The 288,358-nt window shown below is 41.6% G+C and overlaps 7 protein-coding genes across 15 annotated transcripts; 3 read left to right on the top strand and 4 right to left on the bottom strand.

Moving 5' to 3' along the window:
* Nucleotides 1-80,412: 80,412 nt before the first annotated feature.
* On the top strand, nt 80,413-94,651 carry SLC31A2 (solute carrier family 31 member 2). Its single transcript, XM_003407516.4, has 4 exons — nt 80,413-80,533; nt 88,052-88,118; nt 92,048-92,237; nt 93,242-94,651. Exons 1-4 carry the CDS (start codon nt 80,528-80,530, stop codon nt 93,408-93,410), a joined length of 432 nt encoding a protein of 143 aa, XP_003407564.2. The 5' UTR covers nt 80,413-80,527; the 3' UTR covers nt 93,411-94,651.
* Nucleotides 94,652-99,438: 4,787 nt separating this feature from the next.
* Nucleotides 99,439-156,325, bottom strand: FKBP15 (FKBP prolyl isomerase family member 15). Of its 3 annotated transcripts, none has more exons than XM_003407799.4 (28): nt 156,116-156,325; nt 149,902-150,017; nt 145,781-145,865; nt 145,250-145,319; nt 140,833-140,907; nt 140,404-140,502; nt 135,827-135,976; nt 134,761-134,829; nt 133,239-133,385; nt 131,007-131,149; nt 130,500-130,557; nt 130,278-130,385; nt 128,609-128,711; nt 127,460-127,566; nt 124,074-124,188; nt 122,567-122,676; nt 122,150-122,257; nt 121,564-121,658; nt 119,202-119,304; nt 110,217-110,388; nt 108,375-108,511; nt 107,379-107,534; nt 106,424-106,576; nt 105,258-105,383; nt 104,514-104,621; nt 103,507-104,240; nt 101,855-101,951; nt 99,439-99,557 (listed from the first exon to the last, which is right to left on the bottom strand). In XM_003407799.4, the coding sequence occupies exons 1-28, from the start codon at nt 156,166-156,168 to the stop codon at nt 99,480-99,482; spliced, it is 3,675 nt and encodes a 1,224-aa protein (XP_003407847.1). In that variant the 5' UTR covers nt 156,169-156,325; the 3' UTR covers nt 99,439-99,479. The 3 variants fall into 3 exon arrangements, with proteins under 3 accessions (XP_003407847.1, XP_023400806.1, XP_064147651.1); XM_023545038.1 differs by lacking the exon at nt 156,116-156,325 and adding an exon at nt 155,903-156,109; XM_064291581.1 differs by lacking the exons at nt 106,424-106,576; nt 156,116-156,325 and adding an exon at nt 155,903-156,109.
* Nucleotides 156,326-156,443: 118 nt separating this feature from the next.
* Nucleotides 156,444-203,776, top strand: SLC31A1 (solute carrier family 31 member 1). 2 transcript variants are annotated; one of them, XM_023545043.2, is made up of 5 exons: nt 156,444-157,125; nt 197,060-197,210; nt 197,711-197,783; nt 199,064-199,232; nt 200,526-203,776. In XM_023545043.2, exons 1-5 carry the CDS (start codon nt 157,103-157,105, stop codon nt 200,725-200,727), a joined length of 618 nt encoding a protein of 205 aa, XP_023400811.1. In that variant the 5' UTR covers nt 156,444-157,102; the 3' UTR covers nt 200,728-203,776. The 2 variants fall into 2 exon arrangements, with proteins under 2 accessions (XP_023400811.1, XP_003407563.2); XM_003407515.4 differs by having other exon boundaries at nt 156,446-156,593.
* Nucleotides 203,777-205,468: 1,692 nt separating this feature from the next.
* On the bottom strand, nt 205,469-230,045 carry CDC26 (cell division cycle 26). 2 transcript variants are annotated; one of them, XM_003407797.4, is made up of 4 exons: nt 229,902-230,045; nt 227,902-227,994; nt 209,400-209,506; nt 205,469-206,002 (listed from the first exon to the last, which is right to left on the bottom strand). In XM_003407797.4, exons 3-4 carry the CDS (start codon nt 209,478-209,480, stop codon nt 205,826-205,828), a joined length of 258 nt encoding a protein of 85 aa, XP_003407845.1. In that variant the 5' UTR covers nt 209,481-209,506; nt 227,902-227,994; nt 229,902-230,045; the 3' UTR covers nt 205,469-205,825. The 2 variants fall into 2 exon arrangements, with proteins under 2 accessions (XP_003407845.1, XP_010586026.1); XM_010587724.3 differs by having other exon boundaries at nt 209,400-209,514; nt 229,902-230,043.
* A 90-nt stretch (nt 230,046-230,135) lies between these two features.
* On the top strand, nt 230,136-248,807 carry PRPF4 (pre-mRNA splicing tri-snRNP complex factor PRPF4). Of its 5 annotated transcripts, none has more exons than XM_023545040.2 (14): nt 230,136-230,271; nt 231,033-231,216; nt 233,040-233,226; nt 236,557-236,644; nt 237,291-237,370; nt 237,546-237,639; nt 238,208-238,302; nt 239,455-239,513; nt 242,379-242,502; nt 243,866-243,955; nt 245,162-245,284; nt 245,394-245,501; nt 245,593-245,711; nt 245,891-246,252. In XM_023545040.2, the coding sequence occupies exons 1-14, from the start codon at nt 230,245-230,247 to the stop codon at nt 246,112-246,114; spliced, it is 1,602 nt and encodes a 533-aa protein (XP_023400808.1). In that variant the 5' UTR covers nt 230,136-230,244; the 3' UTR covers nt 246,115-246,252. The 5 variants fall into 5 exon arrangements, with proteins under 5 accessions (XP_023400808.1, XP_010586025.1, XP_023400807.1 ...); XM_010587723.3 differs by lacking the exon at nt 245,891-246,252 and adding an exon at nt 246,259-248,807 and having other exon boundaries at nt 230,141-230,271; nt 231,036-231,216; XM_023545039.2 differs by having other exon boundaries at nt 230,141-230,271; nt 231,036-231,216.
* A 486-nt stretch (nt 248,808-249,293) lies between these two features.
* RNF183 (ring finger protein 183) lies at nt 249,294-251,801 on the bottom strand. Its single transcript, XM_023545044.2, has one exon. The coding sequence runs from the start codon at nt 251,086-251,088 to the stop codon at nt 250,510-250,512; it is 579 nt and encodes a 192-aa protein (XP_023400812.1). The 5' UTR covers nt 251,089-251,801; the 3' UTR covers nt 249,294-250,509.
* Nucleotides 251,802-263,445: 11,644 nt separating this feature from the next.
* On the bottom strand, nt 263,446-284,888 carry WDR31 (WD repeat domain 31). Its single transcript, XM_064291580.1, is given in 9 exon segments — nt 263,446-264,810; nt 266,373-266,535; nt 268,295-268,436; nt 271,546-271,613; nt 272,782-273,117; nt 281,557-281,631; nt 284,215-284,347; nt 284,777-284,864; nt 284,867-284,888. Coding segments are annotated over 9 exon segments (1,188 nt in total). The 3' UTR covers nt 263,446-264,649.
* Between the last annotated feature and the right edge of the window lie 3,470 nt (nt 284,889-288,358).

Here is a 288,358-nt window from a genome sequence, read left to right as displayed (position 1 = left end):
GTGTGCAGAGCTCAAGATCCCTGACATCAGAGCTGCCCTGGTAGGCAATGGGCCAAGGAGGCCCAGTGCCTCTGTCCACCCCCCAACTTTGCTAGGCTTTGTTTTGGGGAATTTTTAATCTAGTTAGTCAAAAATCACCCTCCACCCCATTCATCTAGAGGTGGAAATTCTCTGGAAGCAGTGTTTGCCTCCACGTAGACAGTCTAATAGTCTGTATGCTACCAAATCTCTGAGGAGGATGGTCTCTGTTTATCATTACCAAGGACTGCCCCTGATGTTTTTTTCTTCTAATAGCAAACGCTGTCTGTGCTTTGCTCAGGGTGTATGTTTAGGGTATCCCAGGATTTGCGGAAATGGAAGAGTCAACTTCAGATCTTGCTGAGGTCCAGCTTCAGCTTTTCAAAGGTGACCTAGGTGATGGGGAGGACGACAGTATTGATGCACAGCCACCCATTTCTACCTTTCTTTATTGCACCTGCTCAGAGGTTTAGTATTTTTCATACTGTGTAAATTTTGAGAGAAAATGTAACAATATTACCATAAGAATTCAGGAGCCATAAGAATTCAGGAGCTTTTCATAGTGAACAATAATAATAAAGACCCCCCCACCCCAGGACTGGTTAAACCAGACTTTCCCCAGCTCCCTCACAACCTCTAACCTGACACAGCTGTGTGGGGGGGGGGGGCAGTGGGATCACAAAGGCCTGATACAGCTGGAAATGCCCTGACCATCTTCCAGATGGTTAAGATGCAAGGCGTGTCAGACCTCACAACATTCGGAGTGGAAGTTTGGGATGGGTGGACTCAGAAATCTCAGGGAGGGTGATAGAGACCACTGGTGAGGAACCACCACCAGCTGCTCCCAAGAGCCCATCCCCATCCTGCTGGAGGCTCCAGAGACCTCACTGCTTCCCCCCTGTCTGCCAGCTTCTCCTTCCTCTGCCCTCACAGGCTGTAGCACACCAGGGGACAGGAAACATCAGCTCTGCCAGTGAATACGGGAGCAGACAGGGAGGCTGCTGTGGCTCTGCACACACCAGGCTCCACAGACACGTGTCTCTTGCTCCACGGCCCATTTAGGGTGCCCAGACTTCCCTTCTGCTCAACCTCTTCCCTTCCTCTTCCTTTCCCTGACAGGAGGAGGCCAAAGAGAAGGGGGAGCAGGAGAGAGGCCTTATTCATAAAACTGAGGGTGGGGGGAGAAGCCTGTGCTGTTTTAGCTTTAAACAAGGAAACTCAACATATTCACAAGAAGTATTCGGATGGCTTTGCAGACACCACGGTGGGAACTTACTTCCAACCTAGGTAACACAGTATTAGACCTCCGGACAGGGCCACGTCCCCCTCCATGCCGGGCCCCAAGAAGGGTGTCAGGAACAGGGCTAGTTCCAGTGCCATGTGGACACAGTGCTGGCTGAGCATTGCACAGGGGTAAGTTTGAGGGTATTGGTGTTGTTGGCACTGTGCTGGTTGGCATGGGTTTAGTAACAGGGTAGGTGAGTGCAAGTATCCATCATGTCTGTGGTTTAACTCTGAACTCAACAATGAGGTCTCCCTGTTGAGTGTGTACCTTGAGGTTGGGAAGCACCTTTCCATGGAGAGTCTTCGCACTGGCTGACTTGATGGCATTACTGCAGATCCAGAGATCAGCCAGCCAGTATGCTGAACATGTTCCCCTCGCAGCCAAACAAAAAAAAAAACACCCTGGAAAAATGAGGCGGAGAGTGAGGGGACGGTGTTGGGTAGTAATGTCACCTGATGGTGACCGACGAGGACACTGTAGAGTGCAGTGGTTCCATATCAGCAGACGTGTCCTTCTCCTTCTGCATAAACACAATGTCTGCAGGGATGTTTTCAGGTCTGGCAAATCCCTTTTTGGGTGCCCTCCTTACAGCCATTCTTTACAACACTGTGCAGCCTCTTGTCCTTGGTGCAAACAGTTGGCCTGCCAGGGTTGAGGCACCCTCTGTGATCTTCCTGTGCCGGACAGAGTCCGGGGAGCGCTCCTTCAGGGGCACACACAGCTCATGCAGCACAGGTAGGTCCTGCACTTTGTAACAAGGTGCGGTGTTCCTGGCTCACCCTGGACCAGTCCTCAGCTCACTGATGCCACCTCGGCCAAACATCCAATGAGTCTCCTCTCCCTCTACATTCATGTCATCTAAACGCCAGTAAAGGGTGTGTGGAATGACTGCTGAAAAAGAAGAGCCACAGTGGAGTCAGCAAAAAGGAGGCACAGGTGTCCTGGGAGTCCCCATGAAATAAGTAGGGAAAAGAACCACTGGGGCCTTCCGATGTATCTTTTATACCTAGAGGGAAGGGAAGGCTGGGGGACATGTAGCTAGTTCTGGCTTCATGCCAGTCTCTTCACCCTGCCTTACTCCCAGACCCAGAACCTAAGGAAGAAATTTTTATATCCTATACAGAGGTTCAGACTAACAGAGCAAGTAAATCTGAGAAGATACGTGTCAGATCTATTAAATATTTAACAAGATTGCACATTAATTTTTGACTGTCACAGCTTAAAGTTCAGAGAGGCTGAGTCACCAATAAGTAGCAAATCCAAAATTGGAGAACTCAGAGAAGGTGACTCCCAGGCCAGAGACCTTTATTATGCTCCATGGTCAAAGACCACTCATCAAGGGAGAGGTGGTGGCTCAGAAGTGCTGACTGCCTGGTCACATAATAAGCCTTATCTTGCTCCCAGATCTATGCTTTTCTCCAGACACTGACATGGGGTGAGACAATCAGACAGGATATAAACCCTTAAAAAAAAAAAAAAAAAACCCTTAAGGGGGCTACTAAATGACATGGCCAAATTCAGGTGGGGAAGCACAGGAAGGATCCCTGATTCTAACTCCCCACCTAGCCCTCTTTCCCCTCCCCTGGCTCTTGCACACTTAGGAAAACAAGAGGGCCCTCCAAAGAAAAAAACCCCATTAACTGGATGGTAGTTGGGAAATGATGCCCTATTTCATAAGAAAAGGTTTCCATTGCCTGTTCATTTTCCTCTTGTAGGCTACTCCTGTTTTAAGTGAACTGTAAACTCCTTGTCTTTCCCCCAACTTGCTACATGATTTTTGGCAATTGTCTTCATCTTTCTGCACTAGTTTCCTCAGCTCTAAAATAGGAATAATGAGAGTACCCCTCTTAAAAGTTGTTGTGTGAACTAATTGAATAAAATATATGAAGCACTGGGGACACAGAAAACAACTATATGGTAGTTATTAATATAAAACCATCCGATGGTCTTTGAAGAGACCATAAGGAGCCTAGAAAAGGATGAACTGATTGCACCTGAGTTATTCGATATTCTGTGTAGTTGGTGAGAAAACCTCATACAGTAAAAAAAAAAAAAAAAAAAGACTCATGTCACCTGAAAAGGATAGCCAAGTCAAACTGGGCTTTCTAGGATTCTTTACTAAAGTTATAACTTATTTATAATCCAAGTTCAATTTTACAAGTACAAACTACTTCTGTTCTTTAAAACTATTTTTTCCTAAGAGAAGTTTAACTCATGATGACGTCCAATATGCTGCAGACTTTTTAAAAATGATGGACATTTTAAACATGGGTAGTCTATATGATGGATTTATAGATGCAAAGGAACTGACAAACAGCTGGTCTACCAGAACAAAACTGCAGATAGAAAGTGGGTGGGCATTTTTGGAGAGCTGGGATCTCATTCCTCTAATCTGAAGAAGCTGCTCTTGTTAATAAGTAAAATACTAAGTATTCCATCTCAGATACTTTGCACAAGTAACACTTTTTTGCAAAAGGTAATAAAAATAGTAAAAATAACTTTCTATATAATGAGACAAAAAGATGTCATTGTGATATTTTTATTAATCATAGATATCTGTATAATTAGTCCTATTTTAATTCTGTTGTTAAACTTACGTATTTTAAGAATACACAATAATACAGCTTGTAAGCTTTATACAATAAAGAATTACAAAATGAGTTAAAATAAATTGCAATATCTGGGGAGATAAAGAAACATCAATATATCATTATATTTGTCTCACATGTATTTGTTTAATTAGTCCTTTCAATTACTATTGCCCCTTCCTCATAATTTGTGTTGGGATTTCTCCCTAGAAATAATCCTGATCTGTAAAAATTCTAGAGCATGGTATGATTTCAACCCTCCAAACACCTAAATAAATGCATACATCGTGAAGTAAGTCTGGCGAAAATATTACACGAGAAGGTAAAGAATAAACACCTGGGAAAAGTCCAGAAAACGAAAGGTTCTGTGCTGAATATTTAAGAAAAGTTTCTCGCCAAAGCCTCTTCAGCTGTCAGGACCTGGAAAAGGAAGCTTTTTCTCACTGTTTTCCAGACCCCAAGTTGAACCCAAAGCCTCGACAGGGCCTCCCACGGGCAGTCGCTCCTCCTGAAAAGCCCTTGTTCTCGTCCTACAGGCAGCGCCCACATCTGCTCAGCTGACTAAGGCGTTTCACGCACCTTTGGAGGTGCCAGTTGGTCACAGGCGAGTTCAGCGGCGCCCTCTTCTGGCCGTTGGAAGCCTGGCGCTCACCGTTTAACGGCAGCCACGCGCCCCCTTGCGGCCGGCTCGTGGAATCACTGAAGTTCTCAACGCCCTGGCCTCTGCTCATGGCCCTGGGGATGTTTTTCTTCAGGCCCTCCTGGTTTCATTCCTGGGCCTTGCCTTGGCGCCAAGGCCTGGAAAAAAAGGAAATCTTCATGCATTTGAAACATCTGAGAAGGATCCTCTCCCCTCTCAGTCATGCGTGAATGACAAGACCTCAGGCTGCTTCAGGTTTCCTTAGAAAAGAAGGGATATCATTAATACCCAGAAGACTCAAGATACCTGTTTCTACCATCAGATTCCCCAGGAGATCTTCAACCTGTTGGACAGACAAGACTATGGTGCTGCTTGGGATAGTATTCTCCTGAGTAAATCACCCTCTAGCCTTGATCACAATCAGGAACAGCTGGAGCAGGAGATAAGAAGAGAAAATCTCCTGGCTTGTTCCTGTTTGGGAGTTGTCCCGAGTGAGCATTCCCATCTGAGAGCAAAGGAACACAGCCACTGTGACTGAGAGGTTTTCAGAAGTGAAGCCGAAGTGTGATTTTCTCTGATTTAACAATCCTTTTTATAGGGAATCAGGCAATAAAGTTACACAAATTAGAGAAAGTTATAAAAATAAAGTTATAGAAAGTTGACTCTAGTCAATTAAATTATTGTTTGCCCAGTCCAACAAAGCAGTCTTGACTATTTCTGCCCAGCTGAAAAATATCAGAAATCAAAATTATGGGATTATTTTAACAATGTATTGTACATTATGAGTTACAAAAAGTGTTTAGAGAGAACAAGATCTATTTTCCTTAAATAACTTTATGATTTACAATATTCATTTATCTATTTCAGTGATATTTAAACGGTATTTGCAGTTAGAGTGCAAGAAATTGGATTTTTCTTATAAAATCTTCGGAATAGCATTTTGTTACTTTGTGAAGACTTTCTAATAAACAGGAAGCTATCGGCTTGATCCTGATACAAATTTATCTTTCCTTCATAGGTCAGTGCAGGTGTTTCTCATTAGGTGGACTTCCTGTTTGTCTCTCCTCTAAACAGTGATTTAGGACATTGGTTACTTTCTTTTTGAGGCTTTGAGGCTGCTGGATACTCCAAAAACTCAAAAAACCCACTGCCATCAAGTTGATTCCGACTCATAATGGCTCTATAGGACAGAGTAGAGCTGCCCCATGGGTTTTCCAAAGCTGTAAATCTTTACAGAAGCAGACTGCCACGTCTTTCTCCCGTGGAGCGGCTGGTGGGTTCAAAGCGCCAACCTTTTGGTTCACAGCCGAGTGCTTTAACCACTGCACCACCAGGGCTCCTAACATAGTAAAAGGGGTAGACAAATTTATGCTGACAAAATAGTAAGTGTGCTATATCATAACTGCCCCCTCACTATCTCCCTTGCTGTTATTGGACATCATAGCTACTAATAGGCGTAAAGTAAGGTACATGTTTTAGGGGGAGACGATTGCCCTCAGAAGAAACTTAGAGGTCTGTTAAGCTACTTTGTGAGGATGGGAGCCTAGCTTTGGGGACCCCAGGCTAATGATGATATGTGCTGTCCTATTCAATAAATATACAATGAAATACAGAAATTATCAAACAATATCATTAATATCACGCACAAATAAAATTTTGCTGAAGATCATTCAAAAGTGGTTGCAGCAGTACATCCACAGGGAACTGCCAAAATTCCAGCCAGATTCAGAAGATGACATGGAACCAAGGATAGCACTGCTGATGTTAGTTGGGTCTTGACTGAAAGCAGAGAATACCAGAAAGTTGTTTACCTGTTTTATTGACTATGCAAAGGCATTTGGCTGTGTGAATCATAACAACTTATGGACAACATTGTGAAGAATGAGAATTCCAGAGCACTTAGTTGTGCTCACGAGGAACCTGTACACAGGCCAAGAGGCAGTCATTCAACAGAACAAGGGGATACTGCATGGTTTAAAATCAGGAAATGTGTGTATCATGGCTATATCCTTTCATAATACTTATTCAATCTGTATGCTGAGCAAATAAACCAAGAAGCAGGACTAATATGAAGAAGAAAGCAGCATCAGGATTGGAGGAAGACTCATTAACAGCCTGCAATATGCAGATGACACAACCTTCCTTGCTGAAAGTGAAGAGGACTTGAAGCATTTATTGATGAAGACCAAAGACTACAGCCTTCAGTATGGATTACACCTTAACATAAAACAAAAATCCTCACAACTGGACCAATAAGCAACATAATGATAAACGGAGAAAAGGTTGAAGTTGTTAAGGATTTCATTTTACTTGGATCCACAATCAACACCCATGGAAGCAGCAGTCAAGAAATCTAAACACATATTGCATTGGGCAAATCTGCTGCAAAAGATCTCTTTAAAGTGTTAAAAAAAAAAAAAACAAAGATGTCACGTTAAGTACTAAGGTGCACCTGACCCAAGCCATTGTGTTTTCAGTTGTCTCATATGCATGTGAAATTTGAACAATGAATAAAGACTGAAGAAGAATTGATGCCTTTGAATTATGGTGTTGGTGAAGAATATTAAATATACCATGGACTGCCAGAAACACACACAAATCTGCCTTGGAAGAAGTACTGCCAGAATGCTCCTTAGAAGCAGATTGCCAAGACTTCATCTCACATAATTTGGACACGTTGTTAGTAGGGAGCAGTCCCTGGAGAAGGACACCATTCTTGGTAAAGCAGAGGATCAGTGAAAAAGAGGAAGACCCTCAATGAGATGAACTGACACAGTGGCTGCAACAGTGGGCTCAAACATAACAACAATTGAGAGGATGGTGCAGGACAGCGTTTTATTCTGTTGTACATAGGGTCGCTATGAGTCGCGACCGACTGGACAGCACCTAACAACAAAGGTAGATGCTGTAAAAGATAAACAGAAAGCTACCCATAGCTTAATCATAACACAGATTTATCTTTCTTTCATAAAAGAGGTCAGTGCAGGCATTCCTGATCAGGTGGCCTTCCTGTTTGTCTCTCTTTCAAACAGTGATTCAGGAGATTGGCTACCTTCTTTTTGGAGGCTTTCATGTCTCTAACATCTGACTCATATTCTGACTGTGGTGCTTGGGTCTATTTCAGTCATTGTAAAGGAAAGAAAGTATGGGGATGTCCTCATGGGCCAGGCCTATAAAGGGTAACTAGCACTTCCACACACAGTTCATAGACCAGATTCATGCATCTGCCCACACCTAATGCCAAAGGTACTAGGGAAAAGAATCTCATTTTGTGAGTAGTGGGAAGAGGATGTACAAATGTCTAATAAGCACATGAAAATATGCTCAACATTATTAATAATTTTCACTGTGTGCTATCCAGTCAATTCCAACTCATAGCAACTGTTATGGATTGAATTGTGTCCTCAAAAATGTGTGTCAAGAGGCGAGGTCAAGATGGCTGACTAGGTAGAAGCTACCTCAGATCGCTCTTGCAACAAAGACTCAGAAAAACAAGTAAATCGATCACATACATAACAATCTATGAATCCTGACCATCAAACACAGATCTGAAGAGTTGACCTGAGTGACAGAGACTCAGCCAGTGCAAGCAGGCTGCACACTGACATGGCCAACAAGAGAACGAGCAACCATGGGGAAGCAGCGACAGTTTTCAGAGCCTCGACCCAGCGTCCCAGTCAGAAAACCTTGGCGCCGGGTTTTGGACTGGGCTCAGGGGAGCTGAGCACAGCATCCTGAGAGAGCATAAACACGGGACGCAGCCCTAGCCCCCAGAAGTGACCTCGGGGGAAGCCCAGCCAGTGCACTCAGGCAGCTCAGCGACGTGGCTGACAGGAGGAGAAGTGACTGGGAGGCAGCGACTGGTTTTGGAGCCTGGAGTGTGGCGCCCCAGCCAGGGAACCTTGCCGCTGGGCTATGAGCTGGGAGTGGAGGAACTGACCACAGCTTCTGAGACAGCACAAGCAGAGGACGGCGGCCTGACCCTCAGGGACAATCTCGACCCAGCCAACGCACACAGGCTACACACCCCTTGGGAATCTCAGATAAAACAGTCATCACCAAGCATGATAAGTAACTTTGTCTATATTCCTGGGTGCTACTCTTTCCTATCTATCTGATCCCTCCCCTCACCTTCCCAGGTGGCTTCATTAACATTGGAATTTCCTGGGCCAGAGAGTAAAGTGCTCTGCATTTTTTTGTTTGTTTGTTTTTTGTCTTTTCCTAACCCATTCTCCTGGCCTGAGAGAATCAGCTACAAGAAACCCAGGGACCGAACATCCTTCCCTGACTTACCGAAATTGGACTAAAAATACAGAACCAGTTGCAACCAAGCGTATGAGATCCACGGTCTTGGGCTTTCATCCCTACAGGGAACAAGGTGGCTATTATAATGCAAAGGCAATTCTGATAGTGATGTGACTGTAATTGTTTTAGCAGATTACTGGAAAGACAAATTCCCAGCTCTGATATCTCTACCTATTAAACAGAGCCCGCACTGACCCACAAGGGAGGAACTGAGGGCTGAAGCTCCACCCAAACCACCTAGCCTCCTGCCATAGGGGTCTGAGGATAGTGACACCTACGAATCTGTAGAGGTACATGCATTGGGTGCCTAAGGTACAGCTGCAGAGTCCACCCACCAAAGCACGTTAGGAATAGAGACACACCTACCTCACTGGCACTTGGGGGAAGCCTGTCAGCATCCTGCCTCCACTGGAGTGTGACCCCCTGCTGCTACTAGAATCTGGTGCACACAACTATCACCACTACTCCTCTAAGTGAATAGGTGACAGTCTACACCACACACTTGGTAACCCAAAATCAGATTCTACTCAAGAATAGTGAATGGGCTCTTAGGCTTATATATCTGGTAACAGCCCAAACCACCTGGTAATAGGACATAAGTGATTCAAAGGCTACAACAATCAAGACAGCACAATCTAGTAGCCCATCTACATATATTGAAAGAAAACAAAACAAGATAAGACTCAGTGAGCAAATATAAATCATTACATATCTTATAGATGGCTTGGAGATAGCAGTTGATATCAAACCACATAAAGAAGCAAACCGTGATTGCTTGTACAACTCCCCAAATTAAAGAATCAAAATCTTTCCCAAATGAAGATACAATCCTGGAATTGCCAGATGCAGAATATAAAAAACTAATTTACAGAATGCTTCAAGACATCAGGGATGACCTCAGAAATGAAATAAGGCAATCTACAGAAAAAGCCAAGGAACACACTGATAAAGCAGTTAGAGAAATCAAAAAGATTATTCAAGAACATAGTGGAAAAATTAATAAGCTGCAAGAATCCATAGAGAGACAGCATTCAGAAATACAAAAGATTAACAGTAAAATTACAGAATTGGACAAGTCAATAGGAAGTCAGAGGAGCAGAATCGAGCAACTGGAATGCAGAGTGGGGGAGTTGGAGGATAAGGCAATTGACACCAATATAGTTGAAGAAAAATCAGATAAAAGAATTTAAAAAAATGAAGAAACCCTAAGAATCATGTGGGACTCTATCAAGAAGAATAACTTGCGTGTGATTGGAGTTCCAGAACAGGGAGGGATAACAGAAAACACAGAGAGAATAGTTGAAGATCTGTTGGCAGAAAACTTCCCTAACATCATGAAAGACGAAAAGATATCTATCCAAGATGCTCATTGAACCCCGTTTAAGATTGATCCAAAAAGAAAATCACCAAGACATATTATCGTCAAACTTGCCAAAACCAAAGATAAAGAGAAAACTTTAAAAGCAGCCAGGGATAAAAGAAAAAAAAAAAAGAAAGGTCTCCTACAAAAGAGAATCAATAAAAATAAGTTCAGACTACTCAGCAGAAACCATGCAGTCAAGAAGGCAATGGGATGACATATATAGAGCACTGAAGGAGGAAAACTGCCAGCCAAGGGTCATATATCCAGCAAAACTCTCTCTCAGATACGAAGATGAAATTAAAACATTTACAGATAAACACAAGCTTAGAGAATATGCACAAACCAAACAAAAAAAACCACAGCTACAAGAAATACTAAAGGAAATTGTTTGGTCAGAAAATCAATAATATCAGATACCAACACAACACAAGGTCACAGAACAGAACATCCTGATATCAACTCAAATACGGAAATCACAACAACAAATTAATATTAGTTCTAAAAAGAAAAAAATACTCAAAACAGGGAACCAATGAAGTCATTATGTAAAAGATCACAATAATCAAAAAGAGGGACTGAATACAGGAGGCATAGAACTGCCATATGGAGAGGAAAACAAGGCGATATAGGTCAATACAAGTTAGGTTTTTACTCAGAAAAATAGGGGTAAATATTAAGGTAACCACAAAGAGGTCTAACAATTCCATAACTCAAAATAAAAACCAAGAAAAACATAACGACTCAGCGAACATAAATTCGACTACTATGAAAATGAGGAACACACAATTTACAAAGAAAAACATCTCAGCACAAAAAAGTAAGTGGAAAAATGAAATTGTCAACAACACACACATAAAGGCATCAAAATGACAGCACTAAACACATACTTATCTATAATTATGCTGAATGTAAATGGACTAAATGCACCAATAAAGAGACAGAGAGTCTCAGACTGGATAAAGAAACACCATCCGTCTATATGCTGCCTACAAGAGACACACCTTAGACTTAGAGACACAAACTAAAACTCAAAGGATGGGAAAAATATATCAAGCAAACAACAATCAAAAAAGAGCAGGAGTAGCAATATTAATTTCTTTTATCCCTGGCTGCTTTTAAAATTTTCTCTTTATCTTTGGTTTTGGCAAGTTTGATGATAATATGTCCTGCTGTTTTTCTTTTTGGATCAATCTTAAATGGGGTTCAATGAGCATCTTGGATAGATATCCTTTCGCCTTTCATGATGTCAGGGAAGTTTTCTGTCAGCAGATCTTCAACTATTCTCTCTGTATTTTCTGTCCTCCCTCCCTGTTCTGGGACTCCAATCACATGCAAGTTATCCTTCTTGATAGAGTCCCACATGATTCTTAGGGTTTCTTCATTTTTTTTAATTCTTTTATCTGATTTTTTTTCAGCTACGTTGATGTTAATTCCCTGGTCCTCCAGATTTCCCAGTCTGCATTCTAATTGCTCGAGTCTGCTCCTCTGACTTCCTTTGTGTTGTCTAATTCTGTAATGCTGTTGTTAATCTTTTGGATTTCTGCATGCTGTCTCTCTATGGATTCTTGCAACTTCTTAATTTTTCCACTATGTTCTTGAATAATCTTTTTGAGTTCTTCAACTGTTTTATCAGTGTGTTCCTTGGCTTTTTCTGCAGTTTGCCTTATTTCATTTCTGAGGTCATCCCTGATGTCTTGAAGCATTCTGTAAATTAGTTTTTTATATTCTGCATCTGGCAATTCCAGGATTGTATCTCCATTTGGGAAAGATTTTGATTCTTTTGTTTGGGGGGTTGGAGAAGCTGTCATGGTCTGCTTCTTTATGTGGTTTGATATTGACTGCTGTCTCCGAGCCATCACTAAGATATTGTAGTGATTTATCCTATATTTGCTCACTGAGTTTTATCTTGTTTTGTTTTCTTTCAATATACGTGGATGGGCTACTAGATTGTGCTCTCTTGATTGTTGTTGCCCTTGACTTATTTATGACCTATTACCAGGTGGTTTGGGCTGTTGCCAGATATATATGCCTGAGTCTATTCACTATTCTTGAGTAGAATCTGATTTTGGGTCATCAAGTGTGTGCTGCCCCCTAACACCTATCCACCTCGAGAAGTAGTGGTGATAGTTGTGTGCACCAGATTCTATTAGCAGCTGGGGTTCACACTCCAGGGGGGGCAGGATGCTGACAGGCTTCCCCCAAGTGTCAGTGAGGTAGGTGTGTCTCTATTCCTAAAGCACCTTGGTGGGAGGGCTCTGCAGCTGTACCTTAGGCCCCCAATGCAAGTACCTCTACTGATTGGTAGGTGTCACCCTCCTTAGACCCCTAAGGCAAGAGGCTAAGTGGTCTGGGGGGAGCTTCAGCCCTCAGTTCCCTGTTGTGGGTCAGTTAGGGCTCTGTTGAATAAGCAGACATGTCAGACCTGGGAAACTTGTTTTTCCAGTAAATCCGCTAAAAAAAAAAATGCAGTCAGATCCCTATCAGAAATGCCTTTGCAATGTAATAGCCACCTTGTTCCCTGTAGGGATGAAAGCCTGAGATATGGATCATATATGCTTGGCTGTAGCTGGTTTTGTGTTTTTAGTCCAATTAGGGAAGGATTTTTGGTCCCTGGGTTTTTTGTGGTTGCTTCTCTCAGGCCGGAAGAATGGGTAAGGAAAAGACCAAAAAAAAAAAAGAGAGAGAAAGAGAAAAAAAAAGCCGCGGAGCCGGAGCCGTTCTCCCTCTGGCTCAGGAAATTCCAATGTTAATGAAGCTGCCTGGGAAGGGGAGGGGAGGGTTCAGAAAAACAGGAGAGAGTAGCACCCCGGAATATAACCAAAGTTGCTTATCTTGCTTGGGATGACTATTTTATCTGAGATTCCCGAGGGGCGTGTCACCTATGTGTGCTGGCTGTGTAGAGATTGTCCCCGAGGGTCTGGCCCACAGAAGCTGCGGTCAGTTCCTCCGCTCCCAGTCCAAAGCCCAGCGTCAAGGTTCCCCGGCTGTGCACTCCCGGCTCCTAAATCAGTCGCTGCCACCCAGGGACTTCTCCTCCCGCCAGCCGCGTCACCGCGCCGCCCGCGCAGACTGGCTGGGCCCCCTCCCGGGGTCAGTTCAGGGGGGTAGGGCTGCGTCCCGTGTTTGTGCCATGACAGGATGCCGTGCTCAGCTCCCCTGTGCCCAGTCCTAAGCCCGGCGCCAAGGTTACCTGACTGGGACGCTGGCTCCAGGCTCCGAAAACAGTCGCTGCTTCCCCGTAGTTGTTTGTTCTCTGTCTCTGTCACTCAGGTCAACTCTTTAAATCTGTGTTTGTTGTTCAGGGTTCGTAGATTGTCATGTATGTGATCGATTCACTTGTTTTTCCGAGTCTTTGTTGCAAGAGGGATCCAAGGTAGCGTCTATCTAGTCAGCCGTCTTGGCCCCCCTCCTTAATTTCCAACAAAATAGACTTTAAAGTTAAATCCACCACAAAGGATAAAGAAAGACACTACATTATGATTAAAGGGACAATTGACCAGGAAGATATAACCTTATTAAATATTTATGCACCCAATGACAGGGCTGCAAGATACATAAAACAAACTTTAACAGACCTGAAAAGTGAGATAGACACCTCCACAATTATAGTAGGGGATTCAACACACCACTTTTGGAGAAGGATAGGACTTCCAGTAAGAAGCTCAATAGAGACACGGAAGACCTAATTGTTACAATCAACCAACTTGACCTCATAGACTTATACAGAACACTCCACCCAACAGCTGCAAAGTATACTTTTTTTTTCTAGTCCACACGGAACATTCTCTAGAATAGATCACATATTGGGTCATAAAACAAACCTTTGCAGAATCCAAAACATAGAAATATTACAAAGCATCTTCTCAGACCACAAGGCCATAAAAGTGGAAATCAATTACAGAAAAATCAGGGAAAAGAAATCAAATACTTGGAAACTGAACAATACCCTCCTGAAAAAAGACTGGGTTATAGAAGACATCAAGGAGGGAATAAGGAAATTCATAGAAAGCAACGAGAATGAAAATACTTCCTATCAAAACCTCTGGGACACAGCAAAAGCAGTGCTCAGAGGTCAATTTGTATCGATAAATGCACACATACAAAAAGAAGAGCCAAAATCAGAGAACTGTCCCTACAACTTGAACAAACAGAAAGCGAGCAGCAAAAGAATCCATCGGGCACCAGAAGAAAACAAATAATAAAAATTAGAGCTGAACTAAATGAATTAGAGGACAGAAAAACAACTGAAAGAATTAACAAAGCCAAAAGCTGGTTCTTTGAAAAAATCAACAAAATGGATAAACCATTGGCCAGACTGACTAAAGAAATACAGGAAACAAATAACCCGAATAAGAAACGAGATGGGCCATATCACAACAGACCCAACTGAAATTAAAAGAATCATATCAGATTATTATGAAAAATTGTACTCTAACAAATTTGCAAACCTAGAAGATATGGATGAATTCCTAGAAAAATACCACCTACCTAAACTAACACAATCAGAAGTAGAACAACTAAATAGACCCATAAAAAAAAAGAGATTCAAAAGGTGATCAAAAAACTCCCAACAAAAAAAAAGCCCTGGCCCGGATGGCTTCACTGCAGAGTTCTACCAAACTTACAGAGAAGAGTTAACACCACTACTACTAAAGGTATTTCAAAGCATAGAAAATCATGGAATACTACCTGACTCATTCTATAAAGCCACCATATCCCTGATACCAAAACCAGGTAAAGACATCACAAAAAAAGAAAATTACAGACCTATATCCCTCATGAACATAGATGCAAAAATCCTCAACAAAATTCTAGCCAATAGAATACAACAACATATCAAAAAAATAATCCACCACGACCAAGTGGGATTTATACCAGGTATATGAGGTTGGTTCAATATTAGAAAAGCCATTAATGTAATCCACCATATAAATAAAACAAAAGACAAAAACCACATGATCTTATCAATTGATGCAGAAAAGGCATTTGACAAACTCCAACACCCATTCATGATAAAAACTCTCAGCAAAATAGGAATTGAAGGAAAATTCCTCAACATAATAAAGGGCATCTATACAAAGCCAACAGCCAACATTATTCTAAATGGAGAGAGCCTGAAAACACTTCCCTTGAGAACCAGACAAGGATGCTCTTTATCACCGCTCTTATTCAACATTGTGCTAGAGGTCCTAGCCAGAGCAGTTAGGCTAGACAAAGAAATAAAGGGCATTCGGATTGGCAAGGAGGAAGTAAAATTATCTCTATTTGCAGATGACATGATCTTATACACAGAAAACCCTAAGGAATCCTCCAGAAAACTACTGAAACTAATAGAAGAGTTTGGCAGAGTCTCAGGTTATAAGATAAACATACAAAAATCACTTGGATTCCTCTACATCAACAAAAAGAATATCGAAGAGGAAATCACCAAATCAATACCATTCACAGTAGCCCCCCAAAATATAAAATACTTAGGAATAAATCTTGCCAAAGATGTAAAAGACCTATACAAAGAAAACTACAAAGTACTAGTGCAAGAAACTAAAAGGGACCTACATAAGTGGAAAAAACATACCTTGCTCATGGATAGGAAGACTTAACATAGTAAAAATGTCTATTCTACCAAAAGCCATCTATATAAACAATGTATTTCCAATCCAAATTCCAATGACATTTTTTAATGTGATGGAGAAACAAATCACTGACTTCATACGGAAGGGAAAGAAGCCCCGGATAAGTAAAGCATTACTGAAAAAGAAGAAGAAAGTGGGAGGCCTCATTCTACCTGATTTTAGAACATACTATACAGCCACAGTAGTCAAAACAGCCTGGTACTGGTACAACAACAGGCACATAGACCAATGGAACAGAATTGAGAACCCAGATATAAATCCATCCACATACGAGCAGCTGATATTGGACAAAGGCCCAGTGTCAGTTAATTGGGGAAAAGATAGTCTTTTTAACAAATGGTGCTGGCATAACTGGATATCCATTTGCAAAAAAGTGAAACAGGATCCATACCTCACACCATGCACAAAAACTTACTCCAAGTGGATCAAAGACCTAAACATAAAGACTAAAATGATAAAGATCATGGAAGAAAAAATAGGGACAACGTTAGGAGCCTTAATACAAGGCATAAACAGAATACAAAACATTACTGAAAATGACAAGAAACCAGATAACTGGGAGCTCCTAAAAATCAAACACCTATGCTCATCTAAAGACTTCACCAAAAGAGTAAAAAGACCACCTACAGATTGGGAAAAAATTTTCAGCTATGACATCTCTGACCAGCGCCTGATCTCTGAAATATGTATGATTCTGTTAAAACTCAACCACAAAAAGACAAACAACCCAATCAAAAAGGGGGCAAAGGATATGAATACACACTTCACTAAAGAAGATATTCGGGCAGCTACTAGATACATGAGAAAATGCTCTCGATCATTGGCCATTAGAGAAATGCAAATTAAAACTACAATGAGATTCCATCTCACTCCAACAAGGCTGGCATTAATCCAAAAAACACAAAATAATAAATGTCGGAGAGGCTGCGGAGAGATTGGAACTCTTATACACTGCTGGTGGGAATGTAAAATGGTACAACCACTTTGGAAATCTATCTGGCATTTTCTTAAAAAGTTAGAAATAGAACTACCATACAACCCAGAAATCCCACTCCTTGGAATATACCCTAGAGAAATAAGAGCCTTGACACAAACAGATATATGCACACCCATGTTTACTGCAGCACTGTTTACAATAGCAAAAAGCTGGAAGCAACCAAGGTGTCCATCAACAGATGAATGGGTAAATAAATTGTGGTATATTCACACAATGGAATACTACACATTTATAAATAACAGTGATGAATCTGTGAAACATTTCATAACATGGAGGAACCTGGAAGGCATTATGCTGAGCGAAATGAGTCAGAGGCAAAAGGACAAATATTGTATAAGACCACTATTATAAGATCTTGAGAAATAGTATAAACTGAGAAGAACACATTCTTTTGCGATTAGGAGAGGGGAGAGGGAGGGAGGGTGGGAGAGGGTTATTTACTGATTAGTTAGTAGATAAGAACTACTTTCGGTGAAGGGAAGGACAATACTCAATACAGGGAAGGTCAGCTCAACTGGACAGAACCAAAAGCAAAGAAGTTTCTGGGATAAACTGAATGCTTCGAAGGTCAGCGGAGCAAGGGCGGGGGTTTGGGGACTATGGCTTAAGGGGACTTCTAAGTCAATTGGCAAAATAAATTCTATTATGAAAACCTTCTGTATCCCACTTTGAAGTGTGGCGTCTGGGGTCTTAAATGCTAACAAGTGGCCATCTAAGATGCACGAATTGGTCTCAACCCGCCTGGATCAAAGGAGAATGAAGAACACCAAGGTCACACGATAACTATGAGCCCAAGAGACAGAAGGGGCCACATGAACGAGAGACTTACATCATCCTGAGACCAGAAGAACTAGATGGTGCCTGTCCACAACCGATGACTGCCCTGACAGGGAGCACAACAGAGAACCCCTGAGGGAGCAGGAGAACAGTGGGATGCAGACCCCAAATTCTCATAAAAAAACCAGACTTAATGGTCTGACTGAGACTAGAAGAATCCCGGCGGTCATGGTCCCCAAACCTTCTGTTGCCCCAGGACAGGAACCACTCCTGAAGACAATTCATCAGACATGGAAGGGACTGGACAATAGGTTGGAGAGAGATGCTGATGAAGAGTGAGCTACTTGTATCAGGTGGACACTGGAGACTGTGTTGGCATCTCCTGTCTGGAGGGGAGATGGGAGGGTAGAGAGGATTAGAAACTGGCAAAATGGTCATGAAAGGAGAGACTGGAAGGAGGGAGCAGCCTGACTCATTACGGGGAGAGTAAATGGGAGTATGGAGTGAGGTGTATATAAGCTTATATGTGACAGACTGACATGATTTGTAAACTTTCACTTAACGCACAATAAAAATTATTTAAAAACAATGTGTGTCAACTTGACTAGGCCATGATTCCCAGTATTGTGTGGTTGTGTACTATTTTGTGATCTGCTGTGATCTTCCTACATGTTGTAAATCCTACCTCTATGATGTTAATGAGGCAGGATTGGAGGCAGTTATGCGAATGAGGCAGGACTCAATCTACAGGTTTAGGTTGTATCTTGAGTTAATCTTTTTTAAGATGTAAAGGAGAATTGAGCAGAGGAGAGAAACCTCCTACCATCAAGAAAGCAGAGCTGGGAGCAGAGCGTGTCCTTTGGACCCAAGGTCCCTGCACTGAGACACTCCTGGACCAGGGGAAGATTGATGACAAGGACCTTTCCCCCAGAGCCGACAGAGAAAGAAAGCCTTTCCTTGGAGCTGGCACCCTGAATTCGGACTTCTAGCCTCCTAAATTGTGGGAGAATAAATTTCTCTTTGTTAGAGCCATCCACTTTTGGTATTTCTCTTACAGCAGCACTAGATAACTAAGACAGTTACCCTGTAGGGCAATGTAGAACTGTCACGTACAGTTTCCAAGGTTGTAATCTTTACAAAAGCAGATTGCTACATCTTTCTCCTGAGGAGTAGCTGGTAGGTTAGAACCACTGATCTTTCAGTTAGCAGCTGAGTGCTTAACCACTGCACCATCAGGGCTTCTTCATTAGTCATTAAAACCCATTGTTGTAGAGTTCACCCCGACTCATAGAGACCCTGTACTAGTCATTAGGGTGATGCAAATGAAAACCCCAATGTCTCCCTCAGGCAATAGAGAAACAGATTGAACTTCACCATATCTTGCATGTCCCTGTCCTCATACTCATGGCCATTTTTCTACTCTAGCCTATGCCGTTGGAAATCAATGTGAATCCCTCTTTCAAAGGGCCAGCGATGCTCTTCCCTCTGGTCCTTTCCCTGAGCTTAACATCAGATTTTGGGTCAGATTATTTTGTATGAAATGTATGCAAGAAAGAGAATTGGCTTTTTTTTTTTTTTTTTTATATAAAACAGACTTAGTGGCAAGGTCATGGAAGCTCCATAGACACATCCAAACTCCCTTAGAGACCGAATTGCTGGGCCGTGGGCTGTGGAGACCATGGTCTCAGGGAACATCTAGCTCAATTGGCATAACAGAGTTTATAAAGAAGATGTTCTACGTTCTACTTTGGTGAGTAGCATCTGGGGTCTTAAAAGACTGTGAGTGGCCATCTAGGATACTCCACTGGTCTCACGAGCAGGGAAGAATGAAGAAAACTAAAGGACTAATGACCACATCTACCACAGCCTCCGCCAGACTAAGGCCAGTACAATCAGATGGTGCTCAGCTACCACTACCGACTGATCTGACAGGGATCACAAAAGGGGGTCCTGAACAGAGCTGGAGAAAAATGTAGAACAAAATTCTAACTCAGAAAGAAAAGACCAGACTTGCTGGCCTGACAGACACTGGAGAAACCCTAAGAGTATGGACCCCAGACACCCTTTCGTCTCACTAATGAAGTCACTCCTGAGGTTTACCCTTCAACCAAAGATAAGACAGGCCCATAAAACAAAATGAGACTAAACGGGCACACCAGGCCTGGGGCAAGGCCTAGATGGCAGGAGGGGACAGGAAAGCTGGTAATAGGGAACCTGAGGTTGAGAAGGGAGCGTGTTAACATGTCGTGGGGTTGTTAACCAATGTCTTAATATGTATACTGTTTTTGAGAAACTAGTATGTTCTGTAAATCTTCATCTAAAGTAACCAAAAAAAAAGATGTCCAATGCACAAAGGAAAACTAATTTTAGAGTTTTAATTTCTAAATAATTAAACAAAATCTGCTTTAACTTAAAAAAAAAAAGCCTTAGTACACATAGTGCAGAAACAAACAGGGGACTTATTCACCAAACTCATATCCTCAGAAGCCTCTGCAATGTCACTATATTCACAAGTTCTTAGTGAAGGACCGTTTGGAGCAGAGCACAGACCAGACACTTCTAATGGCATGATCAACAAGCATTTATTATGCACGGGACAAACAGTACGGGGATGAATAGGACAGCACATATCATCATTAGCCTGGGATCCCCAAAGCTAGGCTCCCATCCTCACAAAGTAGCTTAACAGACCTCTAAGTTTCTTCTGAGGGCAATCGTCTCCCCCTAAAACACGTACCTTACTTTATGCCTATTAGTAGCTATGATGTCCAATAACAGCAAGGGAGATAGTGAGGGGGCAGTTATGATATAGCACACTTACGATTTTGTCAGCATAAATTTGTCTACCCCTTTTACTATGTTAGGAGCCCTGGTGGTGCAGTGGTTAAAGCACTCGGCTGTGAACCAAAAGGTTGGCGCTTTGAACCCACCAGCCGCTCCACGGGAGAAAGACGTGGCAGTCTGCTTCTGTAAAGATTTACAGCTTTGGAAAACCTATGGGGCAGCTCTACTCTGTCCTATAGAGCCATTATGAGTCGGAATCAACTTGATGGCAGTGGGTTTTTTGAGTTTTTGGAGTATCCAGCAGCCTCAAAGCCTCAAAAAGAAAGTAACCAATGTCCTAAATCACTGTTTAGAGGAGAGACAAACAGGAAGTCCACCTAATGAGAAACACCTGCACTGACCTATGAAGGAAAGATAAATTTGTATCAGGATCAAGCCGATAGCTTCCTGTTTATTAGAAAGTCTTCACAAAGTAACAAAATGCTATTCCGAAGATTTTATAAGAAAAATCCAATTTCTTGCACTCTAACTGCAAATACCGTTTAAATATCACTGAAATAGATAAATGAATATTGTAAATCATAAAGTTATTTAAGGAAAATAGATCTTGTTCTCTCTAAACACTTTTTGTAACTCATAATGTACAATACATTGTTAAAATAATCCCATAATTTTGATTTCTGATATTTTTCAGCTGGGCAGAAATAGTCAAGACTGCTTTGTTGGACTGGGCAAACAATAATTTAATTGACTAGAGTCAACTTTCTATAACTTTATTTTTATAACTTTCTCTAATTTGTGTAACTTTATTGCCTGATTCCCTGTGGGGATTGTTAAATCAGAGAAAATCACACTTCGGCTTCACTTCTGAAAACCTCTCAGTCACAGTGGCTGTGTTCCTTTGCTCTCAGATGGGAATGCTCACTCGGGACAACTCCCAAACAGGAACAAGCCAGGAGATTTTCTCTTCTTATCTCCTGCTCCAGCTGTTCCTGATTGTGATCAAGGCTAGAGGGTGATTTACTCAGGAGAATACTATCCCAAGCAGCACCATAGTCTTGTCTGTCCAACAGGTTGAAGATCTCCTGGGGAATCTGATGGTAGAAACAGGTATCTTGAGTCTTCTGGGTATTAATGATATCCCTTCTTTTCTAAGGAAACCTGAAGCAGCCTGAGGTCTTGTCATTCACGCATGACTGAGAGGGGAGAGGATTCTTCTCAGATGTTTCAAATGCATGAAGATTTCCTTTTTTTCCAGGCCTTGGCGCCAAGGCAAGGCCCAGGAATGAAACCAGGAGGGGCTGAAGAAAAACATCCCCAGGGCCATGAGCAGAGGCCAGGGCGTTGAGAACTTCAGTGATTCCACGAGCCGGCCGCAAGGGGGCGCGTGGCTGCCGTTAAACGGTGAGCGCCAGGCTTCCAACGGCCAGAAGAGGGCGCCGCTGAACTCGCCTGTGACCAACTGGCACCTCCAAAGGTGCGTGAAACGCCTTAGTCAGCTGAGCAGATGTGGGCGCTGCCTGTAGGACGAGAACAAGGGCTTTTCAGGAGGAGCGACTGCCCGTGGGAGGCCCTGTCGAGGCTTTGGGTTCAACTTGGGGTCTGGAAAACAGTGAGAAAAAGCTTCCTTTTCCAGGTCCTGACAGCTGAAGAGGCTTTGGCGAGAAACTTTTCTTAAATACTCAGCACAGAACCTTTCGTTTTCTGGACTTTACCCAGATTTTAATTCTTTACCTTCTCGTGTAATATTTTAGCAAGATTTGTTTTAGAAAGTATCCATTTATTGAGGCATTTTTTAGCTCAAAAACGTAACATGCTGTAGTTTTTTGCTTTTCAAATTCAGGATTGTTTCCAACACAAATTCAAAAAAAGGGAAACGCATGTACAGTCAATACGTTAATATACAAAACAGTGGGACCTCCCTGTCGAATAAACTGGGGACACACACCAGTGCCCATACCAGCCTTATTGGTACCTAAGGTCAAAGGGGAAATGGGAGTCCCTATGTATTTTATTAAATTTTTAACTTCACACAGTGTTGAAGTAGTTGAAAAAACATTTAAAAATTGAAAATTAAAGGCATTAATACAACATTGTATTACATTTAAACATTTCATTTATACCACAGCTATAATTTATTGTGATTTTACTTTCCTTGCTTTAATGGAAGGAAATCCATCAATATTTTTAAAATGTTACTTATATCAATGGAAAGGATTGCCATGTTGGCAATTTCTTATGACTCAGTGACCGTCTTAAACTCTTTTTAATTTCAGCTCACTAAAACTTTTTTCTCCCTACAGGACCCCACTGTGTTTGGCATAGTTTAAAGAATTCTCAAGGCCACTTCCAAATTGGTAAGCTTGCACTAAACAAAATTTGTTAATCAGTTTTAAAAGATCCAGAGACAGTGGTGATTTTATATCACAAATTATTGGTACACATTCTGCTAAAAACCATTTAAGATGAAATTTTTACAGAACTTGTCACGGAAACTCTGGTGTCGTAGTGGTTGAGAGCTACAGCTGCTAACCAAAAGGTCAGCAGTTTGGATCCACCAGGAGCAACTTGGAAACTCTTATGGGGCAGTTCTACCCTATCCTATAGGGTTGCTATGAGTTGGGATCAATGTGACAGCAGTGGGTTTGGTTTTTGGTTTGGTTTAATTTGTCACAATAATCAAGAAATGTCTAAGTGACTGCTTCTTGTAAATCAGATGTTTTTGTTATAAAATAACCACTTCTCCAGATAAAATTTCAAGATTTGAAGATGCTTTAATTTCTCATGTTTTCATTTCTAATGTGGAATTAAGATGTCTTTTAATCCCCTGAACTCAATTTGATATGCACTTTTTCCAAAATAGTTAATGCTCTCATCTGGTGGTTTATATATTTCTAGTTTCCTTTCTTTTTCATTGATTTTCAAACTCAGGAATTATATTAATATCTCTTGCTAAAGTGTTAACAGTCTTCAAACATATTTTCAGAATTACTGTTTTTTTATTGTGAGCAAGTACTTTCTATTAAGCATGCGGCTTTATATGTAGTCATGATTTTTCGTTGGAAAGCTTTATTAACTTGTTCCACTTGGTTAAAAATATCTTCCCGCATAGGTAAATTGCATAGAAATTTGTAAATTATTTGCATCGAAATGCTTTTCATTTCAGGGTATGTGGTGGGTATCAAGATCAAGTGTAATCAATGCTCTTAGCACATGAAGACATTTCTCAATTAGAAAAAATATATCAAATTTAAAAATATGTTTACCACTAAATAAAAGAAACATGTCCCAAGGGCTGCAGGCGGTTAAGAGAAGTATTGTTGCAAAAAAGGAAACTACTATACAGTAAAAATATCCTACTAAGTGAGTCAGAAAGGAGTCCCTGGGTGCCACAAATGGTTAAGTGCTCCACTACTAGCCTTTAGGTTGGCTAGTTCGAACCCACCCTTTGGCGCCTCAGAAGACAGGCCTGGCGATCTGCTTCAGAAAGGTCACAGCCTTGAAAACCTGATGGGGCAATTCTCTTTGCACACATGGGGTCACCGTGAGTCAGAATCAACTGGATGTCAACTAACAACAGCAACATAAAAGAAACGTGTCATAGTGATGTTTCTATCAATCATGGATAATATCTGTTTAATCTTATTTTAATTATAGTATGTTCTTAATTCTTATGTAGTTTGAGAGTACACAATAGTATAGCCCATAAAATTTAAACATCCAATAATGAATTAAAAAATAACTTTCAATAAATGGCTATGTCTTGGGACAGAAAGAAACATTTCAATATATTGTTATATTTTTCTCCCGTGAGTTATTTCTTTAATAGGCCTAATTACAATCAACTGCCTACTGTTATTTTGTATAAATAATAACATTTATGGAAGAAAAAGGTAAATAATACAGAATAAGATATTATTTTTCATATTTCAGGTTAAAATAGTAACATGTGTATAATGGTTTATAGTAAATACTATGATGTGAGTTTTTTGTCTGGTATGGCTGTGTCCTGTCTGGCTCTCTGAAAAACTGGTCATCCGAAGACAAGACGCAGATTTCACAGAATCTGTTTCACACGTGGCTGGACATCTCCAAGGGAACAGTTCTGTAAAAAACGCTCTGCCGAAGAGTTGACGCATTGTGACTTGCTCCCATGTTCCGAAGAATCATTGTCTTTATTTTCTTTCCATGCATGTCTTTCAGTAATGATACAGCAGAATCAAATAATTGCAACTGCAAAGATTGGAAGAGTTTAAATTTCTGTGACTACTAGAACTTCATATTTCATCAAAATGCTTTTCTAAAACATAAGGGTTTTAAAAATATTCTGATATTTTAATAGGTAATGTTTTGCAGAAAGTGATAAAATCAAAGAAACAAAAAATAGCAGAAAATTTGCAAATTATTTTAGATGCCGTTTTGTGCAGAAAATGATTTACTTCCTAGAGGAGCACAAAAAATTATTTAAGATCCAAATACTGGAATGTTTCTAAATTTAGTGACACAAATGAAACATTGTATCGATATCACTAATCATATAGCTAATGATACAAAGGTATCCATGTCTTATTTGTATAATAAAATTCTGAATGAATTTGTGGTGTTACTAGGGAATCCTATCTGAAATACTAACAAGAATAAAGCAGCAAAACACTTTACTTTTTGATTGTATGACAGGTGGAGCCCATATTGAACGGGTGTGTCTATTATGTGTGTGTTCAGAATGGTGTCTTAACAATAGTAGGAAATTTTATTAACATTATTGAAACAAAACAAAAGTTTAGATATAATCTAAAACCCAAATCGAACTCCTTGTGAGCGAGTGGATTGACTCACAGCAACCCCATGTGTGTGAGAGTAGGACTGCTCCATAGGGTTTTCAGTGGCTGTAATCTTAAGAAAGTAGATCGCCAGGCCTGTCTTCTGTGGTACTGCTAGGTGAATTGAACCACCAATCTTTTGGTTAGTACTCAAGCACAAACTCTGCACCACGCAGAGGACCTGTTTACAGGTACAGAAATTAGGATTTCAACATATCTTTTGGGGGGCACACAATTCAATCTGTAATAGACATAATATTGTTAAATATACTGATCACACATTCATCTTCCCAGATTTACTCGCTCTGTCACTCTGAACCTCTCTGAAAGATATAAAAGTTGCTTCTGGAGACCCAGCTAGGTTCTGGGAGTTAATGCACAGTGAAGAGACTGGAGTGGAGCTCTCCCTAAGCTTCCCTCCCCTCTAGCTGGAAAGGGTGCATCAGGCGGCCCCAGTGGTTTTCTTCCCTACTTATTTCATGGGGACTCCCAGGACACCTGTGCCTCCTTTTTGCTAACTCCACTTCACTGTGGCTTTTCTTTTTTAGCAGTCACTCCACACAGCCTTTACCGGTGTTGGCCAAGACGACATGGATGTTTGGCCGAGGTGGCATCAGTGAGCTGAGGACTGGTCCAGGGCGAGCCAGGAACACCGCACCTTGTTACAAAGTGCAGGACCTACCTGTGCTGCATGAGCTGTGTGTGCCCCTGAAGGAGCGCTCCCCGGACTCTGTCCGGCACAGGAAGATCACAGAGGGTGCCTCAACCCTGGCAGGCCAACTGTTTGCACCGAGGACAAGAGGCTGCACAGTGTCGTAAAGAATGGCTATAAGGAGGGCACCCAAAAAGGGATTTGCCAGACCTGAAAACATCCCTGCAGACATTGTCTTTATGCAGAAGGAGAAGGACATGTCTGCTGATATGGAACCACTGCACTCTACAGTATCCTCGACGGTCACCAGCAGGTGACGTTACTACCCAACACCGTCCCCTCACTCTCGGCCTCATTTTTCCAGGGTGCTTTGTTTGGCTGCTAGGGGAACATGTTCACCATGCTGGCTGGCTGATCTCTGGATCTGCAGTAATGCCATCAAGCCAGCAAGTGTGAAGACTCTCCATGGAAAGGTGCTTCCCATCCTCAAGGTACACACACAACGGGGAGACCTCATTGTTGAGTTCAGAGTTAAACCACAGACATGATGGATACTTGCACTCACCTACCCTGTTACTAGACCCATGCCAACCAGCACAGTGCCAACAACACCAATACCCTCAAACTTACCCCTGTGCAATGCTCAGCCAGCACTGTGTCCACGTGGCACTGGAACTAGCCCTGTTCCTGACACTCTTCTTGGGGTCGGGCGGGGAAGGGGACGTGGCCCTGTCCAGAGGTCTAATACTGTGTTACCTAGGTTGGAAGTAAGTTCCCACTGTGGTGTCTGCAAAGCCATCCGAATACTTCTTGTGAATATGTTGAGTTTCCTTGTTTAAAGCTAAAACGGCACATGCTTCTCCCCCCACCCTCAGTTTTATGAATAAGGCCTCTCTCCTGCTCCCCCTTCTCTTTGGCCTCCTCCTGTCAGGGAAAGGAAGAGGAAGGGAAGAGGTTGAGCAGAAGGGAAGTCTGGGCACCCTAAATGGGCCGTGGAGCAAGAGACACGTGTCTGTGGAGCCTGGTGTGTGCAGAGCCACAGCAGCCTCCCTGTCTGCTCCCGTATTCACTGGCAGAGCTGATGTTCCCTGTCCCCTGGTGTGCTACAGCCTGTGAGGGCAGAGGAAGGAGAAGCTGCCAGGCAGGGGGGAAGCAGTGAGGCCGCTAGAGCCTCCAGCAGGATGGGGATGGGCTCCTGGGGGCAGCTGGTGGTGGTTCCTTGCCAGTGGTCTCTATCACCCTCCCTGAGATTTCTGAGTCCACCCATCCCAGACTTTCACTCCGAATGTTGTGAGGTCTGACACACCTTGCATCTTAACCATCTGGAAGATGGTCAGGGCATTTCCAGCTGTATCAGGCCTTTGTGATCCCACTGCCCTCCCCCCCACACAGCTGTGTTAGGTTAGAGGTTGTGAGGGAGCTGGGGAAAGTCTGGTTTAACCAGTCCTGGGGCGGGGGGGAGGGGGCAGGGGGCGGTTATTATTGTTTACTATGAAAAGCTCCTGAGTTTTTACAGTAATATTGTTACATTTTCTCTCAAAATTTATGCATTATGAAAAATACTGAACTTCTGAGCAGGTGCAATGAAGACAGGTAGAAATGGGTGGGTGTGCGTCAACACCGTCATCCTCCGCATTGCCCAGGTAGGTCACTTTTGAAGAGCCAAAGCTGGCCCTTAGCAAGAGCTGAAGTTGACTCTTCCATTTCCGCAAATCCTGGGATACCCTAAACATACACCCTGAGCAAAGCACAGACAGCGTTTGCTATTAGAAGAAAAAAACATCAGGGGCAGTCCTTGGTAATGATAAACAGAGACCATCCTCCTCAGAGATTTGGTAGCATACAGACTATTAGACTGTCTACGTGGAGGCAAACACTGCTTCCAGAGAATTTCCACCTCTAGATGAATGGGGTGGAGGGTGATTTTTGACTAACTAGATTAAAAATTCCCCAAAACAAAGCCTAGCAAAGTTGGGGGGTGGACAGAGGCACTGGGCCTCCTTGGCCCATTGCCTACCAGGGCAGCTCTGATGTCAGGGATCTTGAGCTCTGCACATAGGCTGACACTCTCTAGGTTTGGGCCATGGACCCTTTTGTCCATTCCCTGTTTTCAGTGGATAAAGGCACTGAAATAAACATCTCATTCTGTTTTTGTGTTTTATCCTTTGATGAACTTGTGGCAAAAACTGGCGCATCTTGTTCCCAAGGGTCTATGCTAATCCCTGCTTCTTCTCTCTGAGGTGGGAGGCCCTCATCCTGCTTCCCCTCTTTGTTCCTCTCCTGGTAAAGGTTTCTTAGGGTCCTCTTTCTCTTGAATGGGTGGTAGATGGCTGACCCGCTGGCTCCCCTCTGGTCTGAGGGACCTCTGTGAGCCTGTGAACAATGTTGAGGGATCCTCTCATGGCCGTGGAATCTGTAGGATGGGGAAATTGCTGTGAGAAGCTGTTATCCTGAGAGAGTGCTGGTCAGAGGAGAGGGTAGAATCCAATGACAAAGGGGTGGATGGATGAGGGAGGGGCTCCAGAATCTGTGCTGTGGAAGCAGACAGAAGCAGGCAAGTGGTAGCGGTATCAGCTGGATCTCCGGACAGTGTGGAACCAGTGCCAAGAGTGGATCTGGAGGCGGAGAGGCACCTATTTAGTGGTGATGATAAAATGGAAAGTGAGGGGGTGGCATGGTCCAGTGGGAGGGTGGAGGCCAGAGAGAGTGACGACTGTGTGGATGCCGAGGTGACAGAGATGGAGCAGAACCTTCCCCCAGCTCCCACACAACAGAATGTCTGCTTCCATGGTTTCTCTGTCACACCCCTCAGAGCACAGATCTTGCTGTAACTGCTCCGGAAATTTATCCTCAAAAGGAAGCTTGTGCAGGTGCCTGTGGGAGGCAGGCAGTTCAAAGTGCATCCAGGAGCAGAATGAGGACAGGTGGCCCTTCAGGGGTCCCATTCCCCCACATCCCTGACTTGACACTCCTTTTATCCCTTGCCACCAGGCTGGCTTCTACATGCCCTTACCTTTGGGTTCTCCATATCAGGCCTGTGACGTGGCTACTCCGTGGGACAAGCTAGGAGGAAGGACACCTGAAATAGTAGAGAATAATAACCACTTTTCCTGTAGAGAAAGTTGGTCCTGTGCCATCTTAGTGCCTTTCAGGTGAGCTTTCCAAGCTGGGAGGTTAATCGCCCAGGTGACAGAGGGCTCTGTGGTTTCTTGAGATTTGGATATAAGCCCTAGTACCCACTCTGACTTCTGCCCTACTCAGCCTGTTCTCCTAGGGTGGTGGTCTCATCTTTGCTGAGGGTTCCCAACCTGACTCCTCCCTGTTGCAATAACAATTTAGAAGAGTGGGGAGGGAAGAAACAAGTGCCAGTAGCTCTTCAGGGCTGGGCCTAGGTTCCCTTACCTAATTCATGTCTTTGTTTTGTCAAATGTTGGTAAATATGAATGCCACTGAATTCAGTAACGTGAGGGAATATCCCAACCCCTCACCAAAAATACAAGATGGAACCAAAGCCCAGCTCATTAAAATGCCAGAAAACCACGCCCATCCCCCATCATCTGAAGCCTGCTCCTTCCTCAGTAAGGGCGCAATGAGAATGTGGGGTCCAGGCTAGAGTTGCAGGCTCACACCACAGAGCCATTTTGCACCTCCAACCTTTCACTTTTTATATCTGTGTGTGTATATCTCTATATACATATGTATATATATGTATTTTTTAAACAGTTGCCATTGAGTCTATTTGGACTCATAGCCACCCCATGTGTTTCAGATTAGAATATATATGTATAACAGAGCTGTGCTTCACGAGGTTTCCAGTGGCTGATACAGGTGTATACACGTACACGCATGTACACATATACTCATATAGATAGATATATATGCATATATATACATATATTTAAAATACAGTTTTCTTTATCCCTGTATACCAGATGTTAGATGGGTTCCTCTTTCTTCTTTTGAGATAGGACCCCACCTCAGCCTTCGTAGATCTGAAGATCTCACAGGAAAATTTTCTAATTATCTGCCACTACTTAAAAAAAAAAAAAAAAGATTTGGAAAGTATAATCCATAAAGTGCAAATATCTCCAGTATATAGCATGATTGATTTTTCACACCCTGAGTATTCTGAGAAGATACTGTCCCTCTCGACACTGATTTCCTAAGGCCTGGAGGCTTCTGGATGTTCCTGTCACTAATGATGAGCATCTCTTCTGTCCCACCCCACCCCCTTCAAGGGTGACTCCTGCCTGGCCTCTCACAGCACTGATTATTTCTTTCCTGTTGTTGTTTTACTCGTTTAATCTTCACAATAACCCTAAGGGTTAAATGTGATTGTTATGCCCATATCACTGATGAGGAAACTAGAGCACATAGGGGCTGTTACTTGCCAACATCACACTGCTGGCAAAAGACAGATCTGGGATCCAACCCAGGAACTCTACCACTTAAGTCACATACTTTATCTTCTAAACTGTGCTGTGAAAAATATCATAGCAGGCTGGAAAAACAGTCCAATTCAGTGCAATTAGATGTGTTGAAGAATAACCACTAACCTCCACATAGCACTTTGTAGATGGTTTGAGTTATATCTTCTCTCTTGGATTTCAGCACCCTGGGGGAGGCCTGAGGCTCAAAGTAGGGAAGGGCCACAGCTGCAAAGTAGAAGAGTCAGGTTTGGGTCCAGGACAAATTTTTTGTTGTTGTTAGTTGCAGATGATCCACTTCTGACTCATGGCAACCTTGTGTATAACAGAAGGAAACATTGCCTGGTTCTTGTGCCATTTTTATGATTGCTATGTTTCAGTCCATTATTTTGGCTATCGTGCCAATTCATTTTATTGATGGTTCCATCGTTTTCACTGACCCTCCAATGTACCTAACATATCTTTTTCTAGCTATTGGTCTTTCCTAACGACGTGTCCAAACAAGCAAGCAAAGTCTTGCCATCCTTGCTTCTAAGGAGCATTCTGATTGTATTTCTTCTAAAATTGATTTGTTCGTTCTTTTGGCAGTCCATGGGATATTCAATATCCTTCGCCAACACCACAATTCAAATGCAACATTTCTTCTTCTGCCCTCCTTTTTCATTGTCCAACTTTCGCATGCATATGAGGCAATTGAAAAGACTGTGGCTTGGTACAGGTGCACCTTAGTCATCAAAGTGATATCTCTGCTTCTTAAAACTTTCAAAGAGGTTTTTCGCAGATTTGCCCTAAGCAATATATCGTTTGATTTCTTGACTGCTGTTTCCATATATGTTGATTGTTGATCCAAGTAGAACAACTTCAGTTTTTTTCTCCTTTTATCACGATGTTGTCTATCAGTCCAGTTGTGAGCATTTTCCTTTTCTTCATGTTCAGGTGCAATCCATACTGAAGGCTGTTGTCTTTTACCTTTATCAGTAAGTGCATCAAGTCATCTTCAAGACATTAGGCAGGAGATACTAACTGAATAAATCATTTGTAGTTTAACCAAATATTGATACTTAGTCCTACAGATGCCTAAGGGAATACTTGTAGTTAAGTGTGGGTATGAATAAAGAAGACCTGTGTATGTATATGATGTCATATAAATACATGTATATAACAGTACTAGCAGTTTATTTTTATAGGTTATTTGTGATGATATAATATCATTTACATTATAAATTAGCAAATGTCTTGGATTATCCTTAAGAATGTCTTCATTCTCATAATGTATAGCTTATGTTTGTCTTATTGGGGACAGATGTGCCTTATAAATACCAATAAACTCCCTTTAAATTGGAGAGAGGCTGTTTTGGTTTGTTAGCCTGATTTTTTTATTTCCTTTTCCCTGTAGGAAGACACCCTACAACCATCACTTTATTACATTTTTATCCCCTTTATAATCCTTAGTTTCAATAAATATGAATTCCTATTTTATTTTCCATTGTACTAGTATAAACCATGTGTTTTTAAAGAATTTTTTTTATTTAAATAGAGTTCATCCTTCATCAGTGGATAACATACTTTTTTTTTCTTTTTTAGTAAACTCATTTTTCCGATCTATGTTATTGAAATTCCAAGTAGCCCAAGTGAACTTTTCCTACAATTTATTTTCATTTACTTTTTATTGATTTTATCTGACAGACTTCTGTGAGAAAGAAATTGTTGTAGGCTGGGTTCTGTAGAGAAGCAAAACCAGTGAAGCATGTATATATATATATATATACATATATATGTGTATATATATATATACACATATATATGTATATATATATATATACACACACACACACAGATCAAGGAAATAGCTCACATGGTTGTAGAGGCTGGAAAGTCCCAACCAATGGGTTGGGCTGGAGGCTTCTCCTGACATGTAGCTGTAGGGCTGATGAACCCAAGATTGACAGGTAAGACAGCAGGCGATTGGCTCACAGACTGCAGAGGCTGATGAGTCCGAAGATCAGCAGGCAAGCTGCTAGGTCAAGTCCCACGAACTTTGCAAAGGGCAGATAATGAGCCAGATGGAGGATACAGAGTGAGCAAAAACCAGTGAGTTTTGCCAAAAAGTCCACATACATTGACTGCAGGCCACACCCCCAAGGAAATTCCCTTTCAACTGATTGGTTGCTCATAGCAGATCTCATCATGGAGGTGATTACAACATTACATAGCTGCCAAACTTCATCATAACTGCCAAACCACTAAAAATCAGCACCCAGCCAATTTGACACACAACTTTAACCATCACAGTCCACCCCTTGCCAACTTTGCACCCATAAACATCTCCCTAAACCACAATCTCTAAATAAAATTATAAAATCATACTTGTACCTAACGTGATACAACTAACATGTGTACACCCAAAAATACACTAGCCCTGTTTACATCTTAAATTTTATAAGCAAAAATATTTGATGCATATCGTTATGGATTGAATTGCATCCTCCAAAAATATGTGTCAATTTGGCCATGATTCCCAGTATTGTGTGGTTGTCCACCATTTTGTGATCTGATGTGATTATCCCATGTGCTGTAAATTATTACCTTTATTGTATTAATGAGGAAGGATTAGAGGCAGTTATATTAATGAGGCAGGACTCAACTACAGAATTAGGTTGTATTTTGCATCAGTCTCTTTTGAGATAAAAGAGAATCGAAACCAGAGACTCACATCATCCTGAGACCAGAAGAACTAGATGGTGCCCAGTCACAACCGATGACTGCCCTGACAGGGAGCACAACAGAGAACCCCTGAGGGAGCAAGAGATCCGTGGGATGCAGACCCCAAATTCTCACAAAAAGACCATACTCAATGGTCTGACTGAGACTAGAGGAATCCCGGCGGTCATGGTCCCCAAACCTTCTGTTGACCCAGGACAGGAACCATACCCCAAGACAACTCATCAGACATGGAAGGGACTGGACGGTGGGTAGGAGAGAGATGCTGATGAAGAGTGAGCTATTTGTATCAGGTGGACACTTGAGACTGTGTTGGCATCTCCTGTCTGGAGGGGGGATGGGAGGGTAGAGAGGGTTGGAAGCTGGCAAAATTGTCATGAAAGGAGAGACTGGAAGGGCTGACTCATTAGGGGGAGAGAAAGTGGGAGTATGGAGTAAGGTGTATATAAACTTATATGTGACAGACTGACTTGATTTGTAAACGTTCACTTGAAGCTCAATAAAAATTAAAAAAAAAAAAGAGAATCGAGCACAGAGGATGGATACCTCATACCACCAAGAAAGAAACACCGGAGCACAGTGTGTCCTTTGGACCTGGGATCCCTGCACTGAGAAGCTTCTAGACCAGGGGAAGGTTGTTGACAAGGACCTTCCCCCAGAGCCTATATAAAGAGAAAGCCTTCCCCTGGATCTGGCACCCTGAATTCAGACTTCTAGCAACCTAGACTGGGAGAGAATAAATTTCTCTTTGTTAAAGCCATCCACTTGTGGCATTTCTGTTACAGCAGCACTCGATAACTAAGACACACACATACAGGAAAAATATAACAATTACAGTTCTTATGTCTGTGACTGATCATATTGTAATAGCTGGTATTTAGAACTACCCTTTCCCACCACCCATTCCGTATTCCCTTTACCCTCAGCAAGCAACTCAGCTGGTTGTGGTTCTTGCTCAATGGAGTGACCCAAACTTTCATCTCTGAAGGACCTGGGCCATTAGCAGTAATGTCAGAATTGGGTTGCTGTAGTTTTCCATTGGGCATGATAGTACTAAGAGATGTCCTAAGAGATCTCCTGTATTCCAGATATACTCTACTTCCATTATATAATATCAATATGATTTCCTTATGGTAATCAGGATCAATCACACCAGCCAATACAGTAACTCTCTTCTTTGCCTGTTAATTCAGAGGCCTGCGGACCCCAAAGAGGTCGGGTGGCATTCTTAACTTTTAGTTCAATGGAATCAGTGTTGTGTCTCTTGGTGGGAGTATGTCTCCCATTGGAACTAAGATCTCTATGCCTACAGAGCATAAGGTTATGGGGACAGGACACAAAAATTTTGTGAGTGGGTCACTTGATTCCTGAATTCCCACGCATGAATCCTGGTTATGGGAGAAACAGCACTGTATATTAGATGCAGGTTTACAGTATATACAACATCCTGGAGAACACTGCCCCAAACCTGCAAGGTATTGCCACCTAGCTGGCACTGTAATGGTGTCTTTAGAAGGCCATTCCATTGTTTTACCCCCAACAAAATGGATTGACACAGTGGCTGCAACAATGGGCTCAAACATAGCAACAATTGTGAGGATGGTGCAGGACTGGGCAGTGTTTCATTCTGTTGTGCATTTGATGGCACCTAACAACAACATCAAGCCAGTTGCTTCAGGATGATGGGGAACATGGTAATACCAGTTAATTCCATGAGTATGGACCCATTGTCATGAAGCCCATTGCCATGGGCCCATTTGCTGTTAAGCAAGTCCCTTGATTCAAGGAGACACTGTGTGGGGTACCATTAACAGTGGATAAGGCATTCTGTAAGTCAACAAATAGTAGTTTTGGTAGAAGTATTGCATGCAGGGAAGGCAAATCTGTATCCAGAGTAAGTGTCTATTCCAGTAAGAACAAAATGCTGCCCTTTCCATGTGGAAGCGGTCTGATATAAGCAACTGGCCACCAGGTTGCTGGCTGTTCACCTCGAGGAACAGTGCCATATCAGGGACTTGGTGCTGGTCTCTGCTGCCGGCAGGTTGGCACTCGGCAGTGGCTGTAGCCAAGTCGGCCTTGGTGAGTGAAAGTCCATGTTGCTGAGCCCATGCATGATCTTCATCACTGCCACCATGGCCACTTTGTTCATGAGCCCATTGGGGAATAAAGGGAGTGGCTGGGGGAAAAGGATGACTGGTTTCCACAGAATGAGTCATCCTATCCACTTGATTGTTAAAATTCTCCTCTGCTGAGGTCACCCTTTGGTAAACACTCATATGAAACACAAATATCTTTACTTCTTTGGCCCACATACTTTTTCTCCATACCTCCTCGTCTCCAATTTTCCAATCACGTACCTTCCAAGTCCCTGACTATCCAGCTAAACAACTGCCATGGCCCATGAATGAGCATACAATTGCCATCTGGCATTTCACCTTCCAGGCAGTGAAAAACCAGGTGCACTGCTCAAAGTTCTGCCCATTGAGAGGATCTCTCTTCACCACTGTCCTTTAGAGAGGTCCCAGAAAGGTTCTGTAGTGCTGCTGCTGTCCACCTTCGAGTGGAGCCTGCATATCGCACAGAACCGGGCACAACTTTTCTCTTCCTCAGTCGACTGATCATAAGGAACTCCCCATGAGGCTATGGGTGCAGACTGGGAGAGGGCAGATAATGTGACTGAAAGATTGACAGTATAAATTTTTGGCAGTGACTGAAAGATTAACAGTATAAATTTTTAGCAGTGTAGTGGGGTCCTTCCTCAAGAAGACCTGGCCTCCCCTTCATTCAAGGGGTTGTGGGTCTGTAAACCAGCTCAAGTCTGGGTTTTGATTGAGGGGCTATGACTCTCTATTCTGGTGATTTGAGTTAGGCTGCCATTCACTTGACCTAGAACTCTACCGCCTGTACGGATCAAGTAACTATTTAGTAGATGTCCAATCTATTTCACTGTAGGGACACCATGACTAAGTAGCCAATGCCATAAATCCATATGGGTCAGAATATTCTGATTACTGCTTTGACTTCGCTTTGTCCATTATCATATCCATGCCCACCTTGCCTCTGTCGATCGAGTGCAGCCACTTGGCCCATACCACCACGGGGTCTAATCAGACCCATTGTAGTTAACAACAACAAAAAAAAACCCAAACCTATTTCCATCAAGTCAATTCCAACTCATAGTGACCCTATAGGTGTCTTAATTCAGTTAGGGCAGTTCCCAGGGTCAAATTTGACTTACATAAAATAGCAATCACAGCAGTCTTCAAGGACCCTGAGGCTCCCTTCATAAATTTGTTCCTCACTGCTGTGGTAAAAGGTATGTCCTTTGGGCACTCCATGTGTGGGTCTATGGGTCTAACCTGATAAATCCACTCTAACAATTTCCCTGAGCCTTTGGATTCCTTCTTCTAAAGTATACCAAGTATACTTCAACTTGATTTAGTGTGGGCCACCACATAATCCATGCTCTAGGAAACCAACCAAATAAATTATTAGATCCTTTCCTAAACTCTCGCGCTGAAACACTGAATGAAGAACCTGTGCTTAATGGGCCCACATTAATAAACTCAGACTGATCCAATGTTATGTTTCTTACACCATTATCCCACACGTGTTCCCCAAGTTTCTGTTAGTACATATTAGAAAACTCAAGTAGTTCTTTTGGAGTGTATCGTACTCCCTCCTGGGTCACGCTTTGTACTTCACTTTTTGGGGCTCGCTGAGACTTAAGTCTAGTTATAGGTCTACAAGCCAAAGTAGGTGGTGGGGTTATATAAAACCAAAACCATTGCCATCAAGTCAATTCCAATTCATAGCAATCCTATAGAACAGAGTAGTACTGCCCCCACAGAATTTCCAAGGAGAAGCTGGTGAATTTGAACTGCTGACCATTTTGATTCTTAACCACTCTGCCACCAGGACTATATGTATGTATTTCCTCACATTTCCTGCTTTCTCCCTAAGATCCAAAAATAGTCAAGAATGTGCACTTGAGGATTCACTTTTCCAGCGTTATATCACTAAATTTTGTGTACATTTTTGTATGAAGATTGATATTTAAATAATCTTTGTCTTTTAATTGGTAGATTTAGTCCACTGACATTTTATTGTAATTTTTCTCTCTTTGGACCTATTTCTACCATCTTAATTTTTTAATGAGTCTCACCATTTGTTTTAAACTTTTTTAATGTACTATCTCTCTCCCTCAATAAGATGAAAAAGTTTAGCATGTGCTTGTATCACCTGTTCTCTGTCCCACCCCAATCCTCATCCTGTTGATATTATCTAGCCTTTCAATCCTAGGTTATTTAGAAAATATTTTTCCTAGTTATTTTTAAATTCAAAAAATGTTTACCCAAATATTCTATCACCTTTACTTCATTTTTTTTTTTTTTGGCAGAAATTTCTGAATTTATCTCTTATTTCTCTGTTTTCACAGGGAGTCTTTGTGTGAACAAGTTGTGATTATTTTTCAAATGCAAGCTGTCAAGTCAGTTACGACTCATAGTGACCATATAGGACAGAGTAGAACTGCCCCCATAGGATTTACAAGGATTCAAACTACCAAACTTTTGGTTAGCAGCTGAGCTCTTAACCACTATGCCACTAGGGGTCCAAGATGTGCTTAACATTCAAAAATTAATATAATCCAACAAGTCAGCATAATGAATCTGCAAATCGTATCACCTCCTCATAGATTATTAAAAACATTTGATAAGATTCAACATTCATTCATAATAACCCTTTTAAACTAGAAATAGAAAGTAACTTCCTTAACTTTATAAAACCTACTGCAAAAATCACACTAAGTGGTGACAACTGGAAATACTTCCTCTTAAATTCAGGAAGGAACAAGTCAAAATATTTCCCTTTCTTTTATTCATTGTTGTATTGAAGGATGTAGCCAGTTTAGTGGGAAAAAGATCTAACAGTCTGATTCCGTAACGATAACAGACTTGGAAGCTCTATGGGGCAGTTCTACGCTGTCCTATAGGGTCGCTATAAGTTGGAATCAACTTGATAATTTTTTTGGTTTTTGCAGCATATGTACCCAATGCAATAGTCATTTGATTTCTTGACTGCTGCTTCCATGGGCATTGATTGTGGATACAAGCAAAATTAAATTCTTGACAACTTCAATCTTTTGTTTTTCATGATGCTGCTTATTGGTCCAATTGTGAGGATTTTTTTGTCGAGGTGTAATCCATACTGAAGGCTGTAATCTTTGATCTTCATCAGTAAGTGCATCAAGTCCTCTTCAGTTTCAGGAAGCAAGGTTGTGTCATCTGCGTATTGCCGACTGTTAATGAGTCTTCCTCCAATCCTGATGCCACGTTCTTCTGCGTATAGTCCAGGGCTCAGCATACAGATTCAGTAAGTATGGTGTGAAAGGATACAACCCTGATTTCAAACCACAGAGTATACTCTTGTTCTGTTGGAACAACTGTCTCTTGGTCTCAGGTTCCTCAGGAGCACAATTAAGTGTTCTGGAAATCCCATTCTTTGCAATGTTATCTATAATTTGTTATGATCTACATAGTTGATTGCCTTTGCATAGTCAATAAAACACAGGTAAACATCTTTCTTGGATTTCTCTGCTTTCAGCCAAGATCCATCTGACATCAGCCATGATATCCCTTGTTCCACATCTCTTTAGAATCCGGTTGGAATTTCTGGCAGTTCCAGTGGAAGAGTGCTCACTGTTAAAGGATTGTGGGGCTGGGGAAGTAAGAAGGGGTTGCTTGGTCCACTTTCATCTTTAGGAGCCAAGCTTTTCAGTCCTCCGAGAGGGAGAAGATATGGAAGAGGAAATGCAGGGAAGAGTTGTTTGAGTTCCACTCAAAAACCAAAAGAAAAACGAGAACGTGCCCAAGGGAAGGCTCTGCGTGTTCCCTATAGACACAGGTGGAGAGAGTAGGTCTTTTCACAAACCGCCTGGAGTCCGGAGGGGAGACAATACTGGGACGGAACAGGGAGAGTGGTCGCGTCCAGCACGAAAGCGTCGCAGCTCAGAGAGATAGCCTAGGCCTTTGGAGAGCTGCCGACAAACTGCTTAGGTATCTCCCGACTATCGGCATCCTCTTAAGTGTCTCTAGTAGACAAAACGCACACTTGGAAGGGGATGACTCCACCCCCCCTAAAGGACCGCTAGAAGCAGGGCGCCAAGGGAGCTCTGGGACTCGTAGTTCAGGAACGCCGTGCAGGTGTACTTCCGCTTCCGGTCTGCGGGTTACGACCTTTTATCCGCTATCTCGTGGAAAAAGCGTCAATCCCTCCGCCCCGGCGTTGGTCTGGCCCCGTTACGTAGTGGAGACTGGGCGACCGGAGTGAAACTGGCGCCTGTGGCAGGAGACACTGCAAGCAGCAAGCTAGGGAGGAGCCCGTTCTGGGAAGTGCCGGATATGGAGCGGGTGGTGGGAGCGGTCCCAAACCACCTGTTCTTGTAGCTGTCAGGATCCCGGAGGGTAGAACAGCTGGAGTGCGTGTGGTGTTGGGACCGTGTGGAATCCTAGCGTTCGTTAATTGGTTTAAGTGAGGGAAGTTAACTGAGCACTCATTCTGGGCTGCGACCAGTGCAGTTAGGCGAGAATTGACAAGGCTAACCCGGAAGAGGGACTGAATAAACGTAAAAACAAAGTGTGACCAATGCCCAAAAGAGGGAGAGACTAATTCGGTTCCAAAAGTATGGCGCGGGGGAGGAGGGGAAGAGTGGGGTTTGGAATGTGCCGGGATCCTATGATATTTCACCAAAGAAAAGCCACTTTCTGCACTTCAACCTGAAGATGGTCAAGATGGTTAACTCGTTAAGTTCCACAGTACCCAACAGCAGCTTTCACACAGACATTCCCATCGTTGACCATGAGGCTAGTACGTGTGCAGGAGCTCTCGCCCACCTGCCAACCTTTATATCTGCCCTGTTTGGGGCAGTGAGAGCCTTCAGGGCAGGAGCATATCTGGTGCATATAAAAATCAAACCAAACCCACTGCCATCCAGTAGATTCTGAATCAGGGACCCCATAGGACTGAGTAGAACTGCCCCATAGGGTTTCCAAGGCTATAAATCTTTACAGAAGCAGACTGCCATATCTTTCTCCCAAGAATTGGCAGGTGGTTTCAAGTCACCGAGCTTTTGGTTTGCAGCCAAGTGTTTCAACCACAGCACAACCTGGGCTCCTTCTGTTGCATATAGTAGGTGCTTAAAAATGTTTCGGCGGTGTCTTGGAGGGGATCACAATTAGTTGTATGTGTTTAGTCTCATCTTTACCTACTTCACTGGGTATTTGCACACACACACACACACACAAACCTGTTGTCATCAAGTCAATTCCGATTCATAGCGACCTTATAGGACAGAGTAGAACTGCCCCATGGGGTTTCCAAGGAGTTTTTGCACAATTATGAAAAATTAGTAGACTGGAAACTGCAGTCAAGAAAGGAAAGAAGTAGACACTCTCTGAACTGCTCCCTGCCTGTCTTTATTGAGTGTGCACATTCCTCCTCTATTGGACGTTTACGTGGATTGGACGTTTATGTGGATAGTTGGTGTTAATAAGGCATGTGCTTGATATTGCAGGAAACAGTAATTTTCACCGATGTGGCTGTGGACTTCACCAAGAAGGAGTGGTACCAACTGAGCCCTGTTCCGAGGAAACTACAGAGATGTGATGCTGGAGAATTATAAGAGCTTAGTCTTAGTGGGTATGGGCAACTTCCTCATACATCTGAAAATTCACCCACTAGTGTGTCTTTACTTCTTTAAATTACTAAAAGTCGTGAGATTCATGAAATACTTAACTGAGGTTAAACTTGGGCTTCAAGGAGTATACTTTTCTTATTCTCTTTCAAGCATAGGGGTAAGATGTTTCTGGTCTTTGTACCAGTGTAAAAGTACTTACGTTGTAGAATTAGAAATGGGCACTTCTTACCGTGCTGTCCGGAAGCCGCACCGTCTCCATCTTTAGAAACCTTAAAGATCCTGGAGCCTGAGACTGAATTTTCAGATTGTGTTTGTCCACAGCTCAGTCACATAAGTCCTATGTCTTTCTTAATGATCAGACAACCAATCCTTCAATCCAGATGTGATCTCCCAGCTGGAGCAAGAAGATCTGTGGTTGATGGAGAGAGAAATACCAAAAGTTGGCTCTCCAGGTGAGAACCCTGCAGCAAGGAGTTCTTGCAGCTGACAGCCCGCAAGTAAGTTCAAGGACAGTCCCTTGTGAAGTGTTGGTAAAGGAGCTTCCTCAGTCCTGCCTGGTCAGTGTAGAAGACGGAGGGCGTTGGTGAGAATGCCTCAGAACCTGCCATACCTCTTTTTTGTGTCATTTTTCTGACGTTTCCTCTCATTCTTCTCTCATTTTTCCAAAGGAAAAGCTATGTTCTGGTCCTTATTTATCTTTTCCTTCTGTACTCTGTAATACCTCCATCCCTTCTGTCTTCCCTTGATACCTATTTTTGTGATTGTTTTCATTATGTCTTCACTTTTTCTTAACATGCCCAGGTCTTCCTCTTTTTACTTTCAGACATTCATAAGTCTTCCTGTTGTATCATTTAGGAACCGGTGTGAATGCTCATAACAGAAACCCTAATTTACAGTGGCTTAACCAAATAAAGGTTTTATTTTTCTCTGGCCACAAGAAGAAGAGCAGCAGGCAGTCTAGGGCTGGAATGGTGGCCCACAGTTCCACAGTGGCCCCCAGTAACCCTGATTACTTCTCTTTCTGCCTTGCCATCCTTAGCTGTGGCTTTTGTCCTTGTGCCTGTTGCCTTTCGGTTATAATATGGCGTGACCTCTTAGCCTAGTATCCCACTTCCAAGCTGGAAAGGACTAAAGGGCAGTGGGCAAAAAGCTTGTTCTAGTGAGTCTGCCTCCTTGTAAAGAAGGTTTCTGGAAGCCCACGCAGTGACTTTTGTTTACATCTCTTTGGCCAGGACTGTGTCACATGACCTCCCCTGAGTGCAGAGGGGCTGAGTAGACTTTAGCTGAACACATTGCTGCATTGAACAAAGTCAAGGTGCTAGTAGTAAGGAAAAGGAAAGATTGGATATAGAGTAGGCAATCAACAGCATCTGCCACAACTGTCTATAAAAGAAAATACTGGTAGACATTGATACAATCTTTGATGTAAGATTGGTACAGTCTTTCTGGAAAGTATTTTGGCACTATGCATTAAAGGCCATAAAAATAATCCCACTTTCTGGGATGCAGACCCCAAATTCTTGTAAAAAGACCAGACTTAATGGTCTGACTGAGACTAGAAGGACCCCAGAGGTCATGGTCCCCATACCTGTTATTAGCCCAAGACAGGAACCATTCCTAAAGACAACTCTTCAGATAGGGATTGGACTGGACTATGGGATAGAAAATGATAACTAGTGATGAGTGAGCATCTTGGATCAAGTAGACACATGAGACTATGTGGGTAGCTCCTGTCTGGAGGGGAGATTAGAGGGCAGAGGGGGTCAGAAGCTGGCCAAATGGACATGAAAATAGAGTGGAGGGAAGGAGTGTGCTGTCTCATTAGAGGGAGAGCAACTAGGAGTATACAGCAAGGTGTATGTAAATTTTTGTATGAGAGACTGACTTGGTTTGTAAACTTTCACTTAAAGCACAATAAGAAAAAAAAAGATAAGCGCTCCCCCCCGCCCCGCCACACACACACATAAAAGATTGTGCTTAATGAATAAGGAAAGGAACAGAAGGAGCTCCCAGTGAGGTAGGACAAAAACCAGGAGAGTATGGCCTCCTGGGAACCAAGTGAAGAAAGCGCTTTGAGAAGGAGGAAGCAATCAGCTGTGCTCAGTGCTACAAATAAGCAAAGTGAGATGAGGAATGACCACGTGGTTCGTCAATATAGAGGACCTTAGTGACCTTAACAAGAGTTTGATGGAGTGATGGAGGTGAAAGCCCATCTAGAGTGGGCCTGGGGGAGGCACTGAGCAGCCAACTCCTTTGAGGAGTTTTGCTATGAACAGGAGAGAGGTGGGACAGTTGCTGAGGGGGAGGTGGAGCCAAGAAAGTCTTCTTGTTATGAAAACAGTTAGCTGCAGTCTAGAATTGACTCCTTAGCAACAAGGCATCCCACAACTCGTGTTGCCGTCATTCAGCCCCTTTTGTTTTGGTGTGTGTGATACAACTGGCTTACTCTTCTTGCTGTCTACTTAAGTGCTAAACTGTTTAAACCTTTAAAAATAAAATCCCACTCTCACGTAGCAATTGTACTTTTAGAAATCGTCCTAAGAAAACAAAGACCAAGAATTATGTGCATAATTTTTATTTTTAAATTTTCATTTAAATACATTTTAAGTAAGTTTTATTTCACTTTTTTGAGCAGATAATACCTTTACATGGCACAAAATTCAAAAGATACAAAAGGCTTTTCAAAGAATAATCACCAACCCACTCTTCTCCCCCAGCCAGTTAATTCCTCTCCCCTGGAAGTAACCAGTGTTATCAGTTTCTCAAATATATTTCCAGAGGTATTCTTTGCATGTGCAGAAAATGTATATATGAGATACACATATACACATCCCCCTTTTTTCCCCACAAATGGTAGTATGCTATTCATGTGATTCTGCACTCTGATTTTTTTCACTTTATGATATACTTTGCAGACTGTGTCAGCCAGAACTTCCTTGAATTTTTGAAAATATGGATCTTTATTTAATTACTCTCGTATGAACATTTAGATTGTTTGTAATAGCAAATTGTACAAAAAAGTACTGTAATGGTAAAACAATGCTGTACTGAATAATCTTGTACCTAGTGTCATTTCGTAAGTGTGCTGGTTTTATCTGGAGGATCAGCTCCTACAAGTGGAATTGTTGGGTCATAGCATTACAGTATTTGTAATGGTAGGCAGTAGAAAATTAATTGTCCTACGTAAGGGGACAAATTATATAAAATATGCTGTAGTCATATGATAGAGTATTGGACAGCCTGGGAAAATATTTATGAAATGATGTTGGAAGAACTGTGATGCACACACACATACATACGCATGTACGTAAGTATAAAAAAAAGTACTTGTATTAATTATGGCATATTTGGTAGCAACGTTAGAATTACAGAGGACTGACATTCCCAGATCTTATTTCATATTGGAATATTTCTAAAATGGTAAAAGAGAAGATGGATTTGCTCAGTCCAGCACCTTCTCTGGTGTCAATTCACTGCGATCCCCAGTACTTCCAAGTCTGGAAGGTACATGAAGTCTTCAGAGAATGGGAGGATGGTTCTTCACCTGAACTTGAAGGATTCGCCCTTCTGTGTGTACCTTGCATTCATTATTACAAATAGGAACAGGCAAACCACAAAAAATAATTGAAGAAGTTCCACCTCAGCAATAAAGAAATGCAAATTAAAGTAATGAGATTTCTTTGTCACCTATCAGATTGGCAATAATTTAAAAAATAAGTTATGCTATTAGTATATCCATATGTATGGACATGCAAAACTAGGCAGCCATTTTTTTAAAAACAATTTGAACTCTGTTTACTGACATGGAAAGGTGACCACAGTGTGTTAAGTGAAGAAAGCAAAACAGTACAATGTATGTGGTGTGTTCCCATTTTCTATTAATATATTTATGTCTTTGTATGTGTATAGAAAACTCTTGAAGGCCGTATACCAAACAGCCATTTCTTCTAGGGAATGGAATGAAGGCATTATACTCTAGACTTTTTACTCTTATTCTTTTCTGTATTATTTGTTTTCTTAATAAGTAGTTATTACTTTTTAATTAAAAAAAAATTAAAACCTATTTTCTGACTATGTTGCTTTCCAGTCTCTCCCTGGAAAACTTTCCCTTCTTAAAATGCTTCTTGTGCTTTATTATAACAGTTTGTTTATCTTCCCTGCTTGACTGTAATCATCTTGAGGGCAGATGCTGTCTGAGTTGATCTCTGCTGAATCCCTGGCACAGAACTTGGCACCTAGTGGGTGCTAAGTAAATGTTTGTTGAATAAATGGATTGTCTCTCCTTACTAGTCCTGGAGTCTCTCCTGTTTTATCTGTACTCACTATTGTAGGGTATAACAGGGTCTCAAATCAGTAGCATCCCCTTTCCCATCCCAGTTATAAAAAAACTGGGAAGTAAAATAGCATTCTTATTACTGATAAGGAAATCCTGGTGGCATAAGGGTTAAGTGCTATGGCAGCTAACGAAAAGGCTGGCAGTTTGAATCCATCAGCTTGTCCTTGGAAACCCTATGGGGCAGTTCTGCTCTGTCCTATAGGGTCACTATAAGTTGGAATAGACTCGATGGCAATGGGTGTTATTACTGCTAAAGGCTAAGTTAAGATGGAGGATGTAGCATAGTGTAGAGCTGATTGAGCCAATTCTCTGAAGCCTGGAATTAGGCAGACTTCCCACCCATCAGAGACAGTGCTGGACCAGTACAAGACTCCCTTGTCCAGGGCCTGCACAGGTAAACCTATGCGCAGGTGAGCTGGGGGCAGATTGATTCCAAGAGGGGAAAGGGAGGAGCTGAGCTGAGTTTATTATTCCCCAAATCACTAATCACATCAAGTTACTCCTTTCTGGGGATGAACAAGGGGGATGGAGAAAAGCTAGGAGAATCATAGTTTTCCCTGGAAGGAAAGTCAGAAATGGGAAGAGTTGTCCCACTAACAACTGCCCTTTACTCGTAGTGTATGCCTTCTTCATTTCTTACCTGGGACCAGTTTCCAAACTGGTCTCTCTTCATTCAGTCTTGCCTCTCCAATCCATTTGTCCATTCCGGTTCCTATATGTCTTTATATCCCCAGAACTTAGAGTTTGTCATTCTGTAGGAGCTGAATACAGGTAAATTTAACTAAGATGAAATAAAGACAGAAACTGAATTGTGAAAAGAAACAGGTAAAGATAAAGAGCTAGAACTCATGCAGATTTTTTATAAAAAGGGGAAAAGGATTTCTAGTAACTTTTCCTGCAGGCAGAGAATTCTTAGTAGTTTTAGTAGGGTTATTAATACTTACCTGTTAATGTCAATACTTATTTCCCATTGCTCCTAACTAAGAACCAGTGTCTACTCCTTCCCTTCCTTAAAACTTAGACAAAGCTGTGTATTTCTCTACTTTAGATATGCTTCAGGCCTTACCTATTCCTGGTCAAAAAGTATTTGGTGTGTAGTTTGAAATCTGAACTAAACACTTAGTATTTCTGCTTACTGAAATTTATTTATTCTTACAAATGATTGGAATGAAAACTATATGGAAAATCCTTCAAGGAGAAGGATTAGAGGGCCTTTTTCATGGAACACTTTCTGCATGGAAAATCTGGGGAAGGGTGGCTAGTCCAGTAACTGAGAGTCAGAACCGCGCATTGAATCTTCAAGGGAAGGGTCCCAGGCACTCAACTGGATATTTCTCCATGTCAAAAAAGGGGAAGAGTAGATACACGGATTTCCAAAAATGAGGGTGGTGTGAACCTTCAAGAGGGTATGTCCATGGACTTAGAAAGCAAGAGTTAGTACCTTGGATAGCTGTTACGCTACTATTCACCTGTGGCTCTGCAAAGGACTGTGAGTCAAAAACTTTTCAGTGACGTGAAGATCACTTTGTTAATCCAGAAATCTTTGAGAGGAGGGTAATGTGGGAGGGGAGCCCTCCCACAGAAAGTAGTTTAGAGAAACTTCAAAATCAGCATCTTCTGACTTAGGTGAGCAAACCTCTCCATTGTTCAAAAGTGAGATAGTCCACCAACGTAGCCTGTTCGAGAGCCCTTGGCTCGGCCCTGTGACTGTGGTGATGGCAATAACATTTACAGTTGGAAGCCTCAGATTATCATTTATAGTCATCAGAGCACCCACACAGAAAAGAAACCAAATAAATGTAAGGACTGCAGAACAATCCTGAATACCAGCCCAGGCCTTCACAGATACGAGAGAATTTTAGCAGAAGAGGAATGGGATAGATGTGATCAGGGCAGTGAGGGCTTCAGTTGGAGTCCTCGTGAACAGCAACGTACAGAATAAAAGGAGAAGCCCTATAAATGCAATGACTCTGGGAAAGATTTTAAAGAAATGAATCAGGCCTTCATAAACATAAGGTAATACATCTAGAGAAGTAGCCATACAAACGTGGAGACTGTGGTAAGAACTTCAGTCAGAGCAGTGATCTCTGCATTCATAAGAGAGTCCACACAGGAGACAAACTCTAAGTGTGAGCAGTGTGGCAAGGCCTTCAGTACCATCTCCAGCTTTGACATCCATCAGAGAGTCCACACAGGACAGAAGCCCTACAAGTGTGAGGCATGTGGGAAATGCGTCATTCAGAGAAGTGACCTTCACGTTCATCAGAGAGTTTGCACAGGAGAAAAGCCCTAAAGGTGTGAGGCATGTGGTAAGGCCTTCATTCAGAGCTCAAGACTCCACATTTGCGAGTGAGTCCACACAGGCAAGAAACACTACCGATGTAACGAGTGTTGATAAGGTGTTCAGCCAGAGTTCAAATCACCAAATTCACCTGAGAATCCACACGGGTGAGAAAGCCTATAAGTGCAGCGAGTGTGGAAAGGTTTTCAGTCACATCTCAACACTTCACAGTCATCAGCATGTCCACACAGGAGACAAGCCTTATAAATGTGAGGTGTGTGGCAAGGGCTTCATCTCAAGCTTGAATCTTCATCTTCACCAGAGTCCACACAGGAGAGAAGCACTTTAGATGTGATCAGTGTGGGAAAGGCTTCACTTTAAAATCTCACCTGCACCATCATCAGATAATTCATACCAGGGAGAAGCCCTGTAAGTGTGAAGATTGTGATAAATACTCTACCCTTCGCATCCATCAGAGAGTCCACACAGGAGGGGAGCCCTGCTAGTGCCGTGCATTTGTTAAGAGCTTGATCTTTAAAGCACAAAAACTCAGAGACATAGAATACCCATTGGCTTATAAGCGTAGTGGGGAACCTGGGCACCCACCTTGAAGTAGGAGTACTTAATCCAAGGCTTATTAGCCAGCAGACCAAAAAAAAATAAAAACCAAACCTGTTGCCATTGAGTCGATTCTGACTTATAGTGACCCTACAGGACAAAGTAGAACTGCTGGTGGATTCGAACTGCTGACCTTTTGGTTAGCAGCCAAGCTCCTAACCACTGCGCCACATCACGTGTATTTTTTCCTAAGGTTTTCTACATTTGCAACTAAGAAAAGATTAAGAACCACTACTTTAAAGTTCTCATTGAAATGTACCTAGAAGAGAGCTCCTGAAAAGAGCTTGAATGAATTAATTAAATGAAGCTACCTTTTATTAATTTGGTAGTAAGTACTTCATATTAGATGCTAGACACTGAACTGAGTGTGTTAAAATACAGGTGATGTGGGGCAATTCCTCTAAATGATCTCCTGTTCTTATTAAGAGGAGATCATCAGGAAGTGGGCTTGGGTTGGTTTAATTTAAATTCATGACATTCATGGTTACTTTCTCAGCTTAGTGCAGAATGCCTTATTTCACAAACCTTCAAGGGTTAGCCACTTTGTTTTATCCACCCGTGTCCTCAGTGCCTGGTTCTGAAATGCCAGGCTCAAGTGACCAGAAGGTCTGTGGATCTGGAAGTCAGAAAGCTTGCCAAGGCGTGGCTCTCTCCAGCATTGGGAGTGATGGATAACGACAGGGAGTGTCTTTCCAGTAATACTGGATAATGATGGCTCTGTTAACTTAGCCCTCCCTAATCGTGTCTGACTCCCTTCTTGGCCTTATCCCCTCATGTAGGCACTGCAGCAAACTCCAGGAGGTTTCACAAAGTGGCCAGGCACAAGCTAAAATGCCCAAATCAATAGCTCTTCTGTATTTTAACAATAGACAATTTAAAAGCATAAATTGAAGAGAAAAAAAATCCCTTTCTAATAGCAACCAAAGATTTTAAAAATCCAGGGAATTAATATAACAAGAAATGTCTGGGACCTCTATGAAGAAAATCATAAAACTTTTAAAGAAATAAAAGAATACTTGAATCAATGAAGAAACAATACTTCAAGAAAAAGTAATTGAATACTTATATAACGCTCGGGTGAAGAGGACTTTCTGTAGAGTGATGAATAGTTAACTAAGTGAAAAATGTTATAAATTATTGTACTATTTGGGAAATCACAAAACACCATTCAAAAATTTGAAAACAACAACATAACCATATATGATTGCAGAGATTATGTGTGTGTGTACACACACACAAAGAGCTTTCGTAAATCAACAAGAAAAATCCGTTTCTCATAGAAAATCGTCAGTACAAGAATAGGCCATTCACATAATCTCTCATCATTGGGATTACTTTTCAAAAATTTCTTAGTCTGTCTGCTTTAGACCAGATGAACTTTTGGATCATTTTGGCAAATTTCTTAAAAATTCCATAGAAATTTTAAAATGAACATGTGAATTAACTCAGGACGAATCACTTCACTAAAATCAATTCCTATTTTCCATCCATTACTTTCTAGGAATGTTTCTGCTTCTCCCTTTCAAGAATGTGATGAAATATCCGTAGATTTAATTTGTTTTGTTGCAGGTGTATACATACAAGAGGCGGTTTTTTTTTCTGACCAGTCCTCCATCCAAATGTTTGATGTTTCTGTGATTTTAGAACATGGTGCTGGCGACCTTCAATTGTTTTAAATCTCTCAAGGCTTTATGCCAGTCCTGCTCCGTCATTCATTTCACCAGCCTTTTCTCTTCCTAACTTCCACTTCTCTCTCCATCTCGTTCACTCCACCAGGCGTCATCGTGCAATGTCAAACCCCAGATTTTTGAGATTGCAGTATAAACATTTTGTTTAAGAAGCTTGAACTCGCTTTTGGAAAAGGATTCCCATCAGGACCTTCTGAGAGCTAGTGGAGGGTTGTGCAGAGCCCACAGCCCACTCTTAGAGTACCTTCATGTAGCTCAGCAACAGGTGCCCCTTGGGACAGACCCATTTGGTGCAGCTTGCACAGCTGAGCACAACCTTACCCAGAGGCCAAGAACCTGATAAAGGATGAAAGTAGCTCCCTGTGAACCAAGAGGACCCTGTTCTCCTTAGACTGGAGTTACATTTGGCATGCCTTGGAGAACAGTATCCAGCCCCAAAGATTGCTCAGACCCTCTCCAAAATTTGATCTTCCTGCCTTACAAAGATACTCAGGGAGCAACTCTGACCTAGGGGACTTCATTTTTTCCTTCTTAAGGATTTTTGTCTTCAGTCTTGAAAACACTGAAAATTCAATGATGTGAATACTGAAAACCCAGCGTCTTTCTTCTTTTTTTTTTTTTCCATCTTCATTTGTCATTCCAACAGCAGTGTGAACAACTCAGAAAATAATACTAGGAGTCAGAAATCTGTGTTTTCCACATCTGCCAAACTCATCACTTTAGTTTTGATCTTCAAGACTGTAAAAAGAGAGTTCAGAATCAGGAATTGGATAAGCCTTTCCTCAGTGATTTGCCTATAATGGATTTGATCATGGAGCTTTGTCCCCGTTATTAATTCATGAGGTCCTTTGAATCCATTTATTAACTCAGCAACACTTATTAAGTGCCTAATGTGTGTCAGACACAATGTTATTAACTGAGAATTTGTGACCTGACCTTAAGGAAGTCTGTGGTATAGTGGGAGATACTTAAACAAGTGCAATAAAGTATTATAGATGCTGCGATGGTGTGAAGTGTGTATATGTGTTTGGGGAGGGAGGAGGCAGAGGAGAGAGTGGTCAATTCTATAGAGAAGAACATCTCTCTGGAGGTTCTTTATTAAGGGAATTGATGCTTAAGCTTTGTCTGGGGGAGGCACTGGGGAAAGAGTACAGACTCTGAAGTCAGTGCCCACAGTCCAACCCTGAAGGCTGCAGTTTTCTAACTGTAATGCTGAGAAAACAAAACAAGACAAAAAAACTGTAATGCTAGGCAAGGGAAACTCTGAGCTTGTTTCCCGATCTGTAACCTTAGAATCATAATAGCAATCTCATAATGTAATGGTGGGGGTTAACTTAGTAATGTTTATATAGAACATTGTGCCTAAAGAGCAGACAATTCCTGGTGGAGAGGGTGAGCAGGAGAAAGGATATTCAGACCCAAACTACCTCTGCTTGAAGGGGTTCCTTTGGTTCAAGCTAGTGTCTGAGAACCAGCCTTTCTTGGAGCTGTCCTTGGTGCTCACCACTCACCAGGATATCCTCTTGGACTGGCCTGCTCTGCTGTCTCTGTCATTCTTCTGAGGTCTGAACTGTTGCCTCCATATTAGTCAAAAGCTTCTGCTGCAGCAACTGTGCCAGGCTCCTGAGCCCTGTCAACAGCTGCGACAACAGTTGTGTGACCCTCCCACCTCTGCCCCACTGCCTCCGTGCCTGCCAGTTCAGCCCCTCTGAACTGTGTGGAAGAAGGGCTGACTGAGAACCATCATGGTGGGATGGCATTTCTCAGCATACATACTCCTGGCTCTACAGAGAGCTCTTCCCACATGGGTGTGGAGGAGGTGATGGCTGCCTGGGGCAGCATGAACAGAGCAGAGGCCATCATTGTCTCTGTCATCCAGGACCAGCACAGTTGCCCACCAGCTCCCCACAGCTCCCCACAGCTCCCCAAGCACGTAGGTTGTGGCAGCACTGTTATGAGCCACAGCGATGGTCTCTCCCTTTTGTAAAACCTCCCTGTCTTTTCTCCAGGAGTTTTCCTTCCTGGAAGGCCCTTCTACACTCATTGTTTAGATCCCACCTCCAGGACCACTGCTGCATTCATGAAGCCTTCCCTTGTCCCTACCTCCCCTTCTCCCAAGCGGAATTTGTCACTTCTTTCCTGGTGCTTCTCTACTCTTGTCTATTTTGGTACATTGTAATATAGTCGCGTGAATACCTGCCTCTCCACACTACAGGAAATATGTTATATCCATCTTTGCGTTTGCATCATCTGGCATAGTACCAAGCATGTAATAAGCCTTAGTGCACCACTGACCTGAAATGTCCCTATGATTACAGTATTGGGAGTGTACATCCTTCCTCCGATTGAGGCAGGTAACATTTCATTACTACTGAGCACTGTGTCAAGCCCTGGGTTATAAAGGTATGTAGAGTACTTTTCTTCCTTGGGGATCTCACAGTCTAGGGGGAAATACAGAGATTCAAGTACATAGTTTTAGCGAAGTTGCATACAGGGTGCCAGTGCAGAGTTGCACATATCTGGGGCTCAGAGTGAAAATGCAGGTGCTGTTGCTTACTGTGCTGCCCCTTACCTGGTGCCTGGGACACTGCATGACCTGGGTAATGCCAGCAGGTCCAGGGCACAGAAGCCATGGTAGCCAGCGAGGCCATGTGGTTTCCCGGTGAGCTGCCAAAACCCGCTGGGGCTTGGCACTTCAGTCCTTTATTAGGGTGAATGCCTAGATGGGGACACAGTTGCTCTCACAGGGGCAGGCATGTCTTGTCCCTGCTTAACCTCAGCCCCGAACATAGGGTCTTGAGGGGGAACACCATCTCTAGCCACATCTGGTCTCACCCTTCACCCCTTGACACTGTATTCCATGGAATTGTTTTCCCTGGCCTGAGAAATACAATGGAGACAGATAATCTAGAGGCTTTGACCCCCTATCTGCCTCAACGTGACCAGTATGGAAGAGGAACAAATATGGGCATGAATCCATTGGGAGGCTATCCCTGTCTTTACCAGCAAGTCCTCACAAACACCCTAAGACATGGGCATTATTATTATCCTCTGTTTACAGATGAGGAAACTGAGGCACAGTTTAGTGAAAAGAACACAGGACGAGGAATTTTGGGAACTGAGGGTTCCACTGCTGCCTTCCACTACCAAAGCTGCTGCCTGACCACATGACCTTGGACCTTAGTTTCCTCATCAGTAAAATGATAGTGGGGGTTATCTTTCTTTAATCTCTGACTTCTTTTCCAGCACTGACACTTTGTGAGTCTGTGCATAACTCTGGATGGATCCTACAGACCTTCTGCAGCTGTTTCCTCATCCCTAGAATGGGAATAACTGTTTCCAGTGTGAGTTCCAGCTGGTCTCCCCAGAGGGCCATCATGACAGGGCCGTGTGAAGAGGGCATCATTGGGCTGAGAAGCTGAGTGTGCATCTCTATTGTCTCCCTAAGATCCCTGAGCCACTAGGGAACAGTGGGCACTGTGATGAGCAGGACATCAGGCCCTCCCTTACAGGTTCCCCTTGCTCGTCAGGGGTGAAAAGAAGAACACAGGGGCTGTGGAACATTTTGACCTGACAAGGCCTTGGGGATTATTTTGTTAAATACTTGCCATTTGATAGAGGAGGAAACTGATGCCAGGAAGGGTAGTGCTTTCTCCAAGGACACCTAGAGAGTGAGAGTAGAGCTGCCATTGCAGTCCTGGCTCCCAGAAAGCAGGGAAGCTCTTCAGTACACACTCAGGGGCTCCGTGTGCAGAAGAGAATGTTACATTGCACCTTGGGCCCCATTCTCTGCCTGAGTTAGAATCCTGCCTCTGCTTACTAGCTGTGTGTACTTGGGTAAGCCACTAAACTCTCTGTGCCTCAGGTTCCTTACCTATAAAATGGGGAAAGTAATAGAATACCCATTTCCGAAGTCTCTTGTGATATTTAATTTATTTGCCATAAGCCAAGCTTCTAGAACACTGGCTAGCATATATAACTCTGCGTAGGTGTTAGTCCACTTATTATAGGTAAATGTGAGGAGACAAAAAGCATGAAGGTTAGGCTTCTAGTTGGTGTTCTGAAGGCCCACACTTGCAGAACAGGTTTCAGTGTGTAAGAGGATGTCAGTAACCACTGCAGACACAGTAAATGATGTTCAAGCACAGGCTGGAGGAATCAAAGATCACTTCCTGCAAGAGGCAAGGCACTGCTGAGTTTTGAAATCTGCATAGGGATATACCTCAGTGAAGAGGGGGCAGTGAGAAGGAAATCTTGCAGCAAGATGTGCGGGTGGGTCTTCCTGTAAGGATGCAAAGGGTTTTGACATGACTGGTGAGGGGGTGTCAGTTTGGTGATCGGCCAGAGAGCAAGCAGGTGGCAGAGCCTTAGTAGAGTGACTTTTAACACTTACATAGCACTTACTATGTGCCAGGCTTTATTCTAAATATGTACTTATTTATATTAATTCATTTGATCATCACAACAACCCTGTGAGTAAAGTACTATTATTATCCTCAGTATAAAAAAACCTGTTGCTGTTGAGTCAATTCTGACTCATAGCAACCCTATAGGACAGAGTAGAACTGTCCCATAGAATTTCCAAGGAGCGCCTGGTGGATTTGAACTGTCCATCTTTTGGTTAGCAGCCATAGCACTTAACTATTATGTTACCAGGGTTCCCATCCCCAGTATAGTGACTTTTAATTAATACTTTTTATGTGTGTGTGTAAAGGAGCTAGAATGGAGTCTTTGTAACTAAAAACTATGACTGATACAGTCAGAATGTTCTGTGAAAGGTGTGGGAGTGTCATGCATTCCAATCGCCCCCCTTACTAAAACACTTTAATGGTCCCTCAGGAAGGGCCAACCCCTCCTCTGGCTGTAAAGGCTCTCCGTGACCTGGCCTAGACTCATCTTTCCATCCTGCTTGCCTATTATATCCAAACCTTCCAACTAGCCCATTTTACCCAGTTGCCCCCAACTCAACCTCTTTGCTCATGCTCATGTCATTCCCTCTCATCTCCATATGGCGAAATCCTTGAAAGCCCAGCAAAAAAAAAAAAAAAACAAACCTGTCTTTTCCGTGAAGGCTTCCCTTTGATCCTGGGTAGAATTAACCTCAGAATTCTTTGAGCTTCTATAGCGGTCCTATGACAGCTAGTAGTCCTGACTAGAGGTACACATAAACATATTACCTGGGAGGTTTTCAAAACACACAGGCAGGGTGATGAATATGTCCATTATCTTGATTAGTATCCAGGAATTAAAATATACACACACACATACAGCCTGTGGATGGGGACTTTGAGTAAGCCCCTAATGATTCTGGCGTGCACTCCTGGCTAAGAACCACCATATTTCAGTGAGAGGTGTCTGCATCTGCCTTCCTCACAAGAACAGAAGCTCTTTAAGGGCCCATATCTGCTTCTACCACATTCAGCAGAGAGGGCCTGTTTTGCATTGAGGAGATCTGTCCAGTTATTCCATTAGGATTAGACGAGGGCTGCTGTGTTGCACAGCTCCAGAGGGCACTACTCATAAGTGAGTTGTGCAAAGCTACAGCACTAAAAACTAGAGAGTGGTTTGCGAGGACTTCTTGCACCCTGTGAGGAGGTAACATAAACAAAAGGCATAACTATACATGCATATGTGTGTGTATATATATATATATATACATACACACATATACACATATATTGTGCTTTGGGTGAATGTTTACAGAGCAAATTAGTTCCTAATTAAGCAACAAATACACAAATTGTTTTGTGGCATTGGATGCCAAACCTGCAATGTGTCAACACTCTCTCCTCCATCCTGGGTTCCCATTCGTCCTATTTTCCTGTCCTTTCCTGCCTTCTTGTCTTTGCTTTTGGGCTGGTGTGCCCATTTAGTCTAATATACCTGGTTGAACTACGTGTGTTATTGTTTGTTTTATAGGCCTGTCTAATCTTTGGCTGATGGGTGAACCTCAGGATTGACTTCAGTACTGAGTTAAAAGGGTGTCCAGGGGCCATACTCTTGAGGTTCTTCCAGTCTCTGTCATCCCAGTAAGCCTTTTCTTGTGACTTTGAATTTGTTCTACATTTTTCTCCAGCTCTGTACGAGACCCTTTATTGTGATCCCTGTCAGAGCAGTAGGTGGTGGGCACCATCTATTTGTGCTGGATTCAGTCTGATGGAGGCTGTGGTAGTTGTGGTTCATTAGTCCTTTGGACTAATCTTTCCCTTAAGTCTTTGGTTTTCCTTTTTTCCAGAAGCGTCTTAGATGGCTGCTCACAAGCTTTTAAGACTCCAGATGCTACTCACCAAAGTAGGATATAGAATATTTTCTTTATAAACTATATTATGCTAATTAAGCTAGAGGTCCCCTGAGACCATGGTCCCCAACTCTCAGCCCAGTTACTTAGTCCTGCAGGGAGTTCGGATGGGTCTATGAAGCTATGACTTTGCCTTAGTCGGGTTATGCTGATTTCCCCAGTATTGTGCACTGTCTTGCCCTTCACCAAAGTTACCACTTATCTTTTGTCTAGTTAGTGCTTTTCACTCCCCAGCCCTCCCCTCCCTCGTAACCATCAAAGATTGTTTCTTTCTGTGTGTAAACCTTTTCATGACTTTTTATTATAGTGCTTTCATACAGTATTTGTCTTCTGGTGATGAGCTTAGTTCACTCAGCATAATGCCCTCCAGATGCTCGACATGCTTATCCATGTTGTGAGATGTTTCTCAGATTCATCCTTGTTCTTTATCTTTGCGCAGTGTTCCCCTGTATGTACCATAGTTTGTTTATCCATTCCTCTGTCGTTGGACACTTAGGTTCTTTCCACTTTTTGCTATTGTGAGTAATGCTGCAGTGAACATGGGTGTGCACATGTCTATTCCTCTGATGGCTCTTATTTCTCTAGAATATATTCGTAGGAGTGGAATTGCTGGATTATATGGTATTTGTATTTCTAGCTTTTTAAGGAAGCACCATATTGTTTTCCAAAATCATTGTACCATTTTTCATTCGTATCAGTAGTGTGTAAGCTTTCCAATCTCTCTGCAGCCTCTCCAACTTTCTTTTTTTTTGATTAGTGCCAGTAATGTTGGGGTGAGATGGTATCTCATTGCAGTTTTGATTTGCATTTCTCTAATGGCTAGTGATCCTGAGCATTTCCTCAAGTATCTGTTAGCTGAAAAGGCATAACTCTTGACCTTAACTCTGATGGGGAAAAGATGGCAAATTCATATATCAGATATTCAGAAATATCTGAAATCATATTCATTCTACCTGAGCTGTGCTGCCCAATAGAAATATAATGTGAGTCACCTATGTAATTTAAATTTTTCTGGTAGCCATATTTAAAAAGTAAGAAGAAAAATATCATTTCAATATGTAATCAATATAAAAAGTATTGAGATATTGTAAATTCTTCTTTTCATGCTAAGCCTTCGAAATCCTGTGTATTTTACATCTGAATTCCAATTAGCCACATTTCAAGTAATTAATAGTCATTTGTGAACAGAGAACCCCTGAGGGAGCAGGAGAGCAGTGAGATGCAGACCCCAAATTCTTGTAAAAAGACCAGACTTAATGGTCTGACTGAGACTAGAAGGACCCCGATGGCCATGGCCCCCAGACCTTCTGTTGGCTCAGGACAGGAACCATTCCCAAAGCCAACTCTTCAGACAGGGATTGGACTGGACAATGGGATGGAGAGGGATGCTGGTGAGGAGCGAGCTTCTTGGATCAGGTGGACACTTGAGACTGTGTTGGCATCTCCTGCCTGGAGGGGAGATGAGAGGGTAGAGGGGTTAAAAGCTGGCGGAAGGGATACCAAAAGAGAGAGTAAAGGGAGGGAGTGGGCTGTCTCATTAGGGGGAGAGCAATTGGGAGTACGTAGCAAGGTGTACGTAAGTTTTTGTGTGAGAGACTGACTTGATTTTTAAACTTTCACTTAAAGCACAATTAATATTAAAAAAAAAAAAGTCATGTGTGGCTGGTGGCTACCTTGCTAGATAATGGCAGCTCCAGAGAAGGGTGAGGCTGTTTTAACGGGGATTGGCCAATGGGTAGAGCTGGTACCCATTTTGATCTGTACGTGAGAAAAGTCTGACACTGGGCTAAGGCCAAGCAAGGTAATTTAATACTCCTGGCCATTGCCTAACCCTACCTTTCAACCCTTTCCCTGCCCTCAGAACCATTACAAGGAACTGCTGCTTGGTCCAGTCACCAATTCCTGGAAGCACAGTAGGCGATGCTCTTACCCTCATATCCACATGGGCTGCTGGGGCGGGGGCAATTCAGCTGAGCCTGATGGTGGGCAGTGGTGCCAGCTGGAGCCAGCTTCCTTCAAGTCCTGTCAGGCTTCCAGGTTACACAATGAGAGGTGCTATCTCAGAGTGCCTGGGGAAGCTACCATGCAGAATTTTATCAAGGAGTTTGGATAGCGATACTCAATTAAAGAAGCACAGAATATTTGTGCTCCAGGAAATCCCCAGGCCCTATAATGATGACTTGCCATTTTAAGTGGTCAAATTTCTGAATAACAATTTTTGTAACCATTACAAAGGAATTCAGTATCAAAGAAAATATCTTGACATGGCAACTCCATTCCTAGATATCTACCCTCCAAAAAATGAAAGCAAATGTCCACAAAAATATTTGTACATGAAAATTCATTGTAGCTAGAAGCAACCCAAAAGCCCATCAACAGGAAGTAATACATCCTCACAATCGAATGCTGCTCAGCAATACAAAGGAATGAATGTCACACAAAAATATCAGTGAATCTCAGAGACATTAGGTTTACTAAAGGAGTCAGACACAAAAGAGTGCATACTGTATGAATCTGTTTGTATGAAATCTAGAATAGACAAAACTAGACTATAATGATAAAAATCAGAAAAGTTGCTGGGAGGGAAGAGGGGTAGTGGGAAGGATTTACCGGAAAGAGACATATGGTAACTTTCTAGGGGTGATGGTTTTACAGATTTTATATATATGTATGGAAACCCTGGTAGCATGGTAGTTAAGAGCTACGGCTGCTAACCAAAAGGTCGGCAGTTCAAATCCACCAGGCGCTCCTTGGAAACCGTATAGGGCAGTTCTAGTCTGTCCTATAGGGTCGCTATGAGTCAGAATCAACTCAATGGCAATGGGTTTTATATATATATATATATGTATATATATATATGTATATATATATATATACCAAAGAACACATTGCATTGGGCGAATCTGCTGCAGAAGACCTCTTTAAAGTGTTAAAAAGCAAATATGTCACTTTGAGGACTAAGGTGTGCCTGACCCAAGCCATGGTATTTTCAACTGCCTCATATGGGTGCGAAAGCTGGACAATGACTAAGGAAGACCAAAGAAGAATTGATGCCTTTGAATTGTGGTGTGGGCGAAGAATGTTGAATATACCATGGACTGCCAAAGAACAAACAAATCCGTTTTGGAAAAAGTACAGCCAGAATGCTCCTTAGAAGCAAGGATGGCAAGACTACATCTTACATACTTTGGACATGCTATCAGGAGGGATCAGTCCCTGGAGGACATCATGCTTGGTAAAGTAGAGGGTCAGTGAAAAAGAGAAAGACCCTCAACAAGATGGATTGGTACAGTGGGTGCAACAATGGGCTCAAGCATAACAACAATTGTGAGGATGGCACGGGACCGAGCAGTGTTCAGCTCTATTGTATGTACGGTCAAAACATATTCAATGTCACCTAACAACAGCAAAGTATTTGTCATAACTCACCAAAGTATACATTATACCTCATTAAACGATTTACTCGTTTAATTATAAATTATTAAATCACATCCCATTTTTAAAAGTCCAAATTGGGGAAAGGGTAAGAGCCACTTTAGGAAAATGTGTTTTCCCCATAATCCTACATAAATATGACTTCATACATATTATGTGGTCACTTTGGGGAAGATTTTCAGAAGCAGCTTTTTGCTGCTCAATCAACATTGATTGGGCACCTACCATATGCATGGAAACACGTAGAGATAGTGGATTGGGAATACAGAAATAAATAAGACATAGGCCCTACCTTGGAGGAGCTCACAATGGCACATAGGAAGTAAGCCAAGGATTGCTAAGGTAATAATAAGAGAAAAGCACCAAAAATCACTCAAAAAAAGCCTGCCGCTGGAACAGAATTTCAAATTCTCATGGACTGCAGACTTTCTGAGCCATAGAGGCTGAATTACCCCTGAAAATACTGCCCTGAGAAAATCTTTAAAACTTAAACCAAAAATATCCCCTAAAGTCATCTAAAAACCAAACAATAATTTAGCTAAATCATTTTTTAAAATGTCTGTCTTAAGCGTTATGCTTTTTTAAGAATTATGCAACTTGAAAGACAGGAACTTTAGGGGCAATGAGTTCATGTTAATTGGGGAGGAGCAACTCAGAAACATGAGAGTGAGAATGGCTGCACAATTTGAAGAATGTAATCAGTCGCTGAACTGTACATGTAGAATTTGTTGAATTGGTGTATGTTTTGCTGTGTATATTCTCAATAACAGCAACAACAAATAAAAATTTTTAAAATGTCTGCTTCTGGCCACAGCATTCAACTGCAGAGAACAGCTTCCTTCACTCAACCAACATTTGTTGTTGTTGTTAGCTGCCATCAAGTCAGTTCCAACTCATGGTGACTTTAGGTATAACAAAACAGGATGTTGCCTGCTCCTGCCCCATCCTCATGATCACTGATATGTTTGAGTCAATTACTGCGACTATTGTGTAGCACCTTCCAATCTAGGAAGCTCATCTTCCAACACTGTGTCCGACAATGTTCCGTTGTGATCCACATGGTTTTCACTGGCCAGTTTTTGTAATTAGGTCACCAGACCTTTCATCCTAGTCTGTCTTAGCCTGAAGGCTCCCCTAAAGCCTATCCACCATGGGTGACCCTGCTGGTGTTTGAAATACTGGTGGCATAGCTTCCAGCATCATAGCAGTACACAAGCCACCGCAGTACAATAACTGACAGGTAAGTGGTGGAACCAACATTTATTCTTTCCTTTTTGAGCAGCCTTATATGCCTCCTAAGGAAGACATTTTCTCTTCCTCTAAGAGGGGGCCTCTGGAATCAGACTGCTTGGGATCTGCCCCTTACCAGCTGTGTGTCCTGGAGCAAGTTGCTTGGCCTCTCTGGAAAAAAAAAAACAAAACTGGGGATAATCAAAAAGTCATTGTGACCATTAGAAAAGACTCTTCATGTGAAGTGGTTAGCACAGAATCAGGTCCATAGTAAATGTGTGATAACTGTTAGATGCCGTTATTGTTATTGCTGTCATTAATATAAGCCAGAAACTTGGGCGGGCCCTGGAAAGTCAGAAGAAAACACCGTATTCTAGTTGGGAGACAGACAGGTTGACAGATCATCACAATACCATGTGCTAAAGACTTGGACGAAGAAGGAAATTTAGAGATTCTGTGCTATGGATGCTCTCTATTCCTAGAGAGGCCCAGAGGAGGGAAATGGCTTTCTGAGTTTCCAAAGCAATAGACATCTGGCAGCAGACCTCCTGAGTCTCAGTCTGGTGCTTTTCCCTCTGAGAGAAAGGGCCATGTGTCCTTGCTCCTTCAAATTCCCTAAAGCTCTGATTATAGTTCTTTGGGAACAGTTGTCTCTCAGTGACTGGGGAGACTGGTTAGGTGACCTCCTTAACTGGTCCTTGTGCTCAATCTACTTATACAGAAGCAACACTGGGCTGCTTTCTGGAAGCTGATGACCCCATCTCCCCCTCTGCAAATCAGGCAGGGAACCACAGAGAGAGAGGTCTGGAGAGGGGCATGCCTCGGGGTACTGAGAAACAGAACAGACTTTTTGGGAGCTGATGCAAGGGAAGGAACTCAGACAGACTGGCCCAGGTCTAGACAGGCTGATTGTAATTAATCCTAGCTCTGGCTGAAAGTAGTGCCAGTATGTTGTTTGTCAGGTGTCTTAGTTATCTGGTGTTGCTATAACAGAAATACCACAAGTAGATGGTTTTTACAAACAGAAATTTATTCTCTCACAGTATAAAAAAATTTTTTTTTTTTTTTTTTTTTTATATAGGAGGCTAGAAATCCCAATTCAGGGTGCCAGCTCCAGGGGAAGGCTTTGTCTCTCTGTTGGCTCTGGAGGAAGTTCCTTGTCATCAATCTTCCCCGATCGAGGATCTTCTCAGCACAGGGACCCCGAATCTGAAGGAAGCACTATTCTCCTGGCTCTTATTTCTTGGTGGTACAAGGCTCGCTGTCTCTCTGCTTGCTTCTCTTTTATATCTTGAAAGAGACTGACTTAAGATACAACCTAATCTTGTAGATTGAGTCCTGCCTCATTAACATAACTGCCGCTAATCCTGCCTCAGTAACATCATAGAGGTAGGATTTACAACACATAGAAAAATAACATCAGGTAACAAAATGGTGGACAATCACACAATACTGGGAATCATGGCCCAGCCAAATTGATACACATTTTTGGGGGACACAGTTCAATCCCTAACACCAGGTGAGCGACTAGGGATGTGGGCTTGCCCATGAATTCTGCAGCATTCTTACCCCAGATTTGCCTCCCAGTGCTTTCTCACATCCAGCAGCGAGTGTCCACCTATTTCTTCTTTGTCTCTTGGTTTGAAGTGCTACACTCACATAGAGCCATACGCTCTCAAGCACACATACGCATCATTTCTGCACCCTCATTCTCAACCCATACAAGCTCACACAAACTCAGACTTACCCACTCACACTGACTCACAAGTACAGAATCATAAATCCAGCAAAACACACACACACATATAGTCTCACGCATAGTCACCTACACACATGCATACTCACACATGCATATACAAGCTCACCATCACAGTCACACACATTCATATCCTCATATACATGCAGGTGGCTCCTTACCCACAATGCTTTGTTGATGTTTCCCTGCCCATTGCTTGTGATTTCTCAGAAGGGAAAATTTGGGCATGTTTGAGAAAGATGCCTGGACCTGTGGGAACTCTGGGCAAAACTCTTCCTGAGTTGTCAACCTCCACATAGTTCTCTGTCCTGCAGTATCTGGGACCCAAACAGTGCACGGTGTCTGCTGAGTGAACAAATAAAGCAACAGCTGTTTACCATTTGAGTCTTTGGATTTACTTCTAAGCACTGTTTCCGTGTAATGTCAATGATTTACTGCCAGATTCACACACTTCAATCATAGAACTAAATTAAGTATTCCTTAACATTAATTACTTTAAAAAAAGAAGAGCTTATACATGGGGTACATCAATCAAAAAGAAAAAATAACAAACTATGGTATATACACACAATGGAATACTCCACAACAATACAGAACTGTGATGAATCTGAGAAACATCCCACAGCGTGGATGAATCTGGAGGGCATTATGCTGAATGAAATAAGTCAATCAAAAAAGGTGAAATACTGTATGAGACCACTATTATAAAAACTCAAGAAAAGGTTTACACACAGAAAGAAACAATCTTTGATGGTTACGAGGGAGGGAAGGGTGGGGCGGGAAAAACACTAACTAGACGATATGTAAGTGGTAACTTTGGTGAAGGGTAAGACAGTACACAGTACTGGGGAAGCCAGCACAACTTAACCAAAGCAAAGTCATACAAGTTTCATAGACACATCCAAACTCCCTGAGGGACCGAGTTACTGAACTGAGGGCTGGGGACCATGGTCTCGGGGGACATCTAGCTCAACTGGCATAACATGGTTTATAAAGAAGATGTTCTACATCCTACTTTGGTGAGTACCATCTGGGGTCTTAAGAGCTTGTGAACAGCCATGTAAGATATATCTTCTGGCCCCACCTTGTCTGGAGCAAAGGAAAATGAAGTAAACCAAAGACACAAGGGAAACATTAGTCCAAAGGACTAATGGACCACAACTAGCACAGCCTCCACCAGAGTGAGTCAAGCACAACTAGATAGTGTCCAGCTACCACCACCGACTGCTCTGACAGGGATCACAATAGAGGGTCCCAGACACAGTGGGAAAAAAGGTAGAACAAAATATAAATTCATAAAAAAGACCAGGCTTGTTGATCTGACAGAGACTGGAAGAACCCCAGGAGTACGGCCCCTGGACATACTTTTAACTCAGTACTGAAGTCACTCCTGAGGTTCACCTTTCAGACAAAGATTAGACAGGTCTATAGGGCAAAGAGTAACACCTGTGAGGAAGGTGCTTCGTAGTTCAATCATATGTACAAGACTAAATGTGCACACCAACCTAAAAGCAAAAATGAGAAGGCAGGAAGGGACAGGAAAACTAGACAAATGAAAACAGGGAACCCAGGATGAAGAAGAGAGAAGTGTTGACACAACGTGGGGTTGGCAACAAATGTCACAAAACAATTTGTGCATTAACTGTTTAATGAGAAACTAATTTGCTCTGTAAACTTTCACCTGAAACACAACAAAGAAAAAAGATAAATGTGGAATTGATTGTCTGGCCCTCCAAGCCCTTATCAACAGCTGCAGCGTAGATGTTGAGGTCTAGGCAAGCTTCCCCTTAGGATGGAGATGGCTCAAAACAGACATTCTGCAAATGTGTTCCTCCTGGGCCATTGGTTAGATACTGGAGTCCCATCTTCCCTATACAGAGAGAATCGAAGGGATAAGGCCACATCTCAAAAGCATCATCCTGGTAGGTAGATGTAGATTAATACTAACCACTGCAGCCTTCCTTAGACTGTAACCAGGGCCCAGACTCTTTAAAGTGTCCACACAAAACCAACAACTTTAATCATTAGAGCAGAATCAGCTTCTCCGTGACCTGTCTCACCCAAGGCAACTGTGTCCAAGCCAGGTGGTTTATCTCTCATTGGCTTCTTTTCTCCTAAGACCCAGGCAGAGAAAATAAGTCTACCTACAGTTGGCTTGGCTCTTGGTTGAACTATGTGAAATTGCCACTTTTGCAAGTTACAAGTGGTCAAATATCAGCAATTTCATCTGGTTCGAACAAATACCTCCTTATACTTGAAGAGATAAGTTAAACAAGTCAGGGCATTTTTCCTGTTGGATCTTGCCTCTAGTATCAGGTGACTGGTTTATGCTACATTTGGGACTAAAATATGCACAGTAGATAAACAAGTAGATATTAACAAGATGCCACTGTTTGTTCTAAGGTTACTAGGTGTGAAAATAGGAGTCCCTGGGTGGCACAAACGGTTAAGAACTTGTCTATAAGCTGAAAGTGTTAGTGGTTCAAATCCACCCAGAGGTGCCTTGAAAGACAGACCTGGTGATCTGCTTCCACAGGGTCACAGACTTGAAAACCCCATGGAGCAGTTCTACTTTGCACATATAGGGTTGTCATGAGTCGGAATCTACTCAACGACAACTAATAAGAATAACAACAGAAGTGAAAATTAGCTTCTTTCTTTCTTATCCATGGAAGAAAACCAGCTGTAGAGGAAAATTCTCATACACAAGCTGAAACCTGCTTTGCCTTTTTGAATGCCAACTGCTCTAAATTTAGGGACTCATGTACAGTCAGGAGCAGGTTGAGGTTTCCAGGGACACATTCAAGACTCAGCACGCAGCAGCACCCTATATAGGCTCTTGGTGTCTCAATTACCTAGTGCTGCCATTAAAGAAATACCAGAAGTGGGAGACTTTAAAGAACAGAAATTTATTTTCTGACATTTCTAGAGGCTAAAAGTCCAAATTAGGATCTTGATCATGTTGATTCTTTCTGTGGGCCTCTCTCCCAGTTTCTGGTGTCTGTTGGCAATCCTTGGTGTTTATTTACTTGTAGACATGTCCTTATATAGCATCTGTCTTCCCCCTGTATGTGTTCTGTGTCTATTCTGCTTTTTATAACTCATAAGTGAATAGGTTTAGGACCAACCTTACTCCAGTATGACTTCATTAACATAACAAAAGAAATCCCTTTTTCCAAACAGGTCACATCTACAGGTACGGGGGCCAGGACTTCAATATGTTTTTTTGTTTTTTATTCACATATTTTAGATGAAGGTTTACAGAGCAAATTAGTTTCTCGTTAAACAATACATATTAAACACTCTCCCCTTCTTGACCTTGGGTTCCCCATTACCAGCTTCCCTGTCCTCTCCTGTCTTCTAGTCCTTGCCCCTGGGCTGGTGTGCCCATTTAGTCTCATTTTGTTTTATGGGCCTATCTAATCTTTGGTTGAAGCGTGTGTCTCGGGAGTGACTTCAGTATTGAGTTAAAAGGGTGGCCAGGGGCCATACTCTCGTTTTGGGGTTTCCACAGTCCCTGTCAGACCAGCAAGCCTGGCTTTTTTGTTGTTGTTGTTGTTTGTTTTGTTTTCTTGTGTGAATTTGTATTTTGTTCTACATTTTTCTCATGCTCTGTCTGGCACCCTCTAATGTGATGCCAGTCAGAGCAGTTGGTGGTATTCAATATGTATTTTGGGGGAACATAATTCAGTCCATAACAGAGAGATGATCAGTTCACATCTTCTTTCTGAAACAACTGGCAGTGCAGGGTCAAGATTCTTGACAAGCACATACTTGAAAAAGCATTTGTGACAATTTCTGAGTGAATCGAATGGCAAACCATTTGTTACATATATATTTACCACACACAAATAGCATTTGTGAATCTGCTGTCATCAGCTGGATGGGATATACACAACTGTTTTTCAGACCATTTTACACTGCAAATACATGTGGGGCTTTAGTGTGAATCCCCTCAAGGCCCCTCAGTCTTCCTGCAGGAGGCAGGTATGTAGGGCCTGGGAGTCCCTGGGGGCTGGAGTGGGGACAGCCCAGCAGCAGCTGTGGAAGGAACATGTCAAGAAAACTTGAGTCAGAGTCCCCATGAAGTCAGGCAGGGAGGCTATGCTTACAAATTCTTAGGGGTGTTTTTCCCCTCAGCTCCAGCTTCAACGGTGAACAGATCCCCACAGGAGTTACCTTCCCAGTGAGGCCAAAACAAGACATTCTTTTCTTTCTCAGCTGTCTATGATGTTCATTCTGGTTTGGCCAAAGGCCCTTATGGACAAGCAGAAGATTTATAAATGTAGATACCCTCTGTGGTAGACTAAATAATGGCCCCCAGAAAGAGAAGAAGGTCATGTTACCACAGACTTATGCAGCAATGGCTAAGTCAAGGAATGTCTGTGGCTACCAGAAACTGGGAGAGATAAGAAAAGATTGTCCTGTAGAGCCTTTGGAGAGAGCGTGACTGCCAACACCCTGAATTTAGACTTCTAGCCTCCAGAACTATGAGGCAATACATTTCTGTTTTGACATGCCAATAATACTAATAACCCCCAAAGATATCCAAGTCCTAATCCCTGGAATTTATGAATATCATATCATACCGTAACAGAGATTTTGCAGATGTAATGAAGTTAAGGATCTTGAGATGGAAAGATTATCCTGCATTATCCAGAGTCCCTAAATATAATCACAAGGATCCTTATAAGAGAGAAGAAGGAAATTTTTCACAGCAGAGAGAGAAATTTGAAGATAGTACGCAGCATGCTTTGAAGTGGAAGGGGACATGAGCCAAGAAATGCAAGGAATGTAGCTCTAAAAGCTAACAAAGTCAAGAAAACAGATTCTCCCCTAGGGCCTCTGGAGAGAGTGCAGTACTGCAGACACCTTGATTTCAGCCTAGCAAAACTAATTTCAAACTTCTGACCTCCAGAGCTGTGAGAGAACAAATGTGTGCTGTTTCAAGCTACCATGTGTGTGGCAATTTATTACAGTAGCCATAGAAAACTAATACACCTGCCCCCAAGGCATGCTGGCTGGCTGATGCCTTCCTTCGTCCTAGTGGGCTTCAGAGCCACCAGAGGAGGACAGATGGGGAGCTCAGACTCCCAGAAGCAGAGGCACTTCATAGTGCACCCTGCATTCCTTGGTGCTCTCTACCAGAACCTGGGGCAGCAGAGGCCTGGGGTATGCATCATGGGGATTTCTCAGCAGGGAGAGCACCAACATAGTCCTGGATCCCTGAGAACTAGGTGACATGCATCAGGAACCCTGAGCAACTGGTCTCTGGGTGCTCAAAGACTCAGGATGAGAAGGGTCATTTTCTGGAGCAAAAGAAAACATCAAGATCCTGGTGGTGGCAGAACCAGTGCAGAGAGATGTCTCATGCAGTGAGGAACTTGGGCTCTTAACCATTATTCTTAGAACAGGGTGCAGAACCAAAGAGGCAAAGTCTCCGAAACGGGCAAAGCTCCCCCAGGATTGAAGAGAATGAACAATGGACCACATGCAACTCCTCCATGCCCATTCCCTGATGCTGCCCCTAGAGTCCTAGCTGGGACAGGCTTCAAAAGGCCTGGGAGTCCTATATCACAACCCCACCCCAGCTCTCAGTTGGTGAATACTCACTGGGCTTCATGGGTAACTTGGTTGCTTGTCTTCTATAATATTCTGAATCATTTCCTCACTTATTTAATTTACTATTATGCTTTATTGGCTATCTCTCTGTGAGCAGCCTCAAAACTTTTGTGTGGATGCTGATACATTAATAAATAATCAAATGATCGATTAAAAAAAAAGAAAACATTAAGAAGAAGAAAGTGTTGGGGCACTCTCTACCCCTAGCCTTGCCTTACCTTCACTGAATGAATCCAAGGGGTGAAAAAGAAATTAGAGTTGTATTTCCATTCTTTCTTACTGCTTAACAAATTATCTTCTGATTTAGCAGCTTAAAACAACCATTTTGTTTTACTCAAGATACTGTGGGACAGAAATTTGGGAAGGACTAGGGAAAGCAGTTCTTGGTTGGAGTGTCTCATGCAGTTTCATTAAGATGTTGACTGAGGCTGCCATCAATCGAAGGCTTGACTGAGCTGGACTTCCAAGACAGCATCACTCACCTAAGAGGCAGTTGATGCTGACTGATGGCTGGGAGTTCAACTGGGCTGTTAACTGAATATGTATCCATAGCCCCTCTGTGTGACTTGGGCTTCCTCTCAGCATGATGGCCTCAGAGAAGTCAATTTTTTTTACTTAACAGCTTAGCACTCTGAAAGCGAGTGGCCTGAGCCAACATGGTGTTATAGACAGAAGCACCATGCCCTCCCTCTACAGCACAGACCCAAGAAACTAAGTAAAACAAATATAAACATCAATCCTGGAACCCTAAGTGTCAAATGAAGAAATAAAGAACTCATCCAAGCACCAAATGAAATAAGAAACTGACAGAGAACAGTGAACAAGGAGAGCTACAGTGTGGAGGTCCCCTACCAACTAATGTGGCGTGGACTCACCATTGTGGACCCTGCAGTCACCAAGAATAGGGGACAGGGAGTGCAGGAAGACAACTTCATGGAGCATCCAGCAGGAGACAGACCACCTGGTAACCAGGAATACATGCTTTCCCACCTCCTGCACTTCTTCCCTCTGTACAGCCTCTGCAGCTTTCTGCTTGGATTCACGCCACCCCCACCAGCTGGCTCCTTTCATGCCATTTTTTGTTGTTTTGGCTTCTTTTTGTTTCTTCTCTCTCACCGCCTTCCTTTCCTTTCTCCTGCCCAGCTGGCACCCTGTGCCATCTCCACTCCTTCTTGATAGGCTGTGCCATACCGCTTGGCTGGGAGTCTCTTCGCCTGTCCACACCACCATGCCAGTGGGCTCCCTCAAGACATTTTATTTTCTTGTTTGTTTGTTTTGTCTCTACCTTCCTTCCTTTTCTTTCTCCTGATCACCTGGCTGCATGTACCGTCTCCACTGCTTTTTGACAGGCTGTGCCACACTGTTCAGCTGGGGAACTGCCGGCACATGGCTTCCCCAGTCTGTGCTGCCATGCTGGTGAGCTCCCTTGGGGCATTGTAATTTTTTTTTCTCAGTTTCTGGTCTCTTTCCACATCCTTTCCCTCCTTTTCTCCCAACCACCTGGTCACATGTGCCGTCTCCACTGCTTTTTACAGGGCTGTGCCACATCACTTGACTGGGGATCCGCCAGCACACAGCTTCCCCGGTCCATGCCGCCACGCCAGTGGGCTCCCCTGGGGCATTGTTTTTCTTGGTTTCCTGTCTGTCTCTACTTTCTTTTCCTTTCTCCCCACCACCTGGCCATGTGTACCTTTTTGTTTTGTTTTGTTTTCAGTTCTTTCCTTTCCTTTCTCCCACCCTCCTAACCATGCATGCTGTCTCTGTGCCTTCTTGATGGGCTGTGCCACACTGCCCAGCTAGGAAGCCACCATCACACAGCTTCCCTGGGTCCACGCCACTCCACCGGTAGGCTCCCTTAGCACCATTTTTTGGGGGAGGGCTTCTGTTTCTCTCTCTTCTTTCCCACACGCACTTAGCTGCACACATCGCATCCTCCCTGTTCCCTCCTGCCTATCTGCACCGCATGCTGAGCATCACACCCCTGAGCAGCACAGGTGCAAAACACTGGACCTTGCCCTACAGTGCCTCTCAGCCCCACCCTGTTGGCCTTAGTACATGCCACAAGCAACCCATCCCTGCCCCTCCCCCTCCCCTTGACCTGCCTTACTGCACCATATCTGAGAGACCGGCCCTGCCCACCTGGACAAGGTGGTGAGAAGTATCATGCCCACAAATGAGCAAACAACAAAGAATGCCCAGCCAACTTCTTCAGACATAAACAATTGAAACAAAACAGCAGGATGAAACAAACAAATCTACAATCAATAAACTAAGAAAATAATTCCTGAATGTCCCAAAGACAGCAGACAATATCAAAACATATGGCTCAAGGAAGCATCCAAAATATAACACCAGATGACCTTCTGGTAGAAGAAAAGCACTGGAACTACCTGATAGGGAATTCAAAACTCTAATATTCAGGGCTTTCCAAGAGACAAAGGAAAATGCAACAAAAATAAGGGAAAAAATAGACAAATACATGGAAAAGACAGACAAAAGAATGGAAGAATTCAGGAAAATAATACAGGACAAAATGTCAAAACAAACAAACAACTAGAAATCATACAAAAACAGTAAGTAGAAACCTAAAAGATAAACAACAAGATTACAGAAATGGACAGTGCCATAGAGGGTTTTAGGAGAACATTTGAAACAATGGAAGACAGGAACAGCAAAATTGAGGACAAATCCTTTGTTTGAGGAAAAATCAGAGAAAAGAACAAAGAAAAATGAAGAAACCCTGAGAATGATGTGGGATAGAATCAAAAGCAAACATTTGTGTGTTATCAAAGTTCCAGAACAGGGGAAGAAAACAGAAAACACAAAGAGGATCACTGAAGATTTGCTGACAGAAAACTTCCCTAATATCGTGAAAGATGAGAAGCCAACCACCTAAGAAGCTCAATGAACTGCATATAGGATAGACCTCACAAGAAAATTACCAAGACATAGGAAGGTGTTGGTAAATTTCAAGGTAATCACAAAGAAAGTTAACAGTCCTACTCATCAAAATAAAGAAGAAAAACATAAAGTTGCAATAAGCACAAAATCTATAAAAATGAAAGAAATGAAAAAAAATCTACAAACAAAAGGAATTCAGCACAAGATAGTAAGAGGAACAACAAAAACTTCAGCATCACACACACACAAAAACCATTATGAAATGACAGCAGTAAACTCACATCTGTCAATAATCACATTGACTGAAAATGGTTTAAATGCATCCATAAAGAGACAGAGACTGATGGAATGGATAAAAAAGAGGACCGATCAATATGCTGTCTACAAGAGACACACCTTTGAAAAGAAGACATAAATTTACTAAAAATCAAAAGATGAAAAAATATATCAAGAAAACAGAAACAAAAAAGGAGCAGGAGTGGCAATACTAATCTCAGATAAAATAGACATTAAAAAAAATCCACCATAAAAGGCAAAAAAAGGACATTATACAATGATTAATGGGACAATCCGCCATAAAGACATACCATAATAAATATCTACACACCCAATGATAGGGCTCCAAAATACATAAAATGAACTCTAACAGTACTGAAAAGAGAACTGGATAGTTCCACAATAATAGTAGGATACTTCAACACACCACTCTTGGTAAAGGACAGAATATCTAGAAAGAAACTCAACAAAGATACAGAAGATCCAAAGGCCACGGTCGATCAGCTTGACCTCATAAACATATATAGAACACTCCACCCAACAGCAGCAAAGTATACATTCTTTTCCAATGCACATGGAACATTTTCCAGAATAGACCACATCTTAGGCTACAAAGCAACCCTCCACAAAATCCAAAACACTGATATAATACAAAGTAGATTCTCTGATCACAGTGCCATAAAAGTAGAAATCAATAGCAGGAAAACCAAGGAAAAAAATCAAATACATGGAAACTGAGTAACACTGTGCTTAAAAACCACTAGGTAAGAGAAGAAATCAAAGACAGAATAAAAAAATTCCTAGACTCAAACGAGAATGAAAACACATCATACCAAAACCTTAGGGACACAGCATAGGCAGTGCTCAGAGGTCAATTTAGAGCAATAAAATGCACATATTAAAAAAGAAGAAAGGGAAAAATCAAAACATTAGCTACACAACTCGAACAAATAGAAAGAGAGCAGCAAAAGAAGCACACAGCCACCAGAAGAAAGGAAATAATAAAAATCAGAGCAGAAATACACAGAAAAAATCAACAAAACCAAAAGTTGGTTCTTTGAAAGGATCAACAAACCACTGGCCAAATTGACAAAAGCAAAACAGGATAGAACGCAAATAACCCAAATAAGAAATGCAATGGTGGACATTACAACACACGCAACTGAGATAAAAAGGATCATAACAGAGTACTATGAAAAACTGTACTTCAACAAATTTGAAAACTTAGAGGAAATGGACAAATTTCTAGAAACACACTACCTACCCAAACTAACACAAAATGATGTTGAAAATTTGAATAGACCCATAACAAGAGAAGAGATTGAAAAGGAAAAAAAAAAAAAAAAAGCTCCCAACACAAAAAAAGCCCTGGCTCAGAAACAGCTTCACTGGAGAATTCTACCAAACATTCAGAGAAGAGCTGACACCAGTACTACTCACCTGATCTTCCACAAAGGCCCAAAGTCCATCAGCTAGGGAAAAGACAGTTTTTTTTTAACAAATGGTGCTGTCAAAACTGGGTGTCCATATGCAAAGAAAAAAAAAAGGGGGGGGCTCATACATCACACCATACACAAAAACTTCTTCAAAATGGATTAAAGACCTAAATAGAAAACCAAAATTGATAAAGATCATAGAAGAAAAGATAGAGTCAACGCTATAGGCCCTAATACATGGCATTAACAGGATACACACCATAACTAACATACATAAACACGAGAAGATAAACTAGATAACTGAGATCTTCTAAAAACTGAACACTTATGCTCATCAAAAGACTCCACCATAAGAGTCAAAACAGAACCTAAAGACTGGGAAAAAAATTTTGGCTATGACAAATCTGACAAAGCTCTAGTCTCTAAAATCTACAGGAAAATTGGACACCTCTACAACAAAAAGACAAATACTGCAATTAGAAAATGGGCAAAGGATATGAACAGACACTTCACCAAAGAAGACATTTGAGCAGCCAACAGACATATGAGGAAATGCTTGTGACCACTAGCCATTAGGAAATACAAATCAAAACTACAATGAGATACCATCTTGCCCTGATATTACTGGCACAAATCAAGAAAAAGAAAATAATAAATGTTGGAGAGGCTGCAGGGAGATTAGAACTCTTATGCACTGCTGGTGGGAATGCAAAATAGTACGACCATTTTGGAAAATGATATGGTGCTTCCTTACAAAGTTAAAAATACAAATACCATATGATCCAGCAATCTCACTCCTAGTAATAAATCCTACAGACATAAGAGCCACCACATGAATAGACATATGCACACCCGTGTTCATTGCAAAAAGATGGAAACAATCTAAGTGCCCATCAACAGATGAATGGATAAACAAACTATGGTACATACAGACAATGGAGTACTATGCAACAATAAAGAACCATGATGAATCTGCAAATCATCTCACAACATGGATGAATCTGGAAGGCATTGTGCTGAATGAAATAAGTCGATCACGGAAGGACAAATATTGTATGAGAACACTACTATAAAAATCATGAAAAGGTTTACACACAGAAAGAAACAATCTTTGGTGGTTATGAGGGAGGGGAGGGATGGGGATGGAAAAACGCTAAATAGACAATAGATAAGTGGTAACTTTGGTGAAGGGTAAGACAGTACACAATACTGGCTGGGGAAACCAGCACAACCTGTCTAAGGCAAGGCCCTGGAAGCTCCGTAGATACATCCAAACTCCCTGAGGGACCAAATTACTGGGCTAAGGGCTGTGGGGACCATGGTCTCGGGGGCCATCAAGCTCAACTGGCATAACATAGTTCATAAAGAAAATGTTCTACATCCTACTTTGGTGAGTAGCGTCTGGGTCTTAAAAGCTTGTGAGCAGCCACCTGAACAACTCCACTGGTCTCACTCTGTCTGGAGCAAAGGAGAATGAGGAAAACCAAAGACACAAGGGAAAGATTAATCCAAAGGACTAATGGACCACAACTACCACAACCTCCACCAGACTGAGTCCAGCACAACTAGGTGGTGCCCAGCTACCACCACCAACTGCTCTGACAGGAATCACAATAGAGGCTCCTGGACAGAGCAGGAGAAAAAAGTAGAACAAAATTCTAACTCACAAAAAAAGAAAATCAAATTTAATGGTCTGAGAGAGACAAGAGAAACCCCAAGAATATGGCCCCCAGACACCCTTATATCTCAGTAATGAAGTTACTCCTGAGGTTCACCCTTCAGCTAAAGATTAGACAGGCCCATAAAACAAAATGAGACTAAATGGGCACACCAGTTCAGGAGCAAGGACTAGAAGGCAAGACGGGACAGGAAAGCTGGTAATAGGGAACCCAGGTCGAGAAGGGGAGAGTGTTGACATGTTGTGGGGTTGGCAACCAGTGTCACAAAAAAAAAAATGTGTAATAATTGTGTAATGAGAAGCTAGTTTCCTCTGTAAACCTTCACCTAAAGTACAATTTAAAAAAAAAGACCAGACTTACTGGTCTGACAGAGACTGGAGAAACCCTGAGAGTATGCCCCCTGGCTACCCTTCTAACTAGAAGGCAGGAGGGGACAGGAAAGCTGATAATGGGGAACCCAAGGTAGAGGAGAATGTTAACATGTCAGGCGGTGGCAACCAAAGTCACAAAACAATATGTGTATGAATTGTTTAATGAGAAACTAATTCGTTCCTCATCTAAATTAGAGTAAAAAAAAAAAAAAGTGAGCGGCCTAATACACAAGCTGGAAATTGCGTTGCTTTTGTGACCTAGCCTCAGAAGTTATGCAGCTTCACTTCTTCTGCGTTCTGTTGATTGTGATGAGTCCTTAAGGTTGGCCCAGAGGGAACAAGGGCCCCACTTCTCAATGGGAGGAGTGTCACAGAATTTGTGGATATGGTTTAAAATCGCCATGCAAGTGGGGCGTAAGATCTCAAGGTCCTTATTGGAGTTTTTCCAGCAAGTTCTTCAGGTATATTTGGGTTAAATATTTCAACTTCTCTGGGGAACAGGGGATGCCCCTTTCCCCACCATAGTTGGGGTCTCATCTTGCATCCTGTACATGCTAGTTTGAGAATGCAGCAACTGCTCACAGCCTCCTGGAGTTGGGAAGGGGTAAGTTGGGAGGCCTGGGTCTGTCACTGACTCAACTGTGGACCTTGATAAGTCCTACTTGCTCTCTGTGGTGGTCACCTCTGCCTTTCTCGCCCCTGGATTGTTGCAAGAATTCAGGAAGACAGCGAGAGCCTTTGCAAATAGAGGGAGAGTGGTTACAGGGAATTGTCAATGTGGACCCAGCTCCATGTTTACACAAGAGGAATCAGGTCAATCTAAATGCTCTCAGTGAGCAGTGAAAGATACTCACAGACCATACAGGGAAAATGGAGAGGGCTGAAGTCTTATCACTCATCTGCCTCTTTTCTGGTTGAGTTGTCCTAAGACCTCACAACTCAAGTCTGGGGCTTCCTGAAGGAGCTCTCACTTTTTAAATCCACTGTAAATGGGTCTTATCTTTATGCGATCGATTGTCTCTGATCTGTGCCCCAGGTCTGTGAAGTCATGAGGCAGGGGTCATGCTTGGGTTTGTTCATCTTTGTCCTGGCCTGCTAGGCCTCTTGGTGTCTCTGTTGCCCCTTGCCCACACTGGGACCACGCTGCTGCCATTCCTTCTGAGATTTTCCCCTAGGGACCCCCTGGACAGCTGGCCCTAGCCCTTCTGCTCTAAAATCAAGAGTTCTTGCTCCTTCCTTCAGACTGAAGTAGCCTGGGGGGTAGATGGGGGAGGGCGGGCAGACAGACCAGCTCTTCTTCTTCAGACATTCTCTTCTCATTTCTGCAAATGGTCCCAAACCTGCCACAACTCTCATGGAAAACACCACCACCACATCTCAGAGGCTGCTTCTGTTTCATCTGCCACTTCCTTCCTCTGAAGCAATGAAGCACAGAGCAACTGCCTATTTGGATGCATTCATTCACTAAACAAATAGTGACTGTCTACTACGTGACAGGCACTCTTTTAGGGACTAGGGATACCTTCCTGAACAAAAAAAGCAGAAATTCCTGTTCTCATTGAGCTTCCTTTTGAGTGGAGAGAAAGAGATAATAAATTAATTAAATAGTAGGCTTCAAGGTGGTAAGTACTATAGAAAAAAATAAAGCAAAGTGAGAAGGACTAGAGGTACCAGGAGGATTGCAGATTTAAATAGGGTCATCAGGGTAGGCCTCACTAAGAACATGACATTTGGGAAAGAAAAAAAAATGCAAGGAGTAAAACATAAATTGTTTTTGTTGTGTGCTGTTAGGAACCTTAAAAACACACACACAAAAAACAAAACAAAAGAAAATAGATTGAGGGGGGAAATCAATCTTTTTGTGGCTCTTGTTCCAGAATAAAGTCCTGACTTGAAACATGGCCTCTGGGTTTTGGATTGTGGACAGCCTGGCACCTGCTTTCTTCGGCCCCACCAGCACAAAGGCCACTACATACACACATACTCTTCATGCTCTGCCCAGTCTTAACTTAGCACACTCTCCCTGTGCCACACAGAGTAGATACATAATGCCAGTCATGGCATAAAGATAATAGCAGCATCATGTGGGAGAACATAAGAGGCTGAGCTCCATGGAAAACATGCAAAAGTCTTAAAAGTGAGTGTTCAACTCCACCCTTAAGTTCACTTATAAGCACAGATTGTCAGCAGATGAAGTGGCAGTTAGAGGTCATCCATTCCATGTCTCACTATACAAATGGGGAAACTAGGGCTCAGAGAGGGACGGTGGTGTTCTCGGGGTCACACAGCTTTATCTGCACGCCACGACCAGTTATTCTGCAGGAATAACATTTTGTGCATGTGGTCTTTTTATCAGACCTCAAGGTCCTCTATAGTGCTTCAGAAGGAGAAGTGACCGGTCAGATTTCCCCTTGACCAACTGATCACAGGACGAGCTGGGCATCCAAGTTACAGGCCTCCTCCCCTGTCTAGGCAGTACAGCACCATTTGTCCTGAGTGGGGATTCTGTCTCAGGGGTTCTCAGTGCATGCTGAAAAGACAAGGATAGAATCTCCGTTGTTCCTCAGGAGGAAGGGAGTCCATAGGCTATCAAAATATAGAATCCGGAAAGAAGTCCTGCCATGGCCGGTTGTGATATGATCTTATGAGCTGGGATTCTGTGTTCTGTGCCCAGTTCTCTGCTGGGGGGCCAGAGAAGGGGAGTCTGGGTGGCTCAGAAAGAAAAGAGGCACTTTAGGACTTTGAGGTCAAGTGTTGCAACCATAACACACATGAGGAAGTCAGAAACAAGTGTGAAGGTCATCAGATTGTGACAAAGCCAAGAGAAACAGTCAAATGACTAAGACTGTATTGTAGATCCTTCAACAAGGGGGCCACAGAAGCCAGCTTGTGCAAAGGTCAAGTCTTCTTATTCTTGCTTCCCAGGTAAGGCCCAAAGAAGTGAAAAAGTAGCCCCAAATCACCAAATCCCTCCTATCTTTCAGGGCCCAGAGGCTTCAAATATGCCCGTAGCCCTTCTCCCCGTTGCTGCCCCACGGCCTAGCTCATCACCCCACAGCAGCAGCTCTGCCTCCCTGAGCCCCTCACAGTGCCTATCTCCTATTCTTTCCCAAGACTGCCCAGCCCTGACTGCCCCCTCAGCCTCCCAACAGCTTTCAGACTGAGGCTCTTAGAAGCTGTGTGACCTTAAGCAAGTTGCTTGACCTTTGCAGCCTGCTTCCTCCAACAGGATGGAAATTTTTGCTGCTAATGATAATAAGGAGCCCTGGTGGCGCAGTGGTTAAGAGCTCAGCTGCTAACCAAAAGGTCAGCAGTTCGAATCTACCAGCCACTCTTGGAAACCCTATGGGACAGTTCTATTCTGTCCTATAGGGTCACTGTGAGTCAGAATCGACTTGATGGCAACGGGTTTGGTTTTTGAGGTTTAATGATAATAATGGCTACCATTTATTTAGCCAGCGCCACTCCCAGGGTCTATGCTGAGAATTTAACATTTTCCCAATTAAGCCTTACAACCCTCCTTTGACATATATTCTATCCTGTTATTATTTCCATTTTACCAACCAGGAACCTGAGGCTCAGAAAAATAAAGCTATAAATAAAGCCTAAAGTCCTATAGCCAATACTTGACCGTTTAAGATCAGACTCCAGGCTCAATGTCTGCTAATACTGTATCTGGTAAGGTTTCTTTAAGGAGCCTCTCTTAGGAAGACTGACAAAGTGACAAGATGTCACTTTGAGGACTAAGGTGCACCTGACCCAAGCCATGATATTTTCAATCACCACATAAGTGTGCAAAAGCTGGACAATGAATAAGGGAGACTGAAGAAGAATTGATGCCTTTGAATTACGGTGTTGGCAAAGAATATTGAATATATCACGGACTTCCAGAAGAATGAACAAGTCTATCTTAGAAGAAGTACAGCCAGGGTGCTCCTTGGAAGTGAGGATGGCAAGACTTCTCTCATGTACTTTGGACATATTATCAGGAGGGACCAGTCCCTGGAGAAGGACATCACGCTTGGGAGGGCACAGGGTCAGTGGAAAAGAGGAAGACTTTCGGCAAGATGGACTGGCACAGTGGCTGCAACAATGGACTCAAACATAGCAATGATTGTGAGGATGGCGCAGGACCAGGCAGTGTTTTGTTCTGTTGTACATAGGCTTGCTGTGAGTCAGAACCGACTCAACAGCGCCTAACATCAACAAAGTCCCTCATCTTGAAAAACTCCCCAAGAAAAAACTGGGTCAAGGAAACGGACAGGCAATACTCAAAAATAGAAGTAAAAGAAGCCTACCACCCTAGTAATCCAAGGAACAATACAAATGAAAATTACATTCTTCGAGTTGTATAACCACTCTCATCTTCCTTCTGAGTTGTTCCTCCTTCATTAACATAAACTCACTGTCCCTTAAAGTTCCTATCTAACCTTTTCAGTTTCTGTTGTGAATCTGATCCCATATAAAAAAAAAATTTTTTTTAGATGGATATTAAAAGAGCATATTACTCAAGGCAGACATTCTTTGCTAGTTAAGTAAGCTAAACCACTGTTTGGTTTTAAGAAGACTTCGGGGGATATTTTTGGTTTAAGGTTTAAAGACTATTTTAGGGCAATAGTTTCAGGGGTTCATTCATGGCTCCAGAAAGTCTAGAGTTCATGTAATTGGAATTCTGTTTATACATTTTCCCCCTTTTGATCAGAATTGGTCTATAGAATCTTTGATCAAAATGTTCAGTAATGGTAACCAGGCACCATTTAGTTCTTTTGGTCTCATGGCAAAGGAGGCAGTTATTCATGGAGGCAATTAGCCACACATTCCATTTTCTCCTCCCATTCCTGACTCTAAGGAGCGCTGGTGGCACAGTGGTTAAGCTCTCAGCTGCGAACTAAAAGATGCATGATCTGAACCCACCAGCTGCTCCACAGGAGAAAGATGTAGCAGTCTGGTTCTGTAAAGATTTACAGCCTTGGAAACCCTATGGGACCATTCTACTCTGTCCTATAGGGTCGATATGAGTGAGAATCTACTGAATGGCAAAGGGTTTCGAGTTTATTCCTGATTCTCCTTCTTTCTCTGTTGCTCCAGGAGAACAGAGACCAATTATTATGACTTGGATGTCTGCTTGCAAGCTTTTAAGACTCCAGGCACTACGAACTAGGAAGTAGAACACAAGTACTTAACATGTTATTAGGCCAATTAACTGGGATGTCCCATGAAACCATGACCCTAAACCTCCAAATCAAGGAACCAAATTCCATGAGATGTTTGATTGTGTAAAAACAAGCCTCAGCAGCTACTCTTTTGTTGTTTTTGGTGTAAATGTATCTACACAAAACTTTTGCCAATACAACTTTTTACAGGTGTACAACTTATTCACAATTAATATGTACTGTATTTTTTAACGGGTACATCTTTTAATGGCTACATTAAAAAATCTGTGGTATGATTTTATTTACTCCTAATTTGTTGCTGTTATACCCATAGAATGGACTTTTTAATTTTCAACTCAATATGTATTACGTTTCGCATGGTTTATTATAATAAGCACGTTTTACTGAGCGATGAACATTTTTATGGTAATTAAGAAGACCAAGTCAAGTGCAAAACAGTAAGGGGCCAAACAACGCACATGGTAGCCCCGCAGTGCTTGGTTGGATCTCTGGGAACGCGGCGCCCTCCGCAGGTCAGCCGGTGAGTGCGGATCTAGTAGGTGCGCTCCCGGGGCGGGGCGCGCCCTAAGAACCACAACTCCCAGGCGCCCGCGCGTCCGCCTCGCCCCCCACGTGGTCAGTTCGGCCCAGCTGCGATCACTAGGGCGGCGGCGGGACTGACAGCAAGCTACGAGGCGCGAGCCAGCGGACTCGGCACCCGCACCGCCCAGCGCGCTCACTATGGCGGTGAGTCCCGCGCGCGTCCGAGAGAGGTTAACACGGGAGGGGTCGCCGGGGCGGGTTCCCCCCCAGCAGCGGCCGGGACACCGCGAAAACCTCGAAACCCCTTGCCCAGGACTGGCGAGGGCTGTGTTGGCAGCGGGAACAAGGTTGGGGGGATGCCGCAGGTGGCTTTGGATATTTCTTTTTTATTGGTCCCTCCTGCTGGGGCACATGCCAGTCCAGCTCGAGCAGTTATTGAGCACCAGCTGTGGCGCGGCACGAGGGCGTGGCGCGGGCAGGTGAAGAGGGACGAATTCGGGGGCTCTGACCAGCGCCCGGGCAGGGTGGCTGGAGGGCAGTGACTTGGGGAACAGGGAGATTCGGGAACGGCTTCCTCCGAGAGAAAAGCCTCAACGCATTTCAGCTTGCGGCCCGACGCTCACGCACGGAGTACACAGCCCAGGACCCATTCCTCGCCCTTGGCAAGTTTGTAGTCTGTTTCTTTTAGGAAAAAACATCCATCTGCTTGCCGCCTTCCCTACAGGTTGGGGCAGAAAAATAGCATCTCAGATAAGCTATTTTTCTCGGTAGGGTTCACCTGGGCTGGAGAGAGTGCAAACTTGGCAAGACTCTTTGGTGTTTGAAGAAATCATGTCATTTTCTTCGCCCTATGAATAACGTCATAGAATTTAAGATACAGGAAGACGATAAGGAAGACAGTACAGGTCGTTTAGTTAAAGGCCCACCCCAGCCCTTGCCAGTCGTCTAAAAGAGGAAATAGATGGAAAGAGCTTGTAAGAAGTTCCCCAGCCAGTCAGCGGCAAGATGGGACTTTCCTCTTTCCTTAAACTGTTTCGTTTATAAATGAATCTTCTCAAAGTGTAAGTAACCCCAAATGAGAAAATAAAGAAGAAAACAAGTCCCATGGATTGCTCCCTCCTTCACAACTGCACCTCCCCCACCCCCCAGGGTGGGGCCCTGAATAAAGGGCAGATATGTTAAACTCAGCTGCTAGCAGCTGAGATTCATCCCAAGTGCGAAAACATGATTAGGGCCATGTATATCTGACCACAAAGCTGCTTCATTGAAAACTGCAGCCCCAAGTCGCTTCCCTTAAGCTAGTATGTGTCGGTTTGAATCTTTTTCTGTAGTGAAAAGGCAAGAGTAGAACAGGCTGGGAGTGAGTCCCTGGGTGGTGCAAATGGTTAACCCATTCGGGCCGAACTGAAAGGTTGTAGGTTTGAGGCTACCCAGATGCACCTCAAAAGAAAAGCCTGGTCTGCTTCTGAAAAATCAGCTGTTGGAAATCCTATGGAGCACAGTTCCACTCTGACACACATGGGGCTGCCGCGAGTCGGAATTGGTTAGGGTAGGCTAAGGGACCTTAGGTGAGTCTTTGACCCTACCCGGGCTTTCGACTCCCCAGTGAATGGCCAGAAACACTCTTCCAGCACTTGAGCTTTGAACATTCTCTGTGTCCTCCCTCTTCCCCTTGGCTGACTCCTGTCTCTCCTGGTTTAGAAGCTGTCCTAGCCACCTGTCTCTCTGGCTGAGTTAGGTATATATCCCAGGTAGCTTCATCCTCCGCACCTCCAGCCTCCACTGTGCCTCTCTCTCTGACTTTATATGTTTTATTGTAACTGCCCGCTTCTCTGTCTCCCCTATTAGATTGTTAGCTCCATAAGGACCAAGGACTTGTCTCATTCATCTCTGTATCTCCAGGGCCTGCACATCTATGGCACAACAAAAGTAAATGTTTGTTGGTTGAAGCAACTCTGTTGTTCTGTGTCTGGGTCTACTGCAAAAGTGTCTTGACTCTTTTGGGCTCCAGAGAGAGCTGGCCCAGGCCCAAGGCTGATACGAAGAAGCCAGTTATGGAACCTCCTTATCTGATTAATTAGCCACTGGACACATTCCAAGAAGCCCTGATGGTGCAGTGGTTAAGTGCTTGGCTGCTAACCGAAAGGTCAGCAGTTAGAACCCACCAGCCGCTCCGAGGGAGAAAGATGTGGCAGTCTGCTTCCATAAAGATTTACAGCCTTGGCAGCTCCTGTCTGGAGGTGAGGTGAGAAGGCAAAAAGGGACAGGAGCTGGTTGAATGGACACGGGAAATCTGGGGTAGAAAGGAGGAGTGTGCTGTCACATTATAGGGAGAGCAACTAGGGTCACATAACAATGTGTGTATAAATTTTTGAATGGGAAACTAACTTGAACTGTAAACTTTCCCTTAAAGCACAATTAAAAAAAATTTTTTACAGCCTCAGAAACCCTATGGGATGGTTCTACTCTGTACTGTAGGGTTGCTATGAATCAAAATCAACTTGATGGCAGTGGTTTGGTTTTGGTTTGAGGGACATTCCATTCATACCAGCTGCTTTACCAAGTGGACTCAGAGTTATGGCCTACTCCCCCACCCCCACCCTCATTCAGCTGCTGGAATGGTGCTGGAGGCTTCTGCTAAAGCTGAATGAGCCTGCCTCTAGTGTGAGTGGAGTTTCACAGAATTATTTGTACCTGTTTGTTTGTTTTTTTAATTGTGATAAAAATATATGTAACAAAGCATTTGCCAATTCAACATTTTTTTTTTACACGTACAATTTAGTATCACAGATTGCATTCATCACGTTGTATAACCATTACCACTACCCATTTCTGAATTTTCTACCACCATTAACAGAAACTCAGTGCCCCCTAAGCAAAGATCTCCCTTTCTCCCACCCTCTCACCCCTGGTAACCACAAAGAAACTTTGGTCTCTATACATTTGCCTTTTTCAGAAGTGAGATCATACAGTATTTGTCCTTTTGTGACCAACTGACTTCACCCTGCATGTTTTCAAGGTTCGTTCATGTCGTAGCATGTATCAGGACTTCATTTCTCTCTATGGCTGAGGAATATTCCATTGTATGTATATGCCATATTTTGTGTATCCATTCATCTACTGATAGACATTCAGGTTGTTTCCTGTACCTATTCGTTTTTGCATATCAACGTTTGTGAACATTTTTCCATGTCAGCAAATCTTTTTGAAATCCTAATGGAACTATCTATGGGTAGTAAGGACTCAAAATGATTTTTACTTTCTTTTTGGCACTGTGTCAACTTTTTGCAATGTGCACTTTCGCTTTAATAATACTGGAGGAGGGGCTGTTTTTTATTTTTAAATTCTTCAGCATAGGTTTCCTTTTCGAGACCATGACATAATTTACTTGACCAGTCCTTACTGGGAGGCATCATGGTTCAGACGATTTCTCAAATTGTGGCCCCACAGACAGCTGCCTCAGAAACACGCAGGGTGTTTGTCATGCCTCCTGAGGTTTGAGAACTAGCACAAGCTTGCCAGAAAAATCTTTGGCTGCGGTTACCTGATTGCTAGTGACCTTGGGCAGATCAGTGGGCCTCTCTGTGCATTCCTTGTTTGTTTAAGAAGGTTAATAATAGTACCCACCTGGCAGAGATGCCTTGGGGATGACTGAGGTAAAGACTAGAAAGTAAGCATAGTGCAGGCACATGCAGGCCCTCAGCAGACGCAGCTGCATAGCTGTTCTGTTGGGTCAGGTGGTTTTACATTTCTGTCCTGCAGACCCAGAACCTCCAATGTGGTGGGCCCCTGTGTAGGCCCAGGCAAGGGTTGATGACATGAAGCAGACCCTGAAAGGCCTGTTTGCTGAGTGCAGGGAGTAGAACAGGCAAGTCTGTTTCCTGTTCTCTACCAAGCTCGGGTGCTTGGAATGGCAGTTCGAACCCACCCAGCGGCTCTGCAGGAGAAAGACATGGCAGTCTGCTTTCGGAAAGATTACAGTCAAGAAAACCCTATAGGGCGATTCCGCTCTGTCACATGGGATCACTATGAGTTGGAATTGATTTGGCAGCCCTCAACACCACCACCACCACCACCACCACCAAACCTAAAAGAAGCCCTGGTGGTACGGTGATTAAGCACTGGGCTGCTAACTAAAATGTTGGCAGTTCGAACCCACTCAGCAGTTCCACGGAGAAAGACCTGGTGATCTGCTCCCATAAAGATTACAGCCTAGAAAACCCTAGAAAAACCTATTCTACTCAGTCACATGGGGTTGCTATGAGTTGAAAACGACATGAAAGCACCCAACAACAACAACCACGCCCAAAGTTACAGAATCCAAGTCTGAACTCAGGGATTGAGCAGAAGCACGAATGAGGTCTCCATCCAACCTGGAAACCGAGAGGCACACTCATTTTTGACTGGTGGCCATTTTTTTTTTTTTTTTTAATTGGAGTTTTAGGATAGGAGTGAAGCTCAAGCTGGGAGCCTGTCTGCACCAATTTAACAAGGCCTGTGAGAGTGAGGCTAAACCAACAGAAAGGGTTCATCAAGTCCCATCCCCATTTTGCCGATAAGGAGACAGAACCAGAGGGGCCCTGCTGTATGTCAGTAGCTCAAGGTCATGGAGCTGGGAGGCAAATCCAGGCCGTGTGGCTTCAGAGTCCGTGCCCTTGCCTTGACCACTCGGCTTTGCTGCCTCTGTTCAAGCTATGACACACTGTAGTGAGTATCAGAATTCCCTAAAGGGGACTTGCTAAAGTCTTGTGTTTGTCCCGCCTTTTGTGGCTCCATTTATGAGTTCCGGTTTAGGGGTCTGAAGAGGCCCAGGAATCTGCATTTTTAATAAGGGCCCTGGAGATTCTCAGGAGACGCCGTCCCTCCTCACTCTGTCATTTGCCATCTCAGGGCTTGTAACTGTACCACAGAGACAGGCTAAAGCCAGGATAAGGCCTCTGGTCTCGCAGGCCAGGGCACATTCCGCTCACCCAGCAATTCACCTGGAACTTACTGTGCCTTTGTAGATCCAGGTATAGCAGTAGCTGCTCATCCACACCTGTCTTCTACCCCAGTGACCTTCTTTCCCACCCCTTTCTCTCTGCCTTTTTGTCTTATTTTCCAGCTATATTCCTCTGAGCTGTGGCCTTACCTTCCAATCCCCAGGTTGGTCCTTGTTTGTTTCCTTTGTTCATTTAATTTGAGCTCTTTGTCTTTCTCCAGAAAATACCAACCAGTTATGACTCGTGGCTATTGACCATCCTTGGGAGGGGCTGAGCATAGCTGTGGGAACAAGGCTGAGGCCCACTATCCTTATATATTTCATCCCACCCCCAGTTGCTTTCCTTCTCTTCTCCAAAGTGGCTATATCTGCCTCTTCGGCTGTTTTTTACATCTTCTTTCCAAAATGTTAAAACTAATGACCGAAAGACAATCTCTAGTATTGAATCTAGGCTATCTTCTCTAGTATTGCAAAATACAGTGGGCTCATATCTTCACATCTTAGTGCCTCTGTGTCAAATGAGTGGCTGTTAGGAAGACCTGGGTTCTAGTCCTGACGCTGCCACTGACTCACTGTGTGACCTTGGCCATGCCGTGGCTGCCCCTGGGGCTCCATGTGCCGTCCTGAGTGGCTGTGTGGTGGGACGGTTGAGAGCACAGAATCTGAAGCCAGGCTGCTGAGGTGAAATCCTAGCTATGCAACCTTGGCACGTTACTTAAACCCTCCGTGCCTCTGTTTCTCATCTATAAAGTAGGGCGAAGAAGAGTAATTTCCTCTTATAAGCAAATGAATTAAGATGTAAGTAACATTTTTGGAATAGGGCCTGGCACAAAGTGCTTAGTAAGTACTAGCTTGTATCATTTTTCTCCCAAATATGAAAAGAGAGGGTTGTTCTAGACGAGCACTTCCCAAAAGATCTTTCATGAGACACTCTCCCGCAGGATGTTCAGCAAGACAGGAAAAAAAAAAAAAGTTTCTAAAGTAGCAAAGACAACTGTTAATCTTTATTTTACCTAATTCCAGTTTTTCCCAAACTCACTTGACCACAGAATCCATTTTTCAGAGTACCCCTTAATATCCTGTGGTTTTGCCTTGGAACACTCTCTACAGCCCCTCCTGCTTTGACCTGCATGGGCATACTTGGGTTTATGGAGCACTTACTGTGAGTCACCTTGTGTGGATGGCTTCACAAATGTTTTTTCCCAGCAACCCTAGGAAGAAACTGAGACTCTGAGAGAGGCCTTGATTGATAGATCTGTCTCACCCCAAATCCTAGACTCAATTTACTATTTACTGTGATCCTGAATTTTGAGAGCAAGGGAGTGAAGAAAGTTAGAAAACGTATGGCCCATGGTTTGGGGCTGTCAGCTCTAAAGAAAGTTTGGAGTTCTGTGATTCTGGTTTCCAGGGGACCATAGAACATCCCAGGCGCCAGGCAGAGAAACATTGTTCTAAGTGGCGCAGCTTCCTGGTGGAGTGGCAGCCAATCTGCCATCCCTGCACCCCACCCACTGAAGGCTGCTCAGCTTGAACTTCCTTTAAGAACTGGTGGCCCCCACAGACATCATGAGAACCCACAGCTTCTCTCTTGATCGTCTGTCCTTGAACACAAATTGCTTAAGCTGAGAGTGACTAGGCTTCTTATGAGGTCTTGGGCAAGCCCCTTCCTCATTTAGGACTCATTTTCCTATAAGGAAATAAGATAGGGGGTGGAGAGGGGGCCGTAGTTGGACCAAGTCAGTTTTTTCAAACTTCAGTTTCAACAGAGCTCAGATCCCTCTTTCCTCTTCACCCAGAGCCCTTTGTTTTGTGTTTTATGTAATGGAATTAGTTATAAGTAAAATTTTATCGGAACGAAGTATTCCCTGAAAAAAAAAAAAAAATTGAAAGCCAGGGAACTAAAAATTCTCCAGGGCACTTCTGGTTCTGACATTGGAGGATTCTAATATTTGGCCATTTTCTTAGAAGGCAAAGGCTTCTACCCGCTGACCGAACTCCTCCAGGATCTCCTTTGCTGAGTGAGCCCTGGGGGGTGTTTGCGAGCTGCTTCTGCTGGCTGGGGAGGTCTTACCTGATGACTTGGGGGGGAGTCTTCCCTGAGAGGGTGATTTAACTGATCGATCCATCTGGTCTCAGTCTTGCCAAATGCATTCATTAAGCCTGGGGGGGGCATTTAAAATCACCATGCAGTTCCTATCTCATCCTCCTTTCTTGGAGATGGGAAGCAGCATTGTGTACTGGAATGCACAGGGCTTTTGCATCCATCTAGACACATGTTTGAATCTCAGCTCTACCAACTTACTAGCTTTGTGACCTTTAGTAACTTACTTAACTTCTCTGAGCCTAGTTTCCCCAGTTTTCCTTCCTGTAAAATGGCTCTAATGGTCTGTGTCACACAAGATTGTTGTGAGACTGAAATGAGGTAATGTATACAAAGCCCTTGAGCCTGAGGCCACTGCACAATCCTGAGCTTGGCTGGCCCCGGGTTGGGGGCGGGGGTGGGGGGTGGACACTACCCAACCTTCACTTCCACCTAGAGCAGGGTCAGCTCACTTAGAGCTGTGTTGCTGACCCACTGTGGGACCTTGGGTAGGTCCCCACCCTGTCTGACCTCAGTTGGCCCTGATGATCTTTATTGGCCCCATGTTTCTGTGCTCCCTGAGGAAGCTGCTGGAGGGCATTAGGGACCACGCCTTCCACTGCTCTAAGCCCCCTGTGATACAAAGTCCCATCTCTTTCAGATGCATTTCATCTTCTCAAATGAGGTGGTGCTTCTGTTTGATTTCTGGAATGTCCACAGTCCTACAGGTAAGAATGGGGGAGCCCAAACCTGACCTGGTGGCTCCAAGCTTGTAGAGAGCCCAGGGTCTCCTTGTTGCTATGCTCTGTGGGAATGTAAGGAAGCTGACTCTCTTGCATAAGCACTGAGCAGAAGCTTTGCATTAAAAATTCCTTTTGCAACCACCACCTTCAGAAATCAGAAGGTTCTCAGCTCCACATTTCACTCATCCTCACAAAGGCCCAGAGAGGGAGGCCGGGAAGGCAGCTTTTTCCGGTATTACAAGGGTGGGAGCTGAAGCCCAGAAGGGTGAGTGACCCATCCAGGATCACACAGTGAGTAAGTATTAGAGCCAGAACTAGGTCAAGACCTGTTGCCTCCTGATCCCTCCCACACCCAGGGTTCATTGTCTAGCACCAGCTCAGAAGTCCTGAGCAGCTACTGAAGGCTTGGAGCTCAGATGAGACACCAGTTTGAAAGGAAAGAGAATTCCTTTGACTTGAAAGGGTGGGGTTGGACACTAACTCATGATGAAGGTATTTTTCATCTTAAAAGTATCCTGGAAGCAGCCCAAATGCCCATCATTGCAGAAAATGATCAAATAAATTATGGCTAAACCATTCTGGTTATCTTATTGTTGAGTAACAAATCACTTCATAAGCTAGTGGACGAGAACAACAGTCATTATTCTCGCTCAATGTTCTGTGAGTTGACTGGGCTCAGCCAAGTGGTCCTTGCCTTGAGGTCTCTCATGCACGTGTAGCCAGACAGTGGCTGGAGCTGGAGTCATCATTGTCATATGTAGTGGTTGATGCTGGTTGTTAGCTAGGACCTCAGCTGGGGTTGTTGGCTGGAACATCTGCATGGGGCATCTGTATGGACTAGGCTTCCTCACGGCCATGACTGAGTTCAAGAGTAAGTGTCGTGAGAGAATAAGATAGAAGTGCATGGCATTTTTAAAACCAGCCTTGGATGTCACATATCATTACTTCCACCTTTATTAGTTGAAACATTCACAAATGTCTGCCCAGGTTAAAGGGGTGGGGACATGGACCCTATCAACTGGTGGCAGAAGTGTTGACATAACACTGTAAGTGCATGTCGGTAGCATATATTGTGATGGCTGTCTTTGGAAAACATAATCTATCACAGATATTATGAAGCCATTGGAAAAAATAAGGTAGATCTGTGTGTGTTAAGGGGAACCCATATGCAAGGTACAGTTGGGTGATGAAGTCAGGATGAGGAAGATTATGCATAGATAGGATGCTGTCATTTAGACAAATGTTTATATGTGTATTGAGTACCCCTAGAAGGCTACACAACATATTGCTAACAGAACTTTGTCTGGGGAGGGGGCTGGGGTTCTGCAAGACTGGAGTGGGAGGGGGACTTTTCACTGTATACTCTTTTGCACTATTTGAATTTTTTTTTTATCATGTGTGTAGAATTACCTGTAATTTTATATTTTAAAAACCTGCAGATGATTTCTTTTTGGGAGCTCAATAAGATACTATAGCCAGACCATTTATTATTTCCTCTACTTATAAAAGTAGCAAGTAATAGTTCATTTTACACAACAGCTCTAGTAATCACTTAACATTTTGTTTATTATTTTTTTTTAAATTATGTATTAGATGAAGGTTTACAGAGCAAATTAGTTTCTCATTAAACAGTTAATACACATATTGTTTTGTGACACTGGTTGCCAATACCACAATATGTCAGCACTCTCCCCTTCTTGACCTTGGGTTCCCCATTGCCAGCTTTCCTGTCCCCTCCTGCCTTCTCGTCCTTGCCCCTGGGTTGGTGTGTCCATTTAGTCTCTTTTTGTTTTATGGCCCTGTCTAATCTTTGGATGAAGGGTGAACCTCAGAAATGACTTCAATACTCAGTTAAAAGAGTGCCCAGGGGCCATACTTTCAGGGTTTCTCCAGTCTCTGTCAGACCAGTAAGTCTGGTCTTTTTTTGTGAGTTAGAATTTTCTTCTACATTTTTCTCCATCTCTGTCTGGGACCCTCTGTTGTGATCCCTATCAGAGCAGTCGGTTGTGGTAGCTGAGCACCATCTAGTTGTGCTGGATTCAGTCTGGTGGAGGCTGTGGTAGTTGTGGTCCATTAGTCCTTTGGACTAATCTTTTCCTTGTGTCTTTGGTTTTCTTCATTATGCCTTCCTGCAGCTGGGGTGGGACCAGTGGACTATCTTAGATAGCCGCTTACAAACTTTGAAGACCCCAGATGCTCCTCACCAAAGTAGAACATTTTCTTTATAAACTATGTTATGCTAATTGAACTAGATGTCCCCCAAGACCATGGTCCCCAACCCCCAGCCCAGTTCAGTCCCTTAGGGAGTTTGGATGTGTCTCTGAAGCTTCCATGACCTTGCCTTGGTCAAGTTGTGCTGGCTTCCCCAGTATTGTGTACTGTCTTACCCTTCACCAAAGTTACCACTTATCTATTGCCTAGTTACTGTTTTTCGCCCTTCCCCTCATCAGAGATTCTTTTTGTGTGTAAACCTTTTCATGAGTTTTATAATAGTAGTCTCATACAGTATTTGTCCTTTTGTGATTGACTTATTTCACTCAGCATAATGCCCTCCAGGTTTATCCCTGTTGTGAGACCACTCCCAGATTCACCATTGTTCTTTATCGTTGCATAGTGTTCCATTGTGTGTATGTACCATAGTTTTGTTTATCCATTCATCTGTTGATGGGCACTTAACTTGTTTCCATCTTTTGCTACTGTGAATAATGGTGCAGTGAACATGCGTGTGCATATGTCTATTCCTGTGACAGCTCGTTTCTCTAGAATATATTCTTAGGAGTGGGACTGCTGGATCATATGGTATTTCTATTTCTAGCTTTTTAAGAAAGTGCTGTATCATTTTCCAAAACGGTTATACCATTTCATATTACCACCAGCAATGCGTAAGAGTTCCAGTCTCCCCGCAGCCTCTCCAACATTTGTTATTTTCTGTTTTTTTGATTCATGGGAGTAATTTCAGGGTGAGATGGTATCTCATAGTTTTGATTTGCATTTCTCTAATGGCTAGTGATCACAAGCATGTCCTCATGTGTCTGTTAGCCGCCTGAATGTCTTCTTTGGTGAAGTGTCTGTTCATATCCTTTGCCCATTTTTTAACTGGAGTATTTATCTTTTTGTTGTAGAGGTGTTGGATTTTCCTATAGATTTTAGAGATTAGACCTTTGTTGTATTTGTCATAGCCAAAAACTTTTTCCCAGTCTGTAGGTTCTCTTTTGGTGAAATCTTTTGATGAGCATGTTTCATTTTTAGAAAATCCCAGTTATCTAGCTTACTTCTGGTGTTTGTGTATTGTTATGGTTTATATTCTGTTTATGCTATGAATTAGGGCTTCTAATGTTGAAGCACTTAATGTTTTCTATAAAATATCTTATTGGGTTTTTTCCTATCATGAAAATAATAAATACTCACTGTAGGAACTTTAGAAAATTAAGTGAGAAGAAAGTAGGTATCCTACCATGCTGAGGTAACTATTACTCCTCTGCTGTATATTCTTTTTTCAGTCTTTCAGTTTTTGTGTACATACATGTAAATAGGACCTTGCTATGCATACCTTTCCCTTAATAAGAAGACACAACAGAGATTTGTGCAGACCATTGAGGGGATGGGTGGGATGGTGGTGTATGGCTTCTGCTTTATCTTCAGCCCCTGGCTTTTCCAGGCAGCTTCTCTTCCTGGATCTCAAAGCCACACTTAGCAGGCCAAACCCACCAAGAAAGGTCTGGAGGGGAAAAGAGACAATGAAGTTCAGAGCTCAACAAGCGTGGAGAAGAAGATGCCAGAGAGAGGCAGATGGAGTGGATTCAGAGGAAATGGGTGGAAGTCCCTTCTGCCACCTGCACCAGTCCCCAGGGGAGGCTGCTGGATGGAAGCAGTGCTGCCCCGCAAGATCTCTACAACTCGACCTTCTTTGGCAGGCATGGCCCTTTCAGTGGTGGTAGTCCTGCTCCTGGCTGTGTTGTATGAAGGCATCAAGGTTGGTAAAGTCAAGCTGCTCCACCATGATCTGGAGAGCCTGCCAGCCCTCATTGACCAGGAGCTCATGGAGGAGACAGACCAGGAATCGGCAGGCTCAGATTTGCCCACAGTCAACAGAACTCGCCGCAGGTAACAGGCACTGGGGGTGGGGAGTGGGCACTGGGTCCTCACATTCACCCCGAGGAGTAGCTGGGGTCAGAGAGCATTAGCCCTACTTCACAGAAAGGTAAGGACCAGGGTTTGCCCAAGTGCTTACAGTTAGTAAGTAGTAAGGTGAACTAGAATTCAGGTCTCCTGATGCCCAGTCCAAAGCTCTCAGCTCTATTAACAGCCACTTGGCAGGCTCGGGATTTCTTTGGGGGAAGTGTGATCTTTACAATTCTTCCGGTGCAGGCCTTCCTTTAGCTAGAGGGGTGGCCACCTAGCCCTCCCCCAAATCTCGCTAGGCTTTCTTAGGTCATCCAGGAGGGGATCTGCAGCTGCCCTAAGCAAATGACAAAAGATGCCGTCAGCAATACATCCAATTTGGGGGGGGGGGCACCCTTTCTACCCCTTTCGTCTTCCCTTCCCACTTTGATAGGCCAACCATTTAGGGTCCCCATTTTACCCTCTCTCTAGCTCTAGCCTCATCTGTAGCCTCTAGCCTGCCTACTCTATTACCAGCCATCTTACTGATGAGGAAACTTAAGTTCAGAGAGGATAAGACACTTACCTTAGGCCACAATTAGCAAGTGTCAGAACTAGGAATTGAAATGGCACCAACGTCCATGCTCTTTCCATTGTCATTGCCTCCCACATAGATTCAGAGAAATCTGCCTTACTAATAATTTTATGTCGGCCCTTATCAGACAAGTTAGATTACATATCCTATCATTTTCCTTTCTGCCTCGGATGCCAGGAAGTTCATTGCTAAATGTGGTAATAAAAATGATTATCCTAGGCTCCTCATACAAGTCCCTTTCCTTTCTCCATCAATGGCTTCTGATATGTCTGTATAAAAAGAAAACTCTCCTTGGTTATGTATACAACTATAAATAAGCTGGTCCTGTAACTCAGCTGCTTTTTAGTCCCTGACATTGACTCCCAGCCTCCAGTTCATCACCAACATTAACTTTATTCTTCTACACGTCTAGGTGGTTTTTGTGTCACTTTGGCCAGTCTCTAATCCACGTCGCTCAGGTGGTCATCGGCTACTTTATGATGCTGGCTGTAATGTCCTACAACACCTGGATTTTCCTCGGCGTGGTCCTGGGCTCAGCTGTGGGCTACTACCTAGCCTACCCACTTCTCAACATGGTATAGCCAGCAGGAGATGTGCAGGCACCAGGGCTAGAGGGAGCTGGGGCTCCTTTTCCCCTAGACATTGTACTTGCAGCCCTTTGTCTGCTCGCTCTTCTAATAGCTGTTCCTCACCTTGCTCCCCAACTCTGAAAGCTTTCAGCTCAAGTCAGCTCTTGCTCCCTGGAGTTCAGAAGCCATTGCAGCTACCTCCCTCTTCAGCCAGCCTGCACAGGGCCCAGGGCTAGTCTTTTTTTTTTGCCTTAAAAAGGCTATATTATGGCCAAAGGGAGAAAGGAGAGAACAGAACCTGGGGCAGGGTTGCTGAACGCCTAATGATTTCTCTGAGACTCAAAATTTTTAAGCATCTCCAAAGATCCTCAAGACAGTGATGCGGGGCCTGTGTGATGAAGGGTGGGGAACCTGGATACCATCTGCTCTCCTGATTTGTGCCTTATCTTAAAGGAGCATCTTCCATGGGACTTCTTGACCTCTTCTGTCTTTGGGGGGACAGAAACTAAGCTGGCTCCTTTTTCTCACCTTTCTGTCTTTGGAATACAGGAAGATTGTCTCTTCGTTCTATGAATCATGTTGACACAGTAAGATTTCTTTTTCCCCATCGAGCTCCCGGTTGACAATTTAGCACGTTAATACAAGACAAAATTTCTAATGAAATTATTTCATTTTATTTATGATGGATGGCAGCATCTGCCGAGACCTGTTTCCCTTTTTTGGAGGGAGAATGAGTGACAGCAGATTAAAGGCAGAGACACAGGACTGTTGTCAAGCCTCCTGACTCACTCTGGATGCACTGAGCTCCTCCCAGCAGGCTGCACTGTTTGCAGGAGGAAGACAATCTAATGGGCCTAGATGTCTGGGAAGCTCTTCGTGGTCTTAATGCGGAACAGAGAACCACATTTAACAATATTCAATATTTAATAGTGCTCTCTATTAATTACTGCTCACCCACAGTAATCTGGTGGGGAAACATGATTCATTCACTGAAAATACTGATTAAGCCACAGGGAGTACTGACTGAAGATGCGATATGCAAACCAAAGCTGTTACATTTTTAGAATTAAAGGGAACTTTCCTGATATCTGAACCTCTTCACTTACAGAGAAGGAAACAGAGACCCAAAGAGAGAAAAGCACTTGTCTAGGGTCACACTGCTATATACTGCTGTAGCTCGTGGGCTAGATGAAAAGATGATCTTAAGCTTTGGGAATTAAAATGCATTTTAATAAATCTGTATTTTTAGACAATCTGTGACTGTTCTGTTTCTTCTCACACTAACAGCAAACACATGTAAGTGACCCTTACAACTACAGGGGACGAGTGGGGTGGAGATGGCAGGACTGTCTGCAGGGTTGTCAGAGGGTGATCTGCTACGAAGGCTAGAGATGACAAAGGCTAGAGATGACAGCTTTGCTCAGGGAAACCCAGCCCTGAAACACTGTGCCCACAGATAGACATCCCAGAACACCAGCTTAGTCAACAGTCGTTCTTTCATTCATGTAACAAATATTAGTTAGGTGTCCACTATGAGAAAAGTTAACTGTCAACATGGGTTGTAAACAGCATGTTGGCACGATTATTAGCATCTTCTCTCCCTGAGGTTAGAAGCAAAGATATAAAAATCACTTCTAAATTTACAACAAGAAATACCTGTCACAGAAAGTAGAGTATGTGACACTTTCAGGATTGTCCGGTGCATTCTACCCATGTATGCAGACTTACAAGGGAACTGGAAACCTGCCCAGCTGCAGTGCAATGGATCACTTTTATATGGCCTTTCTCACCATGGTCTTGTAACTCCCATCAAATAATTGGGTGGGGCTATGCAAATGAGGGCCTTATGGCCCACCAAGGGGATTGATAGCTTGCTAATAATGCAAAATAAGGTGCATGGCACCCTTGTGGGGGTCCATTCCCATTGCCATTGAGCCAATTCTGACTCATAGCGAGCTTACAGGACAGAGTAGAACTGCCCTGTAGGGTTTCCAAGGAGCGCCTGGTGGATTTGAATTCTGACCTTTTGGTTAGCAGCCATAGCACTTAACCACTATACTACATGACCAGGGTTTCCCTTGTGGGGTAGGACCATGCAAATAAGGGGTATAGAATCCTAACGAGGGGATTGGTCAGTTTTGCCATCCTGCTAGGCTTAAAATGAGCCATCCCAGAGGCGGATGGGGGGACTTATGACCACCAAGAAAGAAGAGCCACAAGTGGAAAGCGTCCTTTGGACCCAGGATCCCTTCGCTGAAACCTCCTAGACACAGGAGACAGAGACCAGTAACGCTGGAGACGATGAGAGACGACAAGAAGCAGTGGCAGAGAAACTCTCAGCAGAGGCAGCAGAACCAGGAGACTGGCAGGAGATGGTGCAGTAGGCTCCTTGGCCCATGGAGCAAGGTAGTTATAGTGGGTGTGCCAGTCCATGGAGCAAGAGAGCTGAGCACCTTTGGCCAGGAGGCTTCCTGGCAGAGTGGGGTGCCTCTGGGGACTTATCAGGGGAGCTAAAAGAGCTTTGTAACATTTGCCCAAGCAGAGCAGAGGCCAGGCCAGCCCAAGAGGCCCAAGGGGCCAAGGGCCTGAAAGAGGCCTGCCTGCCGCATGGCTAAGAAGAAGCTGTCCTGATCAAAGAACTGTATCCTGAGCTTTCCTGGACCAGAACTGTAACCTGTTACTTCCCTAGTAAGCTGCGTAACTGTGAGTATAATCTGTGAGTTCTGTATGGCCACTGCAACGATCTATCAAACCCAGCAGAGAAATAAGAGAGTGCTGTAGTAGGGACGGTTGGTGTCAGAGTTGGTAAAAATGTTGGAGAGAGGAGGTATGTCTGGCCTGTTTCACAGGAATCAGCCTTGGGCTGTTGATCTTGATACTCCTTCCCCCTTGCTGGAGTTAAGAGCAGGTCAGAACCCTCCGCCATGCCACTTCTTACACAAGCATCACAACAGATGTCAGATTTTAAACGTCAGTGTAGTCTTGTGATGGAGCCTCATGCATCCATCTGTAAGTCCAGACCAGCTAAGCCTCCCTCCCTGGGGCATGGCTGAGATGGGCATCTCCATGGTTGATTGGCAACCTCTTGAGCTTGATACAGTCTCTTAAATGTGGTAATACGTTTTAGGCTATTAGAGTACTGAGGGCTTTTTTCCCTAGAGAGCATGATAAAGACTCAGTAGGCAATCGATTGCTCTCATTTCAACAATCTTCAGAGCTCGCCAAGTCACAAAAGCTGGTATTTTCCCTTTTTTAATTTAACAAATATATTATGGTTATCAGATGCCAGGCAGTATTCTAAGGATTTTACAAACATTAACTCATTTAACCTCACCATGAGGTAGAAACTAAGAGGAGGAAGCTGAGGCACTGAGAATTTAGTCACCCAGCTAGTAAGTGGCAGAGCCAGGATTTAGAAGTAGGCAGTCTGTTTTCATCACTCCAGGTGAAGGGGTCGAGGCTGAGAGGTAATTTGGCCTAAGGCCCAGTGGAACAGGGAGGTGAACACAGCAGGGAGACTTGAAAGCCTATGACTTTTGTATTTACCACACCAGTGGAAATTCTGATTCAGGAAATTCTGATTCAGCTGGGGTGGAGACCAGAAACCTACATTTCTAAGAAGCATTTCCCCCTTTCTCCCTCCCAAGTCGTTCTTAATGATCAGGCAAGGAAAACACTGCTGCAGTGGCCAAGAGCCGAGGCTCTGGAATCCAACGGCCAGGATTTGAATTCTTGCTTTGCTGCTCACTTTAGCTATGTAACCTTGGGCAAGTTAATTTACCTCTGTAAGCCTCAGCTTTCTCCTCTAAAAAACAGGGATAGGACTATCTTCTGCAAGGATCGTTGGAAATGAGACAGTCTGTGCAAAGTGCTAGACAGTAAAGCCTAAGGTAGAAGCTTGATAAATGGTAGTTCTTACTGCTTTCCAACCCATATATGCGAGCCAGGCCACATGGAGTAAAATTCAAGTTCTTATCTTGCAAACATTTTAAAGCAGGGAACATTTTTATTAAAATTATTCTACTTTTTGTCTGGGGTCTTAAAAGCCTGTGCATGGCCATTTAAGATGCTCCACTGGTGTCACACCTTCAGGTGCAAGGAAGAATGAAGAAAACTAAAGACACAAGAGAAGGATTAGTCCAAGGGACTAATGGACCACATCTACCATGGCCTCCACCAGACTGAGTCCAGTACAACTAGATGGTGCCCAGCTACCACCACTGACTGTCTGACAGCAATCACAATAGAGGGTCCTGGACAGAGCTGGAGAAAAACAGAACAAAATTCTAACTCACAAAAAAAGATCAGACTTACTGGCCTGACAGAGACTAGAGAAACCCTGAGAATATGGCCCCCAGATACCCTTTTAGCTCAGTAATGGAGTCACTCCCAAGGTTCACCCTTCATCCAAAGATTAGACAGGCCCATAAAATAAAACGAGACTGAAGAGGCACAACAGCCCAGGGGCATGGACGAGAAGGCAGGAGGGGACAGGAAAGCTGGTAATAGGGAACCTAAGGTCGAGAAGGGAGAGGGTTGACATGTGGGGTTGTTAACCAGTGTCATAAAACAATATGTGTACTGTTTAATGAGAAACTAGTTTGTTCTGTAAACCCTCATCCAAAGTACAATTAAAATAATTGCAAGGAAAAAAAATTATTCTATTTTTGCAGTGTCTTTGGAAGATCCGGAGCCCTGGTGGCATAGTGGTTAAGCATTCAGCTGCTAACCAAAAGGTCAGCAGTTTGAATCTACCAGCAGCTCCTTGGAAACCCCGTGGGGCAGCTGTACTCTGTCCTATAGAGTTGCTACAAGTAGGAATAGACTTGATGGCAATGGGTTTGGTTTTCTGGAAGATTCAAGAAACCATGGTGGCACAGTGGTTAAAGCACTCAGCTGCTAACCAAAAGGTCGATGGTTGAACCCACCAACAGAGAGATGTGGCAGTTATCTTCTGCAAAGATTACAGCCTTGGAAACCCTATGGGCCAGTTCTACTCTGTCCTATAGGGTTGCTATTCATCAGAACTGACTTGACAGCAGTGGGTTTGATTTTGGTTCTTTGGAAGATCCTGCAATAAATAAAATAACCACAGATATTTTCATACTCTCGTTCTCTGCACTAGTCCTGAATTCAGAGGCAATGGAAGTTACTCTTAAAGTGGTGAAGAATCCCTCAAGTGTCATAATGGACAATGGAATATAGGGACCTCCTACCCCTTCTGCATGGCTTCCCAGGGTGCAGGGCCAAGCCTGCAGAAGCAAGGGGACTGTAGCACTGGTCTTCAGCTAACCACAATGCCCTGAACCTTATGAACTGGGACAGCAGAGTGGTGACTTTGGAAGCCTAAGAGTTCTAGGGTTAGGTGCCAAAGAGATTATGTCACAATGCTTTTGTGCTCATTAACTGATCCAGACCTGTTACAATTCGTACCTTTCAATTCCCAAAGTGTAGCACAGCCCTTAGAACCAAACTTGATTTCTTCCCAAGGGCCCAAGTCAAGTTTCATTGCAGATGTTTATTTTAATTTTGTTAATTTCAAATATTCACTGACATGTTTTATCAGATTTAAGGCAGAGAAAAAGATACATGTCCCAGGACTGCAGAGAAGGCTGTTAGCCGAACAGGATTTAGATGGTGTAATTTACCCTAAGTTTTACCCAAGGGGCTCACCCCAGGTGACAGATCTTATTGCTGAGGTGTAGCTGAATATCAAGAAGCAGAGAGAGGAAGGCTCCCTGGATCAGTCTGGGAGTGTGTGGAATAAAAAGCTTAGAAGAGGGCAGGACTCCTGTAGATGAGTGGCTGAAATGGAACCTAGCAGCTCTTCCTCCAACTGAGACCAAGGCAGGACTGTACAGACTGCTGCAAACACCAGTGTTCTGAAGACAGGGTCACACGCCTTTTCACATGGCTAGGCAGGGGGCTCAGAAGCTGACTAACTCAGGTATCTGAACCACTGTCCTCAGAACGCTCACCTTTACCTCACTCTGTGGCTTGCCTAGACCTAGCGCTGCTGTGCAAAACCATGCTTAGAGAAGGGCCGGGAGAGAAACCTTGGCATCAGTTTTTCCTGGGTCTTCATCCCAGCCACTCAGTGTCATCGTCATCATCATCATCTCCAAAAAGGGGTGCTGGGGGCGGGCGTCCCTTCATGCTCTGACAAAACAGGAAAGAGTCGTCAGTCCTCACTTGTTCCTGCACCAGCTGGACTTCCCACCTCATAAAGATCCAACATCTGTTCCTGGCTCTAGGTTGGAAAGGAGGTTGTTGGTTAGGGTTTTACTGAAAGGAACAACCCTGAGGCCAGCAAATCTAGGCTTCCAGATCAAGCTGAGACAAGCATGCAGAGAAGGAGGAAACCTTTCAACATGGAGAAAAAAAGACCAACTTTATTTGGCTAATTTTGGCATTTATTTGTGAAGCACATGTATTGATTTCACAGGTTTTCCTCTTATGCAGTAACTTACACACTTCATGTGGGGAAAGAAGGGTGGCAGAGGAGAGACGGAGGAGGAGACAGAAACCAAAGCAGAGCAGCCCTAGGACAGGAGAGAGGAGGCAGGATGTAAAGGGAGTTGGGAAGAATACACATCTGAGAAAATACTGCTGCTGCAGCCTGAGGTGGCCTGTCTGGCTCTGGATATAACCACATCATTTGAGAAAGAGTCGAATTTAGAGACTTGGGTACATTCCCAAGTGAAGTCTCCCAAGAGATGAAGATATCTCAGAACATGGGGCCACAGCCTCCCACACCCCTGCTCTCACTGGCCCTACCCTTACTTCTTCCTATCAGGGAAGGGGGATAAAGGAGATTATGAGCCAAAGGAGAATCTCTACCCTTTGCATGGTTTCAGATTCTGGCCTCTTTTCTAGGGACTACAAGGAACAGGTCCCACGGGGTAGCAGGGATTGAAGCTGGAGGCAGGCATGGACTAAATATTCTACACTAATCTGCTTTGGTGAGCTACTGCAGGTCCAGAATCAGTCACTGCAGGGCTAAGCCATAGGGAAGGGAGCGTGGTATGGTACCAAGAGCCCTGGGCTAATCTAGCTCCTCTGCCTACTAACTGAGACCTTGTACCTTTCTCTGGACATCACTTAAGTGATCTCTAAACTTTGACAGTAAAGGATTTTAAAGTGTGGCTCACAGCTTCTGTTCTGGCTAAAGTTCTGGCTCTGCATTTACTAGTTATATAACCTTGGGCATGTTATTTAATCTTCCTGAGCCTCAGCCCTCTTATCTATAAAATGGGCTAAAAGTCCCTACCTACCTCATTGGGTTATTAGAGGATTAAATGAGTATGTTTGTGAAGCAGTCTTCAGAGTACTTAAGAAACAGAAATTATTAACAACTTTGTTATTAGTATTCATACCAATAACATACTGTTAAGAAAAATTTCCCACTCTAGTTAGGGAATTCACTTGGGATGATCAATTGTTTTTTGTTTTTTCAGTGCAGAATTCATCTTCAGGATTCTCAAAGGAAAATTTTTTCCTGGAAAAAAAGGCTAACAGGAAGAACTGGTACACTTCCCCCAAAAGAACCTGGCCAAGAGGGTTCCGGGCTCTGGCACAACCATTTTCCTAACGTTTCAGCAGAAGGTAAAACCCACTCTAGCTGATATATGAGGGGACAGAATTTGCCCCCATTCAACCTCATATTCTGTCCCTGAGTTGGACTGAGCCTGAAGCTCATCTATGTTCTTCACACACATTTCATGTCAGTGGAATGCCCATCACAGCAGTCAAAGTGCTCTTGTGACAGAAAGGTTTAACTTAGCACAATGGGGAACAGCAAATGCAGGAATCTGGGTTCTAAGCCATACTCTGTGAGCAACTTACCTTCCTGGCCTTCACTCTTGTGCTTTGTAAAGTAAGGCTATATCAGTAATTTTCTGCCCAGGGGTGTTGGGATGACAGTTGGAAAGCAGGCTGAGTAAGCAAAAAATGCTCAGAAACAGATGGCCTTAGCCCAGGATTTTAGTCCTAGCTCTATCATTAACTCTCTCTGTGGCTTTAGGCAAATCCTTTCTGGGCCTCAGTTTTTTTGTCTGTGAATAAGCATGCATGCTAGCTAAGAAGATCTTCAAAGTCCTTTTCGATTTTAGAATATAAATAATATCCTAGAATACTGGGGAAACGTGAGGCTTTAGCATTCCAACGTAGGACTAAGCAGCCCACCTTTCGTCACTTAAAGTAGGAACAGTCCCTGTATGGACTAAGATTATGATCCTTTCTCAAGAATAAAGTGGTAACTGACCATCCCCACTCTGGTTGCAGAGCCGCGCCCTCCCAGCCCCAAGCCTGCTCCCATAGGGCCCTGCACACAGAGTCCAGGGGTTAGGCCACCAACAGCCTCCATTTCTCTGCCATGAGAGGTTCTTCTCAGCGCCAGTGGGGAAGGGCCCCCAAGTGGCGGTGTGAGGACTAGGCAGTGCATGAAATTCCCTTACCACCTCATCTTCATCCTCTTCCTCAGGATCTTCTTTGGACCTCGGGACTTTCAGAGTTGCCCCTTTAAACAGATCATCCTCTTCATCCCCAGAAAGACTGAAAGAAAATCAGGTCACAGGAAACACAGTTGTTCGTACTCCAGGCCCTAGTGTATACCAGCTACAAGGGTCACTGCTACCATCCCTTCCCACACTCAGTGTTGGCCTTCCTGGCCCTCTTGACACCCTCCATAACCTACAGCCAGAGCAATCTGTTAAAAATAATAAATCCAGACCATGTCACTCTTCTATTTAAATCCCTTTAATAGCTTCCCATTATACCTGAAGTCCAAACTTCTAACCAAAACCCAAAAAAACCAAACCCACTGCTGTCGAGTCAATTCCGACTCATAGCGACCCTAAAGAACACAGTAGAACTGCCCCATAGAGCTTCCAAAGAGCACCTGGCGGATTCGAACTGCTGACCTCTTGGTTAGCAGCCGTAGCACTTAACCACTATGCCACCAGCGTTTCCGAACTTCTAACAGTGATTTAAAAAATCTCAAGTGACCTGGCCCTTGCATAGATTCCCAACCTCACCTTAACATCACTCTCCTTTGGCTCACTGTGCCTTCTTTTACTTCCCTGATTGTGTAATGTTCCCTCCCACTTCAGGGCCTTTGCATATGCTGTTATCTCAGCCTTCTGTCTCTTCCCCTCACTCTTGGTATACCAAAACCAAAGCCACTGCTGTCAACTCAATTCTGACTCACAGCAACCCCGCAGGACAGAGCAGAACTGCCCCACAGGGTTTCCAAGGCTGTAAATCTTTACAGAAGCAGACTGCACTCCTGGTATACATGGCTCCTTTTCATCCTTCACATCTCAGTTTAAATATTACCTTCTCAGAGTCCTTCTCCAACCATTCTGCCTGTTATGTATTGAACTGTGTTCCCAAAAACTAATGTCTTGTAAATCCTAACCTCAATGCCTGTGGTTGTAAACCCATTTGGGAATGTGTTGTCTTTTTTATGTTAATGAGGCAGGATTAGTATAGGGTGTATCTTGAGTTAATGTCTTTTGAGATATAAAAGATTAAACAAGTGAGCAGAGGAGAGATGGGGTAAGACAGATGCCAAGACACATGGAGATCCCCAAAGAACCAGGAAGCAGAAGCTGAAGACACGAGGACGTTCTTCCAGAGCCCACAGAGAAAGAAAGCCTTCCCCAAGAGGCCAGCCTCCTAAACTGTGAGAAAATAAATATCTGTTTTTTTAATGCCATTCACTGGTGGTATTTCTGTCATAGCAGCACTAGATAACTAAGACATTGCCTAAAGCAGAATAACCTCCTCTGTTTTTTTTTTCTATTATAGCACCTTGTTTCTTTTATTTTTTAGCAATTCTAATACCTTTATAATTGTATTTGTCTTCTCTGCTAGACTGTAAATGCCTCAAAATCAAGAACTAAATCTGCCTTGTTTATCACTTCGTCACAGTGCCTACCACCGAGCCTTGCACATAGTAGGTATTGTGCTGATACAGGTATTGTGAATAAACACATGAATGAGGTGAGTGAATGAGTCTCTGAAGAATGAGTTGCCAGTCCTGGGAAAACCAGACGACCTCTGGCAATCGCCCTATTTCTGAAACTCTGTGTTTAGGGTAACATACCTGCAATGCTGAGAACCATGGCTGGATCTGAGGACTGCAGCTGGATCTGCAGAACCTGCCTCTGTGCTCAACAGCTCCTTAGAGGGACCAGTGTAGCTAGTGAGACCCTCTTTTTTATTGAGCTCTGGAGGCTGAGGCTCTCTTGGGCTTTCAGGCCCTAAGGCCAGTGGGTGCCCCTTCTTGGGGTCTGAAGTCAGAGATGGTCTTGTGGAGCTCTCTTGCAGTGGGCCATCTGGAACCACTTCCCTGACAAAGGCCTTTCTCAATGGGTCATCTGACTTAGCTGCCATCAGGCTGACAGCAAGTGTCTCCTCACACTCAGGGTCCACGGTTACAGAGCCTGGAGGTTCAGGTGAAATTGGAGTTGGAGGCCCCTGAATTCTCTGGGAAGGAATGCAAGCCAGTTCAGGTGGGAGGGCATCATCACTTAACTCTGAAAGCACCTGTGATTCTGAGGTCTCCCTTTTCCTTCTCTGTACATCCTCCTGGGGATTGGGGAGGGCCTGAGGAGGTGAAGAGATGGCTTCCTCGGCTGCCTGTTCCAATGGCACAGTGGGGGACTCCTGCCTCTCCCTATTCAGGGATTCTTGAGACAGACCAGAATTGGCTGAGACTGACTGCTCCTGGGAAGTTCTCTGAAGTCTCTCCCCTCCTCCTCCTCCTCCTTCTTCTTCACTGCTGCTCTCCCCCCGCTTCTCTTGGTCCTGATGATTTAACAGCTGAAGAGTCACTGTCTGTTCAAAAGCCAAGGAGGAGATGATCACTGAAAGGAAAACAGCAGGTACTCCTAGTTCTTTAGTCCTTATTACCACAAACTAATCATCTAGTTCAAAGGATTTTGTTTCCTCCTGTCATATAAGGCAAACCATATCTGTCAAGATAAGTCAGTCCAGGTACTGTAATTACTGATAAACAGTCTTAAATAGTTTTTTATTCATGATTTCTTAGAAGGTACTTAAGCTCAACAAGATACCCATTTCCACAAAATAATCAACAGCTGGCCATACCTTGATCGTATTCATGATGGTTCCCAGAATAGTCCTGCCGTTATAAGATTCCTCCAGCTCAAACTCTCCCCGCAAGGATTGGAACACATGGTTCATGATCTTCTTGACCTGTGTGAAGATGTGAGGAGAGAAAAACAAGATCAAGATGTATGCTGCCAAAATCAAGTCATTAAGGAATACATTTAAATTCCAGAAAAGCTTAGAAGGCTAAAATGAAGCCCTCTTAGATCTCTATGGTGGGACATAGCTGGCCATTAACTGAAGTACTGAAGGCTGTCACTATGGAGAGGACAGTGTCAAATAATGAGGAGCACTTTGAGACAGTAGGGCTGGCTGTGAGAGTTCCTATCAAGGGCAAGCAAGCTGTGGTATGAGTGCCCAAGACTGCTTACAGACAATTTATTGATGCCTCATTCCCACCGCAATTACCGAACACTCACAGGCTAAAAGGGTTAGTGGCTAATGGATGCTGGACATACTCCCTGGCCCCCACTCCCCTCCTGTGATCTAGACACATTTCCCATATCTGTTGAAACCCCAGGAGAATAAGGTCCTTTTGGGTTTGGCATCACGGTGGCTAGGTTCCAAAGGGTTGATTTTAAGTCAGACAAGTGGAGCATCTAAAGTGAGAAAAATAAAAACTATCAACACAATAAGTTGGTCATATTCTTTCTGAATGCTTGATATGCACATTCAATCCCTTGATATGCTATGGTTTGCTTCTTCTTCAAAGTACCAGCTCACCTTCTCTGAGGGATCTGTAGCAGTGGCTTCATTCTCGGACATTTGGGACTTGTTATTCTCTAGTTCCTTGATGTACTGTTCATTTTGCTCTGTCAGAGCTGTGACTTGGGACTGGAGAGCTAAGCACTGCAAAACAAACAGACTATGGTTGTGGCCTCAGGAACCTGGACTACCAGGTGAAGGTCAGGAAACACAAGGGGAGAAGAACCATTCCTAAGCATCACCTCTTATCTCATGTAAGTCTACCTCATGTGACCACCCCTTCTGCCCCACCCCAGGCCAGCTGACTCAGTTAGAGCATTCTATTTGCTCATTACTCAATCTCAGCTCACAACTTCACTTCTTTCCCAACAAGGTCACTAGCCTTGTTCCTAACAGGTCAAGAACATAATGGAAAAAAGGGGGGAAGGGGAAATAGTTCTAGTCACATAGACAAATGCATAGTGAGTGTTAGTGGAAACCTATTCATCTACAAGATTGCCTCCACCATCTCTGAGTCAAAAGCATTCAACTGGATATTTTAATGACAGAAACTGACTTCCAGATATGGGGACTTTCACGCCACAACCCTGAGCCATTTCCTACCTCTTTTGTGCCTGAAGATCCCACCATACCCCACTCTCTATCCTTCTGCCCTGCCGTTGCCCAGGATGCTCTGCTCCCTTCTCTACCTTATCAAAGCTACTCGTCCTTCATGGCTCTGCTCAAATGTCACCTCTTTTGGGAAGCCTTCCCCAGTTAGCTCCCCCAAACACTTCCTCTTCTGGGCCCCACTGAACGTAATGTATACCTTTGTTTCTCCTTTGTTCTTTCTTGAATGTGAGATTCTTGAGAACAAAGTTCTTTGTATGCCCTTTCCCACACACAATGTGTGGAACACAACTGTCACTCAATAAATATTTGTTTAATAAACAAATGATCAAATCATAATGGAAAACATGTTCCAGAACACTGGTGCTATTTTTTCTTTTCCCAGGTCACTGATCTGTCATTCAAAATAAGTATGTGAAAAATGATTGACAAACTGAAGAGTTAAACAATTGCGATTTTGTTTTTTGGCTATTAACACCTTTTAGGCTTTTATAAGGATGTATAAGACTCGAACAACTTGCTTGCCTCAAGTTAACTGGGCTGTCTAAGCTGTCTGGCTCAAGGAAAACATCTACCTTTTCCTGAAGTTGTGTCAGCTTCTGTTGGTTGGCATCTCTCTGTGCACACACCTCCTGGTACTGCTGCAAGTGTTCATCCTTGGCACAGGCCAACAAATGTTCACATTTTGCTGCCCACTGGCTCTGTAGCTCAGTCTGCACTAGAGACAGCTGCCGAGAGAGTAATGACCATATCCTAGGGAGTCATGTCACATCTAGGAAACCCCATCTTTCATAAGGTAAAAATAACAGGCTAACAGTATAGACTGAATAGGGACACACTGTTTAAAAAATCTTAATTACTTTTAAAATAAATGTACTTGTTAAAGGTAGGTAGGAAGACTTCATTTTTGCCAGGACTCCAAAAAGACAAAGGTCATAATGTGATGATTACTTTTCAAAGTTCACACCCTGAACTATATAAGTACAGAAACTTATTTTTGTCAAAATTCCCAGAGTTGATCAAATCGAGGGCAACAATTCACACTAACTAATTCACAAGAAACTGACATACAAATATGAACTTACAATGAGAAAGGTAGCTGTCAAATGGACTAGAGATCCAGCCATATCCTGCCACTATCCCTGGTTTCCTTTCCCCATTACCTAAACAAATCATTTCTTTTCAAAGGTCTATAATGTACCTGAAGGATTGTGTCTGGTGGGTGAGGACACTGGCCTTATCATGTTGGGAATTTTTCACAAGCTTGTCTTCATGTTTTGCTTCAAATTAAACATGAGTACTTAACATTAGATATGGGCTATTTAAACATTAAATGAACTTTTAAAAAAAGAAAGGAGATTCTCTATTTGATTCCTGGCGCCTCTGCACATATTTGTATTGCTTTCTTCCACCTTTCTGCAAAGCAAGAGCATCAACTAGAGAAATGTCACCCTAAATGATAAAGAAGAAGCTTCTCTCTCAGTCCTTCACACTTTCCTTTCATTTCCATAATTCCTCAGTTTTTATTACCTTCTCTGCAGTGGCTTGGTCTGTGGACACTCGGGCCTTTTTCAAGAGCTGTCGAAGTTTGTCCAATTCCTCTTGGTATGACTTGCGAATTTCATCTATCTCTTCCTCAGCCTGACAACGCTCTTGAGCTGACTTCTTTTTCCTTTCCGAGAGGTTCTTAGGAACAAGAGAGCCATCATCAACTCTACCAATTTTACAGATGATAAATTCGGGTGGGAATGGTGGTGGTAAGGACCACAATTGGTCCTTACTCTATTTCTGGAAATTTTCTGGTTTAATTTTTCCCAATATATTAACATTCTTGGCTTCTGGGTGAGAAAAATTGTGATGAGGAGAAGGAAATAAGAACTTTAACTACCACTCTATTAAATAAGGAACATCCTAACATTGGTGGGGGTACATGGAGACAGACACTCATATACTGCTGGTAAACCAAAAAAACTAAAACCCATTGCCATCGAGTTGATTCTGACTCATAGCAACCCTATAGGACAGAGTAGAACTGCCCCATAGAGTTTCCAAGGAGCGCCTGGTGGATTCTAACTGCCGACCTTTTGGTTAGCAGCTGTAGCACTTAACCACTACACCACCAGGTTTCCGCAGCCTCATAGTAGACTACCAAGCGGTAATTAAAAAGAATGAGTAAGATCTATACGTATTTCTGGAATACAATGTCCATAATACGTAAGTTAAAGACAGAGCATTAAACCTCATCCCATTACTATTTAGAAATGACATCTGTGTATATGTGTGTGTTTTATACACACAGAAGACAAATCTAGCAGGATACATCATCTACTATTTATTGTTGTTACCTCTAACCTGTGAGATTAGAGAGGGGTAAAGATAAATTTCAGTTTTTATTTTATACTTTTCTGTATTACTTGTATTTGTTACAATGAGCATTTATCATATTTAAAAGGGAAAAACAAGCTAATTAAACAGCTAATCCTGGCCACTTGGGTCCAGAAGAAAAACTTAGGTTGGAGAACTTACCTTTTCCAGAGACTCCTTCTCAGCTCGAAGGTCAGTCAGCTCCTCCTCCAGGGATGTCACCTTGAGTTCTAGTTGTTTACGGTTCTGCTTTTCACTTTTGAATCTGGACTGTGCTTCTTCGGAAGTTTCTTGGAGCTCTGGAATATAACAGCAGACAGACTTCACTGGAGAACCAGAGCACAGTGGGCTATATGGCACCCCAGCAGCTCTTTCAAAGCTGCATGTTGAGATTTCCCAATCCCACCAAACAGCATTCTCCACTCACTTCTTTAAGAATTGCCTCACTAACCAGCAATAAGGTTTACTAAGCCAGAAGCTGACTCTCCCACCAACTCATATTTATCCGTAGGAAGTCACAGCTCTACATATGTGTCACCTTCTACACATACAAAATGGAAAAAGAACATTCCATGTGGTCAGAGACCACATTTGAAACAGACAACTCCCCACAATTCCATTTCAGTCACAATCCTAACACATGGGACAGATCTTTGGTATTGGTATTGGTCTAGGCCCTTCCTTACTGCCTAGGTAAGGTATTCTCAGCTTTGTTGACAACTGGGACATTCTACTAAGAGTTTGTTTTCAAAACATGCCTTCTAAAAGAAAGCTATTTGGAATATTTTTTAGTTTATTTAATGCACCAAAATTAATTTTGTTTTGGAAACTTCCAAGTCTCTTATGGACACTCTTGAGGTAATTGTTATAGAGCAACATAAAAGGAGAGATAGGAATATCTGTGCTACATTCAAATCTCAGACTGTCCAACACACGTTTGCCTCATGCGGCCCCATGTGGTCCTCTAAAAGGGAAGGGACAAACCTTCAAGGTATCACTTTACGAACCAACATCTATTAGGCAAGGGAGCTTTGCTTCTTCCTAACTCTCCTGTTGCTCCAGCTTCATTCTGCCCACTGGTCCCCTCCACATTTGTTTCCACACACCAAAGTGGAAGAATTAACATCCTGATCTTCACAAATCTTCTATTCCAATCACCACGTCTTGAGCGCTACCTCGGTGCCAAGCACTGAGCGAACATTAATTTGGAGGAAAGAACTTTACAAAGATGAGCAAGACACCATTTGTGCCCTCCAGGAACTTGCATTCTAAAGGGGGAAACATACACATAAATAATGCTGATCAAAAGCTGACTGCAATAATGGTCATCATAATGCACTAAGATAAAGGATTTTGAAGGAGAAATCAAATGTCTGAAAGCGTCCTCTAAAAGAGGTAGAATTTCAGAGAGAACTGAAAGCAAATACTGGTGGTGTTGGGTACATCAAGTCCAGAGAAAAGCATGAATAAAAAGCAAGACAAGAACTGCAGAATGTACTGAAGAATAGCCAGCAGGCTGGCTAGTATATATAACGCCAAAATGAATGGGGAATATAATGTGACGTAAGGCAGCGATGTATATAGTATACAGAGGCCAAGCAGGGGGGCCCTTGAGTGGCAGCCTGTGGAACTGCAATCCATTCTCTAGGAAAGAGGCAACCACTACAGGATGCACCTCTTTCTTAAACTTCCACTGGGTCATGAGTTAGAGAAGCACATTAACTCTTCCAGGCATGATGCCAATCATAAGTACAAAGACACTGACAACACCATTTTGCCAAACAAAGGGGAACTATGGCAACTGATAAATTATAAATGAATAGTCAGTTCTTTTGTTGTCATTTACGTAAAACATTCATGGAAATTTTATACTGATCCCCCTTAATTTTTAGTTCAGTCCATCATAAACTTCACAGCCATTATACTAAATGGACCAAGAGGAAGAAAACTATAATTCTGTAAGTTTAAATGGCAAAATCCCAGCCGCCTCCACCAAGCACATACCTGAGAGCTTTGCCTGCAGTTTGGTGAGTTGGTCCCTGAGGAGGTCTATCTCCTTTAGGTTTTCTGTCAGCTGCACTTGCAGCTCTGTTTCTTTTTTTTGTTGAACAGTCATTTTCAGCTGCAGATGAGAGACCTGTGCTGTGGCTGCTGCTAGTTCTTCTGTCACCTTGGCCTGAATAGTAACAAAGTACAACATCAGTTAAAACATGGGTGTTCTTTGTCTCTAGGTGACAACCCAACTTCACATAACTATACTGACTGAAACGGTAGATGGGAATGGAGCTGAAGCCACCTTACACCTCATTAAACTGAAATCAAGCTTTAAAAACATACAGTCTATGACTCAGGAATTCTCTTGGGGAAATCTGTCCTTAGGAAATCATTAAGTAAGATTACAAAAATTTTGCTATAAGAATGTTTGTTGCAGTATTGTTTATAGTTGTAAAAGACTGGAAAAACAAAATCCTGAAAAATGAGGGTTGATTAAGCAAATAATAACTCATCTATGATATACGCAGCTGGAAGCTATGCCACCAGTATTCAGACACCAGCAGGGTCACCCATGGAGGACAGGTTTCAGCTGAGCTTCCGACTAAGACAGACTAGGAAGAAGGACCCAGCAGTCTACTTCTGAAAAGCATTAGCCAGTGAAAACCTTATGAATAGCAGCTGAACATTATCTGATACAGTGCTCGAAGATGAGCCCCCCAGGTTGGAAGGCACACAAAAGATGACTGGGGAAAAGCTGTCTCCTCAAAGTAGAGTCGACCTTAATGACGTGGATGGAGTAAAGCTTTCAGGACCTTCATTTGCTGATGTGGTACGACTCAAAATGAGAAGAAACACCTGCAAACATCCATTAATAATCGGAACCTGGAATGTATGAAGTATGAATCTAGGAAAATTGGAAACTGTCAAAAATGGAATGCATAAACATCGATATCCTAGGCATTAGTGAGCTGAAATGGATTGGTATTGGCCGTTTTGAATCAGACAATCATATAGTCTACTATGCCAGGAATGATAACTTGAAGAGGAATGGTGTTGCATTCATCCTCAAAAAGAACAATTTCAAGATCTATCCTGCAGTACAATGCTGTTAGTGATAGGATAATATCCATATGCCTACAAAGAAGACCAGTTAATATGACTATTATTCAAATTTATGCACCAACCACTAAGGCCAAAGATGAAGAACTTAAAGATTTCTATCAGCTTCTGCAGTCTGAAACTGATCGAACATGCAATCAGGATGCATTGATAATTACTGGTGATTGGAATGCCAAAGTTGGAAACAAATAAGAAAGATTGGCAGTTGGAAAATATGGCCTTGGTAATAGAAACAATGCCAGAGATCAAATGATAGACTTTTGCAAGAACAACAAATTCTTCATTGCAAATACCTTTTTTCACCAACATAAACGGCAACTATACACATGGACCTCACCAGATGGAATACACAGGAATCAAATTGACTACATCTGTGGAAAGAGATGATGGAAAAGTTCAATATCATCAGTCAGAGCAAGGCCAGGGGCCGACTGTGGAATAGACCATCAATTGCTCATATACAAGTTCAAGTTGAAACTGAAGAAAGTCAGAGAAAGTCCACGAGAGCCAAAATACAAACTTGAGTACAACTCACCTGAATTTAGAGACCATCTCAAGAATAGATTTGGTGCATTGAACACTAATGACCGAAGACCAGACAAGTTGTGGAATGACATCAAGGACATCATACATGAAGAAAGCAAGAGGTCATTGAAAAGACAGGGAAGAAAAGACCAAGACAGATGTCAGAAGAGACTCTGAAACTTGCTCTTGAACGTCGAGCAGCTAAAGCAAAAGGAAGAAATGGTGAAGTAAAAGAACTGAACAGAGGATTTCAAAGGGCGGCTCGAGAAGACAAAGCATTATGACACATGCCAACTGACTGGAAGAGATCCGTATTTATGCCTATTCCCAAGAAAGGTGATCCAGCCGAATGCAGAAATTATCGAACACCTAATAGTGCTCATGAGGAACCTGTACATAGATGAAGAGGCAGTTGTTTGGACAGAACAAGGGGATACTGAGTGGTTTAAAGTCAGGAAAGGTGTGTGTCAGGGTTGTATCCGTTCACCGTACCTATTCAATATGTACGCTGAGCAAATAATACGAGAAGCTGGACTATAAGAAGAACAGGGCATCAGGACTGGAGAAAGACTCACTGACAACCTGCATTACGCAGATGACACAACCTTCCTTGCTGAAAGTGAAGAGGGCTTGAAGCACTTACTAATGAAGATCAAAGACCACAGCCTTCAGTATGGATTACACCTCAACATAAAGAAAACAAAAATCCTCATAACTGGACCAATAAGCCACATCATGATAAACGGAGAAAAGATGGAATTTGTTAAGGATTTCATTTTACTTGAATCCACAATAAACACCCATGAAGCAGCAGTCATGAAATCAAAAGATGCATTGCATTGGGCAAATCTGCTGCAAAGGACCTCTTTAAAGTGTTGAAGAGCAAAGATGTCATCTTGAAGGCTAAGGTGCACCTGACCTAGGCCATGGTATTTTCAATCGCATCATATGCATGTGAAAGCTGGACACTGAATGAGGAAGACCGAAGAAGAATCGATGCCTTTGAATTGTGGTGTTTGCGGAGAATATCAAATACACCACGGACTGCCAAAAGAATGAACAAATCTGTCATGGAAGAAATACAACCAGAATACTCCTTAGAAGCAAGGATGGCGAGACTGCGTCTTACATACTTTGGACATGTTATCAGGAGGGATCAGTCCCTGGAGAAGGATGTCATGCTTGGTAAAGTACAGGGTCAGCAGAAAAGAGGACGACCCTCAATGAGATGGACTGACACAGTGGCTGCAACAATGAGCTCAAGCATAACCACGATTGTAGGGATGGCATAGGATTGGGCAGTGTTTTGTTCTGTGGTACACAGGGTCGCTATAAGTCAGATCTGACTCGATGGCACCTAACAACAACAATTAAGGAATAATTATCTATATATATATATTTTTTATAGTTTTATGAATAATTATTCTTTTAGAAAAGGTAATATGTTTACATGGCTTAACAATTAAAAAGATATAAAAAGGTAAACACTGAGAAGTCTTGTGCCCATCCCTATTCCCACCCACTTCTTCCTCCTTGTTCTACATGGGTAACTATATAATAATCTCTTTTTCATCTCTCCAGTGATTTATGTAAAAGTAATGATTCTTATTTATAACCGCTTTCATATACAAAGGTGGCAAACTATATACACTCTCAATTAGTACTTACAGGTCTTTTTTTCAATAGCTGCATGGGTATTCCACCATGTAAATGTACCATAGTTTATTCAACCAATTCTCTACTACTGGACACTTGGAGGAAACCCTGGTAGCGTAGTGGTTAAGTGCTACAGCTGCTAACCAAAGGGTCGGCAGTTTGAATCCGCCAGGCATTCTATGGAAACTCTATGGGGCAGTTCCAATAGGGTCACTATGAGTCGGAATTGACTCGACAGCGCTGGGTGGGTTTGGGACACTTGGATTGTTTTCAGTCCACGACAAGCCACCAATGAATAACCCTGGACACATGTTATTTCATTTGTGTGCAGGTGTGACTTTAGGAGGTTTCCAAAAGTGGAATTGCTGGATCAAAGAGTAAATGCTTCTGTGATTTTGTAAAATATCATCAGATTCCCCTCCATGATCTATTTTACATTCCTACCAGACTCAGTAATCGTTGTCAAATGTAAAGTGAATCCATTAATAAATGAAGTGATGCCTTCAAAGGCTACTACTGTACGACTAATAGTACTGTAATGTGGTAAAGATCAGTTGTAGGAGAGTAACTGCTTTGGGGTTCTTTGGAAGAACAGAGCTAATAAAGGAAAGGAACACTTCAACTTCCTTGACTGCTCAACGTGTTTTAAATGGTACTCTGTACTAGCCAAACAGGAACTCAACTTTATTCCAAAAGACCCAACTATTCTTATATCTGATGAAACTAAAATGACTACCCTGGAAAAATCTCTAATGACATTCTGTGTATTAAGGATGATGATTACAAGGATGGTCTACATTTATTTCACCTAAACTGATATGCTCCCATAAATATAAAAGAATTCAGATGACAGGAAAGGCAGTGATTGCTCTGCTGGTGACCAGTCTTAATTTTTGGACAGCAGTGTGTTTATGGGATTGGACTGTCTCTCCAACCCAAACAGCCTATTGTACTCTCCAAACATTTTTATAGTTGTTTACTTTCTTACTATTGCTTGTCCCTTTTTGTGGCTTCCAATGTGCTCATCTCAGTTTTAAACTTATTTACTCCTTGCCTTTTTTTTAAGCCTTTATCAGTTTTCTAGCTCCCGTTTAAAATCTGGTATTTTGAATCTCCTTTTAAAGGTGGCAAAATTAAATGAATTAAAATTGTATATAAAATAAAAATAGGCTGAGAATGAATGTCTGAGAATGTATGCGACCTTTAGAGTGAGCTCTGAAGTACTTGGGTTTTCGCCTGTGTTATATATAAAAAAAAAAAATTTTTTTTTTTTTTATATATACAAAGAGGACAACGGCAGCTAGAACTTTCAGATATAAGAAGGGTTTTCATCTGTCCCAAGTAGAATAAATGTTCTGCCTCAAATGGCCTAATGAAAACTGTACTACCAGAATGCTCAAAGACCTTTGCACCTATCCATTGCTCAGAGAGTTTACTAGTATCAGAGCAAGCACCATTCTTACAAGGCCATCGCAGCAGCTGAGACCACTATAGGAAATAAACTCCAGGGAAGATGCAATGCAATGGATGGGCCACTCTCTTACCAAAGGACAAGGGGAGTGGTTGTCTACAGGAATTTGACATACTCTGGAGTCATACCACTGGAAGATCAATCAAAAGCTCCTTCTTCTATCTCAGGTCCTTAACTAGAAAGGCCCATTGTTGTTGTTGTTAATTGTCACTGAGTCTATTCCAATTCATGGTGATTTCATGTGTGCAGAGTACAACTGCTCCCTGAGGTTTTCAAGGCTGTGACCTTTTGCAAGTAGATCACCAGGCCTGTCTTCCAAGGCACCTCTGTGTGCATTTGAACTGCCAACCTTTCAGCTAGTAGTCAAGCGTTTAACTGTTTGCACCACCCAGGGACTCCATAAAAGGCCTATATAATCTTATCCAACCAGACACATGCCAGAGAAAACAGTGAAAGGACAATGGATAATTTATATTTTGTTTTTGATTATCTGTATTTTCTAAATTTCCTAGGATGAACAGATGCGACTTTTACAATCAGAAAAAAGATATGACATGTAATTACACATATATAATTAGAAATTTTTTTTGAAAAAAGCTAAGGGTGTGTAATATCAAGTGAGAAGGGAAAACACCAAAATCTGCAAAGTGGATGGGATGGTTCTCTGGTTCCCTCCCTGGATCAAATTCTGATGTTGATATGGAGAGCAGAGAAAAGAAAGTAATGACAGAGAGAACCAAGAGTTCAGAAAAATGAGTGAAAAGGCATTCAAATTAGAAGCAGGAAAGAGGCACCAAAGAGGGATGACAATTTGACACAGGAAAAAGAACACAGCTTTGCCACTGGCTGGCAGTGAGATCCTGGGCAAGTCTTCTACCCCCTCTGGGTCTCAGTTTTCTCCTTTGTAAAATAAGAAGGTCAAACTAGATGGCCCCTATCATAGATTGAATTATGTTCCCCCAAAATATATGCTGTAAATCCTAACCCCTTGTAGGGTAATGCTATTCAGCTATATGCGTTCCCTCCCTAATGGAGTCAGCTTTGCTCTTCCCTGAAGCATGCTGGGGATGAATTCAGGATGGACTCGGGCTAAGGTACAAGGCCAGGAGTGGCATGACTGGGCCAGTGGCCAAGGCCAAAGAATGCCTTAGCAAAAAGAAGGAAAACATCTGGGCCTGGATGTGAAGTCCCTGGGAACACTGACTGCCCAAGGACGTGGGAGAAAATGATGAACCTTGGTCCTGGCTGGAATGGTATATAAGCTCGGGTCCCTCGCTAGGTGGTTGCGGAAAATACTCCAGCCGGCCACCACTGGAGAGCAGCTGCTTGCCCGTGTCAGTAAGTTTCCCTGAATGTATGAATCTGGAAGAGGCTGTCAGTTCTTAGGATTATCTGCCAGGATGCATAGCGAGGGTCCTTTCCTTGCTGGGGCTGTCCCCCGACACCCCTGTACCTCTGGTTATAATCCCATTTGGGAATGGCTTTTCTTTGTTATGTTAATGAGACAATATTAGTATAGGATGTGTCTTAAATCAATCTCTTTTGAGATATAAAAAGAGCAGATTGAGCAAGCAACCAAGCAAGCAAGCAGAGCTGGAGGAACAGAGATGCCATATCACATGAAATCTCCAAGGAACTAAGAAACAGAAGCTGAAAAGAGACATGCACCTTCCCCTAGATCAGGCACCCTGAATTCAGACTTCTAGCCTCCTAAACTATGAGCAAATAAATTTGTTTGCTACAGCTACCCATTTGTGACATATCTGTTATAGCAGCATTAGCTAACTAAGACAACCTCTAATAGCTCTTCCAGTTTTAACCATTTTTCATGGTTTTATGTGGAAATATTTTTTTATGTGGAAATATTAATCCTGTCATAGAGAAAAATTAATTTCATTTACCAAATATTTATAGAGCACTTAAAGAAACAACTTTTTGAAGTGTGTTTGAAGGTAGTGAAGCATGTGGTACTCAGTAATCTACTCATCAAGAACAGTGATACTCAGCCTAGATGTGTGCAAAGATTTATGTAAAGAATAGTACCTTGAGCCTTATGGGTGCTTGACAGATGTTAGCTCTTCTTATTGTTGTTGTTGCTATTATTACTGTTTTTGCTATTATAGACAGAGCTTCTACTGGGTTTAATGTACTATTCCACACATCTTTGGGGTTTATCCACATGAAACATTTGTGTGGATTAATGAGCTAATTCAGGAGTTGGGAAAACTACAGCATATGAGCCAAACTGGCCTGATGCCGTTTCTGTAAATAATGTTTTACTGGAACACACAAACACCTACAACAGTAATACTTATCACTAGAGTCACATGGTGAATTCATTAAAAACACAGGTGTTCAGCTGCCACCTGCAGAGATTCTGACAAATAAATCACTGACAAGAGCAGAGATTCCTACACCTGGCTATGTATCAGAATCATCAAGGTGAGCTTTGTAAAAGCTCAGATTCAGACATCGACTAATACACAGAATTAGAATCTCTGGAGGTGGAGCATAAGAATATGTATATTTAATCAAGCACCCTAAGGGATTCTGGAGCAGCCAGACAAGGGTTTGGGAACCACTGATCTAGACCAAGTTATGGTAAGCATTTTAGCCCTAATTAGTTAACAGCCAGGTCAAATAATATATTTGTGTGCCCCTGATAAGCCTGATTAAAAAAAAAAAAAAAAAAGGAAAGGGAGAGGGGTGATAAAGGTCCAGGAAGAGGAAATGGTAAAAAGTACATTTAGTGGGGAAAGATAAGAGTGACTGGAGTACCACTCAATGGTAGCTATGTCACATGGCTGCCTATCTTGATCTAGGCTTTAGGAGTCAGCCACAACAAGGGATGATGTAAGAGGTCTAAGACAGTTACCTGCCTTGATATTATAGCTAAGAGAACAAAAGAAGATTAGCATAAGAGATAAGTAAGGCATCCTCACCATTACCAGAATAGGAAGAAAGTGAGTAAAATCCTCAAGTTATAAAGTACATTCCATTCAACTTTTCGCATTTTCAAGGGAAATTTAAATTAAAAACATAAACTACTTCTTAAACATCTGAGAAGTTGCAGATGAAAGAAAGGGTCAAGATCTCCCAGCTGAGGAGTGGTAGTCCAGGAAAGAAAGAATCCAGTCCAGACAAACTGTCACTGGAGTAAGCAGAGGAGTGGGTTTCAGCATGAGTCCGTCATAACCTGCTAGAGTCTTCCTTATAACTGATCCAGGAACAGGGAGCATTTCCTGGTTCTGGAATGACTGAAGTCAAATGGCAGTACTTTAACATGCTTTGACAGATACAGATGAAGGAGCAAACTAAACAATCTTAAATTTCACTAAAAACACCTTACATATGTGTTACCTATGATTTAGGAATTAATACTGGAATCATTACTCCCTGTCCTTGAGCATACAGAATGTGTCCCAGCTGGAGCTGGGCCCACAAGGACTCATAAGGACACATCAACTGAGCCTTGAGATAAAGACAATAGATGGGACAACCTTGGAAATTATCTTTTAAGGAAGAAAAGTATCCTCTAGGGAACCCTTCACTGTAAGCCAGAACACAAAAGACTTTCCAATCTTATCATTTTCTATTAGCTTTTAGTGAATAGAAAATTTGCTGGACCAATGAAGACCCTCCTGACTGTCCTTACTGAAATCTGTACCAATCATTGTTAAGAAAGACAACTCAAAATGTAGGATCACAGTTCCTAGCCAGTCTGTGAAAGGTGAAGCTTTCAATGGTTTTGCCCATTTTGTAGTGTTAGTATATACTGATGACTCTGTATATTTTCTGGACTTGGCAGACATGCCTGTGGCAACATGCTTGTCCAGTTCTCAACTTTTGCCTTTTGGAATGTATGCCGGATAAAACTTTCTTTTTGCTTTACTAAACTTTGTGATTTTTTTTTTTTAACTCTACAACACGTAACACAATAGAATTTTTCTGTTGAGTTTGTCCACAGAATAAATTTAGCTTCAAAAAAGCTATGTAATTCTTACCTTAATCAAATTACTATGATTAGTGATTGTTTTTTAGCCAATTTATTACAAAGTATATTATAAAACAGAAATCTGGAGGATGGATATATATTAAAATATGTTAGAGTATTCTTAATCCTCTTCCCAATCATGGCAAAAGCAGATCGGTAAGTACACACACAGGGCTACTCCCGAGCTCTAGCCGTCCTGACCTGTGCTGCTCTCCCGTGGTTAGTTTACCTTCTCTTGCTCAGCATGCAGAACTCTTGCCTGTGTGTTTTCTGTAGCTGTTTGAAGTGAGTTGTTCCTCTTCTCCATCATCAGGTTACTCTGCTCGACGTATCTGTAAAATGAAGAGGGAAAAACAAAATGTTCCTTATGCACCTGAGATCATTAGCCCACAAACAACCCAAAGCACATTCGGTCCTCAAAACAGTGCTCTGCATCCACAACAAAACCATGTGAAAGCACTTTGCTCTCCTTAGCTCTGCGGTAATCCCCTTTAGCAACCTGCCAGAGGTGAACTGCTCTGTACTATACAGAGAGGAATTTGACGGTGTGTGGTACGGAAGAATCTAAGAGAGAAGAGAAAGGAGTAAACAGGCTGCAAGAAAGAGGTGGGAAAAAAAGAGCCCCCACCACTCCTGCCTCTACCATGTGGGAGGCAAGAGACATTGGAGAAGAGAAATATGGGAGAATGATTTTTTAAGTGAAATGCTGTATGCTGCAACATCTCCCCATGACCCTCTAAATCTTCAGAAGGATCCACAAAAATTCCAAAGTGCTTGGGTTTTAGATGGAAATTAGTGAAGTTCTAATTGATTCTGGTTGATAAAATAGAGTCTGCCCACACAGGAGAAGTGTGGACATCTCGATTTTTTAAGTATTAACACCATTTTTGCAGATGAAGAAACACGAATAAGCAGGAATAAATAAAATACCCAAAGTCACACAGCAAATGAAGGGCAGATCTGGGATTCAAACACAGGTCTGCCTTGCATCACAGCCTACTGGGTTCTTTATACTAATTTAGGAAATAATATTGGAGCCACTACTCCCTATCCTTGAATGTACAATGTGCTCACAAGGGCTCACAAGGATACATCAACTGGGCCCTGAGGTACAAAGACAATAGCTAAAATAATCTTGGAAAATATCTTTTAGGGAACCTTTCACTGTAAACCAGAACACAAAAGACTTTCCACTCTTATCATTTTCTATTAACATTTAGTGAATAGAAATTTGTTGGACCCATGAAGGCCCTCCTGACTGTCCTTACTGAAACCTGTACCAATGACTGTTGACAGGGACAATTCAAAATGTAGGACAAGGCTTTCTAGCCAATCTGTGAAAAGGTGAAGCTTCCAATGGTTCTGCCCATTTACAATGTTAATATATACTGATTGAAAACCCCAATCAACACCCCTTCCCCTCCTATCTTTGTCTTGCTAACCATGAGCTTGTTTTGAGCAACATTTTTCAGGAAGTCACACCAGGTAGTGGTTCCATCCACTAAACTGGCCCAAGCCTTACCCTGAAGCATGAGTAGATTGAGAAGATCATGTCCTTCACCCGACCCACCCAGACCCGAATATTACGGGAAAGAAGGATATTTCCTGCCCATGATTGTGCCGATTCCATTCGAGAAGAAAGGGGTCCCACCACATGGACATCTGACGGAAGATGATTTAACGTCCGGACCTTCAAATTCGACATGGGAGGGCTAAGGGCAGAGAGTTCCAGGTACCAAACCCAACCCCCAGACACCATTGGAAACAAAAAGCTTCCCATCCCCCTCAGACTGGGAGCACGGGGCCTTACAGTTGCTGGACCCCGCATTGCGCCTTGTCTGCGCTGACAATAAACTTGCCACTTTCTGTTTCGCTTGCAATTAGTGTCCAGCTTATTTCCATCGGCTAATAGGACAGGTCAAGAGCCAGAGTGGCATTACATGATGACTCTGCAACTTTCCTTGGCCTCAGGCAGACATGGCTGTGGCAGCATGCTTGTCCGTCTTCCCACTTGTGCCTATTCTGTAATGTCCTTGGACTCAGAGAGACATGGCTGTGGCAGCATGCTTGTCCGTCTTCCCACTTTTGCCTATTCTGTAATGTCCTTGGACTCAGAGAGGCATGGCTGTGGCAGCATGCTTGTCCATCTTCCCACTTGTGCCTATTCTGTAATGTCCTTGGACTCAGAGAGACATGGCTGTGGCAGCATGCTTGTCCATCTTCCCACTTGTGCCTATTCTGTAATGTCCTTGGACTCAGAGAGACATGGCTGTGGCAGCATGCTTGTCCATCTTCCCATTCTTGCCTATAGTGTAACAGTCTCTGGATTTGGGCAGACATGGCTGTGGCAGCATGCTTGTTCACTTCTCAACTTTTGTCTTTTTGAATGTATGCCAAATAAAACTTTCTTTTTGCTTTACTAAACTTTGTGATTTTTTTACCCTACAATACTACCAAAGCACCAAATTCACATGTCAGGAAACAGCAGAAACATGTATATATTTCCGTAAACAAACATGTCTATCCAACTTGGACATTTACAAATTAAACACTTTTGTCCATCCGAACCAGTGCCCCGTACCTGTCATTACCTCTGATTTCGTTCAATTAATTCACTAATCTTGTCATTCTGTTCTTCTATTCGACTGCTCTTTTCAAGGATCTCTTGCTTCAATCTTTCATTTTCCTAAATTCGAAAAAGTGCCAGATACAAGGGAATCAACTTCAACTGACAGGTGACATCATTGCATATTTTGAGATAAAACCTAGAACTCACGTGGATACAGATATAATGCTTAAAACAACACATCAAATCATACCTAATGGAAATAAATCACTATGCCCAAAGGACTGGCTGTATAAAAAAAACAAAAAAAATTTTTTTTTGATTGACTGTATAGATGGCTATAAAATTAAGTAAAATTCTGAAATATGGTCAGAAGGAAACGTTTCCTTCTGACTAGACAGCGATAAGTCATTTAGACCAATTTAAACCATTTTGGATTTTCCAGAATTTTCTCAACACATATACTCATACAGGATTGACGGCTGTGGGTTTTTGGTTTTTTATGTATCACATGCTCTCACTTTTGCGGGCAGAGGTTTGAAAGGGTAGTACATTTGGGGAAAGAGCATGGGCAAGACCTCAGGCTGTGTTTGGTCCCTGATCATCCTCACCTGAATAATCCGTTGGATGTTGCTCATAATCATGCTTGTCTCCATTGTAACTGACATGCTGGGAATGAACAGGGAATTGCCGGCACTGTGCTTCTGTAACTCTTCAACCTGCAAAAAGGATGCCAGAAAGTATGACGCGAGAAAAGTTTAGAACAGAGGAAGGCAATTTACCCAAGATCTGACCACTTTTTTGAGGGTGCTCATGAGTTTCCAAGACAATCTCTAAGTGTATGCTAGAGTTTTCTTTTGTTAACTGGATCCCAAAATAATGATAACTATCCTTCTGGGGAAATAACTGCTAACTACCATGAACACAGAAAACCAAGGAAGAGTTTACCTTTAACTCTTCTTGCTCCCTGTTTGTACGCTCTTTTTATACCCTCAATTTCAGCACAGCCCCAACCCTGACTCAGTCACCTTGGTCATGAGATGATCCATTTTATCAGCCACTTTGCTGACTGCCATTCGTATTTCAGTGTTATGCTGCCGGGCTTCAGTCATGAGAAATGAAGCCATGTCACCTGATCCTAAACAGACATAAGCCAAAAAGAAACTTATGAAACTGGAGCAGAGGATACTGTATAGGGAAAAGCCAATAGCTCTTTCAGCAGAGGAAAGAGAAATTAACACTTCCACATACCAGAAAATGCTCTATGTGATTTCACAACATCAGGAGAAGGTATAGAAGAGAGAGTAAAGGCAAAAGTGTTCCAAAGCTAACCACAACTAAACTACGCTCCTGCAAAAGGCATCAATCAAGGGCTACGTCTGGGCCCAGGGCACAAGTATGCCCTCTTTGGATTGCCATTTAACACCGGCGGCTCAGATAACTTCCCCATTCATCCAACTGCATGCCAGGCATGCTAGCAGGTACCAGAGATACAGCAATGAATAAAATGTGGTTCTTGGCCTTGGCAAGCTCACAGTCTGGTGGGGAGATCAACAAATAAACAGACCATTACAACACTGTTTTAAGGTTAAAAAATGGACCATGTACAAGGTACAAAAGTAGCACAGATAACAGCAAGATTAACCCTTTGATGAGACACACACATGGTTATAACTTTGGGGGGGGGCGCGATAAAAGTCAGGCATGGCTTCACAGAGGAGATGACAGTTTTGATGGATGAAGAGTTACCCTGATGGTGAAGGGGGGAGGGCATTCAGAAAAGGCTCCATCAAGGAAACCCTTACCACTCTAGAACCACAAATTATGTTGTAGGATATACTTGCTTCTTCCTCCCACTGTCCAAAGGTGATTACTGTGAAAAAGGCAAGCTGCAGAACTACTCTTTGTATTTTATTTTGTTTTTTACACAAGACGCCGGCACTTGTCCATGCATAGAAGATAGTGGAAAAATTACTCAAGAAACCATTAACAATAGTTTCTTATGGTCAGAGAGTTTCAATGCTGGGGAAGGACAGTATTTGTATTCTCTGAATTTTTTAACAGGAGTATATTATTTTCATAATTTAAAAAATTTAACGAAGTAGATTTCATTGGAGATACTGAACACCCAAAGTCATCACTCTTTCTCTCCATTTCCTCCAACGTTTTAATCTTTTTCGATTTACTATAAACTCTGGCCGCTCTGACAGAGGCATTAAAAAGGGCCAGCAGGAGATAATGTAACAAACAAAGGGCAGAAAGCGGGCATGAGGGATTTTTGGGGGGATGATGGAAATGTTTTAAAATTATATAATGGTGATAGTTGCACAGCTGTTAACTTACTAAAAAAAAATCACTGAATTGTACTTTTAAAATGAATGAATTTTATGGTATGTAAATTTTACCTCAACAAAACTGTTAAAGAAAGAAAGAAACAAAGGATAGAGAGCTACTGCAGTAAAAATTTTAAAAAGATGCGTGGAAGGAGAACACAACAAGAGTAGAAGATCAGAGGTTGAGGGGACTGCTCCTTACCTTGAAAATGGGGTGACTGAGAGAGTGGTGCTGGATACAAGGGCCGAACAGGCTGCAGCTGGGAAGTGACAGTTGATGCCTGGGGATAAGTGTAGCTTTGCATACCTGCATAGGGCTAAGAAAACCACAGCTGGTTTATAAAACACTCATGTCTCTCTCTTTTGCTTACATTTTTCCTTGATGGTGGAATAAGGTGGTTAAAGCTGGGTGGGGACTCAAACTTAACTGCAACTGGAGCAGAATGAGATCAGGGTTTGAAATTAGATAAGAATTGTAGCAGGTGGCTTTTCTACATGTCCCAATGGTACCATGTCACTGAACTTCTACCCAAAAATCAAGAGAAAGGCATCTCGGGTCACTACCCAGTCCTAGGGTTATATGATTTGGGTAGGAATTCATTTCCCAGCTATCAGACCTGCTGAATTTCTAAAAAAAAAATTGCAATTAAGCAAACTCTGCTTACTTATTGAGGTAAGAGCAGAGGGGTTCACTGAGATTCCAAAGGAAATCTACCAGTTTCCAAAGCTGTGATTTCCAAAGCTGTGATGGGTCTCTGACACTTATCTCTGTGACCAAGTGCTCATTTTCCTCTGACCCTTGGCCTCCTCAACTATAAAATGAAGATAATTATACCACCTCAAAGTGTTGCTGTGTGGACTAAACAAAATGATAAAGGTAAAGTTCCTAAAGCTGGTAAGTTAAGGACCTGGCAGATAGAAAATACTCACTAAATACCTGATATCATTTAATGATATAACCATGGTTATTCTCCCTTGAAATAAAGAAATCTTGACTGTCCATCTATTATAAGAAAATCTTAGTCTACAGGATAGTAGTTCTCCATTGGGGGATAGAAAAGGACAAGGGTGAGACTTTTTTCAGTTTTGAGACACCCCATCCTAATAGGGCATAGCCCACCCACCACCACCCTGCCCCACTAAGAATCACTAAGGAAGCGAGCTACTGTTATCCATGGGAGTTTGTCTCAACTGTGCTGAGGCAAAAGAAGGATTCTACCACCCTGGCAGTCAGCAGAGGCAGACAGAAAACAGGCTACTTGACTCTCCCTTGCTCCCGAAGGGTGAGACCAGTAGAGCATCTTAGATGGTCACTCATAAGCTTTTAAGACCATGGCTAGAAAGAATGAAGAAAACTAAAGATACAAGGGAAAGATGAGTCCAAAGGTCTAATGGACCACAACTACCACAGCCTTTACCAGTCTGAGTCCAGTACAACTCAATGGTGCCCAGCTACCACCACCGCTGCTCTGACAGGGATCAAAACAAAGGGTCCTGGACAGAGCTGGAGAAAAATGTAGAACAAAATTTTAACTCACAAATAAAGAAAATCAAACTTACTGGTCTGACAGAGACTGGAGAAACCTCAAGAATATGACCTCCCGACACCCTTTTAGCTCAGTGATGAAGCCATTCCTGAGTTTCACCCCTCAGCCAAAGATCAGACAGGACCATAAAACAAAACAAGACTAAAGGGGCACACCACCCCAGGGGCAAGGACGAGAAGGCAGGAGGGGACAGGAAAGCTGGTAACAGGAAACCCAAGGTCGAGAAGGGAGAGTATTGACGCGTCAAGGGGTTGGTAACCAATGTCACAAAACAATTTGTGTACTAATTGTTCAGTGAGAAGCTAGTTTGATCTGTAAACCCTCATCTAGAAAAAAACAGAGGCTACTTTAAGAGATCACTTTGGAGGATAACTTGAGAGCTAATCTCCTTACAGTCTCCACCCCTAACCCAGAACCACTCGGCTAAGTACAGTGCAGAATCTTTGCCTATCAGCTGTTTGATCAAAAGAAAAGAACACAGTAGACTTCAATATATGCCCCCTCAAAGTAGATATGAGTGGAAAGGAAAGGGTACATACACCGACTGGGCCTTTACTATGTGCCAGGCCTTGTACTAGGTCTTTGCTTGCTAGTGCGTTTAATCTTTTTAACAACCTGTAAGGTATAACGGCCTTTGGCTGGTTTACAGTTGAGAAAACAGTGGTTTGGTAAAAAGAAAAAACTACAAACTCTGACTTTTGGGAACTGCTACTGTGTGAATTGGGCAGTAAGAAAAAAAAAGAACTAGAACCATAATAAATTACAGCTTATAATTAATATGGTTTTAAAATGTTTTTACCTGACAGATACATGCACACCCATGTTCATTGCAGCACTGTTTACAATAGCAAAAAGATGGAAGCAACCAAGGTGCCCATCGACAGATGAATGGATAAATAAACTATGGTATGTTCACACAATGGAATACTACACATCAATAAAGAACAATGATGAATCGGTGAAACATTTCATAAGATGGAGGAATCTGGAAGGCATTATGCTGAGTGAAATTGGTCAGTTGCAAAAAGACCACTATTATAAGAACTTGAAGAACAGTTTAAACAGAGAAGAAAATGTTCTTTGATGGTTACGAGAGTGGGGAGGGAGGAAGAGAGGGAAAGAGGTTTCCATTAATTAGATAGTAGATAAGAACTATTTTAGGTGAAGGGAAAGACAACACACAACACAGGAGAGGTCAGCAAAACTGGACTAAACCCAAAGCAAAAAGTTTCCTGAATAAACTGAACGATTCAAAGGGCAGGGGTTTGGGGAGCATGGTTTCAGGGGACATCTAAGTCAACTGGCATAATAAAAGCTATTAGGAAAACATTCTGCATCCCACTTGGGAGAGCAGCGTCTGGGGTCTTAAAGGCCAGCAAGCGGCCATCTAAGATGCATCAATTGGTCTCAACCCACCTGGTGCAAAGGAGAATGAAGAACACCAAAGACACAAGGTAATTATGAGCCCAAGAGACAGAAAGGACCACATAAACCAGAGACTACATCAGCCTGAGACCAGAAGAACTAGATGGTGCCTGGCTACAATGGATGACTGTCCTAACAGGGAACACAACAGAGAACCCCTGAGGGAGCAGGAGAGCAGTGGGATGCAGACCTCAAATTCTCGTAAAAAGACCAGACTTAATGGTCTGACTGAGACTAGAAGGACCCCAGAGGTCATGGTCCCCATACCTTTTATTAGCCCAAGACAGGAGCCATTCCCAAAGCCAACTCTTCAGACAGGGATTGGACTGGGCTATGGGATAGAAAATGATACTGGCAAAGAGTGAGCTTCTTGGATCAAGCAGACACATGAGACTATGTGGGCAGCTCCTGTCTGGATGGGAGATGAGAGGGCAGAGGGGGTCAGAAGCTATCCAAATGGACACAAAAAAAGAGAGTGGAGGGAAGGAGTATGCTGTCTCATTAGGGGGAGAGCAACTAGGAGTATATAGGAAGGTGTATATAAATTTTTGTACGAGAGACTTGATTTGTAAACTTTCTCTTAAAGCACAATAATAAAAAAAAAAAATGTTGTTACCTGAAAGGACTGGGCATTTCCAGATACAGCTGAATGGGAATCGAGAGATGCAACTTGCATTAAGGCAGCAGAAGGCGCTTGGAGCCCAGAAACGGATGGCTGAGGCGCTAAGATAAAGCAAGAAGTTTTTGCTGTTATCCACTCCTTGCTTCTCCTTGGTATTTAGCACCTCACATGCCATCATGCTTCAGATTTGACCACTTTCCTCACCTAGTCTCCCAAAGCCAACTCTACTAGACTCTCAGCAATGGAAGAGTGGGAGGAAACTGCTTGTTCTCATGTGCATCTGACTCAGATCTATGACCCACTAGTGGTGCGGCTGACAGGAAGTACACAATAACACATAAGGAGATGGCTCATTAGCTGAGCGCAGATTTCCAAAATAGACATTGCAACATAGCTGAAGATACAGAAAGCAGAACAAATATATCTCCAGGTCTGAAAATGCTATAGGGTCACTATGAGCCGGGAAAAACCTTTAAATCACATAAAATAACTAAATAGAGTTCATTTCCTCAAACATTATCAGTTGTTGATGCTTTACAATGTGAAGCAGCTAAATTGACAGCTCTCCAGAATGTATCATTTTCCAAACCAGCAGCTACCTTAAGATTGATTGAGTCTGTTCCCACAGATGTGGGGAATCTTGCAAGGAAACCCAGGGAATGATCCTGCCTCCTCTCTTCTACCAGTTAATCTCCATAAGCCTCAAGGTAGTCAATGAAAACCTCATTACCATGCAGTTTTTGAATAATATAGTTTGAGTTTCCACCCGCCTCCCATTCTTTCCTTTCATAAAATCAGAGCAATATTCATCTTTACTATAATTCTAATCGAAGTTATCCTACAAACTTCCTATTTTAAACAAGGAGCAGAAAACCTTGAGGTACAATATGCAGAGACTGTGATGTGCTATAGTGCAAGGAAGGAGCCCTGATGGCACAGTGGTTAACTACTTGGCTGCTACCCAAAAGGTAGGTGGTTCTAACCCACCAGCCACTCCGTAGGAGAAAGATCTTCCATAAAGATTTACTAGCTGTATGCTAGTCTGATTTTTGGTACTAAAACAATGCAACCTAACAATTTAAGGAACACTTGAATTGGTGCTGACCCAATTCAAGGTCACAGAGCCTCAGAAATGCTCCTTACCTTGTGAGGTCATCTGTGGTAACACTGGATGGGCTGCCTGAAGAGAGGGCTGGATGGACGGAGTCACCGTGGGCTGCCCGGCCCCTCGCAGAGTGTTCACATTCTAAAACAGGACATGGGTTTTGGTTACTCTGTATTAGTCCTTAATTGAAGTTTGAGACTTGCTGTCCAACCTAAGCCTAATTACAACACAGGTTTTCTAGGCAAAGAAGAGGAAAGAAAGGTAAGCAGAAAACCAAGAGGTTAGGGTTTGGACTGTGGGGGAAAGGCACTTATTCTAGTCCTGTAAATCCTTTCTTCCTTTAAATCACATAAAATAACTAAATAGAGTTCATTTCCTCAAACATTATCAGTTGTTGATGCTTTACAATGTGAAGCAGCTAAATTGACAGCTCTCCAGAATGTATCATTTTCCAAACCAGCAGCTACCTTAAGATTGATTGAGTCTGTTCCCACAGATGTGGGGAATCTTGCAAGGAAACCCAGGGAATGATCCTGCCTCCTCTCTTCTACCAGTTAATCTCCATAAGCCTCAAGGTAGTCAATGAAAACCTCATTACCATGCAGTTTTTGAATAATATAGTTTGAGTTTCCACCCGCCTCCCGTTCTTTCCTTTCATAAAATCAGAGCAATATTCATCTTTACTATAATTCTAATCGAAGTTATCCTACAAACTTCCTATTTTAAACAAGGAGCAGAAAACCTTGAGGTACAATATGCAGAGACTGTGATGTGCTATAGTGCAAGGAAGGAGCCCTGATGGCACAGTGGTTAACTACTTGGCTGCTACCCAAAAGGTAGGTGGTTCTAACCCACCAGCCACTCCGTAGGAGAAAGATCTTCCATAAAGATTTACAGCCTTGCAAACTCTACAGGGCAGTTCTACTCTGCCCTACAGGGTCACTATGAGTTGGAATTGACTGGATGGCAAGGGGGGTTTTATAGTTCAAGGGCTGAAAACTCTTTGGCAGTTTTGCTTTAGAACACCCCCTCATCCCCTGACAGTCTCTTCTGGAAAACTATCCCAGTTTTAGATCACCACAGATCCAAATCAACCTAAATGTCTAACAGTAGAGTGAAAAAATTATGATAAATCAATAACAGAATACTGGACTTCCTTTAAACGTAATAATGCAGATGTATTAACAGTAATATAAATGTTCATGATGTAATACTAAGTTAAAAAAATCAGGCTACAAAACAATATATAAAGAAGAATGTTCTTTTTGTGAAATAATGTTTCTTTTTTATCTATAATTTATGTTTTCTACAATGAATACGTGTCACTTCAACATTTTAATGTTTTTTCTTATTTCTAAGAATATTATACAAACTTTATTAATTGAGCACCCATTATGGGTTGGGCATTATGCTGCTCCTTAAAGAGTGATCTTTACTGACACTATAAAAAATAGAGTCTAGTAAATTATTATATTAACTACTTAAAACTTCCTAATGTTTGTGATAGATACATGGAATTGCTTCCATTTCCCAGGAGACGTGCTAATCACAGGAAGAAACGCATGCTCCAGTAACAACTGGCATCATTTTGCATACAAGTTCTCTAATGATTCTAGATTAGAGGTATAAAGAGCAATAATCTCAACAAAAGGAACAGAAGATGGCACCATCTACATCATTCATTCTAATATTGCCACAGGAACATACTTCAATTTCTGAATCATTGGAATCCAGCTGAGGTGGAAGGATGGGCAGCATGGGCTGGCCCATTTTAGCCATTCGAGAGATCAGCTTGGCCTTGACTGTATCAGGATTCTAAAAAGAGAGGAAAGTCACAGAAATCACTGTAAGCAGTTTACCTTCGGGAGGCTTTATCCCTTTGGCTCTGATATCAACTCCTTCAACAAGCTCCCTTACTTGCATACTTACCGGACTTCCTGTAAGTTGTTCACTGAGGGAGTTAGATTTGGTACGAAGAGTTGGCTCCCTGAAAGCAAATAAAACATATCCTGAGATAAAAACAAAACCCATAAGTATAACTCCAGTTTAAACTGGATCAACAGATTGCTTTTGAAAATACTTGTCAATTTTAACTCTTCCCAGTCTGCATAGTCTTTGCTAGTGAAGATGAACAATTTTCTATACAAATGCTTATTATTTATGTATTTTTTTCTTGGGTATATATTTTGTATTTATGCCCTTTGTCCAATTTTCTTCCCATTTTGTGGGTATTCTTATTTATCTATTAGTACTTTTAGAGACCATGAGTATTAATCCTTTGTCAGGGAAATCTGACGCAAATACTTTCTCTATTTCCTTCATTTTTTTTTCAGTTATTTAAAATTATTTTAGTTTTCAACTATATTCCTATTTTTGAACACCTCTAAAAATCACTTCTATGGTCAATAAAAGCCAGATAGAACCCCAGTATCTTACCCTGATTTGAAAGGCACAGATGTGGGCGGTGACACAGCAGGATCAACAGAGAGGCTATCAGCACTAGGTGTGGGAGAGGGGGCCGCGGAATCCCGGGAACTAACACTGTGCCCATCAGAGCCAGAATCTCTGGCAAACTTCACCTAGGAAAAGATCCACCACAGCTGGAATAGACTATAAAAAAGACTCTCTTTCCACCTTTCATTTTATTTATTCTTTATTATACAAGTCATCGCCTGCTCATTGTAGGCAAATTAGAAAATGTAGAGATAAGCAGAAAGAAAAAGAAAATAATCACCTGCAATTCAAGTACCAAGCAATAACATTCTTAGAATTTCATATGCATTATTTCACATTTTTCTGAGATATACTGACATACATACATACATTCATATACACACACCCATACATATGTATATATGCATATATGTTTATACATGTGTGTATATATGGGGTGTGTGTACGTGTACTTACATATATATGCATGTACTTTTTAGAAAAATGGAGCCACACTGTTTTATAACTTGTTTGGCTCACTTCCTGGCTAATATATTAACATATTTCCATGTCACTAAATATTAATCTACAACATTATTTTTAACTACAGAAGAGAATTAGTCAAATATATTTTGTAATAGCATAGATGTTTATGATTTCTTTTTCCAGAAATCTTTGGAGATTTTTTTCCCATTAGATCATGGCAATTAAGGGCATGACTCTTGAAGCCAGACATACTCTTCTGTAGCTAAAAATAATGTTATAGATTGATGGACATTTGGCTTTTTTCTAATTTCTCCCATCGTAAACAATACTTTTTATGAACAGCTTTATATCTGTATCTTTGCACATAGCTTTAAATATTTCCAAAGCATAGTTTTCCAGAAGTCAGATTGTTGAGTAAAAGGTATGCTCATGTTTAAGACTGTTACCAGATTCGGGTCTGTGCCCTAGAGCAGTCGAGCCACATGTACTCCAAGTCAGAAAGAGCGAGAAAGTTTATTAAGGGGATGTATATATCATTGGGGAACAGCACCAACAGAAGCTGTCTCTATGGAGTCCAAAGAGCACTTTTACATTAGAACTTAAATAGAATTTTACAAAGGTTAGAAGTGTCTTTGTAGTCAGCAGATGGCATGGCCAGCAGGAGTTTTTCATTACAAAATAGTGACAAAAGACTCTTTATCAGACTAGAAAGATACATGTGCAGACAACTCTTTATCAGGCTAAAGATATATATAATATCAGATACCTAGGCTCTAATCTCCATGTGCGGGGTTCAAAGTCACAGGTGATCAGCCGGAACAAAACAAAGTTATTTGGATCAGATTAAAACAAAGAACAGAGTCATCAACATTAGGTTAAAACAAAGTCATTAACAAAGGTACGTGAAGGAGGAGGCAGGCAGAGAAAAGAGAAGAACTTATAGGTTCATCATGGCTTTAGTTAAGTCAAGCTCTCAGTCGCCCATTTTGAAAAAATAGAAAACATGCTGGGGAGTGTTAGGGTCACATATACACATAAAAATACATAGATATGTAAGACTGTATATATATGTATATAGATATATAAGAATATATATGTATGTAGATATGTTAGTATACACATAGATATATAAATACATACTATATACAGAGAGAACTACACAGACATATATGACTGTATACACACGGACATACTCACACACATGCGAATACACGAAACCATACTATCCATACTGTTTTGCAACTTCCTTCTTTCATTTAAGAATAGATTTTGGATAATCTTTAAAAAAGATACATAAAAGCCCTCTATATGAAAAAAAAACATAATTTAACCCATCTCTTAATGATAGACATTTAGGTTGTTTTCAGTTGTTTATTATTACAAACAATGTAACGGAAGAAGGAAAAAATATCTTTGCATACTTATGTGAATGTATCAATAGGATAAACTTGTAGCTATGGAAGTAGTAAGTGCATTGGGCAGGAATCACTATTTTATAGACAAAATAAAAAGTGTGGAGAAGTAATGTGCTCAAAGTCACAACCTCTTCTAGACTCAGTATAGAGAGCCAAGGACACATATCTCGGTCTTTAGATTCCAAAGCTGTTGCTCTTTCCACTGTAACATTTCTACTTGAAAAAGAAACAAATAAAAAACCTGAACTTCAAACGTAATTATTTATTCATTTTACTTAATTAGCAAGGAGGTACTCGGAAGACTCCTCGAACAACACAGCACAGTTTTACTCACCCGCCTAGCCTCCACCTCAAACACCAGGATTGAGTCCTTTGCTTGAGTCCATCCTATTACCCCTTCAGCGCCAGCAGCACAGGACGGAGGGATAATAAGCAACCGCTTTCCTCCTTTTTTCATGCCCAGCATTCCATCCTCCCAGCCCTTTAGGAATCAGAAAAGGTGAAAAATTCATCAGACACAAACTTCCTTATAAGGCAAAGTGAAGTACAGGATCATCAGGTTTCACTCACCCATTCTTTCAGGTTTAGACAGTATCTCTCTAGGTCAAGTTCAACTATTACCCCGACATCAGATATAAGATTTCTAAAGTAGTGCTTCTAAACACATTTTGCAAAAGCTGCCCATGTCTGGGGTTAGATGAAATATACTTATCTTAGATAATGATAGACAATGGGAGGAATAAAAGAATGGCAACAAAGGCTATCATTTATTAAGCACACTTTCCAGGTGTTGTCGTGTTTTACATACATTATTGTTTACCATATTTTGATGCAAACAAAGTGCACATTTTACTTTTTTTTTTGCAACAGCCCAGCCCCCACCCCCCCCCACCCCCACCCCCACCCCCCGGTAATTCTCATAAGCACTCTATGGTGATTTTTTTTTTTACCTGTTCCTATAAAAAAATTAGCATAGTGCCCTTAGGAAAATACCGTGTGGGAGGTAGGGCGCAGTTGGCAAAAAAAGGTAGCATGGCAACTTTATTTGCTTAAGGTAAAGCCCAAAATAACCCCATAAGGTTGACAGCATTATCCTCATTTTACAGATGAGAAAATTGAGACTTGGGGAGGTTAAATAACTAGCCCAAGAAAACATGGCTAGTAAGTTGTTAGCCCAAATTCACATTAGATCCAGCTAGCTTCAATGGCCATGCCCTTACCATCTATGATCTTCAGGAAAAAGCCTCCAAAAAACTGTGGGAAAAGAAATCATAAACAAAGCTATGGAGAAAACTTCTTTGCCTCAAGATGAATGAGTACTTCACAATGCACTGATGTGTCCTGATACAATGATAGCCTGCCTGTGTAAAATGCTCTTTATTTTATGAAACACCTGCACTGTTGGTAAAGAACAACTCCCAGCTTGAGCCCAGGTCCTTGGACTCCAATTCCAGTGCTCCTCCTGCTGTGTCACAGTTGTGTCTCACAATGATTGGGGAGTGCTGATTGGAAGCACGCCAGACAGATGAGCGTCAACCGATTATGACACATGTCAGGAAGAAGCAGTTCCACCTCTTTCTCCCATCAGGCTATAGGAAGGATTCAATAATTTCCTCAGAGTAACAGGATGAAAAATAGAGGGTAGGACTAAAGAAATGTGCCCATCTTCAATATAATAACTCCTAGGTAAAAACCTCCCAAATGCACATAACATGCCACATTTTTCCCTTCCTACTTTTCAACCACTCCTTTCCAGACTCAGAATATATACCTAGGTTGGAAAATTCACAAAATTTAATCTAAATTATGTCTAGTGTAACTGCTGGAGCCATAAAAGAAAACTGTTAAGCCTTTACCTTGATGACTTTTCCTGATCCTAATTTCAGACGAAGCAGCTTGTCTTTGTTAGCAGTGGAGTCGAAAACCTGCAAATTTCATCAGTAAGTCACCCAAAACTTGGAAGAAAATAATAATCATGGTATTCAACTAACTACATGCCAGCACAGTGCTTCTGGAATGGGGAACGTCAAATATACTGGGAAAAAACTCTGAAAGGACCTGAAAAGATGGGGCCACGTCATGGCTAAAGGGTGACATTACATTATCTCTGAGACAACGGTTTTACAGGTTGAGAAAAAAAAAATGCATTTCCACCATCATGTATTTAAAAGCATTTCTTGTCTATAATGAATTTCCATATAAATTATCTCATTTGATGCTAACACCAACCCAGTCAAGTAAGCAGGGTAAAAACCATTAATCTTCCTTCACGGATGGGGGAAAAAAAATTAAGAGCTTAAATGACTTAATCAAGGTCAAATCAGGATAAAACTGGGACTTGAATCCACATTTTTTAAAAACTCAATAGTCTAAAGCTCTTTCTATTATACTGTACTACTTCTGAGAACTTAACAATATTAAGACACAAAAAGCCCAACAAGTTTACAGTATCTCCTATAAGACAGACATTAAAGAAACAACCGTGAGAAAGGTCTAAAAAGAAGTTTTAAGACCTAATCCCATAATATTCATGTTTACAACTGCTATAGGGAGACAAGACATACATAGGAACAATTAACAAAAATAATACTTGGGGGCCCAAAGTCCATCAAATGGGGAAAAGACAGTCTTTTTAACAAATGGTACTGGGCAAAACTGGATGTCCATCTGCAAAAAAATTAAACAGGACTCATATCTCACACTATACACAAAAACTAATTCAATACTAGGGGCCCTAATACACAACATTAACAGGATACAAACCATAACTAATAACACAGAAACACCAGAAGATAAGCTAGATAACTGGATGTTCTAAAAATTAAACACTTATGCTCATCAATTCACAGTAATAATACCTTATGTTTGAATAGCCTTCATTCTGCTTAAATTACTGGGGAACTTACAGGGTACATTTCTTACCTGGCCTAGCGAATGATTCTGGAAGAGCCAGCCAGTATATGCCACTTCCAAAGAATCTCCAACTTCTACAGAAGGGCCTTCTACTACAGTGAGGTCCTGTGAGAGCACTGCATCCAGGGAAGAGGTGCTGTTACACTTGGCAATGCACACCTGCAAGACGAAACCAAGGCAGCATAAACCTAAGTTTAGGCTCAATAAGTACTCACCACATAATTGCTAATGCCCTTTCCAAATAGCGGCATCTGCTAACAAAACAGATTACATTTCATGAAGTAAGCCATTCGTAGTTAGTAATCTTGCCAAGAATCAAAGCATCTAAGAGTACAGCTTTGGAGTCAGACTGTCTAGGTACACAACTAGGTACTGCCACTGACTAACTCTGGGACCTTGGTCAGATACTTAACCTCTATGTACCCAAGATTATTCATTTGTAAATGGAGATAAAAAGCATGCATATCTCATAGGGTGGTTCTGAAGATTAAATGAGCTAATATAAGTATAGTATTTGGCATAGTATCTAGCAAATAATAGTATCACTCAATAAATGTTAGCTATCATTACTATCATGATTTATAACTTCGGTGTTTGGAAACCTATCAAAGAAAGGGGAGCTTTGAAAAAACTTTCAAAATCCATGGAAGGAAGGCCCTCTCCAAAACCATGTTGCATTCCCAGAACGCACACCACTGCCACCTACTGATATAGCCGTATTATTTTAGCATAGATCACAGACAAAGGAGTCAGACACATTTTTGTGAATACTCTATAGTCAATGTTTTACTATAGTATATGTTAGAAACTTACAATTCATTTTTCTTAAAAAAAAAAATTCATTATTGCAATCAAATAAATGCTAACTAAAACAATGAGGCAACTTTATATCAAGCAACTAGGACTAAAAGAAGAAAAAAACAGATAATTCTCAATGCTGGGAAAGCCACCGTGAGATAGCTGGTAAGAGTGTGATATACTACAATCTTTCTGAAAAGCCATATGCCAAAGGGTATTCAGAGCCTAAAAATATCTGGACCCATTGACACATCACTCACTTCTAGAAATCCAGCAAAGAGAAACAATCAGAGGGAAAAAGGAATACACACTTATATACAAAGGTGCTTACTACAGTGTCATTTCTCTGTGGAAGACTGATAATAATATTCTTTTAAAACAATACTTTCAAAAGATAGAAACCCTGGTGATGTAGTGGTGCTAACCAAAAGGTCGGCACTGTGAATCCACCACGTGCTCCTTGGAAACCATATGGGGGCAGTTCTGCTCTGTCCTATAGGGTCGCTATGAGTCAGAATTGACTTGATGGCAGTGGGTTTGATATTTTGGTGTTTTTTTTAAAAGACAGTTTTACTTATTCCTTAAAATAGTTTATGTGGTAGAAAAATGTTTTAATCAAATAAGTTTACATTTAGTCTTTTTTCTTTCAAAAGTCTCATTTTCAATAAGTATGCCTATTATTTCCCTAAAATACAAATAGGCTCAAGTGACAAATTTAGTGAGTTTTTTATGTTTCTCACCAACAAAATAGGAAACCTCGTGGTGTAGTGGCTAAGTGCTGCAGCTGCTAACCAAAGGGTCAGCAGTTCAAATCCACCAGATGCTCCTTGGAAACTCTATGGGGCAGTTCTAGTCTGTCCTATAAGGTCGCTATGAGTTGGAATTGACTCGACGGTAACAGGTTTTTTTACTAACAAAATATGGCAGGTTATCTCTAGGAAGAAGTGAGTTTGTCTATGGCGATGAGAAAATTGGCATTGAGTAAGAGTAATGGTTATACAACCTGATAAGGTAACTGATACCAGTAAGCTGTACACCAGAAAAAGGGCAAAAGAGCAAATGTGTTACATACGATTTTATAACAGCAGCAGCAAGCAAAAATAAAAAAGAGGATGCAGTTGCTGAAACTACTTATGTATAAACAAACCTCTTGGGATTAGTTCTCTTGATTCAAAGGCTTAGGGTCATGGCTTCACGGGACTCTCCAAGCAATTAGCCTAACACTGTTTTAAGAGTTTCTGTTCTACCTTCCAGTTCAGTGAGTAGTGCCTGGAGTCTTAAAGGCTTGCAAGCCATCCAAGATACAACGATTGGTTTCTGTTCGCCTGGAGCAGCAGAGGAAGAAGGAGACCTAGGAAATGAAGAAGGAACTGGACTGCATGTCTACTTGCCACCATGAACTACTGCCTCCTTTGCCATGAGACCAGAAGAACTGGATGGTGCCCAGCCACCATAACTGAACATTTGATCAAGGACTCAGTAGCTGAGTCCCGGTCAAAAAGGAAAAATGTGAAACAGAATTTCAAATTTCTTATAGCTGGCTTACTGGACTATCTTAGTCATCTAGTACAGCCATAACAGAAACACTACAAGTGGATGGCTTTAACAAACAGAAGTTTATTCTCTCATTGTCTAGTAAGCTAGAAGTCTGAATTCAGGGTGCCAGCTCCAGGGGAAGGCTTTCTCTCTGTCGGCTCTGGGGGAAGGTCCTTGTCATCAATCTTCCCCTATTCTAGGAGGTTTTCAGTGCAGGGACCCCCCAGGTCCAGAGGTAGCACTATTCTCCTGGCTCTTATTTCTTGGTGGTATGAGGTCCCCATGTCTTTCTGATCACGTCTCTCTTTTATACCTCAGAAGAGACTGACTTAAGACACAACCTAATCTTGTAGATTGAGTCTTGCCTCATTAACATAACTGCCTCTAAACTGGCCTTATTAACATCAGAGGGAGGATTTACAACAATTAGGAAAATCACATCAGTGACAAAATGGTAGACAATTTCACAACACTGGGAATCATGGCCTAGCCAAGTTGACACACATTTTTGGGGGATACGATTCAATCCGTAACAGAACCCACTGAAGCTGGAAGAACCCCTGAATCTGTAGCCCTGAGAAAATTTTTGGACCTTGAACCAAAATGATCCTCTGAAGTCATTTTCAAACAAAAAACACTTTAGCTGAATTTGAAAAGAATGTTTGTCTTTAGCATTGTGCTCTGTTAAAGAACTATCTATATCAGATCAAATTGACCACCATTTATATGAGTAGTTTATGGGGCAGTGAGTCCGAGTTAGTGGTGGTGAAACAATATGGGGAGAGATAGTAAGAATGGTGACTGTCATGGTTAAGGTTATGTTTCAACTTGGCTAGGCCATGGCTCTTGGTGGTTTGGCAGATATTAAGGAGCCCTAGTAGCACAGTGGTTAAGCACTTGGCTGCTAACCAAAAGGTTGCTGGTTTGAACCCACCAGCCACTCCTTGGGAAAAAGATGTGGCAGTTAACTTCCATAAAGATTTACAGCCTGGAAGACCAGACTTACTGGTCTGACAGAGACTGGAGAAATTCCAAGTACAGCCCCTGGACACCCTTATAGCTCACTCAGTAATGAAGTCATTCCTGAAGTTCACCCTTCAGCCAAAGATTAGATAGGCCCATAAAACAAAAGGAGGCTAAATTAGCACATCAGTCCAGGGGCAAGGACGAGAAGGCAGGAGGGGACAGGAAAGCTGGTGATGGAGAACCCAAGGTCGAGAATGGGAAAGTGTTGATGTGGGGTTGGCAACCAATGTCACAAAACAGTATGTGTATTAATTGTTTAATGAGAAACTGGTTTGCTTGTAAGCCTTCATCTAAAGTACGATAAAAAAAGATTTACAGCCTTGGAAACCCTGTGGGGCAGTTCTACTCTGTCCTATAGGGCTACTATGAGTCAGAATTAAAGCAACAGTAATGGTTTTGGGTTTGGGGTTGGGTAGATATTATGTAATCATCCTCTGTTTTGTGATCTGATGTGAGCAGCCAAGCACCTGAAAGGGGAGTTTCCTTTGGAATATGGCCTGCAGCCAATATACATATAGATGCTCTGGTAAAGCTCAAGCTCTCTGATCCTGTATCCGATTCATCATCCTCTGACCTCCAGTTCTTGGGATGTGAGCTAGCAGCCTGCCATCTGACCTGCTTATTTGGGGTTCGTCAGTCCCTGCAACTATGAGTTAGAAGAAGCCTCCAGCCTGATATCTGACCCACAGATTTGGGACTTGCCAGCCTCCACAACTATGTGAGCCATTTCCCTGTCATAAATCTCTATCCATATATATTTACACATACCATATTTTTCGCAAATAATGTCCACCTTCTACATCTGTTTGCCAACTGCTCCCTCCCCCCACAAAGCATTTTCATAAGCGCCACCATGCCAATTTTTTACATGTTGTTGTAAAAAAAATTCAAATAGCATGCTTATGAAAATACTTCACTGGGGGAGGGTACTATATACAAACAAACGTAGAAGGTGTGCACGATACGCATAAAAATATGGTGTATATATATATAAGCTTTACTGGTTTTGCTCCTTTAGAGAACCCAGCCTAAGACAGTTTCACAACATGAAGAATGTAACCAGTGTCACTGAATCACACATGTAAAAATTGTTGAATGGGTGTATGATCTGCTGTGTATGTTTTCACCAAAAAATATAGCAGATTATGTTTTTCACATATTTTCCTAAAATTAAGGTAACTCTCAGATAAGTGTTCCGGCTTTTCACAGGAAAAATAAGATATTACCTGTTTATTGAACTCCACAGCAGCCTTTTCTGATTCAAACATAATGGACCAGTTTTGTCTCTGGTCATCATAAAAGGTGCTATAGTTATTAGGCCGAACCTGGAGAAAGGAGAAATGTTGGAATAACTGAACCACAAGAAGTGAAGTGGATAAATCTGACTGCTTAACCTCGTAGAGAAGGATCTACACTGAAATGGACCCAAAGAAAGATATCAGGGAACTCTCTTCTTCCCTCCCACCTTTCACCAACCACCCCTCAGACCATATTCCCAGAAGGTACCAAGAGACCTTTCTGAGTGGCTTTTTTAGGTACCCACACTAATGCCCAGGTCTAAAGCAGTGGACCTAATTCTTACCAAGGACTCAGACTAATCTCCCCTGGGATGCTATTCCAAAGAAGGTAATGATTCCAAAATGGGGAAGTCTTACCATTAGCTCAAAGTTCAGGTGAATCCTTGCAACAGTAACTGGTTGTTGCTGGCTGATATAAAGAAGAATCCTATACTGTACTCAAGCAAAGATGGGGTAGGAGAAAAAAAAAGGAGGACAGAAGTTAAAAAGGTAATACAAAACTAGCACCAAGATGTCAGATACTATGTTTCATACAGCTATAAAATTTGAAACTCAGGTTCACCCCTTAAAGCTTAGATTTTAAATTACGGCTTCTCACTATCCATTTTAATATTGCTTCTCATTTTGGCTTTATTCCTTAACTGTAACTGGGGATATCTTTATTTTGCTGATAGTTTCATATTTATGAAAGGTGACTAAAAGACAGTGATGCTGATTGCTTAAGAAATAAAAAAAATTTAATTGAGGAAAAACATATAGTAAAGTGCAAAAGTCTTAAACTCAATTTTCTCTCTCTCTCACATGCATATATCCATGTGACCACCACTTGGATTAAAAAAAAAAAAAAAAACATTTTTAGCACCCTAGAAAGCTCCCTTGTGCTCCTTCCTGGTCAATAATCCTCACCCTGGAACCACTATTCTGACTTCTATCACTGATTAGTTTTGCTATTTTTAACCTATATATAATGGGATCATATACTATATACTCTTGGGTCTTGCTTCTTTTATTCAACATGTCTGTGAGATTCATCCTTGAAGCTTCATGTACCAGTGATTTGTTCTTTTTTATTGCTATGTAGTATTCTATTATATGAATACACTACAATCTATTATCCCATTCTCTTGCTTATGAACATCTAAGCTGTTTTCAGTTATACCTATTATAAATGCTGCTTCTACGAATATTCTTCTACACATCATTTGAGGAACATAGGCACTTATTTCCTTTAACCTAAAGAACTTCTTTAATATTTCTTGTGCAGTGGATCTGCTCGCAATGAATTTTCTCAGCTCTTATTTGTCCAAAAATTTATTTTGCTTTCATTTTTCAAGGATTTTTTGTTGGGTATAGAATTGTACATTGGCATTTTTTTTTCTTTCAGCAACTTCAAAGATGTCATTCTGCTATCTCTGGATTACAATTATATGTATATTAGACCTTTTTTGACTGTGTCCCACGTAAATGTTATGTTCTGTTCTTTTTCTCTTTGCTCTTCTCTCTGTGCTTCAGTTTGGATATTTTCTATTGAGCTGCCTTCTGTCACTAATCCTGTCTTCTGCTGTGCCCAGACTACTGTTAAACACATTCAATGTGTTCTTAATACCAGATACTCTCTTTTCCAAATCTAGAATGCCATTGGTAAATATTTCTATGGATTATAGTTTTTTAAATTCTCTATCTTTTCATCCCTTTTGTCTTTTCATCTATTTTAAGATATTATTCATAGTTATTTTAAATACTGTGTAATGTTAATTTCAACATTAGATTTTTTGTGTGTCTGCCCCTATTGGGTTTTTTGTCCTTGTTCATCAGTAGCATTTTCCCATCTCTTCACATATCAGTAATTTTTTATTGTAGGCCAGCTGTTGTGTATAAAAATAACCGTGAGAGCTCACATTCGATCTTCCACCAGGAGTAATTTCACTTTTCCTATGTAAGGCAAATAGAGTGAGGAGCTGATCATCTTAATCCAATTACAGATTGAGCTGGTCAGGGAAGGATTATAGATTTATTAAAAGTCAGTCCACCTCTGGGTTGTGCCTGTTCTCAAACATGATTTCCCAGGCTTTTGATGAAAACCTGGAAAGTCTCTGACTCCACACTCCTAAAAGTTCTGCCCTTCAGAGATTTTTTTTTTTTTGGTCCTTTAAGTGAAAGTTTACAAATCAAGTCAGTCACTCATAGAAAACCTTGTATACACGTTGCTATATACTCCTAGTTGCTCTCCCTCTAATGAGACAGCACATTCCTTCTCTCCACCCTGTGTTTCCATGCCCATTCAGCCACCTTCTGTCCCTCTTGGACTTCACATCTTCCCTCCAGACAGGAGCTGCCCACAAAGTCTCGTGTGTTTACGTGATCCAAGAAGCCTACTCCTCACCAGCATCATTTTCTGTCTTATAGTCCAGTCCAATCCCTGTCTGAAGAGTTTGCTTTGGGAACGGTTCCTATCTTGGGCTAACAGAAGGTCTGGGGATCATGACCTCCAGGGTCCCTCTAGTCTCAGTCAGATGGTTAAGTCTGGTCTTTTTTACCAGAATTTGGAGTCTGCATCCCACTGCTCTCCTGCTACCTCAGGGATTCTCTGTTGTGTTCTCTGTCATGGCAATCATCAGTTGTAGTTGGGCACCATCTAGTTCTTCTGGTCTCAGGCTGATGTAGTCTTTGATTTATGTGGCCCATTCTGACTCTTGAGCTCATACTTACCTTGTGTCTTTGGAGTTCTTCATTCTCCTTTGCTCCATGTGGGTTGAGACCAACTGTTGCATCTTAGGCGGCCACTTGCTAGCGTTTAAGACCCCAAACCCCACTCTCCGAAATGGGATGCAGAATGTTTTCTTAATAGATTTTATTATGCCAGTTGACCTAGATGTCCCCTGAAACCATGGTCCCCAAACCCCTGCCCCTGCTATGCTGGCCTTCAAAGCATCCGGTTTATTCAGGAAACTTCTTTGCTTTTGGTATAGTCCAGTTGTGCTGACCTCCCTTCAGAGATTTTTGAGCTGAGTTCTTTAGCCTCCCCCCATGAAGGTTCAAAATCTGGCAAATGTATTGCGAGAAACATTGGTTGTATGCTTTCTGAAGGCCTCCTCTCTATAGTAAGACCTTATTTCCTACACAAGACTGAAGAAGCTTCTCTCAGCCTTTCTGGCACAGCCCTGGACTGCTGCCTTCTCAGAACTCAGCATATGTCCCATGAAGAAAAGCTATCTTCTGTTTGGAGCTCCTCTAGTTTTCCCAATTTATCTTTCCCCCAGTACTCTCTCTGATTAGGCTATGCCTGATCTTTACTCTACACCTAAGATTGGCAAATGCCGCCAGGACAGGAAACAGCTCACTGGGTCTTCCCTCTCTGAAGTTGTAGTTCATCATGTTCCCAATTCTATGGTGAATTTTAAAACACAATTTTTGCAATTTATCTTTCTTCTTATAATTGTCACAGCACAAATGTTGTCTGCCATGATTATACCCTGCCTGGTAGTGAAGTTCCAATCCCAGATTTTAAAAATTCAAATGGCAACACCTAATGAATTAATGGATCTGCATAATGACCATCAGTAGCTGCTAATATAACAAAATAAGAGACGAGCAGACATTATTTGCCTCCTGATGGGAGTATGAAAGAGACTTAAAGAATATCAAAACCAACTGCAATGTATAGACATTATTATGATCCTGATTCAAATAAATTGTTAAAAATATATATATATATACATATATATACACACACACACGTACATTATGAGAAAACCAAGGAAATTTGAACATTAACTGGCTAATAAATGAGATTAAGGAATTAATCTTCTTTTTAAGTGTCATAATGGCATAATGGTTATATTTTTTAAAAAGCCCTTATCTTTTAGAAATATGTACTAAAATATTTACAGCTAAAATTATTTTCTGGGGATTTGTTCAATATAATCTGAGTCAGGGAGGAGGGAAGAGAGGGTGGGGTTATAGATAAAACAAGATTAATAACATTAGTCTATTAATGGGTATCTGGGGGTTCATTATTCTAGTGCCACTTTTTTAATACGTATTTCAAATTTTCCATAACTAAGTTTGTTGTTGTTGTTTGCTTTTTTGTTGGTTTTGTTTTGTTTTGCTTTAAGTACAAACGATGTTATCTATTATATCAGTTACCCTGGACAGATCGTCTTATATCTCTGTGCCTCTGAGTGTCTGAGGAGCATAGGCCCAAGCTCTCTAAACCTTTTTAAGCTCTGAAATTCCATAATTTCTCACACTTCTTTCAACAGTGTTCAAAGCCTTCTGGAACAAAAGTTAAAACTAGATACAAGCCACATAAAGAAATCAGCCTCAGGGCTTTTAGCCATATCTTCTTTTTGACTGAAACCAATACTATACTATATGATCAACTGCCCATTTCATTATCAAACTTTAATCAAGGAATAAGCACTGATCATTAACATAGACATAAAGATAATACTCTAAGTAATACAATATGTGCTGTTCATTAGGGAATGTCCTTAGGAAATGGTTTACTCTAAAACTCTCCTAATTCTTAAGGTACATACACATCATAAAGGTCAAATTTAAAGATTTTGAGTGGTTGGATTTATTTTAATGTACAATAGTAAGCAAAAAGTGGCCATTTACTATATAGCCTAGTCTTGCAAATCTACATTTAATACCATCATTCTAGTTCTCTTATATACAAGGAACACTGGGCAAACTTAGATGATAAGAGCCAACTCATCAATATGCTCTGGGATGCTTGAACATACATGAGACGTGGGGGCACTCTCACCTCTCTGGCTGTGTGATTCCCCAGGACCGCAGCACCAAGTTTGCCCTGCTTCACATATTGGCTATTTATGCTGTAGAAGTAAGAAAAGGAACAGATATTGATACTTTCTTAAACTTTGGAGAACCAGCTTTCTTTTCTGCCTTACAGAAGTGGCGAATCTAGTCATTCAGTCTCTGGAAAGCAACAGAGGTAAGCAGTTTTTAATTTAAAGCTCTTACAAAATTTCTGTATTTTTTAAGTGTCTACTATTCACAATATCCCAATGAAAAGACTGAGCACTTTTAAGTACTTATATAAGCCACTTATAAAGGCAGTTAATAAGAGTACAAGCACTTCCTAGAGAAGGTAGACAAGGTAATAGCCCTTCAAGTTTTAAGTTTAGGAATCTACAAATGTTAAAAACCACTACTGATACTTTGATTATAGAAAAGATGAGTAACAATTTTGCAATGAAAAGAGGCTTATTGAGGAAAGATACTAGCTTAAACCCCCATCCCCATCTTCAGAAAACATTCCTTCTCAGCTACTTACTATCTATATGCATGGACCGCTGCTGCGAACAGTGCTGTGGAACTGCCTGTTGTAGTTGGTGCTGTTTTCTGTGTTGCCTGATTTCCTGAAGATGAAGAAAACAAAGTTGTCATTCATTTACTGCTTGAAACTGATTTTTAACCATTAAAACAGCTTCAAATTTCCTTTTCTACATCTTAGAATCAGTGGTACCATGCTTTCATGACCATTACCCTCATCTGATCCACAAAATAGCCCTATGACTCAGTCTGAGGATGAGAAAACTGAAGCTGTAAGCATCCAAGTGCCTTACATAGTAATAGTAGCAAGCCTAGGACTAGAACCTATGACTCCAACTCCCAAAGCATATACTTCAAAGAAAAGAATCTTTGGCCTGGACAATAACTACTACCAAGAAGGCAAGGTCATATTCCATCTGCTTTCCTTCCTCCTTCCAGTATTTTCACAGCTATAATATATGAAAATAAAATTATTTTCACTTCCCTTACTTCTGGGATAAGAAATTTATCATCTGATATTCAAATTCGCATCACACCCATTGTTTAACTTTACTACTTGCTATAGAGTAATATTTTAAGAGAACACGTTTACAGTAAATCACATATCTACATTCACTATGTAATAACATAACATTGGCATGGACATAGCAACCAAGAACTTATTTTCAAACGCATTCTTGTTTGATTTTATTTTTGGTACTGACAGCATATTTTTCCTGATTATAGAATACATATACATTGTAGAAAATATAGAAAAGCTTAAAGAAAACGATAAAAGTGGCCTGTAAATAAACAATGTTGATAATTTTATGTATTTATTCCAAGTCTTTTTTCTATACACATAAACTTGGCAGCTTCTCTTTTCTTATCTTTTTAAAAACAAAATTATATGATTTGAAAACCTCCTTTTCTCACTCAGCGTATTATAAGCATTTCTGTATACACTTCAAAGCAGTCTCTAAACCAAAGACAAACTTGTCTTTAAAATGCTTTTGAGGGGCTATATAGAATACTATCTTATGACAGTACCAGAATTTATCCACTTTCCTAATGTTTGACATTTATTTGGGCTGTCTCCAATTTCTCTGTTATAAAAAACAATTAAGGTTTTTATTACACCCTGCCCAAATGCCCTTCAGAAGTGCCATACCAGTTACACTCATACCCACCGGCAGTATGAGTGTGTGAGTTTTGCATCCTTGCCAACAGTAGCAACTTTAATCTTTACCAACTTGATGGGGCAGTAAAGAAAGAGAAATACCATCTCACTCTTGTTTTCATTTGTGTTTATTTGATTACAGGGAGGCAGAAATTTAACATTTTTAATAGATTTGTATTAGACATTTGGTTTTTTTTTTTTTTTTAATGAACTGCCTAGTCATATCATTTGCTTATTTTCCTTGTAAGGTGTACATATTTTCCTTATCGTTTTGTAAAAACCTACAAGATAGTTTTTATTCAATTAGTACTTCCATTTGTATGTAATACTACGTAATACTACAATAAACTTTTTCTCTGGATAAGTAGTCTGCCAGAGTGATCAGGACAAGTGTGAACACTGAAAAAAAATCATTGTCTCCACATGGTCGGCCTAGCATCCTCCTTCAGGTTAATTCAGCTTCTCCCAGAGTACTCGGCCCAACAAGATCTCTCTGTCTAATCCACGACATGGCAGGTAGCTCACAAACTTGCCAAAGGTAATTGGATCAGACGCCCACAATCATGTGAGCTTCTTCTCACTGACTTGACATTCTTCCCTGTCTAAAATCAGTACTGCTCAGATTCTTGAATTTCCCGTTCGTGAGTGCTTTTTTCAACATGTAATTTCAAAAATTTTTCCAGCAGAGTTTTCTTGATAGTTTATATTATTTGTTCTTTTTCCCCTGTTTTCATTTTCTTCTTCACAGACTCCTATTACCTATATATTGAATCTTCTTTGCTATCTTCAATATTTGTCATTTTTTCTTGCATCCTTTTTATCTCTTTATCTTCTTTTATTTAAAAAAATTCCTCCTTTCAACCTTTTATTAAGACTATTAAGGCAAAATCTATTCTGTTTATTCATTCTTGTGTTTCTTCTAGTTTAGTCTTCAATATGAAATAGTTTTTCCTTTCATTTCTAATTCTTATCTTCATTTCTAATTCTTATTTGTTACTTATTTCTGAGAAGGAGGTGTGGTTCAGGGTGGCTTTTCTAACTTCATGGAGTTCCCTCCTCTGTTGTTTTTCTATAGAGTTAAAAGTATCTTGGCTTCCTCCCCTCAGGGGGATCTACTTTTATCTGGATCTTATCTTTGCCTCTAATGTCCCTGTCTTCCTCAATTTTAATTCCATTCCCAGCAGGTTCTTCTCAGCATGAGCTCTGTCCTGGAAGGTCACCCTGCTGGGTAAGTTTCAAAAGTTCATAGGATTAAGACTGCTCCAACTCCTTCATACCATCATCAACCCTTTGAACTTACCTACAGCTAAAGTGGACAAAACCCGTCCCAGTTTCAGCTTAGCCTGCAATACTTTCCATGAAAACTTATTAGCTATTTTGAGGTGCTTCCATTCTCAAATTCAAACACTCATTGCATCCTTCTATTCTCCCATATAGATGCTGATATCATGTAAGCCTTGTGTTAGTGGTTTGCCCATACCTGCTCGTATTTTGGGATTCGTAAGGATGCTTTTCCAAATGGTTTTGTTGTAAATGTTATCTATAAGTTTTGGGTTTTTATATCTAGTTGCTCTGTTTTGATATTGAGATTTGAAGAGATTCAAGAACTATGCCACCACGATCTTCCCCACAAGGACTTCTAATATAAATTTCCCTTGAACAGAGAGGGTCACCTATATTGCTACATTACTTGAGTTTTATTTGTAAATGCCTACAAAAGACTGTATAGGTAATTTTTAAATTGAAAAGCCTCTATAGTTCCCCATTTAAAGTACAGTCAATTTACAGCTGGCCTTGTTTTCTGATAAGAAAATCAAGTTACTGCATTGGGTGAGGACTGAGGCTGTATGTCTCCACATTAACTGAACCACTCTAAATAGATTCTAAAGCACACTGCTGATGAAGAGATTCACCAGAGAAAATGTAAAAGTATACGAAACCTAAAAATGTGGCCAGGTTATGGACAAGCAACCTAAGCAAAGCTGTCAAAAGTGGCAGATAAGATAGTTTAGGGCAGAGGTCAGCAAACATTATTTGTAAAAGGTCAGACAATAAATATTTTAAACTTTATGGGCCATATGGTATCTGTCACAGCTATTCAACTCTAAATATCCTGACAATATTTCCAGTGTCAGCATTGGGCCAGCACATAAAAGGCACTCAGTGATTTTATATTCAATCAACAAATCCTTAATTTAATGTCCCTTGCCGCCTGTTCTGCTCAGGGCTATTACTGCTAGCTTCCTCTCTTCCACTATCAAGTTCTTTCACAAAGACAGGAAAGTGTAGAAGAAGGAATATAAGCTTTGGAGCTGTCAGATCAGGGTACAAATCTCAGCTCTGTCACTTACTAGCTACATGACCTTGATCAAGTTCCTAAACCTCTCTGAGTCTCTAAAATGGTGGCAATCTCACCAATTCCACAGAACTGTTGTGAAATTAAACAAGACAATCTATATAAAGACACATAACAGGCCTTTTAGAAATATCAGTCCCCCTTTCTCTCCTTTCAATCAACAAATATTCATTCAACAAATGTTTCTTGTGTCCGGTATGATGAAAGGTACAGCAGGTACAGCAATAAGTATCACTGTCCAGTTGGGAAAAATTCACTGATACCATATACCTAACATACCTAGGTGAATAAAGTAAAAAGTTGTTCTTCCTTTTCACAAAAACATTGGACAATGCCCACTTAGAGTGTCTTATGGCAGAGTTTCAGAGAGTGGTGTTCCCATGTGGCAGAAGAGCTTGTCCATGACTTTCCTCTAATCAGTTCCTAACAAAGGACACACTACCTAGCTGCTGGACATTGAGGATTGCAGAGCTTAGAGATGTATCTACCACTGATGACAAGCTTAGCCAGACTGGGTGAGGTAGGCCACCTGTCCTCCCACTTTCAAAAGGCTACTGACACTTCCCACTAACCTGTTAGGGCACAATCCTCATGCCTATTAACTTACCTGTCGCTGCTGTTGCCTGGCCTTTCTTAGGCTGCTTTGGGGCTGTGTACTGGAAGAATTCATTTCCATGGCCAGTAGCTGCCTGATCTAATCCAAAGAGAGAGGACAATCTGGCACTGTCAGGAGAAAAATGAGAGTTCATGAAATTTCATTTGACATATCCCACTCCTGGAATCAACATAAAAGGTGCTCACCTCTAACCTTGAACTAACACCCCCTCGAATGTATACCCCACCACTCAATACGGCAAGTGGAAACTAAGTGCCTTTGAAATCAAGACTGCATTTCTTATCTGAACATCATCAGCTGACCCTGTTTATCCACATGACTTCAGCCAAGGCATTTCTTCTTCCTGGACCTCAGTTTCTCTACCTGTAAAGTCAGGTGATTGGTCTAGATGCTCTGTATGGTCTCTTCAAACTCTGAATTCTTGCCTTTGGGAAATTATAGCTTCTAGTCACCCCTACTGATTACTCCCCCTCCTACTTTTTACTAGTTTATTGCATTGAAATGAAACCACACCTTTACTCCATCAAACATGATCCCTTCTATCAGTTTATCTAACAGGCAGGACCATTCTTTCATCATCACTTACAATGAATTCGTATGCCCCCACCACTCTACTGAAAGTGCTCTTGTTAGGTCACCAACAACCTCTTTGTTACCAAACTCAGTTATCAGTCCTTGTATTATTTGACCTGTGAGTCGGAATCCACTCAATGGCACTGGGTTTTGGATTACACTATCTTTTTTACACTGTCAAGGAATTTGTTCTTCTTCAAACACACTCTTCCCCTGGCTTCTGCGGAGATACCTGTGGGGGTGGAGGGAGGGGCTAGCCCAAATAAGGCATCAACACATTCCAATGTGATCCCTCTCTTGTTTCGCTTTCATCTCTCTGGCTTCTCATTTAGCAACTTGAGTTCTTTCCTCGCCCAATCTTTAAATGCTCATGCCCCCAACATTTCATACTCTCTCTCCCTAAGCGATCTCATTTATTTACCTTGGCATCAAGTGCTATACAAATGCTGATGATGCTCAAATCTGTATACTCAGCCCAGAACTTGCTCCTGAGTGCCAGAGCACACATACCTCTCACAGGCAACACAAATGCACATGTCCAAACCAAAACTCATAGCCTCCAATCCCCACAGCCCCAGCAAAACCTGTTCTTCCTCTGTGCTTCCTCTCTTGTTGAAACCTCTGTCAGAGTCCCCAAGATCACCCCCAGGTTCAGTGATTCACTAGAAGGATTCACAGGACTCAGCATATACTTCCAATCATGGCTAAAACCCATTACAAAGGATACAAAGCAAAACCAGCAAAGAAAAAAGGTGCATGGGGTAAAGTGCAGAGGAAACCAGGTAAAAGCTTCCAAATGTCATCCACAGTGGACTCCCACAAGACACGATTAATTACTCAAGGAATGAGTTATAACAGCGTGTCAAGTGTGGCCTACCAGGGAAGCTCGTTAGCGACTCAGAGCCCAAGGTTTTTATTGGGGGCTGGTCATTTAGGCCTCTCTGCCTAGCATTTACCAAAATTCCATACTCCAGAAGGAAAGCAGGTGTTCACAGTAAATCATTCATTTGAACAAACAGTTTAGGTATGATGAGCCACTCTTATCATTTAGAGAAAGCTTTACATCAGTGTAGGGAACTATAATCAGTTAAGTTCCCCAAGGTCAACCTTGCGGGCAGCCTTTCTAAGGATAAAGGTCTCAGGCCTACTATATTAACCCTTTTCTGCACATATCCACAACCAAAACTGAAACCTGGGCATCATCTTTGACTTTTTTCCCCCTTGTGTTCATGCCCAATCCCCAAGCCCATTTGAATTTACTTCCTAAATATTTCTCAAACCCCTTCACTTCTCCCCACCCTCATTGCCACTTCCCTAGTTCAGGCCACCAACATGTCTGTCTCCTTGAATTATTGCAGCAACCTCCTGACTCATCTCCCTGTCTTGGTCTTGTCTGCTTCTTATCCATTTTCTCCTGTGCACCCAGTGATCTTTCTAAAAACTAAATTGGATGATATCTTTTCTCTGCATAAAACCCTAATGACACCTCAATATTCCCAAGATAAAAATCCAGACTCCACAAGACAAGTTTAATAGGCCCTTCAAGACTTGATCTCTCCTTAATTCTCCAGTTTCATATCTGACCATTTCTCATCTCCGACTATATGTTATAGCCACACTGGGGAACTTTTAGTTTCTCAAATAAGCCAAGATCTTTCTAATCTCCAGCCTTTGGACATGCTGTTCCCCTGCCTGAAACATTCTTCCTATCTCCCCTCTCCCTCTGGAAGCCATCCCTAATCGTAAAGTCTAGGTTAGATGATTTTCCTAGGGACTACCATAGTACCCTATATTTCATTTATTTGTAAGTCTAACTACTGGGTGGAAGGAATGGGCTGTTGTTAGCTGCCATCAGCTTAGCCCTCAACTCATGGCAATCCCTTGTGTTACAGAGTAGAAAACTGCTCCATAGAGTTTTCTTAGCTGTACTTTTTATGGAAACAGTTTGTCAGGCCTTTCTTCAATGGAGCCACTGGGTGGGTTCAAACCACCAACCTTTGAGTTATCAGCCAATTGCAAACTGCTTGTGCTACGCAGGCTCCTTGAAGGAATGGACAGGGCAAAGGAAAAAGACAAAGTAAAACAAAAATTTTGGCTGAGACAATGATTCTTAGTAAAAGACCTTAAGAGTGATGGAAATGAACACTTATCTGGGTACCGATAATAGGCTCTCACAGCTTTAACAGATAGAAGGCCAGCGACTGAGCAGGTGGTGCCCAGCATTCTAAAAAAGATGGCTAGGGGGCTACACTGAACTAGCAACTCCTGAGTCTGTTCATAACCCTGTTCCTTGTAAGAAACTGCATAATGAACCAAATTTCAGCCAGAACACTTTGTACAAAACATGTGTTCAAAATACTGCAGCAAAACTATGTCTAGGCTGGGCTAAGGTTTGAGTCAGCACCAATTTAAAATGCTAAACCCTTTTAAGAGAAAAACTGTATTATGGTTTTTTGTTTTTTTTTTTTTTTTTTGCCATTAAGGAGCCCTGGTAATACAGTAGTTAAGCACTCAAGCTTAACCACTTAACCACAGCAGTCTGAACCCACCAGCTGCTCTGCAGAAGAAAGATGTGGCAGTCTGTTCCCATAAAGATTACCGCCTTCGAAACCTTATGCGGCAGTTTTACTCTGCTTTATAGGGTTGCTATGCGTCAGAATCAATTGGATGGCAATAGGTTTTTTTTATTTTTGCCATCATTAGGACATGAAAATTAAATGAAAGGAAAAAAGCTAATGTTCATATTCTGAAATATTGTTTTAAAAGCTCACAACAGAGCTGAAGTTTATAAGATAAAATGTAATCTGTGAGTTAGGGTCATTGAACACAAAAAGAAATAAATTGTGCATTTCTCTAATTGAGGACTGATGGAAAAATCAAAGCAACCAAAGATTTCATTATATGCCCTTACAGCTGCTGTCTGTAGAATCACTCAAGTTCCCATCTTCAGGAAATAGTTCATCCTGTTCAAAAGGCACTTAACAAGTAAGTATACTTAAGGGGCAGTGAATTTATGCTAATGTGGAGAAACAACTCAGAAAAGGAGAGTGGCAATGGTCATACAACTCGAAGAACATAATCAGTGTCAGTGAACTGTAAGTGTAGAAATTGCTGAATTGGTGTATGTTTTGCTGTGTATATTCACAACAACAAAATGAGTAATTTTTTTAAATAAGTAAATATATTTACAGTAAATTACAGTTATACAATGTACATGTATACATATAAATATATATATATGCTACACTGGCTTGTAAAAGTATAACATTTAAAGGAAGGAAAAGAGTTTCAATGATAAAAGAGGAATTGAAAGGTAGCTGTAGTGTTCAATGTCTTATGTTTTACTTCCCTAGAGAAAACCAAAGAAGGAACTGCTAAACTATGTATATTCTCAATCTTAAATATGATTTGGTTTTCCTGGTTATTGTTGGGTGAAAAAATAAGTTCTCTAACTTTCTTTGCTAAGACTTTTATCACCAAATTAGTTGTTATCTATACCTAATAGCACAGTCGCTGGCTTAGAACTAAAATGTTTCATGTCCTTGATGGGCGTACTGAGGAAAGCAGCATAGTTGAGCCACAGAGAACTTATCTCAGGCCAGGAATCTGGAAAAGAGCATGTGACTGTCATTGTCTACCCCCTAACTTTGAGTCAGCAGTGGACTGCTTGCCCTAACATTCCTTTCCAGCATTCCCTAAACATTTTCACCTAGTTAAGAATGTGGACTTTAAGTATATCCTGGAAACTTTCAAAATACCCAACATACAACCATATTTACAACTGATTTGTATGGGAAAACATTAATTGAAGAGGTTGACTACATAGTCAAAAACAGAAGGAAGGCTGAGATGTGTGAAAACTTTAGTGAACGCTATGGGTGGAAGAGGGGAGAAAGTAACCAAAGCACAGTTTAACTTGGAAATAACTGACCAACTAAAAGAACTCAAAATGGGATAAAGTAGAACTAAGTGGATGTAGGCCATCTAAAGGTGGGGGGAAGGTAGGAGGAGTGGAGCAGAGTGTTACAAGTGAAAAGAGGATTTAACGATAAGTTACAAGTGAAAAGAGAATTTAAGGATAGATAATATAGGGCTGGTCACAGTATGGAAAGGCAGGTGGCATAGTGGTTAAGAGCTACCAAAAGGTCGGCAGTTCGAATCCACCAGGTGCTCCTTGGAACCTCTATTTAGCAGCTCTATTCTGTCCTATAGGTTGTTACGAGCTGGAATCGACTCAGTGGCAATGGGTTTGGGTTTTCGTTTTTTGTTTTGTTTTGTCACAGTGTAAGTCAAAAGATTCTATTTAAGGCCAAAAGAGAGCCACCATCACTTTATGATCTCGCATGCAATAGACTTTCTAACAGGACTGGAAGCAACTTGAGGGCAGGCATAGCATCTTCATCATCTTTGTAACCCCTTAGCATTTAGTATAATGAGGAGCAGTGTATTCATTCAATCTTTAGCTACATAATTTGTTAAACAGATGTTCAAAGAAAGGCTCTGCAAGGATCAGAACTTGGCTGCTCACAGGTTTGGAGGGAGTCAAGTTGTTCACTGACCCAGGGAGGAAGCTAAAATGATTACTGGAAGAAACAAAGCCCTGCCTCTCTCTGCAGACTCCCACCCCAGACTAGTATGTATAAAGTCAAGGTTTGGGGGCAGGAGATAGCAGCCACAGCTTGTTACATTGGTTTCAAGCTTTAGAGTTTACAAAATGCAATTTCTCAGCTATTCTTCATTCAACAGGCACTTCCTGAGCACGATGTGTCAGGTATTGTGTTGGGCCCTAGACAGAGATGAGCAACATAAACAGTCTCTGTCCTGTCAGGATTGGAGCCCTGGTGGTGCAGTGGTTAAATCTCACTGCTAACCGAAAGGTCGGTGGTTCGAACCCACCAGTCACTCTGCGGGAGAAAGACGTGACAGTCGGCTTCTGTAAAGATTTACAGCCTTGGAAACCCTATGGGGCAGTTCTACTCTGTCCTACAGCGTTGCTATGAGTTGGAGTGTACTCGACGGCAATGGGTTTGGTCCTGTCAGGGCTCATAATCTAGTGAGGGGTCCGGCAAGGAAACAATTATGGTTTGGTGTGCAATGATAAAGGCAAACACTCCTAGCTGTGGGAATAATGAAGAGAAAGCAATTTATTCTGCCTGGGGCTGTGGAAATAGAAAAACATCAAAAAAAGGTGACGTCTGAGATGGCCCTAGGACACTGGAACTGATCGACCAGAGCCTAGTTCTAAAGTGTCACTGCCTTGTCCATGGAGAAGAGAAAGTCTCATAGGCGGCCCAGCTGACTCCTATAAAAACAATGCGGCAAAGAGCGTCATTAACAACCACCCCTGTTTCACAGGAGCAGCTGTGACCCAGAAAACAAAAACAAAAACAAAAACAAAAACTGAACCGTAGAGTCCTACTGTGAGTTAGGGGAGATGCCGGGTCCAGACTCCAGGTAGGCAGGCTCGGTAGTTCCTAGCTCTGCCCGGACTCTGAGGACGTGAAGAGGACCAGAGCGCACCAAGGGTCTGCTTCCGGAAGTTGGCAAGAGGCCTGAGGAGAGATCGACCCCTCCAGCCATCGGCCGGGTTCCCTCAATCGGATCCACTGGTCCACGCCTCGCAGTCACTCACCCGCCGCTGGGCGAGAGGAAGTCTGTGTCGTCCTCGTCACCTGCACCGAACATCGCACCGGGTTTCGCCCGGCTGCGGGGAGGCAGTCGGGATTTTTCAAAGCCCTGTCACCGCCGTCGTCGTAAAATGCCGCGGTGGCGTACTGTTTTCCGGCAGCGAACGGTCGCAGGGTCGGCCGGCCCGGAGGAGCCGAGGTTCTGGAGAAGGCGTGGCAAAGGCAAATAGGAGGACGCCGCCGGCACGCGCGCCGCTTGACGTAAGGCCTCTTCCACCTCGCGGAAGCGGCGGAGCTCCAAAATCCTGCTCAGGGATTGGTCGACGGGCAGGGGGCGGGGCCGGGGCGGGAATCTGTAGCCTCGGTGGCGGTCGTGGACACGTCGCGCCGGGCAGTGTTGGAAGGGTCTTCTGAGGAGTCGTGAGGGGGTTACGGGCTAAGGCTCTGTGAGGAGACGCCAGTGGCGGGACTGGACCTGGGCAGGTAAGGCCTCCCCGCCCCCTTTTGCAACCCTGGCACGAACACTGTCCTTTCTCCTCCGGGACAAGGACCCTCGTCACTCTTCTCAGTTCGGCGGAAAGAAAAAGGGCCCGGGACTGGAAGCTTGGAGACCTCAGCTCCTGGCCTGATCCCTGCTGTGACATAGCTGAAATGACCTTGGAGCAAGGTGTTGGGTACCTCAGTTTCTCCGTCTATAAAATTAGCCTGATGATCTCCCTGCCCCACTGTCTCCGACTTGGCTAGTTATTCAACGGGCTTTTTGTCCAGTGCTTCCATGTAGCGGGTGGTCAAGAAGCTTTTAGACCTCAAAAAAAAAAAAAAAATCAGGGGTCATCGAATTCAATCCTAGTCTCATAATCCCAGGATTTACAGATAGAGAAACGGAGGAACTAAATGTTTGGGTGACTAGCCCAGGGTCACACAGAGTAAAAGGCAGACCCGGCAGGATCCTTAGTCCTTTGATTCGGGATTTCGCAAACTGAAACTGATGGATGAACAGGAAGCTTACCAGCCCGTAAGTACTGCGTGCATTTATGGAGAGGTTATTACTAGACTGGTATACACCATGAGGGAAGTCCCCTTTTTAATGTCCATGTATTTCACTGGCAGGTGAGGTGCGGAGGAGCTGGAGTATTCTGGGGGTGGGTGAAACTTCAAATCCAAAACCAAACCCATTGCCGTCGAGTCGATTCCGACTCATAGCCACCCTGTAGGAGAGAGTAGAACTGCCCCGCAGAGTTTCCAAGGAGCGCCTGGTGGATTCAAACTGCTGACCTTTTGGTTAGCAGCCGTAGCACTTAACCTCTATGCCACCAGAGTTTCTGGGTGAAATTTAGGAGACCGAAAATCCCCAGCTCCAACCTTCGCCCGGGTTTCGCTGAGTCTTCTTGCAACAGTCCTAAGTCAACATCAGTTGTTTCTGACTCCTCTGCCTCTAGCTTCCACCCTCCCTGTATTTTACATAAGTATTTCTTTGGTTAACCTGGTTAAATTCTTGAAAGTCCCAGGGTGAGCCTGGCCTAACTCTACTGTGGGTAAGTAGGTAGTGTCTATTTCCACAGATCTCACTGGAGTTCTTTTACTTAGGGCTGCCCCTACTACAAGTGTCCTTTAATCTGGTGGTATGAAATTGAAATGAAGTGGTTATTATTCTCTCCCAGGGAACTTTGTACCTCTTGGCACTTCCCGTATGACAGAGACAACCTTATTTGAGGACAGGGACAACCTTATTCACCTTGGTATCTTCTGTGTCACTGAGTACTATGGCTGCTTACCCATAAAAAAATTTAGAAACACAGTTACTGTCTAGTCAATTCTGACTCATGGAGACCTTGTGTGTGTCAGAGTAGAACTGTGCTCCATAGGGTTTTCAGTGGCTGATTTTTCAAAAGTAGATCGCCAGGTCTTCTGAGGTCCCTCTGGGTGGACTTGAACCTCTAACCTTTTGGTTAGCAGCAGAGCATGTTAACCATTTGCACTGCCCAGGGACTCCTTACCAATAATAAAACCCACTGGCATTGAGTTCATTCCAACTGATGGTAGCCCCATGTGTTTCAGAGTTGAAAGGATCATAGGATTTTCTTGGCTGTGATCTTTACGGAAGCAGATCACCAGGCCTTTGTTCAGCAGCTCCACTAGATGGGTTTGAACTGTCAGCCTTTAGGCTAGCAGCTGATTGCAAACCACTTGTGCCACCCGGAGACCTGTAATAACCCATTGCTGTCGAGTCGATTCCAACTCACAGCAACCCTATGGGACAGAATAGAACTGACCCATAGGGCTTCCAAGGAGCGGCTGGTAGATCCCAACTGCCAGCTTTTTGGTTAATAGCCATAGCTCTTAACCGCTGTGCTACCACAGCTCCTTACCTAATAGGTTCTTTTTAATTCTTTGTTAGATTAAATAATGGGATTCATCTTTATTCCTTTATTCCTTAGTTTACTGTCAGAATTTTTTCATATGAGACCCAGAGAGTCCAGCAACGGCTGTTGCCTTTTATAGGTAGTTTCCAGAAAGATAAAATTGCTGTACTAGTTGCAAACCGTCTGGGTTGCTTAGTCTCTTGTTAATTGAAAGTTATTTTACTATTGTCTAAAGTTCTACGGGAGGAGGGAGAGGTTAATAGCGTAGCTGGAAATATTATACGTAACTATAATATTTATAAGTGAATTATTCTTTCATTAAACTGAGGAATAGGTCTGTTGGTTTGCTTTTTGTGTTTTGCAGATATAGATGGTTAAAGCAGTGAAGGCTGACAGTGTTAAAGCAATGGTGGAATTGGAATCTAAGCGCTGGAACTTACTGTAGTAGCTCTGGTTAGAATGTGAACTTGGCTACTCCTCAGAGGATAAAAAATGAACTGGATAAGTAACATAGCCCTTTCCAACCTCTTTCCCCAAAACCAGTCCAGCATTGAAACATCTGATGATTGCTCTTTAAAAAAATGCTGTGGGAGCATTTGAGCACTTATCTTGCATTCTTGAATGAGGATATTTTTATCGAGGATGTTTTCTATAACATTTGAGTTTTCTTCTTTGTATCTTCTGAATTTGGTGTTTACATCGAGAATTTAAGATAAACTTTAAGTAGCCTTTTACCTAGGCCCAAAACCCAAAAACCCATTACCGTCGAGTTGTTTCCGACTCATAGTGACCCTGCAGGACAGAGTAGAACTGCCCCATAGGGTTTCCAAGGCTGTAAATCTTTATGGAAGCAGACTGCCTCATCCTTCTCCCACAGAGTGGGTGGCGGGTTCAAACCACCAGCCTTTCAGTTAGCTGCTGCACACTTTAACCACTGTGCCACCAGAGCACCTTCTTCTTGAATTAGAATAACTTCAGTTTGTTAATATTAGACTAGGAAGCAGGAGACCCGAATTTCCATCCCAGCCCTGCCTCTAACACACTCTGAGCTTGAGCCAGGCTCTCTAAGCACTTGGTAAAAGAAATGAATTAGACCCAACATCTACTAAATACTGCTGGGAATAGAGTGGTAAATGAAGCACAACCCAGATCTCGAGTGTAAAGGAAGAATTTTTGTTTATTTGTTGTTGTTTTAGTTCAGTGTACAGCTTTTAGATATATTCACCTAATGTGTTGTATTGACCTGCTGAAAACTGGGAAGCTGCAAGTTAAATGATTCCTTTCAAATTATCAGCTATTTTGCAACAGAGATGACAATGTAGACTAAATTTTCTTTTTTCAATTTTTATTTACAAGTACACACATACTGATTTGTACTGGTGAATGCAATTTACCATTCATAGTAAAGCTATAACCGCATTAGATCATAGGTGTGGTGATAGGGATATGAATTGAATATAGGTTGGGGGTAGTATAGTGTTCTGTTCACTCAGTCACTGAAAGCAGAAGAATATCAGAAACAATTGAACAAATATCATCTGAAAACCTTCTACATGTAAGGCATTGTGCTGGGTGTTACCCGGGATAGGAAAATGAGTAAATAATTTTTCTTGCCCTCAGAGTGCTTATAGTTGAATAGTGGGGATAACTGAAGTACACAAATAACCATGATAGAAAACAGAGCAAAGTAAGTCCCAAGAGAAGTAAAAGTTTATTACTGTAAAATTTCAAAGAAGTCATATCTAGTTTGGAGTAGGGTATGGAGTTAGATAATGGGCTTGAAGATGAGTAGGATTCTATTAAGTAGAAGCAAGGAAGTAAAACTCAGGTTGAGGGAGCAGCTTTGGCAAAAGCACAAAGGCGAGGAGTTAAAATCAGCAACTGCTGTCAAGTTGATTCCAATTCATGGCAACGCCATGTGTGTCAGAATAGAACTGTGCTCCATAGGGTTTTCAGTGGCTGGTTTTTTCAAAGTAGATTGCCAGGCCTTTCTTCCAAGGCACCTTCAACCTTTCAGTTGGCAGCTAAGTGTGTAAACCGCTTGTACCACCCAGGGACAAAGGCAGGAAAGAAATACAGATTTCTCACAAGACAGGAGATGCCCTCTGTGTTAGGCTGAATTCTCTAGAGAAGCAAAACCAGTGAAGCATATATGTATATGGAGAGAGAGATCTGTCTCAAGGAAATGGCTCACGTGGTTGTAGAGGCTGGCAAGTCTGAAGTCTGTGGATCAGGCATCAGGCTGGAGGCATCTCCTGACTCACGTAGCTACAAGGGCTGACGAACCCAAGATTGGCAGCCAGTATGGCAGGCTACTGCTTCAAGTCCCAAAAACCAGAGGATCCAGAGTGAGCAAAAGCCACCAAACTTTGCCAGAACATCCATATATATTGGATACAGGCCAAATCCCTGAGGAAACTCCCCTTATAACTGATTGGCTTATCACATCATGGAGGTGATTACATTATATCATAAGATGGAGGATAACTATATCAGTACATAACTGCCAAATTACATCACTATATAACTTCCAAACCACTGAGAGGAAACCCTGGTGGCATAGTGGTTAAGTGCTACCGCTGCTAACCAAAGGGTTGGCAGTTTCGAATCCACCAGGCAGTCCTTGGAAACTCTATGGGACAGTTCTACTCTGTCCTATAGGGTTCCTATGAGTCAGAATCGACCCAACAGCACTGGGTTTGGTTTGGTTTTTTTTAAAACCACTGAGAATCATGGCCCAGCCAAGTTGACACATGACTTTAACCATCACACCCTCTTTGCTAATGCAGTTAGAGCAAGTAGTTGGTTAACTGAAAAAGTACGCTAGAGCAGGGAATTGTACAGATATTAGTTACACGCATGCGTTAAGCATTTTATTTTAACTTAAAAGATACACATTCTTTTGCCGTTCTTTTAATATTAGGCCTTAGCCTTCTCTTGAAGTGTGGGTGACAGAGATCTATAAACTACAGCTTGCAGGCCAAATCCAGGCCCTACCAGCTGCCAGTTTTTGTAAATAAAGTTTTATTGCAACATAGTCACACTCGTTTGTTAACAAATTGTCTATGTATAAAGTCACTTGCAAAGTAGTCTGAGTATAGAATTTTTATAGGTTTTTACGAAATTCCCCACCCCCAGCCTTTTATAATTGTCTCTTCCACACCTGACAGCAGGTTTGTGTGTATCTGTGACTCACTTTTATCTAGTGTTTTCCAAAAAGCATTCCACATGGTTTTCATAGAAACAACTACTAGAAGTCTGTGTAGTATACTAGTTAACTGCTTAACCTCTGGAGCCACACTGCTTTGCTGCTTCCTGGTGGCGTAGTGGTTAAGTGCTACGGCTGCTAATCAAAGGGTTGGCAGTTCGAATCCGCCAGGCGCTCCTTGGAAACTCTATGGGGCAGTTCTGTTCTGTCCTATAGGGTCACTATGAGTCGGAATCGACCCGATGGCACTGGGTTTGGTTTTTTTTTTTTTTTTTTGGTTTTGGGTAGATTATTCAGTTTCCTCCAATGTAAAATGGAGGTAATAACAGTATCCATTTCCTAGGGTCCTTGTGAAAATTATATGAGTTAATAAGCACAACCAACATAAATTGGTTTGTGAGCAAACACAACTGACACGCTTGATAAGCATACAACTCCACTGAGTGGGAGAAAGAAATGTTGCTGTCATCATAGTGGAGAATAGTCTAGCCAGTGTGTTGTCAATTAAGTTGGTTAAGAGAGTTCTGTGGGATAGTTTACTAAGAGTATAAGACTATAAACAGTACACATAGGGAAGTAGTAGATTAAAATTGAAAAGAAGCCCAGGGCCATATTTATTGTCAAATAACTTGAAGACCAAGGTAACAAGTTTGTACTTAATAGGAAATGGAATTTATTCTAAGATGACATCATTGATGTAAGAAAAATTCAAATGGCTTACCAGTGTTTGAAGTAAAAGATAAGAGTTTCCCTAGCCCCACTCCATGTGAGTAGCCACTTCATTTTTAAGCCTTTGATCTTTAAGTCTGTTTCTCTTGGCTCCCTCCTGTTTCCAACTGTGCCTTCTCCACCAGAAGAAAAAGATAATCACCACTGGAAAAGCAAGTATTCACAGTGACAGGATGACTTCAACTAGTGGAAGATGGCAGATAAGTCAGTGACCTGGCAGTACTCATATCTCCCATCTAAAGTTGGCAGGCCAGGCATGCTTGAGGAAGAGTAGGGAGAGTTGGAAGGTTGCTGATGCCTACACTCCCATGTGCGGCTCTTAGCATAATCAAGCCATTAAAAATCCTAAGTTTTCAGGAGTTTCTGACTAAGTCTGACCAGGCATCAAAAGTCTGGCAGTTTATGCCAAAAGAAATCTTATAGTAGGGGCTGGGAAGGAAATACTTTTGAAGTTCACTGCTTTGTGTGATATCATTTCATGATTTAGGTAACATCCCCAAGCAGAGGAGTGGCCCATCCTTAGGAATGCAAACCCCTGCGGAGAAGGAAATGGTTGAGAAGGGTCCACCCTACCTCTTTTTCTTTACACAATGGTCCTGCGCTTTTGTATACAACCTGCCTTTGTAGGCTGGGGAGATTATGCAATACAGCCTTATGAGATGGAATCCTACATTGCAAAAGCAAATGCGAAACTTATTGGAGGAAACGGAAACGCATGAAGAGAGGAAAACTGTCAACCAGTGAAGTGTTAGAGAACCTTTTTTAGCCAGGTTGAGTCTTTTCCTAAGTAGATGGTAGAGTTGTTATAATATTACTCTGAATGTTTATATGATTTTGAAGCAGTTTAGAACACAGTCATTGAATTTTTTAAAAGAAAAAAGTATGCTGCTAACACCACATCCACAGGCCCCCGTATTACCTACCTTTGCTGATGGCTTTTTATCAGCTCACACACAGCTTTGTGCATTATCTTTATCTTAGCACATTTTATAATGTACTTATTTGCATGTTTCCCTCTTCCACCAAACTGGTTTTCTTGAGAACAGGCATCCATTATAGTATCTTCACTCAATAGGTACACAATATTGAATGAATGAATACACTAAATTCCTAAGGATTATTCAGCTAAATTTTGCAGAAGAGGATTCAAAAATGGTTATAGGCAGTACCTCAACAGGGAACTGCCAGAAATTCAATCTGGATTCAGAGGAGGGGGTGGAACGAGGGATATCATTTCTGATGTCAGATGGACCTTGGCTGAAAGCAGAGAATATCAGAAAGATGTTTACCTGTGTTCTATTAGCTATGCAGAAGGATTCAACTGTGTGCATCATAACAAATCATGAATGGGAATTCCAGAACAATTAATTATGCTCATGTGGAACGTGTACATAGGCCAAGAGGCAGCCGTTCAAACAAAACAAGGAGATACTGTGTGGCTTAAAGTCAGGAAAGGTGTGTGTCAGGGCTATATGCTTTTACCATGCTTATTCAGTCTGTATGCTGAACAAATAATCTGAGAAGCTAGACTATATGAAGAAGAACATGGCATCAGGATTGGAGGAAGACTCATCAACAACCTGCGATATGCAGGTGATACAGCCTTGCTTGCTGAAAGTGAAGAGAACTTGAAGCACTTACTGATGAAAATCAAAGACTACAGCCTTCAGTATGGATTACACCTTAACTAAAGAAAATGAACGTGCTCACAACTGGGCCAACAAGCAATATCATGATAAACGGAGAAAATACTGAAGTTGCCAAGAATTTCATTTTACTTGGATTCACAATCAATGCCACTGGAAGCAGCAGTCAAGAAATCAATGTATTGCGTTGGGCAAATCTGCTGCAAAAGACCTCTTTAAAGTGTTAAAAGGCGAAGATGTCACTTTGAGGACTAAAGTGCACCTGACCCAAGCCATGGTATTTTCAGTCTTCTCACATGCATGTGGAAAGCTGGACAAAAAATAAGGAGGACGAAAGAAGAATTGATGCCTAGAATTATAGTGTTAGCAAAGAATATTGAATATACCATGCGCTGCCAGAAGAATGAACAAATCTGTCTTGGAGGAAGTACAGCCAGAATGCTCCTTAGAAGTGAGTATGGTGAGACTTCATCTCACGTAGTTTGGACGTGTTGTCAGGAGGGACCAGTCCCTAGAGAAGGACATCACGCTTAGTAAAGTGAGGGTCAGCAAGAGAGGGTCTTCCTGACCTTCAGTGAGATGAATTCACACAGTAGCTGCAACACTGGGCTCAAACATAGCCATGATTGTGAGGATGGCGCAGGACTGGGCAGTGTTTTGTTCTGTTGTACATAGGGTTGCTATGAGTCAGAACTGACTTGACAACACCTAACAACAACATGCAAATTCCTAACCCAGTACTTTTTCCACCACACCATGTAGTCGCTATCTGAGGCACTGCACAACTTTCCTCATTTTTGTTTACATTCTCTTAATACACTTTCAAGGAGCCCTGGTAGTGCAGTGGTTAAGCTCTTGGCTGCTAACCAAAAGGTTGGCGGTTCGAATCCACCAGCCTCTCCACAGGAGAAAGATGTGTTAGTTTGCTTCCATAAAGATTACAGCATTGTGGTGTAGAAAGGGGGAGAATGCTGTCACATTGCGGGGATTACAACTGATATCACAAAACGTTATGTGTATAAAATTTTGAATGAGTAACTTCAGCTGTAAACTTTTACCTAAATCACAATTAAATAAAATAAAAAACATTTTCATCACCTCAAAAGGAAACTCCATACCCACTGAGCAGTCACTCCCTGTTCTCTCCTCCCTCTAGCCCTGTTAACCACCAATTTGCTTTCTGCCTGTATGGATTTATCTATACTGGATATTTCATATAAATGTAATCACAATATGTTAAAAAAAAGAAAAAGGTTACAGTCTTGGAAACCCTATGGGGCAGTTCTACAGTTCTACTCTCGGTTGGAACCGACTCGACGGCACACAACAGCACAATACACTTTCATTAAATTATACTTTATTAATTAATGTTTTGATGGGGTACTACTTCCTGTTATCTTGTGTAATGTATTTAATTGGATTTTCTTACTGAATTAAAAACAAAAGAGTTAAAATGTTTCTGGTTTCTGCCTCACACCGCATTGATTCTTGGGATTATTCCCAGGCAAACTAACAATGTTGTGATTTAGACAATTTGAAATCATATATGACTAAACCCAAAAAACCCAAACCGTTGCCGTCAAATCAATTCCGACTCATAGCAACCCTACAGGACAGAGAAGAACTGCTCCATAGAGTTTCCAAGGAGCACCCGGTGGATTTGAACTGCTGACCTTTTGGTTAGCACCAACCCACCACTGCTGTTGAGTCGATTCTGACTCATAGCTACCCTGTAGGTTAGCACCCATAGCACTTAACCCCACTATACATACCACTAGGATTTTCATATGATTAAAGGAAAGTTTAAACAAGAAAGAACTTTGTCTGCCTTTGATTTTAACAAGAAGGCAGTTAAAGCAATGCTTTGCCAGCATGTACGATCCTGACTAGCCAGTGTTCTTTGAAGCAAACTATGTTGTTGTTAGGTGCTGTGAAATTGATTCTGACTCAGCGGCCCCCACATGACAGAGTTGAACTGCCCCGTATAGTTTTCTTGGCTATAATTTTTACAGAAGCAGATCGCCAGGTCTTTCTCCCGTGGAGCTGCAGGGTGGGTTTCAACTGCCAACCTTTCAGTTAGGAGTCAAGCATTTAAACATTTGCTTCACCAGGGCTCCTTAAATCAAACTATAGGACACTGTATACTTTAAGTGACATGAAAGTGAGTCCTATTTGTGACTTGGACATTTCCTTTCAGAGATTAATTTTCTCATCTAATGAGTAATCAAGATATTAATAATATTTTGTACTTACTACACGTTAGAATAGAAAGGACTTTGACATGTATTATTTTATTTGATCCTCACAACCCTGTGAGGTTGGTAGGGTGGGTATTTTTATATCCATTTTGCAAATGAAAAAATGAGTTCTTACTGGGTTTAAGTGGTTTGCTTAATGTCACAAGGCTAGTGTGTGGCTAGAGCTCAGTGCCTTTGATGTCCAGTCCAGTGCTCTTTCCACTCTATCATATTCTTTATAAAACACGCTAAAATCTTTACATAACTCATACTAAAGACTTATGTTTTAGCAGACTGGCAATGTGTAAAGACCAGAAGAGGAGCCAGTCAGAGGAGCGTGAAAGGGCGCATCTCGTGATTGCTTTATTCCAGGGTATGGTTTATCCAGCAACAAAAGGTATTGGAGAAATGGAGTATAGTAGCTGGGAGATCCACTCCCTATTGGACTTAGGCCCTTCTATCATTGCGTAACTAAAAGACCTTTTCAGTTTGTTTGTTTGACATATCAAATTTGAGTTGTCCTGTTCGGACCAGACAAATAAAAGCTTTTCTAAATGCTTTCGTGAAGAATGTAGTTGTACACTTGATCTTCTTTGTACAGAAAGGTGGGAGTAGGCAAGAGAAATAGGATCTTCCATGTTATTTGCCACCAAACAGGATATGTGAAGCTCAGAAACCTCTCCGGCTTAGCTGCTTCTCACCAAATCATCTGAAGAAATAAGAGAGAGGTAAATAGTTAGCCTAGTGTTTAAAAAACCAGTTGCTGTCTAGACAGTTCTGATTCATGGCGACCCCATATGTTTCAGAGTAGACCTGCACTCCACGGGCGCCTCTGGGTGGATTTGAACCACTAACCTTTCAGTTAGTAGCCAAGCACTTAACTGTTTGCACCACCCAGGGACTTCTAGCCTAGTGTTACAGAAGCCTTATATGAGAATGTTAAGGGTTCAGTTGACTAAAGACTATATTAGCTATCATTCAGTAGCATGGACCTTAGTTTTCCTTCTGTAATATGAGAAGAAGGACTTCATGATAACTTAATTTTTTTTTAATTTAATTTGTTTGTAATAGGAAATATATTCACATGGTTCACAATTCAAAGGGTACACGAGAATATTTGGTGAGAAATGTTCCTTCTGCTCCTACTCACATCTGACCAGTTCGCCTCCTAGAAGCCACTGATATTACCACTGTCTTGTTTACAAAGTTGCCTGCTCCTTTGTCATCCTCATGATCACTGATAATGTTAGAACACATCTTTACGGCTATTGTGCCAACCCATCTCACCAAGGGTTTCCCTCACCCTTGCTTGTCTTCTGCTTCACCTAATGTGATGTCCTCCTCCAACAATTGATCCTTCCTATTTTTTTAATGACATAGCAAGGAAGTCAGACAGTGTTCTATTGTGATCTATAAGGTTTTCATTGGCTAATTTTCAGAAGTAGATCTCTAGGTCTTCCTAGTCTGTTTTAGTCTGGAAGCTCTTTTGTAACCTGTCCACCCTGGTTGACCCTCCTGGTATTTGAAATACCATTGGCATAGCTTCCAGTGTCCCAGCAACATGCAAGCCACTGCAGTATGACAGACTGACAGACGAGTGGTAGATCAGTATATAGAGAGCTTCCTATTTCTTGTTTATGGCTGCAGAGTATTTTTTGTATGGAAATAAATGATACTGTGTTTAATCAGTGCCCTATCAATGAACATTTAGGTTGTATTTTCAATATTTTATTGTTACAGACAGTCCTGTGATATATAATTTTGTACATGTGTCATTTCACACATGGGCCAGTATATCTGTAGGATAAATATTTAGAAGTGGAATTGCTGTATCAAAGGTTATATGCATGAGACTGTTAACTAAAGACTCTCTTCTAGTTCCGATATTCTGAGACTTTAATTGTAAATGAGTAGTGAAAGAGATGAGAAGGTATCGTTTTCCTGGAAACATCCTAATCTTGTATCTTTTGTTATTTAGAGATTAAGTCTTATGTAGGGCCAAATATAGGTAACCACCAAAATTATGTTGAATTACAGACTTGACAAAAGTCACCTGTATCACAGTCCTATAGATTTTTCTAGTGCTTTTCAGTGTGATATTACTCAAGAGCTAACCTGCAAGGTGAATATTATAAACTTAAAGCAAAAGGATACTTTTTCCAAGTGCTTTTCCCAGTACTTATCAAGTGGAGGATTTGGAAGATTTGCTGTTTATTATGATCAATGTAGGGAATGAAAATGGAAAGATAAAGAGAGCCTAACTGTAATCTAGTAGCATCAACCTCTTCTAACTTCACAAAGAAGAGAGAGAATCAGTATCAGCCCAAAGCTGGTTCCTATGAGGTAGAGGTCAGATGTACCTCCACTCTCCAGCTTTTCTAACATTGGCCATCCTCCCCACACTCTGTTTCTCTGCTGCTGGGTTCAGTAATTCTTTGCAGTGGCCACACAGAACTCACAGATCATACTCATGATCATGTGGTTTATTAGGGAGGTAACAGGCTGCAACTCAGGATCAGGATCAACTTGGAAGTAATAGGATATAACTCAGGAGATACGATACAGTTCTTCAATCAGGACAGCTTCCAACCAAGACAGCTCTCAGCTTGGCTGTGTCTGCAATTTAGGTGGCCCTTCTCTCAACTGTGAGCAGGCAGGGCTTCTCTCAGCCGTGCCCACTGCCGGGCATTCGCTCAGCCTCTGCCCTGCTCGGGCAAGTGTTACACCTTTTTAGCTCCACTAACAAGTACCCAGAGGCACCCAACTCTGCCAGCAAGCCTTCTGCCCGAAGGCACTCAGCTCTGTCTTACTCTGTGGTCCTGCCGATCTCCTGGTTCCTGGTACTCATATTGGTACTGCTTTTTTTTTTCTGCCACTGGTTCTGCTGTGGTTGCCACTTCTTGCTGGCTTCAGTTTTACGGCTTTCTTTTCTGGGTCTAGAAGATTTTCAGAGCTGGGATCCCAGGTCCAAAGGTTCTTCTTGATATTAGTGAGGTCACCTCTACCTCTGTGGGATTGGCCCTTATGTAAGCCTACTCTATGTCAGTTTCCTCCCACCAGACCATGAATTGACCAATCCCCACAGGGTGTGTAAGATAAACCAATCACAGGACAGGCTGTAGCCCAGCCGGTTATTTTTGGTAGAATTACAAACCCAAGTCCAGAAAGGCCATATATAATTCCTAACCCATTGCACTGCACTAATATCTGTCTGATTATGTGTGTTTTCTTCTGGCTTCCTAGGGGTTTTTTGTTTTTTTTTTTGTAATCGTGAGGTGTGTGATACCGTAACAGTCACTTGTCTTTTTGAGGGGTTAGAAACTGTCAAGAATTGTATCAGTTTCTTCCAGGTCTCATCCCTTCTTAACCACATATACTAATCTTCCTTTCTTGCCTCCATCATCTTCTTTTGCTTGTGATATTTGGCCTGTACAATAGCAGGCTTAAGCCAAAGCCTCCATTCTCTTCATCTCCAAATTTCTTATAGTCCCTGGAACAAAGGATACTTAATAGTTTGTTGAATTGAGTTGGGGTAGATGTCAAAGTGATCTAATCTCTACTTTGGTATCCCCTCAGACTCCATCCATATCCTTCCTTTTCCTGCACAGCCGTGACATACCTTTTAACCTACCCCTATGTGTAAGCTTAATGTGGTTCAGGAAGGGACAAGAAACCAAGTAAATTATCTTGGAAAGGATGTTTGTCTGTGTATGTTTAAGTAAATATATATACACACACACAAACACTACACACACATACACACACATCCTTCCGATTCCCACTACCAGTCTTTGTTGTGTGCTAAAAGCTTGGAACCTTATTTATTTAGCCACACACTAGTGGTAGCTATGGAGTTAGGCATACTCTGTAGAAACACCACCAGAATATGTAGCTCAAAATAAACAGGTATCTTTTTATTCCCACATCTCAGTTTGTGGGCATGAAATCAAAGATCAAAGTGATATTTGAGGAATATGAACTCTGGCTTATAAATGAATGAAGCTGGACGTTTATAAGAAGCAGTTTGATTAGTCTTGATTTTTCTGATTTTAGAATAAAGAAACTTGTCTGTGGATCATGCCTTAGGTACTGGTAGTCTCTCTGTGGGTTAGCTCTGATAAGCTATTCTAGAAGATAACAGGCCCACTTCTAGACTATATCTCCAGTAAGTTACAGATGACAGGATTATAAGGCTAAATATGCAGCTCACCTAGGTAGGCCCCACCTTTCCAAATACAAGCTTTCTTCAATGCCACAATACCAGATTCTCGGGGAAAATTACTTCTACATGGTTCAGACCAGGTGCCTAATTAGGCTTCTTTCTGCGTGCTATTTGGACTACCTGTAAAAGGTCTATGAGCTTTCTAGAAACTAGCCATGAAAAGAGTTTCCTTTCTTATAGACTCAGAAATACTACAGGACGTATGGTGCTGTGTTATAGCTTAGATTAGTTACTACGCCTTACCTGTTATTGTTAGTTGGTGCTGAATTGATTCCAACTCATGGCAACCCCTTACCTACACTTAAGAAATTAGAATGTAGGAAAAATAATATAGACAAAAACAAATAATGTATCTTATTTCCATTTCAAGATGGCATTTTGAGCACATCATCTTTCTTGCCCCAAATCCTAAGTGAAATGAATACTGAAATATATAAATACAAAAAGGCTTCTTTTCTAAATGCAAAACAGAGAGGGAGAAGCCAAACACTTTGAGACATTTCAAATAAATCTATTAACTGCATGATTCAGCACAGGTAAAGGATGGCCCTGCCTGTGAAGTTAAGTGGGTAGGATTCATTGACACATCCCTGAAAACCCCCAACTGAGAGCAGCAGAGGTTAGAAAAGAGGTTTAGAAATGGGGTATTTGGTGGAGGACAAATCAAAGGATTTGGAGAATTGTACACGTGCCATTCACATAGTATATTGACCTTAGTATCCTTTCCAAGTTTAGAGAGAACACTAGATTAAGAAATAATAATACTGAACATTTATCAAAGAATTACTGTATTTAGGTAAGTGTGCAAATTTACACTGTAATGAGGTAGGTAGTATTGTTAGCCCTATTTTAGAGGGAGCCCTAGTGGCACAGTGGCTAAAAGCTCAGCTGCTGTTACGGATTGAATTGTGTCCCCAGAAAATATGTATCCACTTGGCTAGGCCATGATTCCCAGTATTGTGTGATTGTCCACCATTTTGTCATCTGATATGATTTTCCTATGTGTTGTAAATCCTACCTCTATCATGTTAATGAGGTGGAATTCCTGACATTTGTTAATGAGGCAGGACTCAATGTACAAGATTAGGTTTTGTGTTAAGTCAATTTCTTTTGAGATATAAAAGAGAGAATCAGAGACACAGGGGGACCTCATACCACCAAGAAAGTAGAGCCAGGAATGTGCGTCCTTTGGACCTGGGGTCCCTGCACTGAGAAGCTCCTAGAACAGGGGAAGATTGATGACAAGGACCTACCCCCAGAGCCAGCAGAAAGAGAAAGACTTTTCCGGGGGTGGCACCAGAATTCAGACTTCTAACCTCCTCAACTGTGAGAGAATAAACTTTTGTTTGCTGGAGCTATCCACCTGTGGTATTTCTGTTTTAGCTGCACTAAATAACTAAGACAGCTACTAACCAAAGGTTGGCAGTTCGAATCCACCAGCTGTTCCTTGGAAACCCTGTGGGGCAGTTCTGCTCTGTCCTATAGGGTCTCTGTGAATCGAAATTGACTCAGTGGCATCACGTTTGCTTTTGTTTTGTTTTTCCAACCTGCCTTCTTAACCACTATGCTGTTACCTCAGTGAACTCCTAATTATATTCCTTAAAACAATCTTATGAGGTAGGTTACCTTTATTATCCCCATTTTACAGCTGAAGCACAGAGAATATTAAGCAGTTTGCCCAAGGGCTGTAAACCAGTAAGTACAGTTTTACCAGTTAGAGAATGACTAGAGATCCTCTGTACTCTTGGAGAGCCGCCAAAACAAAGGAAGATAAAATATCTTTTCTACCCACAGTTTGCTCCTAATATATTTTCGTTTGTATTTTGTTGGCTATTCAGGATCTCAAACAGAGCTACCAATCTCAAAAAGACAATGGTTAATGGCTAGGGGCAGCCCTTGGAGTGGTCAGCTGGGAGCACATCTTAATTTCATTAATCATGTTGTTAACTATACCCAACCATTTCTTCACACAGAGGGAATTAAAAAAAAGTCTCAGCAAAACAGTATACTTCCTGTTTGGAATCTGTCTTCCCAGTAGTTTAATCTCTGTTATTTCACAACTAATCTAGAGAAATAAAACTACAGAAAATATATGATTTTTCCCTTCATCTGGGACTCAGAGATTTTACTCACCAGTGGGTAAAAAAGACCTCTTTCAAATCTTAAAGAAGAGCAATTTTGTATTAAATTCTATGTTAATCCAGAAGACTCTTTAATTTTAGGTGGACTATGTGTAAATTTTCAGTAAGACTAGGCTAGTTCTGTTCTCCTTCTGGAATTTCAAAATAAACAAATGCTTTATTTTAGTTCCTAGTTGAATTTTGGCTTTCGTTTCTTTTTTTTTTTTCCCCTTTTCTTTTTTAGAGCTCTCACTAGTTAGACATCAGGTTTTTAATTTCTGTGTACTATGTATGTTGTACATCACTTTAATTCAGAGCAGTAGTTCTCAAATTTTAGAATGCCTTGTGAGGATTTTTGTTTTCTTTATGTTGAGGTGTGATGCATATGGAAGGCTTTGCTCTGTAATCTTCATCAGTAAGTGCTTCAAGTCCTCTTCACTTTAAACAAACAAGGCTGTGTTACCTGCACATCGCAGGTTGTTAATGAATCTTCCTCCAATCCTGATGCCACATTTTTCTTCATATACTCCAGCTTCTCAGATTATTTGCTCAGCATATAGACTGAATAAGTATGGTGAAAGGATACAACCCTGATGCACACCTTTACTAACTTTAAACCACACAGTTTCCCCTTGTTCTGTTCAAATGACCGCTTCTTAGCCTCTCCACAGGTTCCTCATGAGCACAATTAAGTGTTCTGGAATTCTCATTCTTCACAATGTTATCCATAATTTGTTATGATCCACACAGTCAAATGCCTTTGCAGAGTCAATAAAACACAGGTAAACATCTTTCTGGTGTTTTCTGCTTTCAGCCAGGATCCATCTGACATCAACAGTGATATCCCTGGTTCCACGTCATCTTCTGAATCCAGCTTTAATTTCTGGTAGTTCCCTGTCAATATACTGCTGCAATCACTTTTGTTTGAATGGTCTTCAGCAAAATTTTACTTGTGTGTGATATTAATGATACTGTTCAATAATTTCCACATTCTGTTGGATCACCTTTCTTTGGAATGGGTATAAGTTTGGATCTTTTCCAGTCAGTTGGCCAGGTAGCTGTCTTCCAAATTTCTTGGCATAGACGAGTAAGCACTTCCGGTGCTGCATCTTTTTGTTGAAACATCTCAATTGGCATTCCCTCAATTCCTGGAGCCTTATTTTTTGCCAATGCCTTCAGTCCAGCTTGGACTTCTTCTTTCAGAGCCATCGGTTCCTCCTCATATGGTACCTCCTGAAATGGTTCAACGTCAACCAATTCTTTTGATACAGTGACTGTGTATTTCTTCCATCTTTTGATGCTTCCTGTGTCATTTAATATTTTCCCTGTAGAATCCTTCAATATTACGGCTTGAGGCTTGAATTTTTCCTCAGTTCTTTCACCTTGAGAAATGCTGAGTGTATTCTTCCCTTTTGGTTTTCTATCTCCAGGTCTTCACACATTTCATTATAGTACTTTACTTTGTCTTCTCAAGCTCCCCTTTCAAATCTTCTGTTCAGTTCTTTTACTTCATCACTTCTTCCTTTTGCTTTAGCTACTCAGTATTCACAAGCAAGATTCAGAGTCTCTTATATCCATTTTGGTCTTTTCTTTCTTTTTGTCTTTTAAGCAACCTCTTGCTTTCTTCATTTATGATGTCCTTGATGTCATTCCACAACTCGTCTGGTCATCGGTCATTAGTGTTCCATGCATCAAATCTATTCTCGAGATGGTCTCTAAATTCAGGTGGAATATGTTTGTCTTAGTCATCTAGTGCTGCTGTAACAGAAATACCACAAATGGATGGCTTTAACAAGGAGAAATTTATTTTCTCACAGACAAGTAGGCTAGACGTCCAAATTCAGTGCATCAGCTCCAGGGGAAGGCCTTCTCTCTATGTCAGCTCTGGAGGACGATCGTTCTCTGTGCAGGAACCCTGGGTCCAAAGGTGCTTCAGGTGCTTCTTTCTTGGCCATATAAGGTCCCCAACTGCCTGCTTGAGGCCCTTTCCTTTTATCTCTTGTAAGATAACAGGTAGGGGCAGGCCACACCCCAGGGAAACTCCCTTTACACTGGATCAGGGATGTGGCTGGTAAGGGTGTTAGAAATTCCACCTTAATCCTCTTTAACATAAAATTACAATTACAAAATGGAGGACAACCACAGAATACTGGGAATCATGGCCTAACCAACTTGATACACACATTTTTGGGAGGACATAATTCAATCCATGATAGACTTGTTTTAATTTTCTTCGACTTCAGCTTGAACTTGCATATGAGTAGTTGATGGTCTGTTCCACAGTCGGTCCCCTGGCCTTGTTCTGACTGATGATATTGAGCCTTGCCATACTCTCTTTCCACAAATGTAGTCAATTTGATTCCTGTGTATTCCATCGAGCAAGGTCCACGTGTATAGTCGTTGTGGGTGTTGTTGAAAAAAGGTATTTGCAGAAGTTGTTGGTCTTGCAAAATTGTATCATGTAATCTCCAGTATCCTTTCTATCACCAAGGTCATTATTTTCCAACTACCAATCCTTCATTTCCAACTTTCACATTCCGGTTGCCAGTAATTACAAATCTGTTTTCTTATCTCAGTTTTTCCAGGTTGCCCCAGAAAACAAAAAAGCTAACTTTGTTTAAGAGACAGGGACACAAGATAGTTGGATAGACGCACCATGATACAAGTAATAGAAAGGGCACTGACTTGGGTCGGAATCTGGGTCCTAATGGGTACCTTCTGTACCTTGGTTTTCCATCTTGAGAAGTCATTCTTGTTTAATCCAGACATGTCCTTTAAGTGAAGTTAGGTTTGGAAACATATTACACTGTTGTGGCTCAGCAATTCTCAGAAAAAGTAAACCTGACAACATGCCGCAAAAGTAAGTGAAGTTACTATTGGATCCAGACTTTCAATCATTGAGCAAGTATTTATTGGATGCTCATCCAAAAGGTATATTAGACTGCACATAGCCTTAACCTAAGCCTTATACTGGGTTCTGTTATCAAGATGTGAGTCTTTTTTTTCCCCCAACCTCATTGTTGGGTACTTATAGAGCATAATAATAATAACTCACAGAGTAATAGTAATGCTTTTACATGTATCATATAGTCTTTTTTTTTCCTCAGTGTTTTTTCCCACTCATTATCTTATTTGAATTGTGTACAACCACCCTGAAGGAGGACATGACAGGTACTATCTCCATGTTTCCATGAGCTTTGGGTGAGACACTAAAACTCAGAGAACCTTAAGTGGTTCTCAAGGTGGAGAAGGCAGTTTTGCATCCAGGGGACATTTGGCAATGTCTAGAGACATTTTGGTTGTCACAACTAGGACAGTGCTACTGGCATTTAGTGGATAGAGACTAACAATACTGCTAAATAGCCTACAATGCACAGGACAGTCCATACAACAAAAAATTATCCAGCCCAAAATGTCAGTAATGCCAAGGTTGAGAAACTGACACAGGTGATTTACCCAAAAGAACACAAGGTGGTAGGGTTGGAACCAGAATCCAGATCTCAGACACTAGTATGTGTGTTACTGTTCCTAAATCAGGATGTTAAAAACTAGACTCATGTAAATTCTGCTTTGAGGAGTTATGAGTGAAAAGTAGAGTTTATTTATATCACGGTTGAAGGTTTGCATGTATAGTACAGATTGTACAGTCCAATTAGGATCTATTGAGCATTTGCTGTGTGCCTTACAGTCTGCTGCCTGTGCTCCTCAGGAAGCTTAGTCTACCTTTGTCATAAATACATCCTGAGCAACTACCAACTTTCAGTCATTTGTTCTTGAGTTAGTTGCTGTCAAGTGGACTCTGACTCATGGCAACCCCGACTCATGGTGGTCCCATGTACAACAGAACAGAATGTTGCTCAGTCCTCTGCCATCTTCACAATCATTGGTATGCTCAAGTCCCTTGTTATAGCCACTGTGTATTTTGAGTGCCTTCCAACCTAGGGGGCTCATCTTCCAGCACTATATTGGGCAGTATTCTGTTGTGATCCATGCGTTTTTTACAGACTAATTTTTGGAAGTAAGTTGTCAAGCCTTTCTTCCTAATCTTAGTCTGGAAGCGCCATTGAAACCTGTATACCATAGGTGACTCTGCTGGTATATGAAATACTGGTGGCATAGCTTCTAGCATCGTACCAACATGCAAACCACCAGTATATGACAAGCTGACAAGTAGTGGTTGAGTCATTTTACACAAGTGCTATTATAATATGGACACAGCCCCATTAGCAATTTTTGTACATAGTACCTACTGCCAACCTGAAGACTGATGGGAGTTTTATAGATGTCACCAGGAGACTAAGCTAGAAATTAGCAAAGCCAGGATTTTAGTAGTCTGACTCCAAACTCATTTTCTTAACAGTATTCTTTAAGCTTAACTGTCACCTACAAAGGGTGTTGTGTGACTTCAAGTTTTTACAATCCAAGAATAAACTTTTATTGCTAGTCCTTGTAGAATACCCTTCAATTTTGCCCTTCAAATTATTTTTATAACTCAGAAATTAGATAATTCTCCTAATCCTTCTAAAGTTTTAACAGATGTCTTTCTGGATTCTGGCAAATTAAAAGATTATAGACCATGGCTCCGTAAAGATTTTTTTTTTTTTCCTTCTATAAATCTTCCTCACAGAAGAACTTGAGCAAGAAATATTATTCAGGAAGAACAAATTTTTATTCTACACAGTATCCAAAGTACTCTGTTAAAATATACATCTGATTGTATCACTCTCCTGCTTATTACCCTTAAATAGCTTCCCATTGCCCTTGGAATAAAATTTAGACTACTTAAAATGACCTATAAGGAGTCACTGGGTGGTACAAGCAGTTAACATTGGCTACTAACTAAAACTTTAGAGGTTCAGTCCCATCAGAGGTGTCTCAGAAGAAAGGCCTGGTGATCTTCTGAAAAAATCGGCCATTGACAACCCTGTGGAGCACAGTTCTGCTCTGATACATATGGGGTCACCATGGGTTGGCACTGGCTCGAAGGCAACTGTTTTGTTTTTAATTAAGACCTTAGCTGATACCACTGTGCCTGCCTCTTTAACCCCATCAGCCTCTTTTCCTCTCACTCACTGTACTATTCATACTGACCTTGAATGCCCTTTGTTTTGTTTTGTTTTTGCCTCAGGGTAAGTCTTCCCTGCCCTTCTGCCCAGCTCTAATAATTTATCAATCTCAATTTAAATGTCACCTTTTTAGAGGGAGCTGCCCTCTCTCACCCCACCTGCCCCTTTCCATCTAAATTAGTTCTTTACTGTGATTCTGTACCACAGTACTGTGTTTACTTCCTTCATAAAAAAAAAAACCACAATTTATAAGTATATATACCTATACATATTTATTTGTTTACATGTTTGATGACAGTTTCCTTCTCTAGACTAAGCTTCACATAGGCAAATACCTTGTCTTTTTGTACCAGTTCAGTGGGCTTAGAACTAGACCTTAGAAGATGAAGAGGATTTGTTGCAGTGGAGTTTGTAAGGATTGACTTTCCAGACTGAAATAATGCGAACAAAGATACCAGACAGAAAAGCATGGAGTATGTCCTAGGAGCAGTAGGAAGTTTGACTACTTTGGGGCTTGTTTGCCTGGAACATAAAGTATATGTAGCCAGAAAAGTAGGCCGGTGTCTTTATTTTTGAGACCTGTGATTTCAGACCAAGTTGGTTAATATGCAGTGGAGAGATTAGTAGGCAGTTGTCTTGGGCTAGGTTCTCTAGAGAAGCACAACCAGTGAAGTGTGTGTGTGTATGTGTTTAGAGAGAGAGAGAGATTTATCTCAAGGAAATGGCTCACACGGTTGTAGAGTCTGGATCCAGAGTAAGCAAAAGCCAGCAAGCCTTACCAGAAAGTCCATATATATTGGATGCAGGCCATATCCACAAGGAAATTCCCTTTCACCTGATTGGCTGCTCATAGCAGATCTTATCATAGAGATGATTACATTATATCAGATCTCACCATGGAGGTAACTGCGTCCTTACATAACTGCCAAACCACTGAGAATCATGGCTCAGCCAAGTTGACACACACCCTTAACCATCATAGCAGTGGAATATTTTGAGCAGGTTAAGTGGCCAGTTAGAGGTGTGCCTTAAGTAGATTAATTTGTCCTTGATGTATAGGATCGACAGGGGCACCTCAAGAAACCCATGTTTGTAATAGAGCTACTGTTGTTGTTGTCATTAGGTGCTGTCGAGTCGGTTCCGACTCATAGCTACCCTATGCACAACAGAACGAAATGCTGCCCGGTCCTGCGCTGTGCTTGCAATCGTTGTTATCCTTGAGCCCATTGTTGTAGCCCCGTGTCAATCCACCTCGTTGAGGGTCTTCCTCTTTTCCGCTGACCCTGTACTTTGCCGAGCATGATGTCCTTCTCCAGAGACTGATCCCTCCTGACAACATGTCCAAAGTATGTAAGACGCAGTCTCGCCATCCTTGCTTCTAAGGAATGTTCTGGTTTTACTTCTTCCAAGACAGATTTATTCATTCTTCTGGCAGTCCATGGTATATTCAGTATTCTTCAACAACACCACAATTCAAAGTTGTCAATTCTTCTTCGGTCTTCCTTATTCATTGTCCAGCTTTCACATGCATATGATGCAATTGAAAATACCATGGCTTGGGTCAGGCACACCTTAGTCTTCAGGGTGACATCTTTGCTCTTCAACACTTTAAAGAGGTCCTTTGCAGCAGATTTGCCCAATGCAATGCATCTTTTGATTTTTTGACCGCTGCTTCCATGGCTATTGATTGTGGATCCAAGTAAAATGAAATCCTTGACAACTTCAATCTTTTCTCCCTTTATCATGATGTTGCTCATTGGTCCAGTTGTGAGGATTTTTGTTTTCTTTATGTTGAGGTGTAATCCATACTGAAGGCTGTGGTCTTTGATATTCATTAGTAAGTGCTTCAAGTCCTCTTCGCTTTCAGCAAGCAAATAGAGCTACTACTTACAGTGAAAATGAGAGGCAGGCTAGGTGAATCTTCTAATTTAATGGGGGTTAGGAAAAGTGACCAAATTGTGGTATTGGGTAAATAGTAAGGCAGATGTAATAGAGAATAACCTCTGGGCTGGGAGTGAGAATATCTAGGCTCTAACAAAGGTACCTCCACAGCTTTCTAGTGTAACCTTGAGCAAGTTGCTTAAGTTCTCTGTGCCTCAGTTCCTTTGCCTTAAAAAGAAGAGACATTGTGAGGATAAAATAATAGAGTTGGCTTCAGACTGGGATTGTACTGGACAGTGGGTTGGAGAGGGGTGCTGGAGCGGAGTGAGCTTCTTGGATCAGGTGGACACTTGAGACTATGTTGGCATCACCTCCCTGGAGGGGAGATGAGAGGGTAGAGGGGTTTAGAAGCTGGTGAAATAGACATGAAAAGAGAGAGTGGATGGAGGGAGTGGGCTGTCTTATTAGGGGGAGAGCAATTGGGAGTATGTAGCAAGGTGTGTATAAGTTTTTGTGTGAGTGACTGACTTGATATGTAAACTTTCACTTAAAGCACAATAAAAATTAAAAAAAAATAATAGAGTTGGATTTATAGAAAGGAAATGCCATTGTTTACGATGTCATTTGTTCAGGTTCCATACAATTATTCATTTGATAGATATGTAGAGTAGAAATATCTTTAAGTTAATCTCATCTTATAGTTTGCTTTGTTTTCTCTACTGTCCTTTTATGTGCCACTTAAAAGTTCAGTGCCCTAGATACTTAACTCGTATAAAGGGTCTGGGTTTGGTATTTCACACTACTTAAAGGTCAGTAAAGAATCCCTGATGGTGCGGTGGCACAGTGGTTAAAGCACTCAGCTGCTAACAGAAAGATTGGCAGTTCAAATGGGAGAAACATGTGGCAGTCTGCTTCCATAAAGATTACAGCCTTCAAAACCCAATGAGGCAGTTCTACTGTATCCTATAGGGTCATTATGATTCAGAATGGGGTTTTTTTGGTCAGTAGCAGCCACTATGCTCTACAAGTTACTTTCCTCTCCTCTTCCACTATTAGAAACAGGTATGAATTTTGTTTACAATCTCGCTTCTGAAATTTGTCACAAAACAAATATTTTAAAAGTATCTTATGGTGCAAAGGATCATTTTATATGGACTTTTTCACCATGGTCTTGTAACTCTACCAAATGATTGGGTGGGACTATGCAAATAAGGTGCTTACGGCCCACCAAAGGGATTGGACAGCTTACTAATAATGCAAATAGGTGCATGGCACCGTTGTGGGGGTGGGATCATGCAAATAAGGTGTATGGAACCCTAGTGAGGGGATTGGTCAGTTTTGCCAACCCAGAGGTGGAAAGGGGGGACCTCACTACCACCATAAAAGAAGAGCCAGGAGTGGAGTGTGTCCTTTGGACCTGGAGTCCCTGTGTTGAGAACCTCTGAGACCCAGGAGAGAGTTGTAACACTGGAGACAGCATAAGACAGCAAGAAGCAGTGGCAAGTGCAGGAGAAAACGAGCACACTGGCAGGAGGCAGCACAGTGGGCTTTCTGGAGCAAGAAAGCTGAGTACCTTCAGACAGGAGGCTTGCTGGCAGAATAGAGTGCATTTGGGCACTTGGTAGTCCTGGGCTTGGCAACTCACACAGCTAGAGAGCTGAGTACTTTGAGGCCAAGGCTTACAGGCAGAGTGGGGTCTCTATGGACACTTACTGATGGAGCTAAAGAGCTTTGTAACACTTGCCTAAGCAGGGCAGAAACTGGGCTGACCCAAGAGGCCAAGGGCTGAGAAGCCAAGGTCCAGGGAGAGGTCTGCCTCTTGGCATGGCTGAGAAGCTGTATCTTGTGTTGTTCCTGATCCTGAATTGTAACATGGTACTTCCCAAATAAACCCCATAACTGTGAGTATGGTCTGTGAGTTCTGTGTTGCCATTGCAACACATTATCAAACCGGGAGAGGAATAGAGAGTGCCTTAGGAGGGATGGCCGATGTCAGAATTGGTGAAGAGTTGGAGAGAGAAGGTGTGTTTGACCTCATAGCAGTCAGCCTTGTGCTGTGATGCTGATGATTCTCCTCCCCGCTTGTGAAATTAGAGGAGGAGGTCCAAAGCCTCCGCCATGCCATTTTTACAATCAATAAAGGTAAATTAGGTCAGAAAATATGAATATTCACATTCTCCCAAGAACTTTGTGGTTTTGTACTCAAGGTTTCTATAAAATGAATAGGAGGATCTAGATGAATTCATAATATCCTTCTAACTCTTAAAAACAATGAATAAGGAAGACCAAAGAAGAATTGATGCCTTTGAATTGTGTTGGCGAAGAATATTGAATATACCATGGACTGGCAGAAGAACGAACAAATCTGTCTTGAAAGAAGTACGAGAATGCTCCTGAGAAGGGAGGATGGCGAAACCCCATCTCGCATATGTTAGACATGTTATCAGGAGGGACTTAGTCCCTGGAGAAGGAATTATGCTTGATAAGGTAGAGGGTCATCAAAAGGGAGGAAAACTCTTAACGAGGTGGATTGACACAGTGGCTACAGCAATAGGCTCAAGCATAGCAACAGTTGTGGGGATGGCACAGGACCAGGCAGTGTTTTATTCTTTTGTACATAGGGTCACTATGAGTTGAAACTGACTCAACAGCACCTAACAACATAACTCTTAAGAAGGTCAAATTTCCTATGTTACTTCTACATCAACTACATTTTGCTACTTCTTGTTGTAGAGTTATTGAATAATTTCTAAATACATTGGTCAGTCAATCAAATATTACTGTATAGCATTTCAGACTCACTGAAGTGGTAGAAAGGAAATTGAGGTTTTCCCAGTATGTTATTAACAGATTAAAAAATTAATTTGTCTGTTTTATGTCTAAGCTGCCAGGAGAGAAATTCAGAGAAAAGCAATTAATTCAGCAAACGTTTTGTAATCTACTACTATATGCAGGGTATTAGAAAATGCAGGAGATTCAAAGATGAGTAAGTCAGGGTCTTCAAGGAGCTTCTGTCTAGTACTGAGGACGATGACAGAAACATTCTATTCTACATGAAACTGAACTGGAAAAATGTAAAATCAACTCTTTAGCTCTGGGTAGAACTTTATGAACCTTATAAATTCAGTGTTATTTTACAGTTAAGAAAAATGAAGCTCTAAAATATAAAATGACTTGCCCAATATAGTATTTATCAACTGTGACTCTTTGACATTTAAACTAGTTATTTTTCCAATATATCTTGTTGCTTTAAAGGTAATAGCATGGCCCATTCATGTTTGTGCAGAAGACCTAGGTGATCTAAGGATTGGATGATGGGCCCTTAAAAAATTAAGTTGTCTTTAGTGTGCTTTATTTTGAAAATGCTAGCCCTCTGTGGCTATATAATTCATCAGTTCCTCCAGAATCTGTCCTGCCCTAACAGGTTTCTCATCTCTTTTGTTCACCCTGAGCAGCTTAATACGATGAAGAGGAAATGTGGAAAGATAAAATTTATGATAGAAGGGGGTGACCTTGAACCATTAGCTGAAAACAGCGTGTTGCCTTGTCTTATTCTGATTAGAATCAAACCACAGGTTGTCTTTCTGTCTTTTCTGTAGATATAGTTAGAATAAGATTCTTAGGGCTGCTCTGAGTTATAATACTTTTTGCTAAAATAGATATTCTTAGCCAAGAACTTCTGCCTACAAGTTTAGCTACTCCCTCTAATTCATAGCTGCTGTTTCATCCTTCTAAGAACTTGTCAATCCACGCAGCATTTCTTGTTTGCCTAGATAATTGACCGCTCATAAATGAAGGCTCTTTAAGTTTTAAGTGTATTTGTTTGAAGTGGTTTTCCCCTTTATGTCTCTGGCAGTTGGTTACGTTTGAAGCCCTTTAGTTTGATCTCTGAATAATTCATTTACACAGACTCTGCTATTACTTGAGAATTTAGACTGTGCATATTTTGGTTTCTTTCCATAAAAAGTACTTTCATGAGAACACCAAAGACACAAGGTCACATAAACCGGAGACTCCATCGGCCTGAGACCAGAAGAGCTAGATGGGGTGCCCGGCTACCACCAATGACCACCCTGACAAGGAACACAACAGAAAGTCCCTGACAGAGCAGGAGAAAAGTGGGGTGCAGAATTCAAATTCAGGTAAAAAGACCAGACTTACTGGTCTGAGACTGGAGGAACCCCAGCAGACATGGCCACCAGACTCTCTGTTAAGCCAGAACTAAAACCATTCCCAAAACCAACTCTTAAGACAAAGATTAGACTGGACTATAAGACTTAAAATGATACTCGTGAAGAGTGTGCTTCTTAGCTCAAGTAAATACAGGAAACTAAATGGGCAGCCCCATCCGGAGGCAAGATGATAAAGCAGAAAGGGATAGGAGCTGGTTGAGTGGACGTGGGAAATCCAGGGTGGACAGGGGGGTGTGCTGTCACATTATAGGGACAGCAACTAGGGTCACATAATAATATGTATATAAACTTTTGTATGAGAAACTATCTTGAGCTGTAAACTTTCACCTAAATCACAATTAAAAAAAAAAAAGCACTTGCATGGTACAACCTTGTGCTGCTTATCTGAAGGTAGTTGATAGAGCTCACTTTGGTATATGGTGAAGAAAGAGGAAATAATATGATAATCATTGAAATCTGCAAATAATCACTAAATTAATTTTTGGCCAGTTCTATCAACATCTTTCTAAGCCTAACCATTGCTATGAAGAAAAGCAAGTGAGAATTTGCTGTAGATAATCTCTTGGACTTATTGTCAACAAAGGTAAAAAGCCAGTTTGGAAAACAGTAGCCTTGTTTTATTGAAGAGTTTTTTAAAAGATACAAATAAAATTCCTGTGTGTGTGAGAGAGAGAGAGAGAGAGATTTAAAGGTCTTTTACATTTCTTCCTCTCCTTGATCTGACCTATTTTCTCCCTAGGTCCACTGCATCATCTTACTTTTTTAGTGATTGGTATGGCACACCTTTGGGAGTCATAGGTTTTGCCAGTTCTGGCTGAGACCTATGATTTATTCAAGCCTGATAACCCTTTGTGGAGACTTGCATGTTGCTAAGATGCTGAACAGATTTCAGTGGGGCATCCAGACTAAGATGGACTAGGAAGAAAGGCCTTGCAATCTACTTCCAAAAATCAGCTAATGAAAACCTTATGGAGCACAATGATCTGATCCACAACTGATCACGGGGATGGTACAGGACCGGGTAGCATTTCATTCCATTGTGCATGGAATCACCATGAGTCGGGGGCTGAGTTGACAGCAGCTAACATTAACAATGCCTTTTGTAAAAGAAATTGGTAAAATTAAGTACCCTTATGATCACTGCACCTGAAGAAGACAAAGGTCAAGAGAAAGGCAGTTAAAACATGCAAAGGGTTGTGTGATTATATTCATACAATTATGACCAAATTTTTGCCAGTCAGCTTGGAATAGAAATGTGAGGCCAGGACCCAGACGGTGAATGGAACATCATCATAGCCTTCAAGGAGGAGGGCTTATGTACTCATCAAATTGGACTTCCTCCTCATGCTTGCTGGGACCTGCTTTTTATTCAGGCCACTCCAATATCTTGGCCTGGAGTGCCAAGTTATGGGTAGACACGTAAACCCTATTTATTATTGTATTATCTCAGAGTGTCCCATTTTATCCCTCATCTCCTTTCGTAAGTGTGGAATTCATAAAGCCATAAAGAAAATTTTAAAGTTCATCTGTAGGGGCATTTGAAACAAAGCAAGAGACATTTTTCAGAATCTCAGCTAATCTCCTACAGGTCATCAAAAGACAGGATTAGCCCATTTAAACTCATTTCCTGATTATGTGAACATGGTCTATAGGCATGAATACCTGTTTATGCTAGTGTACTATCTTTGACCTTGAATTTTCCATATTTGTGCTTGCCAAAAACTTAAAGGTCACCAACCCTAACAAATGGCTGCAGAAAGCAGAGGAGCAACTAGCTAGATTTCTCTTTGTTTAACACTTTTACAAATCAAAAAAGTAACTTGACCCTAATCATTTTAAGAATGAAAACTTGTATCATGGAAGTCAGGAAAGACTGTAGGCAGTCTCCAAAAGAATTGCCTACAGCTCCAGATTACGTCTTTGTGCCTCAGGTAAAGAAGAGGAACCATGTGGCAAATGTACTGCCACTTCTGTGGAGTCTAATCCCCACAGTCCCACTGTAAAAATGACAAGGGGGTAGGAGAATCATTATCAGCATCACCAGCCCACTACTGGTTGCTGCGATGTGGAGGTCAGGCATACGTCCACCCTCCAACCTTTTTTTTTGTATACCAATTCTGACACCAGCTGTCCCTCTCAGGGCACTCTACTTCTGTGCTGGGTTTGATAATTTGTTGCAGTGGCCACACAAAGCTCACAAACCATACTCACAGTTATGGGGTTTATTAGGGAATTAACATGTTACAATTAAGGATCAGGAATGACCGAGGATACAGTTCTTCAATCAGAACAGCCTCTTCTCAGCTGTGCCCACAGGCAGAACTCTCTCTGGCCCTCGGCCCCTCATCCCGCCCTCTGCACTGCTTGAGCAACTGTTGCAAACTCTGGCTGCACCAATAAGTGCCCAGAGGCACCCCACTTCAGCGGTAAGCCTCGGCCCAGAAGGTGCTCAGCTCTCTCCCTCTGTGAGTCGGCACACCCACTGTAACTGCTTTGCTCTGTGGGCCAGGAAGCCCACTGCACTGTCTCATGCCAGTCTCCTGGCTCTGCTGCCACTATTTCTCTGCCGCTGCTTCTTGCTTTCTTCTCCAGTGTTACAACTCTCTCTCTCTGTCTCCTGGGTCTAGGAAGCTCTCAGCGCAGGGACCCCGTGTCCAAGGAACATGCTCCGCTCCATCTGTCTTTGTGGTAGTGAGCCCCTGTCCACCTCTGGGATGGCTCATCTTAAGCCTAGCAGGATGGCAAAACTAATCAATTCCCTTGTTAGGGTTCTAGGTACCTTATTTACCTGGTTCCACCCCCACAAGAGTACCATACACATTATTTGCACTACCGGCAAGCTGTCCAATCCAGTTGGTGGGCCCCAAGCATACTCCCGTCCAGTGTTTTGGTGGGAGCTACAAGTCCGTGGCAAGAAACGCTGTTTAAAGTGATCCATTGCACCACCATCCCTATGAATTATTGTTTCTTATCCATCATCGTGCAGTACCAGGAAAATAAAAGAGAATTTAAGGTTTGGATTCAACCTATCATAAATAGGGTCAGTGCTAAGATTCAGAGTGGCCATTGGAATTTAGCTTTCTAGCTAATTTCCTGACTTCTGTCCATAAATTCATTTTTGTATTGCTAGAGATGCCAGATTTTGCAAAGAATCTAGCCATCTGATTAAGCTTTACAGTGCGTCTGTCTGAGGAAAGAGGAATTTTCTTTGATGCTTCTTAGTAGCAAACTGAGAAATAATTAGACCTTCGAATACAGGGAAGTTTTGAAACATATTTGTATAAACTCTGCACCATACTTACCTAATAGGGAGAAAGGGAAGCAGAAGGAAAATCAAAGCTATAAAGCATTCAGTGTAGAATGTGCTGTTTCCCCCATCTAACGATATTTAGGGCAATAGAAATAAGTTGGCATATACCCAGCTGCAATTGCCTAACTGAACATAAATGTTCCCTAGAGACTAAATAGTGTAAAGCTTTTCTGGGAAACTCCTTAACTATTTTACATGAACTAAGTTCCAAAGAAACTGGTGCTTGACTTTTTTTGTAGTCAATTCCTAGACAGTTTCTCTTAGATTTCCTTAAAAATCCAAGAAGTATTCTATGCTAGAAGAAGGAGCTATTATAAATTGTCCGTATGAGTGCTGATAGCCACTTTGTGGTCCCATTTAGGAGAAAGGCGACTGAACAGTCTTGGCTAGAATACTTTGTAGGAAAGAAGCCAACAGAAAGCTAGTATTTTGATTAATGTCTTCTCCCTTCAAGTTCACTCATTGAATTTTCCATATCCAAAGTCTTTTATCCCTTAATAGTCCACATAATGATAATAGTTACTATTTGTCACTTTGCTCAGTTCTTATATGTGTTATTTCATTTAATCCTTACAGCAGCCCTCCAAATTCTACAGGCTAGAAACCAAATCCAGAAAGGTTAGGTAACTTTCCCAAGTCATACAGTTAATGAGCAGAAGAATCTGAATTAGAACTCAGACCTGACACTCAAGCCCACGTTGCCTCCCCCACATACTGCCTCTGGTATGATTAGAAATTTTATTGGAACATAAAATATAATCAGAGCACCTTCCAAATTCTTTGACAGATGCTGTCCAGACGAATGGTTGAGTTCTGTCACTCCATTATCTAATGCAAAGGTGCCTTTCCAGTATGAGTCCCTCTTGAATTCTGTTTAAAAAAAAAACCTAGTTTACCTGAATTGGCAAAGATGTAAGTGAAAGTACAGTTTTTCTAATTTTTCCACCTAGTTATAAACTCAACCTGGTAAATAATGTAGAGGGATTTTATCATAGATTAAAAGCTGTAAATCCTAAGGATTTTTGTGATTCTTAGTTCCATCCCTGAGTTATATATTCACATTTTTATGTTAGTACTCTTTTCTTATAAATAATCTATAAATCTGATGAAATGGAAGAATAAGGATAAGAAGAAGAATGAAAGGTGGAGGTTTAAAACAAGAGCAGGAGTTTTAGCCTGGAATTAACATATCCACTTACATTGTCCTAAAACCAGGAAATCAGTGAATGAGCAAATACACAGGTATTGCTATCACTCATCATTACTAACTCTTCTACAAATTCCATTACTTGTTGTTGTTGTTAGGTGCTGTCGAGTCAATTCCGACTCATAGCAACCCTGTGTACAACACAACGAAACACTGCCGGGTCCTGTGCCATCCTAACAACCCTTATGCTTGAGCCCATTTTTGCAGCCACTGTGTCAGTCCATCTCCTTGAGGGTCTTCCTCTTTTTTGCTGGCCTTCCATTTTACCAAGCACGATGTCCTTCAGGGACTGATCCCTCCTGATAACATGTCCAAAGTATGTGAGATGTAGTCTCACCATCCTTGCTTCTAAGGAGCATTCTGGTTGTGCTTCTTTCAAGACAGATTTGTTTGTTCTTTTGGCAGTCTGTGATTTATTCAGTATTCTTTGCCAACACCACAATTCAAAGTTGTCAATTCTTCTAATTCTTCTTCAGTCTTCCTTATTCATTGTCCAGCTTTCACATGCATATGATGTGACTGAAAATACCATGGCTTGGGTCAGGTGCACCGTAGTCTTCAGGGTGACATCTTTGCTCTTCAACACTTTGAAGAGGTCCTTTGCAGCAGATTTGCCCAGTGCAATGCGTCTTTTGATTTCTTGACTGCTGCTTCCATGGCTATTGATTGTGGATCCAAGTAAAATGAAATCCTTGACAACTTCAATCTTTTCTCCCTTTATCATGATGTTGCTTATTGGTCCAGTTGTGAGGATTTTTGTTTTCTTTATGTTGAGGTGTAATCCATACTGGAGGCTGTGGTCCTTGATCTTCATCAGCAAGTGCTTCAGTCCTCTTCAATTGCAGCAAGCAAGGTTGTGTCATCTGCATGACACAGGTTGCTAATGAATCTTCCTCCAATCCTGATGCCACATTCTTCTTCATATAGTCCAGCTTCCCGGCTGATTTGCTCAGCATACAGACTGAATAGGTATGGTGAAAGGATGCAACCCTGACACACACCTTTCCTAACTTTAAACCATGCAGTATCTCCTTGTTCTACACAAACGACTGCCTCTGTATCTATGTACAGGTTTCTCATGAGCACAATTAAGAGTTCTGGAATTCCCATTCTTCGCAATGTTATCCATAATTTGTTATGATCGACACAGTCGAATGCCTTTGCATAGTCAGTAAAACACAGGTAAACATCTTTCTAGAATTCTCTGCTTTCAGCCAGGATCCATCCTACATAGCAGTAATATTGGTTCCATGTCCTCTCCTGAATCCAGCTTGAATTTCTGACAGTTCTCTGTCAATGTACTGCTGCAGCCATTTTTGAATGATCTTCAGCAAAATTTTACTTGCGTGGGATATTAATAATATTGTTTGATAATTTCTGCATCAAGTTGCAATACTGAAGGATTCTACAAGGAAAATATTAAATGACTCAGGAAACATCGAAAGAAGGTAGAAGGAATACACAGAGTCACTATACCAAAAATAATTGGTCAACATTCAAACATTTCGGGATGTAGCATATGATCAGGAACTGATGGTACTGAAGGAAAAAGTCCAAGCTGCATTGAACGGAATGGCAAAAAACAAGGCTTCAGGAATTGACAGAATACCAACTGAGATGGTTCAACAAACAGGTGCACCGCTGGAAGCTCTCACTAATCTATACCAAGAAATTTGGAAGACAGCTACCTGGCCAACTGACTGGAAGAGATCCATGTTTATGCCAGTTCCCAAGAAAGGTGATCCAGTGATCACCCTAACAGGGAACACAACATAGAGCCCCTGATAGAACAGGAGAAAAGTGGGATGCAGAATTCATTCTAGTAAAAAGACCAGATTTGACGGTCTGACTTAGACTGGAGGGACGCCCAAACTCTCTGTGAGCCAAAAACTAAAACCATTCCTGAAGCCAAGTCTTCAGACAAAGATTACACTAGACCATAAGACATAAAATGATACTCTTGAAGAGTGTGTGTCTTAGCTAATTAGATACATGAGACTAAATGGGCAGCTCATGTCTGGAGGCAAGATAAGAAGGCAGAAAGGGATGGGAGCTGGTTGAATGGACACAGAAAATCCAGGGTGGAAAGGAGGAGTGTGCTGTCACATTATAAGGAGAGCAACTAGGGTCACATAACAATGTATGTATAAATTTTTATATGAGAAACTAACTTGAACTGTACACTTCTGCTTAAAGCACAATTTTAAAAAACAATTAATTATAAATGCTTATAAACCAAGAAAGTCGAGTCTATAAAAGTACAGTCCATTGTGGTTACGAGGTGGGGAGGGAGGGAGAGGGTTTTTTACTGATTAATTAGCAGATAAGGACTGCTTTAGTTGAAGGGAAGGACAACACTCAATACATGGAAGGTCAGCTCAACTGGACTGGACTGGACCAAAAGCAAAGAAGTTTCCGGGATAAACTGAATACTTCAAAGGTCAGCGGAGCAAGGGCGGGGGTTTGGGAACCATGCTTTAAGGGGACTTCTAAGTCAATTGGCAAAATAATTCTATTATGAAAACATTCTGCATCCCACTTTGAAATGTGGCATCTGGGGTCTTAAATGCTAACAAGCGGCCAACTAAGATGCATCAATTGGTCTCAACCCACCTGGAGCAAAGGAGAACGAAGAACACCAAGGTCACACGACAACTAAGAGCCCAAGAGACAGAAAGGGCCACATGAACCAGAGACCTACATTATCGTGAGACCAGAAGAACTAGTTGGTGCCCGGCCACAATCGATGACTGCCCTGACAGGGAGCACAACAGAGGACCCCTGAGGGAGCAGGAGATCAGTGGGATATAGACCCCAAATTCTCATAAAAAGACCATACTTCATGGTCTGGCTGTGATTAGAGGAATCCCGGCGGTCATGGTCCCCAAACCTTCTGTTGGCACAGGACGGGAACCATCCCCGAAGACAATTCATCAGACATGAAAGGGACTGGACAGTGGGTGGGAGAGAGATGCTGATGAAGAGTGAGCTAATTATATCAGGTGGACACTTGAGACTGTGTTGGCAGCTCCTGTCTGGAGGGGGGATGGGAGGATAGAGAGAGTTGGAGGCTGGCAAAGTTTTCACGAAAGGAGAGACTGGAAGGGCTGACTCATTAGGGCGAGAGCAAGTGGGAGTAAGGAGTAAGATGTATATTAACTTATATGTGACAGACTGACTTGATTTGTAAACGTTCACTTGAAGCTCAATAAAAGTTAATAAAAAAAAAAAAGGCCAGTGTGACATCAAAGAGTAGTATGTCTTTTCTCCAGGATAAAAGAGAGTAAGCCAGATGACATATTTTCTCTTCAAGGTTAGAGATTTATGTCTCAATGCTAGTTTACAAAGATTAGCTATGTTATGTCTTCTTTATCACAACCTGTCAGGTCAAAGTCAACTTAAAGGTTGTTTATGTTCTTTACATACTTCACATGCTTCTACATCTAAGTTCAGAAAGTTTCTAAGCAACTTTATGACTTACAGGTTTCTAATGACTTGTAATGTTAGAGACCCTCACAAAGGTAGATTATTTCTACTTTTAAGTTCACATTATGAGTGCTTATACATACGTATTTTCACATTATGAGTGCTTATACATACGTATTTTGAAAGAATAATAGTGTCTTATACCTTACGGGATTTGAGATCATTATAGAAACATACAGAACAATCACTACAAAGAAATAATACAGGAATAGTAATAATAATGTTTTGATACACATCAAAAAGTAGCACCCAATAATTATTATGAACCATTGTATGTACCTTAAATTTTTAATGTAATAGGCTTTGTGGGGTTAGTTCATAACTATGAGTTGTATGTAAATTGGACATTCATAACCTGGAGACTGCCTGCATCCCATTATATGGATGTACCACAGACTGTTTATCCATTTCCTGGTTGAAGGATATCTGTGTTGTTCCCTGTTTGGGGCTATTACAAATAAAGGTATTATGAACATTCCAAAAAAAAAAAAAAAAGTACAGTCCAGCTACTTTGTAGACCTTGAATTCAGTACTTAGAGACAGTAGAGGTTGAGCTAAATTAGAGAAAACAATTCTTGGAGAGCAAGTAGATAAAGTTGCAGTGGGGTTTAGAGGAAGTTGAATAAACCAAAGACAGAACAGCACAGCTCATGATTACTGCAAGATTAAAACATTTTCTTTAGGCTACAAACAGTATTGCTGTGTCCCTGAAGTTTGACTTTTTTCAGTACCCATTTGTATTCTGGAAGAAGCTGAGCTTGGGTCTTTTTAGATTAAAACTATTGAAGGAAGCAGACTAATTGTGACTTTGCCTCCTGTAAGTAAAATTTCCATTCTAGAAAGGATGGGTCAAGTGTGTTTGATTGCTTTTAAAATATATATGGCACATCACTGAAAAGCTAAGTAGGAACAGAAAAAATTTTAACGTGTCATGGATTGAATTGTGTCCTCCAAAAATATGTGTCAACTTGGCTAGGCCATGTTTCTCAGTATTGTGTGGTTTCCTCCATTTTATGATCTGATGTAATGATCTGATTGTAAATCCTGATCTCTGCCTCTGTAATTAATGAGGCAAGATTAGGTTATGTTAAGGAGAATTAGAGTGGGACGCAGCAGCCTTACTCAGATTACAGCCCTGATCCAATGTAAGGGGAGTTTCCCTGGAGTGTGGCCTGAATCACCTTTTATCTTCTAAGAGATAAAGGGAGAGAGAATGAAGCAGAGAGAGAGGGACCTACTACCACCAAGAAAGAAGAACTGGGAGTGGATCCTGTCCTTTGGACCCCCAGGGTCCCTGCACTGAGAACCTCCTAGACCAGGGGAAGCTTGATGCCAGGAACATGAAGATCTCCAAGGAACACTGGGCCCATACATATTGGAAGGAGATGAGGACTTTCCCCCAGAGCCAAGAGAGAAAGACTTCCCCTAGAGCTGGCACCCTGAGTTTGGCTTCTAGCATCCTAAAGCGTAAGAATAAATTTCTCTTTGTTAAAGCCATCCACTTTTGATATTCCTATTACAGTAGCACTAGATAACTAAGACAATGGCTTTCAATTATGATGCTTTAATAATTAATTTCTAAGTTTTTCCTTTCTTGATATCATTTGAGTTTGATATATTTCCGTGGAATTTTTCCTAGAATAAGACTGTTAATGAGCATGCCGGGATTGGTTTGAATTTATGCCTACAGTGTATGTTTGCATGTTAATTTCTACCAGATTCCTTACCTTCCTATTCATATACCATTTGATAAGTCTTTCATAGGGTTTCACTGTCTACTTGCAATGAAAGAAAGAAAATTTTATTTCTGCCCTTTTTCCTAATATATTTCAATATGAAATATTTCTGCAAAGGTGATACTCTGAAACAAGTGCATACTTTGAAAGGTATTTTTGAGATGTTAACATAAATTTCTGGGTTACAGATATGTCTGACAGAGCCCTAGTGGTGCAGTGGTTAAGAGCTCAGCTTAGCTAACCAAAAGGTCAGCGGTTTGAACCCACCAGCTGCTCCTTGGAAACCCTATGGGGCAGTTCTCCTGTCCTATAGGTTTGCCATGGGTTAGAATCGACTCAACGGGATTGAGTTTGGTTTGGTTTGGATATGCCTGAAGAGATTTAATAATGTATCTTCATTGAGCAGGTTGCTCTAAAGGTAAGGTTGTGCTTGAATAATTAGGACCCCATGAGTCTCCAAAAGAACCCCTGGTGGTGCAATGGTTACGTGCTTGGCTGCTAACAGAAAGGTCAGCAGTTCAAACTCACCAGCCGCTCCACTGGAAAAAGATGTGGCAGTCTGCTTCCATAAAGATTTACAGCCTTGGAAACCCTGTAGGGCAGTTCTACTCTGTCCTACAGGGTCACTATGAGTTGGAATCAACTAATGACAACAGGTTTGGTTTTGGGTTTGGGTCTCTGAAAACTGTGAATGGGAAGAATACATAGAAGTTCATCAAGGAAATCAAGGATACAAATCTTAAATAGTTTGTGATGCTGTGTTCTTGCTTTTTTTTTTTTTCAACAGTCTGTTACATGTCATCTTATGCCTGAAGTAAAATTAGAACTGTTCAGTTTTCCCTTTTATCTTCTAGCCTTGAAGCTCCTTAAGGAAAGACATTGTGTCCAATTCATCTCTTTATCTTGCTCAGTACCTTGCACCACAAGGCACTCAGCAAATATTCACTGAATCAGCAGCCATGATTCATGTTGATAATATGGAATGAAATTATCATTTATGATTTTCTTATGCTATAATTGTTTTCCAGCCTCTTATTGGAAGATAACAAAATTTGTGACTTCCGCTTATAGTCTCTTTATGAGGATGTAGTAATTTGTGTGGATGGTCTTCCTGCCAGCAAGTCTTTTCTTTCCATTCTTATTTCACTTCACTTGCCTTGTTCAAAATCATAATTTGTGATCCCTCCATCCTGCCATGATTTTTTTTTTATCTGAAAACTGCTGCCCACTTACTCTTTGTCCCATCATTTACACTTAGTGTGTGCTCTTGTTTTGTTGATAATTTTTTAGTGTATTCTGTTTTTTTACTATTTATTATAAAACCTTTGTGGACAAAGATCCTGTTATTTATGGCTTTGTTCCTCCAATCTAGTCCCTTTATGACACCTGTATTAATAATACCAGATTGTGAAGCTCATTATAAAGTAATATAGTAAAAAGTAATATAGTGTCTGGTTTGAACGTTATTTAAATTCAAAGTCAAGCTTTGACTATCTCTGACTGATGCTTTGCCTTGTCCTTTGGTGGAAGGTAAGAACTTGTTTCTTAAGCCTGCTGTCATAGAATCCTGGGGTGGCTTGAGGAAAGAAGAACAGACAGTTATAAACCTGAATATTTGTGCTTCTGAGTTAGACAGACATAGCTCCCTGAACCTATATAAATTTCCTATCTAAAATAAAAACAAAAATCCTCACAACTGGACCAATAAGCAACGTCATGATAAATGGAGAAACAATTAAAGTTGTCAAGGATTTCATTTTACTTGGATCCACAGTCAATACCCATGGAAGCAGCAGTCAGGAAATCAAAAGACGCATTGCACTGGGCAAGTCTGCTGCAAAAAGCCTCTTTAAAGTGTTGAAAAGGAAAGATGTCACCTTGAAGACTAATGTGCTCCTGACCCAAGCCATGGTGTTTTCAGTTGCCTTGTATGCATGCGAAAGCTGGACAATGAATAAGGAAGAGTGAAGAAGAATTGATGCATTTGGATTGTGGTGTTGGAGAAGAATATTGAATACACCATGGACTGCTAAAAGAACGAACAAATCTGCCTTGGAAGAAGTATAACCAGAATGCTCCTTAGAAGCAGGGATGGCGAGACTATGTCTCACATACTTTGGACATGTTATCAGGAGGGATCAGTCCCTGGTGAAGGACATCATGCTTGATAGAGGGTCAGCAAAAAAGAGGAAAACCCTCAAGGAGATGGATTGACACAGTGGCTGCAACAATGGGTTCAAGCTTAACAGCGATTGTGAGGGTGGCACAGGACCAGGCCGTGTTTCGTGTTCTGTTGTGCATAGGGTCGCTATGAGTTGGAACCAACTCAATGGCACCTAACAACAACATCATCTAAAATATACCTCCTCTCTATCTCTTAATAATGGCGTCATGGTATCCTGATCATTTCCTTCACAGTGCTAATCACGCCATGAAATTCTTCTGTTTACTTGTTTATTGTTTCTATCCCCACCTGGGTACCTCATTTGTCTTATTCACTGTTGAATTACTAGCACTTACCAGTAGAGTTTAGCACATACTCGTTCTTCCACAAATTGGGGTGAAGGGACCCATAAAGAGAATCCATCAACATCTAGCCCTGCCCTCTCAGAGCTATAGGAGTTCTTACTCCTTGGTTTATGTCTCAGATTTACTTTTGCAATAAAGCAGTGATGTGGTAGTAAAGATGCAAGACTGAGAGTGTTCCCTTGTCTAGACATAATTTAATATGGAATATCCAATTTATACTTTGTTTTCCGTGTTTTCAACTCTAATGCCCAGCTAGGATTGAAATTGTATCTAAATTCTCAGCACAGTACTTGCCTAGGGCAGCAATAGACCTTTCTGCAAATTTAAATTAGCTGAAGCCTGGTTGTCTAATATGTGAAAATGTATCCTGAATATCCTGATTAAACATAAGCCATCCAATTAGGTAAATTATCTGAAGTACTTGCTTTTTATCTACTGACATTTATGATTAAAACAGCCTTCCGAACCAAACCCAGTGCTGTCGAGTTGATTCCGACTCATAGCGACCCTATAGGACAGAGTAGAACTGCCCCATAGAGTTTCGAAGGAACACCTGGTGGATTCAAACTGCCAACCCGTTGGTTAGCAGCCATAGATAGCACTTAACCACTATGCCACCAGAGTTTCCAGAACAGCCTTAGAGCAGTGAAATTTAATTAATAACATCCATTTGTACATTATCACAAATTGCTTCCTGCAGCCCAAAAGAGCTATTCTTCTTCCCCTTATCTCATATTTAAATCTGAACGTATATTGAATATGTATGTTAAAGGAACAATTCTACAGAATAGGGAAAGGTCAGGTGCACATCCCTTTTGCCACAGTCTCCAAAGGTAATCCCTATTAGCACAAATTACTTCTATTTCCATCTGCGGATTAGAAAAATAATTCTGAGTAAAGATGCGCAGACAGCATTCATTCATTGGACAAAATTCCATGTGGGCTTGCAGAGTATTTATCAAGAAACAAGATATGGTATCTTTAAGTTATTATATATAATTTCTTTTTCTTAAAAGATCATCTGCTGACTCAACATTTCCTGGAAAAATGAGTCATCTGCATCATACAGGGATGAGTGGTATGGGCCACAGCAATACCACATCACACCCGACCACTTCAGTCTCACACTCCCATGGCGGAGAAGATGGTAACATGATGATGATGATGGTAAGTGCCACAGGAGAGGCAGCTTGGGCCCTTTCCTATCCACTTGAGTAATAGAAATGGTAGAATTTTAGTAATGGAAGATCATTATCTTTAATGTCAGTTTACCGATGAGGAAAAACTAAGGCGGACCCAGATAAGTTAAGTGATTTGCCCAAGATCATGTGGCAAATTAGTTACAGAGCTAAACCAGAACAAAGATTTCTAGACTTCTTTCCTCTGTAGTACCGTCTTCCAAATTTAACCTTTTCTGAATTAAGGTCTGGTCTTTATGCTTTGTGTGGAAAAGGGGAAAAGACAAAAGTTGATGGTGTAGGCAAAGGAGAATACTTTTTTGCTCAGTTCCTGTGGTAGTGATACCAAAGCAAAGGAAAAAGCCTAACTTCAGAGAACGTCTCTTCTTAACTTACTATCCAGATCTTGAACGGACTGAGCTTTTTGCCTGAAAATTCTCATTTAGGACCTTCAGTCATCTCTAATTGGCTTGTTTTACTTTTTGACAGCCTATGACCTTCTACTTTGGCTTTAAGAATGTGGAAGTATTATTTTCTGGTTTGGTGATCAATACAGCTGGAGGTAAGTGCCATCAGGTGATGTTTGAAGGTGACGGTCACATGAGAGAGAGATTCTGAGAAATTATTAGTAGGCAAAGAATTTGGAAAACGAGCACCCCTTTCTGCCCAAAATATAGAATCAGGATGATTATGATATGTAACTATCTCGGTTCCTATTTCCTACCTAGAAGTTGAGAGTACATAATATTTATTTTGGTTCTCTGGTATGCCTTCCTTAAATAACATGTGCCTATTTATTTGTTTATTTTTTTATGTAGCTTCTGAAAAATAATTTAGATACCAGATAGACATGTTTTCCAATCCATGTCCTTTTGTCCTTTTCCAGAGCGTTTACTCATTTGATAAATTGTTGGTCCTAGACATAAGACTACAGTCAGGTTCAAATGACATAAGAAATACCGTTTTGTAGATACCATACCACAAAATAGCCTCAGGTCAAGAACTACTGATCTAGAACAACCCTTTCATTTACAGATAAATTAAGACTCAAATAGTGAAATGACTTGCCCCAAATCACATAGAGTTAATGTGTCAGAGCTAGGATAAGGACCCATACCTTACAGACCTACCTAGTTCAGTGTTCTTTCTGGTGCACCCAACTATGGTCTACATTCTTTTTGATTCTTGGCATGGCCCATCTTAGGGTCATTCCTAGTCTTGGGGTAGCTGATCACCCATATCTTTGTGCCTCTAACATTAACTTGTTGTGTCTTAAATGTAACTTCCAGAAGCTCAGTAGTCACTTGGACTGCTTTAGGTACCAGGAGTATCTTTGGCTCCACAAAATCAGTTTGTTTTGAGAAGAAGGGGAGTATTTAGTTCAGTTAATGTATAGATTAGCAGTTCGAATATATTCATATCATTACCAGCACTCGCATTGTGAAAGCCGTAGACATGAAATGCCTGCCTGTTCAGGAAATGTAGCCAGCACTTACAAATAAGTTGTTCTAGTCCCTTTTTCCATAGCCTACATTGGGTTTCTCCCAATATATATAACAGGCTGATTTAATGTCATCAAACAGCCAGACCAAAAGATTATTTTTGTTCAAATAATTTTTTGGTTATCTTAGTCAAAAATGAGCATGTTCGTCAACAGAGGCAGTGGTTTTCATTAACACTGTTTTAACTGTTTTCCTTGTCTGGGCAAGTGAAGAGGAACAGTGTAATGTATTAAGAAACTAAGAGTAGCGCATTTTCTATGTTGTCCTCCTAGCTTGGACAGCACACTGGCTATGATTTTGCACATTTGACAATACCCCCGTCTTCTCCTTCTCTGCTTAGAAATGGCTGGAGCTTTTGTGGCAGTGTTTTTACTAGCAATGTTCTATGAAGGACTCAAGATAGCCCGAGAGAGCTTGTTGCGCAAGTCACAAGTCAGCATCCGCTATAATTCCATGCCTGTCCCAGGGCCAAACGGAACCATCCTTATGGAGACACACAAAACCGTTGGGTAAGATTGAACACGTCCAGATGGCAGTTCTGGAGAGCTGAATTAGTGAAGCAGCAAAGCAACTATTTTATTGGCAGCGACCTTCATCCTGTGTTAGCAATTCTATATGACCTTAATCAAAACTGTCTTTGGAGGTTTAGGGTTGTGGGTCATCAACAGGCCAAAGGAGAAATAATAGGAACGCTTCTGCAAACATGAATGTTAGTTCTGAATTGTGTTGGTCACTTGGAAGAAGGTAAGCAAGGAATCTGTATTTAAATATTTGCCAAAATAATAACGAACAGGTAAAGAAATTCAGGTCAGGGTATAGATAAATGGCAGAATCCAACTGATTCCTTTCTATAAAAAGTTGTACCTGCCCAGCTCTAGGCTCGTTTTGTTTACAATGTAAGACTGTACTAATGTCTGTGCTCTCAGAAAGTATTCGAATAACTACTTGTTTTTTTCCACAGATTGGCAAATGCTTTTTGAGATTCAATCCTAATAGAAATGTAGGCTTTAAAACTAGATAGGACCTCAAGGAATTTGTAGACAAACACCCTGCTTTCAACCAAACGCAATACAGTGAAACCTGTGAGAGCCGGAACTCGACAGTACTGCCTTGTTTTTCTGGGTTTCCAAGTTTTCTACCTCTGGCAGGGTGCAGTCTTACCACTTTTAGTGGAAAATATTTGCGTTTTTCTTCTCTGACAGGTTTCTGCCTTATAGAAGTTCTGGCTTTCACAGGTTTTACTGTATTATTTATTCCCATTGTACTGATGAGCTTATAGGCCAAATAGGTTGTGACTTGCCTCAGGTGACAAAACTAAGTGACAGAGGGGGTGAGAGGCCAGGTCTCCTGATCTCTAAAGAAGTACTTTCTACTACACCACTGAGCACTCAACTCTATTTCCATTTTTGTAGGCTGTGAACTTCACAAAAATGGAAGGCCTGAAAATGTTTGGCCAGATAAGTGTGGGAGGGTTTAGGGCTTCTCTTTCAGGATCCAAGGTGAAGGTTAAGTTAGGGGATTACCCTTCCTCTCCCCCTCCCCAGAAGAGTTCCTCTGACTGGCATATAACCATATCTGGGAGTTTTTGTAAGCCTGACAGCTCTATCGCGTTTTGTTTCCAGGGACCAACAAGGAACATACATATACATAAGTACCTGTGAGTTGCCAGGGTGGCTGTGAGGGAGTCCTTTCAGGCTGGGCTCGTGACTACATGACTACAACTGTTTCCCCTTTATCCTGATCCGTACAGCTGCCTGAACACTCCCAGGATCCCTGATTGTTTGTCCCTGTTTCCTCTCCAGGCAGCAGATGCTGAGCTTTCCTCACCTCCTGCAAACAGTGCTGCATATCATCCAGGTGGTCATCAGCTACTTCCTTATGCTCATCTTCATGACCTACAACGGGTACCTCTGCATTGCTGTGGCAGCAGGGGCCGGCACTGGATACTTTCTCTTCAGCTGGAAGAAGGCAGTAGTGGTGGACATCACTGAGCACTGCCATTAGCACTGGACTCCATTGTGTGGCCTTATCGATCGCAATGGGAAGCAGTTTGAGACTGGAAGACATGATCCCTACTCCAGTCATCCTTTTTTGCTTCTTGTTTCCTTACAAACACACACACACACACACTTGCTCAACAGAGGTTTAGCTTATAGTCTCTGAGTTAAAGTGGTAATCTCCCCAGACTTTTTTCTAATAAGCTGAGATTCCCATTTCTCTTGAGGAGAGGCCACCCATGAGATGTCCTTTCCTCACAGTCATCTTAGATCCATGTTATATATTCTTGATTAATCCAGGTAGCTGTATCTTCAATGACATGATCTCCTGATTTCTTTTTAATCTTTTGGGTTTTTTTAACAGGCAATATGGGAATTTGGTGGTTTTGTTCTGGATGAGTGGTAGAAAGGGATTATTGACTTCAGACAGGACTGATAGCATCTGAGGAAAATTTTTGCCCAACTAAACCCAGAGCCCAAACCTAACACTAGAAAATAAATTCCAGTTTTTTGACTGAATACTGGGAAATATACTGTACCTTTCCCTAGGTGTGATGTTTCCACCAAAATCTCTGGAGTGTGCATAGGGGTGGAGCTTGCAGAAGTGTGCATTCCTGGGCAGCTGACTTAGCAGCTTGTGTCCCTGCTTAACATTTGATTTGGATTATGATGAACTTGCCAATCCAAAAAAAGACAATCAATTTGAGAAAATAGAAATAGATGTTTTAAATAAAACTATCAGTATTTTACTTTGACTTAGTACTACCTTGGTTTGTCACAACTGATTGAAGCAAAAGGGTTTGAATGATTTTCCCACTGATTGTTTTCAAGTCTCTGCCTCTAAAGCAGTGGTTTTCAAACTTTAGCATGCATAGGAATCACCTAGAGGGTTTGTTCAAACTATGGTTCCTGGCCTTAACCCCAGGGCCCAAAATTGGCATTTTTAATAAGTTCCAGGTAATACTCTTGTTATCAGGGGACCACATTTTGAGAATCTGTGCTTTAAACTAAGCGAGTATCACCTGGTAGAGTGAGCTACCTGGTATTGGCCCTAGGAATTTGAATTGCTGATTAATAGGCGGTATCTCTGGGCTTAACTCAAGTACTAAATTCTGCTGGTCAATTACTTAATCATTCCACAAACATTTTTCAGGTCCATCCAACTGTGTGTGTGCTGGAGCGCACTAGTGTGCAAAGGGCTGTAGTCAGAGAAACCACTGGTCTTTATTTTTAAAGATCTGTGGTTTCTTGAAAGTAGCTTTCAAGCCATTCATGGGGTCAGAAGGGCAAACCCACTCAGCCTTTCCTTTGGAGAGGCTTAGGGTGTATGTATAGTCAGCTGATGGCCAGGTTTTCCTCAGCCCCCGACATCCGTGCCCACACCAAGCAGATCCTCATCTTCCACATGACCATCTTTGTTACTTTGAGGGGCTTCATTAGATTACAAATGGCCAAAACCTCTCCTCCTTAATGAAGAATCACATTGAGTTTTTATCTTTGGCTGTTAGTCAACACTGCAGTCTTGTTCCCAGTCCAAACTACCTCTGTAAATTTACTTTTCCAGTGCTGTCTATTAAATCCCGCCCTCCAGTCATGCCTCGGGCCAGAGGAGACAAAACACAGCTATCCTGTTGGCGTCTGTCATGGTTTTGAAGTTTGTACTTTCTCTGTGGGTGCCAGTTAATTATTGGATAGTGAGGAATATGTACTTCTCTGGCTTTGAACCAAGAAAAGGGTTATGAGCTGACTGAATGAAGGTTAAAATCTGGGAGCCAACATTTAGAGCTTTGCATTTCTCTCATTCCATCCCCTTGAAGTGCTGAGCAGAGTGAATGACAGAGTCCAACATTAAGGTGTAAATAGCCTGTTATTGTCTCAGAGGCCAAGGAATAATAAAACACTGACAAGTGAAATGAGAATCAGTGTTTAGTAATGACCCTGGTGATCTCTAGACACCTTGGCAGGCGCTCCTATGAAATACCCTTCCAGAAACAGGACCCTTCTCAGGAAGGTAAGAAAAATCAAGGCCAGTTAAGACAGAGTGCTATAAATTTTAAACTCCCAGACAGAAACATCAGTTCATATGTAGGTCTTTGGGTATTCAGGATAGAGAGAATCTCATGAAAAACCTGAATTTCAGAGATTTTTAGACTAGGTTGCCAAAGCCAGAAACCAGTGAAGGAGAAAATATTTAAAGCTTAATTCCATCCTTCCTGAGTTCTCAGATTGTGATAATACAATTATCTCATCAACTTTCATTTCTGAATCCTATTCATTTGCAATTTAATGCCTGACTTCTTTTGAACCCAAATTTTTATCTTTTCCCCGCTCCCTGTTCACATCTATTAGACTATATCCCTGTTTCTTTGGCTCCTTATTCTGCTCTCATTTTCCCTATCTTTCAGTAATTTCCTTTCCATATCTCATGTCTAATTTATTGAATCTGCATAGCCCTCCTGATGCAGTGGCCATTGCTCCTGATACAGTGGGTATAGATACCAACCAAAAGTCCTAAAACCTGCTAGAGACTTTAAGCATGCTTCAAGGAGCAGCTGCCCCACTGAAATTTCTATAGTGGTCAGTAAAGGGCTACCTGGTACGATCCCCACAGTTGCAGAATTTTTGGTGCTGTCTCCAGTCTATGATGAACACTCAGCTCCCCCTTTTACCCATAGATGGACTCCTCACTGTGTCCACCAGGGGGCTAGAGATTGCAGTTTCTTTACTACTATGGTAGGGTTGCCTGGAATCCCTTTTCAGGTTGTGGGGCACTGGTCTTGGGTTCTAGCCTAAAGGGGCTCCTTATAAGGAGCTGGAAGGGCAAGGGGTATACTTTCACGTCATTTATTTTTGATCCTGCTGTCTCTAGCTGCTTCTTTCCGAAGATAACGTCTAAAGGTACAAAGTATGCATTTCATGTAATGCCTTAATCACTGGGTCTACAATTAATGTTGACTGTTTTAGATTGTAAGCTCCTAGAGAGCAGTATTGCTGTAGTAGATACGTTTTAACAGTCTCATGTGCAAAAGAACAAAATAAATACTTTGATTTTGTGATTTTATGCATGTCTTTCTACCCAGAGTGTGACAGCAGAATTGGCTAGTCTCTTCATAGACCTCATAAAGTCTGATGGCTTGCTTCAGTACCACTCCTAGTCTCTTCTATAGTATAGTGTGAGCACGGATTTCGGAGTCAAGCATACCCAGGTTTGAATCCTGGCTTCAGCACTTACTAACAATGTGACCTTGGGCAAGTTATTTAATAATCCCTGAGCTTTAGTTTCCACATTTATAAAAAGGAATAATAGCACCTATTTGAATTAGCAAAGCACCCAGTACAAATAAGCATCCAAGTCATAATTATATTTTTATTATCTACTGATTACTGTTATTCCACTTTCAGGAAAATAAAAGGTACAGTTTTCTGGATAAGGTTGGTCTCTCTTCACAAGCACCTGACCATCTTCCTAAAAATGAGCAGTAGGAATACAGAATTGATGCATATGATTTCTGTAGTGCCAAAAAAGACGGCTCCATTCTTATCTGTTGGTCTAGTAATTGCCTCATTTTAACAATTAAAATAGCAAGAAAATTTCCTGAGAACTGAAAAGGCAACCTCACTCACCCTAATATCCCCGCTTTCTTAGACCTAGCTATGGAAAAGTAGGGAGGTAATGAAGCAGGAAGATTATAAGCAGGGGTTCAGAAATCACATTGCCTGGGTCAAATCTCAGCTCCACCACTTAATAGCTGAGCATCAGTTTCACCTTTTGTAAAACTCGGATAAAGTAGCTTTCTCAAAGGAGTTAAAAATTAAATGAGGTAATCTACAGAAAGCAGTCAGTACAGTGCCTCACACACTGAGACCTAAGTGTTGGCTGCTAGTATGTAAGGGGCAAAAATCAAGAAGGCACATGCTTCTGTGTAAGCTTCTTCCATACCTGTTCAACACCCACCCCGCTGGGAAGCCAGTGAGTGACAAGGGCTGAGGCAGATTCTTGTTCTTCCCTTCGTTTTTCTGCCATTCCACAATGGCCTTTACAGGCTTCGAATAATTTGATTTCCCTATCTGAAGCCTCAGTCAAAGTGTTTATAAGACTTTGAGATAACAGAGTTTAAGGTCCTACATAAAAGTGGAAGAATAAAAGTTTTGTATAATGGCTGGAGCAAGAAGGGAAGCTATCCCCTTCTGCCCAGCCTCTCCTACATTCTTATCACTTAGACGTAAACTATTCTGGAAAGGCTGAGTAAAATCCAGCTGAGGTCACTTTGAACCGATGGTTTCAAAAATTGCTACCACAGTTGGTGGTTCCCTGCAGTTGAATGAAGCAGTAAAAATAATAGGCCATAATTAAAAATTAGCCCCTGAGCTGTTGTTCCTCAGATTGGTTTCTGGTGGGAAAAAATTCTTAGGCAAGCTGGGAAAGGAGGGAGAATTGGGATGACAGTGATACTGTTAGGAGCACACCTATTGTTTCCCTCCATTGCCTGTCCTCCCAACGTTATCCCAAACTAGTTACAAAGCTGTTCTGGAAATTGATAACTTGATCAAGTTTTCATAAAATTACTAGAATCTAATCTCCACAAGGGCAGGGACCATTGTCGATTTTGTTCACTGATGTTTACCAGGGGCCTAGAACAGTACCTGGCACACTGTAGATGTTCAATAAATATTTGTTGAATAAATGAGTTAAATGAAAGAGTAACATGGATTAACTGGAAGTGTTCTAATAAAGATGGGAAGGAATATTACCTCTTATGCAATTACCTTTTAAAATCTGGGAGTTAACAGTACCATTCTACTTCATTAAGCGCATCTCATTTTTCCAAAAATATATTTATTTTAAAAAACAAAAATCAGACAAATTATAATTTATAGAGTCAAATTTTCCAGAGACAAACCAGAGTTTGGATTCTGGCTTAAAGTAAAAGTTAAACATAACTCACAAATAAGTATTCCTCACTGTAAGAGGTAAACATTTTTGCTTGATCAAGGACTCAATTCTCTAAATCTTGTTCAACTGATTTGGTTTCTTGGTTTGTTTGTACTTCTGTCATCACTTTACTCTGTTCCAGGGTTCTGGCATGCAAAATTCATGTCTACCTCTAAAACTCAAAACTTCCAAATTGAGACGAACGATTGTTCGGCTTGGGTTGGGGTTTATAACCAATTCGATCATTAATCATTTGTTCTCGGCTCTTGGGGTCACTGCTAAGCCCAATGGCTCCTTCTCCATCACTTCCTCCCACAACTTCCACATCTTCCTTTTGTTTCTTACGGGTCTGAAAGTATAAAAGTTTTACGATTAAGGCAACATTCTTTCAATTAGCAAACATTTAGCATAGTAGGCATAGGTTAAGAAAGGGCTAGGATCTACAGAAAAATAAGCTGAAATCCTTGGTTTCAAGAGTAAAATTCTAGACCTAGAGATACAGTGATATGACCTCTACCCTCCAGGATGTCACAGTCTAATAGGGAAATAGGTAAACAGACAATTACAGCATAAGGTGATGAGAGCTATGACAGAAGGAAGCCCACAGTGCCAAAGAGACACAAGGAAAATGTGAGGAACTGGGTGTGTGGTGGTGGTGGTGATTCAAAGCAAGAGGCTGCAATTGGAAAGATATATGAGTTAGTCACATAAGCGGGGAGAGAAGAGGGGGAAAAAAGACTGGGAAAACAGTAACCACCAAAATTTATAGCCTGACCAAACCCTTGAGACTTCAAGTAACACTTGAAGGTGTTGTGCTGTCTTACCAAAAGGTCTGAGTTTTGGGGTTTTATTTTGCTTTCAGATAAAGGGTTTGGCTATGAAGTCACAAGCAACTACAGAATTCATAAAGTTTTCATCTCAGTGTGGTTATTTCCAAACAGGAATACTTATTATCCCATACCTACTACTACCTGACTGTAAAGATGATGTTAACGATAACGGTGTTCCCTAAGAGAGTAAGCACGTGTTTGTGTAGAGTTCCTGACTAGAGGAACGCTGAATTACTCTAGTCACTGCAATTGCTGCCATTGTTTACCACTTGCTGCTGAACTGTGAGCGTTTCAATGCCAATGTCAAAGGATTATAGTGAATCAAATAAACTATTGCTTTATATGTGATAAATATCATGACCTTCCTGAGTTAGAAAGTACACTACCAATAAGCAATATTATGAAATTTCTACCCAAACACCTTTGTGAAAACAAGTTCTAAAAGGCAAAGAACTCTATCATTTTTTAAGTTATTGAAACAGAACATCCACATGGGATGAAATCATTTAAAAGGCTTCCCCTGTGAACAACTGCAGACCGTCAGAATCTAGAGTCATAGTAGTATATTCAAACTAATTTCAATAACAGATAAAGTACCAGTTTTCTACTGGTTTCATTTTCGTTCAGGGCAACCCTGTCCCTCCCTCCTAAGTTTCTCTAAACCAGGTCAAACTGACTGGATAACTGTATTTAGTGAAAGGCTGACTCAAAAATGAGCTGATGCTGCTGAGTCATAGTTCAGTATGCTAGTATTTTATGAGGCTCATTACAACTGAAGTTCAAACCATACTTAAAGCTCATCCTTAATTAAAAAAAAAAAAAGTATGACTAGAATCTGTTGGGGTGAGGAAAGGGAAAAAGAAATCAGTTATCAGTCTTGATAAAAGATGAATATACTAACTCCTGCCTTCAAGGGGCTTATGGTCTGTTGAGGGAAAGCAGACACAGGTCATTACAATAGAGGGTGATAATACCTATAAGAGAGGTTCCAAAAAAACTCAGTGCCGTCGATTCCGACTCATAGCGACCCTATAGGACAGAGTAGAACTGCCCCATAGAGTTTCCAAGGAGCGCCTGGCCGACTTGAACTGCCATCCCTTTGGTTAGCAGCCGTAGCACTTAACCACTATGCCACCAGGGTTTCCATAAGAGAGGTTAGCACAGAGAAAAGAGGCCAAACTTAACCCAACTAGGGACAGGGGGCAAGGAAGACTTCTGAAAGGAGCTGAGTTTCAAAGGATGAGTAGGAGTAAGCCTGAGAAGAGGAAAAGGGCATTTTAGGCAAAGGGAAGAGAGTGTGCATAGGCAGGAAGATTACACTTAACTCAGTGTCAAACGATAAAGTGGAGAGATAAGCAAGGACCAAGTTGCAAAGGGCCTCATATGCCACGGTAAGGAATTTGGACTTCATCCGGAAGGCCACTGAAATATTTACAAGTTAATGGACATCTGATACTGTAGAGTGAGGCCACACTTAAATACATATTGAGCTCCTACTATATGCTAGATGCTGGGAACCCAATGGTGAAAAAGACAGACATGATCCCTGCACTCTAGACTCCTTCTATAAATGATCTTATAATAATCAAATAAATAATTGGAAATCCTAATAACTATGAAATAAAAGAATAAGGTGCTTTGAGAGAGCCTAAGGGGATGGAGACAGTATGGGGAAGAATGACATACTAACTTGGACAGGATCAAAAGAGGCCTCTCAATATGAGATGACATTTAAACTGAGAAATGAGGAAACGGGGCTCTCCAGGCAGATACAATAATATGTACAAAAGCCATGAAGGGACAAATAGTTGGAATGCCCAAGAAAATGAAAGAAACCAGTGTGTCTGGGGTATAGAGGGCAAGGCAAAGAGTGGCATGAAGTAAAAATGGAGAAGGCCAGAACATACAAAGATCTGTAGGCCATGGTAAGGAATTCAGACTTAATTCTAAGTGAAGGAAACAATTTGATGAGATTTAAACAGGGGAAATAATATGATCTGAAATATTTTAATGATCACTCTAGCTACCTGATGGATTAGAAAGACAAAAATGGAAGTAGGAGGACCATTTAGGAGGCTACTGAAACTGTACAGGGAGAGATGATGGCTATTTGAGCTAGGGTGGTAACAGTGCAGGTGAAAAGGTCCAAGTACATTCTAGACACATTCTAGAATCAAAGGATTTATGGATAGACTGAATATAAGGGGTAAGGGAAAGAGAGGACTCAAGAATGGCTGCCTGAGCAACTGGATAGGTGATGGTGCCATATACTGAGATGGTGAACGCTGTGAAACTGGTTTGAAAGAGAATTAAGAGATTGTTTTTGAACATGGTAAGTACAGTAGGCTGAATAATGGCCCCTGAAGATCTCAGGTCCCGACCCCTGGAACCTGTAAATGTTATACCTTATATGAGAAAAGGGTCTTTACAGATACGATCAAGTTAAAGATCTTGAGATGGAGAGATTATCCTGGATTATCTGGGTGGTCCTAAATGCAATCACACGTATTCTTATAAGGAGGCAGAGAGATATCACAGACAGAAGAGGAGGCAGTGCGACCACAGATTGATGTGGCCATAAATCAAGGATGCCAGAAGCTGGACAACCAAGGAACATATTTTGCCCTAGAGCTTCCTGAGGGAGCGAGGCCCTTCCAACACCTTGATTCGGGCCAAGTAAAACTGATTTCAGTCTTCTGGCTTCCAGAACTGTGACAGAATAAAATCCTATTCTTTTAAGCTACCAAGTTTGTGGTAATTTGTTGTGGCAGCCATAGGAAACTAACATATTAAGTTTGAGATGCCTGTAAAGCACCCAAATACAAATTTTAAATAAGCTGTTAGTATAAGAGTCTGGAGTTCAGAAGTTAGTTACTGTTTTAAATATTCCCAAGGGTATGAAAGTTGTACCCTTACCTCCAGGTCCTTTCGAATGCTCTCAAACTCCTCAATGTCATCAAGCTTCAGCTCCAGGCGGGTTGGTTTTCGTCGAAGCATAATGAAATCAACACCAAGGGCCAGACCTAGTAAACTATTAGCCGTTAAAAGTAGCGCGAAGGAAGAAAAACTGGAGAGAATGAATCTGGGGTCCTGTTATGGACTGAATTCTGTCCCCCCAAAATACGCATTGTAAACCTTAACCTATATACCTGTGATTATAATCCTACTTGTGAATGGGCTGTTTGTAATGTTAATGAGGCAAGATTAGGGTGTGTTTTCAGTCAATCATTTTTGAGATATAAAGCTACTCTAGAATTCATCCTATGATGCCAGCATAACCCTGATATTAAAACCAGGCAAAGATACTACAAAAAAAGAAAGTTACAGACCAATATCTCTCATGAATATAGACGTGAAAATTCTTAACAAAATTCCAACCAATAGAGTTTAGCATCATATCAAAAAACTAATATACCACACCACCAAGTGGGATTCATACTAGGTATGCAAGAATGGTTGAACATTAGAAAATCAATCAACATAACCCACCACATAAACAAAACGAAAGAAAAGTATCACATGATTATCTCAATAGACACTGAAAATGCATTTGATGAAGTCCAAAACCCATTTGTGATAAAAACTCTTAGCGAAATAGCAAAGAAGGGAAATTCCTCATCATAATAAATGGCACCTATATAATACCAACAGGCAACATCATTCTCAATGGAGAGAGTCTGAAAGCATTCCCTCTAAGAATGGGAACAAGACAAAGATGCCCTTTATCACCACCTTATTTAACACTGTGCTGGAAGTCCTACCTAGAGCAATAAGGCAAGAAAAAGAAATAAAGGGCATCCGCATTAGTAAAGAAGAAGTAAAAACTATCCCAATTCACAGATGATATGATACTACACCCAGGGAACCCAAAGATTCCACAAGAGAACTACTGAACTAACAGATTCAGCAGAGTAGTGAGATACAAGATCAACATAAAAAAATCAGTTGGATTTCTATACACGACAAAGAGAACTTCGAAAAGGAAATCAAGAAAACAATACCATTTATAATCATCCCCCCAGAATAAAATACTTATGAATAAATCTAACTAGGGATGTAAAAGACCTATGCAAAGAAAACTACAAAACACTACTGCAAGAAACCAAAAGACACTAACATAAATGGAAAAACATACTTCCCATGCTCATGGATACGAAGAATCAACATTATGAAAATATCGTATCTACCCAAAGGAATCTACAGATACAATGTGATCCCGATCCAAATACAAACAGCATTCTTTAACAAGATGGGAAAACTAATCACTAACTTTATACAGAAAAGAAAGAGGCCCTGGATAAGTAAAGCATTACTGAAAAAGAAGAACAAAGTTGGAGGCCTACCTGATCTCAGAACCTACTGTACAGCCACAGTAGTCAAACAACCTGGTACTGGTACAATGACAGACACATAGACCAATGGAACAGCATTGAGAACCCAGGTGTAAATCCATCCATCTATAGTCTGGTGATCTTTGACAAAGGTCCAAAGTCCATTAAATGGGAAAAAGACAGTCTGTTTAGCAAATACTGCTGGCAAAACTGGATGTCCATCTGTAAAAAAATGAAACACGGCCCGTATATATACCACAGAGCATACAAAAAAACTAACTGAAAACAGATCAAAGACCTAAATATAAAACTAAAAAGATCATGGAAACAAAAATAGGGACAATGCTAGGGGCCCTAATATATGGCATGAATAGGACACAAATCATAACAGTGCAAAAGCACCAGAAGATGAACTAGATAACTGGGAGCTCCTAAAAATTAAACACTTATGCTCATCAAAAGACTTCATCATCTAGGTCAACTGGCATAACAAAGCTTATCAAGAAAATGTTCTGCATTCCACTTTGGTGAGTGGCATCTGGGGTCTTAAAAGATTGTGAGTGGCCATCTAAGATGCACCAATTGGTCCCAACCTACCTGGAGCAAAGAAGAATGAAGAACACCAAAGATACAAGGAAAATATTAGCCCAAGAGACAAAAAGGGCCACATAAATCAAAGACTCCATCAGCCTGAGACCAGAACTAGATGGTGCCCAGCTACCACCAATGACTGCCCTGACAGGGAACACAAGAGACAGTCCCTGACTGAGCAGGAGAAAAGTGGGATGCAGAACTCAAATTCTAGTAAAAAGACCAGACTTAGTGGTCTGAAACTAGAGGAACCCCCGAAGACATGCCCCCCCCGACTCTCTGTTAACCCATTCTCAAAGCCAACTCTTCAGACAAAGATTAGACTGGGCTATAAGACATAAAACGATACTCGTAAAAACTGTGCTTCTTAGCACAAGTAGACACATGAGACTAAATGGATAGCTCCTGTATGGAGGAGAGATGAGAAGGCACAAAAGGATAGAAACTGGTTGAATGGACATGTGAAACGTGGGGTGGAAAGGCGGAGTGTGCTGTCACATTATAGGGATTGCAACTAGGGTCACATAACACTATGAGTATAAATTTTTGGATGAGAAATTAACTTGAGCTTTCACCTAAAGCACAATAAATAAAAAAATTAAAAGAAAAACAAAAAAACAGGAGCCGAGATGGCAGAATAGACGATTCCAGCGAGCCCTCTTTATAACAAAGACCTGAAAAAACAAGTGAAACAAGTATATATAGGACAAGCTAGGAGCCCTGAGCATCAAAGGCAAGCTTAGAAAATGAACAGAGGGGCAGGAGGAGGAAGAGGAGGTTCAGAAGCAGAGAGGAGTTACCAGACCTGAATCACGGGGAGCCCTCAGACACCACTCCTGGAGCCACGGTGGCGGGCTGGTACTAGCGTTCGGCTGCAGTTTCTTCAGGGAGAAGCAGCCAGCCATGCAGCCTACTCACCCCTTTGGAACCAGAGAAGAACGGCGCTCTTGGCAAAAGCTAAGTACTTGCATATATTTTACTGCACCCCGCCCCCCCACCAAGCCGGCTACAGCGGCTGAATTCCCTGGGCCTGAGACAGGCACTGTTGAGCACCTAGAGCCATCCTCCCAGCCTTGGAGAAGGAAAAAATTTGCAACTGGGGGAAAAGATAATTTGCCAGCTCCACTAACCAGGGGAGCTCAGGACAGAAGTGGCTCCTGTCCAGGCATAAAATGTCTAAGGACTTTGAGCACCTTTCCCTTCTGCATGGACCTGTGTGGGCCTATTTCAGGAGAGTAGGCCCTTGTTGGCAGACTCCAACTGTTTCAGCTATGTGGTGGAGAGGCAGGTGTTTGATGTTTGACATTGCTTTGCCTATTAAACAGGGTTCTCGCGTACCCACATCAGGGGCCTAAGGGCTGGTAGCTTCACTCAGGTCACCCAGCCACCCGCAACAGGGGTCCAAGGATAACTGGTACCTCCCAGTCCTTACAGCCAAAAATATTGGGTGCCCATGGTCCATCTGCAGAACCCACTCACCTGCACGCTCTAGGGAACAGGGATGCGCTTTCCTCAGAGACACTCGGGGGTCAGTTCTCAGCCCCCTGCCTTGTTCAGAGCGTGATCCCCTGCGGCAATCAGATACCGGTAGATACACCAATCACCCCTGCCCCTCTAAGACTGTAGGACAGAGCCTGTACCACACACTTGATGATCAGCTACCTGGACACCTGAGCTGAATTCATACAAGAAAACTGAATGGACTCCTAGACTGATATACCTGATAACAGCTCTAGCCATCTGGGGACAGGATGCCAGAGCTCCAAAGGTGACAATAATCAAGTTAGCTCACTCAAGCAACCCATTTGGGCATATCAAAACAAAACAAAGCAAGAAGCTACAACACCATAAGCAAGCATAAACTAATACAATAACTTCCAGATGGCTCGGAGACAAGAGTCAATATCAAGTCACATAAAGAAACAGACCATGATCACCTCAACAAGCTCTCAAAACAAAGAATCCAGGGATCGTCTAGATGAAAGTGCATTACTGGAATTATCAGAGCCAGAATACAAAAGATTAATATATAGAACCCTTCAAGACATCAGGAAGGAAATGAGGCAATACCCAGAACAAGCCAAGAACACATAGAAAAAGCAATTGAAGAAATTAGAAAGATTATTCAGGAACATAATGAAAAATTTAATAAGCTAGAAAAATCCATAGACAGACAGCAATCAGAAATTCAGAAGATTAACAAAATTACACAAGTAGACAACTTAATAGAAAGTCAGAGGAGCAGAACTGTGCAAGTAGAGGCTAGAATTTCTGAACTTGAAGATAAATCACTTGGCACTAATATATTTGAAGAAAAATCAGATAAAAGAATTAAAAAAAATGAAAAAACCTTAAGAATCATGTGGGACTCTATCGAGAGAAATAACATATGAGTGATTGGAGTACCAGAACAGGGAGGGATAACAGAAAATACAGAGAGAATTGTTGAAGATTTGTTGGCAGAAAACTTCCCTGATATTGTGAAAGACGAGAAGATATCTATCCAATGTGCTCATAGAACTCCACATAAGGTAGATGTTAAAAGAAAGTCATCACGACATATTATAATCAAACTTGCCGAAATCAAAGAGAGAATTTTAAGGGCAGTGAGGGATAAATGAAAAGTCACCTACAAAGGAGAGCCAGTAAGAATAAACTTGGACTACTCGGCAGAAACTATGCAGGCAAGAAGGCAATGGGATGACATATTTAAAAAACTGAAGGGAAAAAATTGCCAGCCAAGAATCATATATCCAGCAAAACTGTCTCTTAAATATGAAGGTGAAATTAGGACATTTCTAGATAAACAGAAGTTTAGGGAATTTGTAGAAACCAAACCAAAACTACAAGAAAAACTAAAGGGAGTTACTTGCTTAGAAAATCAATAATATCAGGTATCAACCCAAGATTAGAACACTGGGCAGAGCAATCAAAAGTCAACCTAGACAGGGAAATCAAAAAAAAAACAAAGCAAGATTAAAAAACCAAACACAAAACAATAAAAAAGACCACCAAAAGAATAAAAACAGAACCTACAGTTTGAGAAAAAATTTTTGGCTGTGACATATCCAACAAGGCCCTCGTCTCTAAAATCTACAAGATACTGCAACACTTCAACAACAAAAAGACAAATAATTCAATTTAAAAATGGGCAAAGGATATGAACAGACATTTCACCAAGGAAGACATTCAAGCAGCTAACAGACACATGAGGAAATGCTCAAAATCATTAGCCATTAGAGAAATGCAAATCAAAACTACACTGAGATACCATCTCACCCCAACATTACTGGCACAAATCAAAAAAGGGAAAATAACAAGTACTGGAAAGGTTGTGGGGAGACTGGAACTCTTATGCAATGCTAGTGGGGATATAAAATGGTACAACCACTATGAAAAACAATACGGCACTTCCTTAAAAGGGCAGAAATAGAAAAACCATACGATCTAGCAATCCCACTCCTAGGAATATATCCTAGAGAAATAAGAGCTCTCACATGAATAGACATAAGCACACCCATGTTCACTGCAGTATTGTTCACAATAGCAAAAAGGTGGAAACGACCTCAGTGCTCATCAACAGATGAATGGATAAACTATGGTACATACACACAATGCAATACTATACAATGATATAGAACTATGAAGACTCTGTGAAACATCTCCCAACATGGATGAATCTGGAGGGCGTTATGATGAGTGAAAATAGTCAGTCGCAAAAGGACAAAAATTGTATGAGACCACTATTATAAAAACTCAAGAAAAGGTTTAAACACAGAAAAAACATTCTTTGATGGTTATGAGGGTAGGGAAGGAGAGAGAGTATAATTTGCTAACTAGATAATATGCAAGAATCATCTTGGGTGAAGGGAAGGACAATACACAACACAGGGAAGTCAGCACAACTGGACTAAACCAAAAGCTAAGAAGTTTCCTGAACACGAACAAACACCTCGGGGGACAGAGTAATAGGGGCGGGGGTCCGGGGACCATGGTTTCAGGGGACATCTAGGTCAACTGGCATAACAAAGTTTATTAAGAAAACATTCAGCATCCCATTCTGGTGAGCGGCATCTGGGGTCTTAAAACCTAGTGAGTGGCCATCTAAGATACATCAATTGGTCCCAACCCACCTGGAGCAAAGGAGAATGAAGAACACCAAAGACACAAGGAGAATACTAGCCCAAGAGTCAAAAAGGGACACAAAAACCAGAGACTCCATCAGCCTAAGACCAGAAGAACTAGATGGTGCCAGCTACCACCAATGACCACCCTGACAGAGAATACAACAGAGTCCCTGACAGAGCACGACAAAACTGGGGTACAGGACTCAACTTCCTAGTAAGAAGACCAGACTTAATGGTCTGATGGAGACTGAAGGGACCCCGGAAGACATGGCCCCTAGACTCTCTGTTAGCCCAGAACTGAAAACATTCTCGAAGTCAACTCTTCAGACAAAGATTAGACTGGACTATAAGACATAAAATGATACTTGCAAAGAAAGTGCCTCTACTTAGCTCAAGTAGATACATGAGACTAAACGGGCAGCTCCTGTCTGGAGGCAAGATGAGAAGGCAAAAAGGGACAGGAGCTGGCTGAATGGACATGTGATATCCAGGGTAGAAAGGAGGGGTGTGCTGTCACATTATAGGGAGAGCAACAGAGTTACATAACAATGTGTGTATTAATTTTTGTATGAGAAGCTAACTTGAACTGTAAACCTTCACTTACAGCACAATTAAAAAAAAAACGTTCTACATCCCACTTTGGTGAGTGACGCCTGGGGTCTTAAAAGATTGCAAGCAACCATCTAAGATACATCAATTGGTCCTAATCCACTTGGAACAAAGGAGAATGAAGAGCTCCAAAGACACAAGGATAATATTAGCACAAGAGACAAAAGGGCCACATAAACTAGAGATTCCATCAGCCTGAGACCAGAAGAACTAGATGGTGCCCTGCTACCACCAATGACCATCCTGATAGGGAACAGAATAGAAAAGTTCCTGACAGAGTGGGAGAAAAGTGTGGAACAGAACTTAAACTCACATAAAAAGGCCAGACTTACTGGTCTGACTAAGACTGGAGGAATCCCTGAAGCCATGGCCCCCAGATACTAAGTTAACCTAGAACTAAAACCATTTCTGAAGACCACCAGTCTTCAGACAAAAGTTAGACTGGACTATAAAACATAAAATAATATTGGTGAAGAGTGTGCTTTTTAGTTCAAGCAGATACACAAGACCATCCAGAGGCAGGATGAGAAGGCAGGAAGGCACAGGAGCTGGTTGGACAGACACAGGGATTCTGAGGTAGAAAGGGGGAGAGTGCTGTTACATTGTAGGGATAGCGACTAGTGTCACATGGCAATATGTATACAAAATTTTGTATGAGAGATTAGCTTGAGCTATAAACTTTTACCTAAAGTACAATAAATAAATAAACTCAAGAAAAGGCTTATACACAAAAAGAAACAATCTTCATGGTTATGAGGTACAGGAGGGGTGGGGAGGGAAAAACACTAACCAGATAGTAAATAAATGGTAACCCTGGTGAATGGTAAGACAGTACACAATACCAGGGAATTCAGTACAACTTGACCAAGGCAGTCGTAGAAGCTTCATAGACACTTTCAAACACCCTGAGTAACTGAGTTATTGGGGCTGAGGGCTGGGGACCATGGTCGAGGGGGTCATCTAGGTCAACTGGCAAAACACAGTTCATAAATAAAATGTTCTACATCTAACTTTGGTGAGTAGCATCTAGTGTCTTAAAAGCTTGTGAGCAGCCATCTAAGATACATCTACTGTCTAAGATACAAGGGAAATAACAGTCCAAAGGACTAAGGGACAACAAGTACCACAGTCACCACCAGCCTGAGTCCAGAGAACTAGACAGTGCCTGACTACGAACACCAATCACTTGGACAGGGATCACAACAGAGGGTCCTGGACAGAGCAGGAGAAAAACGTAGAACAAGATCCAAATTCACAGGGGAAAAAAAAGACCAGACTAGTTGGTATGACTAAGACTAGAAGAACTCTGGAGACTGTGGCCCTCAGACACACTTTTAACTTAGAACTAAAGGCACTCTCAAAATTCACCCTTCAGCCAAAGATTAGACAGGTCTATAAAACAAACAATAACACACATGAGGAATGTACTTCTTAGTTTAATTCTGAATACAAGACCAAATGGGCAACACCTGGCCAAAAGCAATGATGAGAAGGCAGGAAAGGACAGGAAAAATGGACAGATGGAAATGGGGAATTGGGGTGTGGAAGGAAAGAGTGTTGACAAATCTCAGGAACTGCAACCAATGTCACGAAACAATTTGTATATAAATTGTTGAATGAGAAACTAATTTGTTCTGTAAAGTTTCCCCTAATGCACAATAAAAAATAAATAAAAGAGATAAATCAAGCAAGTGAAAGAAGCAGAGTTGAGAGGAAAGAGATGCCAAGCCACATGAAGATCATTCATAAAAAGACACTCAAAACAGATAAGGGCCTTCCTCCAGAGTCAAAAGAAAGAAAACCTCCCCCTAGGGCTGGCATCCTGAATTCTGACTTCTAACCTCCTAAACTGTGAGAAAATAAATTTCTACTTATTAAAATTACCCACTATGGTATTTGTTATAGCAGCAGTAGATAACTAAGGCAGCTACAAACAAGATTTATTTGTAAGCATGCACGCTAAAGTGAATAGTGGTACCAAAAACTAATTTGGATTCACACACAGACTACTAAGTCTTCAGGAGCATGATTATTATATCTTTAGTAAATGATGGAGACCTACAACTCTAATTCCACAGAACTCTTCAAGAACTTAAAATAGAGGTGGAGCCAACACACCACTATAGACAGAAGCACACACCACCCTCCACAGCAAAATGCCGAAAAAGTAAAACAGAGACAAATGTCAGTCCTGGAACCCTAAGCGTCAAATGAAGAGATAAAGAACTCAACCTAGGACCAAATGGAATAAGAAACTGACAGAGAACAGAGAGCGAGGAGAGCTATGAGAAGAGGTCCCCTATCAGCTAACGCAGCACGGATTCGCCATCTTGGACTCTCGTCAGGTATCAGCGGACAGGGAATACAGGAAAGCAGATTCATGGAGCTCCCAGTAGGAAACAGAGCACCCGGTAACCAGCTATATACACATTTTCCCACTCCCCACTTTTCCTCCTCCTGCTCAGCCTCCACCACTTCCCAGTGAGCCAAGTAACTGCAGCCCAGGAGGGGCTGGCTCCCTGCCACATAGATTCACCCTGCCTACACTGCCCGGCTCCTTCAGTGCCATTTCTTTGTTGTTTTTTTCAGCCTGTTTTGGTTTCTACCCTGCCTCTCTCTTCCCTCTCTTTTCTCTCAAACACCTGATGCCATGTATCATCTTTGCTTCTTCTTGACAGCCCGTGAAGCACTACTTGGCTAGGGAACTACTTCCCTGGTCCGTGCTGCCATGTTGGAGGGATGCCTGGGTGCTTTTTCTTTTTTGTTTATTTTCTCTTTCTTTTTTCCTTTTTATTTTTCTTTGTTTCTCGGTTTCTCATCTCTTTCAACTAGCCTTCATTTCCTGTCTCCTGAATACCTGGCACTTTGTGTCATCTCCATCCTACTGGCTGGGCTGTACTGTGCAACCTGGGAGGCACTTTATCTGTCTGCGCAGCCATGCCAGTGGAATCCCTAGGGGCATTTTTTTTTTCTTTTCTTTTTTCCTTTTTGTCTTCTTCATTTCTCAGTTTCTTATCTCTCCACTCCAACGACAGGCTCCCTCAGCACTTTATTTTCTTTTTTGGCTCCATTTCTCTCTCCCCTCTCTCTTCGTTCCCATATCCAGCCTACCTCCACACATCACAACCTCTCCCCGTCTTCTCCCTCCTGCCTATCTACACCGTGTGCTGAACATCGTGCCCGTGAGCAGCACAAGCATGGCTTACCAGAACCTGCCCTGCACTGGCCCCCGGTCCACCTTGTCAGCCCCAGTACCTGCCAAAAACAACCCATCCCAGCCCCTCCCCTTCACCTGGACCTACACTGCTGTACCATAGCTGAGCAACTGGCCCTGCCGATTGGGCAAGGAAGTAAAAAATATTGTGCCCACAGATGAGCAAAGAATGCATGGCCCGCCTCCTTAGGTATAACCAAATAAAACAAAAAAGTAGGACAAAACAAACAAATCTACAATCAATAAACGAAGAAAATAACTACTCAATTTACCAAAAACAGCAGACATATCAAAACATACCAAAAAAACAGGACAAGATGGTTCCAGTAGGCATCCAAAATAAAACACCAGATGACTTTCCAATGGAAGAAAAGGGAATTCAAATCTCTAATATTCAGAGCTGTCTAAGAGTTGAAGCAAAAAGCAGATAAAAATGAGGAAAAAATAGACAAATTCATGTAAAAGGCAGACAAATTCATGAAAAACACAGACAAAAAATGGAAGAATTTAGGAAAATAATACAAGAACAAAATGGCAAAATAATTCACAACTAGAAACAAATTCACTACAAAAACAATTAGAAATCCAAAACATAAATAACAAGATTTCAGAAACGGACAATGACATAGAAAGTCTGAAGAGCAGAAGTGAAACAAGGGAAGATATGATCAGTGAAACTGAAGACAAATACTTGGATACTACTTCTTGAGGAAAAAAAATGAAGAAATTCTGAGAACGATATGGGATATAATCAAAAGCAAAAATTCGTAACTGCTCAGGGTTCCAGAACAAGGGAAGAAAACAGAAAACAAAGAGAGGATCATTGAAGAATTGCAGACAGAAAACCTCCCCAATAGCATTAAAGATGAAAAGCTGACCATTCAAGAAGTTCAACAAACCCCATATAGGATAGACCCCATAAGAAAATCGCCAAAGCATATCATAATCACACTTGCTAAAACCGGAGACAAAGAAAGAATCCTGAGAGTCACCCAAGAAAAATGAAAAGTCACTTACAGAGGGAAAACAATAAGACTAGGCTCTGATTAATCTGGCAGAAACCATGCAGGCAAGAAGGCAATGGGTCGACATATATAAACCTTAAAAGAAAAAAATGGCCAACTAAGAATAATATATCCTGTAACACTCTTATTCAAATATGCTGGTGAAATTAGGACATTTCCAGATAAACAGAAATTAATGAAATACATAAAAACCAAACAACTCTTACATGAATTTTTAAAGGGAGTCCTGTGGTCTGAGAACAAACAACATCAGACCACAGCCTGAATCTAGGACGCATGATCGCCCCACCCAGATACCAACCTAGGTAATGAACACTCAAGGACTTATCAAAACCAAAAGATTTACAACAGGGAACCAGAGAGGTCAATCATAAATGACAACAATTTCAGAATAAAAGAGGGGATAAATGGTGTAGGTATAGAACTTTCTAATAGAGAGGAAGGCAAGGTGATACCGAGTAATAAAAGACTGGTTCAAACCTAAGAAGATAAGAGTAAATTTCAAGGTAACCACAAAGAACGTTAACAAACCTGCTCATCAAGATAAAGAAGAAAAACAAAGTCTCGGTAAAGCCAAAATCTACAGAAACAAAAGAAACGGAAAAAAAAATCCACAAACAAAAGACAGCAAGAGGAACAAAGAAAACATCAACACTACAAAATGACAACAATAAACTCACACCTATCAATAATTACAGTGAACGTAAATGGCCCAAATGCACCCATAAAGAGACAGACAGTGACAGAATGGATAAAACAGGATCCATCAATATGCTGTCTACAAGAGACACACCTTAGAAACAAAGACATAAATTTACTGAAAATCAAACGATGGAAAAAAATGTATCAAGCAAACGACTACCAAAAAAGAGCAGGAGTGGCAGGCAATACTAATCTCAGCTAATATAGACTTTAAAACAAAATCCACCATAAAAGACAAAGAAAGGCACTATAAAATGATTAAAGGGAGGATCCATCATGAAGACAGACCCATAATAAATAGCAACTCACCCAAAGACAGGGCACCAAAATACCTAAAACAAACTCTAACAGCACTGAATAGAGAAACTGACAGTTCAACGATAATATTAGGAAACTTCAACACACCACTCTCAGTAAAGGACAGAACATCTAGAAAGAAACTGAAAAAAGGTACAGAAGATCTAAAGGCCACAACCAGCCAACTTGAACTCATAGGCATATATAGAACGCTCCACCCAACAGCTGCCAAGTACACATTCTTTTACAATGCACTTGGAGCATTCCCCAGAATAGACCACATCTTAGTCCACAGAGCAACCCTCAAAAAAATCCAAAACACTGAGATAATACAAAGTATCTTCTCTGATCACAACACCATCAAAGCAGAAATTAATAACAGGGAGAGTAAGAAAAAAAATGAATTTACATGGAAACTGAATAACAGCCTGCTTAAAAACCACTGGGAAATAAAAGAAATCAAAGATGGAATAAAAAAATTCCAAAATGGAATCAAACAAGAATGAAAACACATCATGCTAAAACCTTTGGGATAGAGCAAAAGCAATGACTAGAAGTCAATTTATAGCAATACATGCACACATCAAAAAGGTGACAAAATCAAAACATTAGCTACACAACTCGAACAAATTGAGAACAGCAAAAGAAGCCCACAACCACCAGAAGAAAGGAAATAATAAACATCAGAGCAGAAATAAATGAAATATAGAATAGAAAAACAATAGAAAGAATCAACAAAACCAAAAGTTGGTTCTTTGAAAAGATCAACAAAATTGACAAACCACCAGCCAAACTGACAAAAAGAAAAACAGGGAAGGATGCAAATAACCCAGATAAGAAATGACATGAGGGACATTTCAACAGACCCAACTGAAATAAAAAGGATAATAACAGAGTATTATGAAAAACTATACTCCAACAAATTTGAAAACCTAGAGGAAATGGACAAATTCCTAGCAACACACTACCTACCCAAACTAACACAAAATGATGCTGAAAATATGAAAATACCCATAACAAGAGAAGAGATTGAACAGGTAATTAAAAAAAAAAATCTCCCCCCCCCCCAAAAAAAAAGCCCTGGCCCAGATGGCTTCACTGGAGAATTCTACCAAACATTCAGAGAAGAGCTTACACCAGTACTACTCAAACTATTTCAGAACACAGAAAAGGAATACTTCTGCACTCATTCTATGAAGCCAGAATAACCCTGATACTAAAACCAGGGAAAGGCACCACTAAAAAGAAAATTACAGACCAATACCTCTCATGAATATAGATGCAAAAATTCTCAACAAAATTCTAGCCAATACAATTCAGCATCATATCAAAAATAATAATACACCATGACCAAATAGGATTCATACCAGGTATGCAAGGATGGTTCAACATTAGACAATCAATCAACGTAATGTACCTCAGAAATAAAAGAATCACATGATCATCTCAATCAACTCAGAAAAGGAATATGACAAAGTTCAACACCATTCCTGATAAAAACTCTCAGTAAAATAGCTATAGAGGGGGGATTCCTCAACATAATAAAGGGTATTTATACAAAACCAATAACCAACATCATTCTTAACAGAGAGGGGCTGAAAACATTCCTAGTGAACAGGAACAAGACAAGGATGCCTTTTATCGCCACTCCTACTTAACACTGTGCTGGAAGTCCCAGGTACAGCAATAAGGCAAGAAATAAAGGGCACCAGATTGGTAGGGAAGAAATAATACTGTCCCTGTTTGCAGATGATATGGTACATAGAAACCCCAAAAGACTCCACTAATAAACTACTAGAACTAATAGAAAGATTCAGCAGAGTAGCAAAATACAGGATGAACATAAAAAAATCAGTTGGATTCCTATACACCAATAAATGACGAAAAGGAAATCAGGAAAACAACACCATTTATAACAGCCCCCCCCCCCAAATAAAATACTTAGGAACAAATGTAACCAGGGATGTGAAAGACCTATACAAAGAAAACTACAAAACACTACTCCAAGAAACCAAAAGAGATCTACATAAATGGAAAAACATACCATGCTCATGGACAGGCAGACTCAACATTATGAAAATGACAATTCTGCCCAAAGCAATCTACAAATACAATGCAATCCTGATTCAAATACCAACAACATTTTTTAAAGAGATGGAAAAACTAATCATTAATTTTATACGGAAAGGGAAGAGGCCCCAGATAAGTAAAGCACTATTGAAGAAGAAGAATGAAGTAGAAAGATTTGCACTACCTGACCTCAGAATCTACTACACAACTACAATAGTCAAAACAGCCTGGCATTGGTACAACGACAGATACATTGACCAATGGAACACAACTGACAACTCAGATGTAAATCCACTCACCTACAGTCACTTGATTTTCCACAAGGGCCCAAAGTTCATCAAATGGGGAAAAGAAAGTCTTCTTAACAAATGGTGCTGGCAAAATTGGACATCTATCTTCAAAAAAATGAAACAGGACCCATATCTCACACCATACACAAAAATTAATCAAAATGGATAAAAGACCCAAATATAAAACCAAAAACTATAAAGGTCATAAAAGAAAAAATAGGATCAATGCTAGAGGCCCTAATACATGGCCTTAACAGGATATAAACCATAACTAACAACACAAGAACTCCAGAAGATAAGCTAGATGACAGTGATCTTCTAAAAATTAAACACTTATGCTCATCAAAAGACTTTACCAAAAGAGTAAAAAGAGAACCTACAAACTGGGAAAAAATTTTGGGATATTACAAATCCAACAAAGGTCTAGTCTCTAAAATCTACAGGAAAATCTAACACCTCTACAACAAAGAGACAAAAAACCCAATTAAAAAATGGGCAGAGGAAATGAACAGACACTTCAACCAAAGAAGACATTCAAACTGCTAACAGACACATGAGAAATGCTTGAGATCACCAGCCATTGGGGAAATGCAAATCAAAACCACAGTGAGATACCATCTCACCCCGGCATTACTGGCACGAATCAACGAAACAGGAAATAACAAATATTGGAGAGGCTGCGGGTAGATTGGAACCCTCTGCTGGTGGGAATGCAAAATGATATGCCGTTTCCTTAGAAAGACAGAAATAGAAATACCATATAATCCAGCAATCCCACTCCTAGGAATATATCCTGGAGAAATACAAGCCATCACACAAATAAACATATGCACACCCATGTTCACTGCAGCATTGTTCACAACAGTAAAAAGATGGAAACAATGTAAGTGCCTATCAACAGATGAATGGATAAACAAACTATGTGACATACACACAATGGAGTACTACGCAACGATAAAAAACAATGATGAATCTGTGAAGCATCTCACAACATGGATGAATCTGCAGGGCATTCTGCTGAGTGAAATAAAGTCAATCACAAAAGGTCAAATACTGTATGAAACCACTAGTATAAAAACTCATAAGAAGGCATACACACAAAAAGAAACAATCTTTGATGGTTGTGAGAGAGGGGAGGGGTGGGGATGGAAAAATACTAAATAGACAATAGACAAGCCGCAACTTTGGTGAAGGGTAAGACAGTACACAAATACTGAGGAAGCCAGTACAACTTATACAAGGCAAGGTCTTGGAAGCTCCACAGATACACCCAAGCTCCCTGAGGGATCGAATTACCAGGCTGGCGGCTGTGACAATCATGGTCTGTGGAACATCTAGCTCAAATGGCATAACATATTTTATAAAGAAATGTTCTATATTCCACTTTGGTGAGTAGTATCTGGTGTCAAAACCCTGTGAGCAGCCATTTAAGATACTCCACTCGTCTCACTCCTTCGGGAGCAAGGAAGAACGAAGAAAACAAAAGACCCAAGGGAAAGATTAGTCCAAAGGTCTAATGGATCACAACTACCACAGCCTCCCTAGTCTTGAGTCCACTGCTGACTGCTCTGACAGGGATCACAATACAGGGTCCCCAACAGAGCTGAAGAAAATTGTTGTTGTTAGGTGCCGTTGAGTCGGTTCCGACTCATAGTGACCCTATGCACAACAGAACAAAACACTGCCCGGTCCTGCGCCATCCTCACAATCGTTGTTATGGTTGAGACCATTGTTGCAGTCACTGCGTGAATCCACCTCATTGAGGGTCTTCCTCTTTTCCGCTGACCCTGTACTTTGCCAAGCATGATGTCCTTCTCCAGAGACTGATCCCTCCTGACAACACGTCCAAAGTATGTAAGACGCAGTCTCATCATCCTTGCTTCTAAGGAGCATTCTGGTTGTACTTCTTCCAAGACAGATTTGTTCGTTCTTCTGGCAGTCCATGGTATATTCAATATTCTTCAACAACACCACAATTCAAAGACGTCAACTCTTCTTTGGTCTTCCTTATTCGTTGTCCAGCTTTCACATGCATATGATGCAATTGAAAATACCATGGCTTGGGTCAGGCGCACCTTAGTTTTCAAGGTGATATCTTTGTTCTTCAACACTTTAAAGAGGTCCTTTGCAGCAGATTTACCCAATGCAATGCGTCTTTTGATTTCTTGACTGCTGCTTCCATGGCTGTTGATTGTGGATCCAAGTAAAATGAAATCTTTGACAACTTCAATCTTTTCTCCGTTTATCGTGATGTTGCTCACTAGTCCAGTTGTGAGGATTTTTGTTTTCTGTATGTTGAGGTACAATCCATACTGAAGGCTGTGGTCTTTGATCTTCATTAGTAAGTGCTTCAAGTCCTCTTCACTTTCAGCAAGCAAGGTTGTCATCTGCATAACGCAGGTTGTTAATGAGTCCTCTAATCCTGATGCTCCGTTCTTCTTCATATAGTCCAGCTTCTCATATTATTTGCTCAGCATACAGATTGAATAGGTACGGTGAAAGAATACAACCCTGCCGCACACCTTTCCTGACTTTAAACCAATCAGTATCCCCTTGTTCTGTCCGAACAACTGCCTCTTGATCTATGGAAAGGTTCCTCCTTATGCACAATTAACTGTTCTGGAATTCCTATTCTTCACAACGTTATCCATAATTTGTTATGATCCACACAGTCGAATGCCTTTGCATGGTCAATAAAACACAGGTAAACATCCTTCCGGTATTCTCTGCTTTCAGCCATGATCCATCTGACATCAGCAATGATATCCCTGGTTCCACGTCCTCTTCTGAAACCAGCCTGAATTTCTGGCAGTTCCCTGTCAATATACTGCTGCAGCCGTTTTTTGAGTGATCTTCAGCAAAATTTTGTGTGTGATATTAATGATAAAAAAAAAAATTTTTTTTTTTTATTAATGATACTGTCCTATAATTTACACATTCGGTTGGATCACCTTTCTTGGGAATAGGCATAAATATGGATCTCTTCCAGTCAGTTGGCCAGGAAGCTGTCTTCCATATTTCTTGGCATATTATGAGTGAGCACCTCCAGCGCTGCATCTGTTTGTTGAAACATCTCAATTGATATTCCATCAATTCCTGGAGCCTTGTTTTTCGCCAATGCCTTCAGAGTAGCTTGGACTTCTTCCTTCAGTACCATCGGTTCCTGATCATACGCTACCTCTTGAAATGGTTGAACATTGACTAATTCTTTTTGGTATAATGACTCTGTGTATTTCTTCCATCTTTTTTTGATGCTTCCTGTGTCGTTTAATATTTTCCCCATGGAATTCTTAACTATTGCAACTCGAGGCTTGAATTTTTTCTTCAGTTCTTTCAGCTTGAGAAACGCTGAGCATGTTCACCCCTTTTGGTTTTTCATCTCCAGCTCTTTGCACATGTTATTATAATACTTTACTTTGTCTTCTCGAGAGGCCCTTTGAAATCTTCTGTTCAGTTCTTTTACTTTATCAATTCTTTCTTTTACTTTAGCTGCTCGATGCTCAAGAGCAAGTATCAGAGTCTCCTCTGACATCCATTTTGGTCTTTTCTTTCTTACTTTAAAGTGTTAAAAAGCGAAGATGTTACTTTGAGAACTAAGGTGCACGTGACTCAAGCCATCGTATTTTCAACCTCCTTATATGCATGCAAAAGGTGGACTATGAATAAGGAAGACCAAAGAAAAATGGGTGCCTTTGAATTATGGTGTTGGTGAAGAATATTGGACTGCCAGAACAATGAACAAATCTGTCTTGGAAGAAGTACAGCCAGAAAGCTCCTTAGAAGTGAGGATGGTGAAACTTCATCTCACGTACTTTGGACATGCTATCATGAGGGGCCAGTCCCTGGAGAAGGACATCATGCTTGGTAAAGTAGAGGGTCAGCAAGAGAGTAAGACCCTCAATAAGATGGACTGCCACAGTGGTTGCAACAATGGGCTCAAGCACAGCAACGATTGTGAGGATGGCAGAGGAGCAGGCAGCGTTTCGTTTTGCTGTACAAAGGGTCGCTATGAGTCGGACACGACTCAACGGCACCGAACAAGAAGTGGGAGAGTGGACATGCCATTAAGTTTAATCCACTAGACATGAGAATTGTCAGAGATTTCAGATCACTCCAGAACACTGAAGTTTGCTACATTTCATGAAAACTCCCTCTAACTCACCAGTTCACAGGATTATCCTCAGAGTCTGAATGGATAAGTCATTTATTCAGTGAACGCTTCTTGTGTTTCAGCTACAGAGTTAAAGGACACAGTCTGTGGGGAAACAGTCAAGGAAACAGAAAATTACGACACAGAATAACAAGAACTCTGATGAGGGTAATACAATGGCATCACAGAGGCACCTAAACCCAGTTGAACGTGGGGTGGGCAGGAATGTCAGGAGGGCTTCCTAGTGAAGAGGACGTCTTAGTTCAGTTCTGAAGGACAAGCAGAGAAAGGGGACTAAAGGCATTCCAGGCAGATAGGAGTTTGCAGAGGCTCAAGAGAGTACTACACAGTCTAAGAACCCAAGGTAATACTTGTGTTAACAAAAAGAACAAATATTTTTTGAGGAGAAAACAAAACTGCACAACTGAGTTTAACATCTGTTGATGGCATTATCTTTACATTCTCCACAGCATCCAGTAGAATGTATTTTTATCAAGTAGTCAGTAAATACTTGTTGAATAAAATGAGAGATCTAATAGAGAACGTGAGATGAACTTTTTTTGAGTACTGTTCTAAGATTTTCCTCTCCTTTCTTTACATTCTTAGTTTAATATTCACAGAAACCCTGTGAAGCTGACAAAATTATCCCCATTTTTCAGATAAAGAAGTTGAAGCAAGCTGTTAAATTTTGGCTAATAATGTGGGCCATCTATAATCACACATACATCACAGGATGAGGATTAAATGAGAATAGTGTAAATGAATGCCCTTTATAAGTATGTGCAGACATAAATTTTTATTTGTAACTAGGGACTGTGAAGTATGCAAATGAAGGTATGTTTCCTCTTCCCATGAAGCTTGGGACTGATATTACCAACATAAAACTCTGGCACATTACATTTCAAACTGCTTTGCACTAAATCAGATAGACTCTTCTACCAGATTCCAATGTAAACAAGTGGTAGAAGAAGCCAAATTTCCAAAGAAAGCATGAGGCGGAAGGAAGGGTAAATACTTAAGAGAAAAAAGTGCTATAAGTTTTCTTAGCTTTTCTGCAAACTGAAAAGCTCGACACTAGGAAGTTGTGCAGAGTAATGGTTTAAAAGTGCTGGGGCTCCCACTCTGCCACTGACGGTGAACAATTAGTATCAGCTCTCACTAGACCTTAGTTTCCTCCCCTGTATCTGTACTCTGTGGTAACGACTGAATGACATAAGGCAGATCAACCTCCTGGCACATAATTTGGCATTTAGGAAACGCCAATGCTAGAGGGCAAAAGGAAAGGTTGGCGGTTGGTGTATGCCTAGAGCTGCCTCAGAAGAAAGGCCTGGTGATCTACTTCCGAAAAATCAGCCACTGAAAACCCTATGGAGCACAGCTCTACTGTAACACACTTGGGGTCACCACATGTCAGTATGTTTCCACAGCATCTGGTTTTTGGTTTCATTATTATCGTAATTTTCCTCAGTAGAGGGGAGCCTCCATCCAGCTCCGCTAACACCAGTATTTTGAGGCTCCCTCATTCACCCTGTGAGTGCAAAAACCTTGTTTTGTATAATCTCTGATGCCCCAGCACGCAGCAGGGCACAGGGCTGTGCCGAGAGTTGCCTGTGTATACCTTACCTGTCCCTTTCATACCCATCACCTCACTCTGAATCTGAAAGAAAGACCGGTGGAGAGCTAACAACCAAATCAGGCCATGGCTCCTCCGCCCAGTATTTTATTTTGGCGCTAACGGGCTCTTCGAGCTTAATCTCCAGCCGCTGCCCAAATCCTCCAGAAATTCACAACTCAGAGGGAGTCCTTAGGAGGGCTTCCGGACAGCAGGCAACAACCCTCGTCCAGAGCCAGGGAAGCACTCAGGGGTTCAGGGCGATGGTTTCCACGGCAACAAGGTCCCCCGCTCCAGGACGACATAAAGTCTCCCGTAGGCCCAGGAGGGACTGCAGGCCCCGGAAGCCATCAATTAGCTCCAAGGTTCAGCCCGGAGTCGCGCCACTGCATACACATACCTCCTTTCAAGCCTGCTCAGCTCAGCCCCTTCCCGGAACCTTAGCGCCCATCACCAATCTACCGCTAAAACGAGTGGACTACACTTCCCAGACTTCTCTGAGACTCTCTCTGCAGACTCTTGTCTCCCGCGTGGTTTACTCGTAAGCTGCACAGGTCACGCCTCCAGAAGTGACGAGAATCTACCCTACTACGATTCCCATCAAGCTCCGCGCTACCCCAGTCGCTGCGCCGGTTCTAGGCCCAGTTCCAGTCGATGACGTAGTTCCGCTTTGCTGGGCGCGCGGTGGACGGTCTGAACGTACCGCTCGGTTTTCGCTGGAGTTTGCGGCTCCAGAGCCCGGCATGGCCGCCTCACGACCTCCTTCCACGGTACAGAACTCGGAATCTCTGCTTACTGTGGCAGGGAGCGCCGAGTGATGGGGCCGCTAGGAAATGGATAAGGCGGTGGAGGGAGGAGGAGGGAGAGAGAATGCGGTACTCATTGTTCCATTATAGAGCCGAGCAGCGCTATCCTGGTACCTGAGCATTTTCATACGCTTTGGTCTCTTTCGTCTCTCTCGCTACAGCCCTGGAACGGTAAACACTTCCTCCGACTGGTCCCAAAGCGGAGACCTGAAGGAGGGAAATGTCTTGGTCAAGATTCACGTCTATGTCAGTTGTAATGAGGCCTCCTAACCCCGTATCTGTTGTCGTTTGAAATGTATAGACCAGGAATTTACGTTAGCACCTGGTTAGCTATTTCATTCAAATAACCAGCCTTTGATTCAAAAGATTTCAACCAAATCCTTGCTGTTTCCCTCGTGATAAGCAATAATCTTAGAAGGTTCATAAAACCCAAGAAGAGATTGCACTTCCAACCGACATGAAGTAAACAGGTTCCAAAGTAAAACGTTGATAGAAAAATCACCAAGAGAAATTCATTAGTTTTATCGACCGTCTGCTTCCTGTCTGCAAAACTTAAGTGATGGAGGGATGGAAACACCCTTCAAATCAGGGAAGAACATCTTAACTGGTGTCCAACTTGCCCTTTCATTCGGGGAGGAAATAGGATTGAAGCTCAGGATGAGCTTTGGGGACGCCTGGTAAATTGCTAAGATTAAGCCTTAAATTAATTCAGTTCTTTGGTTTAGCAGGGAACCAAAACCTCTAAGGCACCTGATGACTTAGTTGCTCCTGTTGTGAAGAAACCCCACATCTATTATGGAAGTTTGGAAGAGAAGGAGAGGGAACGTCTGGCCAAAGGAGAGTCTGGAATTTTGGGGAAAGAAGGACTTAAAGCAGGAATCGAAGCTGGAAATATTAACATAACCTCTGGTGAGGTGCAATTTGAGTCTCTCTTTACGTTTGATGCTCAAATTTTCTATAGTGAATACCTTCCTAGATAATTATCACTAGTTTTGTGGTCTCTAAAGTTTTCAATTCTTAAACTTGCACCTGTAAGGCCATACTTTGCCTACCACCCTTAGCATCATTTGGAGAGCCTGTTTCTTAGGATCTTTTATACAGTTTTTTGTTCCGTGGATTGTTAGGAATTTACTCAGATGTTTAGGTATTTGGGCTCAGATTGATTGTGTTTGTCTTCTAGAGAGCTAGGATAGTTGTGGCATTGGTTTGGAGCTATTGTGGTTCATAACGTTCTCCCTTTTTTTAGTTTTCCAATTATTTTTCAGCCAGAGTGAAACCTGTGTTTTTTAAGTATAAAAGTAATAGCTGTTTTTATTTTTGTTAAATCAAAAATGTAGAGATGTACGAAGTAGAAAATCCCGTGATCCTTATTAATTAGGTGTGTATCCATCCAGAGGCTACTCAAAAAAGGCCTGGCAATCTGCTTCCAAAAAATCAGCCATTGAAAACCCTGTGGAGCGTAATCCTATTCCTACATACATGGGGTCACCATGATTCTGAATCGACTCTATGGCAACTGGGTATCTTTCTGAGAATTTTAATATAGCTATAAAAATACATATTTTTTTTCCATAAATGAAACCATGATGTACAAATTGTTTTGTAACCTGTGTTTTCACTCTGTATGCTGCTGCGGATATCATTCCATGTCAGTACCGAGGAGTTTGCTGTATTTTTTAAAATAAAAGTATGCACGGTTGTCATAAGAAATTTAAATGGTACAGAAGAATATAAAATGAAGACTCCTCTGCAGAAAGTTTTCTTGTCAAGCCTCCCATTAACCTTTTATGCTGTTTTCAAACACAATTGCATCACTATTGTACCTCTTACTTTTCATCAAAATGCTCATATTTGGTATGGGTTTTAAAACTTGTTGTTAGGTTGTAAAAAGCCTTATAATCATGGAAAGCTCATCTTCATAGTAATTAGTTTCAGTTAACTAGTTGTATTTCTATGCTATACTGGGACTGTTAGAGAGTAGCTTTGGCAATTACTAAAATAGTGTTTCTATTTTATCTTTTGGATAGAAGGGCTTTGGTAAAGATGTTTTATACTCCTTTTTTTTTTTTTTTTCTTGTCATTCACATTTTGTTATTTTTTTAGATATACCAGCATGTATTTTTTTTTTTAATTGTGCTTTAGGTGCAAGTTTACAGTTCAAGTAAATTTCTCATTCAGAAATTTATAGACATACTGTTTTGTGACATTGGTTGCAATCCCCACCATGTGACAGCACACTCCCCCTTTCCACTCTGGGTTCCGTGTGTTCATTCATCCAGTTCCTGTCCCTTCCTGCCTTCTCGTCATGCTCTTGAACAAGAGTTGCCCTTTTGGTCTCACGGGTGTTATTTTGTTTTATAGCCTGTCTAATTTTTGTTTGAAAAGTGGGTTGCAGGAATGTTTTCAGTTCTGGGTTAGCAGAGTGTTCAGGGGCCATAGTTTCGGGGATTTGTATCCTTACTCTCTGATCCCATCTAAGTTATGTGTTTTTATTAGGTGTAAGGTTGCTAAAATGACTTGAACCACTTTCCTGCCTTTTAAAGCTGTGTCATTTAGTTTTACGTATTTGACGTAATTTAGTAAACTGAAAAATGGTAAACTATCTATAAAACGTGTACTAGACTGGACAGTTGCCTTTCCCTAGTGGCATACATAGACGACAGTTGTTAGAAATTATCTCTTTCTATTTGAAGATCTGGTGATTATACTGAAGTTGCCCGTTCTTTTTATAGGAGAAGTGTTTGAAATTGAAGAACACATCAGTGAGCGACAGGCAGAAGTATTGGCTGAGTTTGAGAGAAGAAAGCGAGCCCGGCAAATCAATGTTTCCACAGATGACTCAGAGGTCAAGGCTTGCCTTAGAGCCTTGGGAGAACCCATCACACTTTTTGGAGAGGGCCCTGCTGAAAGAAGAGAGAGGTGCCCTTCCTAATTCCTAAATATTTACTCTTCTTTTTTTTTTAATCACAAGGTTCTGGTTCCAAATTTGTCAGTCTTCGTAGCTGAAACTCTAATACAATGTCTCCAATAGTATTGACATATTAAGTTGCGTTTATATAGTTTAGCCCATAATTTGAATCTTAGAACAATTTTTACACCACTAGTAATTTTTTTTATAAGCTGTGAAGAAGGTACTAACATGCTTCTCTCCTGCTTTCCCCCCCGCAGCGCACACACACACGCACAGCTTAGAGTTGGGTGACATTTATGGCTGAGCTTTGAAAATTTAGACGTCAAATATATTTCTTGTCACCTACATAAAACACAATAAATTTTTTTAGATATTAATGAAGGGCACTCTCCTAAGATATTGCTCTTCTTGTAATTTAAGGTTGAAAAGTCTTATGGATACACTAGTCATATGCAGTTAGGAAAACTGTCTCTTGTCTCCACATCCATCACTAACTGCTGTGCCTTTTCTCCCCTTCACCTTCTTCAAAGAGTTATGTACATTTACTCTCTTCAGTTCCTAACTGCTCATTTACTCCTCAGCCCACTGCAAACTGATTGAGCTCTGTTGTTGTCAAGTTACCCTACTACATTGAAATTGCTCTTTATCAAGGTCACCAACCCATCTTTACTGATATAGTCCGAGTACTATGCCAGCCACTCCCTTCTTGAAACACTCTGTCCTTGATTTTCATAAGACTACATCTTCCTGATTTTCTTCCTGTCCCTGGGTAACTCTTCTCACTTGCCTTCTAGGCCTCTTTTTTCCTGTTTAATAGTGAGCTCAAACTAGCAACAATTGTGAAGATGGCACAGGGCCGAGCAGTGTGTTCCGTTGTACATAGGGTTGCTGTAAGTTGGAACCAACTCAGTGGCACCTGTCAACGTTTGTATGCTGTAGTCCGTTGCTTTCACCCTATACTCATCTTGGGCAATCAGATCCATTCATGTGGCATCATTTGCTGTGTATATTCTGATGACTCCCAAATCTCTGTTAGTAAGCCTAGGTATCCCAAAGGCATCTCAAACTTGACATGTGTAAATTGAACTCATCTGTTCCCCACCCCCTTCTATTCTCCTAGCAAATGGCTCTACCATTCACACAGTTCTTGGCTGAAAATCTTCCTCGCCTCTGTTGTGACCTATCCCCAGAATTTAGTCTGTTCTCCTGCTGAAATGTACCTCCAATCTGTCCTCTTCTCAGCCTCTATTGCTATCATACCTAGACTGTTCTAATAGCCCCAAACTTGTTGTATTACTCGCTTGCTTAAAATCCTTTATTGTATCCCCATTGTTCTTAGAATAAAAAACTCCTCATCATGGTCTACAAGGCCTCCAGGCTTTACCCTGTGCCACTCTTCCCCAATTCACCAGACTAGCTACAGTGGTCTTCCTGGAATATTCAACCTCTTCTGTCTTTCACTCAGTTCTTTCTCCCCTTTTCCCATCTCTTGCCTTTTAAAATGTTTTTATTCTTTTGATTTCATCATAAATGCCACCTCCTCAAAGAAGCCTTTCCTAACCCCTAGCCTCTTGGAAAGTGAGCCCTTTCATTATTCTCTGTCGTAGTATGTTATTTTCTTAATACGTTTTTTATTGTTGATTGTCTTCACAAGAAAAGTCTATCTTTTTCTTGTTATATCCTTAAAATGAACCCTTGAATCCCACTGCCACTATCTTAATTCAAGTCTACCGTTATGACTCAGAAGATTCCTACAACAGTATCTTGTCTGATTTCCCTGCCTTCACTCTCCCTCTAAAATTCATTCTACGTACTCTGACCAGGGATCTTTCTCAAATGTAAACTTTCCTTAGCCCTTTGTGACCTGGCCCTGCTTACACTTACCAACCACCAGTTTATCCCTCACCAGTTCTCCGCTCATACTCCATACTGAACTGTTCGCAATTCCAAGCTCAACGTGCTTTTCTTACCTCCAGGCATTTGCATTTGTTGAACACTCTGCTTTCCCATTCTCAACCCCTTAACCTAATTGAGGGCTCAGTGTAGATAATACCTCCTCTATAAAGCCTTCCCTAGTCCTCTGGGCCTAAGTTAGGTGACCTCTCTGTATTCCCTCTTGGCACCGTATGCTTACTGCCATCATGATACACCCACTCCTCACTTACTAACATGGTTAGGTTCCAAAGACAAGGTCATTGTGTGAAAATCAGCATTATGCGAAAATGGAGGATGACTACCTCATTAACTGCCAAATTATATTATTGTATAACTACCGAATTCTGTCATTATATAACTTAAATTTCATCATGAGTTAACTGCCAAACCACTGAGAATCATGGCCCAGCCAAGTTGACATATACCCCTTACCATCACAGCCAACGTTACTCGGGCCTTGTACCTCATTGTTCAGACGTATGTCGATGTGCAAAATAGTCAGCAGATTTTTTTCTGTTGTAAATACGAAATGTCGTATAACGAGGTAGTTGATAGAGGAGTAGGTGTACTTAATACAATGTATTATAGATTCCTGTTAACTTTTTTGGGGAATATCTTACTGTGTTTTCAGTGAAAGTTTATACAGCAAATTAGGCTCTCATTTAACAATTTCTGCACACGTTGTTCAGTGACATTGGTCACATTTTTCACAATGTGCGAACATTCTCATTATTTGTGTTCTGGTTGTTCCATTTGTAATAATTTAGTTTCCTTGCCCCATTTCCTTCTCATCTTTACTTTAGAGTAATTGCTGATTGTTTGTTCTCATATAGATGATTTTTTAAATGAGCACAGTACTCATGGGTAATATTCTTAATGAGCCATACTTTTATTTAGCTAAAAGGTGAGGATAGTTTAAGGTTTAAAGGGTATCTCAGGGCAGTAGTCTTGGCAAGTCCTCTAGTATCAACCAATCCAGTAAGTCTGGACTTTTTAAAAGCTTGAGTTCTGTTCCACACCTAAACTTTCTGTCTTCCCCCACTGATAGTGAAATCAAGGACTTTTTTTTAGCTCTTGTTGTATATTTAGCACCTACTTGAGTACCCAGCAAATTGGGCATTGAGTGAAGTTAGCTGTGCTTGCAAACTCATTGTTTCCAGTATAGGAGCTAGTTGACTCCAAATTGAAGAGGGTAATTGCTTATCTTTGGAATTGGGATCTTCAAATAAGGAAGAAGATTGAGTGAAAGAGATCACGGAAGAAGTTTAGGCATGACAATTTGATTCTTATAGAAGGTTATGAGCTTGAATGGTAAGAGAGTAGGGGAGGCTTGCTCCTTTCCTAGGTATAGTTTTTCACAATCTTATCTTACTCTGTTTAAATTCTGATCTGTTTTGTTATAGATTGAGAAATATCCTTTCAGTGGTTGGTACTGATGCCTTAAAAAAGACCAAAAAAGATGATGAAAAATCTAAGAAGTCCAAAGAAGAGGTAAAATAGGCCTTTGATTTCATAGCGTAAGCATGAAGAAAATGAGAGAATAGTTCTCTTTCTGTTTTCAGTGGATTGCTTTGCTGGGAGGAGGAGAGAAATGTCTTTGAAGACCCTACCATTCAGAAATAGTTGTTGGCAATGGTTTGCAGCTTCCGTGTAGTTGTAAACAGAGATAGAGTGAATGCTATGGTTCTTTCCATAGTATTCCATCTTTTCTTTTATTCTCCCTCTTATTATGCCAAAGCTGTACTTTAGATCCCTCCATGGTTTTCCTAGGAAACCCTGGTGGCATAGTGGTTAAGTGCTATGGCTGCTGACCAAAGGGCTGGTAGTTCGAATCCACCAGGCGCTCCTTGGAAACTCTGTGGGGCAGTTCTACTCAGTCCTATAGGGTCACTATGAGTCGGAATCGACTCGACAGCACTGGGTTTGGTTTGGTTTTTATGGTTTTCCTGTTTATATTTAATAAGGAACCGGAGATCATTTAGTAAGACTTTATACAAAACAGATCAGCCTGTCTTTAGCCTGGCTATTACTGAACTAATTCACCTTCTTTCTGAGCAGTTACAGTAGAGAGATGACAACTGTGGGAGAGGCAGGAATGCTTCAGTTCTTAATTTCTGTTCTTTAACTTGCCTTTCAGTATCAGCAAACCTGGTACCATGAAGGACCAAACAGCCTAAAGGTTGCTAGGCTATGGATTGCTAATTATTCACTGCCCAGGTAGGGAGAGCCTCTAGAAGAAGGAATGAAGTGTATTTTTTCTTGTTTCCTCTCAGGGACTGAGGATCTGTTTTGTAATAACTATGGTGGTTAAGTAAATTGAGTGGTAGAGACACATGCTTGGATACTCGTTTACAACCCATTTGCTCGTGATAATGTTGTTTCTGTGTCATAGGGCAATGAAACGCCTGGAAGAAGCTCGTCTCCATAAAGAGATTCCTGAGACAACTCGGACCTCTCAGATGCAAGAGCTACACAAATCCCTTCGGGTAAGACATTTTTTGGCAATTATCCAATATCCTAAAGATTCTTAACATTTATTAGATTTTCTGCTTTGGCCCACTCTTAGGAAGGTAACAGCAACAACAACGAAAAAAAAACTGCCATGGAGTCAGTTCCTACTCATGGTGACCTCATACGTTACAGAGTAGAACTGTTAAAGGTGAACTGTAGCTGTTTGGGAGGAGCCATCAGTTAAGGTGGCAGGAACCTACTTTCTACTCACCAGAGGCCTATGGTCTTCTCTTTTATTCTCCTTATTACGCCAAAGCTGTGCTTTAAATCTCTCCATGGTTTTCCTGTGTATATTTAGCTGACACAGATGTGAAGCTAGGACACTTAAGAGTGTAAGAAACAGCACGATGAGTTCCAGCTGGGCCTTGACTCCACTGATTTGTCAGAGCATCAGTATCAGTATCTCCTAACAGAAGTGTAGATGTAAAAGTACAAAAAATCTTCGCGTGGGTTAAAACTAGAAAGTTGCCTTTCTTATGGTAGAAAGGCCAAGGAACTCTTGTATTAAATACTAATCAGTGTTTTGTCTGTTCTGTTTTTCAGTCTTTGAATAATTTCTGCAGTCAGATTGGGGATGACCGGCCTATCTCGTACTGTCACTTTAGTCCCAATTCTAAAATGCTGGCTACAGCTTGTTGGTAAGTTCCATTTTACAGTGATATTTTTTTCCTAGGTGGGAGAGATTTTCTTTTTTTTAGTTAGCTTTAGTCTTAAATGTCTATTTCTACTTCCTCTTTGTTTCTTAGGACTGCACCAAACTTGATTAAGAAGAGAAGCTAGTGCTATACACATTGTATTGTAGAATATAGTCTTTATTTAGCATTTCTTATTGTTTATGAGGGGCCCCAGAGATCCATGGCATGTTGACACTAGCATTTTGGAGCAGGTCATACAGTAAGCTTATAGACCCAACTAGTATCCACACAAATTTCCTTTTTTAGTTATATTACCTAGACAAGATATTTCATACCCTTCAGTTTCCTCATCTGTGAAGTGGAATGGAATAATGTTTGTAAAGCATTTTGCCTTGAATAGTGCCTGGTATGTAGTAAAGACTCAGCAAACATTAATTATTGTTTTTATCTTTTTTTTTTTTTTTCTGCTTACGACCTCATATGCATAAACATCTTAAGATGGGATAATTTTGTTACTTTATTTTGTTTTGTTTGTGGGAGTGGCCATATAGTGAGAGAGGAAACTTAACGTTTTATGCACAGGAAGTACTTGACTAGGGAGAAATTGAGAATATGGTTTAGGAGAAAGTTAAGGAAGTGTAGAAATCACTCTAGCTCTCTCAGCTTTAGTTAACTATAAAGTAGAAGTGATAAATCCTGCCCTATCTACCTACGGTTTGTTATAAGGACCGTTTGAGATCATGGATACAAAGATAATTTGTTGGAAATTTTCTAGAGTAAAAATTTTAAAAGGTTTACGTACTTTGCAAGCAGCAAAATACTTTTCATGTTTAAAGGGATAGTATCATTATTAATATTATTATTAGATCGTTTAATATGTCCTACCTTCCCTCACAAATTGATCTGAAAGTTAAGGGAAATAGCAACTTGAACTGTATTAATTATAGTCTGTTAGAGGCCTCTGGTTACATGAGACGTAGCTATAGCTCTATCTTCTGCCACCCTTCAAATTAAATGCCCTTTATTTTCATTTTTTTGTCTGCCACTGTAATGTTTATTGGGGATGAGAAGAGATTGTCCTTTAGTAATGTTACCAAGATACCTTTTCCTTCCCAGACCAACCCTGGCTGAGATGCTTTCCTTTGTATTTGATAGGAGTGGGCTTTGCAAGCTCTGGTCCGTTCCTGATTGCAACCTCCTTCATACTCTTCGAGGTAAGTTAGAATCTTGTTTAAATCTCAGTTTTCCCGGTGTGAATTCTATTAAGCAGTGAAACTCTGCCTGAGGCTATGCCCCGTACAAAAAGTTTTCCAGGTGCACCTTCCCTGACACACGGACCCAGTTCACACAAAGTTAATTCTTGGTTTGGTTTTCTTTGACCGCAAGTCTGAAATATAATGGTTTCATACATGTACCACTTTTCTCTTAAATCCAACCAAGCTCTGGCATTTCACGGTCTTTAGACACAACATTTTTTGTTTTTTGCTTTTCTTACAATGTAATTTACTCATAGATCAGAAGACTCAATATTTTAAGATGTTAAAACTACCTAAAACAATCTATAAATTCAACACAATCCACACCAAAATTCCAACAGCCTTTTTGCAGAAATGGAAAAGCCAGTCCTCAAATCTTTATGGAACGGCAAGGAGCCCTGAATAGCCAAAGAAAGCAGTCTTGAAAAAGAATAAAATAGGACTCACGCTTCCCAATCTCTGAACATATTGTAAAAGCTACAGTAATTAAACCCATCTGATTCTGGTATAATGATAGACATATACACCAGCGGAATAGAATGGAGAGTCCGGAAATAAACCTGTACATTGTAGTCGATTGATTTTCGATAAGGACGCTAAGTCCATCCAATGTTTGAAGAATAGTGTAATCAGTGATCCTGGGGCAGCTGTATTTCCACAAGCAAAAGAATGAACCTAAACCCATACCTCCACCGTATATGAAAACTAACTCAAAATGGATCAAGGACCTAAATGTATAAGACCTAAAACCTTAAAACTCTTGGAAGAAAACTTAGGAGGGTAATGCTTCAGGACTTAGTTTTTAACAATGGGTTCTTAGATATAACACTGAAAGCATGAGCCACAAAGGACAAAATAGATAAATTGGACCTCATCAAAATTAAAAACTTCTGTTCATCTGAGGATTTATCAACAAAGTAAAGAGACAGTCTACAGAGCAGTAGAAAATTGGGGGGAACCATATATCTGATAAGAGTTTAATATTCAGAATATATAAAGAACTCCTACAATTTAACAAAAGAAAGACAAACAGCCCAGTCAAAAAATGGGCAAAGAACTTGAATAGACATCTCATCAAAGAAGAAATACACATGGCCAACAATCACGTGAAAAGATGCTCAATGTCGTCATTAGGGAAATGCAAACCAAAACCACAATGAGGTATCACTTCACACTCACTAAGATGGCTGTCCTAGCCCTTACACCTTTATGTGTAATCCTATTTGGAAGTAGGGTTTTCTTTGTTAAAGAAGCCATATCAATGTAGGGTGTGTCCTAAACCTAATGACTTCTGAGTTACAAGTCACGGCATAGACAGAGCCAAGCACAAAGTGGGGAAGATAACATGCCACATGGAGATCACCAAGGAACGCTGGGGCTACAGAAGTTGACACAAAGATCCTCGCTCCAAGCTGACAGCCTTTCCTATAGCTGATACCCTAAATTTGGACATCTAGCCTCCTAAACAATGAAAAATAAATGTCTGTTCTTTTTTTTTTAATTTTTATTGTGCTTTAAGTGAAAGTTTACAAATCAAGTCAGTCTCTCACACAAAAACTTATATACATACTCCCAATTGCTCTCCTCTTAATAAGATAGCCCACTCCCTCCCTCCACTGTCTCTTTCCATGTCCATTCCGCCAGCTTCTAACCCCCTCTACCCTCTCATCTCCCCTTCAGGGAGGAGGTGCCAACATAGTCTCAAGTGTCCACCTAAAATGTCTGTCCTTTAAAGCCACCCATTTGTGATATTTTCGTTACAGCAGCACTAGGAAACTAAGACAGTAGCTGTGATTAAAAAAACAGAAAACAACATGTCTTGGCGGGGGGATGTGGAGAAACTGGAATCCTCATCTGTTAATTGTAAAATGGTACAGCCGCCGTGGAAAACAGTTTGATAGTTCCTCGAAAAAGCTATTTTGCTCCTAGATATACACCCAAAAGAATTGAAAGCAAGAAAAACAGGTACTCGTACATCAGTGTTCGTTGCAATGCTATTCATAGCAGCCAAAAGATGGAAGCAGCATAGTGTCCCTCAGCAGATAAATAAAGAAAATATGTTACATACACACGGTGGAATACTACTGGGCCATAAACAGAGATGAAGTCTTAAATACATGCTACAATGTGGGTGAATCTTGAAAGCATCATGTTGAGTGAAATAAAATAGTCGCAAAAGGACGAATATTACATGACCCCACTTATATGAAATACCTAGGAATAGGCAAGTGTATAGAGGCCAAAGGTTATTAGTGATTACCATGGGCAGGTGGGAGGGAGGGGAGAAGGAGGGCTTACTGCTTAGGAGACACTGAGCTTCTCTTAAGAATGATGGAAAAATTTACAAACAGATGGTGGCAATGTTTAAACAACATGACGAGCATAATTTATGTCACATGAATTGTACATGTAAAAAATGTTGAAATGGTCAATTGTTTTGTTCCATACATTTACAATAAATTATCAGTTTAAAAGTTCAGTTTTTTCGGTAGTTGAATTGTCACTTTAACACTGTATGTCTGCATGTTACCTAATATGTACTTATTTGTATCATACACCGTATTCTGTGTTTGCACATAGGTTATAGTAGGGTGCAGCAGTTAAGCACTCCGCTGCTAACCAAAAGATTGGCAGTCAAACCCACCCGATGGCTCTGTGGGAAAAAGACGTGGCAATCTGCTCCCATAAACATCACAGCCTAGAAAACCCTGTGGGGTAGTCTAGACTGTCAGTTGGGGTCTCTGTGAGTTGAAAATTGACCCGATGGCACCTAACATGCAGGAAACAGGAACCCTTTAACTTTCATCTCTTACACTCTTTTAGGCCATAACACAAACGTAGGAGCAATTGTATTCCATCCCAAATCCACAGTCTCCTTAGACCAAAAAGATGTCAACCTGGCCTCTTGTGCTGCGGATGGTTCTGTGAAGCTTTGGAGCCTCGACAGGTACTTATTACTCTTCTGCTGTCCACAATGTGAATGCTAGTTTCCCTCAGGAAATGAAAATCTGGCATTTAACCCAAGAAATGCTCTAAGTGTCAGGGTAACTTAGCGTAAAAATAGAATGGAGGATTTCTTTCTTAGACCTTTTCTCAACAGAGAAATTGTGCCAGATTATTCTTATTTGTTAAATTTGGACCTTGATTTTTACCTTCAACGTAGTGACCGCTGCGTCCAACTCGTTATTCTGGGAAGCTCCAACCTACCTCTTACACAATAGGTTGACGCTGGAGAAATGCACCATTTGGTAGAATTGATGAAAGAGAATACTCGTGGTAGCATGTTGGCTTTTAGCAAACAGCCACAGGGGAGAGGAAAATGAGGTTCTGTCTGGCAGGATTGCCAAGGAATTAGTGTCTCCTCTCGATAGCATCATCCTTTACCTAGAATATCTTTTCCAACTGCAACCAACAGATTTTTTTATGTGTTTATGATTAATGTATTGTTTTCCCAAACATTTTGGACGCACCTTGTTGGCTAAAAGACATCTAAATTCAATTGCTTAATAGAAAGTACATGAAGGCTTTTATTTCAGGATTTTTTTTTTTTAAATAACTAATTAGTGTCTCTACTCTTTGCTAGACAGGATCTTACCTGTGATAACTGTAAGTTTTAATTGGCTTTGATAATACTTAGCGATATTTATTCCCCTAGGGTTTTGATTAGTTCTGTGTATGCACATTGACGAAGTTCCCTTTTTAATTGTCCTCTTTAGGGTTCTTGTTTATTTCCTTTCACTGGTGTTTCAAATATTCCTTCTGTGGTTGCTGGGGAGGAGATTTAATGGCCACTGAAAGACAACTAAGCCTCTGTCTTTTCTAGGAGTTTCTTTTTTCGTTTGGGTCCTTGGCTAACATTTGAGAAGAGTTTTCTGTAATGCCCATGCACCTAAGCTGTTTGATTTCTGTATCCCCACATCTCTGCTAGAGTAGGGTTTCTTCCTAGAGTCCAAGCACTGCTTTGGTGCTGACTATTTCGCTTATATTAAAATGTCTTTTATTCTTCTCTAATCCTAAATGGCATTGCATTAGGAGTTTATTAACACAGTGGATTGAGGTGGAAAGACAGTGTTTATCAAAGTGCTATGGGCAGTTTTGCCCTGTGGGCACATGACATAGTCTTAATTTTTTTAAAACCTTAGGAAGTGACCAAATTATTGTTAGCCCTAGTTTGATAAACCACATGTTTGGTTAAAACATCGCCTCTCAAACTGTACAAAATGGGTGTATCTGTGCACAACGAGTAGTAAATTCAGTGAATATTTCATGACTCTAAAATAGTTCACTGCATGTGTTTGGTTCCTTTTCAGTGATGAACCAGTGGCAGATATTGAAGGCCATACAGTACGTGTGGCCCGAGTAATGTGGCACCCCTCAGGACGTTTCCTGGGCACCACCTGGTAAGCCATATTGTTGTTATTCTATCCACACAGACCTGTGGCATTTTGTTAATTTATTATAGCTATCTGTGAGGTAAATTTTTAGAGCAGACATACTCGAGTAGGATTTTCTTGAACTGCATTGAATTAGAATCAGAAAAGAGCGAGCATATGGTTCTTTTAGAATTGAGTGTAGTTGCTTTTAAATTAGTTAGTTTGAAATTTCAAAGACACTGATTGCCTGAAAATTTCTAAATGATTTTCCAAAGTGGTTGTACCATTTTACTTTCCCAGAGTTCTGATTGCACCACATCCTTGCCAAAATTTGGTGTTGTCAGTCTTCATCATTTTGGCCAATCTAGTAAGTGCGTAATGATGTATCGAGGGCTTAATTTTTATTACCCCGGTGACTAATGAGGAGTCCCTGGGTGGTGCAAGTGATTAGCACACTTGGCTGCTAACCAGAAGGTTTGAGTCCACCTAGGGATGCATTGGAAGAAAGGCCTGGTGATCCATTTCCAAAAAAATCAGCCACTGAAAACCCTATGGAGTCCCGTTCTACTCTGACACACATGAGGTCACCATGAGTTGGAATCAACTTGATGGCAACATGTATTGGGATGAGTAATGATGTTGAGTACTTTGTCATATTCTTATCAACTCTGTGTCTTCCAGGGAGTGTCCAGGTGCTTTTTCTTTTTTCGCTCTTGTATTTTTTTCTCATCTGGATAGCCAGTTTCACCACTATTTATTAAGGAGACTATCCTTTCTTCATTGAAATTGCTTTGGTGCCCTCATTGAAAATCATCTGACCACATAATTGTACGTCCACTTCTGTATTCTCTATTCTCTTCCATAGATGTATTTGTCTATAACTGATTTTTGTTATCTCCAACATCCTGTTTAAGGCCCAGTAAACATATAAATGCTCAGTGAATGAAGGGACATAACATGGATGAAGGGAAGGAAGAATGCAACAAAATCTTTGCTAGACCAGTATTGGGGAATTCTCTTCTTAAAATAGCAACTGGAGTAGGCTTCTGGGAAGTCCATGGTTTCCTGGCTACAATCTAAGGCAGATACGCTTAGTTATTGAGGTACAAGGAATTTCTTGTTAATATGGTTGTATAAATAGTTTCAGTGGCATAACTTAAGCTATAACTATTTATAGAACCTTGTACATGGTAGGAAGTTAAATGTCTGCTAGTTAACGGTTTGCTTTTTTAGCTATGACCGCTCGTGGCGCTTGTGGGATTTGGAGGCTCAAGAGGAGATCCTGCATCAGGAGGGCCACAGTATGGGTGTGTATGATATTGCCTTCCATCAAGATGGCTCTTTGGCTGGCACCGGGTAAGGCCTCTTCCACATAGCAAGGGGCAGTCACTAGTCCCGCTCTCATATATACCTGCTTCTGTGGAAGACTGGATTCAAAGAGTTTATTTATAAATTATCTTATCAGGGGACTGGATGCATTTGGTCGAGTTTGGGACCTGCGCACAGGACGTTGTATCATGTTCCTAGAAGGCCACCTGAAGGAAATCTATGGAATAAATTTTTCCCCCAATGGGTAAAATAATCTAACTGGATAAGGGGTGGAGAGGGTTCTTGGTCAAAAAGTGGTCATTCTTTTTAACTTTGATACTACATCTGATCCACAGCTACCACATTGCAACTGGTAGTGGTGACAACACCTGCAAAGTGTGGGACCTTCGACAGCGGCGCTGCGTCTACACCATCCCTGCCCATCAGAACTTAGTGACTGGCGTCAAGTTTGAACGTAAGTTTTCCTCCTATTTTAGGTCTAATTGTGAGACAGAAATGGAGAGAGAGAGATTGAGATTGCCCTTCAATGGAATGCAGGTCAGGCTTTAGCTTAACTTGGATGTGGTACAGGAGAGGATTTGGACTATATTAAAGAAGCAAATTATAATTTCCTTCTCTCTGCCATGTCTTTAGACAGAGATGTGGGGAAAGGATGCTTCTCATTGCTAGGAAGTAAAGAAGACTTCCATGAATACATTGCTTCCTTTTTTTCTGCGTGGATGTTCCGAGCACTAAATCGAATACTGTGTGATTCTGAACAGACTGTCTATCAGGGAAAGAGCCAAAAGACCTTAATAATGTACTTTCTTCACCTGAGTCTGCCTTATGGTTGCCTCCTTTTGCTGCAGATTGGGTAGGACTACAGAATCTGAGTTGGGTTTTTCTGAATGTGGAAATGTCTTTTCAAAACAGTATGTTCTAGCAGATTTTTGTGCATTTGTTGTCTTATTCTCTTTGAATATTTGGGTTCTGCAAGCAACTCCCCTTCTTTTTTCCTCTAGCTATCCATGGGAATTTCTTGCTCACTGGAGCCTATGATAACACAGCCAAGATCTGGACCCACCCAGGCTGGTCCCCACTGAAGACCCTGGCTGGCCACGAAGGCAAAGTGATGGGCCTCGACATTTCTTCCGATGGGCAGCTCATAGCCACTTGCTCATATGACAGGACCTTCAAGCTCTGGATGGCCGAATAGGCAGGGCCGTGGACAAAGGACTCTAACCTCAAGCTCTTCCTTAAGAGCCATTTTCCTCAAAAGAGAGGAATTGATGTGTTCTGTTCTATCATGTTTTTTGCCACCTACAATGTGTAGACCCTCAATAGAATTGGATTTCCGTGTCAGCACCCCGCCCAGGCAGGCAACCCAGTCCCTGGGTGATGGTGAACCCCATTTGTGGTTAAAATTTTAATTTTCTTCCTCAGGCCCTGCCACAAATTGTGTAGACATTGTTTTTTATAATATTTTGTTTGAATGCCTGTTGCCTCCTTCACAGCACTCAAGATTGTGACTGACTCCCTCCATTTTTAATTCTTAAACTTTGGCTTGCCTTCACATGGTACATGCTCAAGGATTGCATGTCACCCAGATGGCAAGGTGCCTGGACTATGTTCTAAGCCCTCAAATAAAGAGGCACATCAAACAAGGCCTGGACAGAGCTGAGAACGTCTCCTTTACCTTGAGAATGGAAGGTGAAGCAGTAGCCACAGTTATGCTGATGGTTATGCAGTAAAGAAGATTTTACCTCTTCCTGTTGAGTTCACTTGGGATACTGACTGCATCAGGAAGCTCAGAACTGAACATTTGCTGTGTCAGAAAATGTCTTCCATTTTGCATTGATGCCTGGCATCCTTCACGTTACCCCCAAAGACCATCGTGTCGGGATTCAAAGAAATTATTAGAAAGAAAATACGTTTATTGTGCAACCATCTTTCTGTTGGTTACTTAAAGGACGATACCCTTCATCCTGAGGTAACTGAAAAAAATTCCTAGTGGCTATTCCTGAACATAAACTATTCCTTTTTTTCCTTTTATAAAAACTATCCTTCAAATAATTATTTTGTATAGTTAAACATTTTCTGAATCCCAGCCACTGGAACATACAAAGTCCCTTTTTTTTTTTTTTTGGTTTGGGGGCTAGCAAGTAATCATAAAAATTGCTTCCTGCAGTTCCTGTATACTTAATGACTATTCTGTCCATAGTTTTCTTAAACTTAAAAATAGAGGTCTGCTTGGATTGCGCGGGCCACACAAGTGAGCTGTATTCATTGGTTATACTTTCACCTGCACCTCTTTCCACCCCAAGCAGACAACCGCTGAACTCACTTAGAAATATAGGAATTTAAGAGGAGGATTGTTTATAGATGAGAATTCAAGACAGTTGTATTCTTGAACTCAAAACACTTGCTACTTCAGAGGGGGTAAGAGTGGTGGTGTTCGAGCCCTATTCGGTCAATTAGGAATGTGTGCTATATAGCTAAATACACTGTTTGATCTGATTTTATTATAACCAGATAGGTACATATCCTGTGTAGTTGTTAAGCTTCTGAATTCTCAGCTCTTCCCTCTGTTGGGCACTTCACTGTTTAAGTATTAATGGTTCTATCTCCTCCAGTGTTTTCCATGAAAAGAAATTATTTTTCATTACTGCCTGTGTGGTGGTTACACAACAATAATGAACATTATTGTATTAGCATGCAGTTTGGATATAGTGTGTGAACAAAGGTTTTCAGACAATTTTTCAAGTTTAAATTTAACTATTAGTTCCCTTAGACTTGTCGCTTCCAAGTTTTTTGTTCCAAGAGATTTAGAGGTAACAGATAAAAGCATTTCATCTAAGCCTTTGGCAGGACAAGAAATGTGCATTTCTTCACTGGGAATAGATGTCGTTTTGAGAAAGTGGTTAGCTGAGAAACATAAAGCAGTTCATGGTAATGGTGAGATAAAAAGCCAAAACAGGCTCACAGAAGTTAAGTAACTTGCCCAAGGCTACCCAGCTAGTAAGTGGAAGAATGTAAATTCGAACCCTAGTCTTTCTGACAGTTTGTGACCTTAAGAAAAGACTTAACAGGACTTCACTGAGTATGTTGGCAACACTGGCCAGACAAAAAGATCAGTCTGGTCTGTATGCCCTGTTTCCTATAGAAACCTGAGCTTTTTGACCACCCTGCCTTCTACACTGCCCTTCTGGTGGGTCACTTCATCTCTGACTCTGACTTCATGCCAAATGAGGTTAAAGTAATTTTACTGCTTCTACGTCATGAACTTAGGAAGGGCCTGTAGTGTTAATCGACAGGATAACTGTTTTCATTTTGGGATAGATGATGTTTAGGGGTGTGGAACTGTCTTAAGCATTGTAGCGGTCTTAGCATTCCCGACCTCTGGGCACTAAACGTCAGAAGCACAACCCATCCTCTTCATTGGAGCACCAGAGATATTCCCACACATTTCCAAATACTTCCTAGGATGGTACTGCCCCAAGGTTAGAACTACTGAATGCAAAAATAGAAGACACTATAATGTTAAATATACCCTTCATTATCCAGAAACAAACCTGTATCTTTTCTTACCTGGATTGTGTATCAACCTCTCTTAGAGTCTAAATTCTATTTTGACTGAAAAGACTCCCCCACTTACTAGCTGTGTGGTCTTGAACAAGCTAACACATGGAGCCTCAGTTTAATCTATAAAGTGGGGTAAAGCTTACTTGGAGTGCAGAGGCAGGTCTTCCTTCCTGAGTGTCCCCCAGACCCTCTCCCTGCCCCTTACCCTGAACTACCGTCTGCCTTAGCTCTGAGAACAGGGTGAGATCATTACCTAACTGCTACAAGGTTAAGGAGCAAGGACGTGTAAAGAAATGGAGTCAGCAGGGAAAGGTTGAATCTCAGCTGTAGTGTAATTATCTTTGATGACGGAGAGAGGTAGGTGCTGGTCCCCTGACAGGATATGTAGGCAGCTTGCCAATTTTGTAATGGAGGATTTCTTTTTTTCACATTTAGAGCTTAAAACAGTTTGGTTTTACTAAACTTGAGATATATGTCTTGGCTACTTTGAAATATCTTGTACATTAAGACCCCTAAGGGGAATTTATAGAAGCTAGATCCGTTACATTCACAAAGTGTTACGCAGAGCAAGTAAAACTGACTCGGTTTCTGGCTTCTGAAAGCTTACTCTACAAAGCAAAAAAAAAAATCTCAAAATGTTGTTTTTTCCTATTGTGGTGGTGTTTTAACCAGCCCAAACATCCAAATTCTTGCTATAGTTTTCACTGGCTGCTAGACTCTGATGTAAAGTGAAAACTAGTCTCTCCCTGCCTGCTGGGACGGGAGCTGGGGCTTTGCCACATAAGGCTAGAATTACAGTGCTTGGGGATGGGGAGGCAGCTTCACCCTGCACCCAGTCACATCAGGACCCAGCACCTACCAGGAGAATTAAAAGGGCCTCCCTCTAATTCCCAGGTGTCTTTTAATCCACTGACCCTGACTTCTCTCAACTTTCAACTTGATATATATATATATGTGTGTATGTATGGTATATATATACATAATCTCCTCCTAAAACTCCCCATACTCCATACTGACCAGAGGTTCTCTTGTACAAGAATCAGCTGGCTGAGCATGCCCTTCCTGCTGGTAAGGGCTGTCTGCCACTCCTAGATAATCCTACCTTCTCTTTCCCTAGTTCTGGTACTCAGTGCCAGCCCAGTAAATGGTTGTTGAATGAATAAGTGAGTAAATTAATGAATGCAGACCACTTTTACTGGAGCCGGTGACAAGGCATCCAAAGAGAAAGCTGAGAAGGGGAGACAGGGAGACACATTTACCCACAGAATTAAAGCTCACCCTTAAATTTTCTAGCAACACAAACTGAGTTCAAGGCAGCTCCAATGAGAAATGCAACTTGCTGTTTGGGCTAGTCAGTTTCCTGGGTACCATTGTCCAGCCCTTTGGCACAACTAGCTGTGTAGCTCTGTGGTCACAGCTCTGCTTCTCTGCCCTGCTGTGACCCCATGGTTCTCACCCAGTGGCCCCTCCACATCTTCTAGCAGTCCTTTAGCTTTCAGAGGCTCTCACAGTAGGGCCCTCTCTGTTCTCAGAAAGAAATACATGGTCTAACTGATCCCTGGATTGTAAAATGAACAATACTACAAAGGAAGATACCAAAGAGGCTCTGCAGTGCCCACACCCAGCAGCAAATTTGAGTCTCTGGAGCAGCAACCGAGAAAGGCTTGGCTTCTTGTCAGGGAATAGAGAGCTCACCCCGCACCCCAAAGGAACTTTTTGGTCCAAAAGATGGAAAATATGAGCAGCAGAGTGACGCTGAGGATGACAGCCATCAGGTAGGCAAACATCCGGAACTGAGGGTTGCGGAAACACTCCCGCAGAGAATAGTGACTGGGGATGGGGGTGGGCATAGTCACGGTAGCAGGGGCCATGTCCTGAGGGGGTCTGGCCTGGCTCCCAGGCTCAGGGCCTAGGTCCAGCGTGTAGACCCGAGGCTGGCGCAGGAAGTAGCGGCTCTTGGGCTGGTCCTTGAGCCAGAGCTGACGGCCTTCCAGGATGACGTGGTGGGGCTCCAGGCGGAGCAAGGTAAGCATGGCAGTGTCGGTGGGCAGGTCAGTGACGGGCTGCCCCGAGGCCAGCACAGTGGGCTGGCGACATAGTGGGCACAGCAGTCGGCGCCGGGCCGGAGTCACCAGGCTGAGGTGGGCCAGGCATTCCACGCAGAAGGAGTGGCAGCAGTTCAGCATTTTGGGGGTGTGGAATGTGTTGTTGAAGGGGTTCCAACAGACAGGGCACTCAGCCTCAGGCTCCCGGCCTCGCTGCTCAGCCATCCTAAGACCAGATGCTGGGAGGCCTCACTGGAGATGTCCGGGAGAAAGAGAAAAGGAGCAAAGGAACACCCAGTAAGCTCTGTCCCTGTGCCTGGTTCCAGACTCAGTGTTTGGGGGTGTTATAAAGTATTATGAGCCACATCTTACAGGTGGAAAAACTTACGTCCAAAAAGATGAAACAGTTTGTTCTAGGTGACCCAGTTCCTAAGCCCCTCCCGCAGCCTCCCTTCTATCAGGATGAAGACCTGAGCCGCCACCACCCACAGCACCCTTAATGGCATTGGAGGAAAGGGTAGCCCGGACTTTAGAGATGAATAAAAATGTTCCTTATGTGCAGTGTTTCTACCCTGTGCTGCTCTGAGTCCAGGGAGAGGGAAGGTGGGCTATAGCTCAGCTAAATATTTCCTTCTCTACTACCTCAAATCCCTGACTAGTGCAGAGATGGGCTTTGTGAACTCTGGTCTGTCCCTCCTCGGAAAAATCCCAGGCCCTTTCCTTTATCCCCTTGGGCTCAAGGGCCAACCTTTCGGGACCGGCTCGCCCAGTCCGGGTGCAGGGACATGGCCTTGGCATGGCCAGGCAGTCCCTGATAAGGCTTCTTCCTTTGACCTGGAAGCCTTGGAAAAAGTCCTCTACCCAGGTCCCCAGATCAGCCTTTCTAGAGCTTCCTCCCAGTACTCTTCCTCCCTTGGCTCCTCCCTCCCTTTGTTCCTGGAAACCTCCAGGGCACCAACCTGGGCTTCCTTGTCAAGGCATTAGGGTGGTCGGGTAGACTGCTCTGAAGGGCCTGAAGCTCCAGTCTGTCCCTCTCCCAGGTCCACAAAGCTTTGGGAGACTGCCTTCTCGCCACCAACCCAGGGGCCGTCTCCATGGCAGCGTATACGCAGTACCTTGGAGCTGCCAGGTGGCCTGGGCGGCAGCCTCTTGAGTGCACCTGCCTAGAGTGAAGGCCAGAGAGCTGCCTGGGTGGCGGGGCGGGGAGGTGGGGGACCTGAGTTCCCCCCGGGGTGTGGTACCCAACCAAACCTGGAAGCCAAGTGTCTTAAGATTGTGGGCGGTCCCTTCAAGACCTTGGATCCTTCGCCTGGAAGGATTAGGTTGGCAATTTCCTTTTTCCAAGTTTAGATAGGAAAGTGGGCTTTCTGGGCTTCCCCACATACCCCTCTCCTGGGCCCTCATTTCTAAAATGGCTGGAAACGTCTCCTCACTGCCTGCACAAAGGGGCTGGCTGTCCTGTACTTCAACTATTCTGAAATTCACCTACTTCACAGCCTGAAAGCTCTGAATATCAGATTCCCACAAGTTCTCTCAGGTCTCCTGATCTTTCAATGTTCCTAAGTGGCTGCAACCAGAATATGCAAGCCTTGTTGCCTTTCACTTTGTTCTTAGAACACACTCAGCCTGGCAGACACTGACCACTGAGATCTACAGTCCAAGGGTTGGCCATCTCCTCTGATCTAGGGGTCTTAAAGGGGCGAGTTGGGAGGGAGGAGCAACCCAGCTTTGCTCCTCCATTTCAACCAGAAAATTATCTGTTTTACATACTGGTCATCTGAATAATTTGAAGAGTTTTGCTGCTGGAGAGAAAAAGTTTGAAAACCACTTCTCCAGTCCTAGCTACTGAGAAATGACTCACCCAAGTTTAGCTCGTTGATGGTAACACTGGGGCCCATAAACACTGCATCCATTTAATTCACCTGCTGGATGTATATTATTGGCTAGGTAGTAAGTGTGTGCATGAGATTCCTCATGTGGTAGGAATCTAGGAATTCTGCAAGAAGAAATTTAGGGGGCAGTAGTCTCCCGTGGGAGCCCCAGTGGTGAAGTGGTTAAGAGTTCAGGCTGCTAATCAAAAGTGTCGGCAGTTCAAATCCACCAATCACTCCTTGGAAACCCTATGGCGCAGTTCTACTCTGTTTTATAGAGTCACTGTGTGTCGGAATGGACTCGGTGGCACACAACAAGTCTCTCTTGTGCCCCTGATATGACTTCATCTACCCTGAGTTGGGAAACCCTGGTGTCATAGTGGTTAAGCGCTACCACTGCTAACCAAAAGGTCAGCAGTTTGAATCCACCAGGCGCTCCTTGGAAACTCTATGGGGCAGTTCTACTCTGTCCTATAGGGTCGCTATGAGTTAGAATCAACTCAACAGCAACGGGTTTGGTTTTTTTGGTTTACTGTGAGCTGAGAAGCCCTGGTGGTACAATGGTTAACCACTGAACTGCTTACCAAAAGGTCAGCAATTCCAACCCACCAGCTGCTCCTTGGGAGAAAAGACCTGGCAATCTGCTCTGGTAAAGATTACAGCCTAGGAAACCCTATGGGGCAGTTCTGAGTCAGAATTAATTGGATGGCACCCAACAATCACTCCCTGAGTTGTCACCAGAAGCAAAAGCTGCTTATACTCTCCCACCCATGGCTTCCTGGGTTTCTTCTAGACCTGGGCCACTGTTCCATACAGGGGAGAAGGAGATGAAACGGCCCTGACCAAGGCTAAGATAGTTTACCAAGGATCCCCACCAATGCCTTATTCTGTGGACCAGTCGTCCATTCAACAGTTATCAAGTGCTTACTAAATGCCAGGAACTGTGCTAGGTAGGCATCACATAAACACGGTGAACAAAATAGACATGATGCCTTTACCTGCTGATGCTTAGAGTCTAGTGAGGGAAAGGTACGTTTAACAAGTAGTAGGCAATAAATACATAATTTTAACAAATGTGATAAAGGACAAAAAGAAAAATGGACTTGAGAGGTTGGCTGCTTCAGATTAGACCACCAAGGAGGCTTTTTCCTAAGAAGTGATAAGAAAGCTGAGACTGAAGGATGAGAAGAATCCAGCCATGCAGAGTGGAGGGAAAAGCGTTCCAGGCCAAGGGAACAGCGTGTGCCACAGCCAAATGTTGGAAAGAGCTCTGCCAATTTGAAGAAGTGAGAGGAGGCCTCATGACTGAGAAGTGGTGGGTGGAGCTGGGGTGGGGAGAGTGACTTAAAATGAAGCCGGAGGAGTTGGAGGCAGTACTTGTAAACTCTGGAATGCACTCGGATTGAGATGTGATATAAAACAATTGAAAGCAGGGAATGACTTGACTCTATTTGCATTTTTAAAACAACGTTCCAACTGCCGGGCAGAGAACTTGGACTGAAAGGGGCAGGAGTGGGAATGGAAAACCAGTTAGGGAATATAGCCTTGGGATGGTAGTGCTTGACATAGGTCAGGCAAAGGCAGAAAAGATAAAAGGGTATGGGGGTGAAAGGTATCTTTGGAGATAGAATTGGAAGTGGACAGTTAGATTCTGGAACCAGGTTTTTGACCTCAAATCTGCTGCTTATTGAATCCCTTAACCTTTCTGGGCCTCAATGTCCTCATCTGAAAAAGAAGCTAAAAGTAATAAACACATCAGAGGGTAAGCCTCTTAGGTAGAGATTGACACACAATGAAGATTATGTATGAAGAGGCTGGTATTATTACTGCAAATAGATTTAATGGGAAGGAAGGGTCAAGGTTTTCTGTGAGGCCATGGAAATTTTCCTGCGTCAAATTTGAGGGGCCCACAGGGGATCTATCCCATGGAAAAATCAAGGGTTTATGCAAAGATTTGATTACAAGAGATAACCCATTGTGGCACTGTCCTAATGGTGAAGTAGTGAAAACTGCCTAATTATCCAGTAATAGGAGCCCTGGTGGTGAAGTGGTTAAGAGCTATGGCTGCTAACCAAAAGGTCAGCAGTTCGAATCCACTGGCTACTCCTTGGAAACCCTATGGGGCAATTCTCCTCTGTACTATACGGTCACTATGAGTGAGTCTGAATCAACTCAATGGGAATGGGGTTTTTTGTTTTGGCGGGGGGAGCCTTATCCATAATAGGACCTTGATTAAATAAATCCTGGTCCATTCATACAAAGAGAATTCTGCAGCCTTTAAAATGCTGTGATAAAACATCTGTTAATATGGAAAACAAACCAAAACCCATTGCCGTCAAATCAATTACAACTCTTAGCAAGCCTTTAGGACAGAGCAGAACTGCCCCATAGTTTTCAAGGAGTGGCTGGTGGATTCGAACTGCTGACCTTTTGGTTGGCAGCAAAGCTCTTAACCACTGCATCACCAGGGCTCCAATATGGAAATAGATTTATGATCTAGTCTTTAAGTGGAAAAAAAAAAAAACAAAACAGGTAATAAAACCATACTACAATATAATCCAATTTTGAAAAATATATGCAGTGGAAAAAATCTCTGGAAAGACAAACACCAAAATGTCAATAATGCTTATCTGGGTGGACTGGATTATAGTTTGCTTGTTTTCTTATCTGAAAATTCTAACTTTACTCCAGTAAGCTTGTATTGCTGCTGTTGTTAGTTGCCCTCAAGTCAATTCCAACTCATGGCAATCGGACTATTGTGATCCATAGGGTTTTCATTGGCCAATTTTTCAGAAGTAAATTGCCAGGCCTTTCTTCCTAGGCTGTCTTAGTCTGAAAGCTCTGCTGAAACCTGTTCAGCATTATAACAAAACACTGAGAGACAGGGTGGTAACTGTGCTTAGGATGCATTGGCCAGGAATCGAACCCAGGTCTCTCACCATGGAAGGGGAGAATTCTACCACTGAACCACCACAGCCCCCACCCTACCCCCATTTTTCTCACTGGTGGGAATAAAGTCACTGCCAACTCGAAGGGCTGTGGTAAAGACCCAATGAGATTCTGGAGGGGAAAGAGTCTTGTCAGTTGTTCAAGAGGAGGGATGATCACTATTATATCATCACCTGGACCCTTATCTGCTGTGGACTCCTCAGGCATCCACTGTCATTTTAAGCTCAGCCAGTCAGAGTCCAATCATCCCAGGACAGACTCTGACTATGTATCCATCCCACTCGCACCCTCAAGCCAGGACATCTTAGCTACAGTGAGTCCTAAACGCCACACCAAAGTCATCCCCTCAGCCTATGACCAAGTTCATCAGCCAGATATTGTCTGTAGTGCCACCCCAATGTTTTCAGCCTCAAGAGAATAGAGATGAAGAACCAGCATGTGCATAGCACTTCACAGTTTACAAAGGGTCTTGGTCCTTGCTAGCATCTAAGTGTGGCGACTCACACTGAGATGGTATCATTGGCTTGTACAATTTTTTTTCCATTTGCATATGGCCATTTGAGTCTTTAAAACCACCCAGTGGAGGAGGCAGGATGGGATTAGAGAGTGTACAGGTGTAGAAACCAGACTTATTTGCTGTGGGACCTTGGACAAATGGCTTAACCTCTCTGAGCTTCATTTTCCTCTGCAAAACAGGCTAATCCACTTTACAGGGTTGCTGTGAGGAAGGAATAATGTCTGTTACATGCTCAGCAGAACAGAGGAGACATTCAATGCGTAGTTAGCATGATTATTTTTATACCCATTTTATAGATGGGGAAGTCAGGACTAAGAATGGTGAAGTGACTTACCCCAAGACTCCACAGCTCAAGAGTAGCTGAGCTTGAAAAATGAACGCAGGAGCCCTGTCTCCCAGGCCAGGGTACACCTACTGGACCATGGTGCCTCCCAGGCAGGACTCTAGGGTCCTGTGACCCTTCCCTCTATGACCCTCTTGGTCTCCTTACCTGAGTGCCTCCTCCTCCTCCCCAGGTATGGCCCTGCAGCATGTGCTCTGTGCTCTGACTTCTCGGCGACAGGGTTTCCAGGCAGTTGTGGGCGGGTCTTATTTCCATGCATTTTCAGGCAGCCCTCCCTTGACCTGCTATCTCTATTTCAGAATCTTCTCTTCCTTCTTCCGACTTTGGACTGTCTGTTCTTACAAGGGACACCATGGAAGCTTTGGTCTCTTCAACTTCCTGCATGAGTCAACTCTTACTTTTTCTCTAGGGGGGTTGAAGTCCACTGGGTTGGTCTCCTGCCATCACCTCTGCTTGCACTTACCTTCTCTGCTCTGACTTACCTGGCCTCATGCCCAGACTTAACTTTGATGGGAAGGCAGGTGTCTCTGAGCCATGTCTGCCCCTTAGCCCACCCCAGTGGACCTATCCCCACTCTGAGCCTCTATAACCAAAATTAAAAAAGCTCTTGCAAAATATTAAGAAGGTAAATAATCCAATAGAAAAAAGAGGAGAGAGGCAGTTGAGCATAAGGTTCTCAGAAGAGCCCGGGTTCTCAGTCAGACTTCCGGGTCAGAGTCCTGTCATCGCCGGGAACCCAGACGCTGCTTACTATCAGTGGTGACTTCAGCAAATTAGCTAACTTCCCTAAGCCTCAATTTCCTCATCTGAATATGAGGATAATAATTTTGCCCACTTGATCTGCAGATTAAATGAGATAATATGTAGCAATCTTAACACAGTGACTGGCTCAAAGTAACACGCAGAAAATGTTAACTAGAACTATTATTATTATATGAACAAGAAAATCATAGAAAAAATGAATGCAAACGGAATGTATATATAATTATATATATAAACATTGCTGTTGAGTTGATTCCAACTCATAGCGACCCTATAGGACAGAGTAGAACTGCCCCATAAGGTTTCCAAGGAGCAGCTGGTGGATTCCAACTGCTAACCTTTTGGTTAGCAGCTGAGCTCTTAACCACTGCGTCACCAGAGCTCCTATATACATATAAAACCACTCCACTGCCATCAAGTCGATCCTGACTCATAGCGACCCTATAGGACTGGACATATAATGTTTAACCTCATTTACAACTAAGAAAGTCAAATTTAAATAACATACTGATTTTTTCCTATCAGACTGACAAACGTTAAAAGAAATATTAGTTAAAAATTGCTACTATTATTAAAAGTAATAATAGTGATTTTCTGTAGTTTTCTCTGTGTTTGACTAAATGCTGGTGGCATAGTGGTTATGTGCTACGGCTGCTAACCAAAAGGTAGGCAGTTCGAATCCACCAGGCGCTCCTTGGAAACTCTATGGGGCAGTTCTACTCTGTCCTCTAGGGTCACTATGAGTCGGAATCGACTCAATGGCAGTGGGTTTGGTTTTTTTGGGTTTGACTAAATGCTTCTGATATATGGCACTGAGTCTTCCCAGCAGTTCCAGGAGGCACAGTATGGAACACATTACATAAGTGACTTACGGTTACTATTCTAGATGAAGAATCAGAGGCTCAGGGAGAATAAATGATTTATTTGCCAAAGAGCTCATGAGAAGCAAACAAGAAAGCTGATACTGGAAGTCTGGCCCGGAAATCTGTGCCATCACCACACACCTCCCAAAGTGTGTCCACATGGTTTGTTGTGTGGCCTTCTCCCATCCTCTGTGTACTTCTCTTCCTCTCCTTTCAGTCCTTTGCTGACATTTTAAATGGGGTTTGGGGAATAAACAGAAATAAATAAGTATATTTGATTGCTGATGTAACCAGATGCTGTGGTTCCCTTTGATTTTGTTTTTTCTCAAGCCTTATTTTTGAGTCGTTAATACATTAAGTGCTTCAACATCTGAAAGGTTTGATTTTGCAGTGAAGACTTGTTCTCCCAGCCACCTAGTTTTCCTCCCTGGAGACTAACAGCATTATACCATCAGTTTCTTACATAGCTTTCCAGAGGTGTTTTTTCTGTTTATGAAGTCTATGTGTACTTCCCTCCTTATTGTATACAGTGTTCTGTACCTTGCTTTTTTCGCTTAACAATGTATCTGAGATATTATTGTACAGTAGTACATAAAGAGCTTTTTCCATTTTTTTTTAATAAAATTTTATCATGCTTGAAGTGAAAGTTTACACAGCAAATCAGGTTTCCATTTAACAATTTCTACACAAATTACGATACTGGCTACATTTTTTACAATGTGTTATTCTTAGTCATTCCATTCTGGTTGTACCGTTTCTGTTTCCAGTACTCTAGTTTCCCTGTCTTGTTACTTTCTCATCTTTGCTTTAGAGTAATTTTTGACTATTTGGTCTCATATAAATGATTTTTCAAATTTTTATTTACTTATTTCTTGTTGTCGTTATTGAGAACACAGCAAAACATACACCAGTTCAACAGTTTCTCCATGTACAATTCAGTGGCATTGATTACATTCTTTGAGTTGTGCAACCGTTTTCATTCTCTTCTGAGTTGTTCCTCCTCCGTTAACATAGACTCACTGCCCCTTTAGTTCCTGTCTATTCTGCTGTTGTCATTTTAACACAGACTCACTGCCCTCTAAGTTCCTGTCTATTCTGCTATTGTCAATTTGATCCCATACAGTGGAATAAATGCTTTTAAAGTATTGAATGAGTTTAATCATTAGCATTTCTTTTTTTCTTTCTTCCTTTCTCTCTGTCTTTATCTCTCTCCGTTTACTTTTACTAGATTTTCGCATCATTGGATTGAGATTACATTTATTTTAAAATAGTAGTAGGTGAAAATTTTTTAAAGGAAAGTTTTAGAACTGATTTGTTTTTACATTTTTCAAATGTTGCTGCTAATTTATTGGTTTGTTTTTGTGTTTTTATTTTATTTGTTAGGGCAAACCAAAGAGATATGCATGTAAATGTTGGGACTTAATCTCTGTCAATTTAATAAATTAGTTATGGTTATTTATAAGATATTTCTTTTCAGGCTTGATAAAGTCAACTGTCATCACAAAAGCTTTTTCAGTTTTTAATGGTTATATTTTTTTTATCCCTGGGTGGTGCAAATAGTTAAAGTACTTAGCTGCTAACTGAAAAGTTGGAGGCTAGAGTCCACCCAGAGGCTCCTTGGAAGAAAAGCCTGGTGATCCATTTCCAAAAAAAAAAATCAGTCATTGAAAACCTGTGGAGCACAGTTCTACTCTGACGCACACATGGGGTCACCATGAGTCAGAATTGACTCCATGACAACTGGTTTTGTTTTGTTTTTTTAAATCATATTTCACTGAATGGATGTACCATAAATTACTTAACCAATCCCTTAGTGATCTAACCCTTCATTTTAAATATATAAGTATTAGATGGAAGAATAAATGCAGAAATGATTACGGATTTCCGTTAGCCTAGACTTCTGTGAAAGTAAAGACTGTGGGAAGTTTTAGATATCTAAAGAAGATCTCTAAGCATTTCTCTTCTTTCTGAGGTGGAGACAGATGTAATAGATGTAATTCCTTGGTTTTCAATGTCACTGCTGGTGGAAGGTCAGTGGGGATTCAAGACCCTGATTCAGCCCAAAGGATATGGTTTATAATTGAGAAGCTGAAAGCCACACTTTCCAGTTTGTCAGCGTAAGTACAAACCATGAGGAAATTCATATTCTTTGACCCAATAATGTAAGTGCCTGGAAGTATCCAAAGGACATTCCTGTATCATTTGGTTGATTGGGAATGCTCATCACAGTTTTATTTTAACCACAAATTAATAAAACATATTAAGTGGGAAGCTACATCATTTTTTATTGACTTACTGTAGAATTTTTATTGACTTGTAAAAATGGTCAAAATACACTGTGAAATGGAGAGAGAAAAGCAGCTTACCAAATGCTTTGTATAGTGTGAGCCAAATTTTATAAAACAAAATTTATGTGTAAAGATTGAAAGGCCATGAGGCAAAGTGTTATAATGGTTATCCCTGGGTTACTGATATTTTTATACTAATAGGCTTATTCGTATTTTTATTTTCTTTTTGCTTATCTGTATTTCCAGTAATAAATATGTGTTATTTTGTAATAGGAAAGTTTACTTAGAAAGTCAGTCAGTCTGAGTTTTCTACAACCAGAGAATCCAGCAAAGCAGATAGGGCAGGAAACAAATCAGCCAGGGCATTGCAGGTATTTAAATAAACACAAAGTCAGCCAAGGCCTTTTTCCAGGTCACTTTTTTTTTAACTATCTAGGGAGAAAATTCATTATCATAGTGTCTGTGGGCGGTCAGGGCTAGGGAGTACTTTGCAAACAGTGGAAATTTTTTCTGGGGAGATACCCAGGAGAGATAGTGAGGCATCTCAGGAATTTGAGAGTAAACTAACTTAGTTCATGCTTAGGGGGCAAGGCCAGCCAGCTGGAAAAGCACATCATCCTAGCAATATCCTGAAATTGGGTGAGCGAAGAGTCATGAGACTCAGTGGAGCCCAGCCAAGGTCTGGAGGCGAGGTGCTGGGTGGGATTAACCCACGTGGGGAAGGAGAGGCAGCAGGCTGCAGTGGATGAGCAGGGGAGGGTGGAGAAAAGGTGGTGATGAGGCAGGTTCTGATCAGGTGATGATCCGTTTTTAGCAAGACCTGATAAAGGGCAGGGGTAGCACTCCCTGTGCAGCACAGGCCCAGTACTCAGAAGCTTGCCTTAGGCCTGCCCAGAGTGTAGGACAGGCCCAGCAGTGCAGGCGCCATCTGGAGATCGGTAGAAATGCGGAATCTCTGCCTCACTGCAGCCTACTGAACGAGAATTTGCATTTATACAGGATCCCCACATGGCAATGTGAGGAGTACTGACATAGGAGAAATATCGCCCAATACCTGCTCCTTGACTTGTCCTGATCATGTTCATCCTCAGACTCATTTGCTTTAAAAAATAAATATAAATTATCAAAATATAAATATATTTGTTATAAATATATAAAATATAAAAATATAAGTATATAATTAACCAAATTCCAAGGGGCCTATATACTTTCTTGGAGAAAAGTAAACTGTTTCTGGAAAATTCCTTTATATGATTTTAGAGGGACAGCCTCTAAAATGAAGTGTTCAATAAGTAAATGAATGAATTTTCGCAGCTAGTATCTTAGGTGCTGAAAGAATCTGACTAGGGCATATCAGCCTAAAAAGTGTTATAAAATATGAGGATTTACTCATCTATCTGCACAGATAAACAATTTTTATATCAAGCACAAGCGTAGAGTTTAGGGGAAGAATTTGACTGGTAATTGCTAAATCACCAGAGGCTCACTAGTTTCTTAGGAGTACTCTTCCCTCTCACAGCAACCTGTCCCCCTTTCCTGGGGCCCTCTCCTAACCCACTAGTTTTTCTGACTTGTTGACTGTCTCCTTCCAGGAGAGAGTGTCAGCCATACTACTAATAGTCCAGGACACGCTCAGACTTTGCGTGAGACACCTGTCTATGTCCCCAGGCACCTGGCCAAGGGAAGCTCCATGGAGCCAAAGTTAACAACTGGTCCAGAAAACATATAATGTCATGGTCTGTGAATTTCTAAAATGCACAGTGAAAGCTTTGTGACATCATGCAAAGGCAAAGGAGTGTAGAGGAACATGTTCTTGGCTTTGAGTCAGGAAAATGTAGGTTCAAATCTCAGCTCTTTCCCTTCCTACCTAAATGTGTAACCTTGGGCATCTGTGAAATGGGAATAGCAATGAGCACTATAGTGAAAAAAAAAATGGACTCAGCCTTTTGTGGATGCTCAGTAAAATAGCTCCTTCTCCCACTACTCCTTTGTCCTTGAGAGCTTAAAGATACATGACTTAAGGATTCAAAGGGGAGCCAAAAAATGACTAAAGGGTTAGAAAATAAGATCTAAGAAAAACGGATGAAGAAATGATAAACATTTAGTCTGGAAAAGAGAAGGTTTAGTCTGGACAGAGAGGACAGTGGATAACTGTGGCTACCATTTGTAAGCACCCATTACCTCGCTTGGAATTTAATATTATTTATGTTGAATCCTCAGAACAACCCTCTGAGGAATATGCTTATGACCCTCATCTTACAAGTGAGGAAACTGAGATTTTATAGCTTGCCCAAGATCATACAGCTAAATGGAGAAGTGGAGATTCAAACTTAGGCCTGATTCTGCCCTAGCTTAAGAGTATATAGGAGATATAATGGAGATGGCATGGGCGAGATGGGCTTAAAGAGGAGCAGGAGGGAGACAGGGCAGATGGCTATCAGCCACTGGTATCCAGGACAGGCAGAGGCCAGAGAAGACAACTGCAGAATCTCTTTCCTTGGGCGGGACTCATCAGAAAGGGAATCTCCAGGCCCTAGCTGCCCTATGTGTGGGCTTGCCTGAAGGCAAGAGAGACTCCACATTCCCTGGGTACAAATGGGCCTGTGGGCACCAGTCTGGCGACTGGTCTCCTGGGGCCACACGGGTAAGGCCTGAGCATGCCTGCCCCTCCTCACTGGAGGGGGCTCAATGGCTGGGCACAATTGGGTCTATCCCTCTACTTTTTTCTATACTTTCTATTGTTATTTCAGAGATTCTCTTATTCCCAAGAATTTATATAAAACTAAATAAAAATATTAAATGTGGAAATGGAATTTTTTTAGTGTTAATTTCTGAACCTCCCAGTTTTCTTACCTACAAAACAGGTTTGATAATTCCTACAATTCTGGGGAAATGCCCTATGGTTGTTAGCCTCTTCAAACCATCTCAGTTCTCACTTTCATGCAACCTCAGCTCTGGTCTAGGAAGGTACCAAAAGCAGGAAGAGATTTACTACCTCCCACTCTGCTTCTGGAGAAGGACACCATGCTTGGTAAAGTAGACGGTCAGTGAAAAAGAGGATGACCCTCAAGGAGATGGATTGACATAGTGGCTGCAACAATGGGCTCAAGCATAGCAACAATTGTGAGGATGGCGCAGAACCCGGCAGTGTTTTGTTCTGTTGTGCACAGAGTTGCTATGAGTTGGAACCAACTTGATGGCACCTAACAACAACAACACTCTGCTTCTACTTTGAGTAGAAGTCAAGGCTTTAGGTTTCTACACATGATTATTCACATTGCTGAGGAGCAGTCACTGGAGCTTAATCTCATGCCATTTTCTCTATGAAGCTGTAGTGTTCTTTCCCATCTCAACAATTTTGAGGCAACTAAACCAGAGTTTCTCCCCCACCCCCACTTTATTTTCTTTTGTGGGAGACATAGAAAAGGATAGCTCAATAGAAGTAGGCCCTGTGTTGTGACTCTCACAGACAGAGGCCTACCACTCTTACGGGTCATAATTATTTTTTTAATTAATTTTTATTGTGCTTTAAGTGAAAGTTTACAAATCAGGTCAGTCTCTCATACAAAAACTTACATACACCTTGCTATACACTCCTAATTGCTCTCCCTCTAATAAGACAGCACAGTACTTCCCTTCACACTCTCTCTTCGTGTCCATTCGGGTAGCTTCTGGCCCCCTCTGCACTCTCATCTCCCCTCCAGACAGGAGATGCTAACATAGTCTCATGTGACCACTTGATCAAAGAAGCTTGTTCTTTACCAGTATCATTTTCCATCCTCTATTCCAGTCCAATCCCTGTCTGAAGAGTTGGCTTTGGGAATGGTTCCTGCCCTGGGCTAACAGAAGGTCTGGGATCCATGGCCTGCAGGGCTCCTCCAGTACGGGTCATAATTTTCAGCAATAAACTTTTTTTTTTTGACAAGCAGTCCAAAAAGTTCACTAAAAAACTGCATCTAGATTTAACTTTGACTGAGAACCTTATGTTTAGTCCGTTATTTCTAAAATCTGTACTTAATTTTGAACCCCTGGACTTAAATTGACTTCTAACACAGATACACCTTCTAAGTGAATCTAAGCAGAAACTACCAGCCCCACATCCATCTCCTCCGAAGACAACGTAGAAAAACAAAAAGCCAAACTGAGAAAGGAAGGGCTACGGTTTAATATTGTCCAGCGAATGTCTCTTGGCATCAGAATGCTGTCACTTCCCGCAGTTCCAGCCCTCGACTGTGGTCCACTCTAAGTAAATGAATTCCTCTGCTGAAACTTGCACACAATAAGGAGACTGTGTCACCAACAGCCAAGGAAGTCAAGGGTCCTGATCCATCCAGACACAAGGTGAAAATGCAGGCTGGGGGTAAGGGGAAACCAGCAGGTTAGGCCAAGAGTGCAATACCAGGAAGTGCAATGTCTTCATGGGAAATTCGAGGAAGTAAAATATGTGCTGTACATATCTTACTCATTTAAAAAAGGCACTTCTCGCTTCAGAGAAAAACATTCCAGTTGGGAAGTCAGAACTTGGGTCAATCCCAAAGCTTCAACTGTGAGAATGACACATGTACCAAGCAGGACACTGAACACCTAGAAGGATGTTCAGACAATTGGGGCCTCACCTGCTAAGGACATGTTAAAAAGTTGCCCTCAGCTACCTGCCTAGAGAACAAAGAAGGCAGAGGCTGAGGAAAACAGATAAAGGTGCTGATCATCAGCGGCTGGTTTCCTGGAGAGCCATCTTTGAGGGCTTCCAGCTGATTCAGCCTCCCTCCACCCTCATCTCAGAGGCTGCTCTTTTAAGAACCACAAGTCAGCAGGTGGGCCTTCATTTATGCCACCTAGTCAGGTCAGTACTTTCAGACCTTGTTTTCCCTGGTCTCAGTTTAGGATCATTAAATCTAAAATGTCTGCTCACTCCACTTCCCACATCTGTTGCACTGTTGCAACTGGAGAAGGCAACTCTAGGTGAGGGTACAGCAGGGCTGGCCTTACTGTGAACGCCTGCCTCATGCCACAGCTGTTTGTAGAGTGCTGCTAGACATGATCCCATGTTTTCTCTGAGGGGGCTACCCTCTCTCCCCCTGCTGGGAGCTGAGTTTCTGGAAGATTGATGTGGGAGGGATTTGGTTTGAAGTTCTCTAACTGCAGGCTAGTCCTGTCCCGGGGGAATTCTGTGGTCAGGAAAGAATAGCATGGAGGCAGTGGGGATGCTGGTAAATCAGCATTCTGGAAGGAAACCAAATAAACTCTGATTTGTAGCATTTGCCAATTTTCATGGTGTAAATACTTCCACCATGACCAGATTTCAAGATACCAACAATTTAAGCAATTTAAACACTAGCTTATAAAATTCCTGAACATTTAACAATTGATGGATTGAAGCCAGCTCCAGGATACCACTGCATTGAGGACTCTAGGGAGCTGTGTTCCATAAAACATCTTTTTTCCTTTGGTGCTTTGAAGTATCATGACCTTACTGTGATCTTAGACCTTAATTTCAGAGTCAAAACAGGAGATAATCCTTCTGAGGTTATCCTCACTCCACCTCATCCCCACCAAGAGCTGATGCTCACATCTTAGTCCCTGAAAAACCAATTCAAAAGTGGCAATTCTTGTCCCCTTTTCCAGACATTTTGAGCATCACAAGTTAAAGGTGGATGAGTAATTTCAGGTTGAAAGAATGCTTGAGCTCTCAGAAATGAGTCTATACAACATGGTACAGGGGGATACATGGTGATGGCTTCTAGTCAGGGGTTGAACAGAGAGATTCTGGCACCTTGGTGTCATCCCTTAACCACTAGAGGATCGGACAGTGGCAGGACATGGGTGGCTTTGTATATCCTAAGCAATAGAAAGGTTTTAAGGAAGCCTTTAGGACTTCATGTGTCTTCTCAGAAGCACTGACCGCAGGCTCCTTACCTCCAGTATCTTGATTCCAAATCTTCACCTTGCAGTCATGTGATGAGGTAGCAATTATAGGCATCAAGCCCAACGCTCTTGGTAGAAAGACACATGATGCAACTGTCTGGAAATGCCCCACATATTCACATATTCTGTTGCGCATCTGCCTTAGGTCCCACAACTGCAAAGACAGTAGGGAACAGTTCACAAATAACATATTCCTCTAGCTTCATACCTGTTTCATTTTTATTAATATCCATCTCTCTACCTTCCCCTGATCCACCATTCCCTCCACTTACCTATTCATCTAGTTGCCCCTTATCTTCATTCATAGACCCAACCATCTATCCACCCAGTGATTATACTAAGGATCAATTATGTCTCCAACAGCCCTGGTTGAGGATGCGATAGAAGAGTTGCTGTCTTCCTCATGGTTAGGGAAGTGAAAGCTCAAGTCCTACAGCATGATGGGACAGTATGGGGTTGTCTGCTTTCCATGACGACTCAGTTGTTGTCTTATGGCATCTGTGGGTCCTGTGGGAACCTAATAGTTACGAGCACCTTCTCATAAGTACATTCGAGTGTAAATATTCTGATTTAATGCCTGGATGCTGAGCCTTGATACATGAAGACAGGTGTCTACAATAAGGTAGGTGACGGTCCCCCAGCTCCATTCTTGTTGATACAGATCAGATCACATCTGAAGAATAATGTTCAGGGAGAAGAGCAAACTGAATTGTGTCCAAGAAATAATGAAGTCACGGGAAACAATGTCATCCAAGGAACAGCTGTAGGAACTAGAAATGCTTAGCTTGGAGAATTGAAGCTACATTAGTAGCTTGGGGATTCTACTCCATGGTCTATCACTTACTAGGGTTGTGGTCTTGGGCAAGAAATTTGAACTTGCCATGCCTCTATTTCCTCCTCTATAAAATGGGAATTATAATAGTAACTAACTCGCAGAGTAGTTTTAAGGATTAAATGAGATAATGCATGTAAAGTGTTTAGCCCAGTGCCTGCCACATAATAAATGTTCGATAAATGGGAGCTATATTCTATATAATGCCTGGAAACCCTGCTGGTGTAGTGGTTAAGTGTTATGTTCAAATCCACCAGGTGTTCCTTGGACACTCTATGGGGCAGGTCTACCCTGTCCTATAGGGTTGCTATGAGTTGGAATCGGTGCCATGGGTTGTTTTTTTTTTTTAATTCTATTTGGATATGTAACTGACATCTACAATTAGTAATCTAAGGTACTTTGAAGGAGCCTAGGCAATCTACCTCACAATTAGATGCAAGTAAGGTATATGGGTAAGGGATGGGATAGACCCTAGACCAGCGGTGAAGCTCCAAAATTTCCTAGAGAGCTTGAACTCCTTTATTGTGACCACATGTATATGGAATACATGTACAGTGGGAATTCATTTGACTCTTCAAACACCCCCTTCTCTTTCCAGGCTCTGCAGGGAGTAGGGGCAGCAGATCAGTTTTATGTTTAGCTCCTCCCTGTCTTGACTCTTATGACATCTTTCCTACCACCAATTCAGAGAGGTCTAGGCTAATAGATCCTTCTCTAAAAGACAGGGTGTCAAACCAGTTCATTCTGGTTCAAAGCCCTGCTGAGAATTTGCATTTCCACCCCTGATATACGGAATCAGAATCTACAGATTAAAAGATCCCCAGGTGATTCTTATATATAACTTTCTGGGAACTTGTTAGAAATGCAAATTCTCAGCAGGGGTTTGAACCCAAAGGACCTGGCTCGAAGCCCTGCTAAAAGAAGCATCTGGAACTCAAAGGATAATTTACAGTATGCATTTGGAACAGGCCTGAGCCATTATTACCAAAGCCTGCCTATGTAGCCCAGCTACTGGCATGAGGCCAGAGTAAGTAATTTGTTTATCAGCAACCAGATACCTGGATCCCACACAATCTCTTACCGTGGCGTCACAGCCTTCCCCTCCAAAACCACTGCTGCAGGAGATAAACTTGTGTCCATCCTCACTGACTTCACAGTAGGTCTGAATGTGCTGTTTCGCAGGAAACATATGAGCTACATGCAATCCCCGACTGTCCCATAATCTGAAAGATATTACAGCAGGAAATGAGTTTGTTGTAAATGTGTCTGAATAGACAGCCCAATAACATAAAAGTCTTGGCTCTTTCCTGCTTAGGCAAATCAGAATGGAATGTTGTGATTTACCTAAAAACAGCAATATGAACCAGATAAACATGAGACCCAAAGCTGGCAGGAAGTAATGAAATTGAATGACGTCTAAGTTCTTTCCACTTTAGGATCTAGTTAAGAGGAATGTAGACCAAGTTTTTGTTTTTTTTTTTAAATAATTTTTATTGTGCTTTAAGGGAAAGTTTACAAATCAAGTCACTCTGTCACATATAAGCTTATATACACCTTACTCCATACTCCCACTTACTCTCCCCCTAATGAATCAGCCCGCTCCCTCCTTCCAGTCTCTCCTTTCGTTTGACTGTTTTGCCAGTTTCTAACCCTCTCTACCCTCCCATCTCCCCTCCAGACAGGAGATGCCAACACAGTCTCAAGTGTCCACCTGATACAAGTAGCTCACTCTTCATCAGCGTCTCTCTCCAACCTATTGTCCAGTCCCTTCCATGTCTGATGAGTTGTCTTCGGGAATGGTTCCTGTCCTGGGCCAACAGAAGGTTTGGGGACCATGACCGCCGGGATTCTTCTAGTCTCAGTCAGACCATTAAGTCTGGTTTTTTTATGAGAATTTGGGGTCTGCATCCCACTGTTCTCCTGCTCCCTCAGGGGTTCTCTGTTGTGCTCCCTGTGAGGGCAGTCATCAGTTGTGGCCGGGCACTATCTAGTTCTTCTGGTCTCAGGATGATGTAAGTCTCTAGTTCATGTGGCCCTTTCTGTCTCTTGGGCTCTTAGTTATCGTGTGACCTTGGTGTTCTTCATTCTCCTTTGATCCAGGTGGGTTGAGACCAATTCATGCATCTTAGATGGCTACTTGTTAGCATTTAAGACCCCAGACGCCACACTTCTAAGTGGGATGCAGAATGTTTTCATAATAGAATTTATTTTGCCAATTGACTTAGAAGTCCCCTTAAGCCATAGTCCCCAAACCTCCACCCTTGCTCCGCTGACCTTCGAAGCATTCAGTTTATCCCGGAAACTTCTTTGCTTTTGGTCCAGTCCAGTTGAGCTGACCTTCCCTATATTGAGTATTGTCCTGCCCTTCACCTAAAGTAGTTCTTATCTACTAACTAATCAGTAAATAACCCTCTCCCACCCTCTCTCCCCCCCTCGTAACCACAAAAGAATGTGTTCTTCTCAGTTTACACTATTTCTCAAGATCTTATAATAGTGGTCTTATACAATATTTGTCCTTTTGCATCTGACTAATTTCACTCAGCATAATGCCTTCCAGGTTCCTCCATGTTATGAAATGTTTCAGTTTCGTCACTGTTCTTTATCGATGCGTAGTATTCCATTGTGTGAATATACCATAATTTATTTAACCATTCATCTGTTGATGGACACCTTGGTTGCTTCCAGCTTTTTGCTGTTGTAAACAGTGCTGCAATAAACATGGGTGTGCATATATCTGTTTGTGTAAAGGCTCTTATTTCTCTAGGGTATATTCCGAGGAGTGGGATTTCTGGGTTGTATGGTAGTTCTATTTCTAGCTTTTTAAGAAAACGCCAGATACATTTCCAAAGTGGTTGTACCATTTTACATTCCCACCAGCAGTGTATAAGAGTTCCAATCTCTCCGCAGCCTCTCCAACATTTATTATTTTGTGTTTTTTGGATTAATGCCAGCCTTGTTGGAGATGGAATTTCATCGTAGTTTTAATTTGCATTTCTCTAATGGCTAATGATCGAGAGCATTTTCTCATGTATCTGTTAGCTGCCTGAATATCTTCTTTAGTTAAGTGCGTGTTCATATCCTTTGCCCACTTCTTGATTGGGTTGTTTGTCTTTTTGTGGTTGTGTTTTAACAGAATCATATAGATTTTAGAGATCAGCCACTGGTCGGAGATGTTACAGCTGAAAATTTCTTCCCAATCTGTAGGTTGTCTTTTTACTCTTTTGGTGAAGTCTTTAGATGAGCATAGGTGTTTGATTTTTAGGAGCTCCCAGTTATCTGGTTTCTCTTCGTCATTTTTGGTAATGTTTTGTATTCTGTTTATGCCTTGTATTAGGGTTCCTAACGTTGTCCCTATTTTTTCTTCCATGATCTTCACCGTTTTAGTCTTTACGTTTAGGTCTTTGATCCACTTGTAGTAAGTTTTTGTGCATGGTGTGAGGTATGGGTCCTGTTTCATTTTTTTTGCAAATGGATATCCAGTTATGCCAGCACCATTTGTTAAAAAGACTATCTTTTCCCCAATTAACTGACACTGGGCCTTTGTCAAATATCAGCTGCTCATATGTGGATGGATTTATATCTGGGTTCTCAATTCTGTTCCATTGTAGACCAAGTGTTTTAATTGTGCAAATTAATTTGTTAATTTAGTCCTTTGGGGCACTGCTTTCAACAGATGAAAAAAAGAAAGATGCTTATGAACTGAGGAACACTCATCATTCCAGAATCAGATACAAAAGATACAGGCCTTGGACAACTGGCGAGGGGTCCAATGGCAAGTGTTTTGTTTTATCCTTCTCATTTTTATCTCTTTATCTCATTCTCACCACTTTCTAAGTTGAGCCTCTTCTGAGATCCAGAGTTCCTGGTCATGCTCTGTAGTCTAAGGACTATTTATTTCACTTGATTCTCCTGATGCTGATTCTGACCCTGCTTCCCCAGGGAGGGGTTCACCTGAGGGCTGAATGATTGATAACCAGACGAGCAGCCGCTGAGCAGGGGTAGCAAGGAGAGTCAGGCAGTTTGAAGGGGGTGGACTAGCACATGACCAATCCTGAGGTTAATCTGAACAAAGCCACACAGTGGGGGCTGGTAGAGTCAGCTGCTTTGAAACCACCAAGAACAGAGGCTTTCCCTTGACCTCTGGGTTTCCAACTTCTTCCCAGACAATCCATGGGTCCAGATCAGAAAAGCCCCAGCACCAGAGAAGAGTAGAGGGGCAGAAGGCTCTGTGAAGCACCCAGCAATGTGGAGAAGCAGGGTGAGAAGAGCTCATAAGCATGGGATCCACACACCTTCACCAGAAACACTGTCACTGCTGTCCAGTAAACCTACCTAATGGTTTTATCTTCAGAGGTCTGTAAGATATATGGTTCTCTGGGGACCCAGCACAGGTGAGTGACCTGGAAGAAACACACTTTTTCAAAAGGTCTTCATATTAAGTTATATAATTATGTATGAAATGCCTGTAAACTGGGCCAAATAGCATGTCAACACCTCAAGGATTCTGAACTAGTAAATTTGACTTAGAGGGATTTTATGCTTTGCAGATACCCACCAGTCGTGCTCCACCTATGTCTCCCAGGTTATCAGCAGCAACAGTAGCAGCTGGGTCAGTTGAAAGCGCCAAAATGTGTGCAAGTGTGCTCTTTGAGTGCCTGAAACTCCAGCCATGTGGTAGAGAACTGCTAGCCTGGTGGCAGCTCGGGAGATCACTGCCCTGAGGTGAGAACACCAAAATGCTAAGGTCTCCACAGGTTTAGAAAGAGTATATTTATCCTGAACCTGCAGCCCCCTGCTGGGCAAGACATAAAAAAGTTTTCAAAAACAACATGACAGGATTGTCTTCCCTTACAACCTCCACAAGTACGGAGGACACAGGGCAAGCATATTTGGCCATTGTCAGTTGTCTTTAAAATTAGAAAAGATGAACATAACTGAAGTTTGACGACTACTAAAGGAACATCTACCATAAGTCAGACATAACAATGAGTGTTTCACATACATTGTCTCATTTTATCCTCTGAAGAACCTTGCGAAGATACTAAAACTCTTAAGAGTTTAAGTAACTTTTGAACCCAGGTATGTCTGACCCCAAAGGCTATGTTGTTTATATACTAGTCTACTACTAGAATGTGACTGCTCTTCAAAAGCAGAACAAATTATACATAAAAGCAAAAAGCAATGTTTATTTCTCTGCATGATGTTACATGTACAGAACACAAAATAAGCATAGCTGTGAGCCAAGGATGGTGTCCTAGGTCACTAACCCTGCTTTTTCCATGTCTGGCCCATAGAAAAAATGCAATAGCTTTATTTTGAAGGAACAAATGAAAAGACCCTTTTAAAATCCAGGGTAAACTAGTGGAATTGTTCTCTGGAGCAGGAGACCTAAAGAGACCATTTGATCCAATAATCCCAGGGGGCCAGGGTCCCACAGAGAGTTAGGGGTGAGTAGGAATTAGAATCCAAGCCTCTACTGCCTGGCTGTGGGTATCCTGATCTCTCTCCCTGGTCCTTTCCCCCATGCTCTCTCCTGCTGCCCTGCTCTGTACAAGTTTGAGTTCGTACCAGGTTTCTGGAGACAGATGCTCTCTCCACACACTGTCCAGTTCCTACGTCCCACAGAAGCAAGGTGTTGTCCCGAGAGCCAGTGCATAGCTGTGTGGAGTCTTTGGAGACAATGGGAGAAGACAGCCCATGAGATGGGCTTGAATAGGGCTTTTCAGAAAGTACAAAGGGAGAGATTTGTTTTACTTTACCTGGACTCACAGCCAATCCAGTGACCACCATGGCATGGCCTGAGAACTGCTGCCTTGGTTGTAAGGAACCATGTAAGTCCCACATCATGACCATCCTGTCACGAGAGGCGCTGAAGAACTGGTTCGATTTGGGAATACAGGCTACCTGCTCAGGGAAAAATCCCAAAGAAAGACCTCTGGTGTGCTTACTTGATTGGACTTCAGAACAGGGAAGGAATGGGTTACATAACTCTCTCCCACACACGGTTTTTAAAAGAGTAATACCTAAATTTGAAAAGATAACAAGGCCAGTTTCAATTTCCACCTCTCCATGTTAAGCTACCCTTTCCCATTTAAGAGCAGAACTCCTCCCTGTCCTTCAAGGTCAGGAGTCCCATATACGGTTAAGCACGAGACTGCTAACCGAAAAGCTGGCAATTCAAACCCAACCAGAGGCACCTTGGAGGGCAGGACTGGTGATCTGCTTCCAGAAGGTCACAGCCTTGAAAAGCCCATGGAGCAGTTCTACTCTGCATACATGGAGTTGCCATGAGTCGGAAGAGACTCAATGACAACACCAAACTTCAAGGTAAGGTTAAAAGTTCACCTCCTCCATAAAGCCCCCTCAGATCACCTCGCCTCATAGGAATCTCTCCCCTGTTTGATCTATAGAATTTTCTGTTTGTGTGACCTCCCCCGCCCCTTGGCATTTTATCATCATCACACCCAAAGCTGGTACAGTGTTACAGTCTCACATGTTGTTGTCAGGTGCCATCAAGTCAGTTTTGACTCATAGCGACTCTATGTACAACAGAATGAAAAACTGCCAGTCCTGAGCCATCCTCACAATCATTGCTATGTTTGAGCCCACTGTTACAACCACTGTGTCAATCCATCTCGTTGAGGATCTTCCTCTTTTTCACTGACTCTCTATCTTACCAAGTATGATGTCCTTCTCCAAGTCTCATATACTTTGTATTATTAACATAACTATCTTATATAATCTCTTACTTTATGTAGTAATGTTATTTACTTTATACTATTTTTAAAGAGATATTATTCTTTTTTATATTTATTTTTAACCACATAAAGATCCATTTACTTCTACTTTAGTGGAAATAGATGCTGGATATTTGGATCTACTGAAATGATCCTGGTTTTCTCTTTTTGACCAATTAATACAGAAAATTACATTTACCAATTTCCTAATATTGAGCCATTTCTACGTCCCTCAAATAAAGCTCAGTTAGTCATGATATGCTATTCTTTTAGCAAAAAGTTAGATTCCTTTTGCTAGTATTTCATTTAAAATTTTTATAACAATACATACTGAAGCAGACTGCAAGTAGTGCACCCATTATCCATGTGTTGGCAATGTGCTCAGCTATAAAATGAAATGTTCCAGCCCCCTGAAGACAGAGGTGGTCAATGAGATGCAAGGGGAATGATACTTATGGGAAACTTAGAAGGAGCTGGAAGGTACAACCTTTTGCTCTTGCCGCTTCCTTCTTCCTGCTCTCTTGAGATCAGATACGACTGGAGCTGCGGCAGCCATCTCAGGGCTATGAGGCGACTTTGAAGAAGGAAGCTGAGCACTAGTAATGGTAGATAAGACAGAAGGACTCTGGCTTCCTCATAGCCATGGAACCGCCTTGCGAGCTTTCTACTTGTTTAAGCCATTGTTATTTTGGCTTTCTGTTATCTGAAGCTGTATCTAACTCCACCTAATATAGATATTCGTAAGTCTGTTGGGTAGTTTTCATTATATGCTTTGTCACATTTTGCTATCAATTTTATATTGACTTTATAAAAAGAAATGAGATCTCCCTTTTCTCTATACCCTGGAACAGTTTAAATGGCATCAGAATTATTGATTTTTGCTTATTTGAAATAATTTCCTTTGAAACCACCAGGGCTAAATACTCTTATGTCAGGTGACTGTTATACTCTTGATCAATTTAAAGTGAGTCTTTTTGTCCCATTTAATGATTTTTGCTTTGAATGCATTCAGTTTGATGTTAATATCACAACTCCTGCTTTCTGTTTGCACTTGTCTGATATATATTTGTTCAACTTTTTTTTTTTGGTCAACTTTTTATTTTTAATCTTTAAGTTGCTTTGCATTAGATATGTCTCTTTTAAACAATGTGTAGTTGGATTTAGTTTTTACCTAGTCTAAGAGTACCTTCCTTTTAATAATGACTTTATCCGCTGGTGGCACAGTGGTTAAGAGCTCAGCTGCTAACCCAAAGGTCCGCAGTTTGAATCCACCAGCCACTCCTTAGAAACCCTATGGGGCAGTTCTACTCTGTCCTGTAGGGTTCTTATGAGTTGGAATTGACTTGACGGCAATGGGTTTTGTTTTTGTTTTTTTAATTGTTATCATAGATATGTTTGGTCTTGTTTCTGTCATTTTATTGTCTTTTTTAAAAATATTTTGTTATGTTTTCATAGTCTTTTTCTGTTAGATTTGTATATTTTGTTTTTAGAACTTTTTCTTCCCTACATTTATATTTTTTAATTATAAAATATATATTCTAAATTCTTCTAATTGTATTTATATACATGTACTAATATCCTTAAGCCCATATTCTCAATTTATCAACTTCAGAAAGAATACAGTATATATACAGACTCTCATGAAAAGTGAAAAAAAAAGCACAATTATATTAATTCTGTTTTCTCTCACATTTTTGTAGGTATTTTCTTGAACTTCTGTCTCAGTCTATTACCATACTATTAATATTTTTGCATTATATATCTTTTTTTAAAAGAATTATAATAATTACATCATTTCATAGCCGTGATTTTGCAATTCTTTAGACATACTTCTGTGTTTAACTGGATTCATGGCTCATATCATGAATTCTTTATTTGAAACTTCTTTAATATTCATTAGCTGGGTTACATCTTCAAGAATTTTATTGAGGAAGGCTTTGCATATGTTGGTATTTTACATATTTAAGAATGTCTTTCTATTGCCTTTCCACTAGAATGACACTGGCTACATAAAGGATTCTTGGAGCACATTCTTTTCTTACCATTTTGCAGACAGTGCTCCACTGTCCTATGGCATCTGGTGCTGCTGAGAAGAAATTTGAAGCTAAACTAATTTTTCTTTTACATTTTAGTGACCTTCCTCTTCTGCCAGGATGCTTTTAAAATTCTCTCTTTATTCTCAAAGTTTGGTAATTTCATCTGGATATGTATCAGTATTGATTACTTAATTTTCCTGGTCCTCAACTAGCCCCTTATGCTCTTTTATGTTCAAGTTTTCCTTTATCTGAGTATGTTTATTTCTATTTTATCTTTTTTACATGTTTTGTGATGAATTTGTTTTATTCTTTTGTAGAAACACCAATTTATGGATTACATTGTCTGTATCCTGTATCTATCATGTTTGTGCCAATCATTTTCATCTCTTTGCTATTTTCAATTCATTCCATACGATTAGCCTGCCCTGCATGTCACCAATTCTTTTCTCAGCATAATGATTTTACATCTTACTGTTTATAATGTAATTTTAATTGCTAATAGCATTTTTCCTCAAATTTTCTTCTTCTTTCTTCCAGATAATTCTTCTATTATCTTACTGTCTTAGACTGGATTCTGTAGAGGAACAAAACCAGTGAAGTATATATATGTAAGTACATATCAAGAGAAATTTTATTTCAAGGAAATGGCTCACGAAGTTATGGAGACTGGCAAGTCCCAAATCTATGGGTCAGGTGTCAGGCTTGAGGCTTCTCTTGACTCACATGGTTGCAGGGGCTGACGAACCCAAAGCTGGCAGTTCAGATGGTAGGCTCCTGGCTCACGGGGTTGTGGGAGCTGGTGAATCCCAAAATCTGCAGGTCAGGCAGCAGGCTGCTGGCTCACATCCCAAGAACTGGAGGTCAGGTGATGATGAGTTGGATACAGGACTGAAAGAGCTTTGCCAGAACATCCATATATACTGGATGCAGGCCATACACCCAAGGAAACTCCCTTATATCAGATCACAAAATGGAGGATAATTACATAATACTGAGAATCATGGCTATCATGGATTGAACTGAGTCCCCCCAAAATATCTGTCAACTTGGCTAGGTCATGATATCCAGTAGTGTATGATTATCTACCATTTTGTCATCTGATGTGATTTCCCTATGTGCTGTAAATCCTAGCACTATGATGTAATGAAATGGATTAGTGGCAGTTATATTGATGAGATCTACAAGATTAGATAGTGTCTTAAGCCAATCTCTTTTGAGATATAAAAGAGAGAAACGAGCAGAGACACAGGGACCTCATACCACCAAGAAAGCAGTGCTGGGAGCACAGCGTGTCCTTTGGACCTGGGGTTCCTGTGCAGAGAAGCTCCTAGTTCAGGGGAAGGTTGATGACAAGGATCTTTCTCCAGAGCTGACAGAGACAGAAAGCCTTCCCCTGGAGCTGACACCCTGAATTTGGACTTCTAGCCTACTAGACTGTGAGAAAATAAATTTTTCTTTGTTAAAGCCATCCACTTGTGGTATTTCTGTTATAGCTGCACTAAATGACTAAGACAGAATTTGGTACCAAGAGTGGGATGCTGCCCTAACAGATACCTAAAATGTGGAAGCAGTTTTGAAACTGGGTGGATAAAGACTCAGAAGGAAGTGAGAAGAACTGTTAACTCCAGAGAAGGCGAGGCGGAGCCAAGATGGCGGAATAGACAGACGCTTCTGTTGAGCCCTCTTTACAACAAAGACCGGAAAATACAAGTGAAATGAGTATATTTGTGACAAGCTGGGAGCCCTGAGTATCAATGGCAAGCTTAGACAAGGAACTGAGGGGCAGGGGAAGGAAGAGACCGTTCAGAAGCGGAGAGGAGTTGCCGGACCTCAGTCACAGGGAGCCCTCAGGCACCATTCCCGGAGTGGCGGCGGCAGTGGTGGCGGTGGGCTGGTCCTAGCGTTTGGCCGCAGTTTCCTCAGGGAGAAGCAGCCAGCCGCACAGCCCACTCACACCTCCGGAACCTGAGCAGAAGGGCGCTCTCAGCAAAAGCTAAGTACTTGTGTATATTTTACCGCCCCTCCCACACCCCCAAGCCAGCTTCAGCGGCTGAATCCCTGGGCCTGAAATAGACCCTGGTGAGCACCTGGAACCGTCCTCCTGGCCTTGGGGAAGGAAAAAATTTCTAACTGGGGGGAAAAGATAATTTGCTAGTTCCATTAACTAGGGGAGCTCAGGACAGAAGCGGCTCCTGTCCAGGCATAAACTGCCCGTGGACCTTGAGCACCTTTACCTTCTGCATGGACCTGTGTGGGCCTATTCTGGGAGAATAGGCCCTTGTTGGCAAACTCCAACCATTTCAGCGGTGCGGTGGAGAGGTGGGTGTTTGACGTTTGACATTGCCTTGCCTACTAAACAAGGTCCTCACCTACCCACAACAGGGACTGGTGGACCTAAGGACTGGTGGCCTCACTTGGGTCGCCCAGCCACTCGTGACAGGGGCCCAGGGATAATGGGTACCTCCCAGTCCTTACACCAAAATCTTTGGGTGCCCATGGTCCCTCTGCAGAGCCCACCCACCAGCACGCTCTAGGGAACAGAGACGCGTTTTCCTCAGAGACACTTGGGGGTCAGTTCTCAGCCCCCTGCCTTGTTCAGAGTGTGACCCCCTGCTGCAATCAGATACCAGTATATACGCCAATCACCCCTGCCCCTCTATGACTGTAGAACAGAGCCTGTACCACATACTTGATATCAGCTACCTGGAAACCTGAGCTGAATTCATACAAGAAAACTGAATGGACTCCTAGACTGATATACCTGATAACAGCTCTAGCCAGCTAAACTGGTGACAGGACACCAGAGCTCCAAAGGCGAAAATAATCAAGCTAGCTCACTCAAGCAACCCATAGGGGTATACCAAAACAAAACACCAGAGAAGGCACAGATGGTGAGAAACAGCAGCAGAGGACTGGCAGCAGCAGTGAACCAGCAGCAGCAGAACCAAGAGACCAGTGCCAGACAGCACTGCAGCCAACCCATGCAGCAAGAGAGCTGAGTGCCTGTGCGCAGAAGGCTTCCTGGCAGCGTGGAGTGCCTCCAGGCACTTATAGGTGGAGCTACAGAGCTTTGGGACATTTCCCCAGCAGGGCAGATGTGGGTGTGAGGCCCGAGGGCTAAGAGGCCAAGAAACTAGGAAGCAGAAGCTGAAGAGACAAGGAACACAGGAAGCCGAGCTGCCTCAGTCTCAAAGGTATGGCCTCGACCTTTGGGGTTTCAAAGGGCAGAGCCATGGCCTCTGATGTTTCTAAGGGTGGAGTCGCAACTCAGAGGGACTAGCAGAATGTGCATCTAAAGCCAAGGGAGCAGAGTTGTGGTCCCAGTGGGCCTGGAAGGCAGAGCTGAAGCCCAGGGCCAAGGAGCTTTCCACTCAGGATCCTGAGAGTGTGGCCAATACCTAGTGTCTGGAGGGCAGGGGCATTGTATGAATGATCTCGGAGAATAGAGGACTGTTTTCAAAGCATTGAGGGCTAATGTAATATGTTCTGCTCACTTGCTTGATACCTGTTATGCCTTCTTTCCCTCCAACTCCTCCTATTTGTAATGGAAATCTCTAGCTTGTACCTGTTCTGCCACTGTACTTGGGAAGCAGAAAACTTGTGTTCTAGATTTCACAGATGAAGAGGAATTTTTGGATTTGGGACTTGGAGTTGATTTAAGACTTTTGCTATAATATGATGGGGTGAATATGTTTTACATGTGGCAAGGACACGAGTTTTGGGGGGCCAAAGGGTAGAATGTCATGGATTGATTGTGTCCCCCTAAAATGTGTGCCAACTTGGTTAGGCCATGATTCCCAGTATTGTGTGGATGTCCTTCATTCTGTCATTATAATTTTATGTTAAAGAGGATTAGGGTGGGATTGTAACACCCTTACTAAGGTTGCATCCCTAATCCAATGTTAATAGATTTTCCCTAGAGTGTGGCCTGCACCACTTTTTATCTTACAAAAGATAAAAGGAAAAGGAAGCAAGCAGAGCATTGGGGACTTCATACCACCAAGAAAGCAATGCTGGGAGCAGAGCTCGTCCTTTGGACCTGGGGTTACTGCATGGAGAAGCTCCTAGTCCAGGGGAAGATTGATGACAAGAACCTTCCTCCAGAGCCAAAGACAGAGTGAGTCTTCCCCAGAGCTGATGCCCTGAATTTGGACTTCTAGCCTACTATAAAATACTGTGAGAAAATAAATTTCTCTTTGTTAAAGCCATCCACTTGTGGTATTTCTGTTATAGCAGCACTAGATGACTAAGACAATGGCCTGGCCAAGGAGACATATAACATTAACCATCACACTTTTATGATTTTTTTGTTTCATAGAGTACTTGTTCTCTTAATTTATAGAACATAGAAAACTCTAATCAAAATATTTTTTTCTTTCTTGAGTAATTCTTCCTTTAAAGTGTATTTTCTTCTGTCTTTATCTTGTTATGTGTGTATCCTTTTTTCTCTCTCTCTTTTTTATTGTGGTGAAAATACACACAATGTGTGTATCGTTTTTAAAAAATGTCTGTAGCCATATAGGTCTTACATTGGATCCTTTCTACCAATTATATTCATAGTTTCATCTTTGAATGGGGGCAAGTTCTGTTGTACTGATATATGCCCAAGAGTAATATACATATGTTATAAAGAAGATAAATTCTTCTTCACTCTCCTTCCTGTTAGCCCAGCGCCTATTACAACTTGAGCTGTAGTGCTGAATATTGACAGTTGATTATTTTGATTATTTCTGTTTGAGATGAACAGGAAAAGAAGGAGCAAGCTGGGGGCAGCCTCAATTTTGTTATATTGTCTGGTTTTATAGGTAACTGACCTATTTTTTAGTCCTCATCTTTTTAAATAAAGAACTGTTGAGAAGGCTGTTCAGGACTAGTTATGTTTTAGTGAAATCTGTTCTCTGCCAAAAACCTGGGTAGATGTGCACTGGAACCTACTGTTCTCTCAGTCTGATTCAAAATGCAATGTATCTGGCAGGTTCTTACCATACACTTTTAATGGGATTGTGGCTGATGCCTAGTTTCATTATAGATGAGTTTGCATCTTAACTTTTTGTTCATTTAGGTGTATTTCTGAAAAGGGAAGGAGTTAAATGAATTGACATTCTCTATAATTTTTGCTAGAAGTTCACACTACTCTGTAATGATATTTAACAAATTAATTTTTATTTAACTTTTGTTGGCTTTTTTCCTCCATAACTAGACTAGAAGGTTCCTGAGCACAGGGATTTTATCATTCTTCAAGCTACATTTTTTCTACACATTTTTTCTATACATGTCACTTGTTAAGTTAGGATAGGTCAAAGAGAGCAATTCTCTATTCAGCTTTTCTCTATTTACCACCTAAGCTAATCAGCGACTTAAAAAAAAAAAAAAAAAGGTCCAACATATCTGTATAAAGAGCTAAGTGAATGGTTTACTTTTCTTTTCCTAAAATGGGGCTTTATAATATCAAATGAAGCCTTTTTATTTTTCCTTAAGACTGGACATTCACTTGCTCTTACTAGGTAGAGCTATTTGATACACCTTTATTCAGTTTCAAACTCCTCCATAATAATAACTTTGACAATTACCTTGGTGATTTCACGTTCGTGTCCTTTGAACCTTTTCACCACATTTCCAGTTTTCCAGTTATAGGCCACAACTATCTGCAGAGAGTCATTAAAATATTTTAGTTCAACCACTCAAAGATAACAAGGCTTTATTTCATTCCCCACCATAATTTTTCCCAACTAATGCCCCCTCTGTCAAGGTAATTGCTTAAAGCATTAGGGTTTTATTGTTCTGTCCTTCCTCGTGTTCCCCTACTCTGAGTTTCTTTCCTTTCCTCCTGATGGTTCCTCTGTCTCTCCTCAAGACTCTGGGCCACTCCTCTAAGCCTAACTGATGGATCTGGGATAACACTCTGCACAAGGAATTGATTCAGGTTGAGGTTCTGGTTGTAGATGCTAAGGGAGAATTCTATGTGGGATCAGATTTTTTTTTCCCCCTAATTGTATTATGGTTCTTTAAATTTCAAAAACACTCATCCATAATCCCAATAGCCAGAAAGAATAATAAAAAAAAAAAAAGTAACTGTTGAAAATTTCAATTTCCTAGCCTTTTTCCAGGTGTATGCTTTTGTTTAAAGTTGAGAAATCCAATTTTTTTTTTTTTACTTAATGTTTTATTGTAAACATTTCTTCCCCTAAATTGGATTTTAAAAACATTGCTCTGGCCTACCAATGCCATCGAGTCAATTCCAACTCATAGCGACTCTACAGAACACAACTGCCCCACAGGGTTTCCAAGTCGCTATGAGTCAGAATCAACTCGATGGCAATGGGTTTAATCTTTACAGGAGCAAAATGCCACCTCTTTCTCCCACAGGGCAGCTGGTGGGTTCAAATAGCCAACCTCTTGGCAGCTGAGTGCTTAGCCACTGTGCCATCAGGGCTCCAATTTCCTAACCTGCAATATAGAGAGGATAATCTTTGCCCTATCTACCCCTCACAGATGTGTGCAAGGATCATCTAAACAAAATTTCATATATCTAAGATGATATAGATTTTAAGACAAAAATGTTGCAAATGAAACACTGATATCATGCTTTATCATCAATTTATAGATGCATCCTGATTTCAGAGGTGTTAAAATGTGAAAAGATGTGCATCTTAGAATCTATGAAATACAGTTTGCAAATGGAATTTGAAGATTCTAAAAAGCTATTGGAAATGGGAGGAATTATTATTCACTCTAAGAAGAATCAGCATTTTTGCTACCAATATCCTAGCTGTAAGCACCATGATAGATCCAAATATGAGGGAGAGAAAGCAACCAGATTCAAAGTGACAATGGGAGGGAGGACAAAAGATAGAAGGAATCACGATACATCCTGGTGTAGAGATTTTAGCAAGAGAAGGGCATAAAGACTAGACAAGGAGGTGCCTCTCACTAACAATAGCTCCTGTGTCTGTCAGAAGGTGTAAAAGTAGGTTGGCCAGAACAATAATACTTGCCATTCGTAGAAAGCATGTGGGTAGCCTAGCAGTGTTCCGGTTCTGTCATTTACAACTGCCCTGTAAGGCTGGATTATCCCCATAAAGCAGATAAGGAGACTGAAGTGCAAAAAAAAATTAAAAGACTTTCCCAAAGTAATAAAAGTGGCAGGTCAGGAATTGAAACCTAATCTAACTCTAAAGTCCATATTCTTATACTAATCAACACTGCTGCCAGAAATGTATAACCTGGTGCAGTGCAATTAATTACTTAATATGGCCCTTCTAGCCACAGTCTTTGTGACTCACACATAATGATTGAGTGGGACTATGCAAATAAGGTATATGGAACCCTAATGAAGGCATTGGTCAGTTTTGTCATCCTGCTAGGCTTAAAATAAGCCACTCCAGAGGTGGGAGGAGAGGATCTCACCACCACCACGAAGAAAAGGTGGGAGCAGAGCACATCCTTTGGACCTGGAATTCCTGTACTGAGACCCTCCTAGATACAGAAGACAGAGAGAGAGAGCTGTAACACAGAAGATGGCAAGACGGTGAGAGGAAATGGCAGAGAAATGGTGGCGGCAGAGGAGACTGCGCATTGGGCTTCCCTGCCCAAGGAGTGAGAAAGCTGACTGCCTTTGGGCAGGAGGCTTCCTGGTGGAGTGCGGTGCCTCAAGGCACTTGGTGGAGACCCATAGAGCCAGAACTGAGTGCCTTCAGGGTAAGGCTTACTGGAGGAGTGGGGTGCTTCAGGGCACTTACCTGCAGAGTTAAAAGAGCTTTGTAAAACTTGCCCAAGCAGGGCAGAGGCCAGGCTGAGAAGTCAAGGGCCAGAGAGAGACCTGCCTGCAGGCATGGCTGAGAAGAGGCCATCCTGATTGAAGAACTGTATCCTGAGCGTTCTTGAACCTGAACTGTAACCTGTTACTTATAAACCCCATAACTGTGAGTGTAGTCTGTGAGTTGTGTGGCCATTACAATGAATTATTGAACGCAGCAGAGGAGTAGAGAGTGCCTGCGAAGGACGCCTGGTGTCAGAATTGGTAAAGATGGTGGAGAGAGGAAGCAGTCTGACCTCCGCCTGATAGAAATCAGCCTTGGGCTGTCGATCTTGATACTCCTTCCTTCATGTGAAATTAGGAGAGGTCAGATGCCTCAGCCATCACACCATTTTTACACCTGGACTTCCTTACAAAATTGCTTCTCTTCCTTGTGATAACTTGGTTCCCAGGGAAGCCCTGCAAACTCTACCTTATCTTTTCCTCCAGAGACACAAAGTTCTGAGTTCAGAGCAGCAACAGCAGAGACGGTATCCACATGGGCTGGGCTATACTCTTGAAAGGTTTTAGTTTGAATCCTCTCTTCTGTAATTCCATCAGGCCTGCTAAAGGGAAGACAGAAAATGAGAGACCTGATGGTATGGGGGGAGTGGAAGAGGAAGAAGAGTATGGGCTAAGGTAGCAAGTTCAGATGGGAAAGTAGAAAAAGAAGACCCACTGACATTGCCAACAATGTTATTACTTACTCTTAACATTTTCAGAATGACCAAATATTTGGAATCTAATAAAGGTGAATCCTGAAGGTAAGAAGTCAACAGTCTTTACTCACACTAGAGATTATTCCCAAAGATGTCGGTCCCCTCCCCGTGTGGGTGCAGACACAAGCTAATAAGGCTGTTTTGGATCAACAGAGAACAGATCAAGCTGACAGTTCAGGGAAGGTCATCAACACTCACTTTGGGCCTTCTCTTTCTTTAGTGGAAAGTTTAGTGGGGCATGATAAGGCTTGGGACCTCAGGGTAGAAGTGCTATACCTGTATTTATAAGTGCTGTGTTTGAGTTTGCTTTGCAACTTCCCCATCACGGCCCAGAACCTACACAAAACCTGAGGAGGAGCTTGTTCAGCTGGCACCTGAGTGGCAGCATCCCTTGCGGCTGCTGGAAGTTGTGGTCCCTATTAAAAAGAAGTAGGCACATATTTGTTAGGCACAATAATGGTACAGTAATTATGTTAGTGGGTTTCATTATGTTAAAAATAAATCCTTTTAGGTGGAAACAACCTTAAAGTCCATCAACAAATAACTGGATAAACAAAGTGTGGTGTATATATATATACATATATCTATACACACACACACACACATATACATACAATTAAGTATTACTCAGACATAAAACCAAAAAACCAAACCAAACTTATTGCCGTCGAGTTGATTTCGACACATAGCAACTCTATAGGACAGAGTAGAACTGCCCCACAGGGTTTCCAAGGAGCGCCTGGTGGATATGAGCTATCCACCTTTTGGTTGGCAGCTGTAGCTCTTAACCAGTATGCCACCAGGGTTTCCAGACATAGAGGAATGAAATCCTGATACATGCTACCACACGGAAGAACCTTGAAAACATTACGCTGAGTGAAGTCAATCAATCACAAAAGGACAAATATTGTATGCTCTCACTCATGAAATATCTAGAATAGGCAACTATATAGAGACTAAAGTTTATTAGTAGTTACCGGGGGTGGCGGAGGGGCGTAAGTCATTATTTAGGAAGCACTGAGTTTCTGTTTATGGTGATGGAAAATTTGGCAACAGATACTGTTGATGGTTGTATAACATGATTGATGTCATTAAATTGTACATGTGAAAATGTTAAATTGGCAAATGTGTATAGTTTTACACTTTAAAAAATAAAAATAAATCCTTTCAGTAATTAAGGTAACTGAATTGTACACATAAAACTGGTTGAAAAGGCAATGTTTCGTTATATATATTTTATCATGAATAAGAGTTCCAAAACGGAGTTGTTCAAAGTAAAATGGCCAGCCTAGGTTGACTTCAGACTCCATTTTAAACTTCTGCCTTCTTCCTAGCAGCTGTTAACCTTGAGCAAACTTAATTTTGCAACTAAGAAAATGTTTTTCCCTGCAGTTAAGCTAAGGGCGTGGAAACATAGTTTTTAAAGACAGGGTCTTGCCACAAGCCCCTTATCAGAAATGACCTGTACAAGCAACTGTTAGGGAATGCTTGCTAAGGATGCTATCTTGGCAAAACTTTCTTAAAAACGAATGACCTGTGATTGTTTTATGACCCTTTGTAAATCCTCTCTTTAGTCATGAACTTCTGCAATTATGTGAAATATCCAACCTAAGAAGTCCGCATATATACTTTGACCCAATCCCTATTGACTCCTCGCTTAGAGTTATCCTGTCTCCTGCCTCCTTACATCACTGAGCACCAATCAGAAATTCTGCATTGTTAATTCCTGATTTAAGGATATAAATATGTCTTTGTAACCTCACCACCCAGGAGCGTTTGATTTTCACTTTGTGAGATCAGACATGTCCCTGATTTGAACTGTTTTGAACCTTCAATAAATCTCTTTACTTTTACTTTAACAGAATATGTGTTTTACTCTTAGAGTGTTACAATAAAATAAAAATAAATAAATCCTTTTTAAAAAGACAAATCAATTGTATGGATTTTCTTCTCTGCCTTTTGCTGCCTCACTCTTACAGCCCTTGTATCGTACCCTCCAATAAAGCATTAGAAGATTAAGAACAAAAACAAAAAGAAAACTAATTTTAAAAACAGAAAGAGCACTGTAATTGAAATAATAATTTACACTAGTGAAGTTTCTCAAAAAAGAAGAGCCTTGGTTATTTTAAAATGTTATAACCTTCCTGGCTTGATGGATTGTTTTTAAACAATTTTGCTGCGGCACTTCTCCAAATCAGCGCACCAGGAGCATGAAGTTATTCCGTAATAAGAGTGAGATGCTAAAGATAATGACACTAAATGAGACAATATAGGTAATGATCTAGACCAACAGCTCTTAAAGTGTGATCTGAGGACTGCTGGGGGTTCCTGAGACCCCTGCAGAGGGTCTATGAGATCCACCCTTTTCCAGCTACATATCTGTGTGAGGTTGGATTTTATCTTATACTTCAACCCTAGCAACATACTGCAACTGATTGAATAGAAAAGCAGATGTGAGATTCCAACTGTCTTCTGTTTAAGCCAGACATTAAGGAGATTTACAAAAATGTAAAACAATACTAGTCTTCCCAATGAAATTTTTTTTTGTTTTGGAAAATATAGTTGTTTTTCATAAAAAGCATGTTATCTATGTTAACATGCAATGGGTTTACTGTTATTTTTAAATGAATAACAATTTTTTAAAATTTCCGTTTTAATATAGATAGGAAGTGGCACAGGAGGAATCTGAATCCAATCTATAATTTATATGAACAAAAGTTCTGTGGGATCCTCAATAATTTTTAAAAGCGAGAAGCGGTCCTGATGCTAAAAAGTTTGAGAACCACTGACCTAGAAATTAAATGGCATCAAAAATAGATGACATAAGACATGAGAATAAAGAAAGTTATTACAGTAAATATTTTCCAGATTTACTTGCATCAGTCTCCAAACAACTAAAAAGCTAGACTAACCAAAAAAAAAAAAAAAAAAGGAAATGAGTTATTCATTCCAAGATGCTCGTTCACGCCATCATTCAGGAAACACCTCCTATGCACCTAATTTGTGCAGGTCTTGTGCTGGTTGCTGGTGACACAGAAAATAGAAACTAGAAAACATGGCCAGTGTGGTCATTTGCTAGGACTGAGGTATCTGGTTAGGGGCTAATCTGGGCTGCTCTGTATCATGTATCCTCTGCAACTAGTTGGTCCCTGAGATGTCAGAGGCTGAGGGAACTAATTGGTGAAGTGGGAGTGCACAATCCCCATCTCAGTTCTGGGAAGAACTACCTACAAGGAAAATTGCAGCTAGGACTCACTAGGAAAGTCATTCTCATTCATACCATATACTATTTAAAAAGAGAGTTTTCCAGAAGAATTTTAGCCTACATTTTTAGAAGCTGGCAGAATTGTTCTCCTGACAAGAACAGGAAATCAGGACAGAACTACAATGCAGTGGAAAAAACATTGTGTGTTGCATCAGGAGCCCTGGTTCTAGCTCCAGCTTTGTCTTATCTCAAGAACATATCCTTGAGTGCCTCTGCTTCCCATTTATAAAATGAAGATACTAGACTAGATGAGCTTTAGCAGACTATGTGGTCAATAAGAATAAGGACTCTGTCATATTCATCTTTGTACCTCAAGTGGCTTGTGCAGTACATTAAAAATATTTGTTGTAAAGTAGTGAATCCAAGGTCCCTTCTAGGACATTCTAGGATTCTCTATAAAAGGCCACAGATACGCTAACAGGAACAATTCCAGGATAGTTTTCAAAAGTGTGAGATGTTGTATTGTTTATAGATAAATAGAGGGTACAGGGATTCCAATCTTCCAGCCTAATCCATTTTTCAACATTGTCATCAAACTAAGGACAAATGTCATCCATAGATCTAGGTCACTGGAAACTGCAGATACTATAAAT

This window comes from Loxodonta africana, chromosome 9 (genome assembly GCF_030014295.1).
Source record: "Loxodonta africana isolate mLoxAfr1 chromosome 9, mLoxAfr1.hap2, whole genome shotgun sequence".
Lineage (NCBI taxonomy): Eukaryota > Metazoa > Chordata > Mammalia > Proboscidea > Elephantidae > Loxodonta > Loxodonta africana.
Note: the sequence above shows the minus strand (reverse complement) of the source record. Positions and strands in the feature narration are given on the sequence as shown.

Coding starts and splice junctions, on each gene's coding strand:
- SLC31A2 (XM_003407516.4), top strand. Junction 88,119..92,047: donor GAATGTCCACAGTCCTACAG/GTAAGAATGGGG, acceptor CTTCTTTGGCAG/GCATGGCCCTTTCAGTGGTG. Junction 92,238..93,241: donor GTCAACAGAACTCGCCGCAG/GTAACAGGCACT, acceptor CTACACGTCTAG/GTGGTTTTTGTGTCACTTTG.
- FKBP15 (XM_023545038.1), bottom strand. CDS start 156,063: ATGGCTGGAGGGGTCGATCTCTCCTCAGGCCTCTTGCCAACTTCCGGA. Junction 107,535..108,374: donor AGAAGGAGTCTCTGGAAAAG/GTAAGTTCTCCA, acceptor CTTGTTCCTAAG/AACCTCTCGGAAAGGAAAAA. Junction 104,622..105,257: donor CTACAGATCCCTCAGAGAAG/GTGAGCTGGTAC, acceptor ATCTTCACACAG/GTCAAGAAGATCATGAACCA.
- SLC31A1 (XM_023545043.2), top strand. CDS start 157,103: ATGAACAGGAAGCTTACCAGCCC. Junction 157,126..197,059: donor AACAGGAAGCTTACCAGCCC/GTAAGTACTGCG, acceptor TTTTCTTAAAAG/ATCATCTGCTGACTCAACAT. Junction 199,233..200,525: donor GAGACACACAAAACCGTTGG/GTAAGATTGAAC, acceptor TTTCCTCTCCAG/GCAGCAGATGCTGAGCTTTC.
- CDC26 (XM_003407797.4), bottom strand. CDS start 209,480: ATGCTTCGACGAAAACCAACCCGCCTGGAGCTGAAGCTTGATGACATT. Junction 206,003..209,399: donor GCATTCGAAAGGACCTGGAG/GTAAGGGTACAA, acceptor TTATACTTTCAG/ACCCGTAAGAAACAAAAGGA.
- PRPF4 (XM_023545040.2), top strand. CDS start 230,245: ATGGCCGCCTCACGACCTCCTTCCACG. Junction 237,640..238,207: donor AGCTACACAAATCCCTTCGG/GTAAGACATTTT, acceptor TCTGTTTTTCAG/TCTTTGAATAATTTCTGCAG. Junction 245,712..245,890: donor GACTGGCGTCAAGTTTGAAC/GTAAGTTTTCCT, acceptor CCATGTCTTTAG/ACAGAGATGTGGGGAAAGGA.
- RNF183 (XM_023545044.2), bottom strand. CDS start 251,088: ATGGCTGAGCAGCGAGGCCGGGAGCCTGAGGCTGAGTGCCCTGTCTGT.